General features: G+C 45.8%; 6 protein-coding genes and 3 long non-coding RNA genes across 33 annotated transcripts; 3 read left to right on the top strand and 6 right to left on the bottom strand.

The window, feature by feature from the left end:
* Positions 1–594: 594 nt before the first annotated feature.
* On the bottom strand, positions 595–57,987 carry DCPS (decapping enzyme, scavenger). 2 transcript variants are annotated; one of them, XM_053270268.1, is made up of 6 exons: positions 57,757–57,983; positions 49,484–49,652; positions 25,335–25,480; positions 18,467–18,580; positions 9,743–9,853; positions 595–2,073 (listed from the first exon to the last, which is right to left on the bottom strand). In XM_053270268.1, the coding sequence occupies exons 1-6, from the start codon at positions 57,901–57,903 to the stop codon at positions 1,807–1,809; spliced, it is 954 nt and encodes a 317-aa protein (XP_053126243.1). In that variant the 5' UTR covers positions 57,904–57,983; the 3' UTR covers positions 595–1,806. The 2 variants fall into 2 exon arrangements, with proteins under 2 accessions (XP_053126243.1, XP_053126245.1); XM_053270270.1 differs by lacking the exon at positions 18,467–18,580 and having other exon boundaries at positions 57,757–57,987.
* A 727-nt stretch (positions 57,988–58,714) lies between these two features.
* On the bottom strand, positions 58,715–69,734 carry TIRAP (TIR domain containing adaptor protein). Of its 5 annotated transcripts, XM_053270272.1 has the most exons (6): positions 69,344–69,532; positions 68,190–68,857; positions 66,715–66,785; positions 64,786–64,934; positions 62,913–63,509; positions 58,715–61,182 (listed from the first exon to the last, which is right to left on the bottom strand). In XM_053270272.1, the coding sequence occupies exons 4-6, from the start codon at positions 64,790–64,792 to the stop codon at positions 61,142–61,144; spliced, it is 645 nt and encodes a 214-aa protein (XP_053126247.1). In that variant the 5' UTR covers positions 64,793–64,934; positions 66,715–66,785; positions 68,190–68,857; positions 69,344–69,532; the 3' UTR covers positions 58,715–61,141. The 5 variants fall into 5 exon arrangements, with proteins under 5 accessions (XP_053126247.1, XP_053126250.1, XP_053126246.1 ...); XM_053270275.1 differs by lacking the exons at positions 66,715–66,785; positions 69,344–69,532 and adding an exon at positions 69,545–69,734; XM_053270271.1 differs by lacking the exon at positions 66,715–66,785.
* Positions 69,735–69,791: 57 nt separating this feature from the next.
* LOC128334035 (cryptochrome-2-like) lies at positions 69,792–78,396 on the top strand. 3 transcript variants are annotated; one of them, XM_053270261.1, is made up of 11 exons: positions 69,792–69,954; positions 70,914–71,186; positions 72,621–72,815; positions 72,945–73,063; positions 73,834–73,988; positions 74,081–74,221; positions 74,799–74,966; positions 75,713–75,853; positions 76,707–76,858; positions 77,593–77,822; positions 78,101–78,396. In XM_053270261.1, the coding sequence occupies exons 2-11, from the start codon at positions 70,972–70,974 to the stop codon at positions 78,175–78,177; spliced, it is 1,593 nt and encodes a 530-aa protein (XP_053126236.1). In that variant the 5' UTR covers positions 69,792–69,954; positions 70,914–70,971; the 3' UTR covers positions 78,178–78,396. The 3 variants fall into 3 exon arrangements, with proteins under 3 accessions (XP_053126236.1, XP_053126235.1, XP_053126234.1); XM_053270260.1 differs by having other exon boundaries at positions 70,888–71,186; XM_053270259.1 differs by having other exon boundaries at positions 69,793–69,954; positions 70,910–71,186.
* On the bottom strand, positions 71,321–95,597 carry FOXRED1 (FAD dependent oxidoreductase domain containing 1). Of its 5 annotated transcripts, XM_053270266.1 has the most exons (13): positions 94,959–95,038; positions 92,879–92,983; positions 91,904–92,124; positions 89,332–89,442; positions 88,339–88,457; positions 87,116–87,210; positions 85,123–85,224; positions 84,050–84,126; positions 82,774–82,934; positions 81,159–81,288; positions 80,474–80,578; positions 79,635–79,919; positions 71,321–75,834 (listed from the first exon to the last, which is right to left on the bottom strand). In XM_053270266.1, exons 3-12 carry the CDS (start codon positions 92,108–92,110, stop codon positions 79,665–79,667), a joined length of 1,362 nt encoding a protein of 453 aa, XP_053126241.1. In that variant the 5' UTR covers positions 92,111–92,124; positions 92,879–92,983; positions 94,959–95,038; the 3' UTR covers positions 71,321–75,834; positions 79,635–79,664. The 5 variants fall into 5 exon arrangements, with proteins under 5 accessions (XP_053126241.1, XP_053126242.1, XP_053126240.1 ...); XM_053270267.1 differs by lacking the exons at positions 92,879–92,983; positions 94,959–95,038 and adding an exon at positions 95,510–95,597; XM_053270265.1 differs by lacking the exon at positions 92,879–92,983 and having other exon boundaries at positions 71,321–78,173; positions 94,959–95,488.
* A 96-nt stretch (positions 95,598–95,693) lies between these two features.
* Positions 95,694–112,792, top strand: SRPRA (SRP receptor subunit alpha). Its single transcript, XM_053270258.1, has 14 exons — positions 95,694–95,931; positions 98,831–98,914; positions 99,067–99,230; positions 101,003–101,163; positions 101,727–101,889; positions 103,378–103,531; positions 104,377–104,486; positions 105,540–105,658; positions 106,224–106,310; positions 106,776–106,948; positions 107,527–107,740; positions 108,949–109,112; positions 109,343–109,441; positions 110,854–112,792. Exons 1-14 carry the CDS (start codon positions 95,806–95,808, stop codon positions 110,980–110,982), a joined length of 1,947 nt encoding a protein of 648 aa, XP_053126233.1. The 5' UTR covers positions 95,694–95,805; the 3' UTR covers positions 110,983–112,792.
* A 149-nt stretch (positions 112,793–112,941) lies between these two features.
* FAM118B (family with sequence similarity 118 member B) lies at positions 112,942–138,556 on the bottom strand. Of its 12 annotated transcripts, none has more exons than XM_053270066.1 (10): positions 138,401–138,556; positions 136,254–136,433; positions 134,362–134,411; positions 126,325–126,408; positions 124,787–125,039; positions 123,492–123,719; positions 117,743–117,871; positions 116,305–116,590; positions 114,520–114,576; positions 112,942–113,230 (listed from the first exon to the last, which is right to left on the bottom strand). In XM_053270066.1, exons 4-10 carry the CDS (start codon positions 126,399–126,401, stop codon positions 113,124–113,126), a joined length of 1,137 nt encoding a protein of 378 aa, XP_053126041.1. In that variant the 5' UTR covers positions 126,402–126,408; positions 134,362–134,411; positions 136,254–136,433; positions 138,401–138,556; the 3' UTR covers positions 112,942–113,123. The 12 variants fall into 12 exon arrangements, 11 of the variants coding, with proteins under 11 accessions (XP_053126041.1, XP_053126043.1, XP_053126046.1 ...); XM_053270068.1 differs by lacking the exon at positions 136,254–136,433 and adding an exon at positions 135,701–135,787; XM_053270071.1 differs by lacking the exon at positions 136,254–136,433 and adding an exon at positions 135,711–135,787 and having other exon boundaries at positions 126,325–126,445.
* Positions 138,557–141,206: 2,650 nt separating this feature from the next.
* LOC128333862 (uncharacterized) lies at positions 141,207–145,446 on the bottom strand. Its single transcript, XR_008311095.1, has 4 exons — positions 145,361–145,446; positions 144,064–144,204; positions 142,342–143,186; positions 141,207–141,837 (listed from the first exon to the last, which is right to left on the bottom strand). It is a non-coding gene; the product is annotated as an uncharacterized LOC128333862 (long non-coding RNA).
* A 2,036-nt stretch (positions 145,447–147,482) lies between these two features.
* On the top strand, positions 147,483–152,695 carry LOC128333861 (uncharacterized). 3 transcript variants are annotated; one of them, XR_008311093.1, is made up of 3 exons: positions 147,483–147,710; positions 150,852–151,031; positions 152,527–152,695. It is a non-coding gene; the product is annotated as an uncharacterized LOC128333861 (long non-coding RNA). The 3 variants fall into 3 exon arrangements; XR_008311092.1 differs by lacking the exon at positions 147,483–147,710 and adding an exon at positions 147,854–148,292; XR_008311094.1 differs by lacking the exon at positions 147,483–147,710 and adding an exon at positions 148,311–148,672.
* Positions 152,696–171,893: 19,198 nt separating this feature from the next.
* On the bottom strand, positions 171,894–179,731 carry LOC128333883 (uncharacterized). The gene is made up of 3 exons (XR_008311104.1): positions 179,667–179,731; positions 173,900–173,954; positions 171,894–171,955 (listed from the first exon to the last, which is right to left on the bottom strand). It is a non-coding gene; the product is annotated as an uncharacterized LOC128333883 (long non-coding RNA).
* Between the last annotated feature and the right edge of the window lie 24,278 nt (positions 179,732–204,009).

The raw sequence follows: 204,009 nt of genomic DNA, 5'->3' as shown, positions 1-204,009 counted from the left end.
TATAAATGTAAAAATCATCATCAATCATCATCATCATCATCATCCCTGGTTATTGGCCACTGTGGCTGGGGATTATGGGAGTTGTAGTCCAAAAACAGCTGGGGGCCTGCAAGTTGAACAGGCCTACAATCCCCATTCCAGTCAACGAAGGGGAAAAGAACGGGGGTGGCACACACACAGCTTTGCAGAGTAATACAAATATAACTTGAACCAGAGCAGCTAAAAACACTGTTACAGGTTAAAAAATAAAGTTTCTGAACATATGAAGCTGCCTATTGCTGAGTCAGGTCATCAGGTCATCTAGCGCCGTATCATCTACACTGGCTGGCAGCAGCTTTCCAGGATTTCTGGCAGAGAAGGGTCTTTCTCAGCCCCGCCAGACATGTTGCTACTAGGACCATGGGCTGTACCACTGAGCTATAGACTTGTTATTTTAAAAAGAGAGAATTGCCTTGGACTGAGTCAGACCAATGGTCCATCTAAACCAGTACTATGTGCCCTGACCGGCTGCAGCTTCCCAGAATCTGAATCAGACGTCCTGTCCAGCCCAGCTACCAAGGAGACCAAAACATCCTCAACAAACAGAACAATGAGTACAGCAGCGTACAGCCATTTATTAACAGAAAAGGGGGGGGGAGCTCCAACTGCAAAAGGCATGGATATACAAACCCAGTCTTACAGAACCATAAACAAAAGGCCCAGTTTGGACAGAGCACTAAACTGTGGTCGAGAGCGACGTGAAGGGCCCTAAGAGAGCTGGAGACGTGTGTGCTCTCTATCCTCCTCTCCTGCATATGTGAGGAGGAGAGTAAAAGCTTCCACTTCCATGGCAAACTAAAGTTCCCCATCCCTGGAGGAACAAGGGCACCACACTGTGTACTCTCCTCTCACTCTAGCTGGGTAATAAACTAGAGTTTCTCAAATGTGCATGTAATGGGGAATTGAGAGTAAGGACAAATGAGGACTTGGTAGTGTGGTTTGCTCCCAGCACAATTAGTTCACAGCTAGAACCACCATTCCCAGAGACCATTCGCAACGAAGAACTGCGGGTTGTCCTTAAGTGGGGAAAATGTTTTCCACTCTCCTCCTACAGGAGAGGAGAGGAGGGAGAAGCCTGTCCACTCACAGCTCTCTTAGGCTCATTCATGCAGTAGTAAACCACAAGGCTTCTTCTCACGACCAAAATCCAGTTAGATGGAGTGCCCAGATGGGAAAGGAGAGCTGGGTGTACCTGATCAGAGGTCATGTGAACTCCAAGATCAGAGGAGGAGGAGGAGAGAGTGATCATGGGGGAGGTGGTTGCTGGCTGGGACGGGGGCCACCCAGTGTTCCCTGTAAGAGAGAATTCCAGCTGTTGTTGACTGCAGCTCCCAGAATCCCAGCTGCAGTGGGCTTTGGCTGAGGATGCTGGGAGTTGTAGCCATCAACATCTGGGATTTTCCGTTAGAGGGAATTTCTGGGTGCCACCTGTCTGTTTTCGGTCTGGTGCCACCAACCCACATTCCATCCCCAGCATTTTACCAAGGGCGGAGGAAAGCCATCCTACACAGCTCCTGCTTCCCACACAATCGCTCTCCCCTCTTCCTACTCTGACCTTGGAGTTCACATGACTACCGATCAGGAGTGTACCCGGCTCCCGCACCCAGCTCCCCTACCTTGGCTGGGCACTCTTCCTACCCAGATTTCAACTGTGAGAACAAGGCTACGGTTTAGTATTCCGACTTAACCTGGCCCAAATGTCTTGGGCACAATACAAAATGACCCCCATGAAAGGAATATACACTTGGTCCCGCAGTCCTCGAGAGCTCAGAGGTGACCTGCTTCCTGGAATCTCTTCAGCAAGGGTTCATCCGCCCGGAGGGCAAAGGTCAAGGTGCGCTTCTGATAGTACTGGGAGTCGAGCTCTAGGTGATCGATCACGTCGGAGAGGAGGTGGGCCCTCTCCACGGAGCATCCGGGCGCATCATAGCTCAGGGCGGTGAAATGTACGTGGAGGTGGTAGTAAGATGGCTGGTAATGTAGGTAGACCCGCAGCTGAGCCCCAGAAATCCCAAAGCGCTTCACTACTGCTTCCTAGAAGAAAGGTGGAGTCCATTAACACTTCAGACCAGTTGCAGACAAGCTAGAGGGCAGCTGCTCTACGAGTCAAAGCGATCAGGGACGGGAACTGGAGTATGAGCCTTGTCACAGACGCGCCCTTCTTCCAAGAGCTGCAGGCCAGGCAGCAGTGCAGGCAGGCAGGCAAGATCTGGTGGATGGCATTGCCAAGTTTCTGGGCCTTCTCCTCCTGTGCAGGACCGCCACAAATCCCTGCTGTGCAATTCGTGCCACTTTGGGCACTTGTAATGCAAGTTGGTGCAACGTAGGGCTGCTCTCACAATCATGATTAGGGTAGGAGACACGTCCTACCCGTGTCCGGGATCTGTTCATGCTCCCTTTTCCTGATCGTCTGTGAGTAAAAAGCAAGGTAGGCAGGGAAGGAAATGATTGTCCGCTTAGCAGGCCTCCATCCTACCCAGCAGCTGTACCCAGCTCTTTAACAAGGTAGGACAAAAAGTCCCCCGGCCCAGATGCTCCTGAGCAGACAATCCCTTCCTCCTCCCCCCTTGCTTTTTACCCACAGATGAATGGAAAATGGGAGCATGCGCAGCTCCCAAACTTGGGCTGGCTGCGTCTCCTACCCTCCCACAGATCTGCCTATAAAAGGGTCCACAGAATGTCTTTTAATATTCAGGTGTAACCATGGAGTATGCTGATTAACAAAATGCCTAAAAAAATGAACCCAGGTGATCAAAGATGCCTGTGCATAACATGCCTTTAACAACCCTGCAGGAACGTTCTAGGGGTTTAAGATGCAAACAAAAGGGGTGCCAGGAGACAAGTAAGCCAGGCTGGGGAGGGGGAATGGCTAGGAGCCCTTCAGAGAGGTTGGGCTCAGCTCTGCACCATTTGCTGCCAGCATCTCAGGACGGCCTTATTGACTTCCTCTCCGTCCTATTTGTCCCCATTGCTCTTTTGCCTTCTGCTCCCAACTGCTTCTCTAGATACTGATCCCGACCCTTAGGCCATATTGATAACTGCCTCACTCCAGAAACTGACCCCAGATTGATCTTGCTGACCGAGTCAGTTTCTAGTCCTGGACAAACCCTGCACCCCACCCATCATATCCAAGCAAGCTACTGACTGCTGACTTTGTACCCCCAAGCTCCCCTCCTCCACCACCCCTCCAGCCTGCCAGCTTTACCATACCACGAGAACTAGAGACAAATCATCCTTTACTGGCATCAAATATGGTGGCCAAGTAGACCCAGCCAATAGCAGCAAATGCATCTTCCGAGCTTCTCTACAAGAAACTGTCCCTAGCCTTCATTGGGTATCCCCTCTCTAACAATGGCTCTCATTCAGACCTGCAGCAGCTGTGACCCACAGAACCCATGCAATCGAATTCAAGGTGTTTGTTTTTTTAAAAATCCTGAGTTATCAGTCTCTGACCACAGAAACACAAGTATCAGCCGCACACACTTCCTGGCAGTTTTGGGTCATTAAAAGGCCACTTTCTACGTGAATCTCCCTCATGTGAATTTCCAGTCTTGGAGGCAGACCCCATAAACAAACAATGAAGCTGAAAGCGGCAGGGCTATTATTCCTAGATAAGAGCACCTATAAAGGAATGCTGATATTAAGGACTGCCTTTGAGGCAAAATGTGGGTGGGAAAGCAAACCTCATGAATGCTGTCCTCATATAAAACACACCTTAGGCACATGAAACTAGCAGGGGGGAGAGATGGCTTGTCTCAGGGCAAGGTCTGAAGGCACATGCTACAGCCACCTTGCTGAGGCGAAGCAGGCCTGGGTCTGGACAATGCCTGCACCATCTGGGACCATCCCTGTGCTTCTCTGAGTCCCATGATGGGAGAAAGGCAGGAGGTTATCAAGTGTAACCTATCACCTTTCTTCCTGCCCTGCTAATTTTGAAAGTGCAGGGAGGATTTTAGGCCAGGGACCATTTTGCACATTCTCCTCACCAGCTGTGTGTGAAACCACCCAACGACAGATACGTCACAAAGGGGGTTCAACCTGTCTCTTTTCACCCTTGAGCAACCCTAATAAGAACCACCACTGGATTCAAGTGCGGGTGGCAGGGCGTGCAGGTGGGAAAGATGCCATCAATCACCTTTATTTCGGTCTCAGATCAACACAAAGGGAAAGATGCAATGGCTAGCATGCTTCCCTCAGGAGGGGCCGCAGCTCAGTGGCAGAACGCCTGCTTTGCATGCAGAAGGTCTCGGGTGCAATCCCTGGCAGCATCTCTAGGTAGGGCTGGGAAAGCCTTGGAGAGCCGCTGCCAGTCAGAGCAGACAATCCTGAGCTCGATGGACCAAGGAACTGACTCACTACATGGCAGCTTCCTTTAGCTCAGTGATAACAGTATCTGCTTTGCATGCAGAAGGTCTCAGTTTCAATTTGTGGCAGCATCTCCAGGTAGGGTTGGGACAGACTTTTGCCTGAAAACTTGAAGAAGCTGCTGCCAGTCAATGCTGTACCTAGGTCATTTTGGAGCCTGGACCTAAAGGCCTTTGGAGGGTCCCCCCTCACTGCAAGTTAAGCATCATTTTTTAACATGTTCTTGAGGGCACAAACCACACCACCCAGGACAGACTAAAGATTATTTGGGGGCCTCCAGGGGGTGTGGAGGCTCTGGACTTTGGCCCCAAAGTCCAGGGGTAGGAGCACCTCTGCTGCCAGTCAGTGTAGACCAGACCTGATCAATTTAGGGGGCCCCAGCTGTCTTTGGACTACAACTCCCATAATCCCCAGCCACTGTGGCCAATAGCCAGGGATTATGGGAGTTGTAAGCCAACATCTACAGGAGGGCCGAAGCTGAGCAAGCCTGGGGTAGACAGTACTGAGCTAGATGGACCCTGATTCAGGATAAGGCAGCTTCCTACGTTCAGCGGCCTCTCTGGGCTGCCATTCCAACGTTATCATTTCAGAGGACTTGGCAAGTTATAGGCTCCCATGACCAGTAAGTGTAATCAAAGCAACAGAACAGCAGCAATGGGTTTGCCAGGGCCCTTCAGACACACTGGGCTTCAACACTGCTTGGGGAATGTGGCAAGCTTTTGCCCAATCTCTTTCTTAATCTCTTGTGTTCTGTGATGCAATTTGAGTCTGAGTGTTTCAGGATAGCAACAGGGGAAAACATTCCACTTGCTTTGGCTTCCTCTCACTGTTATTGGCATGCTGAGCCACATTTCCTTGGAAGTAAAACCCACTTGATTTCAACACAACATTTTTCTAAGCAAGGACTGATTCACCCAGGCTACCACAACAATCCCCAAAGCAAGTTTCTGTGGCGGCACAAGAACCTGAGCCTGAACAGTTCTCTCTGCACAGGAAGAGTGCTCTCGCAAAGCCATTTGTGAGAGCTTGTGTAGCATCGAGGCTGACAGAGCTATGAATCTGGGAGTGCCTAGTATGACTTCTGCCCTAAACTAACTAGGTGTCCAGACCGGATGGCCCATGATGCTGAGACGAATCCACAGGACCATGGAGAGGTCCCAGGGAACCAGCTGACTCAACATTGCTTGGGAGTGAGGCCATAGCTCAGTGGTAGAGCATCTGATTTGCATACAGAAGATACCTGGTCCAATCCCTGGCAGCATCTCCAGGTAGGGCTGGGAGATACTCCTACCTGAAACCATGGAGAACCACTGCCAGTCAGTGTAGACAATCCAGTGGTCTGACTAAGTATGAGGCAGCTTCCTATATTCCTATGGAGCAGACTCCCCCTTCCGAACTCCCCCTCCTTGCTTAGAGAGTTGAAGCCTTCAAGAAGCAGCCCTTGGGAGTCTGGCACTCCTCCTCTGCAATGCCTGTTCCTGTCAAGCTTGTCGTCTGTGCTGGCACGCAGACATCGGAGAGTGTGGTGGTGGTGGTGGAGAAGCCAGCTCTGCAATGGAATTGGATTCCAGGGGCGTTGCCTCAGAGAGCAGGACATCCGCTGGGGGCACCAGCCCCAGGACTTTCCAGGCTCTCGTTTGATGTTATTGTCCAGGGCTGGGGCCAGCACTGGTCCTGTCTCCTCGGAGTCTGCATCGGAGTCACTGCTGTGATTCCAAACTACAAACCCCGGCCAAAGGCCATTGCAGCTGTAGATGCTGGGAGCTGTAGTCAACAACATCTAGGAATCCCTGCTGCAGAGAATACTGTTGGTGGTCCATGACACCAGGTAGCCTTAGACAAGCTCCCCACCCCCCACCCACCTCCCCTGCAATCTGGTGAGAACACGACTGAGGGCTGATGTAAGGGACAAGACAATGCATGTGAAGTACTTTGAAAACTTAAAAGCACGATACAAATGCTAAGTATTCTAAGTATTCGTACTGTCTGCCTGCTAGAGGAGGAAGTGATATGTTAATATGGAAAGCACCGTTTGAAGTGCCTCTGATTCATTTGGGGTTCTTCTTAGTAACACCCTTGGAAGTGAGCAGAAGCAAGTCCTCAAGCAACACATTCTGAAAACACACTCTCCGTGAAGGATCACTTTGGTTCTGGGAAGGAGGCGTGAAGCATGCATTTGGCTGAAGAGCTCAGTTCCAGCTCAGATTGTGTGTCGAGCGAACTCAAGAGCCAAGAGGAAATGGGCTGTGGGTTTCGAAGAAGTGCCCCCCCCTCCCGCCCCGCCACCCGTCAAATGTGTAACAGCAGCCTTGACAACTTTATGCTCTGTAAAGTAATCAACAACTTGGGGGTCAGGAAACAATCGTAATGTGCAGCGGGAGAGAAAAATCTGTGTACAAGACTAATTTTTTTCATCTCTGTGCAGAATGAGTTTTGTTCTGGGTGGCAGTATCAAGGCACTGTGTGTGCAAATACATTCAGAGTGAGGCCTTCCTGATTCAATCTGAGCGGGATCTAAAATTAATTGAGCAGGCATCAGAAAACTTGTGAGTACGCACACGTGTGCATGACTTAGAGGGAACAGTGACAATGACAATGACTACTACTCCTGCTACTATTATAATATTTATATACCGCTCTTCAACAAAATTCTCAAAGTGGTTTACATAGAAAAATAAATAAGATATAAATAAGATCATTCCCTGTCCCCAAAAACTCACAATCTGAAAAGAAACATAAAGGTAGAAACCAACAACAGCTACTGGAGGGATGCTGTGCTGGGGTTGGATAGGGCCAGTTGCTCTCCCCTCGCTAAATATAAGAGAATCACCACTTTAAAAGGTGTCTTCTTTGCTCAGTTAGTCTCTTTGCTTAGTTAGATGACAACACTTTCAAGTCCTCTTATCACCATCCTGCTCCTTCTTGCTTCCTTTCTTCCTCTCAACACCACCCCACTCCATCCCCACAGCTGTAGGCCAACCACATCAAGATTACAAGAGGTTTCTGGAGTATAATCGTGTAAAGAATATGCAGATCCTATTGATGACATGCCAGGGATGATGAGAGTTGTAATTCAACAACATCGGTCCATCGAGCTCAGTGTTGTCCACACCAGGGCTGGACATGTGCAGCCCTGGCGTGGACAACACTGAGCTAGATGGACCAGTGGTCTAACTGGGTACAAGGCAGCTTCTTGTGCTCCTACCCCTCATCTCACCCTTTCATTTCTAGATAACACATTGTCGTCATAACAGCAGCTGCCTAAGGGGCCAGGGGCATGTTTGGAAGGTATATGCTACAGCCACTTTGATGAAGTCCATGAAGCTCCACCATGGAACATAGAAACATACGAAACTGCCATATACTGAGTCAGACCATTGGTCTCTCTAGCTCAGTATTGTCTTCACAGACTGGCAGCGGCTTCTCCAAGGTTGCAGGCAGGAATCTCTCTCAGCCCTCTCTTGGAGATGCTGCCAGGGAGGGAACTTGAAAGCTTCTGCTCTTCCCAGAGCAGCTCCATCTCCTGAGGGGAATATCCTACAGTGCTCATTCTTCTAGTCTCCCATTCATATGCAGCCAGGGCAGACCCTGCTTAGCTAAGGGGACAAGTCATGCTTGCTATCACCAGACCAGTTCTCCTCTCCATGGAAGTCGGCAGGTTGTAAATATAATCAATAAATAAGGCCCAAGGGTCCATCACAGGTGAGAAGTGATGGGACAGTTCTTGTAATGCTGATCCATGCAGCTCTACCCATATTTACTCCATAAGTAACTTCAATCAGGTTTTCGCCCAAGTAAGTATGAATAGGATTGTAGCCCAAGATCTTGATGCCAATTCCTTTGCCATGTGGGGGCCAGCTGCTGGGCACTGCGCCACCAAATGCTGAAATGCTCTGTGTAATATCCCTCCCCAGAGAGTCACGTTTCATCCTGTCATTGCTATTTGGCCACAAGCAATTCATCACTGGGGGAAATAATCGTCCCCAAAAGACCAGGTGATGGTGTCACTGGTGGGGCAAGAGAAGCAATAAATCCACACCGTGGCACATAAGCTGCCGGGGATGAAATACTGAAAATAAAGCATTACATTGTGAAGATAACGCATGAATTCTTCTTGACTGCCAGCCCAAGCTGGCCCATGAATGGGCTGCTCAGAAACTGGCACGGATAATTTCCTCAAAATGTCATGAGAAATACAGTAAGTGAGCAGCTAATGTTTTATTTACATTTTATTTACATTATTGACATTAATGTGAAACCCACCTTTCAGATACTAGCCACCTTAGGATTTCCTCCATTATGTTAACCTTGATCTAGTGCCCGTAGTGGATTCTCCCAGTCTCCACATAACATATACAAGGGAAGGGTGTTGCCTGGAGATGGTGGAGCATTGTGTGTTGTGAGGATCATGCTGGTCACAACTTTAACAATAACAAAAAGATAACCCAAAACAAAACAAAACCAAACCCAGAGAAGAATATAACTTTCTGGCACTGGAGAAAGAGCTGTATCACTTTTTCGGAACATCAAAACACAAAGCAATTTTTGGAAGCACGATTCAGATGTGACAGGGCACTGCTGTGAAGAGTGGGGAGAGGAGGTAGCATTGCTGGAGTTTCACATGGTTTTTATTATTATTTTATTATAATACAAACAATGTGATTATAATTAATTATAATTATAGTTTTATGAATATATATTTTTAAAGGTCTACATGAAAATGTGTTTATTCTTTAAAAGAAGCAAAAAAACAAACCAACACTTATACAGAGCTTTAGAATAAAATTACAAAATGTGTGTGTGTGTGTGTGTGTGTGTGTGTGTGTGTGTGTTTGTGTGTGAGAGAGAGAAACAGTTTGGGAGGGATGGTAGTGCTTTTCAGAAATGTCAGCTTGCAAGCATTCGGTGCCCAGGACCATTGCCATGGGGTGCCAACATTAGAACCAACCCCTTTCACAAGAGTTTGATCTGCAACCATTAGCCAGTAATCATATGTATCTCCACACCATGAAAAGCATCCATCCACATGCTAACTTCTGCATACCAACCCCATTAAAGGAAACAGTTTTGGGGGAGTGGGCAAAAATGGCCGTTTCCAAGGGGAAAAAACAAGTACTTCTGTACAACTGGAAGAAAAGTAATAACTCAGTACCGACAGTAATAACTGAATTACTGACTTAATGAAGGGTGTCTGGATCTTTTCAACCACATGTTTACTTTCTCTCTGTGTGTTGATATTCAACAACCAACTGAACAAGAGGAGGAACCTAATCAGTTCTCAGCTACCCTAGAAACAGGACAGAGAAAAACTATGGAATAAATAGAAGAGGATACTTACTTTCCCTTCTTGCAAAATGTTCTTCAGCAAAGGCAGATGCTCAGCAGTAAGATCCCTCAGTGACTTTATTCCTCGGCAGTGGCAAATAGCAATCAGGTATAAATCATCTAGCTGCAGATACAGAATAGACTAGAGATTACACAAACAGTGATGCGATTTTCTCATGGTGAGACACAAATAGTTAATTTGCGCTTTCCCAAGTACAGGGAACACAAAGGACTGGTTTAGATGCCATGCGGATTATACCATGGTTCCCTTGATTTGATCTATTTATTGCTTAGCCATTTAAGATAGCCAACAAAATACAACATAAAAAAATACAGCCTGCTTCGTCTGAGGCTTACTCAGGTTTTAGTTACAGATAGAAATACTCAGTAGGTTACAAGAACTTACAAAAGCACCCTGAATGATGTGGGGCAGCACATTTAAAAAATCTTGGTTACCCAGTAGCAAAGAACAGGTATGTAGGAATATGCAAAAGCACACTTAAATGCGTACAGAGTTTTTTGCTACGCCCTAGCTGTATGGTCAATTACATTGTAGGTAAACTATAATAGAACTGTATTAGGAATATGCAAAACACACACACACACACACACAAAAGGAATATAACTTCTAATGCAGTCTGACTAAACAAACTTTTCCCTAGACTAAACTTCCCAAAGTCAAAGCCCAGGCTTCCTTTTATTGAACTCGCCAAACTCCAGAGGAGAGTTCAAGCTTCCTGCCCTCCTGTCTTTCAAGGATTCATCTTCCTGCAGCCATCCTTCCTGGCCACATGTCCTTCTCTAACAAAGAACTGCCTTCTTCCTCCCAACAGCTCTCTAGGTCCCACACCCCTGGTGTACTGATTGGCTGCACCTTGGAGTTCACCAGCCTGTCAGTCAGGACAGGTTTCACTTCCAGTTAACTCTTAGCGGGAGGGGTGGCTGATCACAACAAAAACCTATTACAGATTATTACATCCAGCTTATTACATCATTAGGTTAGAAAGTTCTAACCTAACCATGCTAGTTTTCTTTATGCAAGTTGTTTTTGGTCCCCCCCCCCTTGTGTTGGGATCATTCAAACATGCAGATACCCTCCCACGCATACATCCTTGCAACCTGACATGGTCTAATCAGAGTACAGTTTTACCACGTGATCATGCTATACAGAAAAACAACTGCCCTCAATACTAGTACTATATAAAAGGGAAAGGTCCCTGGGTAATGCCTGAGGACCTGTGGCATTTGTAGGTGCAAAAAAGCTTAAGAACCTCCTGCTCTAAACAAGGTGGATGATGTTTATGCCCACTATTATAACCACAACAATCTAGTCAATATTTTATAAAAGCAAAATATGCAAATTTACCGTGTAGAAATTATGGAAACATGCATTATTTCTTATCTTTATTTTCCATAATTTATTCTGTTATCGATTGGCTAGTTAGTGGGTTAGGGGAATAATGCATGTTATGCATGTTACGGGAAATCTTATTATGTTTCCTCTGTAGTTGCTGAGATACCAACAGGCTTATGCTACCTCCATTCAATCTTCTGACAGTCTCAGAATCGATAACAGATTATCTGGAAAGCCTGAAGGCAGCCTCAAAAACTAATGTGTCCATTATGTCATCCTATAGCTATCCCGAGTCTTTCTTGTGTGTCAAGGAGAGAGGGGGAGGGGGGAAATCAGTGACTGACACACAGACTAACAAAGTGATGTGCAGTTAATGCTGCACACACACTACAAGGTAGGGACAATTTTCATCGATACCACCTTCCCTCTGAAGCCGACCGTGACTCCTGAAAATATGTTCCCAAGGGCTGTGCAACCCTCAGAGACATATTTTCAGGAGTCACAGTCAGCTACAGAAGAAAAGGAAGATTGATGAAAATTGTGCTTCCCCAAGGCATAAACACAGTGTTGTTGCACATATGCTTTGCTTGTCTGGAAGCCAGCCAGTGTTCTGCAAATTGCCATTTGAAATATATTTATTGTCAAAAGGACTGTGCTAGCTAGGCAAAGAGGCATCTTTTAAAGTCTGGCTCTCTCATATTTAGCAGAGGGATAACAACTGTCCCAATTCAATCCAGCAATTCAATCCAATCTAGCATCCCTTTGATGGCTGTCGCTGGTGTCTCTCTCTCTTGTGCATTTTCTTCCAGATTGTGAGCTCCTTTTGGGGACAGAGAGTGAAAGCTACTTGTTGCTAACTTAGTCTAGATCCTACCTGATCTAGACTAAGAGCATCTGAATCCATCTTTTCCTTTTAATACTAAAGTATTTCTATCCAAAACAGCAGTTTGAAATAGATGACAACAGAGGATTTTTCTCCTCTTGCCCAAGCACTTGATTTAACAGAAGGACTTTGAGCTAAAAATACTCCCAACCATTTCAAGTTTGAAATGGCAACAACCCAAGAGAGATTTGTAGCTCTGACCACGTACTGCTTTTCACAGGACCTGGGTAAAAACTGGTCACGCAATTAGAGCGATGGACCTGTGGCTAAGCTGAAGGAGTGTAAGAGACTGATCTTTATGGAGCCCAGACTGGTCAGTTCAAGCGAGAGAGAAATCAGTGAGGCTCAGATGAAATCCATAAAGAAGGGCAATTAGCAGCTGCTGCAAAGGTTGACTTTTCCTGTGTTTCTCAAAATAGCCTATCCGGGTGCAACCTTAGCACAATGCTGTGTAGACTGCAGTGCAGAAAACGTGCAGAATGACGTGTTGACCACAGAATTCAGCCTCTAGGAATATCAGCATTAAAAATCAAACACAAACACACACAGTCAATTTTCGGCCCTGACAGTGACAAATAGATGGCTCTATGAGCGTAGGCCTTCAACGAGCCTCAGGCTTGTGCACTCCCCCGCCCTTTCACAGTTGGCAATTTATTTACTATAGGCTGCTTTATTTATTATGCCCTTACTCCTCCAAGGAGCTCCGGGGAGATTACATGGTGCTTTCCCCCTTCTATTCTCATAACCCTGCAAGGTAGGTTATGTTCCCAGGTGGTGTAGGCCAGTGTAGGAATTTGAAGTTGAATCTCCCCAGTTCTAGTCCAACATTCTAACCATCTCATTGCACTGGCTCCGAGACTAGCTGTGGCTTGCCATGTCATCCAAACTGGCATTGATTGATTGATTGATTGATTGATTTAGTGAGTGCCATCAAGTCGATGTTGGCTCTTAGCAACCACATAGATAGATTCTCTCCAGGATGATCTGTCTTCAACTTGGCCTTCAAGGTCTCTCAGTGGTGCATTCATTGCTGTCGTAATCGAGTCCATCAACCTTGCTGCTGGTCATCCTCTTCTTCTCTTTCCTTCCATTTCCCCCAGCATTATGGACTTCTCAAGGGAGCTGGGTCTTTGCATAATGTATCCTAAGTGTGATAGTTTGAGCCTGGTCTTTTGTGCCTCAAGTGAAAATTCTGGATTGATTTGTTCTATGATCCATTGGTTTGTTTCCTGGCTGTCCATGGTATCCTCCAAAGTCTTCTCCAGCAGCAAAGTTCAAAAGCGTCAATGCTTTTTCTGTCTTGCTTCTTCAAAGTCCAGCTTTCGCATCTATAGAGTGTCATGGGAAAAACCATTGCCCGAACGATTCTAATCTTTGTAGGTGTAGACACGTCACTGCATCTAAATATCCTTTCCAAGGCCTTCATTGCAACCCTACCAAGTGCTAGTCTGTGGCGTATCTCTTGACTGCTGGACCCTTTACTGTTGATAGTCAATCCTAAAAGGAAGAAGCTATCCACCACTTCAATGTCTTCATTTTCGAGTCTGAGGCTGGTTGCTGTACCCATTGTCATTAGTTTAGTCTTCTTTACATTTAGTCGTATTCCCATTTTTTCTCTGTGCTCCTGACCTAAACTGGTATATAGGTTTGCAATTGCCCTGGAAACCCAGGCCTGGAAACCTGAATCAAACCATAGTTTCCAATCCTAATTTTCAGGGAAAGTGTAAACCATTCCATTTGAATAAGAATCTGAATCTGAATGAATCTGCTTGAAATGAAATGCCAAACTATGGGGAAATCAACCATGTGAGAGGAGGAGGAGGAAGCACATGAGCCCAACACTCCTTGAGGGCATACTATGTTCTTGTAGTGTCAAACTACATGTTGGCATTACATCTGAACCAGCCTTGGATGGGCAATGCCTGCTGAATTCTCCAGAGTTAGGGGTAGCTGAACAGACTTTCCAGAGTAGCAGAAAATGCTTTCCAGAGCTTATCCAGAGTTCAGGGACAAGCTTTCAGTGCCTGCATAATTTATACAGATCGCAGAACTGAGTGTGGAATTTCTCTTCCTTCACTGCTTCCTTCCGTTCATTTTCATTTGTTCATTTTCTGACAGATGTTTATTTATTATTGTTGTTGTTCTTATGTGTTCGATTTCTATACTGCTCTTCCAAAAATGGCTCAGGGTGGTTTACACAGAGAAATAACAAACAAATAAGATGGATCCCTGTCCCCCAAGGGCTTCTTTCTGCTTGACATACACACCACCCTGAGTATAAGCTGTTCCTTACTTTGGCCCGAGTGTCACAGTGAATCTCACTTCACATCTCTTGGGTTCCAGGTTCTGAATATGCTATAGGCTTGAATCCAGACATTTTATACTCTAGTTCAGAGACTGACCCACGAGTCCCTGTGGTGGAAGAAATCAGCAGAACTGGACACACTGATCTTTCAGGCACCTTGCTTGCATAGGCTCTCTTCTTGTGATGCAAGATATACTCTGGATGGTGTCGATTAATCCCTTAGCGGGGCTTGTGTGTGGAGGACCCCACCTCAGCACACAGCCTCCAGCCACATCTGTTGCTTTATTTAGCAAACAATCCCCTCACTAAACAGCTTGAGCAGATCGCTTGACAGTTTGCACAACATCAGCTCCACCTTTCCTCTCTTCTTATTGAGGTCACTGGCCCTCTGAAGCCTTTCAGACTGTTGACATGCATATATGTACCAGGAGTCCTGGCTCGCCTCTGTCAGCCTGCAATAATGAAAGGTTGGCCATAATTAAAGGCCCTGTCTTTCTAATTAAACTGCCACCCGGGGAAGGAGGAGGAAAAAAGGCCCCCTGTGGAGTATGTTTTGAAAACCTAACTCAAGATTTGCTTTTCAGGTCCTACTGGGAGACCAAGTAACCTCCTGTAATTTGATTTAGTGGCCCAAGGCTGTGGGGGTGAGGGAGAAAGAGGATATGTTGCGATGTAGAATTCACAAAACTCAAGCAAAGGAGCTCAGAACTGACTAGAAGGGCAGATAATCTAATTTGGTGCCTACCTCCTATTCCCACCATTAACAACAACAACAACAACAACAGTTCAGAATTAAATGACTGCCTATTTCTTGGTCTTTAGTGGCACTGAGATCAGCTGCCCTATTCGGCCTGATGGTAGCTATGTGGCTTAATGCAGGGGTTCTCGACGTTGGGTTTGCAGATGTTGTTGGACTACAGTTTCCATCAATCTCAACCACAATGGCCACTGTGGCTGGAGATGATGGGAGTTGCAGTCCAACATCATCTGGGGACCCAAGGCTGAGAACCCCTGGCTTAAAGAGATACTGCTGAAATGTTACTTACTGTATTTAAAGTCAACCCCCCCCCCGCCCATGCTATTTCCTGTCGGATTTTAACACTGACAGGGCGGCGGCCTTCCTTTTGTTTTGTTTTAGTTACTTCTAAGCTGGGTCACGTCAATTTAGCTTCTGCATAGGTGCTTGGCAGAAAATGTTGGCATCACAGGCTGGGTGATGGGCAGAAACAGATCAAAGAGAATCAACTCTTTTTGATTGGTTTTTGAACAGATCTAACTAAAACAAAACAAAAAGGACTAACGATACTAGCACTATTTTGAAAAAATGCTGTCATTTAATGCATCTTGTGCGCTGGACACAAGGAAGACCGCCGCCCTGTCAGTGTTGAAATCTGACAGGAAACAGCATGGTACTTTAACCTCTGGACTACTTATTTTTGTGGACTTCTGTTCTGTCCAAGCAGACAGTAAGCACGCTAAAATACACAAACCTAGATGTATTCAAAATACAGACCACATTTAATCTACTCCGGTCTGCCCTCACCCCACAAAAAGCTTTTGAAGAACAACTAATAGCATCAGCAGCTGCTTGTGGGAAATAGTTAGAGCAAAGATCTTCATGACTTTTCAAGCAGGTCCACTTGGGCAAAAAACCTTCAGTGTGGGAGCCGTTTCCCACCGGACTGACCTCCGCATCGTGCTGTCCTTTTCTCAGTGCTGGGAGGGAACTTTGAGAGAGATGGAGCCCTCCCATAAGAGCTGTGTGGGGAAAGTACTGGGAAGGGCTGCAGTAGCCAGTACTCCGTGCACGCCTTCCAAGATGGTGCAGGGGCTTGAGTCCCACTGGTGCTGGGCAAACTACAGCACTGAACGGTGGTAACAGTCACTTCTGCACGATGCCAGGCGGACTGCACAGAGTATTCGGATTCAGCCAAAGCTTCACACAGGCCCAATAAACAATTAATCCAGGGGCCATACTTAGGGTTAATAAGGGCTGCCATGGACCAGTGTTCCCTTTAAGGCATGCACACATGTGCACGCTCTCAAGGTTTTTTTATGTCTGCTCAGTAAATTTAGAACCTGCTCAGGTGGAATCAGGAAGGTCTCTCTTGGAATGCACATACGCACGCACATTGCCTTGATGCTTCTGCCCGGAACAAAACTCATCGGCACACAGATGAAAAAGATTAGAGGGAAACAACAGTTCCATGGACCCACAGGCCTTACAATGAAGAACACTGGGCCAGTGAGAGGAAGATTAAAAGATGGGGAGCAGCCACCAAGAACACCTCTTAGCATCCTACCCTAGTCTCATTCAGTGTATGAGTGACGTTCTTAGGGATTTCCCAAAATTGGGTCCCCAGACGTTGTTGGACATCAATTCCCATAATCCCCAGCCACCAAGGCGAGGCCATGATGAAGTCCAACAACATCAGTGGGGACCCAAGTTTGAGAACCCCTGCGCTGAGCAGAATCAAAGGGAATGCAACGGGGAAGGGGGGACTTAGAGCAGGAGGGGATTTCATTGGTCTGTAGGAGGCAAGCTGATGACTGCTTGCTAGTTCACAATAGGAAAGAAAGTAGATTTGACTGATAGAGAGACTATTTCTTAGTTGAGGGCAGAGCCCAGTTATGACCAGTTCTTTGTAATACTGGCTTGGAAATAGACAGCTGATGATTCCTGTCTTGTGCAGGTGCTTAGAGAGCAGCAGTCAGGTCAAAATATATGTTTTGGTAGTATACAGACACACTAAATTTATAAAGCGACTAGCTCTCCGGTTTTCCGGGGGGAAAGATATGTCTGGTTAATTAAAGGGAACGCCAGCGGAACAATTTCTAGCCAAGCTTGCAGCTTATGAAAATGAGGTGTTACAAAACCAAACATCAAAAGAAGTTGGTCAAAGACGAACACAAGAGTACTTTGGCTTCCAGCCCATTTTGCTGTTTTGAGTCCTGCTGCAGGAAGCGTAAAACAGAGATCTCGACTGATACCGATCTTAACAACTGTCAGTCGTTCTCATCCTTGAAGCTGCCTACGTTTCAGCATGAAGAGGGAAAGCAACACATCTGGGACCGTTTGTACGCTGCACTCTACGAACAAGCGTTTGAAAATAAATAGGCAGCTGTAATAGTAAAAGCCAGTTTCAGATGTCCCGTTTTACAGAGACAGTAGTAGTATTGTGAAAGAGGGCAGGGTAACAAGGAGTTTCAAGCCAAAGCTCATGTAGAGTCCCAAGAGACTGCAGGGTGGGGCACACAAGACTGACACAAAAGTGTACACCCTCCAGCATTTCATAGCAGAAAACAGGGACACGTTTGACCTTGTATGACTCCTATTCTCACAACAAAAAACATCCCCGCCACACACACACACATACTTCCCATTACCCATTGTGGAAAGCTCTACTCTATCTATTGTATGGGTATTGATTTACTCTATAATGGTCTGTCTTGCAGAGAGGGAGTTTTGTTGTTTTGCTTAAACTAACCAAAGGGGAGGAAAACAATTATTCTTGGGGGCAGAAATCCCCATAATTGTCCTATAATGCATTTATACCAGCAGCAGTATGTGGAATAGTGGGCAGATGGCTAGATGGCGCCTTGGTGTTCATGTGTACACACGAGTGCCCATGTGCACTACAGTAACTGACAACTCTAGCTCTAACAATATTTAATATTTAATAACATAAGAAGAGCCCTGATGGATCAGGCCCAAGGCCTATCTAGTCCAGCATCCTGTTTCCCACAGTGGTCTACTAGATGGTTTGGGGAAGCACACAACCAGGAAATGAAAGTATTCCCCTTCTCCTGCCGTCCCTCCCCTGCAATTGGTATTTGGAGGCATCCTGCATCTAAACCTGGAGGTAGCCCATAGCCATCAAGATTTGTGTCTTTCAAAAGAGACACTCCCGGTATTTCTCCAGAAGGCAAAGGAGAGACAAAACAAAGAAAGTGGAGGAATATTAAAAAAAAATCTGGATATTCCGATAAAACTGGAACCTGTAACTGGACATGTAGGGAGAAGATAGATAACCTGAAGACCTGTGCCATTTACTCTAGTACTTTATTGGAAAGCAAAGGATGAGATCAAGATGCTGTAAAAATTCCTTTCAAAGCTGTGAAGGGGAAAGCACCCATATCCTGGTATTGCCCCTGCCAACAATCTCATTGAAGAACAAAGGATGATCTTACTGACCTGTTTTTGATTCCATTTAAAATCAGGAATGAGAACAAAGCCATTAGCAGGATCCGGGTTTTCATAGATTATTCGGTCAGCCTCAGCCTTCTTTTCCAGGATATTGTAAACCCACTAAAGAGATAAATGAATTACTTGTAAAAAATACACTGTACATCAACATGAAAAAGTGCATCTCTCTGGTTTAGGCGGTAAAAGATTTTTATTTTGTTTTGCTCCCTTAAAGTGGAAACTTCATTCTAGGTCCTAGATCATAAAAACTGCATTTAGATTTACAAAAAAGACAAGGATTTCATACCTAATAAGATGTATAGTTAATTAACCATAAGACAATCAGATGTCATGTGTCTGAAGCTCGACTGATCACTAAAGGGGCAAGAGGGAATTGTTCTCACTGCTGCCCTCCCAATTATGGATGTATTTATCTCTCCCCCAAAGTATTACGTTTCTGCCATTTCTGAAAGCAGAGCACATAGCTTAATAGATTCTTAGTTGGTCTGCATCTGAAAAGAAGGTTTAGAGGAGGAGGAGAGCTGGTCTTGTGGTGGAGGAGAGCTGGTCTTGTGGTAGCAAGCATGGCTTGTCCCCTTACCTAAGCAGGGTCTGCCCTGGTTGCATCTGAATGGGAGACTAGAAGTGTGAGCACTGGCAGATCTCCCCCTCAGGGGATGGAACCGCTCTGGGAAGAGCATCTAGGTTCCAAGTTCCCTCCCTGGCAGCATCTCCAAGATAGGGCTGAGAGAAAGACTCCTGCCTGCAACCTTGGAGAAGCTTCTGCCAGTTTGTGAAAGCAGTACTGAGCTTGATAGACCAATGGTCTGTATTTGGCAGCTTCCTATGTTCCTATGTAAGGTTTGCAAAATTCCTGAAAAAGAGAGTGTGAAGAATTATCCTTGAAGTTGACTTTGCCAAAGAAGAGCTGCTTGGCAGTGTTGAATGAAGGGTGGGGGCAAAGGCAATTTGTGAAATAAAATAGATTGCAAGGCCTTTATGGGATTCCCCCTCATCCTTGGCTGCTACAGAAACTAACACAGCTGAGCAATAATAATCACAAGGGACTTTTAGATCAGTCATTTCCAAACCAGATGCCAAGGCTCACTAATATACTGCCAGAAGCAAACTAATCATATACTTCAACAATCCTGTGAGGTCAAATTGCCCATCCACAGAGGAGCCTGCCTCCGGTTCTCCGAATGAGTCTTGGCTCTGGAATGGCTTTGTTCAATTCCACCTCCACTGTGGGTTGGTCATTTTGTCACGTGTCTGCATCAGATGCAGCAGGTCCATTCACTTTCTCCCAGCACAGGCATATGGTGGGATTACCTGTTCTCAGAGGAGTAATAAGCTAAACTTGCTTTGTTGTTTGTGATCGTGTGTGACTGATTGGGGGATGATTGGGGGGTGAACTCCCATTTCACTGGCAAATATGGGTCTGGGAAACCCTAAGTGCCATTTCTCACGTTGAGGACAATGACACAAAATCTCAAACAAAAAAGCCCTGAGCCATTTTTGGAAGGGTGGTATAGAAATCGAATGAATGAATGAATGAATGAATGAATGGAATTGTTATTATAAGTGATTTTTTAAAAGAGATATTATGGTATCTCCTTTTTTGACTGGAGTCTCAAAAGCAACTCATAAAATACAACTGGGGTTGTAGGAGAAAAACAGCAGCTTTGGGAAGAGCTGAGAGTTAAGCTCAAACTGTGCCCATTTCTACCAATTAGCAGTAGAAAAGTTAGAGGTTTGCCAATCTGTGTTTGACACCAGCAACAGCCACTGAGAGGGATGCTACGCTGGGGTGAATAGCGACAATGGGTATCCCCATCATTTTAAAAATGTCTCATTGCCTGGATAGCAGAACTAGCTGCTAACGTTTTAAAAAAGATTTCTTTCCCCAGAAAGTTCTAGAGACCTAGATTCTAGTCCTCTGTGGGCCTTCAGCTTGCAATAGAACATAGATTTTTATGTTAGTTATGCACAGAGGGAGATGACAAATGCCACTTATGCTTGGCCAAATGAAGCCACGTCATGGTTTTCAGTCACAGCAATTCTCGCACAAATTGCCCCTGTGACTAAGGCTGCAGTGTGTGAAACATTTTTGCACGTTCCTGTTAATCAGAAGCACACACACACCACTCACAAGACCTAAAATTGCAACGAGAGCAATGGGCCTTAAGAACAGCATCAAGTCCAATACTGAAGCAAGCTGATTTCATTTCCAGTTGCAAACACCATTCTCCTCGCTGTGAGCTAACAGAAGACTGTTGTGCATTATCACTGGTGGGGACTGCTCATGCTTGGAGGAGAATTAAAAAAGTAATAATAATGGACACAGCATTGGAGGGCACATTTGGAGCCTACAAAGCAAACTCCCTCTCCAGATGCAAAAAAGTCAGCCTTCTGCAGCTGGGAATAATTAGACAAACATCACAACAATGAGTACCACATGTTTAGCTGTGGTGTGCAGCAGTGTAGCAAACACAAAGCTCATGCCAGAATTGTGTAGGCTTCCACTGAAGCCCTGATATTCTCTTATAATAACTGCACTGCAGAGCAAATGTGAGGTTTTGCCCAAATGAGAATTCTGGGTTGCTCAGAAGTTTCATCAGCTGATATAAGTCCAGTAAAAGATGTGCTTTTTCTCCAGCTGCTTCATCCACTGAAATCTGTTTCAGTCAGAAGAACCTTTTTTAATGTGGTGATTCTCTTTATTTAAGAGCAGGAGAGTTACTGGCCCTATCCACTCCCAGCACAGTACTTCCAGTGACTGTTGCTGGTGTCTATCTTATGTTTCTTTTTAGATTGTAAGCCCTTCAAGGACAGGAGTCCATCTTATTTATTTATTTATTTTATTTTATTTTATTTTATTTTATTTTATTTTATTTATTTATGTAAACCGCTTTGGAAACTTTTGTTGAAAAGCGATATATAAATATTTGTTGTTGTTGTTAGAGAATAAATTATCATTGTGGCTGTTTGCCTTCTCTTTGTTTTTTTTGTTAAAAGGTAAGGTGAATATTCTCCATCTATAGCAAGGGAACACAGCTTCTAAAGATTAATTTATTTTTGGTTCTTTAATGAGCATGGATGGGGAGACGGTGTCAGTTCTGTTGGTCAGTGACAGTGACGTCATGGGCAAAATCCAGTAAGTGCTCATTATACCCATGCAAACATATTCCACATTCACACTGTCTGTGTGTGGATGTGTGTAGCAGGCAGCGGGGAATAGCATTTTCCTAATGACAAAATATTGCAGTCTACATGCTGAGAAAACACATTATCTTCACAAGGGAAGTTCTATTTGAAAGAAAACGTCTGGATCCCTGCAACAAATGAGTATGAATTGCACACTTATTGTGCTAACAAAAAGATCTTTTTGGAAAGGCCCTTCAAAGGCATCTCCAGGGCTAGAGTTACAAAAGAGTGGGAGGGGGAGAACCTCTGAGGCGGCTGCAATTAGCCAAACGCAGCACTACAGCAGCTAGGAGTGAGGCTTGATTTCTGTTCTGTGATACTTGCTATGCTGGATCAAATCATTCTCATCATCATTATCCAAAAAGTGTACCTTTCTCCATCAAAGCTCTGCACAAATATTAACTAATTAATTATAAAGCCAGAGCGGGGTGGTATTTCCGAAGTAATTACATTCCACTTCATGCAATCAGCAAGCAGCGCTCCCTAGAGAATCATCTTCCTTGTCCCTCTAAAACTCCAATGTGTGCTTTTAGACTGAAAAAGAGGCAAGGAAAGAGAGCAGCAATTCACCAGGGCGAAGAACTAAAAAACAGCCACACTTCCTTGTCTCAGAAAAAAGGACAGCCCTAGAGAACTCTGTCCACTGGGCCACACTGGATATCTCTTCTCTCTTTGACCCCTCTACTAGTTTTTCCTCTTTATTTGTGCTCTTTTTATCTCCACGGTGCCAATATGTTCCTTTTGGCTCAACCTTGGGCTCCTTCTTAAATTTCATAGCTCTGTCCTTTCTCTCTGACTGTCCTGCTTCTCTGCAACTCACTGGTACAGTTCAGATATAACTGCAACTCACTGGTACAGTTCAGATATAACTGTAGCATTGGACTAAACCATAGTCCAACAATGCTACATGAACCGGTCCATGGGAGTCACACGCTCCCACTCCCTTCTCCCCCTCTCTTGCCAGAGTAAGGAGAATTCAAGCTTTTGCTTTCACTTCAACACATATCACAGTTCTGCAATACATACGGATGCAGGGATATGCAATATGTTAACCAAATATGGTTTAAACCACCATAGTTTGATAGCCTCGTTTGTGCCAAGAATATCCAAGCTTGCTCCAAGGAACAAATCACATTCCCCACATTTGTACATAAGCAGAGAACAGCAGTATATTCTAAAAGTGATGGGAGACGGTTTCACTCTAGGAACGTAGGAAGCTGCCACACATACTGAGTCAGACCACTGGTCTATCTAGTTCAGTATTGTCTTCACAGACTGGCAGCGGCTTCTCCAAGGTTGCAGACAAGAGTCTCTCTCAGACTGATCTTGGAGAAGCCAGAGAGGGAACTTGAAACCTTCTGCTCTTCCCAGAGTGGCTCCATCCCCTGAGGGAAATATCTTACAGAGCTCACACTTCTAGTCTCCCATTCAGATGCAACCAGGGCAGACCCTGCTTAGCTAAGGGGACAAGTCATGCTTGCTACCACAAGACCACCTCTCCTCTCCTCACTCTCCTCTTCTTGTGTCAGAAAGAGGGAGAGGGATAAGCCCACAAATCCATGGCTCCCTTAGTTCACACAGCACTACGCCACAGACTAACATCACATGTGGACTGGGCCACTGCCTCCTGACAATCACAACTCTCCTTCCTTGGAACTCTTTAAACTTAACCCTTTTACTTATCCCTTTAGTTCTACTTGCCAACTGAAATGACACCTCAGTCCATGCCGCTATCTCTGTTCACATGCAGCCCTCATTCTCCTTGCCTCTGCCTTCATCTCTCCAATCCCATTGTCTAAATTTTCGATTGTAAGCACCTCAGGGTAGGAACTGGTGTTTTGCTTATGTCACGTGCCATGTACAGTCATTGATGGTGTGACTTGAACCAGTAAAAGGGCTGCCATCAGATTAAAGAAAGCTTGGTTGGTTAATCCATAACACCATAAAAGAATATAAGAAGAGTCTTGCTGGATCCGGCCCTAGTCCCACATCCGGTTTCCCACAGTGGCCTACCAGAGGCTTCTGGGAAGCCCACAAGCCGGAGATGAAGGCATGTTGTGCCTCTACCTCTGCTGCTCCCTTGCAACTGCTGCTGAGCCTGGGGGTAGTATAGGCTACCCCCAGGCTAGTCTTCCAGACTAGTAGCCATTGATAGGCCTGTCCTCCATGAATGTGTCTGTCCCAATTAAAGCCATCCAAACTGCTGACCACCACCATATCCCATGGCAGAGTCTCCCATAACTATGCTCTGTGTGAAAAAAAGTACTTTGTTTTATAGGTCCTAACTTTCCTGGCAATCAGTTTCAGGGGATGACCCCTGGTTCTAGTGCTGAAAGAAAAGGAGAAAAACTGCTCTCTGCCCCGCCTAGGGTTGTCATGTCCCCTGGAATTTAGGGTAGCTTCCAGATTTTGGCTCCTCCACCCAGCTGCTAAACTCCACCTGGATTTACATGGATTTCAAATGGGATTTTAGTCCGGATCCAATCACAGGGGAGGAAAGTATACAAATCTGCCGAATGAATGAATGAATGAATAAAATGCAAATTAGTTGCCAAATAACTTGCATAATATGCAGATTAGCCACCCAGATTTGGGAAGCTTGGATACAGCAACCCTAACCCATTCATAATTCTGTAACCAATTTTAGAAAATGGCTGGATGCCATTGAGGCTGGGGACAATGGGAACTAGAGTCCGACAACAGTTGGGACCCAAGTTGGAGACCCCCTGGATGACTCAAATGCATTTTAACCAGTCAATTAACTGATTAAATCTGCATACATGTTGTGCATGCGACTAAAAGAATAGTTTTGAGGGGGCAGGGAATATTTTATGTGTATGTTATGCATATTTCACAGCAGGTACTATCTTAGAAGAGGTATTCTTTCCCAATGTGTCAGTGAAGGGGAATTTCTCTTCTAAAATGGAGCCTATAACCAAAATAATTAATTTAAAGACCAAATTAAATAAATAAAGATGTACTGGCCAGTTGATCAGGTATGCCTTTTCAGTGAAATTTAAAAGGGCTTCAAAGATATTAATTGGTTTGGCCACTCAGTTAAAGGTTGCAGTCCTAAATAAATATTTAAAAACCAGCTATTTCACATTTAGTCTTCATCCATGTGTCTCAACCATGGCACAGAGGTGACAGGGTCTCTGTCCAGAAGCCTTACAATCCAAGCAGAGAAAAGCACCCGGAAAATCTTGCAACAGAGTCGAATGCCACCAAAAGCCTGATGAAATTACATCCGACAAAAAGCCAAACTAATTGCTAAATCTTGTACGTGCTCATAATTATTCCTTTCAGAGACTGAGTCACAAAAGCCTGCCTAAAAGACCGAGTCACAAAAGCCTGTCTCCTAAAACTGGTTAGATGTCCCTGAAACGGCCTTGATCTAGATCCAATGGGCTGCGTGACTAACTCTGTACACCCAAGTGAGGCTTGGACTTTCTCAAACAAAAGTGCCTGCCCCCCACCTCCAATGCCACAATCAGACTTCTGAAACACAGAGGAGCTTCCTAAGCAGTTTGTGATATGTCATTGGGGCTTGCTGTTCAAAGGGACAAGTCAAAGAAATTCCACTGGCCTTGGGTGCATCTAAAGTAGCTCTTTGGAGCCCAGCCACTGACTGTCCTGGGACATAGTCATACGGAGGAGTTGCATTCTGTACCTGAATGCTGAAGCTCTGAGACTGGATAAAAGGCAAAGTAATGTTCTTGTAATCCTCCCCAGTCTCCCGGATGAGATAGACTTCTTGACGCAAGTATTTCTGAAGATGTTTCTCTGTGGCTGGGTATACCACAGTCGTTTTTATCTCTGGAATGAAAAAGAAACGCATGCTGACCATCATTAGATTATTATTACACGTCTTATCATTATTCGCATGTTTTTGTCAGAGAAAACATGGTCTAAACCAGTGGTTCCCAACCTGGGGGCCTTCAGATGTTGCTGAACTACAACTCCCATCAGCCCCAGATACCATTTATTGGGGTTGGGGATGCTGGGAGTTGTAGTTCAGCAACATCTGGAGCCCCTCCCTCCGATTGGGAACCACTGGTCTAAACAATTCCATCTGTGTCCTTGATAACTGTCAACTACAGCCTCTATGGCAGGGCTGTACAACTTTGGCCCTTCTGCAGATGTTGGACTACAATTCCCATAACCTCTTACTATCAGTGATAGTGGCTGGCAATGATGGGAGTTGTAGTCTAAAAACAGACAGAGGGCCAAAGTTGTGCAAGATGTCAGGTAGGGACTTGAAGGATGTCAGATAGGGATTCAGTCTGTTCTCCACTATCCAGCTTTGGCCAAAGGAGGGAACTGCAGGGAAGCCAATCACAGTCATGGGAAATCCAGCCTCCTTTCCACATGAGGACCCGTTAGCCCTGCTGAGGGCTATTGCTATTATAACTCTCATTCCTCACATCACTTAATATTGTGCCATATTCCTCATTACAAGGAGTTACCATGGGCAAGCTAATGAATAAGTTTATTCATATGGGTGTGATTTGCATTCCAAGTGCTTGGAACAGCCAACTGTTCATTAGGGTCTCTATTGTTGGATCTAAATGTGCCCAGGTTTAATAAGGATGTACAAAATGGAGCAGCATAATGTACAAAATGGAGCAGCATACACCACTGGGTGTACCATACTGATGGACACTGTTCACATACAGTCAAAGTCAAGTGGAGGAGTTTGCAGAAGATCTGTAAAAACTGACGGTCCTGGGTAATTGCATGGGGGCACATGTGGCAAGCAGATGGCATTAACCCATTTTCATCAAAAGGGCGATTTACTAAGAACATGGTGTCTAAATAAGACATGTTCAGAGATTCTTCCCAAAGTCAAGCTCCTTTCACCTCAGATGCTATTAATGCTAGTTACTAAAAACAATTGTGGGTGTCCCCACACCCAGTTGGGTGGGAAGGGAGAACATGGTGAAGATACAGGCTTGACTTGCTTTTTCAGTGGCAGCAAACAAAGCAGAACAGTAACAATATCTGGATGTCCAGGACGATTTCCAAGAGAGAGGTTCTCTTGGTTGCAACACAGAAGAGGAAACAATGGGGCCAAATAAAAAACAACTCAAATCCCAGATGGCACAAGAAGAGTACATGGCGATGGACACATTCAGCAGGTGGCCAGCATGGAGCTGGGAAGGCTCCATTGAATGTTCTGGACTTGATTCACATGGTCGGGTTTCCTTGGTGGAAATCCAAGTCCAGAGCTATGATTAGAGAGAGCGGAGGCAGCTATAGCGGCAAATTGACTAAGCACTCATTTTACCCATGGGGGAAAGAGGGAACTGCCAACATACAATAGGACAATTCATCACGACCCCACCGTGGCCTCCACAGCTGGAATGTTGTGAGGCCCTAAACAGGCTAAAGGAGTATCTTTTTTCCTCCTCTGGAAAGGAGATGCAAGTTTGGCAAGAATGTATGACCCTCCCTCCCATTCATGCAATTGTTGGCCTTCATTTTCCTATCTACCATAACCTACTAACGTGCTTGACATAAGTCCCAGAATACTTTGCTCCCACCATTCATTATATAGCATGCATTTTGTCCAACTCTGAATTTCTTTACTGATGGATGACCGCTGGTTTCAGGATCAAGTACAAAACAAGATTAGCCATCACTCATTAATTAGTAGTATTCAGTCAGTAAGCAAAATGTAGGCTGTTAATACCATTTAACCTTGACAGTTTGGCAAGAAAAATGATTCGGAAAAATGATTCAGAAGGTTGGAAAGAAATTATGAAAATTTCTTAGTAAAAAGAATTAGGAAAGGTGTCTAGTTGGAAGAATGTTTCTTGGAAGAATGCTCAGCAGCCAGAAAAGTTTGGTCTCTTCCAAAAACGTCTATCAAGCACTAGGCCAAATATTGCTTGTTGTGTCTTTAATGTAGAATGTGTGAGGCTAGTGAACTTTAAAAACCAACCATCAGTTACAAAGAAGCCTTTTTTGTTTCCTTTCTTTTACTCATCAAATTTTCCAAAGTCCTTCCAATTCTCCCTCTTCCTTTATCCAGTTTCTCTGTCTCTGCTTGTGCATCCCCATTGGCTGAACCATCTGCCAACCTTCGAACCAGAAGTGGTTAGGTTGCCAACTGCTGGCTAGGCTTCTGGCACATCCTCTCTGGCTTGCTTCGTTAATAAGCCATCTTAAGGACTGCACCACTTTTCTTATGCTAGAATGCTCATTCAGAGGCTGCTTTCAGGCCACAGCAATGCTGGGAATAGAGAAACCCCTTAACTACTTCCATTCCAGTGCAGAATTCATTTATGTAGTCTCCCTTTATCAGTCAACTTGCAGACGGAGCTGGTGGATTTTAAAAATTGCTTTCAGTATCTATGTCCCTCCGGATAGCTCGGGACAGAAAACTGGTTAAAACTGGGAGGTTGCTACTGGTCCAGACATTGGGATGTGTTCCCACCCAGAAGCAGTGTTAAATCTTCAGGCCTGTGTATCCTGTTGTACCTCCATGGAGCTCAAGCCACCACCACCCGCCCCTGCAAAAGCACAAATTTTATCCTCACCATTAACTCCACCATCACTTAGCATTTGTATAATACATTTTAGCATCACTTAGCATTTGTATTATACATTCCAAAATGCTTCACAGACACGATCTTGGTAATATCCTTACAACAGTCCTATACATCAGTACCATTACCCAGACCTTGACACATTTTCTTTAGAGTTTGGAGCCAGACAACGGACACTTGGGCAACATGTCCAGACTTTGTGACGGACCTTGTGGTGGGGGTGGGGGTGGGGATAAATGGGCTTCTCTTTATACAAGCAACATACTTAGAACAGAAACAGGGTCGCCTGGGACAAATATTCAATAACTAGCTGGGCCGGGCACAGAGCATCTACGCCTCTAGTTCTCCCCCATTCCGCCGCCCCTGCTGTCCCACCCCACCAGCGCTCCTATCCCTGGCACTCCTGCCTTGTGGCCAGCAGGCGGGCCGGAGAGGAAGGCTGAGCTGCCCTCTCCACTGCCTGCCCGCCTGCCGCCATCGTCTTCTCCCCCCCACCCCCCGCCGGAGTACCTGCCTTTTGGCTGGCAAGTGGGCTGGAGAGGGAGGCTGTTCCACCCTCTCCGCCGCCTGCCCGCCCACCGCCATTCCCCTCAGAACTCCTGCCTTTTGGCCGACAGGTGGGCCGGAAAGGGAGGCTGCACCGCCCTCTTGGCCGCCTGCCAGCCACTGCAGCCATCTCCATTTTCTCCCCTGTCCCCGTGGCTAATCGGCAGCTGTTCGCGAACTCTCATGAGAGCTGCCATGCATGGGATTAGCCAGGGGTACGTCTTAGCAAAGTAAACTGATAGAAGATTTAACCTCTGAATATCCTAGTCTAGGCGCCACAGTTCAGTTTCTAGGCGCCTGAGGTTTGTCAAGTCCTGCATTACCCTCATATTGAACATGGGAAGACTTGGGCTGAGAGAGAACGGCCACCTAGAAAGTTCACGGAGGAGATGAGATTCAGACTGGGGCTCCTGATTCATAGCTCAGGCTCTCGGCTCAGGCTCTCGGCAACACCAGGTTAGGCTGAGATCAGGATTGCCTCAAGATCATTCAGTGAGCTTCACGGCTGAGCAGAGATTTGAATCAGGAGCTCTGTAACAGAAGCCCAACACAAGACTACACTAGGCTGCTTCTTTTGTGGTGTACAGCAGGCTATCTGAACACCTGTACAAGGCCTTAGTCTGTTTCAATATACACAACATTATATAGTTCTGGGCAGGGTCACAATGAGGGGTTGACATCACTGTCAAAGGCCAGGACCCTTCAAAAGGCCCACTGTTGACACCAAAGACCACCTCTGCACCCACAGTCTTTGTATGGTGGCAAAGGATTGATTCTCTTAGCATCTACCCAAATAAGAGGGAGCCATGGAAGACCATTTATACAGGAATACCGAGTCGGACCATTGGTCTATCTAGCTCATTATTGTCTACCCTGACTGGCAGTGGTTATCCCATGCTCTACCATACTGAGCTACAGCCCTATCCCCGAAGGCCCCATCCCCAAAGGCTGCTTACAGCAGACAATGTTCTCATGTTGCCACCCAGCCAAATGCAAATTAAGGTGAACCTTTTGCTTAGCACCAAAGGGAACAATTCATGCTCACTACTGTAAGGCCGGCTCTTGCTAGCCCCGGTTCTAGGGGTCCCTTGATAAACTGTCCTCCAAGGCCCCCACTTACTCAGATAGATACCAAGAGACTTGATCCTCTGCCATCGTACAAAGACAAATTCAAAGCTTGGGGGGAAATGCTAGATAACGGAGTACAGCTCTGTACATTAGAGAGGTGGGTGGATTGGGATTCTGTCTCTTTATTATTACATGTATACCGAATTACATGTAAAATCTTTAAGCCAATTGCCTGGGAACCCAGTCTAGGTTCCTGTGTTTACATGCCACTTATCAGTAATTGTATCTAAGTACATTGTGAGTTCAAACACAATTTATCTTCTCAAAAAATAACAGGCAGAGTGTTATGACACTGTTCACCTGCACCGGCATGCAAGCCATTAATCCTAAGGAATCAAGTTTGACACACTGGCAGTTCTCTTGATATTAAAAATTTCAGATCAACAGCCGGCCACATTCAGCAGGGAGGGGATACCAGCTGAGATTGCAAATCCTCTCATCAGCAATTGCCCTTCTCACTTCCCAGTTATCTAGCATTTTCAGTCAGGGATTTTGAATCTCTTCAGGACTTCAGCCTGTCACATGAACTGTCTAAAACAGTTAATTACAAAACAAAACGTTCAGGAAGACCACTCTGCCACTTCATTTAATCCCTGTCTACAGGAAATTGTTATTAGGGGGGGGAAACTATGCGAATTCTCAGCAAGGCCATGCTCAAATTTACTAAAATACATAAAAATGTATTTTACAAACAGCAACAATATGCATTCAATGACAACCAGCCATTCAATTACATATCTGTTGAAGGGTACCTGCTGCACTCTGGATATAATGAAAACATTGGCTGACACGATGAGCAGAATAACGCAGGCGGTTCGGAACCGCTTGTGCTGCTGGGGTAGGCTAAAACATCGTCCGCAGCGTTGCCCAAGTGTGCTTTTGCACTAAGACTGAAAACTGCACAATCACAGCTGCAATTTGCATTGCAAATAGAGAAAGTATCATCGCACACGTGCAATGGCGCCATTTTAATTATTTGTACAAGAGCCCTCGTGCCGCACGCGTGCAATTGCGCGAGAGCCCTCGTGTCACACACATGAAATTCAATGTGTCGCACATGGGCAATCGCGCCATTTTTTAATTATTTGCACAAGAGCCCTCTTGAGCAACACCGCAGGCGTCATTTAGACACCAACAGCAGCATGAGCAGTCCAGAACCACCTGTAACTACTCTGCTCATCACACCACTCAATGCCTTTAATTACTTTTCTATTGCACTTTGTAACTTTTAAGTGCTGACTGGGCCCCCTCAGAACCCTGCCGGCACCTGCCCTACCTTGCTGCTCTCATTCTATCCTTGACGAATGGAAACCCTCCCACTGGCATAGCTAGCGCATGGGAGGCCCGTATTCGCTCCCTGACATGCAGCCCACTGAGTGCACACTGCCCCGCTCAACCTTAATTGATCAAGGCTGCAGCTCCTGCAATCGTTAGCCATTATGGCGTGGCCCATTCACACAAACAGCCCCGTAAGCGTGGTCGGGCACGGGGGAGAGTGACAGCAGGGCGTAGGGACTTCCTTCCTCCTCCCACTTCACGAGCAGTGCTCACGCATACTTTTCATAACGTCTGAAGAGGGTTTTGGTCTCATTGACTTACATGGAGGCATTATAAGGGGGTGTGGAGGTTTGGCCCTCTTAGGGTTTTTTCCTCCCTTCTGAATTTTTGGAACATCAGCATATCTGTGGGTCACCTTGAGTTTGCTGGTATCTCCTTCTTGCCCACAGGCACTCCAGTTCTCAATCCATAAGGACTGTAATATAAATAGTTCTTTCAGAAACAGTATATAGATCCTAATGCTTCTTCTCTTCTCTTTCCATCAAAACCTTCCTTGAAATTCAGCTTTTCCATGAAGCTTTTGGCATACTGCCTTAATCCTCACCTTCTACTGAAACGAAGTATAAATCAAATTCTAGATTGTAATCTCCTGGGGGCAGGGACCTGATTCTTCTTGGCAGACTGATGGTGCATCGTAAGAACAAACAAATCAACTATAGGGCTCGAAATTTTAAAAAGGAGCGGAAGAAAGCTTCAGTTCTGAAATAGCAGAACTATGCACTCCTGCAATCTGATAACAGAATATGCACAGCCCTGCTCCTTAACCACTCTTGGTAAATGCAACATGAAAGAGATGATTTGTTATAGAAAGTGCAAGGCCATCTACAAATGCTCTCTAATATTAATGTAGCTAGAGAGACGTCTGAGGAAAGGCAGCTATAGCAAGGTGATGGATGTTCCCAGAACACGTGGAGTGTGTTTCTAGTGAGAGTAAAGTAGGCAATGTAAAATCAGTGTCTGTTTAATCTTAGATTGCAATTTTTGGCATGTACTTTCCATGGCATTGGGATGCAGTATGCATCCCCAATGTCTGATTGCTCTAACCTCAGGAAAAGTAAGCCAACTAAAAGAGGGAGGAGTGGGGAAGGATCACTTCTAAACTGGAGACCCAATATTGTCCGCAGATTACTGTGACTCCAAAGGAGACAGGAACAGCCTATGAAATGTGCATCACTAGCCTGGAGGGGAAAGCTATAAAATTTGGATGTGGTACATGGTGGTGGCGGTGGGCGGGCAGGAGACGACTATAAACCATCTGATTCCTTTTTAAGCAAAAGCAGAGGATGGTTCCATTCATTCTGGAAACCGAATCAGATATTCTCAAATGAAACTCATTGGCACACCTCATGAAAAGGTCTCTTCCCCAGCATTTCAAATGGAGAGAAAAATTCTGTTTGTTAATTCAAAACCTTGCTACAAATTTCAGGGTTACCACCTTGCAACTGGAACTCAGACCTTTAAATCTCTAGCTGAAGTGGGAGCCAACAGAGAAGGCCCGGGGGGCTCCTCCCCACCTGATCAGCACAGGAGGGCAAGGAAGGCAGGTGGAAGACCCAGAATGACAAGGGAGGGACAGGCAAGAGGAACCGCAGAGGCCTTCTCTGTTGACTCCCACTTCAACGGGATGTCAACAATATTTACTTAATTATGTTTACAGTTCATAGCTTCATCCCACCTCCTCCTACCCCTCTGGTTTCATTCTGGAAGAATGCCCACCCCCAAGCACACACCTATTCCCAACTCTTTCCACCAATAATAAGCAGTTTATCCTTTACATTGGTCCTGACCGCCTTCTTGTCCCAGTGGATTCTTGCTCCTTAATAGGCCTCTCTCCCAAGCCCCTGTCTCTCTGCAGTCCTCGATGTTCCTGTTCTTTGTATGAGATTGTTTTTCCTTCTCTCCTGTCTTCTTGGACAGCGGAGCCAAGAGCAAGGAGCTACTTGCAAAGCACCAAATGGAAACAACATGGAAGGTTTCCTATGTGGTAATCAAATTTAAATCTATATGTATAATGTCTTGCTAACCTAAATAGTCATTTGTTTCAAAACCAGGATCTTATGACACACACACACACACACACACCGACACAAGATCAGTTAGTCAGCCTGGCAGGCATGTGCTTTTTCATTCCGTGCCAAAACCTAGGTTAATGGAATTCACAGAAAAATCCTGGTAACATAAAATGCAAACCGCAAAGACAGTCTGATCCACTTCACGCCATGCACATGTTCAAGGGAAATAGTTATGCGGCCTTCCTGCAGATGCTAGCCTACCATTCCCATCGTCCCTGCCTACTGAGCACTGTCAATAGGGATTATGGGAGTTTTAGTCCAGCAAGCGCTGGAGGGCTAAAGTTTGAGACCCCCTAGGAGAGGCAGAGCAGATTATACAACTTCAGACCGCAGGTACAGAGTCACAGTTTCCTCTATGTACAGAATTCCATGCAAGTAGAAAACCAATATAACAGCCGGCCAGAACCTCTCTCTCTCTAATGTGCTGTTTGCAAGAGGTTGTTTTCTAAAAGCAACATTTAAAAGCTCAAGCAAAGAGTATTCCTACCTGCACTGCCTAAAGTGACACCATCTGCTCTACCAGTGCAAGATGCTATCATCTCATTCTGCTGCATTCTGCATCTTTGCTTGTCCTCATTCTTATGCGACTGGAAAGAGATGCACTGATGGAAGGCTGTGTTGCTGATCATCTTAATTGCCAGCATTGGGGGAAATCATGAGAATCAGACCCAGGCTCTCTTCCCTAGCTCACTCTGAAATCCTTGACTTTTGTCAGGACTGACTGTTGCATGAGACCACAAGTCTCTCTGAAGGCCCACTCAAAAACGATTTAGTATTTGCACGGGGTTGGCTCTTGCATGGCTTAAAAATGGGATTAGGCAAATTCATGGGAGGGGAGGCCTATGAATATTAGCCATGGGGGCTACATGGCTCAGGGCCATTCCATCTCTAAATACCAGGTGCTGGGGGAAAGCAACACAGGGTCCCCATACCCTTTGCAACCTGTCTGCAAATCTCTAGAGCCCAGTGGCTGACTGAGGTTGGAAACATGACACTGGATGACATGGACCATGGCCTGGTCCAGTCAAGCAGTTCTTATAGGATGTGCTTTTATTTCACCTTTTAAAAAGATCAGAGCCTTTTTGTTGTTGTTGTTGCCTTGCAGCTCACATACTGCAAAATGTATTCCTGATTCTGATTAAATTGCAGAGGGGCAGGAGATGCCACCCCACAGAAAGTGAAGTACCAGGGCTCGAGTGAGATGGAATACTATGCTTTCTGATCTGCAAATCTAGATGTGTGGGGAGAATGTGCTCTCTCTTATGTATGTTTTTATTTAAAATATTTATTTCCCACCTACTAAACGAAGTGCTCAAGACAGATAATAATACATTTTAAATGTGCTGAAATACACACCCAGCCCTGGATTTTAGAGTCCCTCACTGGGTGGGATTTCCTCTTCCAGGCTGCCAATGATATCTACTGCTGCTTCTGGTTCTCAGTGGCAGATGCCAAAATAACATTTCATATATTTTTAATATAGTTAGATCCTATCTTCTCATCTGCATGGCAGCAAAACAATACTATATATATTAAAAAAAAAATACAAACCACAGTACCAATAAAACAAAAGAGCTGAACATGGGAATAAACAAAGATGAGAAATTGGTCACTATCCCAAATGTTCTCCAGCTTAACTTGCAATCTGAAACCCATTTGTGAGGGGCCCAAGCGCCTTCCTTTGCCAGGGAGTTCCACAATCCAAGCACCTCCACTGGAAAAGGACCTTAAAGCCCCACCCCCTCTGTGCATCAGATGAAGGAAGTACGGAAAATGACAGTCCGTCAGATATCCTGGCCCCAGGCCACTTGGCAAAGCAGATTTCTGCACTAAGACTAGAACTTCAAGGTCCTTTCCAAGTCCAAATCTAAAAGGCTATGATTCATTTTGAGTTTTAAAGATCAAAACCATTCTTCAATGATCAAAGATATTCTCCCTGCTTATTATCTCTCATGTTCCAGAAGCCGAATTTATTTTATCCTCCGTAACCATCTCTGATACACTATTGTCTGTCCCTGCTCTTCAAGGTGGAAGGAAAGGTTCAAAAGCACCAAAGAGACAAACAAGTCCCTGTACAGACAGTCTGCTACCCAATACAGCAGCAGCAGCAAAATCTGCATTTATGACTCCCTCCCTCAAATGTTTAATTGACCACACTGCAGAAGGAAAATTTGCAACATGAAGTCTGCCATGGGTGGGTAGCAGCTCCTGTTGGTGGAGGTTGCAGATTCATGTAATTTGATGGATATTTGGATCACAGCACAGTGGGGAGTGAAATGGAACAAGTATAATGCAGAGCCATGCAGGAGTATTACAGACACACACAGAAACAGACAGACAGACTGGTTTGTTTGATTCAGGCTTTCCTGAGAACTATCATCATCGACCACAAGAACACCCCAAGACCACTAGTTAACATGAATGACTCAGAGAAGAGAAGTGAGGGAGGCACGGATTCAACAGTGCCCAGATTCAGACAGGAAGTTCACTTAGGAGCTCCACTGTTTGCCAAACCTAACCACAGACTCAGTCCAGTTATAGACATCAGAGAGACTTTGCTAACCACCATTAAGCGTTTCCATATATGGATGTCCCGATGCATGGATACCTAGCTGGAAAAATATTTGCTACCCAAATAGCTCCCAAGAACTTGCATAGTTCAGCCATATGACCTGAGATGGACTCCTCCAGGTCCGGCCACACAGGTGCCATATTTAGAGGGAAAGCTAAATCTTGATGCCCACTTTATGTCCCATGGGCTCTTGTCATGACGACGAGAGAATCTTCCCTTCAAGAGGGCTACAGCAGAGAACAGCAACCCTTGGCTCTCCAGCTGTTGAATTACAAGTCCCAGCATCCCCAGTCACAATTTATTGTGGCTGGGGTTGATGGGAGTTGCAGTTCAACAGCGGAAGTGCCAAAGGTTGTCTAACCTTTCATCTCTGTTTATATCTGGTAGGTTCTTTAATTTTTATAGTTCAACATCGAGGGATGTTCCAACATTGAGGACTTTGATGGAGTCCAGCTTCGCTTTCTTGGGGGCGGTGGACGTCAAGGTGGTAGACGAAGCATTGGCGTGCCATTCATATCAGATTTAGCCTTTCCCAGTTTGACTCCTTTCAAAGTCGGGGAAGAGGACTTTGGCACTTTCTCCTTCAGCGCCGGCTTCGGAATCAAAGGGTGACTGGATCTGGGACTCGGGGTATCCCGAGTAGAGGTCTTAGTCAACTTCATCGTATCCTTAGAGGACTTCACAGAAGACAGAGTCGTTGCCTTCAACATCGAAGGAGCAGTTGGTTTCAACACCCGAGCGGCTGATGAGCTCAACATTGAGAGTTGAGGTTCTAGTGCCAAATTATAAAGGGAGTCCTTGAGCCTCAGAAGTCTAATTTTATGAAGTCTAATTTTTTGCTTAGAAAACTCTTGACAGGTTTTACAATTCTCCATGTTATGTTCTTCTCCTAGACACAAGGAGTGCGGGTCTGAAGAGGGGAAAGTAGTGTTACATTTCCCCCACAAAGAAAGCAACACTATTATCTCACAAGAAATATAGTTAGAAAGACTTTCTCTCACTTATCCGAATGGCTGAGGCGGCGAACCCCAGCCAAAGCAGAAGAACCTGTCGAGGCATCCGTACTGGTCAGCGGTCAGAAAGGAACTGAGGAGAGCGGCGCTCCGCCTGCACTGATGACAGATGCATGCGCACTGTGGGTGAGGTCGGGAATGCCACACAAAGCTTTGGAATCTTCCCAAACGAGCTCCTGCGCAGGTGTGCTATTCCAGTGGTGTGAATACACTGGGATCACGTCAAGGATCTTTGGTGTGAATGAACACTGAATTATGCAGCGTAAAATTGCATTTCAGCAGAAATTACAGGAGAGGTAGTAGGCAGCATGGGGGAAACACAGTAATAGTAGCTGGGCAAAGGGCGGGAGGAGGTATTGGGAAGGCATTAGACATTTTCTAAAGAAGTACTCTTGAGCTGATGTAGTTGTTCCTACTCCATTTTCAGCCAAAGACGACGTATGGATTTCCAAAGGCCTGGGACGTTCTGTCTGCAGAGCATATGATCTACCACTGAGCCAGTCTCCAATGTGTGTTGAGTGAAGGTAGGGTAGTAGACTGGGAAACCAGCGAACTTCCCTTAGGACCTGCCTATGAGAATTTAGGACCACCCTCGAGTCAGGATCCTTTAAGAGCATAATGGGATGCTAAAATCACATGCAGCTCTTGGGGGTGTGTGGAGCTGGTTCGAACCAAACCAGGTTTGATTTAAACTAGCCCAGTTTGAACTCAAACCAAACCGGCCTCAAAAAAAGGCGGCCAGTCCGAGTTCAAACCAAGCCGTGCCTGGTCCATTATGGATCAGGTCAACAGTTCGAGGGGCCATAGTTTTAAAGGGGAATCTGGTGAGGAACTCCTTTTACAAGCAAAGGAGTGGGGAATCCTTTAACAATCTTCTCAGGGTGGCCAGGGGGCAGCAGGGGGAGGGAGCAAGAGGGCACCTGACCAGCGATGGTGGCTCCTCTAAACCCCAGTGCTCCCACCCAGCAGCGCAGCCCACCTGGCAGCAGAGGTCCCAGCCTCCATGCATGTGGTTCCGTACACACTCCTAGTAGCTATGTACAGCTGGTTATATAAACCTCCCCTAATGGATTCTAATATACTCTCCGTGCCTTATTTTTGCAGAGTATGAACTGCCCAGCCCTCTCCTGCCTAGGCAGTCCTATTAGGCAGCTAAACTGGATTAGATTGCCTCTTGCTGGAAATTGCATCTACTGTTCACGAAACACATGCTGTCATAACAAGGAAGTGTGACAGGCCCTGGAAACCAGCCTAAAAGGAACCAGATGTTAAATAAAACAAATGGACGCGCACAAGCTAAATATTATTAAGAACTGAGTAGCTTAGTGGATCCGACATTTACTGATGGATCATGCAGTATCAGATATTCTCTCTCTCTTTTTCAAATGAAAGATTGTTCCACTGTGCTAGCGGAACACTTTGCTCGTCTCTTATTCGACAAAGCAAACTACCGGCCCCCAGCTTGGGTTCTGTCAGCATTTCCAGCTTTCCAATCAGCCCTGCATTACCTATCAAATAAGTAATTAGTCGAGGGGCATTCGAGTGTGGCAAGAAGCCTGTTTAGGGCAGCCACTGCTCCTGGCAGCCGGTTCCGGGGAAATCCATTTGCACCGATTTCCCAAATGGGTTAAGAGAATATTTGACATGTGCCTCCACAAATCCATATGTATGGATTGCAACGGTTGAGCCTCACTGACCCCGGTCAAAATTAATGCCCGATTTAAAATAATTAAGGCAGCACAGATTTTTAAATGTGCAGCAGTGGGACTTTCCACTGGATTACTTTAGCCAGATTGTACTGAACGTAGCCGTCGGGCCCGGCGTGCATCAAGTTGGAAAAAGAGGAGAACCAAAGTAAAGATTTGTAGCTAGCAAGAGGAGTAGCATCCCCTACCTGCTCAGGCCAGTTGAGCAAGCCTGTCCTGGAAGCTTTTACAGGGGTCAGGGAAGATCACGTGACCCACTCTGGCCTTTCACGTTTCCTCCCTTGCTGGAGGAAATTGAATTGCCCAATTCCTTCTTTTGGGCAAGTGGGGGTTGGAGACGGAGAGCCTGAATCTCTACTTGATCTCATTTACATCTCAGGTTCAGGGCCTGCTGACTTAATTTCTGACACTAACTTTTGTTATTTATTTATTTGCTCGTTTGCTTAGTTTTGTATATATTTACATCCTTCTCCAAGAAGCCCCGAGTGGTGTACATGGTTGATGTTTATCCACACATCCCCTGAGGTAGGTTAGGCGGAGAGATAAGTAACTGGCCCTAGTGAATTTCATGGCTGAACAGGGATTTGAACTCAGATCTCCCTGGTCCTAGTGCAACACTCTAACCACTATACCATGCCGATTCCTGCAGTCCCAAGTTACTGGCTGAGAAAAGGCATGCGAGGAAGAAATAGTAGGCAGCTGTTACACCTCTAATGCACTACCACACTGCAGGTATCTCCTTAGCTTTACACCAGTGCTCAGCCCTACTTAACAGGCATAGGGACTCAATTTATTTATTTATTGAACATATTTGTATAGCAGCCACTACCGAAGTCTCTTGGTGGTTTACAGGTCTACAGCAATAATGTCCCACTATTGTCCCATTTCAACATGTGTTGCAAAATGTGTCGTTATAATAAGCTTTATAAGAATACTGTTCTATTTCAATTTGTTAGTGTCTCTACTTTTGTAAGCCACTTTGGTATTTGAAAAATGAGAAGTGGGGTATAAATGTGGAAAATATCACCATTACTATATATTCCAATCCACAGGCTCTGAACTGAATCACATCCTATTTGGAGGCCAGGTTCGTCTTCCAAATGGGGCTTAAATCAATGTGGCTGCCTAATACTGAATCAGGCTGTTGGTCCACCAAGCTCTGCATTGTCTCTAGGCTAACTGGCAGCAGTGTTCCAAGGCAGGAGTCTTTCTCAAGCCTACCAGGAACATTCCCAGACGGGGCTTTCAGCTCGCATTTCCACCAGAATGGAGAGTGTGCGTCCACATATTGGCCAGATTTACTCCAAAGTCCATGCGACATATCAGAGGGCACTCCATACATGATTCTGGCCTTTCCTTGCACATTGCAGCCTAGTCTAAGTTTTGTTTGTTTGTTTTTTAATCCACTTTTTGCATCAAAGTATCCAACATGCCCCAAACTGAGAGTGAATGCTCCTCCCCCGCTCCCTGTTGTCAAACATTTATCTCCTTCAGGTAATTGAATTAACAGCAGGCACATAGGTTTGTCAAGACTTTGCTAGGCAAATCCCTAACAGAAATATTTGCTAAGGCTTACTTTGTTTTGATTGCAGAAGGAAAGAGTAACTATTATGCTTGTAAGCTGCTTCTGCAAAACAAAGGCCAAGCATTTCAGGGGAAGGGGACCTCCTAAATAACTCCCAAGAGAGATGGACTCTTCATCAACACACCAGTCTGGCTGAGGATTTCTGTACTATGCCGTAAGCCATGAGGCACCAAAGTGAGTGAGTGAGTGTCTGTGTGTGTGCAGGTAAGTAGATCAGGGGGGTTACAATACAGCAGTGGCTAGGCATTTTGCTTCAAACACTGGAGTCATCAGGGCTCAGAACCAATCCTGAACCCAAACCCCAAACACAGCCCAGAGAGGGTATCTCCTCCCACCCACCCAGGCAATAAGAACTGAACCCACACCAAAAACTCTTGGCTGTCTTGAACTGGAACTACACTCATAAACACACAAAAAGTGATTACTTTTTTCCAAATAAGTGATTCAGCATTCATGCACTCAGCTTTCAGTGGTATGATTAATGTTTTATTTTCCCATGGCTCCTATTATACAGGGGTTCTCAAACTCGGGTCCCCAGATGTTGGGACTGTGGATGATGTACTCCCACAACAGCTGTGCTCCCACATCTGGGAACCAAGTTTGAGAACCCCTGCTGTTAATCCTTTTTTAAAAATTAAAGATGATTCCTTCACTGTAAATAGTGATCATTCTATCCATTTTATAGTTACATTGCAAGCACACAAAAAGAGAGTTTGATATATAGCTTAATTGCAGCTGGGATGAACTGAGCGCCCCTACAGTGATAAAAGGACTGAATAGCTGATGCAGATCTCTGAGCATTGGGGTCACATAGTCCAAATGGGTGTTCTGTCTTGAGAGTCTGATATTATTTTGCACGCAACATGTTTGAACCGGCTACCAAACCACTTTTGCAAGTGAGTGTCTGAACCCTTGGTTCACTGGAAATAGGCCAAGGGTTGGCAAAATACTGATGAACCTGAGCCTGAACTGAAACCAGCCGGGGAGGAATGGCTTGGAGACAGACCAGGGAGCGGGTACAGAATCAGAAGCAAGAGGGGCCCTATATATAGGGCCTCTCTTGTATATACACATATACTTCTACGTATGTATACACTCACACACCCCAGGAAAAAATGTTTGAATTGTGTATATGTGGACATGTTTATGAAAAAGGACCGTTAAACTGAGACTACGTAGAATTGGGAGTTGTTTCACATGTGGCTGTCAGAGAGCAATTCCTGTTCAATTACACCATGCTTATCAACAGCTACTCAGTGGGTGTCCTGCAATGATTAAGATAAGGCTCTAGATGACCAGTAAAGGAAGTGGTTTTTCTTTAAAGATCTCAAACAACAGAGGTTGATTGGCTAACACATTTGTGTGTGTGTGTGTGTGTGTGTGTGTCTGCTAGTAAATTTTCTGGTTTCCTTCACAAGATTCGATTGATTGATTGATGGATGGATTGATTAAGAGCCATCAAGTCCGTGTTGACTCTTAACAACCACATAGATTCTCTCCAGAATTATCTGTCTTCAGCTTGGCATTTAAGGTCTCTCAGTGGTGTATTCATTGCTGTCTTAATCAAGTCCATCCACCTTGCTGCTGGTCGTCGTCTTCTTCTCTTTCCTTCAACTTTCCCAGGATTATGGACTTCTCAAGGGAGCTGGGTTTTCGCATAATGTGTCTGAAGTATGATAGTTTGAGCCTGGTCATTGAGCCGAGTGAAAATTCTGGATTGATTTGTTCTATGACCCATTGGTTTGTTTTCCTGGCTGTCCATGGTATCCTCAAAAGTCTTCTCCAGCACCAAAGTTCAAAAGCGCCAATGCTTTTTCTGTCTTGCTTCTTCAAAGCCCAGCTTTCGCACCCACAGAATGTCATCGGGAAAAGCATTGTCCAAACGATTCTAATCTTTGTAGGTATAGACAAGTCACAGCATCTAAATATCCTTTCCAAGGCCTTCATTGCAACCCTACCAAATGCTAGTCTGTGACGTATTTCTTCACTGCTGGATCCTTTACTGTTGATGGTCGATCCTAAAAACGCAGAAGCTATCTACCACTTCAATGTCCTGAGGCTGGTTGCCATACCCATCGTCATTAATGAAGTCTTCTTTACATTTAGTCGTAGTCCAATTTTTTCACTGTGCTCCTTGACTTTCACTACTAGAGCTTGTAGATCATCTGCATTCTCAGACTAGATTAGTAATCTCTTTACACAATTCAACTGTCTTTTCTTATTCACAGCTGGCTGGTTAAATGGATGATCCCGCCCCTTCTTCAGTTTTCTCCAAGGTATTTATAAGCCTGAATTTTACCTCTCTCTCTCTCTGCTTTAAGTAAAAACCACAGTTTTTCAAAAAGGATGCGGATCAGCCATTGTAATTCTGTACCTTCTATTTTAGCGTAGCAAAAAAAGCAACAAACAAACAAAAAAAAACCCCTCGGCTCCCCATCCCTTCCTTTCCCATTCTGTGCAGTCAGTATTAAACTCCATTGATTTCTGAAGCCAGCAGCAACCTGTAATAAATCTTGGGGAAATCAAGAGAGAAAGCTGCAGGAGCCTAGTCAAGAGGAAATCTACGTTGCAGCTTCTGAGGCTGTACAGGGAGCCGAGCAGCTGCCACCTCAAGGACCCTTGTTTTCCTGAGAAGTAAAGTTTTCTTATTTTTAAAAAAGGAATTTAATCTCTGGAATGAGCCCTAAACTGTTAAGACTGGCTAGGGGCTTGGAAGAGTCTTACCCTGGCGGAGTTCATTATTTACTCCTGAACACTTTTCTCCCTGAAATTTTAACGAGAGGTTTTTAAGCGACAAAACCCAAAGAGATTACAGGCCCTCTCACAAGTCATCCATATTCTATTTATATACACGTTAAAAAAAGAAAAGAAAAGAATGAAAGAACAGAAAGATAGGAGGTTTGCTAGACCCTGAAGCTGTGTCAGAGCATCGGCTTTGGAATCAGACACCAAGGACGGCTGCAGACAAATGGCAGGGAGCTCACCCACGACTAATTCACAAACTACCGCTTGGTGATCAGACGTTGGCAGTGCAGTGGGTGTGCAGCCTGGTCCACCGCTGTGCAGGCAATAATGAATGCACACACAGCTCTCTATGCAAAGCCACCTCATCTGTTCTTACGGTCTGGGAGACAGCTAGGCAGTTTGGATAATCAAATATTTGGATAAATGGGAATGCCTTTAGAGCAGTCTGGTGGATACGGACGGAAAGGAATTGTTTATACTTATTTGTGAAGGGCAGGGTGGCTTCAGTCACCTGAAAAATTACTAGCTCTTAAGGAATTATGCTGCCCTGCAAGGAAGGATGAATAATTCGCTGCTAGGATTGCTTTCCCATGGTGTGATCTCATTGTAGTGAGGAGTGTGTTCGTATCACAATCGCGTGGCCCATCATATGGGTCTTCCCTACCTGATTGGTGCCTTACTTGGAGGGAGGGTCTCAATGCCCCCTTAAGGGATGGGGCTAGAGCTCAGTATTAGAGCATCTGCTTGGTGTGCAGAAGGCTCCAGGTTCAATCTCTGGAGGCCTCTCCAGGTAGGGCTGGGAGGGACTCCTGCCTGAAACCTTGGAGAGCTGCTGCCAATCAAAGCAGACAAAACTGAGCTAGATGGACAAAGGGTCTGACTCAGTATAAGGCAGCTTCCTATGTAAAGAAGACTATGTTTTTTGGGGTGCAGAATGTGCAGAGTGCAGTATGGCATATTACACTTATATACCATGTACCTGTATAATACTTCAGAGTGCAATAGAAGATGGGGAGAAAGGATCACTGGCAGAGCTGTATTCTGGCACAGATTATGTGCCCTCCAAGAAATGGTGTCCTAGCCAACTACCTAGGTCTGTGTAGTGGATGGGCCAGCCCTGTGCTGAATATTATGGGCTTGCAAAACAAACAAAAACATATAACAGTCTTAACCGAGAGAAATCCACCCCCCCCCCCTTTAACAGAGGCAGAGCACACAATCATTTCCCCTAGTGTGCAGAACAAGTTTGGTCTAGCCAAAGCAGAGCATGTTGTGAGCAACCAAGCAACACGCACACGTGTGTGTACACACAAACGATTGCAAATGCTATTAAAAATTAAAGCAATGCTTTATAGCCTTATAATGGCTTAGTTATACACGTTAGCTTATGTAAGCTCAAAGGAGACAAACCTTGAAAGGAACATTAACTAGACAATAAAAGCGAGTGTTTCAGACATGCCTCTGAGGAACGCTGGCAAAGAAATGGGAAGGTGGAAGGGATATTTTGCAGGTAGAACTTGCAACTTTTACATGCTGCCCTCAAAAGGAAAGAACGATGCTTCAAATACCTAGAGGGTCCGGCAGCGTGGACAGACTTTCCTGCTCAGCCAACTTAGAGCCCAAAGCCAAACCATTACATTTTAAAAATTAAATTCTGGTTCAGCTGCGACCAAAGCTGTTCTACTTTGGTTCAGTTCTAGCTCAGAAATAAAAGGAGAAGACGACCTCGAGGCACACACAAGATAAATTACTGTCCAACACTTTTTGGACCTTTTAACTCTTTATCAGGGGCCCTTTCAGTTGTTTCAAGGAGAAATGAAAACAGCCCTCTCCCACCCCAACACAGCAACCCTCCAATGGTTGCTGCTGGTGCCTACCTTGTAGTTCCTTTTTAGACTGCGAAGCTCTTCTCAGGATCAGTGAGAAGAGCTTCTGGCGGGTCTGCAGCCCTTGGCAGCCCACACGACTAGCAGCTCCGTCACAGAGTTCTGGGAAGCTGGCAGGGCTGGGGCTTCTTCTCAGGCCTCCATCTTAAGTACCCTGGATCAGAGCTGGCCCTAAGGTGTTTGGCCCCCTCGGTGAAGTTGGATTTCAGCACACACACACACACACACACACCCTCAGGCCAAGAAGAACGGAGCCCCAGATTGAACTCGAGCCATGCAGGTTGCTTATTCGCAAAGTCACATTACGAGCGAATAACTAGCCCATGCTGCTTTGGGGATACAGTGTTATTTATTAATTATTATTATTTATTCGATTTCTATACTGACCTTCCAAAAATGGCTCAATGCAAATTCCTCTTCTCTGCACCTTCAGCCCTCACCCGCTTTCGGTCCCCCACTTAGTGCCTTCCTTTCTTCCCTTATCAGTTCTGGTTCAGGTCTGCAAAGGTTCCCAATAGTGTGGCATATGGGAATGGGTTCAGTGTCCCTTCAGACACCCGGCTTAGCATTACAGCACAGGGAAGGCACTTGATAGTACAAAGAAATGTTGCTCCCTCTCTTCCCCCACTTCCTCTAGGAGTCTGTCTACCTGCATAATCTGCTGCGGTGGATAGAGGCCTATTGGGTGCTTTAAGACCACAGTTCCACCTGCAGTCTCCCAACACTTGGGAGACGGAGCAGTACAGACCCCTGGGCCACAAATGTATAAGAATCCCCTCCACTGTTAGTTTCACGTGCTTGTTATTCACTCTGGTTGGGGCGAGTGGCTGCCATCCTAGATTTCCTAGAGGAAATCCTTCTGAAATTTTGTCATCCTTTCGAGCAACTCCTGAGTAGTACTGCAGAGTAACTCAATCAGGACGTGTGCCAGTGAGTTTACCACAGCATCCACTTCATTAATCAAACCCTTACTCCAAACAGGTAACCTGATTTTGTTGATGTTTTCTTCCTATTTAACGAAGCTTTCAAGCAAAAGTTCAGGTTCTGCTCTAATTTGGGGCGGGGGGGGGGAGAGACAGCAGTTTGGTCCAGCTTTCAGTTGGCAAGGTTGTTTAAGTCCAGCTGACATCAATAATTAACATTACAGCAACAAAATAGTAGGAGACAACTTAAATACTAGCAGGTAGTCCTTCCTGCCATTCAGTATCACTGCCATTTAGAATGTGCCTTGGATTCTAGTCCAAGGATGCCACCTTGTGGAAAACTCAGCTTTGGTTAGACACAAAAGGAGAGAAAGGGCTCATGGTTGCTAGTGGACTGCCAGTCTACACCATGGGTTCCAGTGTAGGGTCACTGCAAGAGGTGCCATCTGCATTGAGGAGCTCTAAAATAGTGCAAAAAGTTGCAACTACATATTGCTGGTGCCTCTGCAACCAAACATAGCAAGGTGACCTTTAGATAGCCCCTTCATCCAAGATCTAATTTATGTAAACCTTCTTCCTCACATTCTAGTTTTCTGTGAGGTTTTGTGTTTCCTCTCTCTCTCTCTCGTGCAGATCTAGAGCCCTGCTTTTTCTAAGCACTGGAATTAGCTCTTAAGTGCCAGGGAAAAGCTGCCAACCGGCTCGGATGCTGGAATTTCGAACTGGTTCTGTGCACATCCTTAGCAACAACATTGTTTCACAAATATACAGTGACATAGTAAATTATTCCACTACATTAGTCATTAGGTGTTGCTGTATATTCATTGCTATTAAACAAAACTTAGCCATGTTATAAGTAACATTGCCTTGAAGGTCTGACAAGAAAAAAAATGAGATATATACTTCATCTTCTCTGCCTGGTATGTCCTTAATCATCAGGGATAACGCGAGTCCCTGTAAAAATGGCAGTATAATAAAACATGACCCCCATCCTTTATGGCTTGTGTAGCTACATCCATTAACCCTTCCTTCCCAATGACGGTTCCTCCAAATTCAACTACTACCTCTCATCTGGGATTCTCTTCCACCCGCTCTCCATTAGCTCCTCCCCCCAAATGGCCACCAAGAAGACATGGAAAGAGATGGCAACTTGGGGAGTGGGGGGCAGGCTTCTTCTCCGTCAGGCGGCAGATCTAAGAGCAGCCTCTGGCTTCTGTCTCTTCCCCTCTGCGGCACTTCCAAGTGGCAGAAGAGGCCATGGGGACAAGATGGAGTCTCCACTCCAGCCACAGTCGCCAGCAGTGGGAGAACAGGACCTCCTGTGCCAGTCGCAGGAAGAGCCTGGGCCAGGAACAAGAGGTGCCTGTTCACCAGGGCTGCAAGGGGGCAGTAGAGTGCTGACCCCGCGCATCCTCATGGAAAACTCAAGGACGACACTCCACTAGTCTCAACATTTTTCTGCTCCAAAGCTCCTTCTCAAAGGAAGAGCAAGTGGAGGGAGAGGACACTGCCAGAAAAGACAGCACCCCCCCCCCACCACCAGGAAGGAAAGAGAGTGGTGGGGGGAAAGGCAGGCAGGCAGGCGATCTGGGCTGGGGGTTAGAAATAGTTGCTCATAGCTTGCAGGAGGAGTCTGGGGCAGGGAGATGGGCGTTTCTTTGTGCACTGAGAGGGCAGGCAGCAGCCCACAGCACAGTTGCCAATCACTGAGAGGGAGGGGGCAATCTCCATACAGGAGACTGTGTTGCTGGCATCCCTAAGCTCAGCCCAGGTGTTCCATCCGAGGCTGAGTCTTAAAGCTGCAGCGTGCCCAGTGTCAAGAGCTCCCCGGGGAAATGGCCACCAGGGAAACAGCAGACGGCGGCCTCTGTCTCTTCCCAAAAGTTTCTTTCCCCGTCTAAACACCTTCTGGCGTTGCTCCCCCTCTGGCAGCTGCCCCTCAGTCTTCACCTCTTGGGCTCCGTCCCATTCTTTTCCCGCATGTGGCTGGAAGCAAGGAGACCCAGGAGAAGCAAAGGTGAGCCGGCATCGTCACCGACCTCTTCTTGATTTCCAGGCTTACTTACCTTGCCAGACTGAAGCACCCTCAAGGTGGCTTACAACAGCAATAAAAAAGGGCATAAAAAGCAATAAAACCATGCAGTGATGCAGAAGGGAGGAGCTGAGGCTGAGACACAGTGGCTTGCCTAAGGGCACCTAATAAATTCATGGCTGCAGCAAAATTCAAAGTAGAAAATGTATTGATTTATTTTTATACATCTGCGCCACCTTTAGCTAGTATAACCTCATGGCAATTTATAGCATATTTAAAACAATATAAAACAAGATTGATTTAAAAATGCCAAGACAGAATTAAAATACCATTAAGGCACCATAAACAAGCACAGGAAGCCATAAAAAGTCATGCAGCAAGTTTGCCTCTCACTTCCCAAAAGTATGCTTGAATAAAACTATCTGCAGTTGCCTATGGGAGTTCAGGAGGGAGGTCAGGGAAAGGATCTTCCTAGGGAGAAAATGCCAAAGTCTGGAGGCAACCACAGAGAAGGCCCTGCCCCAAATGTACAACAATCAGATCCCCAAAGGTGTCGGCATGTGAAGCAGAGTCCCTTTGGCATATTTTGTCAGGCAGGTAGAATCACAGGGGAGGAGACAGTCCTGAAAATAGCTAGGTCCTAAGTCATTTAGAAAATGCCACCTAATGGCGCAGCACGGAAATGACTCGACTGGCAAGCCAGAGGTTGCTGGTTCGAATCCCGGCTGGTATGTTTCCCAGGCTATGAGAAACCCTGATATAGGGCAGCAGTGATATAGGAAAGTGCTGAAAAGCATCATCTCATACTGTACGGGAGGAGGCAATGGTAAACCCCTCCTGTATTCTACCAAAGGCAACCATAGGGCTCTGTGGTCACCAGGAATCAACACTGACTCAACGGCAAACTTTACCTTTACCTAAGTCATTTAGAGCTTTAAAGATAGGTAGCTGGTCCGGGCACAGATCATCTGCACCTCTAGTTCTCCCCCACCCCCCGTTCTCGCCCCTCTGCTTTCTCTCCCCCTCCCAGCAGCTCTCTCGTGAGAGCTTCCACACATGGGATTAGCCACAGGTACGTCTTAGGGAATTATATATAGAGATGGTCAGCACCTTGATTTGGACCCAGAAACCAAGTGGCAACCAGTGCAGTTCTTTTAAAACTGGAGTTATATGATCACTTTGGGCAGCCCCAGAAAGCAGCCTGGCTGTGGCATTTCTCCACTAATGGAAGCTTCCACATAGTCTTCAAGAGCAGCCCCATGGAGAGGGCATTGCAGCAGTCCAACCTTGAATGTGACCACAACATGGGTGGGGGTACCCAAAGATGTCTTCTTAAGGAAGGGTCACCACTGACACACAATCACACTTGTAGCCACTAGTACAGGGGTAGGCAACCTTGGCTCTCCAGCTATTGTTGAACTACCACTCCTATCATTATTGTGGCCGGGGATGATAGAAGCCACAATAGAAGGATAATAGATAAAACATGATATACAACTGTCTCTCCCCGCCCCCCCCCCCCATTTTAAGGAAAGATCAGGGACATGCAAAAGGGACCTAGCCTATCCCTGGTTCTCTTCCCCAGGCAGGCCCTAACAGTACAGGCAGTACCTGAAAATCCCACCGTATCTGGTGCAACATCAGTGCAATCCAGGAAGCCTGGCCGAGCCTGCATAAACTGGCCGGTGCCGGGAAACCAAACCTCCTTTGCAGACAACTTACCATTCAGCTCTGGAGGGACGTAAAGGTGGTAAGTGCTGTAGATATCATTGGACATCTGGAGCTGGAGCTTTGTATATTCCTTTAGGAGTTCAGAAATGTTCTCCTCCTGGAAGGGAGTCTTCTCCAAGATCACAACGGCATCCGTTCCATCCCCAGAAGCGCTATTCACCTGGAGAAACAACACAAGATCTGCTTTGCTGAATCAAGCCCAGTCCCACCTCAGCCACCATTTTGCTTCCAAGAATTGTGAGTCAAATGCCTCTGGAAACTCACCAACAGGGCATTCCCTACCTGCCCCCAGCAACTGCTACCCAGTGGCCAGCATCCAGGGCAACGGCACATTGGTGCAACAGCTATTTCCTTCATGTGATGGGAGGCACATTTTTCAGCAATCCTTTCTTCCCTTTGCAGCCACTCGTCTCTCTGGGAAATAAGCACTAGAGGGTCCTAAGGACATATTTTCAGGAAGCACAAATGGAGGAAGGGAGGAGGGTCACAGAAACCCCCCCTCCCACACCCAACAGAAAACACTGCTGTGCTGCCATGGCATTAGTCTGGATATCGGCCACTGTTCCTGAACATGGAGGTTCCATTTAGATAGGATGGATACTAGCCACTGATAGCCCCATTCTCTGTGAATCTGTCCAGTTCTCTTTTAAAGCCATCTCACTTAAAGGAGCCCCCCGGCACTGGGCAAAGCACAGCAGCACTGCACAGTGGAAATGGTCGCCTCTACATGGTGCCAGGGAGACTGTGCAGAGTATTCCGTTTTGGCCAAAGCTTCACATAGGCCCAATAAACAATGAGTCAGGGAACCACACTGAGGGCTGATGGTGGGAGGGGGGCACCACAGGGACTCGTTTGCCTCTTTGGTGCTTTCGAACCTTTCCTTCCACCTCGAAGAGCAGGGACAGACAATAGTGTATCCGAGATGGTTACGGAGGATAAAATAAATTCGGCTTCTGGAACATGAGAGATAATAAGCGGGGAGAATATCTTTGATCATTGAAGAATGGTTTTGATCTTTAAAACTCAAAATGAATCATAGCCTTTTAGATTTGGACTTGGAAAGGACCTTGAAGTTCTAGTCTCGGTGGAGGAATCTTACAGTGAAGAACATGGTTTGTTTAAAAACTAAACTAAAGTAAAGTTGTGCCGTCGAATCGGTGTCGACTCGTGGCGCCCACAGAGCCCTGTGGTTGTCTTTGGTAGAATACAGGAGGGGTTGACCATTGCCATCTCCCGCGTAGTATGAGATGATGCCTGTCAGCATCTTCCTATATTGCTGCTGCCCGATCTGGGAAACATACCAGTGGGGATTCGAACCAGCAACCTCTTGCTCGCTAGGCAAGTTCCTTCCCCGCTGCGCCATTAGGTGGCTGTTAAAAGCTACAGCCTGTGGAAGCTCTTCAGTTAGGAAGGAGACACAGCCTGATTTGCAACGGGCAGAGGGAGGGAGCCGAGGTGCTTCTGGAGAGAGCTGCTTGTCTCTGTCCAGCACTAGCGGAAGCAGGAATAGGCCAAGTCAGCACATATTGATTGACTGACTGTTCAATTTATATACTGCTTTTCATTAAAATAATCTCAAAGTGGTTTACAAAATGATTTAAAACAATGCACTATTGTTCCATAAAGGTACAGATGATCTTGCAAATCAGAAGACATAATACAAAAGTACAGATTATATAAATATAAAAAATAATCTCTATATAAACATGTAATAACCCATACAATAATAATAATAGATCACACAAAGCAGCAGCAGTTTTAAAAAAAACCCATTACACTCATTCAAAAGCCTGGGTGAAGAGCCATGTCTCTACTTTCCCCCTAAAAACTGTCAAGGAAGCTGAGGAGCGGACATCAGCTGGGAGAGCATTCCAAAGCCTGGGGGCAATGACCGAGAAGGCCCTGTCACGCGTGCTTGACAGCTGAGCCTCCCTGACTGTCGGCAGGTGGAGCAAAGCCCGCTCCAATGATCTGGTCAAGCGGGCAGAAACCCTTGGGAGCGTGCAAACACTCGCTCAGCCTTGCAAATACCTTAACAGAAGATACTACTCACAACACTTTTACTAGTCTATCTGCTCACATTAACAGTATGGAAACGAACCAACTGCTCTTCTGTTTTACAGAAGCTCCTCTGCCCAGTTGCCTGGATGTTATTCAGGCAAGAGGCTAAGATGCTTTTTTAAAAGCCTGAATTGGTTTCAGATGAACAGTTCAGGGCACTGAGTTCTACTTTCCTTGGTGCAGGTTTAATTTATTTTAAGCCTGCAATATATGAGACCCGGCAGATAAATCAGATTCAGAACACCAGGGCTTAACATTTATATAATGCTTTCAGCCGCCAGAGCACTTCATATAGATTTTATTGCCGTCCTTACAGCTGCAGCCACAGTGTAAGACAGGTCAGCATTCCCATGCTGCAGATGAAGGTGGAGGGAAGTGAAGCTGAGAGAAAGAAAAAGAGGGAGGTCTGAGGCTCCCTAGTGAATTCATGGCAGAAGCAAGATTCAAACCAGATTCTTTGACAGCTACTACGCTACATCAGCACCTGCAGAACTCTTTTCTTCTTGCGGTAGCGAGCATGAATTGCCCTGTTTGCTAAGCAGGGCCCACAATGGTTTGCATTTGAATGGGTGACTATATGTGAGCCCTGAATGCAGCAAGATATTCCCCTGAGGGGTTGAGGCCATAGCTCAGTGGAAGAGCATTTACATGCTTGCATGCAGAAGGTCCCAGGTTCACTCCCTGGCATCTTCAGGTAGGGCTGGGAGAGACTCCTGCCTGCAACCTTGGAGAAGCCGCTGCCAGTCTGTGTAGACAATACTGAGCTAGATGGACCAAGGGTCTGTCTCTATATAAGGCAGCTTCTGATATTCCTAGAGATAAAGAGCTCCTTGGGGGAAAGGAATAGGATACAAGCAGGGATCAGAGAAAGTGATCTTAGCATATATTCAGGGATGGGCTACGCTCAAGGGTAAAGCGTCTGCCTTGCATGGAGAAGGTCCCAGATTCAATCCCTGGCAGCATCTCCAGGAAGGACTGGGAAAGATTCCTGCTTGAAACCTTGGAGAGCCACTGCCAGTCAGTGTAGACAATACTGAGTTAGATGGACTAATGGTCTGACTCAGTATAAGGCAGCTTCCAATGTTCCTAACTCTTGATACAATCCACTGTATGACCCCTAATCATTAACTCTGACCTTCGCTGTTCCAATATGAACAGATTATCTGCAAGTGCAACTCTAATTTATGGTTCCTTCACCCCTTTAATCGTTTTGCCTTCCCCCGCCACACCCCGAGTTTGACCTCGAGAGTATGATCCACCTTCAAGGCCTTTTGAAAAGCCATCCATCGAGGATTTACATGCTCCTTTGAAATTATAGAGATGCCTCGCAATTTCCCGACACTTCGTCGTGGGCCTTGGTTATCTCAGAGCGGGATTTACAGAGGACAATTTTTAAAAAACACCAACCCAGCTGCATTCCCGCACTCGGGAGAACCTGCCTTCTGAACACTGTACAGCTGTAAATGCTGAATTAAAAGAGCGCTTGCAAATTTCCCATTTTTATGGCCGCCGAGTGACAAGTCCATCCATCTTATTTACTGCATTTGAGTTAACTGCTAGTTTGCAATTCAACTCCACTTTAAACGCTAAACATGAAGAACTGATCTCCAGGCTAAAAGCAATAGATATGCTAATAAGAAAAATAATCTAAGCCTTGAGATGGGTATCCAGCCCTTTGGTTAGATGGAACAATAGCCACCTGTGCCCTCCTGACACAAGTTCCCCCCACTGCGCAGTGCAAGAAGCTTGCCCTCTACGCCTCTCATTTATTTCTGGCTGTCAGATCCTGAAGAGGTGCTGCAGAACATCCAGGCGCACCTGCACAACATGCTTGGATGCAGAGATGCTCGCCAGTACATTTCCTTGGGGATGGTGACTCCGGGGCAAAGTTACATTCAGTATGCCATTAGGACAGATGCGCTTAACATTTCTTTATTAAATTGGAGTCTTGAGGAGGAAACGTGATTAGATCGCGACTGAGGTGGCCCCGATCCGGGCTAGGGCAGTAGTGGAGGCAACGCATTAAACCACCTCCACCTCACAGTTCAGATTGAGATCTCCCCCCATACCTTCTATTTAGGAAACAAAAGCACATGAGCTCTATCGACATGCTTGATGTAAAGTGTAGTTTGGCCCTCAAGTGAATGGCCAAAAGGACTGAACAGTCACTTCACTAGGGATGAGGAAGGGATATCCCCGAGGTCAGATCTATGGGCCTGCGTCCTGCATGTGGACTTGCCCAGCAGATGGCCTGGCTTACCGGCATGGGCCATTTCAGACATTTCTTTGTCAGCACTTGCAGAGCATCTGCTTGCTGCTTCAGGTCAGGATTGCACTGACAGATCTTTGAGCAGGTGGAGGACGGCCTGATTGGTGGATGGCTAGCTTTGCCCTATAGTGCAAAGCAAAGCACAACTGTGCCTGTCTAGATTACCTCGAAAACTGGAGAACATACCAGATGTTATGGTTTACTTACTTCTATTGTGAACAAAACAAGGGAAACGTGCAAAGTGTCCTTGAATGTGTCTGTTAGACTTATTCAGGTAAATGTTTATCTTTCATCCAACAACATGGCTTCTAACAGGTTCCCAACCCAACCTAATGTAAGGATCTATTCCTCCCTCCCCTCTGCCTGATTCCCAAGTTCCAAGCCTCAACCACACAATAAACTGCCCCAAAATTCCAGCAGGCATTTCCCCCAAACATTCCCCCCTCCAAGCATTCTCCTCCCGTCCCTCTTACTCCAACACCCAATACTCAAACAATTCCCCACCCCATTCAGACAAGCCTCAGAACAAAGTTCACTCTTCTGGACTAGTCATTAATCCTCTCTAATTCAATCAGCAACTCTGACATCTCTTTCTGAAGCCTCTATGACAGTGATTCCCAACCTGGGTTCCTCCAGATCAGGGATTCTCAGAGTTGAGTCTCCAGATGTTAGTGGGCTTCAACTCCCAATATCCCCAACCAAAGGCCACTGGGGCTGGGGATTATGGGAGTTGAAGTCCAATAACATCTGGGGACCCAACCCAGGGAATCCTTGCTCCAGATGTTGCTGAACCACAAACTTCCAGCACCCCCAGCCATAATAAACTGTAGCTGGGGATGCTGGTTGTTGTCGTTCAGCAACATCTGGAGGAAGCCAGGTTGGGAACCACTACATTAGGATACAATGGTCCCTCTAATTTTTCTCATCTCTGTGTGGAATGAGTTTTGTTCTGGGCGGCAGTATCATGCACCTGCATTCAGAATGGGGCCTTCCTGATTCGACCTGAGCGGGATCTAAAACTAACTGAGCAGACATTAAAAAAACTTGTGAGCGCACGCACATGTGCACGCCTTAGAGGGAACAGTGCTTGGATGTCTCACCTATGGCCTGATCATCCTTGCCTTCCTGCAGCATCAGGATCTCCATCCTTCCTTCATACATTTCTCTTCCTAAAAAGCAGGTGTATGCACATTCTCTGCAGTTTGTTTGCTTCACAAAAAATAACACTCTGTATCCAAGCAATCCAAATTCTGCATCGATCCTATGACTTATATTGTATTTATCTGAATCCAAGACTAGGTTTTCCCCAAGATTTTTGATATTAGAAATCTGGAGATCGTCTTAAATTCAGAGTCCTGATTCTTTCAAGTAAATGCAGGTACAACCTGTATTCAACCTCTACTTTTTAAGGGGGCCCTCTTAAATTCAGAGTCATCTTCTATTTGGAGATTACAGTACATACAAATTTACCTGCTTGTGCTAAATTGCATAATTGAGTGTGCCATTTTTAACACTTTGCAAACTTAATTCCGGTTTTGCCAATCATAGGAAGGGGTGAGAAGGTCCCAGTGCCAACAACTGGAAATGTTGTTCAGCCACACCTCTGGCATCAGGCACTGCTCAGATCCTTTCCAAGTTTATCTTTGGAGCAATCTGCAGGAGGGCCAAAATTGTGCAATCTTGGCATAAATGGATGCTTGTAAGCTGGATGTTTGTAACTTGAATAGTGCCTATACAGACGGACCTCGTTATTCATTGGGATTCTGTTCCCAGCTGCAGCCGTGGATACCAAAACTGTGAATATGGAGGCATTGAGGGCTATGGGATCGCAGGGGTGGGGGGAGGTTCCTGGCTGGCTCGAAAATTGCCGAAAATTGGCCAAATTTGGGGGGGGGGATGAGGGTGGGGGTTCCTTATCATGCTTTGCTGCTCCCCGCAAATTGTGCTGTGCCCCAGGATGCCCCCAAATCATCCAAAAATTGGCTGAAAATTGCTGGAATTTTTTTTGTCTGCTCCCTCCTTTAAACGGAGCCACTTTGGGGCTGCAAGAAACAAAATGATAGCTGGAAATCACCTCTGCAGTCATTTCTGGCCACCCCTGACAGGCAGATACACAAGGTCGACATGTCCCCCACACACACCCACACGTATACCAAGGTCCCAGGTTTCCCCAAACCCACTTCAAGTGTTAGGCCTGCATTAAGAATGTCCTTAAAGGGTTGCAGACAGGGCTGGTGTCAGGGGTCAGTATCACTGAGGCTGTGCCGTGGGCCCAGAGGCCTCAAGACCCTTGAGCCAGGGTTGGACCCAAGTTGCAGACAGAGCATACCATCTCCTTCCCACTGAGCAAATGGAAGGAGAAAGGCTGGCGATCTGTTCCCCACCCTCTTGCAAATGGTTGGGAAATAATGAAGATCTGGAAAGGAGAAAGAGACGCACGGCATTTTTGCAGGGACCACAGCAGATGAGGATTCCCTCTCATTAGTGCAGGGATAAGTGCCCACAATCAAAGAGAAGTAACATTATCAAACACAGCTATAATTGTTCCAATTTCAGTTGTAACTTATCACCCATGATGGTAGTAACTAGAATCAGTTTTGAAATGTGACTACATAAAACCAGTGGTGCTTAATGATACCAGCAGTACTTAGCTATGCTTATGGAGTCTCTAGCCAAAGTTTCATGAAATAAATAAAATCTACTTTTGAAGCGACAAGGCTGGCACATCTTTTCCTTACACAGTTATATTTCCATTACGTTAATCAACAATCCATTTAGGCTTCTGCCTTTTTCAGCAGCTCTGATGTTATTAGAAAGATACAGTAACAGTGCAAAAAGGCGGAAGCCAAAATGTCTTGCCCTTAAGCATCATTTCTGTTACGTTAATCAACAACATACTTATGCATATTCATTTTGATTAGCTGCATCCTTCCGGGAACCAGATAATACTTGTATGGAACGCTGTTTGGATTTACTCATTTGTGAATGTGTGTGTGTATACACACACACACACACACCCCATTCCAGCTTCAAGGACACACACAAAACTCTAGCATCCAATTTGCTGCCACCAACCCTGCAAAGGGTTGAATAAAGAATAATAAGGGTTGAAATTAATGCTGCTGTATTGTGTTTTATTCCAAAGAAGCAGGGCAGCACCTGAAAAAGCCCTTTCGCGGGTCCTAGAACTCCGAACCTCTTGAAAATAAGGGACCGTCAAAAGGGCCATCTGAAATGATCTAACAGGACGGGATGTAACTGGATGGGAGAGACGATTCTGTAGGTAAACAGGTGCCAAACCCCGCAAGGTTTTGAAGGTAAGAACCAGGACTTTGAATTGAATTCGGAAGCGAATGGGTAACCAGTGCAGTGACTGCAGGAGAGTTGTCATCCTATCATAGTTTTTGGCACCCATAAGTAGGCAAGCCGCATCTCATACTAAGTGGGAAGAGGCAATGGTAAACCACGCCTGTATTCTACCAAAGACAACCACAGGGCTCTGTGGCCGCCACGAGTCAACAGCACGCTTTACTTTACTAGACTGAGCAGCCACCTAATAGCACAGCGGGAAGTGACCTGCCTAGCGAGCAAGAGGTTGCTGGTTCGAATCCCTGCTGCAGGGGAAGAAGAGCCTTGTGTGGGCAAAAAGCTTGCCAAAAAAAAAAAAAAAGAGTTAGCCCAATTCGTTTTTAAATCAGGTTGTGTCAGGATACATATGTGAAAAAGGAACAGGTCTTAAATAAACTGTCACACCTGCCCCAGCACACAAACCTCTTCTCTCTCCATTCATATTTATCCCTCCCTCCATTCTCTGAGAAGTGGGAGGGATTCCTCTCACGGAGGCGGGGCCACATGATGACGTTATGATAGCCACGCCTCCCTGGATTCTGATTGGTCCGTGCCGGCTCCCAATAACCCAGGCAGGAGCCAATACCTGGCCGTGGAGGAAGATGGTCTTGTCCCGCGCAGACTCTCTCAGCACTCTCCGCAAGGAAACTTCGGACAAAAGGAAGCCTCCGGCCGCCCCATTCTTTTCCTCTTTCTCCTCATGCTTCCTCTTGACGCTGAGAGGTTCCGCCATCGCTTTGTGTGAGGGCAGACAGGAGAGGGAAAACCGCGCGCATGCGCCTTCAAAGCCTCGCGCCTTTACCAGCGAGTGGCGCGCGTGGATGTCTCCTGAGGTTCGCCCTCTGCTGGCTGGAGGTCGCTATAAGCAAGGGAATTGTCGGGAGAATGTGCGCATGCGTGTAACTGCAGCGGAGCCACAAGACTACGCTTTGGGGGAGATGGGTGGAAGTGCACAAGCTAAAATAAATGTAAACCTCCCTTTTGTTGCAACGCCTTTTTTTCTTGAGAAAACCAAAACAAGCTCTTTTGCTCCGTATCTGAGCAGGACAACTTGTTTTTAGAAATAAAAAGATACATGGGCTATTGGTGAGCATGAGAATAGAAAAGGTAAAACAGCAGAGGACCGCTGATATTTAGGGTACAAGTTCCTTCGTAAATATTGCTTTGGTTATTTTTTAAAAAGTTGCCAAAATAAGCGTTTGGGAGAGATGCCAACAGCACTGGAGTTCACACTGCATTCTGTCAAGGCTGCTTAGGAAGAGGAGAGAAAGCTGGACTGTTTTCACTGGCCAGAAGCTATACTGGAAATATTTCAGAGCGAATGCCACATAGCTGTTTGTTCACAGGCTTCAGGTGTGACTTTTCAAAGATCACATATTGTAGTGAGGTTTCTAGTATTGCGTTATTACTCAGCACTTTGTATGAAGTCCTTGACCCAAGGAAATCAATCAGGAACTAAAACTGTTATGGTTTTGTAATCCTTGTTAAGACAAATTACATGAATGCAGAGTATCAGCAAAAACCACAACAAAAGAAACTAACAGTCTGATCAAAGTATGTTTATTTAGAAATACAATCCCTCCCATTTCAGCAGGGATACCCTAGACTAGTGACTGTGGTTAGAACTGCAGTCAGGGGAACCAAACAGGACTATTGGCATGCCACCCTACCTAGAATCTCTGCCTCCTTATCTCAGGGCCAAAGTAGACATTATTTATCATATGGAAATATAAACATGTCCAGATTTATCAATAGGGAAAACCAAGAGCATGATGGCGTATAAGGGAGCGGGGGGGAATCTGGCTCGTGTGGATGGCAGGGGCAGGAGGTGCCCAGCTGCTCTTGAACCCACCACTTCTCCCCTGCAATGCTTCCTCTAAGGTACGGGTTCCCAATGTTGGGATTCCCAACAATCCCAGTTGATGGATTACAACTCTCTCATCTCTTGGCCATTGTAGCTGGGGGTCCTAGGCAGTTCTCCCCAATCTGGCTCATGCCTTTTTTCAAAGCATGGCTGGGAGAGTGACATTTGCAGGAGAAGAGCTAAAAGGATGTCCCTTCCATCCTCCAACTCTTATCTGCAAATATCCATAGAGCTCCAAAGAGTTGGATAGGAGCCCTGTATTTCCCTCAAAACCTCTCGTTTAGCCCTTTGGGCAGGACATTATTACTCAATGGAGCAGGAAACAACAAATTTAAACAGTTTTGTTGTTTTTTTAAATGCCACTTTATTCTTTTTAGAAAGATGTTAAAGTACTTTTTTTTAAAAAGGGGGATCTTGTTACACAACATTACAAAACTCAGAACAGATGAAAAATCTGCCATTGTCTTTTCTTCTTGAGGTACTATTCTGCAAAATGGTAAGCTTAACATCCAGGCAATCTTTTAAGGTTGCAATCTGTTGCACACTTACTTAGGAATAAGTCCCACTGAGCTCAGTGAAGTGTGCTATTATGAGACACTGACCACAGGCTAAAGTCAGTGGCAGGTTATTTATCTATTTAGGGTATATTGCCTCCACTTTTCAATCATGTTGATTACCAAAGTGAGGTGCAATTAATACTTGATTGGGCCATTAACTAGTAGGTTGCCCCCCCCCCCCAGTTACTCATTGTTGTATAATACTAACAGAAAATCTTTGATCAAAGTTATACAGTTGGAAGTGGTGAGGAAGGGACAAATGAGGAGAAAAACGTATGTTTAAATCCAAATCAGCATGTGAAAACTGAGAAGAGGCTGCAGGGGTGGCCTTTTCATGAGGTGAGATGAGAGAGCAACCTTAGGTGGCAGATTATTGGGGTGGCAGCAGGGTGACAGGATGCTCCCCGCTGCTGCCACCGCCATCAAAGGAGCTCTTTGGGACCAACCTGGCCTTGCAAGGAGCACTTCTCACACTCTTTGCAAAACTTGCCAGGATAGAAGAGGAGGCTGCTGACAATCTTTCCCACCCCCACCCCCCTTTTCAAAGCTTGAAGGGTTGGTTTTCAAAGAAGGCTGGCCCCCACAGGGGCATAAGGCAAGGCAGCTTGGGGTGCCTGGCCTCAGGGGCTGCAATACCTTGCACCACCCCGAGAGGATGGCTAGAAGAAACAGTCAGGATCCCGGACAGAAGCATAATGAGGTAGTCTGGTCTCAACATAAGGCAGCAAGAAGGAAAGGAACATGAAACCAAAGCATTATGCGTAAGGCCCACATTCCAAATATAGCACTCGGTCTGTCGTTTTAGAAGTGCTCCTGTTCTAGCACAGCAGCTTTTGTGGCATTAACAGTCAATGGCATCGGTTAAGGGTTTTCCAGCTTTTTAAACAGGTGTTACCCCCTTCTGTCTCAAAGCTTCAGCTCAGGTATCCTATACACATTCATTCACCCACACACACGTTATAGTTATAAGGCAGGTTATTAGTCACTGGCTCAACAGAGTAAGTTACTCATGAGTACCCCATTTGGAAGGAGGCAGGCGGGGGCGAGGGACCAGTGTTCCCTCTAGCAGGGATTCCCAGATGTTGATGACTATAACTCACAGCATCCCCAGATGCAATAGCCTTTGCTTGGGGATTATGGGAGTTGTAGTCAACAACATCTGGGAATCCTTGTTAGAGGGACCACTGGGCCCCACTAGGAATAAGGGGCCCCAGGGCACGTGCCACCTGTGCCCTCCTCTTACGCCCTGTGCTCCGCATGCCCTCCCCAAGCTTTAAAGTACCCCCACAGGTTTGCATACCCCTGGCTGAAAGTCCCTGGCATAGGTTCTATCAGTGTTCACACTCTTCCACTATTGATGATACAAATGTGCAGACAAATTGGGCAGCCGTCTTAGTTGGGAAACAGCCCACAGGGGTATAGCTGGAGGAACTTAGATTCTGTCAAAGCACTACGTTGTATTGTAACATGCATTCCACGTGCACAAAGACAGTCCCTTCACGCCTGCCTTCCCTTTTGCTAGATGTACTTTTTCTCCTGCCAGACTCCAGTTAGTTTCTACTGCTTGCATTCTGACAGAGGTCCTGGAAATCTGAAATATTGAGAAAGAACAGAGTTAGAAACTTTCAACTAGGCTGTTATTCAGGACTCGGACATAAGCTTATTACATCTTCTCCCAACAGTTCAGAACATTTCGCTCCTAGTCCTTTTAAGCAGCCATTGTGTTCCATCGTTGCCACGCAAAACAATTGCTGCCTACAAGGCTTTCTCTTGAAGGTTGGTTCTTGCTGACTCCATAGCTACCTTTCCACACCATTCCTCGTAAAACCTTCCTTACCTGCTCTAGACTAAGTTATCTAGGTGCAACCATATAACTTGTGTTCTTCACATACAGCTCTTCTCTCCCACTGCTGCCTCTGTACAAATGTTCATAGGAAACTGCCATGTACTGAGTCAGACCATTGATCTATCTAGCTCAGTATTGTCTTCACAGACTGGCAGCGGCTTCTCCAAGGTTGCAGGCAGGAATCTCTCTCAGCCCTATCATGGAGAAGCCAGGGAGGGAACTTGAAACCTTCTGCTCTTCCCAGAGCGGCTTCATCCCCTGAGGGGAATATCTTGCAGTGCTCACACATCAAGTCTCCCATTCAGATGCAACCAGGGCAGACCCTGCTTAGCTAGGGGGACAAGTCATGCTTGCTACCACAAGACCAGCTCTCTTCAACAGTAATGGAAGTACCATTATTTTACACAAAGGCTTTTCTAGCTGCCCACTTGAAAACCACCTCTCCAAAGTCAAAACTGTCACACTGCACATTCTTGCAAGTCCCTCGTTAGCAGGAGCCACATTTTGCAAAATACGATGCTCCTTTCTACAGTCAAGAACACTTTTGCTGAATTGCCCAAGGCCTATCTAGTCCTGCATCCTGTTCCACACAGTGGCCCACCAGATGCCTCTGGGGAGCCCACAGGCAAGAGGTATGTGCATGCCCTCTTGCCTGCTGTTGCTCCCCTGCAACTCGTATTGAGAGGCATTGTGCCTCTGAAGCTGGAGGTGGCCCACAGCCACCAGACTAGTAGCCACTGATAGACCTGTCCTCCATGAATCTGTCTAAGCCCCCTTTAAAGCCATCCAACCTGGTGGCCATCACCACATCCCATGGCAAAGAATTCCATAGATTAATTATGCACTGTGGAAAAGTACTTCCTCTTGTTGGTCCTAAATTTCCCAACCTTCAGTTTCATGGGGTGACCCCTGGTTCTACTGTTGTGTGTGTGTGAGAGAGAGAAATTTCACTCTGTCTACCCTCTCCACTCCATGCATAATTCCAAGGCTCGTGCACAACCAAGTTTTATAACCATCAGTGAGGGTAGAATTTAGAGCGGCATTCAAGTTGCTTCTTTGACAGCCAAAGGCGGATCAGAGAGAGAGGATTCAGAGATGCAGAAGCCTTGCTGAGGTGTTCATTACTACCCCAATTCTACAGTGCTCCCTTTATTTAGTGGTATCTGAGGCACATGTGTGTTCTTAGCCTAGTAATTCTGTAAAATCAGGCTAGTAATTTATGAGACATTGCATATACAGTTAGAGAACTTATGAACATGTGCAGTGAAAGAGCCAGTTGGGCTCCCCTTGCTAAATACAAGAGAATCACCCATTTAGATGGTGCCTCTTTGCTCAATTAGCAGGGGCTACAATTACAAGCAATTTATACTGGTGATCCCAGGAATATTTCCTATTTCCTTTGGACCCAAGGCCCTCAGAAAATGTTAATCCCTGGGGAAATAATATCCCCCTAAGTATCTTTCTCTGTTACTTACACCGTATCATTGCCTCTTTGATCTGCCGGAAGCTGTTCTCCTGGAGAGTAAAGGTGATGTAATAGAGGCATCTGAGCTCTCGGGGATAATCTCTGCGCTCAATGTCCTTCAGCACAGGGATGATGCGTCCATTGGCCATGGGCGCCTCCATCAAGGCATGATGCATTTGGTACCGGCACCAGGGATCCTCGAGGAAGTTGGGCGTGATCAGCAGCACCCAGCAGTGGCTGTTTTGGACGGCGTCGCACAGTTCTGTGACAATAGCTCTCCCTGGAATCGAGTCCCGCAGCTGGAGAAAGCAACGGAAGTGCTCAGGCTGGCCCTCCATGTAGGAGAGCAGCTCCTCCACAAGTTCAAGGTCGTCCTTGTTGTGACAGATGCACACGTCATACGGTTTGCTCCAGCGGGCGCTGTCGGAGCTGCAGACCAAAGGAGCAGAAGGCACCTGTCCGGAGCTGTCCTTTGAACTACAGCCTGCAGATGAGTTCGAGCTTCTGACTGCACGAGGAGAAGGTGAATATTGAGAAGCCCTGCTCAAGCCACTCTCTGAAGCCTTTGCACTTTTCTTGGGCTTCATCAGGAATCCTCGGAACCACCCTGCAAAGTCATCAATACAGAAGCAGGTATATAACTGAAAATAAAACTGCTAATATTATAATGCCTTTATACAAAACTATGGTGCGGCCACATTTTGGAGTACTGCGTGCAGTTCTGGTCACCATACCTTAAGAAGGACATTGTAGAACTGGAAAAGGTGCTGAAGAGGGCAACCAAGATGATCAGGGGCTTGAAGCACCTTCCTTATGAGGCAAGGCTAAAGCATCTGGGGCTCTTTAGTTTAGAAAAAAAAGACTACTGAGGGGAGACATGATAGAGGTCTATAAAATCAAGCATGGTGTAGAGAAAGTGGATAGGGAGAAATTGTTCTCCCTCTCACATAACACTAGAACCAGGTCCAGGGGTCATCTCATGAAACTGATTGCCAAGAACTTTAGGACTGACAAAAGGAAGTACTTTTTCACACAACACATAATTACCCTCTGGAATTAGACCCACTTGATAGTAGCCATTTTTATCAGCTGCAGTATTTGTGGATTTTTGTTTTTATCATCTATAAATATTAATGGTATAAATATTTTAAGGGGCTTACTGTATCGGGAGCCACCTTTGTGCTAAAGCGGAGTACAAATTGGAGTCATAGCTCAGTAGCAGAGCATCTCCTTTGTATGCAGAAGGTCCCAGGTTCAATCCCTGGCAGCATCTCCAGGTAGGGCTGAGAAATACCCATCTGAAACTCTGCTGCCAGTCAGTATAGACAACACTGAGCTAGATGGACCAAGACTCAGTATAAGGCAGCTTCCTATGTTCCTAAATTTCTTAAATGAAACAAGTAAACACATGGCATCAGTGGTCCCTCTAATTTTTTTTCATGTCTGTGCGGAATGAGTTTTGTTCTGGGCGGCAGTATCAAGGCAGTGTGTGTGCATGTGCCTTCAGAATGGGGCCTTCATGATTCAACCTGAGCAGGATCGAAAATGAACTGAGCGGACATCCAAAAACTTGTGAGTGTGCGCACGTGCGCATGCCTTAGAGGGAACAGTATATGACATCCTATTATTTCCAGCAGCCAGTCAGATGGTTCCAGAAGCTAACAAGGTAGGCAAAGAGGCAATAACCAGCCCACGTTTATCATTAGAGAAACATTATTAGATGCTCATATCCGGGAGAATTCTGGATGCTCAGGTTCTGAAATGTCTCCTAAGCTACCATAGCCAAGGGTTCTGAAGGTCTAGTACAGAAATGCAGGTTCTACTTCTGTAGGACTGGGACAAAAGTGAAATAAAATCACACACACATGAATGTGCTTACTAACCTGCCATGTCAAGAGCAAATTTCACTGAGAACCATCCACATCTATCTTCCTTTGCAAGGTGGGCCAGAGAAGAGGACAGAGAAATAGTTCTGTTCCCCCTTACCCCAAATTATGTTCCAAGGCAACTCTCGCTGCATTATGTCATCTACCTGCAACCGCAACAAGAAAAAAGCAAAATGATTACCACACCCACTAGGTTTTAGGCACCAACAAAGCCAATCAAAAATGAAACAAAACACGCACCAAGAAGAATAGGGACCTTATAACAGCTACTGTTTTGGGGAGAGAACTTTGTCACTTATCCCCGAATCTAAACAAACTACTTCATTATCCATCACGGAGACAAATCTCTACCCCAAGAATAACAGCTTGCCAAAGGAGTTGGGCAATGTGTGACTCAGGGGTCTTTTTTTGTCGTTCCCAGGCAATTACTGCATAGTTAAAGTCTGTACAGACAATTCTGCGCTAGATGGACCAAAATTCTGACTCACTGGAGGACAGGAAGTTCCTACGTTGTTCCTGCATTGCACTGGACTGTAACTCACTCCCAACCAAATGCAGGAAACAAGAAAACTCTCCTAGAAAAGATAGCATGACCCTAGTCACTGTTGGAGGGTATTGTTTGCTTTGATCAGACAAGGAGCAACTCCACAAACACCAACCAAAGCAAGTCTATACATCCAGGGACCAGATACTCTCACCTGCTCCTCCACATTTCTGCCGTTAAAGGAATAGTGAAAACTCAGAGGCCAGTGAAATAGTAGACCTGATATCTGGAAGGCTCAATGCATTTAGGCATTGCTCACTAGCCAGCCATAATTTGTGCTTGCCACCACTCCTCTCCAATCCTTTCCTGACACTCGGCCAGAGGGCTTAGGAGAGAAGCGGTCTTCTGTCATTTGCACGGGGAGATGGAGAGGGTAAGTAGGGTTCTCCGACTGTTTTTCATCTGTATACAGAATTAGATTTGTTCTGTGCCGCAGTCTCAAGGCAGTGTGTGTGCCAGGTGGGACCTTCCGGATTCAGTGGGATCTAAAATTAGCCGAGCGGACATCAGAAAATGTGTGAGTGTGCACACATGCACATGCTTTAGAGTAACAAATGGCGGGAGCCCCCTCAAATGCTCTGGAAGGCCTCCTGCTATTTCTTCCCTCGTCCAAAAGGGCAGTGGAAATGAGACCTCTGGGGATGAGATCTGTGTGGGGCTGGGGGTCCTGCTCACCAGAGAGCTCTGGTGAGCTGGAAAGTGGATTTGTAAGGTGCTGGGCCACCAGTGTTCCCTAAGGGGTGCACATGCGCACACGTTTTTTTGATGTCTGCTCCGTTAAGTTTAGATCCTGCTCAAGTTGAATCAGGAAGGTCCCACCCTGAAGGTCCCACTCACTGCTTTGAGACTGCCGCCCAGAACAAAACTCATTCTGCACACAGATGGGGAAAAATTAGAGAGAAACACGGCTGGCCGCTGCCCTTCAAGTGTGCTGAACTGAGAAGGCACTCTATGCCATCTGTGATTTTGAGGGAATATAACAGGAGACAGTTTGCAGGATGCAGAGCCGAGTGGTTTCTGCACTGGAATATCCGCACTTTGAATCTTTCCTGGAAAGCAAGCCAGGGCAAATGGTGGTTTATGGATAGCCTGCAGCTTATGCACTGGAAGATGGGCGAGCTGTGGCCTGCACCCACCAGCTAAAGCTCCCAACACTTTTTCAAGGCCCACCAGACATGTCACCAGACACGTCATACAGTCATTTGTCTCTTAGGTTATGAAATATTTGAATGACAGTCGCTTTATTGTCATTTGACCAGAAAGGATCACAGCCTTCCTGGAGCTGATGAAGGCTGTTCCTGAACACAATCTTGAGTAAACTGCTACTTGGCAATTTTTTTTGTCTTTACTGAGTACAGAATGCAGCAGATAAAGCTACCCACTTTTTTTTTCCAGATTGCAGATTCAGTAATGGGGAATTTAAGCTCATGCTTCTTGAAAAGGTAGAGGAATCCTGCAAAAAAACAAACCGCAAATGACCTTTAAAAAGTGGTGCATATGCTGGTAATCTCCAGGCTTGACTACTGTAATGCATTCTACGTGGGGCTGACTTTGTACTTAGTCTGGAAACTACAATTGCTACCGAGTGCGGCAGCCAGACTGGTGTTTGGGACAACCCGAAGGGACCATATAATAGCAATTTTAAAAGAACTGCACTGGCTGCTATGCTTCTGAGCGAAATACAAAGTGTTGGTTATTACCTATAATAAAGCCCTTAACAGCTTGGGCCCAGTGTTCCCTATAAGAGGGAATTCCAGATGTTGTTGACTACAGCTCTCAGAATCCCTAGCTGCAGGGGGCTTTGGCTGAGGATGCTGGGAGTTGTAGTCATCAACATTTGGGATTTTCTGTTAGAGAGAAGTCTGCTTGGGCGTAGGGTATTTAAGAGAGCACCTTCTTTGTCATGAACCCTGCTGCCAATTAAGATCATCTGGAGAGGTCCAGTTACGTTTGCCACCAGCTCGTTTGGAGGCAACTCAGGACCAGGCCTTCTCTGTGGCTGCAGGGTGGTGGTGGTTGGAATATGATCTCTATCAAAATAAGAGCATCTCCCTCTCCAATTGCTTTTAGGAAGCCCCTCACGACACCCCTCTTTTCTCAGGCTTTTAACTGAATTTCTGAACTGCTTAATTGTTTTTATCCCATGACATGGTTTTAACTTTTCATTCTGTGAAATTGTTTTAATTGCTTTTATGCTGATTTATATTTGTTGTGTTTTAAATTGTGTATACCACCAAGAAATATGCATCAGGTGGTATATAAATATGATAAATAAAATAAAAATAAAATATGCATCCCTCCCCCAGCCTGAGCTTCCAGGCACAGGTGAGGTTAAGAACGCTCTGTTTTTCCTTCTCAACAATTTCCTTCCACAGCTCTGCCAAACTCCAAAGCATTCTTTCCCCTTCTGAACTCTGTAGGATTTGATTTGCTCAGCATAGCAGAGAAGCACTTGCTCAATGCAACTTTAGTTTTATCTTCAACGGTCTCCCCTCCTTCCATGCCCCCAGCCGATGGTGACGAACTGGATCAAAGAAACACACTGTATATCGGTTCAGCTTTTGAGCACGTTCAGCCTGTCTGGGGTGCAATCCAGCACCACTGAAACCCAGCAGGAGAACTGCCATTATTGCATCCCGGACGATTTTTCTCTGCTCTTCCTGCCAAACCTGTAACCATTTCATTTTGTTGTTCCCCACCGGAGCTTCCCTAGCGGAAGGAAACCAAGCGATCCATTTTGAGCTGCACAGAGTAGACAGAGCTTAGCAGGCCAGTAATGAAAAAGCACAAATGAAACGACTGACTTCGGGAATAAAGTTAGGGCACGTTTAAAAGCGAGAAGCATTAAGAGTCTCACCGGTCTCTAGGAGCGGGACCCAGATCGGCTTCCCGACAGCAAGGAAGGGGCACTCACTGGAGTTCTTCTTCCTGGGTTCGCAACGAGGAAGGAAGCAGCCGCGGCGGACTGCGGCTTCTTCGGGCGTCTCCTGTGCCCGCCCTCGCTTTTGTCAGTGAGTGGAGGCAGAAGCGAAGCTGCAGTGGGGGCTGGCAGGTGCGAGGAGGCGGCGGCCTTTCCTCGGCAGAGCTGTGTGGGCGAAGAGCAGGGGAGTGGATTGTGGCTCCAGCTGCAATCCGGATCGGGGGCTTAGCAGCAGCCGGAGAGGCGGGCTGGAGCGGATCGCGTGCGGCTGGAGAGCGAGGGGAATGCCCTGCCCCCAAAGTGAGAGTCCACTCCACTTCCCTCTTTGCGCGCTACCGAGGCGCAAGGTGCACCCTTCCTTGTGAGGAGGCGGCTCAAATTAAAAAGTCTGCAGGTTTTTGCACGGGGTGGATTCATGTTTGTGGGCTACGATGGAGTCTCCAGAGGAATCGAGCGCCGGCGGAACCTCCGGTGGCGCAGCGTGGGCTCTACTACCCTTCGCTCGCTCATTCAACATTGCGCGCGCTCTAGACTTTTCCCCCTTGTTTGTTTGTTTGATTTGCACCCCGCCCCTCCAGTTCACTACTGCTCGGGGCGGATCACAACTATAAGACAGACACAAGATACAATAAAAGTAATAACATTAACTAAATTCAACAACAACAACAAAGTTGTCCGATTAAAAACCACAATGTCCTTACTGCCCCTTATAGTCTCACAGTTTTGAAACGTGGCCGTTATGTAGTTTTATTACTTAGTGTTTATGCATTTCTGCCTTAGGTCCTCTAACCTTTTTATACTCCTCTTTTACGCCCTCTAATCTTTTTTTTATGATTCTTATGCCATTTTAGGCTTTGCATGCCCTTACGTTTCTCATGTAGTTTTCATGTACTCTTTTATCACCCCTACATATCTTTATCATATGTAATCACCCTTACAGGTCTATGACTATAATAAAGACTGATTGATTGCAGAGGAACCGAAAAGTTGCGAAGTTCTATCTTTCCAGCTCTGCAGGATTTCTGTACCCCCGCCCCCCCCCCCCAACCCCTTCCGGGTATTCTTTCTACACGAGAGACTGGGTGCATTACCAATGCGTGTTGGTGGCTCCAGCTAGGGCTGCAAGCCGCGCCGCAGTTTATAAGGCAGCAAGCAACTTCAGGTGTGTACACACACGTGTACCTCTTCAGACGGGTACTACACAGCATTGCAAGCCTTAACGGCACACCGACGACGATCCCCTCCAAAGCATGCTTCTCTGGCTGGAAGCCCATCAGCTCAATGGGACTTACTCTCGACGAGGAAGCGTGCCAGCGCTCGGGCGGGCTGCGGGGAGCGCGCATCAGAGTCGGGGCGGGGACACCATTCACGCCACGCGGCAACGCGCTTCGTCTATATGCAACAGTTCCGGTGGTGCCTCCTGCCGCTGGGCGGAGTTTGCTCGTAACTAGACCGAGAGGCGCGGCTCGAGAGCGGGGAAGGGGGCGCCCTCCCCAAGACGTCACGTGACGCGCCGGAGTGACAGCTCCACTTGTGTAACTTCGCAAGCCATGGGGCTGGGCATCCTGTTACAAAAGCAAAGCTTTGGGTTTGCAGCACCAGCAGCCGTGCACTGGCGTCGGCCCTTGTAGAGGAGATCGGACGTGGAAGGTGCCCTGTCTTGGCAGCACCCCTCTCCGCTGACCACTCCAGAGAAGCCAAGGTGAGCAGGTCTTTATCACGCAAGGCTGCTACTAGGAAACATTTAAGTACTAGTGGTAGAGGGAGCATCTGCTTCTTTGCGTGCAGTAGGTTTCAGGTTAAGCCCCTGGCATCTCCAGGGAAGGCTGAGAAAGATTTCTGCCTGAAACTTTGGAGAGCTGCTGCCAGTCAGAGTAGACAATGCTGAGCTAGATGGATCCTTGGTACGTGGGAGTTTCCTCTCTTGTTCAGAGTAATGCGTCAAATGGGTCAAGCAAGGTTTTGATACACATGGAAATGAGAGGGTTGGTTCATACCATCACCCAAGATGTTATGGCTACTGGAAATCTGCTTGACATCATGGTGTGCATCTGCTGCGTGGGCATTGTGAGTTGGTGATGAGTGGGCATCTCTATGCACAAGATTGTTTGGAAGGGGCATGGCTAGGAGAGAGGGGGCCTGTGTCCACCCCTCAGAGTGAGGAAGATGATGGGCTGCTCAATTATAGCTACACCTCTAAGGTAGCTCACTATGTGTCCCTACAACTGCACCCGATTTGGTTCATATTGGTTCAGGTGTTGCGAAGTTGATAGGGGGAACATAGACAGAGATACACAGACACACCCAGGTGATTTCATAAGCGTACTGGAAAGTAGGCTAACAAGGGAAATGCCAGCAACAGCCACTGGAGGGATGCTGTGCTGGGGCTGAATAGAGACAGCTACTCTCCCACTGCGACTTGAAGAGATGTCTCCCAGCTAGCAGGAGGAACACAGATTGTACAGACATTCAATGCGAAACACAGCCCGAGTTCTTGAGTCTGCCTTCCAACGCCCGCCGTGCGTGTGGTGTGTAGTTAAGCTGATTTCTGGAGAATGAATGGCCAGGCTGAGTGATGTTGTTTTATTCTGATTACTTACTGCAGTCTTAGATATTATTTTCTGACAAGTAATAGGTTTTCTGCTCTTTCCACCAAGCAAGTTCCTCTTTTGCACACTGCACTTCTAATGTAAAGAAAGAATTGGACCAGTTCTTGAAGATGTCGCAGATTTCAGTTCATTGGTTTCGCAAGGCACTTCGCCTCCATGATAACCCTGCCCTGCTAGCAGCAATGAAGGACTGTGCTGAGTTCTACCCTATCTTCATCCTCGACCCCTGGTTCCCAAAGAACATGCAGATCAGTGTCAACCGCTGGAGGTTTCTGATTGAATCACTAAGAGACCTGGATGAGAGCCTTAGGAAACTGAACTCAAGGCAAGTACTCTGAGCCAGTTATCCAAATTCAATAGGAAAGTCTAAGGACCAATTAACAAATCAGTCCACACATTTTGCAAAATGAAATGCTTATCCAGGGAGCAGCTCGCCAAGAATAAATGAACCCAAAAAAATTAGATAAGCAGTAATTTAATACCAATAATGGACTATTTCCCTTTTTCATTTCACTTACTATATTATAACAGTAATAAACTTTGTTAGCTACCCCGTAACAAATTGTTCTCTGGGCAGCTCACAACAGAGGATTAAAACATACAATAAAAACACAACACATTAAATCATAAGGCAATAAAGGGTGAAAAGGAAATACAAAAAATACAAAGCAGCTTAAAAACTCATTTTGAATTGAAAAAAACAGATCAAATCTGAAAATCAGAATTTAAAAGGCCTGAGTGAACAAAAAGGTCTTTATCTGGCATCTAAAAGAAAGTCATGAAGCCAGGCAAACCTCACTGGGGAGGCTATTCCATAAATGGGGTGCAACCACCGAAAAGGCCCTCACCCTGATAGTTATCTGCCTCACCTTGTTTGGCAGGGGCACTGCTGCTACTACTTATATACCACTTTTCAACAGAAGTTTCTAAAGCAGCTTACAAATAAGACATACATAAGATGGTTCACAATCTAAAGTCAGTTCAAATGTAACAGTTTGCATTCTGTCTGGAGAAGTTTCATTGGATATACAACATCTTAGAAAATAAGCCTTTGAAGAACTATAGCTCAGAAATACAGCCTTGGTTTATAGAACAAACTTTAGAAAGTTTCATGGACGAGACCTTGAAATGACTGTTTACCATATATGCAGTGGCAGCCAGGAAAATTGTATGAAGATACCTTGCACAGAGTCATACAATTGGTCCATTTAGGCCAGGGCAATACTGTCTAGGACAGCAACTCTTTGATATCTTGGACAGAGAGTCTTTCACAGAATAGGTGTGTGTTTTGGTTTTGCTTTAAAAAGAAAACTTAGCAATACCAGGGATTGAACCTGGGAGCTCCTGCATGCACAGCATGTACTGAACTATGGTTCCTCATTTGAAGATCTGTTTTGTAGATGCAAGCATATTTGAACTGGTCTTTAGCGGCTAGGATAAACTATTTTGCATAGCTCAATTCTGGAGTTAACAAAAACCTATTTCTGTTCACTGTAAAACTTCCCCCAGGCTCAATACTCAATCCTAGAATCTCCAAAGAACACATCCATTTTCTGATTTTGGTCCACTGATCGTGTAGTGCAACACTGGTGCATGTAAAATCTCCTGAACTTCAACAAAGTGGAACTCCTTTGCTCTTTAACTTCATCAGTTTCTTCTGTCCCAGTGCAGAGTCCTTCCTGCCTTTCTTTCTGGCCTAGTTTTTGCTGCTTCCCTCTTCTCCTTACATCTTGATACTCAGATGCTGATATTTCCTCAGGCTGTTTGTGGTTCGTGGTTGCCCAGCAGAGAAATTCCCAGAACTCTTTAAGAAGTGGAAGGTTACACGGCTTACGTTCGAAATAGACACAGAGCCCTATGCAAGGCAGCGAGATACTGAAGTGGTGAGGCTAGCAGTTGAACATGGTGTCCAAGTTATTCAGAAAGTGTCCCACACTTTGTATGACACTGAAAGGTAGGTACAATGCAGAATAATATTGAGAAAAGATGTATGAGCATTCACAGACCACCTGGAATCTCAGCAGACAGAAGTCCATTGTACTGCTGGACATGCCTGATAATGTATTGTCTTAATTTTCTGCAGAATAATTATTGAGAACAATGGCAAAGTGCCTCTGACTTACACACGGCTGCAGACAGTCTTGGCTTCTCTGGGTCCTCCCAAACGGCCAGTTCCAGCTCCCAATCTGGAAAACCTGAATGGTAAGAAGGGGAATCCCTAGGCTTCCTATATGTGCCAGTCATGGCACTAAAAAGACATTTACAGCTGGTATTTGTAGGCATTGATAACATGATACATTTGACTTTGATGGAACTTATTTAAGCTGCTCTGAACCTCCAGGATAGGGTGGGGTGTTTAACAGATTACATAAAGTATATAGAAATGAAAGCACTGCTGTTATAAGCCCAGAGTAGCTTGGGGCGTGTTCGACTTTAAACAGGCATATGTTTTAGATTAGGGCTGTATAGAACATTCTCCAGTTTTCATTTTTTGGGTCAAGAATAGCAGTTTTGCTGAGGGATGCCACCTCCAAACCATTCTGCATTCATTCTGGTCATCCGTCATCCTACCGTTTGGTACCATCACTTCCCTTTGCTTCTGCTTCAGTATCACATGCCCTCCCCACTGCCTGCTGATTCTGCTTCATGGAATATTCACATGGGTGATCGCTTTAAAAGACCACACAGTGCATGAAATGTTTTGTTACATAGCCAAATCTGGCTATGTGATATATCACTTAAGGTAATGGAAAGCAAGTGATGGTGATGTAAATGAACAGGCGGATATTTTCAGAGAGTACCAAACAAAAAAGGCAGGCATTTTCCTGTACTGCCAAAATGTTCAAAACTGCAACTATTTTTTTTTTTAAACTGGGTGATGAATTTATATATTTGTTGAACTAGAGGGATAGACAGCCAAAGAGGCTATTCAGTAGATATTTTGAGAGTAAAGGACCAACTTGATGACCCAGGCTGCAGAACTCCTATCAAAGATGACCATGATGTGGAATATGGCATCCCTTCTCTTGAGGAACTGGGACAGGATCCAAAGAAAGCTGGTCCTCATCTTTACCCAGGAGGAGAATCAGAAGCACTTGCTAGGCTCAACTTGTATATGAAAAGAACGGTACAGTAACTGAAATATCCTTTCCTTCTGCCTTCCCTCCGTTTTTAAATCAAGACTTCTGTCATCATTCTGTTTTCCATTTTTGTTTCCAGTCCTGGGTATGTAACTTTAAGAAGCCTGACACATCTCCCAATTCCTTGAGTCCCAGCACCACGGTGCTCAGTCCCTATGTCAAGTTTGGGTGCTTGTCTGTACGAACGTTCTGGTGGAGGCTGAATGAAATCTACCAAGGGGTAAGAGGTTTTCTGTTCTGTAGCTGCCACATGAATACATAATATTGGTTGTCTGTTTTCTTTTCTACAGTGAAAAGCTTAGAGACCAAATCTGTAATGGCATTTTAGAAATCCATAGAGCCCAGACCTAGGTGTGGGAGTTTCATGTTAAGCTGGTCTTAGATATCAGATTTCCCCACCCCGCAAGGCCTTCTTAATCTCACATGTAAGGATGACAAATTTTTCTAATATCAAAGCAGGTAAGCCATTATAGCTAGAGTCATTTGCGATAGTGCAATATATCCAAGCAATCAGCCATCAAAAGCAAGCTTGAAAAACATATGGGAATGGTCAATATTCTTGGCCTTGTCTTACAGACAAGCCCTTATTTGAAAGCTCCTTTCAGGCATGCAAAAGAACTGAATTACGTGCTCAGTAAAAATCATATGGTAAAGCTGAGCTCTTTTTAGATTTTACCCCTGCAAGCTTTGCCATATGGATTGATGGTGTTCAAGTATATTATAGTGAGTGCACCTTCACTGACTCTAGTCTCTACAATTATCAAACCACCAAGACTTCCTTCTCTGTGCTTCTCTAGAGGAAACACTCTGATCCACCAGTCTCTTTGCATGGGCAGCTTCTCTGGCGGGAATTTTTCTACACAGCAGGAGCAGGCATTCCCAACTTCAACAAGATGGAAGGCAATCCAGTCTGTGTGCAGGTGAACTGGGATGATAACAAGGAATATCTTAAAGCCTGGGCAGAGGTATGTTGTCTGGCAAAGCTCATGATCTAAAGAGCTCCCTAAACATTTTTGGATAAGGCAATTTCCTTCTATTTCAATAGGACCAACCAGTGAGCCCTCTAAGGTGTGTGCAAGTTTTTTGATGTCCGCTCAGTTAATTTTAGATCCTGCTCAGGTGGAATCAGGACTGCCCCACTCTGAATGCACACACGCACTGCCTTGATAATGCCATCCAGAACAAAATTCATTCTGCACACAGATGAAAAAAATTAGAGAACACACTGGGACCAACTGCGTTATCCACTATTCTGCTAGGAATTTGTAGCACTTTAGGCCAATAAATTAGCAGCTTTTTCTACAACACTGCAGCAGGAAAAATGAGTTTGAAGGTCAAATAACCTTGAAGAGATTTTTTAAAAATCTGAAGTTTTATTCTTAATTTTGTTAACTTCTGTTGCACTCCTATGAAGTTACTATCATAGTAAAATGGATGAAGCTTATTTGATTAAGAAATGTTTGAGGTTTTCTTTGCGCTGTGTCTGCAACTTATTGTAATCAGCATTTTATCCAATATGTATTCAGTGCACTCTGACCACATGCAAGTTACTTACAATACCTGAAAAATGCTTAACAGAAATCAAAATTTTGCACATTTACATTGCCCAAAAATAATTCTTACATATAATCTGAAGCTCTGTTTCATTTTCTCCAGTATCTGGAAAGCTATAAATTAATAAACCTGATTTGTTTTCCTTTTTTGGTGGCAGGGCAAGACAGGTTACCCCTTTATAGACGCCATCATGACTCAGCTGCGTACAGAGGGATGGATCCATCACTTAGCACGCCATGCTGTGGCTTGTTTCCTGACACGAGGAGACCTCTGGATATCCTGGGAAGAAGGGCAAAAGGTGAAAGCAGGTTGAGCATTTAATCATGAAGGTTTCCACAGTTCAGAACTCTTGTCTGCAGCTAAGGAAAAGTTGAATTGACTGGCGTATCATTGTAGTCTTGCAGGTGGTAGAGGCATCTTTCAAAGTGGCAATTTTCTTATTCAGCATGGGGAGAGCAAGTGGCTGTTTTCAGCCTCGGCACAGTCTCTCTCCAGTGGCTGTTGCTGGCATCCGTGTTGCAGTTCATTTTAGACTCTGAGCCCTTTGCTGAAAACGGAAGCATCTTATTTTCCATGCAGACTTTGAGAACTTTCATTGAAAAGCGGTTTATAAATAATAGTAGTGATTGATTCATATGCTTTAGAATTCAGATTCCATTCAAAATTGGGATGAACTATAATCTTCTCCCAGCCCTAACTGCTAGTAGCAGTTTTCATAAAAGTAATGTTTTTTCAAAGCTTCTAACTGCCTTGCAGACATCATCCTGGCTGCACAGCAACAAATATGATGCTGATTTTGGCTGAAATGGATCTTTGCCTTCCATTTTGGCTCTCCTTCCTGTCTGCTTCACAAGTGGCCATTTTGCTCACTTCCTTTCCACATCCTGAAAGGAGCATAAGGGTTCTGAGCTGCAGGATTTTGAGCCTTGGGCACAATTCCATTGCAGTAGCTGCAATGGAACTTGCAAAATCTTAAGTCTCTAATCTATGCACTACTTCCTCTAAAGACAAGTTTGAGAGACTCGGATGCCTCATTATGTCTGCAGCACAGTAAGCAGCTGTATATCTTGAGAAAAGTAGTATGGCTATAGTATCCAGCCCCTTGACCCTTTCCCCAAAGGCATGAGTTTTCCAAACTGCTCCACTTTCAGGTCTTTGAGGAACTGCTGCTTGACGCCGATTGGTCCTTGAATGCTGGTAACTGGCAATGGCTTTCTGCAAGTGCTTTTTTCCACCAGTTCTTCCGCGTTTACTCGCCAGTTGCCTTTGGCAAGAAGACAGACAAAAGTGGAGAGTATATCAAGTAGGTGCAGTAACAGATTTAAGCATGATCAATCCTTGATGGGATATTTAAGCCATCTGGGCTGTGAAAGCAAAGTCTGGACCTCGGGGGGGATATGGCTGCAGCTTCCGATCGTTAGAGTAGGCATGCAATTAGGAACTTCAGCCCCGTTCCCAACAGGGACGCAATTCTCCATTTATGTCCACGTCAATACAACACCTTGGCATAGACAGGGCTGGGCACACTCCGTGCTACAAAAATCAACTTCTGACCAGGAAAAGCTCACTTCTGCCATGTTTTTCATTACTTTACACAATGACTTTTTGCCATTGTGTAAGGTAATGTGCCTATGGGGAAGGGAGAGGAGCTCCTCTCAGCCTCTGGAAATGTTCAGCCACTTCTCTGCCCATACACTTTCCTGTACATATATACACACCCATATGGGCTAGAACCAACCTGCCTACCTAACTCCCTACCACCACACACAGGTTCTCAGTAGGTTCCTGGAGTCTGCAGCCAGTACCAACATTCTCTTCTCTTCCTGCATTGCCAGAAAATTGCACAACCTTCTTCTGGAAATTAGCCCTACCCTTCCTTGTAGATATTATCTGGGTGTTAAGATGCCAGAAGAGTATTGCCCAATCCTTTGCAAAGCTGGGTAGTCCTGAACCCACTACTTTCACATTAAGTATGGCACTGTAACAACTCTTGTTTCTGAACATCTGACTTCCTATATCTTTTTACAACCCACACAGGAAATATCTCCCCTGTCTCCGCAAGTTCCCAAGTGACTACATTTATGAGCCTTGGAAAGCACCAAAGAGCGTGCAGGAGCGTGCAGGATGCACGATTGGCAAAGATTACCCCCGGCCGATTGTTGTGCATGAAGAAGTCCGCAAGAAGAATCTTGAACGGATGAAGGCAGCGTATGCGCAGCGTTCATCAAATGTAGCTGCCCAAACAGAGGTTGAAATAGATAAGAAAGGTAAACAATCCCTTTCAAAATGGAGCAGCTTTGTGACTTGAGCTTCTCTATAGCCAGTGCCCAAAATGAAATCCAGTTATTGTTTCCAGTCCTAGGTACAATATGACAGCTTGACTTGCTGAAGAATGCTGTCAAAACAATGATCCCGCAACTCATTTTTTAAAATCAGTTATGACTGTTTAGACTTCTGAGATCTGGCATAGTCTCTCCCCTCCACCATTAAGATAGGAGGCACATTCATTATTATACAGAAAGCAACTCTGAACGTTTTTCTTTAGGTGCGAAACAGAAACGGTCGGAGGGATCCTCAGAAGCTGAAGTGAAGGCTAAGAAAGTGAAGGTCAAAAGCAACTGAAAGCAGAATAAACCTAATGTTAGCCTGCATCCTTCAACAGAAGAAGAAAATGAAAATGCTATCAGACAATGATAAAATACTGAATTTTGACTTGCAGTATCCAAAACGCTTCAATTAGAGAAGCAGGATTATTTCCACAACTGCCCAGTTGCACACACATTTTATATCTTATATTGCATCATATCTTTCAGTTTGAATATAAATTTTTCTTTTATTAAATTGCCTCAACTAATTCTAGTTTACTATATCAGTATGAAGATAATGTCCAAATGAACAAATGAAGATATTCATTTGTCTAAATGTCACCCATTCTGGAGCACATGCCCTTAAAATGTCATTAAGAAGCAACAACATTATGTATGGACACAGTGTTACAAGGGTTTGGTAGAATCAGCTCCACATTTTTCAGACAGGAGCTTCCCTCACTCATATTCACATGAATTTTCAGTTGTGGGTTTCATGGATGTCATGTATTTTACAGAAGTAAACTCTGAATATAACAACGCTTTGGTAAGACACTTGTTCCACTTTCAAGCCTGCCAAGAAGTGACTGTGTGCTGTGAGATCAAGGTTTCAGTGTCAAACCCTGACGTGGATGCATTCTTACATTGATCATCTGTGGGAAGCCAGTGCTCTCTCTTTGGAGCAGGGGTAGACTTATATCTTCGCCCAGCAGACCATTAAAGTCTAGAGGTAGTATACTTTAGAATACCTTCTTCAGTTGCTTCTCCTGTTGGAAGTTAGCTATCATTAAGGCTACTTGATCTTTTGACACAGCATCTCTAAACAGTGACGTAGTGCTTCCCGCACAATAAGTACCTCTGTCTTATCTGGATTCAGCCACAGTTTGTTAACTCTCACCCAGGCCATTACTGCCTCCAGGCAGGCATTTAGGGAGGTTATGCCTTCTTCTGATGATGCTGACATGGAGAAATAGATTTAGGCATCATCAGCATACTGAATAACACCCTGCACCAAATCTCCTGATGATCTCTCCCAGCGGTTTCATGTGGATGTTTAACAGCATCGGAGACAATATGGAGTCCTCACCAAGTGACAGCAGAAGCAGGGACAGACAAATTAGAGTGCAGTTTAACCCACACCACTGCCAAATTCCCAAGTGCAAACAAGCAGCATAAGTAAGATTTCTGTGACAGGAGGAACGCACTACCCTAATTAATGTGTTTCCTTCCCCATCATTTCCCCAGATTTTGAGTGTGCAGATCATAGCTGCTCTAGACACAGATCTTTAGTCCCTATATGGGTGGAAAAAATTAGATAGGTAGCAATCCTACACTGGGAGTTTTTCTTGTGCACGACTCATTTAAATGAACTGGAGCAATGCAAGAGCACCGCCATAGAACACATTGTTCCCAAAGTGATATTTCTTAAGTGTTTTGTGGACACATGCTCACCAATCCTGGGGGAAAAGGAGGGGAGAATAAGTCGAGACTCACCATCAAAACGGAGTCCCAGCTCCAACGTATTTAGATGATATTCCTCTCTAGAGCCTTCTCCCCTTTGATGAGCCTGGTGAAGGAGAATCTCCCAAGGTCGATGGTCTTGTATTTGCCATCCAAGATGAGCTCAGCTAGGGCTTGGCCCACGGCTGGTGACTGCTGCAGCCCATGCCCACTGAAGCCTGTGGCAAAGTAGAGGTTAACCACAAGTGGATGCAGGCCAATCACAGGGCTCTGGTCAAAGGTGTTGTAGTCATAGTAACCAGCCCAAGAACTCTTCACCTGCCAGAGGGGTAAAAATGAATAGATGTACTGACCAAGGGCCACCAATCTGTTCCCACTCCTCCAAAAATGTCACCCATGCAACAAAACAGTGGTCCCTCTAATTTCCCCCCGCTCTGTGTAGAATGAGTTTAGTTCTGGATGGCAGGATCAAGGCAGTGTGTGTGCACACCTGCATTCAGAACGGGGCCTTTCTGATTCAACCTGAGTGGGATCTAAAATGAATTGAGCAGACATCCAAAAACCTGTGAGTGTGCACACATGCGCATGCTTTAGAGGGATCAGTGATGCAGAAACGTAGTTCACCTTTCCAACTTCAGAACACATATCCAAGTCGAGCCAGTGGCAATGAGGAGCAGCAGATACTGAGGCAGACATAATGCTAATCTTGGTTAGCGTCAGAACAGAAAGGAATAGCTAAAGGGCCACACAGGGCGAGAGAAGCTCACTCCTGATCACCTAACTGTGGTTAGATCATTGGAGAGTGTTATGTCTGTGTAGTGTATTAGCGGGACGTATGAGGAATCAAATATCCTCTCAGAGAATTACTTTACCTTCAGAGATTCAAAGAGTGGCACCCGGTGGGCCAGTTTGGGCCAGACCTTCTCCTGGAAGAACTCATGATCGACTTCTAGATCCTGGATATCTGGCTCTTCCTCCTGAAAAGAACACAGCAGCCATTTGTAACATGAACAAATCCACTGACACCAGAGAAACACCACTGTCTACTTTAGAATAGGAACTGTTCAAAGCCTTGTTTGCAGCTTGAGTTCTCCTAGGAACGTGATCCCTACAGGGCAAGTCCTTCCAAGAAGGTGGGGAGCAACTCCCAGCCTAATCCCAAATACCAACACCCATGGGCTTTAGGAAGGATGAGAACAACAGACTCGGTATTGTTCCAGAACAGAATAATCAGTGTGGTGCAGTGTGGGAGTTGGACTGGGGAGGCCCAGGTTCAAATCCTTAATCAGCCATGAAGCTCACTGAGTGACCTTGGGACAGTTGGTTGCTTTTGTTCAGCAAAATATCCTACTTTTTGTCAGGGGAGAAAACCCAACGTACTTCTCAAGTTATTTGAAGGAAAAGTGCAAAATGAAAGTATTTTGCCTCCGCCAAGTTCTCACAAGGCCACTTCCCTGCATGCAAACTGAAGGAAGGTAGTATCAATTCTCACTGCTGGGGGGAGGGGTGTGTGTGTGACTGACATGTCTGCTCCCAATGAACCCCAAGTAAACTCACTTCTGCAGGGCTTAAGCCGCCAAGGTAGTTGCCACCTACGCCTTCCCGTCGGAAATAAGCTCCTGTGGTGTCAATCAGCATGGGAGACGCCAAGCCAGGCCCATTGGGGCAGTGCCAGACATAGACATACCTGGGGGCAAAAGCAGGACAAAGTGAGATTTGCTCCAGTACTAAAAATCCAAGTAGTAGACTCTCCTACAAGGAGGAGTGCAAGAACAGAACGGAGCAGAGCCAGAAGACAGCCTAAGCACAATGCAAACACAGGCACAAGAACTTGCCTCTGGTAACTTCAAGGCCCAAGGCAAAAAAATGCCTCTCATTTCAGTTCTGATGAAGATATTAGGGCTGTTCTCATGACCCTGAGAAGTGCCAAGTCAGAGTAAGGGGTCAGCAGTAATGTGTTTGCAAAGATCAAGGTAGGAGAGAGGAGAGCGATTGCGAAGCAGCTGGGTAGGACAGCTTTTCGTCCACTCACTAAAATGATGGGGACACAATTGTTTTGGCTGTGCTCATCCTTCCTGTTGGGATTTATGTGTATATACACTGTCTTTGTTCTTGCCACTGATGTATTGTATGTACATCTGTGTACAGATTTGCGGTAGAGTTTAGAATGTTTGTGTCAATCATCGGTTCTGTACACTGATTGGTCAGGATGCTCAAGATTTATTTTTCTGTTAGGATGATTTTTCATTCAGAGTAGGACTCCTTATGATTCGGTAATAGTTAAGTAATAAACCTTAGTAACTTTGTTTAATCAACTTAACAAGCCTCAGTTGCTGCTCTGTTACACGCCACCACACTCGCCTCCTCCCACACGACCAGTCTCCCCTGCTCCTACCTTGATCTTTGCAAGCACATGACCATCGATCGGGAGCCTACCTTGGCCAGGTGCTCTTCTGACTGTTCGGGTTGTGAGAACAGCCCATTAAGTTGCCTTTAAAAGACTCGGACAATTGATCCATGTAACATGGGACTCTAGTTCAAGGGTAGGCAACCTTGGCTCTCCAGCTGCTGAACTACAACTCCTGTCACCCCTAGACACAATTTATTGTGGTTGGGGGATGATGGGAGTCGTAGTTCAAGAGCAGCTGGAGAGGCAAGGTCGCCTACCCCTGCTCTAGTTAAACTAGCAGTCCTCCAGGATTCTCAGAAAGAGGTTTTGTTTCCAGCACTGCAGTGGGAGACACTGTTATCTGAAGATGCCAAGGACTGAACCCAGGACCTTTTGCGTGCACACTCTGCCACTGAGCTACGGCCCCTGCCCTCTATAGGACTTTGTGGAAAAGCTGGATTTTGGTTTTGAGAGTCGGGATCTGGAGGAACAGAGAAAAGGCAGACAAAGTGCTCTGCAAGTAAGTTTCAGGCAAGTGACCAGTTTCAAGCATACATGTTTCTGCCAGCAGAAGGTGCCTAACCATTTAGAAGAATCAGGTGTGCAGGTTCCTCACAAGCGGCAAACAAAGAGAGTGGTGGAAACCCAAATCCTTAAAGGGAATCCCGTGTGTTCCCATGCACATGATCGTGTCAAGGATCACTGCCCATTTCCCCAGGGTTGCCTGTTCTGGAGCCTGACAGACACATATTATGTGGCCCATGATGCTGTATTTAGCTGCACCTTTTCCTGGGTTCCACTGGAAGCGGAATCTCCAATATGGTGTCTGGTGGTCCAGTCCCAATGCCGACCATCTCTGCCACTTTCTGCGACCAGGCTCCTGCTGCATTGACCACTACAGCACACTGTATCCTGGCAGTCTCAATACTCCCAGGCATTTGAACCTAGGGAATGAGACAGTGGGGAGGGATGGTTATGTTTTTCCCAAGAGGCACCAAAAAAACCCACTCGGGTACTGTGCAGGGCTTTGGAGGTAACAGGCCAAGCAACAGCAAGAGGAGAACCAAGGAAGCCATGGGGCTCCATGAATAATTCAAGTAGCACCACAGAAGTGATAGGTAATGTTCCAGTTTATTGCTCATTTCTCCCGTCTAGATTGCCTCCTGCCTAGCTCATCCTGTCACCTCCATCTTTCTTTCAATTGCACCCTGGCCGAGAAGCTGCAGTTCAGCTTTTCCTGGCGCAAAACTGAGTGGCGGCCACCTTCCCAGGTTTCAAGCATGAGTCTCTCTCCACGCTACCTGCTAGGGATTTAAACTGGGACCTTCTGCATGCAGAGCAGATGCTCTAGTACTAAGCTACACTCCCATGCCTGTGGGAAAGGTAGTCAGGAATGAAGGCCTGACCTTATCCCAGAGCCAGGCTTACGGCCCGACTGCTGCACAGTATAATGCTAAGGGCCAGCTTTGTCGGCTTCTAAACGCTTCTTTTTCTAGCCCACTTCTACCCACTCTTTTTAACGTGTGAAGGCTATCTGCCCACTCATGGAGGTTATCGGGAAAACTCTGCTTTGGGTTGCTCCAGCAGCTGAGGTGGGACAGGTGGGGACACGGAACAAAGCTTTTCCAGTAACTATACCCAGACTACGGAGCTCCCTTCTCCATGAGGTCTGTCTGGCCTCACCTCACAATCTTTCCGCCTTAAAAGACCATACTTGTCCACTGGACCGGCGGCTTGGTATAAGGCCTCTGGCTCCTTTATTGCATTGCTCATCATCATTTCGTCGTTTTAACATGATTCCGGTTGTTGTCTGCTTCAATATTGTGCACCACTGTCTTTTTTGAAGGCACAACAAAAGACTTCTAACTTATAACAACATCTCTTGCTGGGACCCATTTTAGGTCCTCTCGCTGACTGTGAAGACCCACACAGGACTTGGCAAGCATGACATCTCTCCCAGCATAAGCTTTGAGAGGACTCCCACTAAAAGTGTCACAGTGGAGTCCTGCACTCAGCAAGCTCCCCAACTTCCATTAGCGTGGCCTTAAGGATTACTTACTTGAACAAACTTGATACGGGACAAATCAAGTCGCTCCCCATCAGGAGTCACAAGTTCTTCATGCCGAGAGATGAGAGCTGGTGGGGTTGGGGGAGGGAGAAACACAGAAGCAGCTGCAGTTAGCTCAGCAATGTAAAACCTAGGCGGCCATGAAAAAGGTCCCAGGCCTAAAAGGTGCAGGTGTTCACAGACTTCTATACATGGCAACTGCCCCTGGTCTCATTCATGTAACCAGAATGCAAATTTCTCCCTCAACTCTTCCATTGTTTTTCTGTTGGCAAAGTGGGCATCATTATGACAGGCAGGAAGCAGGGGCTGGATTGGGGACTTCTATATTGCAAGGAACCAGAGAGCTGATTGGACAGTACATCTGTATGCTCTGTTCAGGGCAGATTTGGCTCTCTCTACATACAACATGCCCCCCCCCCCCCAGTGCATACTTTCCCCCATAGGCAAGAATAGAAAAGCAGCTATTGGACTGGGGTTATACCTCCCCACCCCAGGAGACTCTTGCTTAAAGAAAGCATGTTTTTTGCCCCTCTCCTAACACTCCTGCCAATTCACCTCAATTTATTTTTACCCAACAACTGAGTGGGAGCAACAGAGGACCAAGACTGCTCCTGTCTGCATAGCCCTGTCCTTGTCATTTCTTAGTCACAAAGTATAGTATCATGAAACCCAGAGAATAGGACAGACAACTACACTATCCGAAGCACTGAAACATCTCAGCTCATTTGTTCTGATTCTTTGAATTCCTAGTATGGAACTAGCAATGTCAAGACAAGCAAGCTACTATAACTTGAAGGCAGCAGCCCTACAGAAGTGTAAGGAACTGTCCACTAGATGTCATGGTCGACACACCATTTCTCCCAGTCAAAGCTCTTCTAGGCAACAAAACCCATAGCCTGCCAAGCATAGGTAGTTGTTTTTTGGTGTGTTTTTTTTAAAAAGGAATATCTCCCCACCATATACCGATTCAAGTTTCTCTTTTCCTTAACTCAAGGTTTGGCTGCTCTACAGATTTCCGTGGTCATGTAGGCCTTTGGTGTCAATGCCAATAAGAAAATACTCACATGTCACTTCCCCGCTGCTCTGGTGGACACCCATAGATATTGCTTTGTTCCGGAAGGCATTGAGAAGAATCCAAGGGTCAAACCATCCCTCATTTTCTAGTCCTAAAGTACAAGACACATACAAGAATGAAATCTGAGTTTACACTTATGAGTCCTTATAAGTCTTTGACATACTAATAGCTTGTTACATCCCCAAAACATACCTGCCCACAAGATGGTTGGACTCACCTGCTTGGGGGGTAGTGAAGTTCTTTTTAAAAAACCTTTTTGCCACACCTGTATGGTCAGCAGTGGCTTTGGTAGTGCTTGAACTGCTGATTCTGTTACCACCAGTCTCTAGAATGCACTATGAAGTGGGGTCCAAAAATTCTGTTCTTGGTAGCCAGCTCATTCATTTGCACCAGGAAGTGACCCTGGGGTCACCTCTGGGCACACTCTAGCGATTTTTTAAAAAGGTGATCGGTATGAACTAGCCGCCAGGAATGGAATCAGCCGCTCAAGTGTTGCTGAAGTTGCCACTGCCCTCAGAAGCATAGCAAAAAGTAGTTTAATCCCTTCCAACCTCACTCACACCGACATGAATTCCAAGTCACCAAAGGTGACCAGGAGAGTGGTTAAGAACAAGACTGAAAGAGACTACAAGATACACAGTATTGTATTTATTTACTGTAAGGAGCAAATGGAATTTCTGAGCAGCCTGGTTAAAGACTTCTCTTTTCTGATAGATTAACTAAATAGACTCACAAATCCAAAGGTCCTTCTAACAGGTAACTTCAATAATACTTTGTAAACCAGGTTAACAAGCTTTCTTTTCTAAGGAAGCAGACTATAGTTTGGGCATAGAAATGATCTAAGCCCAAGAATAACCAGGAATAACGAAAACGGAAGGGGACCTGGGCTTGGCCACTTCAGAAATATTTCAGACTGGTCTGAAGTGTTTATCTTTTCTGTTTTAAAAAGTTGTCATTTCACCATTGTGCAGGCAGCAGTCCAACCAATTGCTCAGTAAGAATAAAAGCTGGTCTCAGCCTCCAGTGTTTTTAGTGTCTTGGCACTCATTAGCCAGATGATTAACAAAAGCAGTTGAAATGTAAGTGACTGAGCAACCTTGCTTTCACTCTGCATTTGAGGAAGTGGGTTAATAACCACAAAAGCGTGAGCATTAAAGTATCAGTTAGTCTAAAAGGTGCTACTTTACTCTCTTCTGTATTTCATTAATGAAATTTAACACGTGACACTTATTTGTATTTAGGTTTTTGCTGTTTTACATTCATTTAGGTTCAGTGTTCCCTCCTCGCCACAATTTCTGGCTTTGGTCCAGATTAGATTCTTTCAGGTGCTATGGGTGGAACCAGCAATGGATGAACCATACATGAGCAGAAAATGAGACAAACAAGGATCCCTTCTCTTGTGTATTCTACAGTCTGAGGGACATTTTAGTGGGAGATGGAGCAGTAGCTCAGTGGTAGAGTATATGCTTTGCATACAGAAGGTCCCAGGTTCAAAACCTGGTATACTGGGAACATAGGAAGCTGCCTTACACCAAGTCACACCATTGGTCCATCCATCTCAGTACTGTCTACCCAGACTGGCACCAGCTTCTCCAGGGTTGCAGGCAGGAGTCGCTCTCAGCCCTATCTTGGAGATGCTGCCAGGGAAAAAACTTGGAACCTTCCTCTTCCCAGAGCAGCTCCATCCCCTGAGGGGAATACCTTACAGTGCCCACACATCTCCCATTCAAACGCAAACCAGGGTGGATGCTGCTTAGCAAAGGGGACAAGTCATGCTTGCTACCACAAGACCAGCTCTCCTCCTATAGACCTCCAATGTAGAGAGCTGCTGCCAGGCCATGTAGGAGGCAGGAGGGACCAAAGTTCTGACTTGCTAGATGGCAGCTTTCTGTGTTCAGCACTTGTTTGCTTCTCTCTGTTTACTCAAGATAGCAGCAGCACCCTTCTGCTTTAGGACAGATGGAGATTTAACGGTTCAGTACCACATGAAGCCAAAGCTACGCCATCCGTATTCAACCATGGATATTTCTTTTTCAGTTGTGCTGGTGATAGCAGGGAGATCTCTGCTCCTTCCATCCTGAAAAGGTGTTAAAGAACTCTCATCAGAATGTGTTGGGCTGGGGCCATGAAAGCTCAGCCCTAGGAAAATAGGATTGCAATGTTTAATTGGTTTAATTTTTAAAAAATATGTATTTTTTGATCAACTGAAAAGGATCTCAATTTAATCAGGCAGATTTTTAAAAAAATGTATTTAAGACAAATACTTATCAGAAACCTGCAGCTGACAAGCTCATCTCAATAGAGGCATTCTTTCTCCTCTTCTCTTTTACAGGAAAATGCCTCTTCTAAGAAGATACCTACTGTGACACCTGCACACATCATCTGAAAAGTACAGGTGGCCCTCAAAAGGTACAGGGGGTTCCATCTCACCTATAGGTGTGAATATGGAAACCACGAACAACAAAAATTTTCCCTTACGGCAATCCATATATAAAATTCTTAAAAGAGCCATAAAATGGATCTGCACTGTAAAATGGAGCCCAGAACGGACATTGGAAGTTATTTATGGGTAATTTCCGGCTACTCAAAACTGCAAATAGGCAAATTTTAGCTTATTTTTATACCTTAGACAAAGAAACCGGGTCTCACTAAGCCCCATCCGCAGATACATGAAACAGCAGGTAACAAGGCCCACCTGTATGGTTTGTGCTTCAAAACTATTTATTTTACTTGCATGCAAATTTCAGTGATTAAGCCAACAAACTTATGTCATCAGTCAATGAGGAATTATTTAGTTGGGTGCAATCCTGCTAGAAAACACAATACAGCTTGAGAGTTATTATACTTTCTGTGCGGAAGTATGAGTGAGGAGGACAGAGAAGGGGGCAATTTATGTCAAAAGTAAGAGACACTTTTCAAATAATCTCTGAGCAGAAAGGGTGTAATCAAAGGGAGAAGTAGGAGTGCAACCCTCAACCACAGAGATATTGTTTCATTAGTTCCACTTGTTGGGAGCTCACAGTCACTTTAATCTCATGGGGGGGAAACTGGAGGCAGAGGCTGAGCTTGGTAAGGAGGAACATCACTCTCACACACACACACACACACACACACACACACACACACACACACCCCATGCCACCACCTCATCTCTCTTCCCTAATCCCTGGCCTCTTTTACCCACTATGTCCCAAGATGTCCATACCTTTGAATTTGCACATTCTCTTCCAATATAGCAGCTCTTTCCTCGGTGGCCAGGAAGAGATAGCCTGAGGGGTTAAACTGAATATCTATGGGTGGCTGGTTGACAACCCCAAGGTATCCCTGGAAATAAGAGAGGTCTGTTAATATTCCAAGGGCAGCTATCTTCAGAAGAGGAATAATAATGTTGAGCACTAGTACAGCACCAAATTCTGAGAGTCCAGAGTGCTTCACAGTCTTTTTAATTCTTACAAAATAGCCCCGCAACATTATCCCATTATGCTACAGTCTTAGCATCTCTGGAACACAGGCAAGGCAAGAGAGTCTGGAGGATTCATGGAAAGAGAATGGATAAATATACAATTCATGTATGTGTGAGTTGAGCTGAATGCATCTTTGGGAGAAGGAGAGACTTCGAAACAAAACACAATACATACAATTCCCAACAATGTGCAATAAATCAATCAAAGAGCACAGCCTTTATTTTGACCCTGAAAGTATATAGTCTAGGATTTCCTTTGTATCCTGCTTTATCTCACAGGCACAGAGCATGTTACAGCATTTTTCTAAAAGTTGGTAGCCTGTTCCCAAGGGACACAATCTTTTTTTCTTTTTTAAGTTCAGTCCCAATTGGTGGGGTTGGCAAGTTATCTACTGGAATATCCCATCAATAGAGTTCATACCCTCATGTGGATGCTAGGGTGACTGAGTAATTTGGACAGAAGTAGCGGAGTAGACATCAAAATGGCTCCCAACCGCAAAGTGAAGCATACCGGAGGAGCAACAAAGGGGTAACCTGAAGGCACTCCACTATTCTAGACACCAGAACAATAAGCAGCTGCACCCTCCCCACAAAGATGGCAAAAGAGTCCTCCTCCTGTTATAAAGAATGTAAGCAGCTGCCTGTTAAAACCAAGTTAGGAAGGCCAGTGACAGAAGCAAGAATGAGACCCACAGCTTCGGCATCCCCAAAACAAGTCAGCCAGTTTTGACATACATTGATTAAACGCAAGAAGTGTGCTGAGAACCGGCTCATCTGGATATTTTCTGGCATCGAATATTGCTGCCGTATTCCTCCCACGGAGAGCACTGTAGATGCTTTGGTGTACTGTGGAGAAGGATGGGGAAAAGATTTCCACAATTTAGTTATGCAGCTCAGACCCTCTCTCACTATAAACTTTGAACAATACAAGCAATAGAAAAGGCAACAGCCATCATAAAGATCCACAAAGGGGAACAAAAAGCACTCCTGATGCAAAGCTGAACTATCTCTTACTGCTCCATGAATGAGTCTAAGGGAGCAATGTGATTGCATGTTTTCCCCTTGCTTTTCACATATACCAGGAGAAGAGTGAACACTTTTGCTTTTATTTATTTATTGCTACATTTATATACCGCCTTTCATTAAAAACAATCACAAGGCGGTTTACAAGAGTTAAAAAACCATACAATAGTTTAAAAATATACAACATACTTTTACTTTAGAAAAAAACCGCAGTTCCACATTACATACAAACACAGGGTACTTTGGTTTGTTAACCAACTAGGATTAGAACAAACCAGGTTATCAGACCACAGTTTGATCTTAACTCCAGTTAGTTAAACTGCATTTCCCAGAGTTCGTAAAGGCAACTGTGGTTTGTTCTTAAAGTGAAAGCAGAAGTGTCCACTCATGCACAGTGGAGGAGGACTGGGAGGAAAGCATGAGCCCATGGCTCCCATACTCTCCTTAAATTAGCACTAAACCATGATTTCAGCATTATACCAGAGGCATGCCCATCTCCATCCAGGGGTTGGTCTTCTGGTAGAGAGCAGGAATTGTACCCTTTGCTGAGCAGGTGCCAGGTTGGATTGCATTTGGATGGGAGAGCATCATTTGTGAGCATCATGTGAGCATCATTTGGGGATGGGGTCATAGCTCAGGCGAAGACCAACTGCATGCTTGCATGCAGAAGGTCCCAGGTTGATCCCCGGGCATCTCCAGGTAGGGCTGCGAAAGACTCCTTCCTGAAACCTTAGAGAGCTGCTGGCCCTCTCCACCCCAGCACAGTATCTCCAGTGACTGTTGTTGGTGTCTATCTTATGTTTCTTTTTAGATTGTGAGCCCTTCGGGGACAGGGAGCCATCTTTTATATTTCTTATTTTTTATTTCTCTATGTAAACCGCTTTGGAAACTTTTGTTGAAAAGTGGTATATAAATATTTGTTGTAGCCAGTGTAGACAATAAGGAGCAAGATGGACCAATGGTCTGACTCAGGATAAGACAGCTTCCTATGTTCCTATTGGCACAACAATTTCTGTGACCCTTGAATGGCATGAATACCAGAAACCTACCAATTCGTTTATTAAAGACCATAGAACAGTGGCTAAAATGCCAGCCTTAATGAACAAGGAATGCAGACTAGTGCCAGAATCAGGAGACAGACTAACATCCAACTGCAAGCTCCATTGTACTGAGAAGCACAAGACTGGGCAAAAAGTGATTCTAGCCAACTCCATTAATATCCCCAAGTCAATACACACATGCTAAGGAATGGGTTCCACTGATGTCAGGAGAATTGCCACATGAGGGTACTTGGAATCACTGCTGGAGAATCTCTAGCAGCAGCAGTGCCAGCTTCGGAAGCTTGTGCCAATGACTCAGCAACATGGCATGTCAAAGTCCACCTGAGCTCCCATGAAGGTCTTGTTTAATACTTGATTTCTTCAGCATATACCCTTATTTATCTCTAACCGCAGGCCAAGCAAAGCAGAAGGTTTTTGAAACAGCTTCCAATAAACCATTCTGCCTTCTAGGCTTCCCTTGCCCTCGCACTCTTTTTCAGCAGATCAATGGGCTGTAAAACCTAACTATCTTTTCTATATCCAGCATAATACTGTAAACGGCCTTCTTGACCATTTTTAAAATTTGCTCTTTTTTTTAATCCCACCCTCCCCTCCAAGGTGCTCAATGCTGTTGTGGAGATCAAATGCAAATATGGCTGGTGAGTGAGGAACCATGTATACTGCCACACATAGTTCCTCACTCACCAGCCATATTTCCATTTGATTCTCACAACAGCCTTGTGAGGGAGATTAGGCCGAGAGATGGTAACTGGGTAGTTCATTCAGTGAACCTAATGAATAAGCAGATACTTGAACCTGGACCGGTACAATACTCCGGCCCTGGAGTTCTCATGATACATTCTATAAGATCCCTTAATGCAATAAAGGGAATTTTTGGAAAGAAACTAGATTCTGGCTGCATAAATAAGCCCAACAACCTGAACATGAAACATCCAAAGAAGCACCTTCTAAAGCAGTGACTCATATTTAGCAGGGGGAGAGCAACTATCCTTATTCAACCTAAATCATTGTGTCCCCCTCGTGGCTGGTGTCTCTCTTGCGTTTCTATTCAGACTGGAGCCTTTGAGTGATAGGAAAACATTGTCTCATTCATTTCTTTACACAAAACACTTTGAGGATGTTCTTTGTTGAAAAGCAGGATGTTAATATTTGCAATAACTATAACCACCACCTGAAAGTGTACCACTTCTCTAAGGTCCCCATTTAGACCCCAGCTGGCTCACCTGAAGGTCTCTCTCAACCACCACCACTCGAAGGGCATTCCTCTGTGGTTCTCTCATTTTCAGCCAGTAGGCAATAGACCAGCCCATTATACCACCCCCAATGATAACGATATCAGCCTGATCAGGAGGCAAGTCTCTTGAAATGCCCTGGGGGCTCCAGTCACTCCCAGGAAGGGCATCTTTCACCTTCTTGCGGAACTTGGCCATTTCCTCCTCAAATTCTGAAGAAGAAGAAAAGACACCATCAGCTAAGAAACTCTGCTAACAGTGATCATGCTGTAAGACAGGGGCGAAGCAAGACCCCTGGGGGCCCTGGGATAAAATCTTTGTAGGGGGCCCCCCTATCGCACACAAAGAACGCACGCCCCATGCCTCTGACCTCAGACGCAAGGAGCGGGGCAACAAAAATCTCCCTGCCACTGCCCTTGCCCAGCTGATGCTTCTCATCTTTGCCTCCATGACGGCGGCGGGCGCTGTGGCTTCACGCCACTGGCATGTGACTTCCATAGTCGAACTGCTCAGGCATGCAGTTCGGCTGGCCGGCAAGAGAGAAGCATGCAGGCTGGCCTGAGAGGCCCGGCCCAGCCACAGCTCCCACTGCCGCAGGGGGGCAAAGATAAGAAGCGGCAGCAGGGCAAGGGAGGCAGCGTGGCAGGGCAGCCTGCTTGGGGGCCCCCTGACCCTCTAGGCCCAGGGACATTTGTCCCTGCTTGTCCAATAGACGCTACGCCCATGCTGTAAGGAAACAAAGCCACACTCTTCACTATGAGATAGATCAGGCTTCTGGGGAACCCTCTCCATGTCAATTTGTTTGCTCATAAATCCCTGGACATCCTCTCCGTAAACTCCTGAATGTTGCAGAGGATTCTGGGAAAATGTTTAAGAGTGCACTTCCATTGACACAGGGCTTCAGCCAAACCTACTGGACCTCACTGTAGCCCCCATGAACTAAGTGTACACTTGAAAGACACCCACCACGACTTAGTGGATGCACATTTCAGGGGGAAATCAAGAGTACTGCTTAAGCTGGATTTCAGGGAACCATGTTCACCATTACTGATAGAGGAACTCTGACGTTCACTGAAAGAGATCAAGATTTTAAAGTCAGCTCTCCAAGAAGAATTCATAAAGATGGTGATTTAATTTTGAATACCTGTTACATTTTCAGAGGCCCCGCTGCCTCTAAAGTCTCAGAATAGTGTTTTACAGTTCAATCCTATGCATGTTTACTTGGACACAAGCCCTATGTGTTCAGTGGGGCTTATTCCAGGTGAGTATGCCAGGATTGTAGCTCTTGTATCACAAAATCATGTGATATTGGTTAGGTTGAAACATGGCCTCTCCTCTTGCTGTTGGGTTTCTCAGAGGTATCTGGTGGGCCACTGTGGGAAACAAGATGCTGGACTAGATAGGCCTTGGGCCTGATCCAGCAGGGTTATTCTTAGTGATTTGCCTGTAACATCACTCTTTCCTCATATGCAAACCCCATTATATCTTTAGCCATTAGATGACACAAGTGCTCAGAAATGGATTACTTCTTGTTTCACAGAGCAGATATTAACAGGTTACCTTAACAGTATACTCTACTGGGAATTTTACTTTTTGACATGACTGGTTAACCATTGAAAAAGTTACTCAAGTCATTCCTGTTCCCAAGCTTATGTAAGACTTGGAACAAGAGTCTACTTAATGTGGCTCCTACTGAAGCTGAGCACTCTTGAGTGGATAGCTTCACCCTTCAACTGACCCTTGATCTCCTAGAAGCTCTTAAATCCAGACTGTGAACTTCACAACAATTAAACAGACCCTCCATGCCCAGAGGTGATATTTCTCAGAGCACCCGGATACTGGAAGGAAACAAAAGAGGACATGGGAGATTCCATCCATTGCCTTCTGCTTCACAACTGCTTTGTGAGAACTTTTTATTGTTCTTGAAAACAAATACATGCCCATTGCAATAGCTTGTTTTAGCTCTCTGTACTGATGTTGGGGTAGGCAACCTTGGTTCTCTAGATGTTGAGCTACAATTCACAGCCACAATTTATTGCAATAGGGGATGATGGGGGTTGTAGTCCAACAACAGCTGGAGAGCCAAGATTGCTTACTAGCGCTATTGTATGCATTTTTTGGCCAAAATCCAACACACGCTTCCCCACGATCAAAGTCCAGTGAACCCCACTGTGCAGCCACACCTGGCATTTGTGCTTAGTTAATGGATCAGATAAGATAACATGCAGCCACGCAGCAGGGAAATGCTTGACTAGCAAGCAGAAGATTGCCTGTTTGAATCCCTGCTGGTATTCTATCAGGCAGTAGTGATATAGGAAGACACTGAAAGACATCATCTCATTCTGCGTGGGAGGAGGCAACAACGGTCAACTCCTCCTGTATTCTACCAAAGACATCCCCAGGGTTCTGTGGGCACCAGGAATCAAAATCAACTTGACGGCGCGCACACTCTCACACACACAGTGTGACTATTTGGCTTCATGGGCAGCATCCAGGCTGGTTAGCACAGCAGTTCTGAAACTTGGGTGCCTAGGTGTTGCTGGACTACAACACCTATCATCCCCAGCCACAGGGCACTGTGGGAGAGAGTGATGGGAGCTGTAGTCCAACAACTTCTGGACTTTGAGAACCGCAGGTTAGGAACAGAAGGAGCTGCCTCATACCAAGTCAGACCAGTGTTCCATCCAGCTCAGCACTGTCTGCACTGACTGGCAGCAGCTCTCCAAGGCTCTAGGCAGGAGACTTTCCCAGCCCTACCGGGAGATACTGCCAGGGATGGAACCTGGGACCTTATGCATGCAAAGGCAGAAACCCCCAGGTTAAAACCAATATATGAGGCTGCCAAACTGAGTCCGACCTTAGCCCATCCAGCTCAGCACTGCCTGCACTGCCTGGCAGTGCAGCGTTTCAGGGAGGAATCCTTCCCGACCCTCCCTGGAGCTGGTGCCAGGGATGGAACCTGGGACCTTCTGCATGCCAAGCAGCTGCTCTACCACTCTCCAGGCAGTGCCTCTGCAGGAACCAAGAGGAAGCCCCCTCTACCCACGTTGGAAGGGGTCACGAATCCGACGGGCGTCCCCGGTCCGGAAGGGCCGGCGCGGTTCCGTCGGGCTGGCAAGGAGTCGCGCCGCTGCCAACAGAGGACGCAGCCCGCCAGGTAGCCTCCGGCTGGGGATCATGCCGACGCCGAGCGGAGTCCAGAGCCGGGCGCGCACGAGTCTCAACGGTGCCCTTTTCCCCTCAGCGCGCGGCGGAGGCAGCTACCGCCGTTCCCTCCGAGGGAAATCAAAAGCCCCGCCCCGCTCCAGCCCTGATAGGAAGCGGCCTCGAAGCACCGCCCACTCGAGGAAATCTTATCTCCGCCCCTCCTCGCGGCGAACCAATCCGCCGCCACGCTGACTCTCCTCTCCCTCCTCCAGACATGATGAATGCAGCATCCCTGACCCCCGGCGGGGGTGGTGCGTGGACCTCATGCTTGGGTTCCCGGATGTGGTTGGGACTACAGCTCCCATCATGCCTCTGCCACATTGGCGCTTGGACAAGAGTAGTCGAAGAGGCTCGGCTTCGCTTTTGAGAAAAGAAGCCAATCAACGCTACTTGTCCCTCCCTGCGGGCTCCGCCCACTCAGCCGCTCGAGAAACCAGACCACTCTTTCCCTCCAACTCTATGGTCAAGACCTCACTTCCTTCTTAACCGGCGATGAAGTCCAATCCAGCGGTCCCGTTTAATCCCTTGGCCCCGCCCCCAGAGACACAACCCATTTCCGGCGGAAGTGATGCGTTCGATTAGAGAATAATCTGACGTGGGTTAGGGAGTCGGGCTGGTTTCCCGGCGCCGCAGAGCCCGCTGCCCCTCGCTTCCCCCCCTTCCCCCCGGGGCCCCCCGATTCCGCCATGCTCGACTTCTTCACTATCTTCAGCAAAGGAGGCCTCGTGCTGTGGTGCTTCCAGGGCGTGCGCGGTCCCGCGGCGGCCTGCACTGCCCCCGTGAACGCGCTCATCCGGTCAGTCCTTCTCCAGGTGAGATTCTGTCCCCCTCCCTTTAATCTTAAGTGAGGTTCCTTAGGTTATGCTTATTAAAATTATATATTTCAAATATATTTTAGCATTTTATGTTAGTAAATTTATTGTGTAAGTACACTAAACATATATGTTAATATATAGCCTATTTAATATGAATATATTATGTATATTTTATATTTATTGAAAGCTATGTTTTGAATAATTTGTTTAGGACCATAGGAAGCTGTCATTTACTGAGTCAGACCATTAGTCCATCTATCTTAGTATTTCCTACACAGACTGGCAGTGGCTTCTCCAAGGTTATAGGCAGATGTGTCTCTCAGCTGTATCTTGGAGATGCCAGGGGAAAAACCTGGGAACTTTTGCTCTTCCCAGAGTGGTTCCATCCCCTAAGAGAAATATTTTCCAGCTCTCTCACACATGTAGTCTCCCATTCATATGCAAACCAAGGCAGATCCTGCTTAGCTAAGGGAACAAGTCATGCTTGCTATTGCAAGACCAGCTCTTCTCCTTTATTCATATGTGTGAAATAAAGTCATATTTCCTGATGATCTACCCGCACCAAATTTTGCATGAATGCTGCTGCCACTTAAAGTAATTGAATGCACCACTTGTTACACCAGAATATGCTTGGGGACACTGTTTCCTCTAACAGGGATAACCAGATGTTGTTCACTACAACTCCCAGCATCCCCACCTGTAGTGGCCTTTGACTGGGGATTCTGGGAGTTGTAGTCAACATTATCTGGGAATTCCTGTTAGAGTGAATACTGCTTGGGCACATATTTAAATATATATATTTTTGGTAGGGAGGTTTAGCAGAAATTCTGATTTAACAATCATGTTTCTAACTGTCATTGTTCTCAGTATATTTTTAAAGCTCAATAATAAGAACCATATTTCCAAAACAAACGTAATGCCCAAGAAAAGCAGAAGATCTTGCACAGATTCAAATTTACTGTGGTTCAAAATTACCATGTATGGTTCTGAATAATGTTTGAAGTTGATATCCCGCAGATTTCAGACCGTTCTTCTACTTTGCTTTTTTAAATGTGTTAACTTTAAAAAGTTCTTACATATGTTCAATTTGTTCAGTTTTCCTATAAGCTGAAACTCAAGTATGTAGTACACCACTCTGGGCTCCTTGGAGGAAGAGTGGGATATAAATGTAAAATAATATTAATAATAAAAAATAATAATAAGTGTAATCTATGCAAAATGACTTTTCCTGGTCAACTATGGGCCTCGCCTCCTAGTTAATTATATTTAAGTAAATGTCAGGTCTGTACTGCTCATAGAAAGTAAGGACCCTTGTTCTAAATTAAAACAGAATCAAAATGTTGATCATAGCATCTAAGAACATAAGAACAGCCCTGCTGGATCAGGCCCAAGGCCCATCTCGTCCAGCATCCTGTCTCACACAGTGGCCCACCAGATGCCACTGGAAGCCACAGGCAGGAGTTGAGGGCGTGCCCTCTATCCTGCCATTACTCCTCTGCAACTGGTACTCAGAGGCATCCTGCCTTTGAGGCTGGAGGTGGCCTTTAGCCCTCCAACTAGCAGCCGTTGATAGACCTCTCCTCCATGAAGTTATCCAAACCCTTCTTAAAGCCATCCAGGTTGTTGGCTGTCACCACACCTTGTGGCAGAGAATTCCACAAGTGGATTATGTGTTGTGTGAAAAAGTACTTCCGTTTGTTGGTCCCAGATTTCCCGGCAATCAATTTCATGGGATGACCCCTGGTTCTAGTGTTACGTGAGAGGGAGAAGAATTTCTCTCTGTCCACTTTCTCCACACCATGTATGATTTTATAGACCTCTATCATGTCTCCCTGCAGTCTAAAAAGCCCCCGGTGTTGTAGTCTTGTCTCATAAGGCAAGACTGTACTAATTGTTTAGTTCTAATTGTTAGTTCTGAGCCTGTGCGTTCAGAAGTAAAGCCCACTGAGTACAGAGTTATTTATTCCTCAGTGGGTGGCTTGCATACAGTGCCAGCTTCCATGTTCTTTGTACCACAGGGTAGTACGCAAGTGCACTCTTGTGCATACACAAAAATGACACAGCTGTGATTGTGCAGCCTTTGTGTGCAAGAGCTCATGCTGTGCGTGTTGTAATCGAATGTGCAGGGAAGCTTGGTCTGCATGTGAGCCAGCCTAGGACTGCAGCCTAAGAACTTGCGTAAGTGCTGGCCGAGCATACAAAGCACCCCATTTGGGTTACCATGCAGTAATCCTTACAAACGCCCTGTAATGTAAAGTAAGTAGTGTTATCTCTGTATTGTTGCTGGGAGGCTGAGAGGGACTTGCCTAAGGCCACCTAGTAAAAGAACAGGCTGTGAACCAGATACCTTGAAACAACAGCTGTTTGCAAGTAGGTCTGGAGCAATCATAGGCCTATGGTTGCTTAATAGACCCCTAAAGACTTGAAGCTGCCTCCTAGAACAGAGTTTCTTAACCTTGGGCCCCCAGATGTTGATGGACTACAGCTCCCATCATCCCCAGCCACAATGGACATGGCTGGGGATGATGGGAGTTGTAGTCCATCAACATCTGGGGTCCCACGGTTAAGAAACCCTGTCCTAGAATGTTTAAATATTTTATAAATATTTGTATTTTTAAAAGTTCTCCTTCAAAGTGGATAGTGGTAAGCTGGATACGATTGCTAACTGAGCAAAGAGGCACCTTTTAAAAGTGGTGATTTCTCTTTTGGACTGTGAGCCCTTTGGGGACAGCGAACTATCTGAATGTTTAATTTATGAAATATTATATAAGTAGTAGTAGTTGATGTTGTTGTGTGCCAGAAACAATTGAAGCTTAAAATCTCTGGAACCCTGTAATGTAGGTTTGAAGGGTCTCAGTGTATCCTGCTGACATGTGTGTTAACTCTCTCTTCTCAGGAGCGAGGTGGCAGTAACTCTTTCAACCATGAAGCTCTTACTCTGAAATACAAGCTGGACAATCAGTTTGAACTTGTCTTTGTGGTAAGTGCTGTTCTTTACCGGGCACTATGTTCTGCACTTGAATCATTCACCTGTTTAGAAACATCAATAAGACATCATTATAGGGGTAGTCGTTTCTAGCTACCTCATACTTGGTTATTTTTATTTGCCTAATAGTGTAGTTCTACTTGCAGGTTGGATTTCAGAAAATTCTGACTCTAACCTATGTGGACAAGTTGATAGACGATGTCCATAAGGAGTTCCGAGACAAATATCGCAACGAGTTTCAGCAGAAAGGATCCCTTGGGCTACTCAATGGCACCTTTGATTTTAAAGAAGACTTTTTACGTCTCTTACGGTAACAGGATGACCCCCTTCAATAGCCGCATTCCACCGTTGGCCTTGTTTGTTGTCTTGTCCCAAATATCTTGTATTTTGGAGCTACAAAACTGGGCACCCGGCCCCATGGGAAGGATAAGATATCACTTTGCAGAAGTAGACAGGAAGGTGTTCTGCTCAACAAGAAACTGCTTGCATGATCTTGGCTGTGCTTGGTTTTTCCCATCTTCAGTGTGCTTTGCAATTGCCTCTCTGATGGATTGGACTGCTTTGGAAATGGGACAACTTTGGAAAAGTTGCCCTTGCCTTCATTGGCAATGCTGCACATGTTGCTTATGGGTTTGGAGAAGTACATACAAACTAAGTCAAAGCAGCATCAGTATCCCCAGCTGTAGTTTAGCTTGACATGTCGCACCTTGCAACATGGGAAGAGAGCTTGTCTTATGGTAGCAAGCATGAATGGTCCCCTTTGCTAAGCAGGGTCTGCCCTGGTTTGCATTTGAATGGGAGACGCCATGTTGTGAGCACTGTAAGACAACCTCCATGGGGATGGGGCTGCTCTGGAAAGAGCACCTGCCTGCTTGCATGCAGAAGGGTCCCAAGTTCCTTCTCTGGCATCTCCAAGATAGGGCTGAGAGACTCTTCTGCCTGCAACCTTGGAGAGGCTGCAGCTAGTCAGTGTAGACCAGGGATTCTCAACATTGGGTCCTCAGATGTTATTGGACTTCAACTCCCATAATCCCTAGCCCCAGTGCCTTTGGTTGTGGATTATGGGAGTTGAAGTCGGGGGGGGGGGGAAATGGGGACCCAACATTGAGAATCTCTGGTGTAGACAATACTGAGCTAGGTGGACCAGTGGTCTGACTTGGTATAAGGCAACTTCCTATGGGCAAATTTGCTAATTGCCATTAGCCGTACAATCATGGGCTTAGGAGGCAACTCTTTAGATCTTTATTCATGATGTAGTTTGATCAGTGCACCCTCGAGTGGCAGTTTTATTGCAGGGCAGCACCAGTAAGTGGGGAAAGCGAGTAAGCAAACTTCAGCATGCTAGAAAACAAGCTACTGAAACCTGCTTCAGCAGTGCATTTCAAGGAAACTGCCATCTGTTTTCCTCGGGGAATTAGCACAAGAGAAAGGACTTGTGGCTGGAACAGGTCTATTTTGTTTACTTAGCCTGTTGACTTTTTACAGCTCTAGTTTGTTTACTTGGCCTAGCTTTACTTGGCCTTTTGACTTTTTAAGATGATGCTTTCAATACATTGTTTCCCATCACTCAACGAAGTCCAGATTAGGATTCAACCATGCTTCAGAGAGAGCTTGTTTTTGATCACTCTTCAGGGCGTGGTGAAATTTCTGTCTGGCCTTGTGGAGGATTCAAAGTGAACCTTCAACAGGAGAGAACTGCAAGGAAAAGTCAGCATGTGGCAACAGTGTTGTATGATGAGTTTTGTGCTCACTTTAGGAGGGGGAAAGTCTAGTGGTTCGTTGCTTAGAGGCATTTAAAATGGGGAGGAGAGAAAGAGTTGGCTACAGAAGTAATTTCCATGTAGAAAAAATATTATTGTGTTAATGGGCGTTTTAAAAAATACTGTATTTTATCTTTTTTGATAAAATCTACTCTGCTTTATTAAAAAGAACAATTGAAAAGGGTTTGCAAAAAAAATCAGAGACTATATAAGCAACCATCTTTTGAAATATATCGCTTAAGATAGATACCCAAAGCACACAAAAAACAGCAGGAGTGCGAAAATGATAGGCCAACATGTAACTTTTTCTCTTTGCAACCAGGGATGCAGAGGAGAGCAGCAAAGCCCGAGCTCCCACTGCTATGAAGACTTTTGAGCAGTCTGCAAAGTCCCAAAAAACTGTCAAGTCTATGATAGAAACTCGAGGGGAGAAACCAAAAGAGAAAACTAAGAACAAGAAAAGCAAAGCTTCCAAAAGAGAAGGTGAGTTGATACTGCAATCGGCAGCTGACAAGCCAGGCCTTTTCTAACTCAGATCTGTAGGCCTGGTGTGCTGAAGACCTGTGGGGTGCCTAGTATTTCCCCGTGCCTCTCTCTGATCCATTTTCAGTGTGCACAGACTTTGGCAGAACAAGTGCACTGAGAAGCAGAACCAGCCACCGATCATCAGATCTTAGAATCTCAGTCACGAGATTAAGATCACGTTATGCCACGTTGGTTGGTTAAAATGGAACAATCTGCTACAGTTTCATCTCCGAGGACTGGCAACACAGTGCTAGTCAATAGAGTACTACGTATCAAGAATGTATAAACTAACACTCCTTTCTGAGAGCTCTTCCTCTCCCACCTTCGAATGGGTTTTTGGTTTTAAAAGTTGGTTTTCTCATAAGATGTTGTGGAGAGTAGGATCTGCAGAGCTGAACTGACTAAACAAAAGGATTTCTTCATAATCAATCAATCAATCAATCAGGGGTTTTAAATCCAGCATCGATCTTTCTCTTTTCCTCAACACTGTATTGTTGTAGTAACAATCTTGTCTTGTTTAGCTTCAGGAGGTGAAGCAGTTATAGCCCCCAAAGCAGCCCCAGCTGTTAAATCAGACCCTCCAGTTGCCGCTGGGGACAGGGAGGAATTGTCCAAGGATGAGATCCTGCAAAAGAACAGAGAGGAATTCTTCAGGAAACGCCTGAAGGGAGGAGAGAAGTCCAAGTAAGTGAGGCCAATGCTGGAAGAGAACTCTGGGTGTTGAATCTTTTTTTACTCTGTTCTGAGTGCCTGCAGATCTCAAGGGTTTAATATTGCCCTCTGCAGCTAGTACAAATCAGAGTACAGATTTTTCTGCAAGACAACCTCCAACTTAAGAGATGAGTAATGCTGACTTTCTAAGCTTCAGATCCACATGCATGTCATTTTTGAAATGCAAAGCACATACTTGGAACAGTACAGGTTGTTTTGTATGGCATGGAATGAATGGGAACACTGCATTATTTTATTTATTTTTACATTTATATCCCGCTCTTCCTCCATGGAGCCCAGCGTGGTGTACTACATAGTTGAGTTTCTCCTCACAACAACCCTGTGAAGTCGGTTAGGCTGAGAGAGAAGTGACTGGCCCAGAGTCACCCAGCTAGTTTCATGGCTGAATGGGGATTTGAACTCGGGTCTCCTCGGTCCTAGTCCAGCACTCTAACCACTACACCACGCTGGCTCACTAGGCTCATTGTAACGGCTTGGGACCAGGCTATTTAAGAGGGTGCCTCCTCTGCCATGAACCTGCCCGCCTTTTACGATCTTCTGGAGGAAGATCTTCCTTCAGGACCGGGCTGTGGCTGCCTCAGGGCTTTGGAATATGCTCCCTGCTGAACTAAGAGCATCTCTTTCTCTCTTTGTTCTCAGGCAGACCCTCAAGACTCTCCTGTTCTCGCAAGCTTTTAATTAGAATTTTAATAATTTGTTTTATAATGTTTTAGTCATGTTTTATGTATTTTAACCTGTGATTTTAATGTTAGGATTTGTACACCACCTAGAGATTTACGTATCAGGCGGTATAAAAATATGATTGCTTGAATAAATAAATAAAATTGCGAAGAGTGAGAGAATGCAAATATATGAGGGGGAAGTGTTCCTTTAAAAAAAAAAATCACAATTGGCCATGTGTCCAAATGGAAGGTATGCACAATTTGCAGAAGCTCCTAGGCGCAATCCCTGCTGTCTCTGGGTAGGGCTGGGGATGACCACTGCCTGGGACTCTGGAGAGAGACTTCCAGCTAGTGCGGCCAGTACTGAACTTCCTGTGTGCAAGATCCTGGAGACCATTAAAATGACCCTTTCTGTGCACTTCTAAATCCAGGCAGAAGCAGGCTGGCGGGGGGAGGCGAGTAGGCTTCTGACTGCCTGTGGGTGGTGGCAAGAATATTTATATACCACTTTTCAAAAAAATTGCAAAGCCATAGAATGAGCTAATGGTGAGACCCTTTGAGAGAGGGAACGATGTAGAAAGGAATGCAAAGGAAGCACCAGTATCGATGATGGGATGCTCTTTGGGGCTGGATAAGGGACCATTGCGAAATATCCCTCTTCAAGAGAGTCACCACTTTAAAAATGGCCTCTTTTCTCCACGTAGCAGGGGCCGTGTGCAAATGTCTTAGACTGGGATCCTTTGTGACTTCTAATGGCACTTCTGTGCTTCCTTCCCAGCAAGTCCCCAAAGCAGGACACTCAGAAGGAGAAGGGGAAGAAGCCCAGAGTGTGGGAACTGGGGAACTCGAATGCCAAAGTACTTGATTATAGTAACTCCACCACCAATGGAAATGCGGACACGTGTCCCATGGAAGAGTACGATGCAGATATGGTAAGCTCTAAAACTCATTGGCATGCAGTATGCCAGTCTTGTGCCCTGCTGCTTCGCCTTCCCAGGATGCCTCTGTCCTCCCTAGAAAGTGTGGCTGCTCACATTGTAGGAAGCAGAGCCAAGGGTTGCTCTCGGGTGTCCTCTGCTGCATGTGATCCTCCTAGAGGCGAACAGCACTGTAATCTTCCGGTTCTTAGACCAGGAGAGCTGGACAGGTGGTGTCAAGCATGAATTGTTCCCTTTTGAGAAGCAGGGCCCACCTTGGCTTGCAAGGGCAGGGCTGCTCAGCTTTGGCCCTCCAGCTGTTTTTGGACTACAGCTCCCATAATCCTCAACCACAGTGGCCAGTAGTCGGGGTTTGTGGGAGTTGTAGGCAAACATCTGCAGGAGGGCCAAGGTGGAGCAGCCCTGCCTTAGGGGGATGGGGCTATAGTTCAGTGGTAGAGCACCTTCTCTGCATGCAGAAGGTCCCAGGTTCAATCCCTGGCAGCATCTCCAGGTAGGGTTGGGAGAGACTCCTGTTGGTAACCTTGGAGAGATGCTGCCAGTCAGTATAGAGAATACGGAGCTAGATGGACCAAGGGTCTGAGTTTATATAGGGCCAGCTTCCCTATGTTCCTTTGTGTGTGAGAGACGAGTACAAAGGCTAGCCAAAAATACACATACAAGATGATTTGCTACAGAATAGAAAATTTCTACATCATAGACTATCCCCTACAGAAGTAACTGCTGCTGTTCACTGTAGTCCATGTAAACAGAGCCTGAGCTCCTTAGAAAACTGATCCACAGTAACATAGCCAGTGGCAAAGTATGTTGACTCCTGGATTTCCTGTCCTCCAATTCAGGTCCTTGGGGATCGTGACCGTGAGCCTGGCCATCTTCGTGATCTTGAATACGAGAGTGAAGAGGAAACGGAAGAGGAGGAAAAGGCGGTTCAGAATTCTTCAGGTGGAAGGTGAGGTCTCTGTGGTCCTTGGTGCCCATCGCCCCTCCCAGTTTCTGCAGTGTCGTATAGCCTTCTGGGTGCGTGCTGTTGAGAGACTCTTGCCTGCAACCTTGGAGAAGCTGTTGCCAGTCTGTGTAGGCAATACGGAGCTAGATGGACCAATGGTCTGTCGAAGGCAGCTTCCTATGTTCCACCAAAGAAACTGGCAGCTGTTCTCCCTGGGAATTCCAAGCCCTTTGCTATCGGGGAAGAAATAGCCCCCAAAGAACTGCAAAGCACCTTAAATGCTTACCTCCTTGCTTTGCGATGCTTATATTTTATTGAATATGTTCCCCATCTTGGTATGGGGCAAGGCAGGTTAGAAATGGAGTCACAGGAATTCTCAAACTTGAGTCCCTAGATGATGTTGGATGACAACTCCCATCACCCCTTGCCACAGGCCACTGTAGTGGGGGATGATGGGAGTTGTAGTTCAGCAGCAGCTGGGGACTCAGGTGTGAGAACCCCTGGACTAAAGAATCCTAATAGTGACTGAAAGACCTTCCCCTTGATCCAACCTGATCTGCAGACTCTGACGGGGAGGGGGTGGGATCCAAAGATGCTGCTTCTGTGTGATCCCTTTGGGCCGTCTCTTTACCATGTCCGCTGCCAGATGTTCATGTAGCTGTTGAATGCAAACCACTGTTGTGCATCGCATTTTGCAGGTCTTGTAGTCATAATTTCTGACTGGCCATGCAAATGATGCTCCAAAGGAGCATTGAGGCCTCTCAGAGGCTGCCTGGGTATATAAAGGTAAAGTGTGCCATCAAGTTGATTTCGACCCCTGACGCCCACTGAGCCCCGTGGTTGTCTTTGGTAGAATCCAGGAGGGGTTTACCATTTCCTCCTCCCGCACAGTATGAGATTATGCCTTTCGGCACCTTCCTATATCACTGCTGCCCGATATAGGTGTTTCTCATAGTCTGGGGAACATACGAGTGGGGATTCGAATTCCTTCCTTGAATTGCTGCATTTCCTCCTAAAACTGCCTGTGACATTCTGCTGATGCTTTCCTGTTCCCAGTGCGAAGAAGGGTGGCCTCGGGGGCATGTTTGGGATGCTCAAAGGCCTTGTGGGCTCTAAAAGCTTAACCAGAGAGGACATGGACCCTGTGCTGGAGAAGATGAAAGATCACCTGATTGGTATGTTTGGGGTACCTCTGGGACAATGTGTTTGTAGGCTGGCTTGGATTCTTTGATGCATGGAGGGTCAAACACTGCCTATTCCTCCAGCAGTTGCAGCTGAGCTGTGCTGACCTTGGCATTTAAGGGAACAGTTGGCTGGTTCTCGGAAGAGATGTGGGAAGTATATTGGGGTGGTTTGGGTTTTTCATGCTGTCAAAATATAGCCCTTTGGCCACCGTAGCCACTCTTACAATCCAGGCACATGGAGCTTTGAACAAGACCCACACGGGCCCCAGGTGTTTCCACAATGACTTACCTGAATGTCAGCATCCTACAGTAACTGACTGTCACCTGTTCATCCTTTAGGCTGGGAGATGCAGAGTGTTGGCTTATATGGGAGAACACAATCTCTGCCTGCTGCTGCTCTGCTTCCTCGAGCGCTACACATGTCCACACACCAATGTCCACAAACCAACAATTTGTTTATATGGGGCATAAAAACAAATTGTTCTGCTTTTTCTGGACAAAGCACCTGAACCAGAAGCATTCACCTCTTAACTCACCATATTTCTTCTTTCCAAAGCTAAGAATGTTGCTGCTGAAATTGCTGTCCAGCTGTGTGAATCGGTTGCAAAGAAGCTGGAAGGCAAAGTGATGGGCACCTTCACCAGTAAGTGTCCCTTCCCCTAGAGTAGCTCTGCCTAAATATGATCTTGTTGGACTACCTTGAGGTTTGCCAGCGAAACGTGCTACCAAAGCCACTCCATGCCTTGCGTTAGACTTGGTTGTGCTGTTTCTGAGCAACTGGCTTTGGAATTCTTGTTTTTGCTCCTTCAGACCAAGACAAGATGTGTTGTTTTTCAAGCTTTCAACTGGTTGTAGCTTCCCCAGCGATGCCGATGGGGTCATAGCTCAGTGGTAGAGCATCTGCCTTGCATGCAGAAGGTCCCAGGTTCCATCTCCAGGAAGAGCTGGGAAAGGCTTCTGCCTGGAACCTTTGGAGAGCCACTGCCAGTCAGAGTAGACAGCACTCAGTCAGTCGAACCAATGGTCTGACTCTATCAGCGTGACCCTTTTTGTTGGTTTCAGCTACATAGCTATCTCATGCTTGTTTGTCTAACTTCCCATTTCCCAGCGGTGACCTCCACAGTGAAGCAGGCCCTCCAGGAGTCTCTGGTGCAGATCCTGCAGCCCCAGCGCCGTGTGGATGTCTTGCGTGATGTGATGGATGCCCAACGCCACCGTCGACCTTATGTCATCACTTTCTGTGGCGTCAATGGAGTTGGGAAGTCAACCAACTTGGCCAAGGTACTTTAAAGAATCTGCATGTGGGAATGGGGTGAAGTAGCTCTGTGGGAAAGCATCTGCTCTGCATGCAGAAGGCCCCGGCTTCAATCCCTGGCATCTCCAGGTTATGGCTGGGAAAGTGGGAATGACCTCTTTCTGAGACCCCTGAAAGCTCCTGCTAATCAGTGTAGACAGTGCTGATCCAGGTGGACTAAGTGTTTGGCTGCGTATGTGGCAGCTTTATATACTGAACCCTTCAACAAGGAATTATGGTAGGTAAAAGGACCAATTGGAGTGTAAAAAGATAAGCCACTCACTCTATTATCTCATGAATACTAATGGCTTCTCAGATTTTACCAGGTCTTGCCCATGTTTCTAAGTGGTTTTCTAGCTACAAAAGCTAGACACTGGTCATTTTTAACACGTAGGGTTAATTGCAAAACCAGGGCTTGTGCAACCGAAGTGCCGAATAGCGCATACCCAGAGCTGGGCATCGCTAGACCTGGAAGCAAGCAGTGCTGTGAGGAGCCCTTGGATGTCTGACTTAGCAAGTGTGCAGCAGGCCGCAGAGGGATAACGTTCTTCTGCCCACCCTCCAGATTTCTTTCTGGCTGATTGAAAACGGGTTCAGTGTCCTTATCGCTGCCTGTGATACGTTCCGTGCCGGAGCCGTGGAGCAGCTGCGCACGCATACTCGCCGCCTGCATGCTCTGCACCCTCCAGAGAACCACAGCGGCCGCACAATGGTGCAGCTTTACGAGAAGGGATATGGGAAGGATGCGGCCGGCATTGCCATGGAAGCCATTGCCTATGGTAAGGCCATGTCCCCTACCGACTTTTTATCCCTTCATCTTTCTCCCACTCACCCCAAATCATCTCTCGCCTGTCACTGAAACTTCTCCTCCAACACACCCCACTTATTGCTCTGCAGCGTCCGGATGCTGAGGACCTTCCTAGCCAATAGGAAGCAGATTTTGCTAACTGAGCAAAGACACCTCTGTTAAAGTGGTGATTCTCTTCTGTTTAGCAGGGGGAGAGCAACCTGCCTTATCCAACCCCAGCACAGCATCTCTCCAATGGCTGTTGCTGGTATCTGCCTTATGTTTCTTTTTAGATTGTGAGCCGTTTGGGGACAGGGGAGCATTTATTTATGTATTGGATTATTTGTTGTTCTGTGTAAACCACTTTGAGAACTTGGGTTGAAGAGTGGTATATGGTAAGGCCATAGCAGTAGTAGGAGGTAGAGCTGTGGTGTTTGGTGTTCTCTAATGACTGGACACAGGCATTGTGCAGTGGGCAGCATTTTCCTTTTGCTAGCATAGGATTTGGGGTGGGGTGGGAGGTTTTAATTTTGTGTTTAACTCTTCTGTACTAAATTAAGGCGCTCTGAATTAGATGATGAATCTAATGTCAGACCAAAGTTGGAGATTCTGGCAGTGTGCACACTTCAGCAGAGCATGTGTGAACCCCAGGATTTTCCAGCAATCTCCACTTAGCCACACGCCAAACCAAGCTCTGTAATCTGGGATCTGAAGTTGGCTTCATGTCAGTCTGGCACATTGCTGGGGAAGATCGCTGAAAAATCCTGTCTTCACACCACACACTTTGTTAATGCGTGCGTGAAACTGGCAGGTCTGATTGACCTTAGATTCATCATGTGTAGAGCCCCTAAGAATTACTCGTCCATAAATCTGGTCTTGTGAAAGTATTCTTCAGGGGAAGCCTCTTGCTTATAGGAAAGGCAGGTGAGCATCCTTCCTTGCAGCGAGAAATGGGTACTGGCTTTGTACTACAACACACACACCCCCCCCAAAAAAGTGGTTACACATACAGTTCCCATGTAAGCATATTGTGATTTGCTGGCTGTGTTCTATAACACATTTCAAAGGAGAAATAAGCTGTCAGTCCCTAGCAGCTTTCACTAAAAGCAGTACACTTGGGTTGCCTAACCCTGCCGCCTCCTGTTGTTCGATTGGCTCCTTCTAAGACGTGCACCCCACCTCCTCTGTTTCTCTTCCCAGCACGTAATCAAGGTTTTGAGGTGGTCTTGGTGGACACCGCAGGCCGTATGCAGGACAATGCCCCCTTGATGACAGCGCTGGCGAAGCTGATTGCAGTCAACACCCCTGATCTCGTTCTGTTTGTGGGAGAAGCCTTGGTGGGCAACGAGGCTGTGGATCAGCTGGTGAGTTTCCGGAGCTTATTACTTGGAGATACAAACTTGCATCTGTTGAGAGCTGCTTCACCTTGGACGCACAAGCCTGCAAGAAGGAGCGTGTTCATACAACAAATGCATCCATGTGCCCAGAAGTCCTTGGGGTGGCCAGAGGCGCCCAACTGTAGGCTGGCAAAATGCTCATAGACCTCCGGAAAGTGCTGCATGAGAACCCTATTTTCCTCTTTCCACCCCCCCAGGTCAAATTCAACAAGGCCCTCGCCGACCACTCCATGGCTCAGACTCCACGCCTCATTGATGGAATCGTGCTTACCAAGTTTGACACTATAGACGACAAGGTAAATGAAGCCAGTTGCTAGTATCGCGGGGAATGGGGGGGACGTGTGCTTAGTACTCGGGTCTCTTCTCAGGGGCAAAGGTTTCACATTGCTGTGAGTGTCACCAGATGAGTTTGGAGCTGCGCAGGCTGCGTCCCGTGGAGGGTCAGAAAGGGAAGGAGGATCGAAAGGAGCTCTGAGCAAGCGGGGATGGGACTCTTCAGGGCCAAGCTGTAGGAGAGCCAACAATATTGACTTTTTGTAGGCAGCTTCCCGGTTCTCAAATTTAGTGATCATAGAGGTAGTTCTGGTCTTTTGCAGGGATTTCCAGTTGGAATAGAAGTAAAGGGGAGAACCCTTTAAATTTTAACGCTCCAACCCCTGGAATGACCAAAGCTACCCCCGATAACCAAGTTAGTGTACAGGCTTGCCCATCATGGTTTTGCATATCCATGTGGGGAAAAAATGGGGGGAGGGTATATCTCCCTCGCATTTTATATAAAAATGGGGCATATCTGCAGATTGGCGGTGGCCAGAAATGACCTCTGAGGTCATTTGTGACTAGTTTTAAAGGGGGGGACCCACAGAGCATGGTAGAGCCCTTTACTTGGCCTTTTTCCCCATGGGTTTTGCCTGTTTGGCCATTTCCCTGCCCTTAGGAACCTAGCCCCCAGATTTCCATTACCCCAATGCCTCAGTAGCTGCAGTACGTGCCAAGAATGGAACCGCCACGAATACCGAGGTCGTCCTCCTGTATCATGGATGCAGCCCACTGCTGCTGCTCAGCTGATAAGCGGCTGGGATAAGCCCTTTAACTTTAAAAATCCCCACCCCATTCTCATGTGAAAAGTGGAGTGGGTTGCTCATTCATGGGGTTGTGCATTTAAAAGTCCCCAAAACCTAACCTCATTTTCCAGGTTAGTTTTAAGTTTTGAATATGGCGCGTTTACCTTTGTGGTACGTTCATGGAACACTATCGCTGTGCTATTCAAAGGTACCCTGTGCTCGTGTCATTTGGCCCTGGCTGGGTTTCCCCCCATTAAATACCAGCTGGGCAGCTGATGAGGATTGCAGTGGGGAGGGCGGCCATAAGAACTCTTTTGGCAGCAGTGGTGAACTTTCCTCCCACAGCAAATGACAGCTGTGAGAGCAATCTGGATAAGGACCCTGTGGCAGAGGGCAAGAGAGAAAATTCCCTCCTCCCCCCTGCCATAGCCACAGCTCTGATTTCCCCGCAACCAATACATTTAACCCCAAGCAGGTAGTTCCAAATTCCATGATTAATGTCATGCCTGATTCCGCCCTCTGTGTCTTATAACACTTTGTCAGCCTTCTTGCTTAGCTGCTGCTCCTTGACCAAGACACCCACATGAACACACCTTGATCCTGCTTCTTCTCCCAAGCTCATGAAGTGTGCCCTTTTCCTTCCCTAGGTCGGCGCTGCAATCTCCATGACCTACATCACCAGCAAACCGATTGTGTTTGTTGGCACCGGACAAACTTACTGTGACCTGCGTAGCCTTAACGCCAAGGCTGTGGTTGCTGCTCTCATGAAGGCCTAGCCACCAACTTATTCCACCAAACGCCTGTTGGCCAATGTCTCAGAACGTGCTTTCTGTCTCGGGTCTTTCTTTGGCATAGTGCAAAACAGAACAGAGGAATGCTGGAGCAAGAGGTCGCTTTCCTGGCTATAACCCTCCCTTTCGGGTTCACTTTAACGCACACCTCCTTTGTCCACAATGCGTGGTTCTCATCGTAGTCTTCAGTCATGTGCCACTCGTTTGAAGCTCACCACGCCCATCGCACTCATTGGCTCTCCAGAGTTTTGGGGAATGGAATTGTCTTGCCCGAGCTGGAGCATCCATTGACTGGAGTGCCTCCAGGTTTGTCTCCACCCATCCTGTGAACTCCTCTCCCCAAGTCCCTTCATCCTGCCTGTTTGGGGCAGACACCCAGAGTATTATGATGTAGGCTTCAAGGACTGCAGGGGGCTGCTGCCACCAACCAGCTAGGCATCTTATAGACTCTGGTGTAGTTAAAACTTCTCCCCCCCACCCGGCCAGATTATGCTCCAGCGATGCAGAAGGCATGTGGGGGTTGCCTTGGCAACAGGCTGTCTTTCCTAGCCGTAAACTAGCTGCCATTGGTTGTCCTGTAGCGCAGAGAGATAGCCTGCTGCCTGTTGACCGTTTTAGTGGATCAAGCTTCATTCTTGCTGTTTGGCTCTGATCACAGCAGCTCACCAAAGCTTTCAAACCAAAAAAAAAAAAAAAAAGAATGGTAAGGGTGAATCCTGCTGCTTAGAGAGGGGCTTTGGGAGGGCAGGGGGGCTGCTGATGCCTTAAAACGAGTCCTCCTTTGTGTTGTCGGTGGGACTCTTCCCAGCACGGCCGTCCAGATCCTATTGAGGGAAACACAGGAATCCTGGGGGGCGGGCGGGGGCATTTTGGCTGGCAAACTGTTGTAGCCAGGGGCCTCCTGCTGTTTCTAATAATGTCTCTCCACCCGATCAGAGAGCACTGCTTGTTGCACCTTGTGTGTGTATGTGTGGGAGCTGAATAGGGGTTCAGTCACAAATCACTGCCTGGCGTGGACTCTGCTTCGGCTTGATTTTATCTGTGTGGTTTAGGGTGAGCAGAAGCTGCACTTCTCTGCACGGTAATGTGCAAAGCTGACAGTTGTGCTCATGATGGACAACTCAGGCAATCCCCTTGTCCCCAAGGAGGGTCAATTGGGGGGCTGGGGTGGGGAGGAGACACATCTGGCAATATGCAGAGCCGGTTGTGTGAACTGGCTAGAATTCTGAGCTCCTTAGAGCAGGACTAGATCGACTCTTGTACTGAATGACTCACCTCCATTCCACAAGGCAGAGGTTCTCTACCCGGGGCACTCCAGATGTTGAACTACAACTCCCATCACCCCCAGCTACAGTGTATCATGGTTGGGGGCGATGGGAGTTGCCCTTCAACAACATCTGGAGCGCTACTGGTTGGGAACCTCTGCCCCAAGTCACTGCCTCACCGCCCATCCCTTCCTGTCCCACTCACCAGAGATCAGCATCCAAGCCAGTCCACCTGAGCTCTTTTGCATGCTCTCCTACCTGCACTGGCTTTTGCTTTTCCGAACCAGCCTGTCAAAGGAATGTCCGGGTGGGGAAATGCCGGTGGCTGCTTGCTGCTTTTTTGGCCCCTTCTCCCCGCTCCCTTCAGAGTGCCTCTTGATCCTGGTATAAAGTGCTATGTTGAACAATAAAGAATTCTCTATGAAGATGTCTTGTAGCTCGGTATTGCAGATGTGCTATAGTGCAATAAGTTGAATGCTGTCTGCTAAAAAGATAATTTATATAATAAAATTTCATTTTAAAAAAACCCACACACACCCTGCTCTGTTCCTGTTTGCGTGGGGGAAACTGCACCATAAGCAGCCAGTGGGTTGGACCTGGGACCTTTGCCACGCACTGAGCTGGACCACCTCCTTTCAGCCCAGATCTGGTGTCCTTAATAAGTCTCCCCAGCCTGAGATGAGTGAACAGCCTTTTATTACAGCTTCAAACATATAAAAACACTGTATAAAGAAAGGACTAGAAAACTAGAACTTCAAGTCATTAAAAAAAAGTTCATGTTTCAGTTGAAACCATTATTACAGAATACAAAAGCAGTAGTAGCAGACTCTCTCTGGGAGGGGCTGGATCTCCCTGCAGCAGCTACAACCTTAAATACAAAACCAAACGACATTGATGCAGGCGAGCCTCTGTGTCCAAGAAGGGCAGCATCAAGTCAAGGAGTTGCGTGTCACATGTTGGAGCAGCAGCTGGAAAGAAGCCAGGTACTCTTAAAGAACCAGCTGTGTGGAAGGTAATGCGGCAGTTTCCCTCCTGATGAGATTTCGAGAGCCACATGCTTTACTGGGAGCTTCCAGCATCGTGCCTTAAATGGTCAGCGGGAGGATGCACCTGTCGAACCTGCACGGTGTTGTTCTGATGGAATGCCATGTGCCTTCAACTCCCGCCTCCTACATCGTGTCGGCGTTTAAGACAGCTAGGTAGACACTGGCCTTGCAACTGAAGGCAACAGGAAACAGCCTAACACCGGGTTTCTTAACCTCGGGCCCCCAGATGTCGGACTACAACTCCCAGAATCCCCAGACATGGCCTTTGTGGCTGGGGATTCTGGGAGGGGTAGTCCAACAGCATCTGGGGGCCCAAGGTTAAGAAACCCTGGCCTAACAAAATCCTTAAAATAACTACAGAGGGTAACTAAGAGCTAATTAAGAAGGTGGGAGAGCTGACAAGCTGCAGTTTCTGGACAAAAAGGGGGGGGGGGAGGAAAGGTGGTGCCATCGAGTCGGTGTCAACTTCTGGTGACCACAGAGCCATCTGGTTTTCTTGGTAGCATACAGGAGGGATTTACTATTGACATCTCCCGTGCAGTATGAGACGATGCCTTTCAGCACCTTCCTGTATCGCTGCTGCCCGATAAAGGAGTTTCCTGTACTCTGGGAAACACACCAGTGGGGATTTGAGCGAACAGCCTCCTGCTCTCTGGACTGGTTGCTTCCTCGCTGTGCCATGAGGTGGCTGGGGTGTTTAAAAAGGTACATTCAAAATTACATTGGGAAGGGCTTTATGTGAAGCCAGACCCTTGGTCCATTTAGCTCAGTATTGGCCACACTGACTGGCAGGAGTCTCTCCCAGCTGTCCCTGGAGATGGTGCCAGGCCCAAACCTGGGACCTTCTGCATGCACAGCAGATGCTCTGCCCCCAAGCGATGGCCTCCTTATTGTATTGTTCCTACCCTTGCACGACGTGGACGTTTCTTACAAAAAGCCTTGAACAGGCCATTGCCTTCTCCTCCAAGCTTCTGCTATGGCCCCAGCAAAGGCAACCTGCACAATGCCATTTGGAAGCAGGAAAGTGCTTACGAAGGAAGCGCCCACCTTCGGGAAGGTACCTTCCACTATACCAAGTCCTGAGCTCTTGTCCGAGATTGAGTGAGTGCCTAATTGGTGCATCATATTATGCGACGAGTGCATAATGACTTATGCCTGCTAGTGAGCAAGACTGGGCTTGGTGAGTTGTATGTATTAGGTCAGCGCCATACCTTTGGCATCAGTGTGTGCCGCTGCTGTGCCGTTCAGCTGTGCCTCCCAAGGTGGACCTGGCAAACAGGAAGGGTGGGGGGGAGAGAAAAAGTGTGATTCAAGGGTGGCAGATCGACTACTGGCCTCAAATCCAGAGGAGGTAAAAGGAGAATCCTGTATCGATGCTTGCCTCGAAGCTAGAGAGAGTTGTGTGTGCCAAAGTTGTGTCCCCCTATGATGGAACAGCAGAGCCCACTTCCAAAAAATGCTGTGGAATGGTGAAGTCATTTGCTCATTAGCCTGGAGATGTATCAACAGGAGTTCTTGGGAAGACCTTGTTCATCAGGAGGCATCTCTGATCCCCAATAGGCAGTTCATTATACAGTCCCAAAATAGGTGCTAAAGCGGGCAAAGCTTAGCAACAATACTGTACCTTGCATGCACAGTATTAGTTTGAGCAGATCTTCATGAGAAGCTCTCTCTGCTTCTGGCTTAGCTTGTGTTATTTTTACTAACAGAGTTTGGTTTTACTATCATGGGAGGGGCCGATACAATGAAGTTGTTATTCAAATTTGTTCCTGCCCCAAAGCTCCATCTCTGGGCAGTTTACAAGAATACGAAACAAGTTAAAGCAAAATAAAAGCCTTCAATTTAAGACCACAGTCAAACTGAAAAGCTTGGGAGAAGAGAAGTCTAAGCACTTTTTAAGAGTTGTCAGAGATGAGGAGGCTCTTATTTCAGCAGGGAGTGTATTATTTATGTATTCGATTTCTAGACCACCCTTTGAAAAATGGCTTGGGGTGGTTTACATTAAAATAAAACAAGATCAGTTAACAATTAGAAACTGTATTCCATCCATTACGCTCCAATTTTGGGGGTGGGGAATCGTATGCAGCCAGTTATCTGGCACTACACACACACACACACACTTTCAAGAACATCTCCCAAACCAGAAGGATGGGAAGCTTGCATTACACTGATTTAAATGCACAAATGACCTGGGCATTACATTAAACTGGCTGAAGGCCCATGGTGCAGACACTGTGCTGAAGCTAAGCAGGGCTAGGTCTGGTGTCCTAACTGAGCTACCCTGAGTTCTTCGGTGGAAGAAAGGTGGGACATCATGAAATAAAATCCATGAACCTTTGAAAACCCTTTTCCCCTTCCAAGGGAAAATGGGGGACTTTTTTAAAAATAAAAACCACATTGGATTAGAACCTGGTATGGCCATCACAGAGAGAAAGGGAGAGTAGATATACTTACCCCTGCTACCTGAGCAAAGAGGCACCTTTTAAAAGTGGCGATTATCTTGCTGGAGCAGGGGGAGAGCAACTGACCCTATCCATCCCCAGCACAGCATCCCTCCAGTGGCTGTTCCTGGTGCCTGCCTTATGCTTCTTTTTTAGACTGTGAGCCCTTTGGGGACAGGCTGCCATCTAATTAATTATTAAATTTATGTACGTAAACGGCTTTGAGAACTTTGGTTGAAAAGTGGTATATAAATACTCGTATTTGTACATATTCTTGCTTTATGCATTCTTCCCCTTCTAGGCAGCCATCTTTGGGGCCAGTGTTCCCTGGAAGAGGGATCCCTAGCTGCTGACTACAACACCCAGCATCCCCAAACCAAAAGGTCACTGCTACTGGGAGTTGCAGTCGGCAACATCTGGGAATCCCTCTGAGAGGGAACACTTGGTGGGCCACAACTTCCTTCACCCCCAGCTGTAGTGGCTTTGTGTGTTGAAGCTGGGGAATCCCGGCTCTAGAGAAACCCGGAACACCAGCAGGGCTGGCATTTCTCTCACCTGCTCGACCCCGGCTGGAGATCTCATTTGCCAGCCTCTCAAAATATTCGGGCAAGTCCGCGTATTCGTTCCCGTAGGAGATCACTTTAATCCCTTTGTCCAGCATGTTTTCCCGGAGCTTCTTAAACTCGTCCACGTCCCCTCGGCGCACAAGCATAAAATGCTCCAGGTCGGATTTGTGCTTCACAGCTTCTAGGAAGAGGGCTTGAAAGGTGGTATCATCCACAGTCCAGCCACAGCCCAGGAACAGGAATGATTTGGTTTCATACAGCTTCTGGATCTCCCGCTTGAGGGAAAGGAATTGGTTGCAAAAGCTGTGAAATTCTAGATTTAAAAATCAGCAAAAGGCTACCTCCTTGCGACAAGAAGCAGGGATGTTGACTAGCAACAGCGTTCCCCGTAAGGGGGATTCCCAGATCTTGTGGACTACAACTCCCAGCATCCCAAGCTGCAATGGCCTTTGGCTGAGGATTATGGGAGTTGTGGAAGCTCGCCTGCCTTCCCCCACAGATGAGCTTGACCATCTGTAGTCTGTGCACCCACACGAGCAGCAACAAAGGCTGTAGCAACAAAGGTCACTCTCCACCCCCATACACACACACGGCTTGCTGCCAGAAGTGGGAAAGCCTTTTAACCCGGAGGTGATTGCCCAGGTCAGACCTTGGGCCCCAGATGTTGTTGGACTACAACTCCCATCATCCCCAGACATAGACTTTGTGGCTGAGGATGATGGGAGTTGTAGTCCAACAACATCTGGGGGCCCAAGGTGAAGAAGCCCTGGCCCAGATGATTGTCTGCTGAGGTTAAGCGAACCACAGGTTCATTTCACCGTGGCAAAATGCTGGGGTTAAAAGCCAGGTTAGGTGGGCGGGCAGCCCTGGGATTGGGCTCGATCCCGGTGCTGCACATGAGCAGCCTAGAGTCAGACCAGGCTGAGCTGCCTTAGGCTTGGCTACTCGTGAGAACAGCCTCCGTATTTCGTGGATTGGTTGGGCTTAAGTTCTCTTATGGTCTGGACCAGTGGTTCCCGACCAGGGTTCCACCAGATGTTGCCGGACGACAACTCCCACGATCCCCCACTATAATGAATTGTAGGTAGGAATGATGGGAGATGTAGTTCAGCAACATCTGGAGGAACCCTGGTTGGGAACCATTGGTTTAGAGACCAACAGATTCGCAGCGGAAGAATATGCTAAGAGGGTTACACATACTTGAACTGAGTTGCAGGAGCAGTCCGGCAAGTAAGTGTGTGTGCCAAGTGTGCTGGTCTCCTTAGCAGCCCTGGAGTGCTTGTCTCTAGTCTGGCACAATCCCTGACCTCTGGGCGGTCATCTCGAGTGCTAGGCTTTAAGCCTCTGGAGCTCACACCTACTGCTTTACTGGTAGGGGTTCCTCCTTCAGCAAGAGGCCACAGCACCCAGACGGCTGCCGAGCTCACCATCACTTCTGTGTTGCGGAGGACATTCTGGTACCCAGCGGGATGGAGCACAATTCCACTGGGGTTTGTGTACACTCCATGGATATGCAGGACGCTGAGTTTCCTCTTCTCCTGGGCCCACTCTAGCACCTACACAGGATTGTTAGAAAAAAGAAAGAAAGAAAACCAACGCAGGGGCCTCCGTTAGTACACAAGCCAGCTGAAGTAGCCGGTGCCATCTGGGAGGACGATGCTCATTGTGATTGCCGACAACAACCCACAGTCCCTAGAGCTGGAAAATAGGCGCGAAGCATCACAAGACCTCCACTTTCAGTGCCTTATCATGCTTTTGTTGTCCTGACCGACAGCGGCCAAAATTTCCAATGGCGTGTAAAAAGCTTTTTTTTTTTTTAACCCCCCCAAAATGACGATCAAGTTTTATTGATGCTGTCAGAGGAAAGGGAATGAAAATTGGCAGGAAGGTCCTCCGAAGGCATATCCCCCTCAATGTCCTCCACTGAGAGTGCGCAAGCATTTGCTCCTTGTTACCCTAACCCTCTCCTCTGTTAGGGATGTGCTCAACCAGTTCGTGCCCACCCTGGAGCGGCCCTGTGGGGTGCCTTGAAGCGAGCAGGTCAGGCGCTCCTGACCTGCTGGCCCCCTCCCCACTGCTTTCACCCCGCTGGTGCTCCATTTTGAAAGACGCACAGGGCCGCAGCATTCCTTCCCGCAGCCCTGATCGGCGTCGGTCAGCATCCCACGCAAATGGCCGACGCCAATCAGGGCTGCAGGGAGCAACACTGCACCGCCATGCGTCTTTCAAAATGGAGTGCCGGTGGGGGACGAGCAGGAAGGGGGTGAGCAGGGAAGGAGTGCCTTACCTGTTTTTTGTTTTTTTTAATGGCGCCAGCTCTAACAGGTTGTGCGCTCCAGAAAGGGAGCACTGAACTTGTCCGTGCACGTCCCTATCCTCTGTGCAAAAATGACTGCCATTTTACCCCAAATGTCTGGATCAAGAAAAACTGATAACGCACAGGAAGTTGTCAGTGCAACAGTGATATCACCTGTTTTCCAGGTAAGGTATAGTTCCCGTAACCAAAGATGTAGCATCCTATTTCAAAATGCAAAGTTAATCCAGAACTACAGATTTCTTCTCCCCGGAAGGGGAAGGTTACAAAACAACAGGTATATGAGGAAAAACCCCTGCTAACTTGGCAAAGAGGCACCTTTTAATGTGGTGATTCTCTTATATTTAGCAGGGAGAGAGTAACTGGCCCTATCCACCCCCAGCACAGGACCTCCAGTGACTCTTGCTGGTGTCTAGCTTATGTTTCTTTTTAGATTGTGAGCCCTTTGGGGACAGGGAGCCATCTTATTTGTTTGTTATTTCTCTGTGTAAACCGCCCTGAGCCATTTTTGGAAGGGTGGTATAGAAATCAATCAATCAATCAATCAATCAAATAGATAAATAAACAAATAAATGGCAAGTGGCGGGGAGTGGTGCCTGGAGCCCCAGTGCCCACTGGGTTCTGCTATTGAATAACATGGACTATTTTCCATCTTTAGGGGGTGAAGACAGCGAAAGTCACTACAGGCATCCATCCCCTGAGTTGGTCCCAGTTGCCAAAATTTATGAGCCGGGCTCACTGCAAAGTATTTGTCCCTTTGGTTTCTAAGAGGGATCGGCTTCGGCTGCAGGGTGAGCAGTCTGGATGCGTCGCTAACAGGAGTGTTTTCATCTCCCCGCCCCGGTCCCACGTCCCAAAAATCCAGCACTCTCTGAACGTGTTTACAGATCCTGTCTCCAAGGAATGTGCAGCGTCTACAAATGAAAACAAACCTCACACATCCGCAAGCAGTCAAAGCCTCAGGAGGCATTTCTCTAACCCTCTCGGACCAAATGAGCTGGCCACACACAGTTGGATACACTGAGGAAGGCTGTTCTCAGAGTGAGGCCCGGGACGCCAGCTGCGACCCACTCAGGTCAGGCATGGGACTGTTTGGCTCCAGCGTCTGCAGGAGGAGGAACTGCCACAGCAAGAGCCTGCGCAACGTGCCCTTTTGCCCCAGTAAAATGTCTTTGAAGGGATACTCGGCAGATGGCTTTTGCTTCCTGTCTCGTAAATGACTGAATATCCTGCTTAGCTTCAAAGCTTGTAAAAGCAATGATCCAACACAGGGGCATAGGTAGATCTATGTTGGTAGATCCAACATAGGGACATAGATGTTGTCACCACATCTAAAAACGGACATTGTAGAACTGGAAAAAGGTGCAGAAGAGGGCAAACCAGATGATCAGGGGCCTAGAGCACCTTTCTTATGAGGCAAGGCTACAACACCTGGGGCTTTTTAGTTTAGAAAAAGAGACAACTGTGGGGAGACATGATAGAGGTCTATAAAATCATGCATGGTGTGGAGAAAGTGGATAGAGAGAAATTCTTCTCCCTCTCCCACAACACTAGAACCAGGGGTCATCCCATGAAACTGATTGCTGGGAAATCTAGGACCAGCATACAGAAGTAATTTTTTACACAACGCATAATCAACTTGTGGAATTATCTGCCATGAGATGTGGTGACAGCCGACAACTGGGATGGCTTGAAGAGGAGTTTGGATAACTTCATGGAGGAGAGGTCTATGAACAGCTACTAGTCAGAGGGCTATAGGCCACCTCCAGCCTCAAAGGCAGGATGCCTCTGAGTACCAGTTGCAGGGGAGTCACAGCAGGAGAGAGGGCATGTCCTCAACTCCTGCCTGTGGCTTCCAGCAGCATTTGGTGGGCCTGTGTGTGAAACAGGATGCTGGACTAGATGGGCCTTGGGCCTGATCCAGCGGGGCTGTTCTTATGTAGCTGCCTTATACTGAGTCAGACCATTTCCTCGGTCAGTATTTCATGAGAATGGCTCTCCCGGATTTCAGGCACAAGTCTTTCCCCAGCCCTCGCTGGAGATGCTGCCAGGGACTGAACCGGGGACCTTCAGCATGCAAAAGCAGATGTTCTAACCATGAGCTACAGTCCCACCCTCCAAAAAACCAAGTTAGCAGAGGAGGGTTGATTCTGGGGATGAGGCCGTCACTCAGGGGCAGAGGCTCTCTAGTGCCTTGTTCGACTGCATACCCTTCTCCCCACTTCTGTCCCCTTCCTCGACCAGCCAATCATCTCCAGGCTTTATGTACTCAACCATTCCTTGCCCACAATTTTGTTCAGAAAGTCTCCATCTCTGAAGTGGAATGAATAATATAAAGGGAGCAAATTGAGGCCCATTTGCCTAACGTAGGGATTCCCAACCTGTGTCACTCCAGATGTTGCTGGACTACAACTCCCATCATCCCCAGCTACAATTCATTGCGGCTGGGGATGATGGGAGTTGTAGTCCAACAACACAGGTTGGAATCCCCTGGCCTAATGTATTTTTTTACTACCAAATACTGGTTCCGTTAGGGTGGTATATCTATTTCTGGAACAAACACCTACCATTCTGGCTTTTACCAATTAGCATTGGTCGCAAGCAGAAACTAAATTCCAAGTTTACATTACAGGGAAAAGAAACTATTCAGGTTTTATTGATTAGCTTCTCTCTCCCATTGGCCTTTAGCGGAGGGGGGGCACTAGGGCAGACTTGCCCCCCTAGCATTTCTCTGCAGTCCCCCCCCCCACCTTTTAAATTTTTTTACAAATAAATAATTTCCCAACTGCCATAGTGTAATGTGATGGAGAAAAACTACAGTGGAAAAACTCCCCCCACCCCCAGCTTCGTTGGTGGCCCTCTCCAAAACTTTTAGGCTGGCTACAGACCTGTTTATTTCCAGTCTATACTTTAGTCCCCCTCCGCTCTTAAAATGTGAACCTCGGAGCCTTTTCTAAACTAGGTTTGGCACAAGCTTTCCAAATCCACTTCAACCGGCATTGCCATCAGCGTCACCACCACAACCCACGATTTACAGTGTTTAAGATTTCATTCGGGCCCAGCTCATCATCTCCTCCCGTTTGTTCTTTCTTATTCTACACTGACCAAGAATGTTGCACCACATCTATTCCCATCGTGAGACTGAAGAGCCGCGTAGGAAACAAGAGTCCAGGAATGCGTGTGAAAAAAAAACAGGCAGACAAAAAGACAAAACAAGAAGAAACTCACAAGGAATAACTCCCCTTGCTGTTTACATGCCATTTGGAGCAAGCTAGGCAGTCGGCCAATTCCAACAAAGGAGGATCTGCCGGAAAGAGTGTCGGCTTCTGCAAGCTGAAAAGCAGGGATAAGCTTTCTCACAGCTTGCGCCGCTCAGCTTCGCTTTATAAGACTCTCTCCTCTATCACTGCTTCGGTTTGGACCGATCCACACTATAAATAGCCCTGGAGTTTGCCCAAGTAAAACTGCAGCAACGTTTCTGGAGGGAGAGAGAATCCTGTCCCGATTATAAATATGGAAGACAGAAGCAGCACTGAATGCCATTGAGACTCAGGGCTCCACTGCCAAAGCCAATCTCGGCCATTAACTCTCTTTAGAAAGGGCTCCGGGCCGTGCCAAATTACAGCTTAGTGGCTCTGCTGGAAAGGTGACTTAACCAGAGTACAGAAGCTCGGGACCAAGGATTCCAAACCCTGAATCCCCAGATGATGTTGGGACTACAACTCCCATCATTCCCGGCCACAAGGGCCGAAGGGAGTTGTAATCCAACCGTTGGGAATTCCTAGTTTCGGCTTCAGAGGAAAGTATCCAAGAGATATTGGGGGTGGGAGAGCTATATTGGTCTACCTGCAGTTCCTAGGGAATACCTGTCCCCATGTTGGAGTGTAATTGTGTCTCTGCCTCTATGATTAAGGGCAACCTTTAGCATCATGCAGGACTTATGAGCAAGGCATCCTAGCAACATAGGAATCTGCCTTATACCGAGTCAGGCCATTGGTCCATCTAGCTCAGTATTGCCTACACTGACTGGCAGCGGCTCTTCAAGGTTTCAGGCAGGAGACTCTCCCAGTCCTACCTGGAGATGCTCCCAGAAATTGAACCTGGGACCTTCTGCACGCAAACCAGATGCTCTACCTCTGAGCTACGGCCCCATCCATCAAGGGGAATATCTTAAAGTGCTCACATATAGTCATCCATCCAAATGAAAACCAAGGCAAACCCTGCTTAGCAAAGGGAACAATTCATGCTTGCAAGACTGGCTATCCACTCCTGGAACATCCTGCTTCCAGGAAACACTAGAAATAATATGCGCATTTTCTATGGGAGGTGCATATGTTGCTACACTGAACATTAATCAAAAGTACGGAGAAAAAGATCCACAAGTCACATGTCCCTTTTCAGTATTTTTGAGCAACATCTGAATGCGTAGTGTAGTGGTTAGAGCAGGGCTGCTCAACTTTGGCGCTTCTATAAATGTTGGCCTACAACTCCCATAAGCCCTGGCTATTGGCCACTGTGGCTGGCAATTTTTGGAGTTGTAGTCCAAAAACAGCTGGGGGGGGAGCATAGTTGAGCAGGCCTAGGTTAGCATGTTGGACTAGGGAGTGAGGAGACCAGAGTTCAAATCCCCATTCAGCCACAAAACTCACTGAGTAATTCTGGGCCAGTCACATACCTCACAGACTAAGGTACCTCACAGGGTTGTTGTGAGGATAAATATAACCAACCATGTACAGCACTCTGGGCTCCTTGGAGGAAGAGCAGGATATCAAATGTAAAAAATATAAATAAATAAATAAAATAAACAAACACCACACACACAGGATTGGTTGCCACGAAGGAGCACAAGCCTGCTCAATTACCTTTTTCTCATCAGTGAGATCCAGAGACTCAAGCTGCTTCCCTTGGTCTGCCGCATAGATTTCCAGGAGGTTGTCAAAGTTTGTGGTGAGCACAAGAGCACCGTTCTCCATGAGATGGAGCACAGACTGAAGGAGCTGCTTGCCGGCATCTTCCATTTTCGACTCCAGGTCATCAAAGACCTCATACAAGCAATCTTTGAAGAACGTGGAGCGGACGTTGCTCGTGCGCTGTGGAAGGAGAGGACAACATAGCAAGGTCAGAGCCTATTCCAGTTTTTATTGTCTAAAAAGAATTTTTTGTTGTTGCAGCAGAGGACATGAGACAAGTGAAGCACCACGTTCTGGAAAGTGCCATTGCTGAGATCCAGCAAAGAGAAACAAACTGCAATCCGAAGCAGTTAGGGTTGAATCCAGTGGACCCCACTGACTGAGCTTCTGAGCAAACATGCCTGTTGTCAGATCTGAGAAACCCGAGTTCGAGTCCCATTTCTGCCAGCCATAAACTGGCTGGTTTGCCTACTCCGCCATGTTACAGGTTATTCACGGAGCTGTGCAAGAGCACTGCTAATCTAAAACCAAACATTGCATGAGCACAGTTGCACAGCCATTGGGGGTGGGGGCATCAATTGTGCAATTCCACTAAGGTAGTTCTTGCATTTAGCACATGAGTGCTCCTGCACAACTGCATGAACGTGAGATTGCACATAACACTGCACAGATGGCCCAGCTGCACAAGTAGTTGCCTGGGCCATCAATATGTTTTTCGGCGGGCCCACAAAGCAGCATGTGAACACAGAGATGTGCCCTAGAATCCCTTGCAACATCAGACCCTGTGAATAGTCTTGAATTGTTTTAGGGATGCTGGGGCACAACTTTCAAACCTCATGTGGTGCAGATGCTCGACGTGGCAAACATCACACAGGGAACTGCCTTATCCCGAGTCAGACCACTGGTCCATCTAGCTCAGTATCGTCTAGTCTGCTAACTGAGCAAAGAGGCACCATTTGAAAGTGGCGATTCCCTTTATTGAGTAGGGGGAGAGCAACTGGCCCTATCCACCCCCAGCACAGCATCCCTCCAGTGGCTGCTGCTGATGTCTATCTTATGTTTCTTTTTTAAAATTGTGAGCCCTTTGGGGACAGGGAAACACATACATTCATTCATTCATTCATTCTTCTTTCTCTGTAAACAGCTTTGGGAACTTTTGTTGAAAAGGGGTTATTCATAGTAGTAGTACTCTGGCTTAATTGTTTCTCAAGTTTGCAAACCATTCGTTTTGCGTGCCATCAACTCACTGGCGACAGTTTCTGGATAAGGTCGTGGGCGACATGGATGAGGTTCTTATCTTCGCGGAGACACTTCTGGAACTTTTTCCTCTCCTCGTCTTCAAGGAGGTCAAAGTCGATCGCAGCGTCCAGCAGGGCCTGGATTAACCCTTTCCAAGACTTCAGGGCCGGCACTTGAGGAGCTACCGCCGCACTTATGCCCGTCCCAATCACCAGCACCAGCTCCTGCGGCTTCTTGGTTTTCAGGCTCGGCAATAATTTCCTGAAATCAATTGAGGGTGTGTGTGTATAACATATTAGATTCTATCAGCATGGAGATATTTACAGTAAAAAATGGATGACGCATACAAGAGACCAGTGTTTTCTCTAATTTCTTTCTCATCTGTAGGCGGAGTGAGTTTTGTTCTGGGTGGCAGTATCAAGTCACGTGCATTCCAAGTGGGGCCTTCCTGATTCAACCTGAGTGGGATCTAAAATTAACTGAGCGGACATAAAGAAAAAGTTTGTGTGGTGCACGCACATGCATGCCTTAGAGGGAAAACTGCAGAGACCCTAGTTATTCACGGGTTCTCCACCCATGGTTCTGTGTATCTGCGGGCAGACAATAGAGACCTGATTTCTTCAATTGCAGGGCAAAAAAATTGGAGGATTTGGGGGTTCATGGGACACCACCGAAGAGTAAGGTGTTGTGCTTACTTCTGCTCCTCAGGGTGTGTGTGTGTGATTTTTAGCACACTTCAGTGTACTTAGGAACCCAATGCTCTCAATCCCATAGAGTTAAGATCTTTTTATACACCATTTCGGTCTCTGCAGTAATAGGCCAGAATGCCCATGAAAAAAGGGCCTCCTGTATATTTACAAACCTAGTGGTATGCCATGAAGGCCAAAGGGAAGGCATATTATCTGCAAACTTCTGTACAACTAGAGTTATATTGCAGGTCTCAGTTTGCCCGGGGCCCTATCCTACAGCTTAGTAGGCCCAACAATAAATCCAGCCTGGTTGGGGATACTTCACGGTTTTAATGACAAGTCAGTTTTGTACCAAATGTATGTAAGGACCACTCACACCTTCTGCAACTATAGTTAAAAGTGACAGAAAAATTCTGCACCACGGCAGCATAGGTAGCTGCGTTCTACTGAGTCAGACCATTAGTCCATCTCGCTCAGTATTGTCTACCCAGACTGGCAGCGGCTTCTCCAAGGCTGCAGGCAGGAATCTCTTCCAGCCCTATCTTGGAGATGCCAGGGAAGGAAGCCCACAGGCAAGAGATGAGGACATGCCCTCTCACCTGCTGCTGCTCCCCCTGCAACTGGTATTCAGAGATATCCTGCCTCTGAGGCTGGAGGTGGCCTATAGCCCTCCGACGAGTAGCCACAGATTGACCCCTGCTCTTTAGCCACACCCACCGGTCTCCCCAAGCACAGCACTGGTCTGCAGAGGCAAATGCCGTACATGGCAAAAGCCAAGGGGCGTGGCTACGGAGCATGTTTGGGTTCCCCTGTGCGATAAGGCCTGAACAGAATGAGTGCAGCATCATTACCCTTACCTGGGTTTTTTTGCAGGTGGCATTCCATCCTCCAACAATGTTTCTTTAGCCAGATTCAGGCTCACATTAGAAGCCATGCAGTTTCTTTAAAAAGAGAGAGAGCGGGGTGGGTGGGTGAAATCTAAAATTACAAAGAGAAGTCGCGGAGGTATGCATTTCAAACAAGAATAAAGTCACTCAATTCACCAAGACAACTTCTTCAAGGAAGAGCAAATATTTAAACCCATCAGCTGGCATCCTGATTAAGTTCATAGGAACACAGGAAGATGCCTTATAATCAACTCAGCCCATACATCCATTTCGCTCAGTATTGTCTACACAGACTGACAGCGGCTTCTCCAAGGTTGCAGGCAGGAGTCTCTCTCAGCCCTATCTTGGAGATGCTGCCAAGCACTGAACCTGTGCCCTCCTGCATGCAAAAGGCCTTAAACAGCCTTCCAAAGGGGCCAAGAGGTGGTCTCACAAACTCTGAAGTTTAGACCACACAATGCAAACAAAAGATCAAAACAAAAAGCAAGAAGAGCAACAAAAATGAATAATAATCAAAGCACATAAGCAGAAAGGACTGGAACATAAAAGTCAACAGGCAACAACACACATTCTGAATCAAACGCCTGGCAGATCAGGAACAATTTGGTCCAGTGCCGGAAGACCACCCATGGTTTCTGGTGGGAAGGAGGTCCTGGGGAGCTTAACCATTAAACATTTGGGTTTGGTTCCAGTTCATCAGTATTTGTTTAACTCTCTGGTTGAGTCCTGCTTCAGACAGTAACTATAAAAATTAGTCTGATAACCAGTTCAGTCACATTTCATGCGGAATAATAAAGAACTCTTTTGCATACAATGCAAATCTTATAAATGAATACCACAATCAGTACTTCACTCAAGATAAATGAATATTTCACTAACCCATATAGGGTTGTGGGAGACTTCCCTGTAAGTAAAAAACCTTATATAGGAAGCGGCATTATACCGAGTTAGACCCTTGGGTGCATCTAGCTCAGTATTGTCTACACAGACTGGCAACAGCTCTTCAAGATTGCAGGCAGGAGTCTCTCCCAGCTTTGGTAGTTTGTTGGTTCAATAAAAAAATATTGTCCTATCTGGAGATGCCAGGGAAGGAACCTAGAACCTATGCTCTTCCCAGAGCAGCCCCATTCCTCAAGGAAAATATCTCACAGTGCTCACACACAGTCTCCTATTCAAATGCAAACCAATGTGGATTCTGCTTAGTAAAGGGGACAATTCAAGCTTGCTACTTCTGGCTCAGCCTGCTCCTTGCTGTTCTAGTTTTCTACTTGCAGGGAGATTTTGCCATTGGGGAGCATGCAAAAATGTGAGCCCCGCCACCTGCAGTCTGTTGTCCTTTGCATCACCTCAGGATTCTGTCATAGTTCTGACCTAGAATAGAGGAGAGCTGGTCTTGTGGTAGCAAGCATGACTTGTCCTCTTAGCTAAGCAGGATCCACTCTGGTTGCATATGGATGGGAGACTAGAAGTGTGAGCCCTGGAAGATCTTCCCCTCAGCGGATGGAGCCACTCTGGGAAGAGCAGAAGGTTCCAAGTTCCCTTCCTGGCAGCATCTCCAAGATAGGGCTGAGAGAGACTCCTGCCTGCACCCTGGGAGAAGCCGCCGCCAGTCTGTGAAGACAATACTGAGCTAGATGGACCAAAGGTCTGACTCAGTATATGGCAGCTTCCTATGTTCCTATGGCCTGTAACAAAATGCTCTCTTATGCACATCCATGCCAAGCACCAGTGCCTTGTTCTCCTTTGCATCTGGCCACCTGGCAGACAGACAGACTATTTTCAGCCAGGGATTACTGCTGTTAAGAGGTTCTTAAATCCTGAGTCAAGAAACTTAAGACTCCAAGTTGTGTGCCAGGGGAGAAACGGTGGCTTTCTCCATAGTGAATGAGGCAGCGGATCTCGTGAGAGCAAGCAGCTCCTGAATCAGGTAACTAGGCACTGTAATTACATCAAGACCTGGACACATCCTTGACCAAGAAGGAGCATGAAAGGAGGTCACTACTCTGCTACAGCCAGAAGGCATTCAACAAAGGAACAAAACAAAAACAAAAGAGAAGGAATACAGTAGAAACTCGATATCCACAGATCCAGCATCCACGGATTCGTGTATCCACAGTCGGGTAGTAGGCACCCAACCTTGGTATATGCAGGGGGGGGGCAGCTTTAAAAGGGTTAAATCCACGTATCGGGAGTGGCTGGAAATGACCTCTGAGGTCATTTTGCCATTTTGTATTCAGGAGCCATTTTGTGGCTCCTTTTCAGAGAAAATATTTTAAAAACTCAGATTTTTCTCAAATTAAAAAGAAAAGATGGATTTCAGTCTCTTGTGGGGGGGCATTGCTGGACTGCTGGGGACCCGCGGAGCATGGTAGGGCACTTTACCACACTTTTGTGTATGTGTGTTTTGGGCCGTTTCCCCACCCTTAGGAACCTAACCCCCAGATTTGCATTGTCCCAAATGCCTCAATATTTGCGGTTTTGGTATCTGCGACACTAGCCGGGAACGGAACCCCTGCAAATATCGAGGTTTTCCTGTAAAAACAGAACTCAACCTCTTCATGAAAAAGGGTTTCCTATCCTATTCCTCCTCCCCAGGATTTCCCACTCACTGAAGTCATCTTGAAGATTGGGGATAGAGCCGTAGATCAGTGGCTGCTTTGCATGCAGAAGGTCCCAAGTTCGATTCACAGCATCTCCAGGAAGGGCTGGGAAAGACACCAGCCTGAAACCTTCGAGTGCTGCTGTCAGCCAGTGTAGGAATACTGATCTAGATGGATTAGGGGTCCAGTGTTCTCTCTAAGGTGTGCACATGCACATAAGGTTTTTTATGTCCGCTCAGTTAATTTTAGATCCTGCTCAGGTTGCATCAGGAAGGCCTCACTCTGAATGCACATGTGCACACACTGCCTTGATACTGCCACCCGAACAAAACTCGGTCCACACACAGATGGAAAAAAATTAGAGAGAACACTGCACAGGTCTGAGTCGGACCAAATCTTTATACCATCAAATCTCTTTTGCTGCTTTGCTTTTATTGCACAGGCAAGCTTTCTCGGACCCTACACAGACATAATGCTTACCTAGGATTTGTTTTCTGTAACCATGGTTTAAGCACTGCATCTGAATACCTAACTTATGGTTCAGAAAAAATTGGCTGCAAAATCAGTATGTTAATCCATGGCTTGAAGTATTGCTTGCAAACCATGGTTTGCATTAGCCATGGTTAATCACATCTGTAGCATGGAAACCATGGTTAAGGAACACTCCTTTCCTCTCCAGCCTCCCTGCCGGGAAAGCAATAAGCAGGTCTTAGGGGCGCAGCAATCAGTTTGGAAAGCTAAAACACCCTTTTGTTGTAAATTTGGGATTTTAACCAGGGACAAGGCAACAAACTATGGTTGCAAATAACCAGAGTTAAGCATTATGTCTACACTAGACCTCAGGGCTGCTATCTAGGAATTTCATCTTACACATGTGAATGGCTTTCAGAATGTTTCAGTACCATTCCATGGCTCATTATCTCAGGCCATTCCTAGATGGCATTTGCTGGCAGTGTTCCCTGTAAGAGGGAATCCCAGATGCTGTTGACTACAGCTCCCAGAATCCCTAGCTGCAGTGGGCTTTGGTAGAGGATGCTGGGATGAGTATTCTCCAATTCACCCACTTGTGCAAACAGAGGAACATAGGGAGCTGCCTTATAGCAAGTCCGACCATTGGTCCATCTAGCTCAGTATCATTGACACTGTCTGGCAGCAGCTCTCTGAAGCTTTGGGCACAGGAATCTCTCCCAACTCTACCTGGAGATGCAAGGGGGATGTACCTGGGACCTGCAATACCACTGAAATATGGCCCCTTTAATTGCAGCTGGGCATGATGGGAGTTGTAGTTCAGCAACAGCTAGACAGTCAGGGTTGCCGACCCCTGCCCTGGGGACTACCTGACAATGCTCACATGTAGTCTCCCATTCAAATGCAAACCCAGGTAGGCCCTATTAGCAAAGGAGACAATTCATGCAGCAGGGAAATGACTTGCCTAGTGAGCAAGAGGTTGCTGGTTCGAATCTCCGCTGGTATGTTTCCCACACAATGGGGAACACCTCTATCGGGCAGCAGCAATATAGGAAGATGCTGAAAGGCATCATCTACTGCACGGGAGGCGGCAATGGTAAACCCCTCCTGTATTCTACCAAAGAAAACCACAGGGCTCTGTGGGCGCCAGGAGTCGACACCAACTTGAGGGCACAACAACTTTACCATGAGACCAGTTCTCCTCCTGGAGAGGAGATCTTAGGTCCATGATGACACTCCCCAATCTGAATGAGAAAGGCGACAAAGGGCCCTAGATTCTGCCAACACTTTCCTCATTCTCTCCCAGGCTGCTTCAGCTTCCGTTTCATCCTTCCAACTCACAGACAAATCTCAGGTTCAGGCAAGTTAAAGGGAAGGAGCCACCGTGAAGCAGAACAACCGGGAGACGGAGTGTGCAAGGTCTGGCTAGCGAGAACTGGATTTTAAACTCTTCTTCCGCCGTGAAGCCCGCTGGATAGCCTTGAGCAAGTCACGCTCTCTCATCCTGAATTACCTCACAGCATACTTGTGAGGATAAGAGGGAGATAAACCCCCTGCTTTCCAGCCGTCATTCCTTGGAGGACGGAAACAAATGTGGCAAGTAAATGCACCATTATCCCCAGGAAGGTGTACATGATAGAGGTCTACAAAATTATGCACCATGGAGAGGGAGAGAGAGAGAGAGAGAGAGAGAGAGAGAGAGAGAGAGAGAGAGATATTTTTCTCCCTCTCTCACAAAAACACTGGAACCAGGGAACTTCCATGATTGACAGGAGGTTTAGGAGCGAGAAAAGAAAGGACTTTTTCACAGCACAGCATGTGTAATTAACCTATGCAGTTCTCTGCCACGGGATGTGGTGAAGACCATTTACCTGGATGGCTTTAAAAGGGGCTTAGACAAATTCATGGAGGACAGGTCTAGCAAGGGCTACTAGCCTGGTGGCTATAGGCCACCTCCAGCCTCAGAGGCAAAATAACCCTATATAACAGTTGCAGGGGATCAGTGTCAGGAGAGGGGGAGTGGCTTCCGTGAAGGAATGAGGCCGGGACCTCCCCTTTTTGCATTACAGATTTCTGAATTCCATATGCATTTATTCTGCGTAAAAAAAGAAGCAGCAGCAGCAGCGTAGGGGTCAAGTGTTCACAGCTCCTGTTCTACAGTTTGGTTTGGGAGGGAGAAGAGTTTGACTGTTAAAATTTTGAAGGGAAGTGGGGGTTTGATTTGACTGGATAGGCTTTAAAATAATGGAGGGTACAACCAGAAGGAAGAGGACCCGATCTGTCAGCTACACCATCCATCTTATCAGAAGCGAAGCCGATTTGGAAGAGGGCGTAACTGGCCTGGAAACCAATATAAACGAGGAAATAGTACTGAATATCCAGAGAAGGCGCACACAAGTAGAGTGAATTCGCCCAAACATAATCTCACAGTTCGAGCAATTAAAAACCCATAACCATAAAGAGACGGATAGTGTACGCTTCGCGGCACATGGATCCCAAGAGAGCTACAGCGACTAAAATACAAATAATAGACACAGTCTACCAGACCCAGCTAAGGAGCAATCTCTATTCAATTTTTTGTGCAGGAGGCTCACAGAAGATCCATTTTCCAATGACCTCAGAACAGTGGTATACATGCTGGTAACCTCCAGACTGGATTACTGCAATGCGCTCTATGTGGGGCTGCCCTTGTGTATAGTCCAGAAACTACAATTGGTCCAGAATGCGGCAGCCAGGTTGGTTTCTGGGTCATCTTGAAGAGACCATGTTACCCCTGTATTGAAAGAGCTACACTGGCTGCCGATAAGTTCCCGGGCAAAATACAAGGTGCTGGTTATAATCTATAAAGCCCTAAACGTCTTGGGCCCTGGGTATTTAAGAGAAAGTCTTCTTCATCATGAACCCCACCACCCATTGAAATCATCAGGAGAGGTCCGTCTGCAGTTGCCACTGGCTCGTCTGGTGGCTACTTGGGGACGAGCCTTCTCTGCTGCTGCCCCAAAGCTTTGGAACGTGCTCCCTGCTGAAATAAGAGCCTCCCTATCTCTGTCAACTTTTAAGAAGTCTTTAAAGATGCATCTATTCACCCAGGCTTTTAACTAAATATTGTTTTAATAGTTTTAACATGGTTTAAAATGTTTTAAGGTTTGAATTTTTATAGTGGTTTAACTTTTGCTGTATCATTTGCTTTGTTTTGTTTAAATTTTTGTTGTCATTTATTTTAACTGATTTTTAAACTTTGTTTGTTTGTTGTAAACCACCCAGACGCATGAGTTGTGGGTGATATTAAAATATGTCAAATAAATAAATAAATTTTAAATGAATTCAAGAAGCTCAGCTAAAATGCATGGAGAACTATATTTTGAGCCTAAATGTTGAAATGCAGTCTAGACATCCTGCAAATAAAGAAAACATGGATGAAGAAGCAGCCAGTCTTGGAAGCAACTTATCTTAGGAAGATATAACAATGCAACATTCAACCATCTGGAACAGAGAGAGAGAAAGATTCCAAAGGCCATTTACTTTAGAACTTATCTTTGAGGGAGGGAGTTGGGGTCTGATCCCTAGGCAATGCAGTGTTCTGTCACAATCCTAGACAACTATATTATAAGGGGGAAAGCAACTGTGCAGTCAGAGGTGTTTACCAAGGTTTTCAAGCTGGCCAATCACTCAGCAGAAGAGGTAAGCCAGTTCTAAACAGAAAGGCAGCGTGTCTCTTCTGCAGGGTGATCAGCTGCGACAAAAACTTTTGAAACATCTCCAGCTGTGCAAATGCTTCTACCCTGCATGTACATAGAGCTGTCAAGGATTGCAGCCTTAATTTTAAAAAGAAAATTCATCAGGACAGTATCAGATAAGCATGTAAGTAAGCTCTGAATTCAGAAAATGCAACAAAAGTATTTACAAATTTTCAGATTTAAAAAGGCAAGAAAAGAAGAGGTTTGAACTATCCTGAACCACAAAGCAGGCTGTGAGCAATCCAGGAAAGAGAAACCAGCAGCAGAATGGTGCTGAACAAGATAAATAAAAGAAAGGGGAATATTCACACAATCTAAGGGGAAAATTCTGTTCCACCAAAATTGCTGGCTTCTACACAAAACTGGTACAGCTCTAATGTAGGGGCTATATACAACAATAAGAAACAAACATGCAATTATTGAACAGAAAAGTGGTTGTGCAGAAAGTTCAGGACAACTTTATGGCTTTCACCAACCATAAAGTGGCTATTTCCCCCCAGTAAAATCTCCACGTGGAACATTATTAAATCTCCAAAACAATGTTATTACAGTGGAGAAAACCACATCCATTATGCTCAGTTAGCAGCATGTAGACAAATTTATTTGCTCTCTGATAAACATAATAGAATGGTATAGGGAAGCATTGTTAACACCCAGTCTGCCTGACATTTACATATTTTTGTTTTCTCTTCTGAAAAGTGGTAGAGATGTATGCTGTTTATTCTTTCACGATCACCTGTGGAATCGCTATTAGTGAAACATTCTGAACCTCACTTCTCTCAAAGCTTCTTAGAGGACTCTCTGTTTATCATCTGGCTAGTAATACTTGAAATGGGTTATGGAGGAATGAGGGAAAGTTTACCAGACTGTGAGCTGGCAATATTGCTTCTTTATTTACTAATGCACTTCTCTTAGGTTAGAAGAGAAGAGCTATCCTTGGTTTTTTAAAATGAGACGACATCATTATTTCATGAACAATGTGTTACTCTTTCTAGATGCAAGGGACCCTGAAGCTGCAATCACAACACAAGGAGAAACCATCATTAAAATGTTATATAGAGGTTGGGGGGGGGGGGGCCTTCAAGATGGCCAAGCAAATAAATTTGATTTGCTTTCCCCCAAACTGGACACTCCATCTCCTTTCACTACAGACTTCTTTCTCACTTTTTTGCAAGTCACAATATGCATCTTTTATTCTTTACCTTTCTAGGAGGAGAAGCGGTCCTCACAGGCAGATGAAGCCGGTGTTAAACTAGATCAGAAAAAAAGATTTCAAATGGGTCAGCATCCTGAAAGCTCTGCCTAACGTTCACTTTTCAAAAAATAATCACAGCAAAGTGAGACAAACCATAGGCCATCTCCACCCCATCCCCGAAACACAGGACCCACCTTAAAAGAAAAAGCCACAATTTCAGACAACACAATTCTTTGATTAAAAGCAAAATACAGTCTCTATCTCCATCCCGTCCCTGGGATAATAATAATAATAATTTTGTATTGTAAGTCTGTGGGCAGGATTTTTTAGAACATTTTTTATGCATTCCTGAACACATTTAGGCACAAAAATTATTGTGTGGATGGACTGTTCTAATGTTATTCAGGAAGTAGCAGGGCTGGTAGATGAAGGGAGGAGAGCTGGTCTTGTGATAGCAAGCATGAATTGTCTCCTTCGCTTAGCAGGGTCTGCCCTGGTTTGATTTGGATGGGTGACTACATGCAAGTGTTGTCTTCTGTAAGATATTCCCCTTAGGGCAGGAATTCTCAAACTTGAGTCCCCAGATGTTGTTGACCGACAACTCCCATTGTGGCTGGGGATGTTGGGAGTTGTCACCCAACAGCATCAAGGGATGCAAGGTTGGGAACCCCTTTTGTAAGGTAAGCATCCTGACCCAACCTGTGAATCTATATTCTGAATACATAAATGCATACTCTAAAAACAAAAAGTTATACTTTTTATTCAAAACTATTGTTTTATGCACCTGTAAACAGATGCAGACTAAACCGATCTATAATAACTCATACAATTTATCAACGAAGATGTCTTTAAACAGGTGATGGTGCAGACAGGAACTCGACACAGCTAGGACAGTCGCCAGCTAGAATGTTCAGAAATTGACATTCTGTCATTCTTACAAGAGGTCAGAGTCCCCATTACAAGCCGACACAGCACAGACTCAGAGGGAGTAGCTGGCCTAAGTCATACAAGGACCAGGCTGAGATTTGATCTGGAGCAACTTCCAGCTCATAACTCATGCTCTGAATCATGATGCTACACCCACTCTCTCACTGTCATTGTTTGAGAGTGGAATACAGGCAATTGCTGAAGAGTCTCCATTAACACCGAAGAGAGGAGGAGGAGGAAGAAGATTGTCTTAAATGCAGGACCAACCAGAAAAATCTTGTGACAAACCAAGAAATACAACCCTCCTTGTGCTGACTAACACTTTCCTTATTACATCTTCCTACTTCCTGCATTAGAGGGAGAAAAAAACCAAAGCACATGCAGGACTGAAAACACAAAGAAGGATGTATTCAACAGACCAAATCGTACTTCAGAAGCAGGAAGCACTATTTCAGTCCAGAAGTCTCCCTTCCGAGAAGAGCAAGGCCTTCTCAGGCACACATGCCCTGAAGGAAGAAAACGAATGAAAAATTTCTGTGAAATGAAATGACTTTGCTCCCCTGGCCTACGGATGGGAGCCACGAGCGACAGACCAAAATAAGGCTCTTTGCCCATTTTCACAGGGCATCTTGCTTCTCCCTGAAGCCCTACTAATTGCTGTGCCATATAGAACACACATTACCAGACAACGGACTTACTTATGGGGAAGACGCACGAGTGATCCTGGCTTCAAAAAGTCCACAAATGTTACTAGCCCAGCTGTTCACATGAATCTAAATTAATTGTGTGTGTCACATTGAAGGCCTAGCTCAGTAGTCGTTGTGGGAAACCCGGGGGGGGGGGGTGCTGCGCTGTGGCAGCCCCTGTCAACCCCAAGAGCGACCATGTGACTAATTGTTTCTTGGGCCGGTGTGAAGCTTCGGCCAAAGCAAAATACTCTACAAGGTCCCCCTGGGAACAAGTGGAGATTACCTTTCACACCGTGCAGTGCTGCGCTTTGCCCAGGTCCAGGGGTTGCTCCCTTAAGGGGAACTGAACCCTCTTGAGTCCTTGCACCATCTTGGAAGGCATGCACGGACGGGTGGGGCATCTCATCCTTCCATGCTTTCCCCACAGAGTTCTTAAGAGAGGGCTCCATCTCTCTGAAAGGGGCTGAGAAAAGTACAGTTCTGCGCATAGGTCAGCATAGTGGGGAATGGCTCTCACACCAAAGTTTTGTTTTTTGTTTCTTCACCAAAGTGCTCCCCACTTGAAAAATAGTGAATCTCACTGGCCTAGCGGGTAGGAATGTTAACTGGCCTATCTCCAAGAGAGCTGGTCTTGTGGCAGCAAACATGACTTGTCCCGTTAGCTAAGCAGGGTCTGCCCTGGTTGCATATGAATGGGAGACTAGAAGTGTGAGCACTGTAAAGTATTCCCCACAGGGGATGGAGCTGCTCTGGGAAGAGCTGAAAGATTCAAGTTCCCTCCCTGGCAGCATCCCCAAGATAGGGCTGAGAGAGATTCCTGCCTGCAGCCTTGGAGAAGCTGCTGCCAGTCTGTCAAGAAAATACTGAGCTAGATGGACCAAGGGTCTAACTCAGTATAGGGCCACTTCCTATGTTCCACCACCTCTCCATCTGGTCTTCTGCAGGGAGAACTATGTTAGTATTAAATGGACAACATGGGTGTAATGTAGCAGTCAACAGATCTCCATGTTCTTTTGGAGAATGGATGTGGTATGTAGGGGGAGTAGAAAGAAACCTTGCATTTTTGTGCTGCTCACCATCCAGTTTTGAAACTACAGAGGATTTGTCAAGAAAGGAAGACATTCTTAAGTATAAGAGTGGCTTAGCTGTAGAACAAGCTGCACAGAAAAGGGGTGGAATCTCCTTTTACATTTTCATGGAATCCCTGATCAATCAGTAGCTTCACCAACGGCCACTTGGAAGGACAGGCAAGTAATGGATCGGCCCCCATCTCTATCCCCAAAAGTGGAATGCCACAAGTGGAATGGTCCTCCCCAGCACACATTTAGTGTCCCTCTAGGTCAGCAACTGCAGGCCAGGGAGCCAATGCTACCCATATTTGGCCCACAGCTTCACAGATATTGCAAATCCTGCCTTGATGCTCAAGGACTGGATTTTACATCTTCTTGGATCCCTTCCAAATCTGCAGCAGCAATTTAGGCTTGGGACCAGCAGCACTTGGCATAAGTAAACGAGTCTTCCATTTGTCCTTCTGTCCACAAAGTAATCAAAGGACACCTTCTTGGTTACAGCCAGAAGTTGGCAGCTCTTTCCTCCTTTGTCTAAAACAACAGTACCAATTCCTTGCGGAGGTGGTTGCACTGGAAAAGCAACGACACAGAATTCTCAAAGGCGGTTTCAATGGAGCCCCTGAGAATACACAGAGCGCTTCTTTCTCACAAGTGGCAGCCCCTGGGGAGCAGAGCTCGCACCATTTGGGGAGCAATGTTGGTATCTCACAAAATATCTCACAGAACAGTTTTTCAGATTTAAACAGGTTCAGGGAGAGCAGCCTTAAGCACACATACTAGAAGTCACAGCCCCCACACACCCCAAGGGTGGCTGTCCTAGTTTGTTGCAGGAAAATCAGAGAGACTTGTGTGGCCCTTTAACTGGAGTGCAGTTTGTGATTCAATAAAACTATCTTTCTTTCTTTTTAACCTGGAAAAAGCTGGGGGGGGGGGGTGTGTGAAGGGGGGGGCCTTCCTTCTGAGAAAACATGCTTAGGATGGGGGCGTTAGTTACATAGGAAGCTGCCATATACCGAGTCAGACCCTTGGTCTACCTAGCTCAGTATTGTCCACACAGACTGGCAGTGGCTTCTCCAAGGTTGCAGGCAGGAGTCTCTAGCACCATTAGCCTCCCTAAACACACCCTGAAAACGATTTTGGTCCTCCAGGGAAAGGACAAGCGAGCACTGCGATCTAGCAGACCGGGCTACAACATTGCCGCGGCAGCAGAAGCAGAAGGCGAGCACCAGCGTTGCCGCAGAGCAGAAGCCTTTGCAAAGGCATCTCCAGCCCCCGCTCAGAGCCTGGGAAGGAAAAAGCAGGGCTGGGATCACCCGCACTAGCGAATTCCGCTGCCGCGCTGGGAAGGCAAAGGACTTACCTGGCAGAGCCAATGCAATCGGCGACAGCAGCAAAGCAAAGCAAGAGCAGGCAGGAAGCAATTTCATCTCTCTCCGCCTTGCCACGGACAGGCAGGGCTAGAAAGTCCCTTCCTTCACTGCTTCCCTTCCGCACTACTTGCTTGCTTCTCGCTGGGCGGAAGCGGAAGTAAGGGCGCTCTTGGGGTGCCAATCTCTTTTTTGTGCTAGGGCATGGAATCGAGCGCGCCTGCGTGAAAGTTACTCCGCCTTGGGTGCATTTGGTAGAAAGGCGATCTAGAGCAATGCATATTTATAATTTTTAAAAAATGACAGGGATTGGAGCAGCATGTAGCATTGAGTTTGGATTGGGAGTGGGTGACAGTTTATCTAGAATTACAAGCACTGCGACTTGAGGCTTCTTTTGTATGGTGTATTTTCCCTCCTCCACCTAAAAGCCCAAAATAGCCACTGAGAAAAAGTGCTAGGGAGGGAATTACCATATTGCAGCATTTTTCAACCCTAACAGCTGTTTAAAAATGCGGGTGGGGAGGGGAGATGATTTTCCGAAGAGCATTACAACACTGGACTGTGCTGCTGTTTTCGGAAAATGTACTTGCAACTTGAGACACACACACCACACACCACTATTGGACAGTGGACTACCTACCGTGCAGCATTGTCATAAGCCAGGATCATAAAACACCATATGTTGAGTGTCTTTGCCCTTCTATTAATGATAAAAATGACAGCATGTGTTCTGCTTTATGGTAACTTTTATAGGGATATTTATTTATTTATTTATTTATTTAAAATACTTCTATACTGCCCAACACTTGCATCTCTAGGTAGTTTACAATTAAAATCATTTCAAACATCAGATCAATTAACAATTAATTGATGCAATGGATATCCATTGTCGTTATATACTGCCTTTTCAAACCAAACTACCAGGCCAATAAGATCTTTTAAAAATCTGAGTTCTCTTTTTTCTGACCAGAATAACTAGATCTTAATCAAAGTGGCCACGGCACATTTTTGATTGCAAGCAGAATCCATTAGGAAATGATAATTTCTACACGAACCATTTGTTAGTTGCTTTGAGTACAGGAGTCCTCATTAGTAGGAGCAGTTACATAACAAACAATGCCATTAAATGTCAGTATTATAGTTAATATTGCTAGTATTGTAGATTGCTGTTGATGCTTAGCTGATGAATCATCTATTTGTTTTGAATATGCTATTTACCAGTTGCCATCTGTGTGTATTTCCTTAGCTATGTGTGTCTGGTCAGTGACAGGTTTAAAGATTCTGATCCAGAATCAGGGCCAGATGCACGACCGATCTGCAAGATGCATCATGGTCTGTGTTACAGGCTTGTAATGTGTACAGTATCTTCATATAAAAACAGGGGTTGTGCAGGTAGAGGGGTATCTTCACAAATCATCCCTCTTTTCCAGCTGTGAAATGTTGGAGAGGAAGGAATACCTATGAAGTAAGGGATTTCTAGACTTGGCCACTGTGGTTTGAGAATTTGGAAAACGGAATAATTTTCAAATCTGCCTTTTTCAGGGCAGGGACAGAAATGAACTGGAGTCCTTTGAGTCTTTAAATTAGCTTCAGCTACTTACAGCTGCAAAGCAGTACCAGATTCTAGATTTGCACTTGAAAATAAAAACATATATTAGCAAAACAAAATTTCAAAAGAAAATGTATCAAGTGTGGTAATACTTGATAATACCAAGATGCAGGTAGACAATAGAAGAATAGGGAATTGAGATATTTAAGTTACTCATTCAGTAACTATGTCCAAGTTGCAAATAAACATGAATTAATAAATAGAATGAGAATCGAGACAGTAATTTAAACTCTGGAAAGTGTCCGTTACCAGGTTGCTTAATGAAGAAAGCTTGTACTTATTTAACCCTTGGTGGTTTCAAACAGGATCTGGGAATTGGTGTGTGTGCATTTGCCCCCTTTTTTTCTTTCCATGGAAACTAAACTGAAATCTGTGTGCTGTAGCACTGCCATTGAAGGTCCCAGTTTTACTCCCTGGCATCTCCAGGTGAGGCTGGAGACTGTTGCCTGACACCTTGGGGAGAACCTAGGAAGCTGCCATATATTGAGTCAGACCATTGGTCTATCTAGCTCAGTATTGTCTTCACAGACTGGCAGAGGCTTCTCCAAGGTTGCAGGCAGGGATCTCTCTGAGCCCTGTCTTGGAGGGAACTTGGAACCTAGATGCTCTTCCCAGAATGGCTCCATCCCCTAAGGTGAATATCTTCCAGTGCTCACACTTCTAGTCTCTCATTCATATGCAACCAGGGTGGACCCTGCTTAGCTAAGAGGACAAGTCATGCTTCCTACCACAAGACCAGCTCTCCTCTCCGAGAGCCATTGCCAGTCAGCATAAACAACACTGAGTTAGAAGGACTGATGGTTTGACGCAGTATAAGGCAGAAACCGCTGCCAGTCAGTGGAGACAATACTGAGCTAGATGGACCAGTGGTCTGACTCGGCACAGTTTAAGGCAGCATCCTATGTCCCTGTTTCATTCTGTCATGATTAGGTGCTGTGCTACAGTACCACCCTGTGGCATAATTAAAACATTACACTGTATTGGAGCATCTAAAGATGAACTGGGTGTAGATTGTGTTCCAGTCGGAAAAGGAAGCACATTTGTGAGCAAGACCCACAAATGCCTGGTTCAAAACCCAGGGAACCATTCACCACATTGTTTGTTTATTTAAAATATGTATGCTCGGCTCTAATAAGCAGTAAATTGAGATATAATTAAACTAGCGTCTGGGAGAATTGTCCCTTTATTGATGTTGCTTCAAGTTCAAGCAAATATTGGCAGATATATGGTGGATCTGAAAATAATACACTTTTGTTTGCAGTCCTGTCCCCAACATCAAGGGTCCTCTCCCCCAAATTGTAGCTGTAAAGTTGGTCTCCATACAAATGGAGACAAAGGTGTTTAGGAGGTTATAATTGGCACTGTGAAATTGTCATAAGATGAGGGAGGAGTTATTTCAGGGTCTCAAAAAGGAATCCTCCTAACAGAAAGTGGATTTGGGAACCTGTCCACACCCATGTTGTGGCTAGTTGTCACTTGTATCATTCTGATGGCATGGTTGCAAGTGGAGTGTAGAGCTCAGTCCATAAGTTTCCAAAGCGGGCTGGCTTAGATGTCAACATTTTTCAGATTGGTCTGAGGTGAGTGAACCCCTGGAGCAAGTTCCTGTGGCTGCTCAATCAAGATACAATCAGACAACCATTGTCTAATTAACACAAGGAAACAAAGTTTACCTACTGGTAGGATTTCCTGGTAACCAGGTAATTTTTGTTGCCTTCTACACCCAAAGCATGTCAAGTTTGTATGCAGGTAGAATTTTCTGATATCCAGGTCTTTTCATTGCCTTCAACATCATACAGGTATATGTCATGAGGCCACCTCCTGGAAGGGAATTGTCATAGGGAGAAATATTTTCTGACCTGGTCAAAAGGAAATGAATCAGTTTTCAAGCCTGAGCAAGGTACATTTTTGATGCTGCACCACAGGCAACAGCCCTCCATTTTTCTACATGGCTAAAGCAACCATAATGGAGGTTTTTAAAGAATTCTCCAAAACATACATATATTTGAACCTTAAATACTGGGGGGTTAATTTTCACAATGAGAGCCTTTTATACACCTCACATGTGGGAAAGGATCTTGGACACTCAGAATCCTTTTACTTGGGAATAAGAAGAAACCTTGGATCCTTAGAATCTCTCCAGAGGCTCCTCTCTCCTAACGAGAAATATCCAAAATAATCCCATATAATTTCGTGGCTGTTTTCTCCATGTGAAACAAAAGGCATTGTACATTGAGGGCACTTAGGTGTAAAAGCAGATATAGGGTGTTCTTTGTTGAGCATTGAGTTCAGCATTTAGAACTCCTTTAATGACCATTCGATTACCTTGTAAGAGTGTTTTGTGTTGCTCAGCTTGCACTTTGCTAGCAGAAATAAGGGCAGTTACCCAGTGATGGCTGGTGACTCTTGGGACTGCCAAAGTGGCCCGGACTTGAAAAATAGTGAAGATCACTGGTCAAAAAGCAAGCCTTTCTACACAGCCCACCTTTTAGATCTTACCCCCCCCCCGCCTTCTCACGAGTCCAGTGGCTGAGATATATTCAAGGAGCTATGCACAGCTTGTGCATTCATTGGACCCATATCATGAGCAGGCTATACATAAACCTAGAGAAAAAGAAGGAACATTTGCGATAACAAAAAAGACAGGTTTATATAAATACCATGTTATAGGGACTGTACCCTTTCTGACCTTGTCAGAAAGGTGATTTCCATTTGCTTTATGGCTCCAAGATGTCCCTAACTGAAATGTAATAGTACTTCATCAAGAACAGGAAGTCACCCTGAACAAAACAGATGAGTTTCAGAGTGCCCCTACTTGTCAGGAAGTTGCTTTTGCCACCCTAATGCTCCTCTCTGTTTCTGCATACCTCACTATATAAAGGGCCTTCATTCAGTACTGGTCACTTGCATCAAACAGCCACCATGCACTGCAATCCCCTCATCCTCCTAGTCCTCATGACGGGACTGCTCACAAACTGCTCGGAGCATCTGGGTGTCTCTGTGGGGTATGCAGGTAAGAGTTCCCTTTCGGTCTTCTTCAACTCCATCATGCCTGCAACTTTCTCTTCTGTTTCCAGGTTAGACATCAGTTACTCAGTGGAAAGGGTGGGGAGCCATGGGAATTCTTTCAGTCTCAAAGCAACCGATCCTTGAATGTATCATTCAGCTTTCTTTAAAAACAAACAAACTTTTTTTTCAGTTTTATTGAAACATAAAGAAAAAAGAAAGAAAGAAAAACAGTGTCATGATATTTCTTTAAGCAAGTACTAGAAAGAAAACATTCTGAATATATTAACAGTTAGCAGCTGTGATCAACATTTGATTACATCTGATCAACACTTGGTTGCATAAAGCTGGGTACATAAAACTCCACAAATCAAATCCAGACAATGGGAACAAATGATGTCCTTGTTGGATATTAAAGTTTATAAAGGGATCCCCAATTGACATAAATGACTCAGTTGAGACTTCATTCATATAAGCTGAAACTTTAGAAATTGAGGCATAACCCCATTGTTTCAAAAACCAATCATTTAAAGAGGGGACTTCAGAAACACGCCATTTATTCACATATAAAATCCTGGCTGCAGTAATCATGTATAAAGACAGCTGCATAATTCAGCTTTCACCTGAGGGTGGGGTGGGAAGAACAAGCAGATATTTCATTTTTCATATTTTTCCCTCTGCCTGCCTGTATATGTGTCTCTCAGCCCTCTGAATTTGGGTCTCTTCCCATACTGGCTTCCTCTAGAGTTTCGAAAGACAGTCTCCCAGTGCATTCCAAACCACAGAACATTTGTGGAGTCCAGCGTATTTACTGCCCTGTTCCTCCAGTGGGCCCCTTTGCCCATCTTCCTTGCCTACCTGTTGTAGGTAGCAGGGTCACAGTATCACACTGAAGAAGATGAGAACTGAAGGTTGGTCAAGGGACCAGCGTAGGAACAGGGCAAAGGATAGCACAGGCTGCATACTCTCTCGGCAACATTGAATGATTCAAGGGCAGTCAGGATTTCCCAACCATGCCTTTCCCCACTGAGTTCAACGTACCCTAAAAGGTATTTCCAGCATGTACTGCAGTACATGGCAAGGGTATCTATTTTAAGTCCTTGGGGTGGAGTCAGTCTTCAATTCTGTTTTATCAGTTCAGTTGGTTTTGCTCTCTCGCAGAAGTGACAGTTACCTTGTTAGCTAGTGTTAAGAAATAATAAAGAATGAAGATGTTCTTTCTGTAACTAAAGTTAAGCCTCTTGTTTAATCCCTTATAAATCAAGGAATCACTGTTGAACCCCTTGGGGCTATGAAAGATACTACAGTAACAATATAACCTCAAAGGGACTCTTTGGTGTGTGATTTCACCCATCTGGGAATAACAGGGTCTTTGGAACCCATTTCTGAGATTGCAGAATTGGCCTCTTGGAAATCATAATCTCAGATGTTGATATCATAAGAACAATACCTTGAAATACTGTGATCTCTTCTTTGTTTCAGTGCCTGAGAAGTGTCTGCTCCCTCCAGAAAGAGGAACATGCGATGAATACTTGGAATATTATTACTTTGATTCCAAGCTCAGGTACTGCCACTTGTTCCTTTATAGTGGCTGTGAAGGCAATAAAAATAACTTCCCAGACCGCGAGACTTGCGTCCGGGAGTGTCAAAAGCATGGTACGTACCAAGGACTTTCCAGAGCCTTTCTAAACTATCAAAAGAACTTGCACTCTTGTTACATTATGTGTGTGCTGGGTGTGTGCCAGCCGCATCAATGCAATAAACTCTTTCATCTAACAGAAGGGGCTTAGTTTTGTTGCTGGGGTAGGGGATCAGAGCAGGTATAATCCTGATAGTTCCATTAAAAGAAAAAGGCAAGTTATGTGGGGCTTAAAGAAATTGTGCCTGATGGCACCGTATAAAGCACAAGAAGACAATTCAAAGTGAAATACAAATATGAATACAGCAAATATTTATATACTGCTTTTCAACAAAAGTTCCCAAAAAGGTTTAGATAGATAGATAGAAAGAAAGAAAATGGCTCCCTGTGCAAAAAGGGCTCACAACTTAAAAAAGAAACGTAAATTAGATACCAGCAATAGTCACTGGGGGGATGCTGTGCTGGGGTTGGACAGGGCCAGCTGCTCCCCCTGCTAAATAAAGAAAATCATCACCATTAAAAGGTAGGGATGTGTGGAACCGGTCTGGCAGTCCGCGGTCCGACGGTTCGGTCCGGGGGTTCGTGGGTTCATGATCGAACCGAAACAACACCCCCGCCCCTGGTTCCATCGGACCGGAACCGGACCACTGGGTCCGGTCCGGCAGGTCTGCGAACTTTTGTAAACGTAAAAGCAAGTACCTGTAGCCCCTTCAGGGGGCTTGCTGTAGCTGCGCGGGTGTGTGTGTGTGTGTGTCCGCACGGGTTCCCTCTCCCCCCGCTGGCATTCCTCATCACTGCTGCGGCTGGGTAAGTGAAGCCTTTTTGGCCCTTTCAGGCCTCCATAAAAGCTAGTGGCCTCCATTTTGGCAGCCAATGCGCATGCGCAAATGCCCTCTGTGAGGCAGACCCAACAAAAGAAGTGTGTAGAATAATGATATCCACAAAACAAAGGATATCCTGAGAATTATTCCTGAGAATAAAGGAGTCCAATCGCTCAAAATCAGGAGACCCCAGGAGCATTACATACTGTCGCAACAAACTTCCCAATTCAAAGTCCAAAATAACATACAGACATCTATTTTGACATGTTTGTTATGATATTATGGATTAATCACTGAGAGGAATCATTTCGAGATCTTATGGATTTTGTTGGTTCCTTTTCTAGATAGTATTATCACTGAATTTATATTACGTGACTTCTACAGCTTGACATTTTCTTGAATGTCATATTGGTCTTTTGTAAGACTAAACATTGAAAAGTATCAAAGAAAACCCCCAGGAACAATCAATCTCCCTGACTCTCAATTCCCCAGAGAGTTGTTTTTTAGAAATACAAACTCATATACCTATACAGAGGCGTATTTAGGGAAAATAGCGCCTAGGGCAAGCACTGGAATTGCGCCCCATGTCCAAACATCCGACACCCATCTTTCAGATAACTTTACCATAATAGACACCACTGTTTAGGTACCACAAATGCTTCTTGCCAGACTTTTGTGCTTTCATTGTCTCTGCATGACTGACCCTCCTCTCTTCCCTCAGGTTAACCTTGAGTCCTTCTGAGTAGCCCTGAGCCATTGAAACTGTCAGCCTCATGAGCATGTGTTGGACTTCCACTGCATTGACCTTTTGCACCAACTATCCCAATGACCACTAGGAGCATTGGGAGTAGAGATAATGAGTAAGGGTCTCCCTAACTTCTACCTGTCTCTACACTATGACCCCTGATATGACTCTTCAGGTATTTCCTGTTGAGAGTCAGAATCCCTTCCTTTCCTCTTAGAGAGCAGATGGAAGCATCTCTCTCTCTCCCTCCCTCCCTCTCTATTCATTATGTAGTTCTTTAGATTAAGGATTAGTTCTTTCCTACCCAAAGGTGTACTTCATCAATAAATCTACTTAGTATTTTATTCCACAAGAATCTCCATGTGTCTTCTCTAAGTAGCTGCAACAACTAAACTCTGCAAACTACTCTGTAACTGGAGTGGGTAGTTTCTTTAGTGCTCTGCTAATTAATCTGGAAGTGAAAATTGCAACCCCCAACAGCATGTCCTCTGGTCTCATGAAACTATAGCACCAGGTGAATCCATGTTAACTTATTCATGGGAATTCCATGTTAACTTTCATCTGTGGTAGCAGATTAGAGGAAATTCTTTTATGTTCACTAATAAACTCATCCCTTCTGTTGCATTCTGTGGCTTCTGCTATTTGAGTACGGTTGCCCAAGATCTCTTTATTCCTCGTGTGTGTGCTCTGTTCCTCCCTCTCTGCCCCCTGAAGTTTGAATAGTTTTACTCTGCTACTAACTGGCCAACCAGCCAAGTTTGAAAATCAAAGGGGGGAAAGAGAGAGAGACTGTCCCTGTGAGTAAAATGGAAAATGCAGGGTGATGGTGGCATGGGTACCCATGGTTGACAGGTGGCAGGAAGTCAACAAGGAACTGGAAGGTACCTTTCATTAAACAGAGGAGTTCCAGTGTGTCCCTACTTTTCGAGAAGTTGACTTTGCCCCCTGGCCCTGGGTGCTTCTCTCCATTTCCCTGTGCAACACTATATAAAGGGCTTTCACTCAGTACTGGGTACTTGTATCAGCCACCATGTCCTGCAATCCCCTGATCGTGCTAGTCCTCATGACGGGACTGCTCACAAACTGCTTTGAGCATCTGGGTGTCTCTGTGGGGTTCACAGGTAAGATCATCCTTTTGGTATCCTTCAGTGCTGTCACACCTACAGCCATCTCCGTAGCTGCCCTATGGAACAGGTGAGGAGATCAGGGAAGTGAGCTGATCCTGTGAGAACTATTTCCTGCCTCCAGTAGTCAGCTCTGGCCTCAGAATGCTCAGCCCTATTCTCTTTTTATCTGCCTCTATACTTTCTTCTCAGACAGTGGCATAGCAAGGGCACCGTGTCGACCTGGGTTCTCCTGGCTAGCCCTCCCCACGGTGGTGGGGGTGGACTGAGTGGTGGCTCACTCACTTAGCGGCAACATACCCCTCCCAATGGTGATGGCAGCAGTCTCCTATACTACAAACAGACCATGCTCCAGCCAGGTAGCTCTGACCCTGAGGCTGCTGTGAATGAAGAGTTTTTGTGTGCCCTGATGACACAGGGTGTGTGGAAATGTGTCGTAATCCTAATGAGTTGTGATCTTTATTAGAGGCAGAGTCCTTTCTTACTTCCTGCCTGTACTTCTTGTAGAACCTGTATCTTCCTGTTAGGGATGTGTGAACAGGTTTGAATCCAAACTTGTTCGCAGTCGAACCAGTTTGATTCGATGGCTCATTGTTGAGCCAAACCCCTGCTGGTCTGGCTTGACATCAAACCAACCCCCCCCTCGGCCCAGGAGGGGTTTTTTCGCAATTATTGTTATTTTTAAAAATTGTACTTGCCCCCTCGGATACGCCTTTCTTAGGCCATGGGGGAGGGTCCATGGAGGTTCCCACTCCCCCCACTGGCATTGGTTTTGCCATAAAGCAGCCAGTCATGATATAGTCATGCAGGGGCCTGGGGGAAAGGCCCAGAACGGTCTGAATACTGACCGTACTAGGTGCTTTTTGGTAAAACAGAGGTGGGTGCAGGGAGCGGGAACCTCTGCCGAACCCCCGTGGCCTAGGAGAAGCCACTTGGAGTGGGTAGGTACAATTTTTCAAAAATTTGCTAACCCTGCGTGTGTCGAACCGAACTTGGGGGGTTCAAAGGGGGACAAAACGGAACTGGCCCAGTCCGGTTCGAGTCCGATTCAGACGCGGACCAAACCGGGCCAGCTGGTTTTGTGCATACCCCTACTTCCTGTAACATAATAAAAGAAGTCTTCCCTGTAATGGCTACCTTCCTCTGAACTCCCATGACATGGTGTCAGAAGCCTGAGTTTTAAATCCACAAGCTTAGGAAATGGCTCACTTTCCTGCACCAGAAGCCTTCAGGCAATCCTGCTGCCTGGCCAAAATGGAAAGGAAGATTTGCTTGCTTCAGACTAGTGACAAAGCTCCACAAAGAAGAAGGCATTTTACAAGTAAGTGCCCTTCTTTATGCCATGGGAAGGGAAGGAAGCAAACAGCATTTATACTAGAAGGAGTGTTTGGGGACATTAAGTAGGCGTTTGCCTCCTTCAGGGAGACCCTGTGGACATTGTCTTAAGACCGGATGCTAAGCCATATAGTGTCCACATTCCCCACAGGATTCCTATTCCCTTACCCCACAAAGTGTAAATCGAGATGGAAAGGATGAAGGCACATGGCATAATTAAAGAAATGGGCAAAAGGGCCCAACAAGAACCCACCAGCATATAACAGCCTATACACTTAAATTATAATTTATAAATGCTGGAAGTATGCAATACCTTCAAATAAAATGAAGTATAAGGGTAATATAAAGACAAATTTATTTATTTATTTATTTATTTATTTATTTATTTATTTATTTATTTATTTGAAGATTTAATATACTGCCTAATCCACAGAGTCAGGGTGGTGTACAAAGCAAGAACAGCACCCGAGATTAAAAAAAGAAGAACAAAAAGATTGTAAAGGGCAATTCCACCTGGCGGAAAAGAAATGTCTTCAATAAGGTTTTAAAGGCTGAGATGGAGGAGGCAGACTGAATATGGCGGGGAAGAGAATTCCAAAGTGAATAAACACTCTCCTCTAATACATTAATTTGGACAATGTACTGTATATACTCGAGTATAAGCCTGATTTTTCAGCACCCAAAATGTGCTGAAAAAATCAGCCTCAGCTTATACTTGAGTCATCTATCTGCCCGTGCTAAAATGTCCCCCTATAATAAAGTACTGTACATACTGGTCACAATATACCCTACTGATGTCTCAATTAATGTAATTTTATTGGCATTTATTTTGATTATTGAAACTCACCAGTAGCTGCTGCATTTCCCACCCTAGGCTTATACTCGAGTCAATCAATTTTTTGGTTTCTTAGGTAAAATTAGGTACCTCGGCTTATATTCGGATCGGCTTATACTCGAGTATATACGGTATACAGAAATGTAAGAACACGTAAGGATAGGAAACAAATGTAGAGCAACAGATTTGTAAAGTGAGAATTAACAATCAGCCTTGCTGCTGAGAACTCCTAAATAAATATACAACTTGCAAGTCCATAAGTCAACCTTCTAGGTAACTGTAGAGTCCAATACGAAGAGAAGGAGGATCCAGTTGTCCTTAAATCAGATGAAGATGTAAATTCTGTATCTTATGGGGCATTGATAGCAATTGCTGGTCATCTATAGGGAATGTCCTTCCTTTTCTACCATAGCCAAACATATTTTGGCCAATAATGGGCATTCCTCAATGACATTGTTATAAAGGAACTGTTGTAGTTCCCCAAGCAGCAGCTATGCTCTCATGTGGAGCCAGACTTTTGATTTGCAATTACCAACATTTCAAACTTTCTCTATAATCTGAATAAATATATAGGAAAAGTTCAAATACTGCATAAACATAATCTACCAATATCATCCCACAATACTGACAAGTCTAAAACATACATATCCAAATGCTTCATCAAAAAGGCTGTCTGGTCTATCGTTTTTGCTATTGTTCAATATGGGCTTACATACAATGAAAGGGAATGTGCATGTTGATACATTGTGTGCGCGCACACTGTGTTGTAGGTGTGATCTTGTAGAACTGGAAAAATGGCTCAAAATGCATTTACACAAGGGTAACCTCAATGCATGTTGCATTGCATAGTGTGTGAGCTTTAATCATTTGATTCCACTCCAGATGATCAGTCATTGCCGATTTGAAAGAGAGAATCTCAGGTGTATGTGTCACAAGAATTGCGCCTTCAAACATCCTTGCCTTCCGCATTTCAGACAGGAGAGCTGGCCTTGTGGTAGCAAGCAATAATTGTCCCCATTGCTACACAAGGTCCACACTGGATTTCATTTGAATGGGAGACTACATGTGTCAGCATTGTAAGGGGATAGGACTGCTCTGGGAAGAACATCTGCATGCTTGTGTGCAGAAGGTTTCACTTCTGCTCCATGGCATCTTGAAGAGAGGGCTGAGAGAGACTCCTGCCTGCAACCTTGGAGAAGCCGCTGCCAGTCTGTGAAGAGACAATCCTGAGCTAGATGGACCAATGGCATGACTCGGTATAAGGCAACTTCTTATGTTCCTTTGAGATGATGTTAATAAGCCTTGCCTTTCTCTCTCCTTTTCTCCCCAGAATCGCTGCCTAAAAGGTGCACACTCCCACCAAAAATTGGAGAGTGAAATAAATATTCTGTGCGCTATTACTATAATGTCAGCACCTCGACATGTGAGGAGTTCATTTATGGTGGATGTCTGTCCAATAGAAACAACTTTCACAAAATAGAGGATTGTATTCGGGTGTGTGGAAGCTCTGGTAAGGGGAGATAACTTCCTAGGGCCTTTCCTGACAATCAAAAAGATCTTGGACTTTTCTCTTCATGTGGTTTATGCCCCAAAGTTGTTGCATACTGGGTTGATGCTCAGTGGCTGAGGAACTGCTTTGCACGCAGAAGGTCCCAGGTTCAAGAGGGCCAGTTGCTCTCCCCCTGATAAATTTAGATAATCGCTGCCTTTAAAAAGGTGCTAGGTCCCTGCAGCCCAATTAATTCCCCAAAAATGCCACTTGGAGGCATATTTTCAGAATCCAACTGGGAAAAAGGCAACATTTTCTCCCATTTAACACTCAAGAGAGACCTCGCAGTATTCCAAATGCAACTATCAAGCATGTGTAGCAAGTTGTTAAAGCCCAGTTTTATCTAAAAGCATCACCTTCCCATGTGGGGTTCACCTCCTTATCCACATGTGACCTTTTGGCCAGCTCACCATGACTTGGGGACAGATGTGCATCTAGGTAATTTTGGAGCATGGACCTAAACAATATAAACAGTGCACTTGTTTACTTACATTTTGTAGGAATGGCAGTATAATTATTTTATGGAATTTTATTTGTGTTTTTATCATTGTGATTTCACATCTGCAATTTACATAGCGAAAATAAAATTGTGGTTTCTATGTTCATAACAGATTAGTATCTATAGAATATTATATGTGGTGGGTGGGTTGATTTTCTCATTTCTGTTGGTTCTTTTACCCACTACAAATTCCTTGTTGTTTTGTTCCTAAACAATAGGCAACATTGTTATGCCTTTTTTTAATCCCAGGAGCTCAGAGCAGTGTGCACCATTATGTTTATCACAACAACCCTGTAAGGTAGGTTAGGCTGAGAGATAAGTGGATGTCAAGGGTCACCTAGTGAGTTTCAAGACTAAACTGGGATTTGACCTTGAGTCTCTCCAGTCCTAGTCTAACATTCAAACCACTATACCACAATGGCTATGAAAACTCATACTTGAGTTTCTAGGCAATCTCCCATCCAAGAACTGACCAGACTTACATCTGCTTAGCTTCAGTAAGATGGCTGCATCAAGCACCTATTGATAGGTCTTACAGCTCCAAACCTTGCATAGCTTGATGCCCGGCTTAGCTCTACCTGGCGCTCCATATCAGTAAAACGCTGCTTGAGGATCACATGGGTGTTATCCTAGCCCACAGGGAGTAGATAGATATTTCATAGACAACCCATACAATTTCACACGGTCCACGTTCAAATGGTGCCTCTGCTCAGTTAGCAGTGACCAAAGGGCTTGCCATGGCACTGCAGCCAAATTAAGTACCCCAAAATGCCACTCAGTGACACTGGGCTACCCCTGGCATTTCCGTGCCTTGGACTAAAGGCACCAATTAAAAGCAAGCGCCCTTTTCTCTCCGGCTGCCCTGTTTATGGAATGCCCTCCTTATAGAGGAATACTCAAGGCCCTCCCTCCTAATCTCATTCCCCGCATGTGACTGATTCTGTTTTCTGTTTTCAGGTTAATCCCATGCCCTTTCATGTGGAACTGGACAATGGTCACTTTCTGTCCCATTGGACGTCATCTGGTTCCACGGAATGAAAAGTGAATGCATAGCGTTGATCCTGCTGTAGCAGTCAATGATGAAATGCCTTGCAGGCTCTCCAATAAATTTACTGGTTCTTCTCTAGCTTGTAGATTCTGCTCCTAGACTATTATTCTTCAGGATCTTTTTCTTTCCTCTAGTTAATTATTGACTGATCACATATTGACTGAGACTATACACAGTCTTATATAAAATCTATGGGTAGTCTGAAACTCAAAACACAACAGCAATTAATCTCTTAAGTCATATAAACAAATGTACATAACCATCCACAAACTTTTAAAACATGATAGACAAAAAGCCTGAGAAAATAAGTGCATTTTCAAAAGTCACTTAAAAACAGCTAGAGATGGGGAGGTTCTGATTGTATTTGGGAGCGCATTCCAGAGCCCAGGAGCAAGCCTAGGAAAGCTCTGGTTTGGGGTTGCCACTCAACAAGCCAGTGGTAACCAGAGATGCACAGTGTGTAAAATGCAAGTATTTAAAGTAGGTATTTTCAATACTTTTGTATTTTGTATCTAAACGACATTTGCCCAGGTATTTTGTATTTTTAAAATACACTGCCAAAACCAAAATACATCTCAGCCAATCACGGCTTTGCTTTCTTGCTTCAGGAGCAGCCTTTTTATGGCAAGCAAGCAGCCCATTGGTTTCAAAACATCCTCTTGTACGTGCTCTTGTGTGTTGTTCCAGACACCGCATATCCCACAATACACTGTGCATGGTGCACTGGGTAATTCCCCCATCTCTGTGTCTCCTTGGGCTTCAAGCGGCCTGAGGAGACACACAATACCCAGCTGCCAGGTTAAGGGTGTGCTCGCACCCTTAACCATGGCCAGCACCTGGGTTTAGAAAGGGGGTCAGGCTACACAGAAGCACTGGGATCAAAGAGGATCCCGATGCTTCACATGACCATCCTAACCCAAGCTTCTTGTGCAGCAGCGTGCAAGGCCCACACCTCACTTATATACTTTATTTCACTTTAATTTTTTTTACGTTTTAAATTTTAGACCTATCAGTGCTATTATTTATACAGCTCAACAGCTTTGTGCAATCGTCTTTTACATTCTTACAGTTTTACAGTTTTACATACCCTGCATAGTTTTTTATTTTTATATATATATATATATATATATATATATATATATATATATATATATATATATCTTTAGAGCTTTTAGTGCTACTGTTTAGAAGTTGGTCACATTGAGAGAGAGAGAGAGAGCTCAGCAAATTCTTTACATTCCTCCATTTATACATTTCCTATGCACTTTATCCACACCGTGTTTACATGCATTTTACTTCACTTTGAAAGTTTTTTTAAAACGTTTTAAATTTTAGAGCTATCAGTGCTACTATATATATATCCCTGCCAACTGAGCAAAGGGGCACCTTTTGAAATTGGACCATGTGAAATTGTTTGGGTTGTCTATGAAATATCCATCTACTCCCTCTGAGTTATGATAATGCCCATGTGATCCTTAAGCAGAGTATTACTAATATGGAACACCAGATTGAAGCCAGGCGCCAAACTACGTGAGGTTTGGAGCTGTAAAGCCTTTACTAAATATCAATAGGTGCTTGATGCAGCCATCTTACTGAAGCTAAGCAGATTTAAGTCTGGTCAATTTTTGGATGGGAGATTGCCTAGAAACTCAAGTATGAGTTTAAGAGCCATTGTGGTATGGTCGTTAGAATTCAGGACTAGGACTGGGGCGACCTTCGAAGAAAGCATATAAACGTCCACCAAGTGGAAGGATGCTTCTGCAGAGGATGGTAGGTTCTTTGTGTTGACCCATATTCCACTCCTCAAAGGGCTACATAAGGAGTCTTGCTCTTGGCTAATAAAGGGAAGGAACTCAGCCTCAGAAGAGGTATTGGAATTACAAAGAGAATCGAATGATCTTAAAGGCTGAGTGAATAGCGGGATATATGACTCCCATCTGTCCCATCAGGCATGTCACTTTTCAGCAGTGGTGCAGCAAGGAGAGAACAGCCATGTGCATGTAGGAGCTCACAGTGGTGCCCCCTCTGCCCTTTGGTGTGCCAGCCAGCGGGCCAGCCAGCTACCCCACTGCCACTGCTCCTGGCCTCCGGCCATGCCCCCGCCTCCTGCCTCCACTTGCCTGGCTCCGGGCCCCAACCTCCTTCCTTTCTTCCTTTCTTCTTTATTTATTACATTTATAAACCGCCCCATCCAAAGGCTCTTTACAACAACTTTACAAAGACATTAAAAACACACAATTCAAAACACAGTGCTAAAAACAATAGAAAAGCAATTCAAAAACAATTAAAACCATTCAAAACCAAATTAAAACCACTTTACGAGCCTTGGAAGGCCAGGCCAAACAAAAAGGTTTTGAGGGCTCTCTTAAAGGCTGACAGCGAGCCTAAACTGCGGATATCTGCCAGGAGCACATTCCATAGGCCAGGAGCAGCTAGAGAAAAGGCCCAGTTCCGAGTTGCCACCAGACGTACCAGTGGTAACTGGAGACAGACCGCTCCGGATGACCTCAATGAGTGATGGGGATATACCGAAGGAGGTGCTCTCTAAGGTAGCTTCCAAAGGCTCCTGGGCCCCAAGGAAGGAGGATGGGTCTGGGCACTGGGCAGGTGGAGGCACCTGGGAGCCACGTCATTCACTTCCTGCCTCCCCCTTCCAGCTAGTTGGCCAGCCAGCCAAAGTTCCTCCCAGTGCTGCCGCTGCTGCCACCGCCACCACCCATCAGCTCCCAGGTCCATCCATCATTTTCTTGGGGTTTGTGATCATTTAGCAAAGTGTCAAGGAAGCTGCCATTCCCGTTACAGTGTGCAGACTTTAGTTGTTGCAGATATTTAAGGGACACACATGGAGATCACTCTAGAGTCTAAACTAAACTGATTTATTGGGGAAATACATTTGAGATAGGAAAGACCTATCCTATCTATCAGCTACATAATGAATAGGTAGGAGAGAGAGAGAGAGAGAGAGAGAGAGAGAGAGAGAGAGAGAGAGAGAGAGAGAGAGATGTTTCCATCTTCTCTCTAGAAGGAAGGAAAGAAAGAGGACTGACTCCCTACAGGAAGTACCTGAGGAGTCCAAGCAGGGTCATCGAGTAGAGGGAAGCAGGGACAGGTTAGGAGACCCTCACTAGCTACCAATGCCCTTAGTGGTCGTTAGGATAGTTGGTGCACTGGAATGTCCTTTCCAACATCCCTTTGGATCCAGGACCCCATCAGGGCACATGCACACCAGCAGGGTACAGGAGTCACTGGACAGCGGGGAAGGGAGAGGTGGTGTACATGGTGGCCCCAGAGAGGAGCAAGGTGGCTCCATAGGTAGGAGGGTGAGAGTTCTTGGGACCAGTGTGCCCTATTATAGCTCTGCGCCTACTGTTCAATAAGGGTCAGTGACACTCAGAAACTCTCATTAGGGATGTGAAAACAGGTTCAGTGTTGAACGTGTTCAACGGCAAACCTGTTTGGTTCGAAGGTTCGGGGTCGAACCAGACCGAACCCCCCGCAACTGTTAGGAGAATCGCAAACTTTTTTTAAAAAAAAAATATTTTTTTTTTACTTACACCCTTCGGGGAAGTTGCTGGAGACAGCGCAGGGGGGCGAGGGGGGGGAGGTGTCTGCAAAGATTCCCCCTCCCCTCCCCGGCCTCCCATTTTGCCGCCACTGGCCATTCGGCCAGCTCTTCGGCCCCTGCACCATTGGCCTCTGCGTGGCCTGGGTCACATTGAGGTTGGGCAAGTAAACCCAACTGGGTATTTGGGTCATCTGGGAGTCACGGAATGGGAATGAGGCTCCCCTCCAGCCCAACCACATTTGATTATGTGCATGTTGGGCCAGATATAGGCTGGTTCTCACAACCAGAAGCTGGGTAAGAGGAGTGTCCAGCCAGGCCCCCAGGCCCATGTGTGATCCTGAGAAATTGCCTTGTTTCGGCAACAATCAAGGTAGGAAGTAACGGTGTGTTAGCCACAATCTGGTTAGGATGGTGTTAGCCCACTCCCATCACGTACCCAGCTACACTGTATTGGGGACAGTCGCCCTGCCCTACCCAGATCACGGCAGCAAAATGGGTGAGACCGTGCAAAAATAATGGTAATGATAGCAATAGGAATTGATAACACTCCCAAAACATACAGCACTATCAAAACTCTTGTTCATGAGAAGAATCCAACCTATGCATTATTGTGACAAACTCCAAACACTTTCAATGTTGTGAAAATATCCATTATTATTTTTTGAGTATACACAAAATGCAATTAATCACTCAGTACGATTAACGTGTTACTCCCTGTGAATTACCACGCCTTCAATTAGCGGGCTATATAACACAGAGCCCCATGAACTAACTAGTCATTGAATGATTTGTTTTCCCGGATGAGATGTAGGAGGATAGAGCTCTCCAAAAAATACTTTCGGAGGAAATGGGTATGTGTTAATGGGCGTATAGAGGGGAGGTTTTGGATAACATTATGATGTTTGTTGGATGATGTAATCAGCTGCGGAACTGTTTTCATGCTCACATTTCCAGAAGCTTTGCAGCTCTGATGAAGAATGTTCGAAATGGGCTGGAGAATTCCCCGGGTTCGCCCATCAGCTCTGCTTTAGACAGCTCTGCTTTAGACAGACATTTGTGTACAGATTTGCTGACTAGCTATTGCACTTGCAACTTCTGCAATTGGAACTTTTGCAGTTTTTTTCTCATGAAGAACAAGACAGCTCTGCTTCAGATAGACAATTGTGTATAGATTTGCTGACCAGCTATTGCACTTGCAACTTCTGCAATTGGAACTTTTGCAGTTTTTTTCATTGAGAACAAGACTCTCCTGTACCAATTGATTATTTGGATGTTTAGGACCTATGTTCATTATGTACTACTCACATTCACTGTATTTATGCAGTGAAAGTTTAAGTGATTTGTATATCAAAAACCCTTTGAGGTCTTTTTTTTGTGTATACTCAAAAAATAATAATGGATATTTTCACAACATTGAAAGTGTTTGGAGTTCGTCACAATAATGCATAGGTTGGATTCTTCTCATGAACAAGAGTTTGGATAGTGCTGTGTGTTTTGGGATTGTTATCAATTCCTATTGCTATCATTACCATTATTTTTGCACGGTCTCACCCATTTTGCTGCTGTTTTGTCGTGCAATCCCCCATAATTTTTACCCAGATCACGGCCAGCACACGATCACTTCCCCTCCTCCTGCTCCTACATGACACATTTTGGCTGACACATCATGAACGTTGCTTGGGAGTGTTTGCAGACTTGGAGCCTGGCTGGAGAATCCTGCTACCCAGCTTCTGGTCATGAGAACAAGATCTAAGTGTATGGCCATTTTGCACTAGTGGAAGTGTTCCTCACACAAGATTCTTCCTTGGGTCTTCATGTGGCTGAACGATGCATTCCTCTATGTTGTGCTGAAAACACTCTGCTCTCTGAAGGAGATTTGCTTGAAAAGTCTGTAACTCTTCATTTCCCCCACATTGACAAAAAGGTGCGTGGATGTTAAGAAAGAGCCACCTTCTTTATGAACTAGACTGCCTATAAACACCATGGGAGGTGGTCTGGTTGGGGTTACCACTGGCTCCTTTGGTGGTGACCCCAAACAGGGTCTTTTCTAGGGTTGCTTCAGGGCTCCGGAATGTGCTCCCAAACAAAACTAGAACCTCTCCATCACTAGCTGTTTTTAAGTGACTTTTGACTATGCACCTTTCTTCTCAGACTTTTTGTCTATAATGTTTTAAAGTTCCATTACTTTGATGGTTGTTCTCATTTGTTTATATGATGTCAGATTTTAATTGCTGTGGAGTTTTAATTTGTAAACCACACGGAGATTTTATATGGGGAGGTACATAATTGCAATCAATAGATAAACAATGGGGAGGGGAGATCCTGGAGAATAACAATAGTAAAAAAAAACAGAACCCACAAGCTAGAGTAGAACCAGTAATTTTATTGGAGAGCCTGCAAAGTATTTCATCACTGACTGCTACAGCAGGATCAAAGTTGTCTATTCACTTTTCATTCCATGGAACCAGATGATGTTGAATGGGACTGAAATTAATCATGGTCCAACACCACATCTCCATGGGATTACGCTGAAAATAGAAAACAGTCTCAGTCACAGGTGGACAATGAGATTAGGAGGCAGGGTCTTGAGTATTCCTCTTTAAGGAGGGCATTCCATAAACAGGGCACCCGGAGAGAAAAAGATACTTGCTTTTACACAGTGCCTTTGGTCCAAGGCATAGAAATGCCAAGCATAGCCCAGTGCCTCCAAGTGGCATTTCTGGGAACTTAATTGGGCTGCAGTGTCCTGGAAAGGCCCCCTGGTCCCCTGCTAACAGAGCATTCCCTTGCTAAGTGAGCCAAGAGGCACCTTTAAAAAGTGCTGATTCTCTACTTATCAGGGCAAGAGCAACTGGCCCTATCCATCCCCAAGACAGCATCCTTCCAGTGACTGTTGCTGGTGTCTATCTTATGTTTCTTTTTAGACTGAGCCCTTTGGAGACAGGAATTCATCTCATTCATTCATTTATTGCTGTAGGTAAACCACTATGGGAACTTCTGTTGAAAAGTGGTATATAGATATTCGTAGTATTAGTAGATGTAGCTGGCTGCAGTTTTCCCAACAGTGAACCGAAGGCAGCATCATTCCAGGGCACTGTGGTGGGGTGGGAGAGTGAGATCATGGGAGGAATTTGCTGAGGGCCCACCTCACCCTGGAGCCAGTCTTGCTCCAAGCTCCTGGTGAAGCCCACTCACTTGATCTCGACAGCTAGCATCTCCGTTGTGATTCCGAGCTGTGGGTCTCAGACCCCGACTGGAGACTGTCAGTGGCAAACCGTACCACAGCCCTGTGTTAGACTAAGCTGCAGAGAGCATTTGCTTCCATATACTATCTTGATGACCCTCCGAGGTTTAGTGTCCTCATGGCACCAAGCAAGAGAAGAGCTACACCCATTCCCGTGCCTAGCATGAAGGTTATTGCATCCCTACAGTGTGTCTCTACCATTAGTAAGGTCAGGAAATTGTATCACTACTTGAGAGGAAAATAGGAAGCTGCTGCCTTATTGGTCCATCTAGCCTAGCATGGCCAACACTGACTGGCAGAGGCTCTCCAAGGTTTCAGGGAAGGGGGTCTCTCGCAGCCCTACCTGGAGATGCTGCCAGGGATTGAACCTGGGACCTTCTGTGTGCAAGGCAGTTCCTCGGCCCCTGAGCTACTACAAACCCTTCCCAAGAGTGCAACAATTCTGGGGCATAAACCACATGAAGGGGAAAGTGCAGGTTCTTTTTGATGGTCTGGAAAGGCCCTAGAAAGTTAGCTCCCCTTACCAGGGCTTCCGCACGCCTGCATACAATCCTCTATTTTGAAAAACTTATTATCATTGCCACCACAGCCACCATAGGTGAACTGCTCACACGTCCCGGTGTTGACATTATAGTAGTAGTTTTTAAAGGATCCTCTGCACTTTCCTGATGCTAATGGGAGACTGCACAATTCAGGCAACGAGTCTGGGGAGGAGAGGAGAGACAAAGACAAGGCTCACAAATATCATCTCATAGGAACATAGGAAGCTGCCTTATAGCGAGTCAGACCATTGGTCCATCTAGCTCAGCATTGTCTACACAGACTGGCAGTGGCTTCTCCAAAGTTGCAGCTGAGAGCATCTTTCAGGCATCTCTTGGATACACCATGGAGGTAATTTGGAACCTTCTTCATGCAAGCATGCAGAAACTCTTCCCAGAGCTGCCCCATCCCCTTGGGGGGAATATCTTACAATGGGGTGTGGACCCCATGGAAGCTGCCACTTTCAGCAGGGGAACTGCCACTAGTTGTGGGTGTGTGCTGGCTGGGCTAGTGGAGCCCAGCTGAGGGGTTGATCATAGGCTTATTATGGGGGTAACATCTCACCTGGTCTCCTACCACCACAAAACAGTCATGTGAATGAGCCTGTTGTGATTGGGAGTTCTATATGGGGATGTGCATGTGCGAGTGTCACTGACCCTTATTGAACAGTGGGGGCAGAGCAATAATAGGGCCCATGGGTCCCAGGAACCCTCACCCTCCTGCCTCTGGGTACCCCTCCCTCATCAATGTGGCCACCATGCTCGCCTCCCCTGCCCTCCCTGCTGTCCTGCATGAGCCCTGATGAGGCCCTCAGCCCAAAGGAAGGAGGATGGGTGGTAGGGGTGTGCACAGAACCGGCTGGCCCGGTTTATGGACAACACTGATATCCCATTCTTCATCCCAGGAGCTCAGAGCAGAGTGCACTGTTGTGTCTATCACAACAATCCAGTGAGGTGGGTTAGTCTGTGGCAAAAGGAGGCTTCTCTACACTCTGCATGTCCTCAGGAAGCAGAAATGTGATACAAAGGCCTGACTGCACCCCTCCCAGAATTGAATACCCCTACCCCCCGGTCTATAATACCCCCATGGTTGCTCTACAATCAGAATGGAGACCAATCATCTCCATCACCAGGGAAGACCAACCTTAACCCCATATAGCCTTGGGCAACAGATTGGAAGAAGAATGCCTGTTGCAGCCTGCTGAAGCAGGTCAGGTCTTCTGCCAGCTAATTAGGGTAAGAGAAAGGGGTATAGTTTTGACCTTGGAACAAATCTTGGGGGCAAGTGGGAGGGCGCAGAAAAATATCCTGAGACCGGGTAAAAAATTGGGCAAGGATGGGTCCATCCTGACCCATGCCTAGCTCCAGGGGTGTGGGCACCCTTTGTCACTGGGGCGCACACACACTCTACATTCCCAGCCACCTTGGGGTCAGAGCACGGCATGCAGACAGTAGAGCAGAATGCTGCCATCACCAAAGAAAGGGGGATGCTGCCACTGGGTGAGTGGCAGCACATGGGGCGGGGGGGGCGGAGTGTTGTGAAGCCAGATGTGACCACCGGAGGCAGGAAATTGTTCTCACAGGGTCAGCTCACTTCCTTGGTCTTCCCACCCATTCCGTAGGGCGTCTATGGAGATGGCTGCAGGCGTCACAGAGACAAGCATAGAGGGAGATTGAAAAGGAGCTCTTACCTACATACCCCACGGAGACACCCAGAGGATCAAACCAGTTTGATAGCAGCCCCATCATGAGGACTAGAACGACGAGGAGATTGGAACGCATGGTGACTGATGCAAGTGCCCAGTACTGAGTGAAGGCCCTTTATATAGTGTTGCAGAGGGAAACAGACAAGAGCATTCAGGCAGCAAAATCAACTTTGCGGAAAGTAGGGACACTCTGAACTCCTCTGTTTAGTTCAAGGTAACTTCCTGTTCTAAATAAGTACCATTATAGCAGCTTGGGACATATACTGTCGTATTCCATTATCTTTTTTTCATCTATTGGTCAAATTGAAAATGGTGCCCTCTCTCCTCTTTAGAGCCCCCTCCCATTTCCCACTAAATCAAATGTTCGAGGGGGATGAGGCTGTAGCTCAGTGGTAGAGCATGTGCCTTGCATGCAAAAGATCCCAGCTTTGATCCCTGGCAGCATCTCCAGGAAGCCTGGGAACAAAATCCTGCCTGAAATCCTGGAGAATCTGCTGCCAGTCAGCGTCAACAATACTGAGCTAGGTGGACCGATGGTCTGTCTTGTTATAAGGCAGCTTACTGTGTTCTCATTTCCATCCACAATCGATCCGGCGGTTTGAGTGTTTACCACATAAAACTATGGTTTACAAAATAAAGCAGATTAAGACAAAAATGCAAACTTCAAAACTATTGGAATGGAACTTATTCAGGACAGGAAGTTACTTTGAACTAAACACAGAAGTTCCAGAGTGTCATTACTTTCAGAGAAGTTGACTTTATTATTATTAATATCATCATCATCATCACCATCATCATCATCATTATTTGATTTCTATGCCACCCTTCCAAAAATGGCTCAGGGTGATTTACACAGAAAAATAACAAACAAATAAGATGGCTCCCTGTCCCCAACGGGCTCACATTCTAATAAGAAACAGTCACTGGAAGTACTGTGCTGGGGGTGGATAGGGCCAGTTACTCTCCCCCTGCTAAATAAAGAGAATCACCATTTCTGGCTATAAGATTAATAGAGATAAAACTCAGATTATGACATGGAATCTTTCTGAAGAAGAAATAGAATACTTCTCTAAAGTTTTAAGATTATAAGTAACGATGAAGCCAATAAAATATTTGGGAATTAATCTTACGAGCAGCAATAAAGATTTGTTTAAGAATTACTATTTTCCAATTTGGAAATCAATTATGGCTGATCTGGATAGATGGAAGATGCTGAGTTTATCTTGGCTTGGAAGAATCTCTGTGGTGAAAATGAATGTATTACTTAAGATGAACTTTCTTTTTCAAATGACCCCTACAAAGATAGATGACAAGATATTGAATAAATGGCAGAGTCAGCTCAATTCATTCATCTGGAATTATAAAAAAACCCAGGATTCGATTTAAGGTGATGCAAGATTCCAAAGAATGAGGTGGTCTTGGAGTTCCTAACTTGAAGCTTTATTATCACGCCAGCAGCTTGACTTGGATCTCGAATTGGATTTTATCCCCTTACGGAAGTTTTACTCAAATGGTCTTACTAGAGGATTGCATAATTACTTATGGATTTCTGGTTCGAGGAAAGATTTGGAGATACAACAACATACTATCCGACATAGCCTTTTTTAATGTTTGGGATAAATTTCAGAAAAGAATAAGTCCTAGTTTATCACCCTTGGCCTCAATGCTGAATGTTTATTTCTATGAAGAAGAATTTTCTTCTAAGTACAATTTTTGGAGAGGCAGTCTATACGCTTTACAAAGTTTGGCCCAATATTTAGCTTTGGACAAATCTGTTTCCTCTGGGCAATCAACTCAACAACCATCCTGGTTTTTCAACAAGCTTGGATGAGCTCAATAGTTTGGAAAGAGTTAGAGTTACAGGGTGGGAAACTTAGAGATTTGACAGACTATGAAGAATTAATCACCCCAAACACTGATCATTTGCTAGGCAGAATTTATAAGCTATTACTGAAGTATGAAACGGAGACTGAGCAGATAAAAGAATGGATGATAAAATGGATGCAGAACTTTAATGGATCGATTGATATCTCTGATTAGGAATACCAATGGAAAAAGAATGTGAAATTTACTTTGTGTACCAATCTAAGGGGAAATTGGTATAAGATGTTCTTTTGATGGTATATAACTCCTTTGACTATTAACAAGATAGATGACTCCTTTTCTAAGAAATGTTGGAAATGTAACTCACATTTAGGCTCATTTTACCATATGTGGTGGAGTTGTGGTAAAGCTCAACAGTTTTGGAGACAAATTCATATGAAAATTGAACACATCTTAGAAGTTAAGATTCCCTTTCTTCCAGAAATTTTTCTTTTTAGTATGATAAAACTATATATTCCTGCCATATTAAATGAATTGTGTTTGTATATGATTACAGCAGCTAGGATTATATATGCTTCTAATTGGCATCTTTTAGAAATCCCCTCCTTAAATGATTGGTTTTTGAAAGTGTGGGATTATGCTTCAATTTCGAAAGTCTCGGCTTATGTACATGGTATATCCACTGAATCATTTATGTCTGTCTAGGAACCCTTTATAAATTATAGTATCCATTATGGTCAAACTTTGTTCCCATTTTCTGGATTTGATTTATAGGGTTCTCAATACGTAAGTCACAAGAAGCTGATTAGATTTTAGAACTCTCTAAGAGTCTGAATTTCTTTTGCTTTGTCTTGTTCTAGATATCTTCTCTTTACTTTATTAATTAGAAAAATGAGGGTTTTCATTATGAAAAACAATTGGTTTTATACTGTCTTTATGGTGATTTGTCTTTGTCCTCTTTGGTTTACTTCTCAAAAAAAATCTTATTAAAAAGAGAGAGAGAGAGAATCACCACGGTAAAAGGTGCCTCTTTGTCCAGTTAGCAGGGGTTTGCTTTGCCCTCTGGATGCTCCCAGGGATTTCCCCCAGGGGTTGCCTCTAGGGGTTTACTTTGCCCCATGGATGCTCCTCTCCATTTCCCTGTGCAACACTATATAAAGGGGTTTCACTCAATACTGGCAGTTGTCAGTAATCTGGCAACCCAGTAGGGGAGTCTAGGATGATAGTTCACAAAAGACCAAACTGGGTAGCAGCAGAAGCAAAACACGGCTCAGAAATATTACTTTCTCTCTCTCTGGCTCAGGCTGAAAGCTGTCGACACTAGGGATGACATATGTTGCCTTCCAGCGGCTAACTGCAAGCTGTAGACATGCTTTATAGTTCAAGCTGATAACTCTCAGCTGGCAGGGATTCAAGGCTTATCAGCCCTCTGCAAGAGGCGCTTACTTCTCCTGATTGATTCCAGATGTGCCTGCTGCCTTGTGACCCATCTCTGCTGTGGAGTCAGTGGGGGTTGCCTGCACAGCTCATCCTCCTGTTTGTCAGTCCCTCTCTCTGCTGCCTCAGACTGCTGTGCTTGCTCTGAGACATAAACCAGACCTGCCTCAGCCGTCTCTTGGGAACCGAAAGCTGGGCTCTGCCCCTCAGGCACCCCTGCATCAGCTGAAGGGCTGTCAGCATCACCTTCCTCCTCGCTATCTGAGAGCGAGGGCGTGACAGCACTCACATCAGCTACCATGTCCTGCAATCCCCTGATCGTGCTAGTCCTCATGATGGGACTGCTCAGACTGCTTTGAGCATCTGGGTATCTCTGTGGGCTTCACAGGTAAGACCTCCCTTTCGGTGTCCTTCAATGCTCATGTCTTTCATGCCTGCAGCCATCTCCATATTTGCCCTATGGAATGGGTGAGGAGACCAGGGAAGTGGGCTGACCCTGTGAGAACTATTTCCTGCCTCCAGTAGTCAGCTCTGGCCTCCCAACCCTCAGCCAAATCCTTCCCTTTGGACAAACCAAGAGCTCATCATGGCTCTTGCTCTTAGTGCAGGATATTCCTACCTGGGGGCTAGCAAAAAACAAATTAAAAAGTCCCCGTAGGCCAGATCTGAGCCCTGGGCCTTATATGGTGCAGCTGTGGAATATTTATTAATTCATCACATTTTTATACCATTTATGAACTAGACTGCCTATAAACACCATGGGAGGTGGTCTGGTTGGGGTTACCACTGGCTCCTTTGGTGGTGACCCCAAACAGGGTCTTTTCTAGGGTTGCTTTAGGGCTCCGGAATGTGCTCCCAAACAAAACTAGAACCTCTCCATCACTAGCTGTTTTTAAGTGACTTTTGACTATGCACCTTTCTTCTCAGACTTTTTGTCTATAATGTTTCAAAGTTCCATTACTTTGATGGTTGTTCTCATTTGTTTATATGATGTCAGATTTTAATTGTTGTGGAGTTTTAATTAGTAAACCACACAGAGATTTTATATGGGGAGGTACATAATTGCAATCAATAAATAAACAATGGGGTGGGGAGATGCTGGAGAATAACAATAGTTAAAAAAAAACAGAACCCACAAGCTAGAGTAGAACCAGTAATTTTATTGGAGAGCCTGCAAAGTATTTCATCACTGACTGCTACAGCAGGATCAAAGTTGTGCATTCACTTTTCATTCCATGGAACCAGATGATGTTGAATGGGACTGAAATTAATCATGGTCCAACACCACATCTCCATGGGATTATGCTGAAAATAGAAAACAGTCTCAGTCACAGGTGGACAATGAGATTAGGAGGCAGGGTCTTGAGTATTCCTCTTTAAGGAGGGCATTCCATAAACAGGGCACCCGGAGAGAAAAAGATGCTTGCTTTTAAACAGTGCCTTTGGTTCAAGGCATAGAAATGCCAAGCATAGCCCAGTGCCTCCGAGTGGCATTTCAGGGAACTTAATTGGGCTGCAGTGTCCTGGCAAGTCCCCCTGCTAAGTGAGCAAAGAGGCACCTCTTAAAAGTGGTGATTCTCTTTATTTATCAGGGCGAGAGCAACTGGCCCTATCTATCCAATGATGAAGATCACTGGTTTAATGGTAGAGAAGTGTGAAGGTGGACGGTACGAGCGGTTCAGTCGTGAACCACTTTGAGCTGGTTCATCAACCTGACCAACACAGCCGGTGGATTCAACCAAACCGGTTCAGGAACCTGCATGGTTTGGTCTCGATTTGGTTTGAATTCAGACTGAACAGCTGCAATATGTTCTGTGCACACCCCGATTTAATGAGATTGGGAGTCGACCTCATTCATTCGATTTTTATTCATTCATTTCGACTTTGCGTCAACAACCCTCCTACCCTGTTATATCTCCTACAGCAAATCTACACCCTCTTCCATTAGATACAGACACAGCAATTGCATTACCAAAATTGGAACAACCATGTTGTGTGAACAATTTTGAGTAGGGAAATTAGAGATTTCTTGGTTGCCTAGAAAGACTTTAAAAAGTGTGATATACTTACCATACCCTTCACATGCATGAAGGCACTCCTCAAGTTGCACAAAGTTGTTTTTATTGCCTCGACAGCCACCATAAATGAAGGGCAGACACTTCTTTTTCTCTGAATCATAATAAAAGTGATGGAACTCTGCTTTGCACATTCCCTTTTTCTTAGGGAGTGTGCATATTTCAGACAGAGCTTCTGAGGAGAGAGAAAGCAAGGGAAATTACAAGTCTCATACATACAATGCACAGAAGATATTGCAGGCTTCCAACAGTGTTGTTTGTTTCTGTGGTGCTACCTCCCTTCTGGAGTGGGAGCCAATGACCATATTGACTGAAAGGTAACATCAAGGATCCAAAAGCCCATTTGAGGCTAGATTGCTGGTCAGGTTCTCTCAGAGTCTTTGCAATGGATGTAGTGTATCACTGCAGTAAATTTAGGGAAATTCTGTTAGGGTTGGTGCAAGGGTTGGGCTGATTAGACATAAGAGATGTATGAAGGAAAGTAAGGCTATGAGGCAAGGACCAAAATGTAGCCCAAGTGGGTAGTATTTGACAATGTAAAGGAACTCGGGGTGGGGGGCTTGGAGAGCCTGTACACAAATGAGAGCTGACCCCTTGAAGCCTCCAGCCCCCTTTTCTGAGCTGAACTCAACCACTGACACAAATCCACACTCCAGGCGTTCTTTGCTGGCAAGTCATGGGGGAAAAGATTACCTCTTTTCAGCTGTAACTTGGCACCCAAACAAAGAAGCAGCCACGCATCTTCCTACTTCAAACAGATATGAAGGCTATCCCTGCAAAAGTAGAACATTGTTCCTCCTTGAAATCCAGGGAAAGGCACAGCGGAGGTTGGTAAAAGTAGTCTTTTCAAGGACAGCTGCAATGCCATTGTCTCTGGAAAGACTACAGTTCCCAATAGCCCTGCACCATTCCCTAGATGTCTGGGAAGAACAAGGCTATTCCTAGCAGCCAGAGCTGCCACTGCACCAGGGAACAGTGTCCCGTTATAAAAAGGGTTCCATGCTTGTGAGGATCACATTTCTGATTGGTGGAAGAGGTATTTTAGGACCTTGGAACACTGGTCTGATTTCGCTTTTGAAATTGCTTACAAATACTGTGTTGCAGCTCAGACAATTGGTGCAAACAGTACTGCCATGGGAAGACCAGAAATGTGTGACAAACTACTTACAAAGAAGAGCCAGCATGGTGTAGTGGTTAGAGTGCTGGATTAGGACCGGGGACACCCAAGTTCAAATCCCCATTCAGCCATGAGACTAGCTGGGTGACTCTGGGCCAGTCACTTCTCTCTCAGCCTAACCTACTTCACAGGGTTGTTGTGAAAGAGAAAGTCAAGTATGTATTACACCGCTCTGGGTTCCTTGGAGGAAGAGTGGGATATAAATGTAAAAATAATAATAAAAATAATAATAATGAAGTTAGCTAACAGAAGCCAATTCTTAGAGTCATACTTCTGAAAAGCTCATCCCCCCACACCATGGGAACTGTGTTCCTTGAAGAGAGGCGACACCTGACGACTTTTCCACCCCACAATTCTTACTGAGAGACACACAAAGAAAGAATTGTTGATGCTTCTGAAGCCAGAGAAGCTCCAGCAGGACTGCGTCCACCTCCTGCTCCTTCCTGGCCAATAGGAGGGCTCCTTCTGCTCTCATGAAGCTTTCCCTGTTTGCTGGCAGGGATGGGAATCTTGGAATGCACCCTGGCTCTTGGAGGACCTTGTGTGGGGCCCCATTGGAGCTGCTGCTTCCAGCAGTGGTCCTGCCACCAGCTTTGAGTGTGTGCTGGCTGCTGGAGCCCAGCCAAGATGTTGACCATGTGCTCCTTACAGGGTAGCATCTGGCCTGGGATCCTGCCTACCACAAAACAACCGTGTGAATGAGCCTGTTGCGATTGTGAGTTCTGTGTGGGAAGGAGCATGTGTGAGTGTCACTGAGCCTTACTGAATAGTAGCGGAAGAGCTATAATAGGGCTCACGGGTCCCCACACCCTCACCCTCCTGCCTCCATGACCACCTCCCTCCTCTCTGGGGCCACCACACTCACCTCCCTTCCCCTCTCTGCTGCTCAACAACTGCACCCATAGGTGTGCATGTGCCCTCACAGGGTCCTAGGCCCCAAAGAGGCCGGATGGGCCTGGGAGCGGGTGGTGGTGTCTGCAGCGGCAGCAGCAGGGCTGGGAGAGACCTAAGGAAAGGTCTGGCTGAGTGTTCTGAGGCAAGAGCTGGCCACCAGATGCAGAGAATAGTTCTCACCAGGCCAGCTCACTTCCCTGGTCTTGCCACCTGTTCCGTACGGCCACTGTGGGGATGGCTGCAGGCATGACGAGCATCCAAGGAAGGAAACTGAAAGGGAGCTCTTACCTGCACATCCCACAGAGACAGCCAGAGGCTCAAACCAGTTGGAGAGCAACCCCATCATGGGGACTAGCACAACAAGGAGATTGCAGGGCATGGTGGCTGATGCGAGTGCCCAGTACTGAGTGAAGGCCCTTTATATGGTGTTGCACTGGGAAATGGAGGGGAGCATTCAGGCAGCAAAATCAACTTCGTGGAAAGAAGGGAACTTCTCTGTTTAGTTCAAGGTAACTTTCTGTCCTGAATAAGTTCCATTCTAATAATTTTAATGTTTTATTTTTCTCCCTTAATCTGCTTTATGTTGTCTAACGCCCTGTTTTATGTTGTAAATAATCAAACTGCCAGATGGACTGTTGATGGAAATGGGAACACAGTAAGCTGCCTTATAACAAGGCAGACCATCGGTCCACGGGGCTCAGTATTGTTGACGCTGACTGGCAGCAGATTCTCCAGGATTTCAGGCAAGATTTTGTTCCCAGGTTTCCTGGAGATGCTGCAGGGGATTGAATCTGGGATCTTTGGCATACAAGGCACCAGCTCTACCACTGAGCTACAGCCTCATCCCCCTCAAGCATTTGATCTAGTGGGAAAGGGGGGGGCTCTAAAGAGGAGAGAGGGCACCATTTTGAATTTGACCAATAGATGAAATAAGACGACACTGGAATACGAAAGTATATGTCCCAAGCTGCCATAATGGTACTTATTCAGAACAGGAAGTTACCTTGAACTAAACAGAGGAGTTCCAGAGTGTCCCTACTTTCCACAAAGTTGATTTTGCTGCCTGAATGCTCTTGTCCGTTTCCCTCTGCAACACTATATAAAGGGCCTTCACTCAGTACTGGGCACTTGCATCAGCCACCATGCGCTGCAATCCCCTCGTTGTCCTAGTCCTCATGATGGAGCTGCTATCAAACTGGTTTGAGCCTCTGGGTGTCTCTGTGGGGTACGTAGGTAAGAGCTCCCTTTCGATCTCCTTCGATGCTTGTCTCTGTGACACCTGCAGCCATCTCCATAGATGCCCTACAGAATGGGTGGGGAGACCAGGGAAGTGGGCTGGCCCTGTGAGAACTATTTCCTGCGTCCGGTGGTCAGCTCTGGCCTCACAACGCTCAGCCACATGATCTTTCCCTATTCCCATTTTCTCTGCCTCTATACTTGCCTCTCAGACAGTGGCAGAACCAGGACATAGGCGGCCCATCTTCTTGTGGGCAGCCCCACCCCCACCCCACATGCTCTCACTCACCGAGCGGCGGCATCCCCCTCTCATTTGTGATGGCAGCATTCTCCTCTACTGTTCTCATGCTGTGCTCTGACCCCAACGTAGAGCATGTCTGTGCCCCAGTGACAAAGGGTGCCCACAGCCCTGGAGCTAGGCATGGGTCAGGATGGACCCATCCTTTCCCAATTTTTCACCTGGCCTCAGGATATTTTTCTGCGCCCTCCCACTTGCCCCCAAGATTTGTTCTGAGGCCAAAACTATACCCCTTTCTCTTACCCTAGTTAGCTGACGGAAGACCTGACCTGCTTCAGCAGGCTGCAACAGGCATTCTTCCTCCAATCTGTTGCCCATGGCCAGATGGGGTTAAGGTTGGTCTTCCCTGGTGATGGAGATGAGTGGTCTCCATTCTGATTGTAGAGCAACTGAGGTGAGAGACAGACCGTGGTGGTGGGTGGGAGGAAGGGGTATTCAATTCTGGGAGGGATGCAGTCAGGTCTTTGTATGTCATTTCTGCTTCCTGAGGACATGCAGAGTGTAGAGAAGCCTCCTTTTGCCACAGACTAACCCACCTCACTGGATTGTTGTGATAAACACAACAGTGCACACACTGCTCTGAGCTCCTGGGATGAAGAATGGGATATCAATGTTGCCCATAAATGTTCCAGTTGTCTTTCCACCCCAGTAGTGCAATAAATTCTGTCCTTATCTAATAGAAGCTGGGTCTCTCTGCTGCTAAGGAAGGGGGTTGGAGTGGCAATACTCCTGCCTCTTGTTTTTTGAAAAAAACAACAACCAAGCAAACTCTTGGTGCCTGAGAGGGAAACTACTCAGCCTTCAAAGAAAGCATAGAAGCTTCCATAAAGTGGAAGGATGCTGCTGCAGAGTACGGCAGTCTTCTTTTATTGACCCCTATTCGCCTTCCCAGTGGGCTACAGCAGCAGTCATGCATTTGGCTAATAAAGGGAAGGAACACTTGGTCTCTGAAGAGGCACAACAATCACAAAGAGAGTGAAAGGTTCTTAAAGGTTGAGTGAAGAGCAGGGATATGGCCCACTCTGGGTCCCATTTGTCATGCCAGCATTCAGCAGTGGTGCAGCAAGTAGAGAATGGCCGTGTTCATGTGGCACTTCACAGTGGTGCTCCCCTTTGCCCTTTGGTGCACCGGCCAGCTGGCCAGCAAGCACCCCCAATGCCACTGCTAGCCACCTGCCATGCCATTCCTCCTGCCTCCACTTGCTGGGCCCCAAATGCTGTCCATCCAAAGGCTCCTGGGCCCAAAGGAAGGAGGACGGGTCTGGGTGTCACAAGCTCACCCATCCAAGGTGTAGTCCTAGGTCACTGTCAGAGAAGCCGGTAGCTCAGGGATCCTCCTGTGTCTGAAACAAAGCACACAGAAACAAATCACAACAAGTTCACCCTGTCTCCCGCACACCTACATTGCTCACCAGATTCCAAGAGTCCTGAGCCTCAGGTCCATGATATCACCAAAGGAGATCTCAAGGCAGGGTGAAGCAGCCTGATGTCTGGCTCAGGTACCAGGTCTCAAGTAGCAGGAGTCAGGGTCCAAACAAGGAGCTGGGAAATCCAAGCAGACAAAGGCTGGTCTGCAACAAGCCCAAGCTTCACATTGTTTTCCAGCAGTTTGGTTGCTGTCTGTTGGCTAATTTATAGTGCTTGGCTAATTGCTCTCCTCCCCTAGCCAGCTGTTGGAGATTCAGCATTTATCTCGTCTGTCAAAGACGCTGACTTTGCCTCAATGGTTGCAGCTGCTGCCTGCGTTTGGCACACCTTTGCTCTTGAGGGGTAATTGGTTGTTCCTCAGCTCTGGGCAGTTTTGGATAATACAGATTTTTTAGATCCTTTCCAGATTGGCTTTTGGGTGAGCCTTGGGGTTGAGACTGCCTTGGTCAGCTTGATGGATGATCTCCAATTGGTGATCTACACAGGGAGTGTGACTCTGCTGATCTTTTTAGATATCTCGGTGGCTTTCAGTACAATTGACCATGGTATCCTGCTTGGACTCTTGAGGGACGTGCCATTGGGTGGCACTGTTTTACAGTGGTTCCATTCCTACCTCTCTGGCAGATTCCAGATGATGTCACTTGGAGACTGTTGCTCTGAAAAGTGAGAGCTAAAGTGAGGGGTTCCACAAGGCTCCATACTGTCTTTAATGCTTTTTAACATCTACATGAAACCTCTGGGAGAGATCGTCAGGACGTTTGGTCTGGGATGCTATCAATATGCTGATGACACCTAGATTTATTTCTCCACACCAACTTCATCAGGAAATGGCATGACCCCCCTAAGTGCCTGCCTGGAGGCAATATTGGGCTGGATGAGGGATAACGGGCTGATGTTGAATCCAAACAGGACAGAGGTACTGTCTGTAGGGGGTTGATATCCAAGAGATGATTTAGATCTGCCTGTTCTGGATGGGGTAACACTCCTCCTAAAAGATCAGGTTCGTAGTCTGGGAGTGCTCCTGGATCCCAAACGGTTGAGGCTGTGGCCAAGAGTGCTTTTTATCAGCTTTGGCTGATACACCAGATATGTCCATTTCTGGAGACAAATGACCACCATTCTAAAATGGTGGGGCATATGATGCTAACCTCTAGGCTTGACTACTGTAATGCACTCTGCGTGGGGCTGCCTTTGTACGTAGTTTGAAAACTGCAATTGGACATAATGCAGCAGCCAGATTGGTCTCTGGGTTTACCCGAACAAACCATACAACACCGATTCTAAAAGACTGCACTGGCTGCCAATATGTTTCCGAATGAAAAACAAAGTACTGGTTATCACCTATAAAGCCCTAACAGCTTAGGTCCAGGGTAATTAAGAGAGTGCCTTCTCTGCTGTGAATCCTATTAAGCTCATCTGGAGAGGTCTGGTTACAGTTGCTGCCTACGCGTTTGGTGGCAACTAGGGACTGGGCATTCTCTGTGGCTGCCCCAGGGCTTTTGAACGCGCTCCCTGCTGAAATGAGAGCATCTCTTTCTCTGCTAGTTTTTAGGAAGACCCTGAAGATGTACCTATTTTCACAGGCTTTAAACTGAAACCTATTTTTAAATTTTTTAAAATGTGCTTTTATTTATCATGATGTTTATATTTTTTTAAATGAATTTTAAAGGTTTTATATTTTATATTATGTTTTAATTCTGTACACCACCTAGAGATTGCTAAACTCAGCGGAATATAAATTCAATAAATAAATAAATTCATATGAGTCTTGTAATTTTCCTTTTTTTCTCTCTCCTCAGAAGCTCTGCCCCCAAAATGCACTCTCCCTAAAGAGATAGGAACATGCAGAGCAGCCTTACCTTCCTTCTATTATGATTTCAAGAACGCGAGATGTCTTCCTTTCATTTATGGTGGCTGTGGAGGCAATGAAAACAGGTTTCAGGAAATTAAGAATTGTATTATGGAGTGTAAAAGGTTTGGTAAGTGCATCACACTTTTTCTAGTCTTTCTAGGCAACCAAAAAAGCTCTGCCTTTCCCTCTCAACATTACTCAATATTACTCAAATGATAGGGTTGTAGGGCAAGGCAGGAGGTTGTTGACAGAAAGTGTACTCCCAATCCCACTAAACAGAGGTGTGCATGGACCGTTTGCCATGGTTCAGTCCAAATCCGGACCGAATCTGGATCATGTGCGAAATGGGCTGGTATGAGGAGTTTGTTCGCAAACCACTTGGAAATGGGTTGAGTTGAGTCATCGACCTGATTGGCCCAGATGATAGTCGAACCGACCATCTAGGCCAATCAGGTTGAAGACTCAAATCGACCTGTTTCCAAGTGGTTCGCAAATGAACCCCTCATACTGGCCCATTTCGCACATCCTTGCCATTAAACCAGTGATCTTCACTATTTTTCAAACAAGAAACACTATGGCAAAAAGTTCCAATGTGTCAGCCAGAAATCCAGCCCTATGATTTCACAACCCTGTCTCTTCCCATAAATGCTGCACTAAACACTAAAGGTCTTTCACTAAATTTTCTACAGTGATATGTCAAATCTATTATATTTTTAGGCCTATGGCAGAAACCATAAGAGCAACCTAGACTCAACAACTCTTTGGTGTGTCATTTTTGCCATTGGTCAGTATGGGCTCACCGACTACCAGACACAATGTGCATGTTGAGACATTGATTATGATCCGCCAAGGGACTTTTTTGAATGGGGCGGTATAGAGATGTAAGAAATAAATAAACACACACAGTGTTGTAGGTGTGATCTTGAGGAACTGCAAAATATGCTCAAAATGCATTTTTGCAAGAGTAATTGCAATGGAAATAATGGCATCACTTGTGTATGTTGCATTGCATAGTGTGTGAGCTTTAATCGTTCGATCCCACTCCAGATGTTCCGTCATTGCCCTTTTGAAGGAGACAATTTCAAGAGTATGTGTCCCAAGAATTGCACCTTCAGATGCGTTCTGCATTTCAGACAGGAGGGCTGGCCTTGTGGTACCAAGCAACAATTGTCCCCTTTGCTAAGAAGGGTCTGTCCTGGTTTGCATTTGAATGGGAGACTATATGTGTGACCATTGTAAGATATTCTCCCTATGGGGCAGCTCTGGGAAGAGTGTCTGCATGCTTGCGTGAAGAAGGTTACGAATTCCCTCCATGGTGTCTCCAAGAGACGCCTGTAAGATGTTCCCATCTGCAACTTTGGAGAAGCCACTGCCAGTCAGTGTAGACATGCTGAGCCAAATGGACCAATGGTCTGACTCAGTATAAGGCAGCTTCCTATGTTCCTATGAGATGATATTTGTGAGCGTTGTCTTTGTCTCTCCTTTTCTCCCCAGACTGGTTGCCAGCATTGTGCAAACTCCCACCAAAAACAGGGAGGTGCAGAGGATACTTTAGAAACTACTACTATAATTTCAAAACCAGGAAGTGTGAGTAGTTCATTTATGGTGGCTGTGGTGGCAATGCAAATAGGTTTCTCAAAAGAGAAGATTGTATTCGGGTGTGTAAAATCTATGGTAAGGGAAGCTAACTTTCTAGGGCCTTTCCAGACAATCAAAAAGAACCTGCACTTTTCTCTTCATGTGTTTTATGCCCCAGAGTTGTTGCATTCTTGGGAAGGGGTCATTGCTCAGTGGCAGAGGAACTGCAGGTCCCAGGTTCAATCCCTGGCAGCATCTCCAGATAGGGCTGGGAGAGACCCCTTGCCTGAAACCTTGGAGAGCTGCTGCCCGTCAGTGTAGGCCATGCTAGGCTAGATGGACCAATGGCCTGACTCAGTTTAAGGCAGTAGATTCCTATTTTCCTCTCAAGTAGTGATACAATTTCCTGCCCTGACTTAATGGTAGAGACACACTGTAGGGATGCAATAACCTTCATGCTACACACGAGCTTGCTTGCTGCTTCGGAAAGAAAGGGGAGCTCATGGCTGCAATGCTCAAAAGTGCAGAGTGCAGAGCCTTCAAAGGCAGATAGTGTTTGGGTGTTTGTCACCAGGAGCTTGGAGCAAGATTGGCTCCAGGGTGCAGTGGACCCTCAGCAAATCCCTCTCGTGATCTCACTCTCCCACCCCACCACAGTGCCCTGGAATGATGCTGGCTTCAGATCATTGTTGGGAAAACTGCAGCCAGCTACATCTACTAGTACTACGGATATTTATATACCACTTTTCAACAGAAGTTCCCATAGTGGTTAATCTAGAGCAATAAATGAATGAATGAGATGAATTCCTGTCTCCGAAGGGCTCAGTCTAAAAAGAAACATAAGATAGACACCAGCAACAGCCACTGGAAGGATGCTGTGTTGGGGATGGATAGGGCCAGTTGCTCTTGCCCTGATAAGTAGAGAATCAGCACTTTTTAAAGGTGCCACTTGGCTCACTTAGCAGGGGTCCAGGGGCCTTGCCAGGACACTGCAGCCCAATTAAGTTCCCAGAAATTCCACTTGGAGGCACTGGGCTATGCTTGGCATTTCTGTGCCTTGGACCAAAGGCACCATATAAAAGCAAGCATCTTTTTCTCTCCAGTTGCCCAGTTTATGGAATGCCCTCCTTACAGAGGAATACTCAAGACCCTGCCTCCTAACCTCATTGTCCACATGTGACTGATTCTGTTTTCTTTTTTCAGGTTAATCTCATGTCCTTTCATGCGGAGTTGGAACGTGGTCACTTTCAGTCCCATTGAACGTCATGTTCCATGGAATGAAAAGTGAATGCACAACTTTGATCCTGCCATAGCGGTCAATGATGAAATGTCTTGCAGGCTCTCCAATAAACTTACTGGTTCCTCTCTAGCTTGTGGATTCTGCTTCTTGAATATTATTATTCTCCAAGATCTCCCCTCTGCCGTAGTTTATTGATTGATTGCATTTATGTACCTCCCCATATAAAATCTCTGTGTTCAATTCAATTCTATCTTCAATTCAAAACCATTCAAAACTCAACAGCAATTAAGATCAAATCTGAAACAAAACACCCACCAAGTCCCATTGTTGAGGGCTCTTTCCAATCCTGGTGGTGTTGTTTTTTTGAAGTAGGGTCTAACACTGGCACTCCCCACCCTGCTTTTGACTGTTGTGTGCAGGAATTCTCTCAGATAGATGACCTTTCCCTCTGGTGAGGCTGCTAACTTGGCTTTGCCTCTCTGCCTGCCCCCACCCCCCAACGACCTTCTGAATTGGAGGCCTTCCAAACTCAGACACTGCATTTGACATCCCTCAGAAGAGGTTGGGCAACAGTGGCCTCATGGAAGGAGCAGAGAATCATGGGAATTGTGCTGCTGCTGCTGAACACAAAACACAAAAAAATTTTATTTGTTAGCTTCCCCATAACAAATTGTTCTATGGGCAGCTCACAACAGAGGATTAAAACATACAATAAAAACACACAACACATTGGACCAGGTCTCACGAACTGTGAGACCTGGTTTGGGGCGGTGAGCGGGAAGAGCGGGCTATGCGGGGAGGGAGCGGGGAGGGAGCCCTGGGTGGCCGGATCAGCCGCCCACATGATTGCCAGCTCCAAGATGGAGCCGGTGGGGGCTGGGGAGCTCGGAGACGGCACCCCCCCCGCAAGCCCAGTATGCCCTGTTTGAGCACGCAGAGCATACTGGGGAGACCCCCGGAGCTGGGAGCTGGCTTTTCGCCTCCCCTCTGGGGGGTCTACTCATGAGTAGGTGCGGTGCAAAGCTGCACTGTGGCTACTCATGATTCTAAAAACTCACGATTCTACTCACGATTCTAAAAGCAGTGCTCCGCAAACCTGTTTTTTTAACCAGGGGTTCTCAAGCGGGTTACCCGCGGCTCTAGAACCACCTAAGCCAAAAAAGGGTGAAAAGAAAATACAATACAAAAGAGCTTAAAAACTCATTTTAAAATTAGTTAAAAGTCAGATCAAATCTGAAAACCAAAATTTAAAAGGCCTGGATGAACAAAAAGGTCTCTACCTGGCTTCTAAAAGAACAAAGTGGTGAAGCCAGGCAAACCTCACTGGGAAAGCTCTTCACTTCGTTTGGCCCGCACCTCGTTTGGCAAGGGCACCCAGAGGAGGGCCTCCAAAGAAGATCTGAAGGTTTGGGTTGGGACATATGAGGCAAGGTGCTCTCTCAGGTAACCCAGGTTACTTAAGAGAGTGCCTTCTGTGTCATGAACCCTGTCACCTATTCAGATCATCTGGAGAGGTCTGGTGACAGTTGCCTATGCCTTGTTTGGTGGCAACCTTCTCTGTGGCTACCCCGGGACTTTGGAATATGCTCCCTCTTGAAATAAGAGCATCTCCTTCTCTACTTACGTGTAGGGAGACCCTCAAGATGCACCTGTTTTCTCAGACTTTTAACCAGGAGGTTATTCATACTTGGCTTCAGGCTTTGTGGTAAATGTTGAGCGAAGCAACTTCGAAGTACATTTGTGGCATTGAGGGAAGCAGCCCTTCCCCTTTGCTCTCAGCTTTCGTTTTTGCAAGTACACATGGCAGGCGCCAGTGTTTTCCTTCCTAGCCAATGGGTGGCAGCGAGAGAGTTCCCTGCAGAGATAGATCTGCATTTCTGAAGGGACCATGCCTCTTATCACACTAGTGATTCTATGTCAGTGCCTCTCCCTGTTTGCTCCTCCCAGCAAACATGCCTGCGATGGAGCCTGAAAGCTACAGCAGTTTAGGGACTGGAGAGGAGAGGGGAGCATGCTGCTGATCCATGGTTATGTGAAATCAAAAATCAAAGTAGGAGGAATGGAAAATGATTGTGTGGGAGCTGGGAGTTGGTATTCTAGTTTGGGAGAAATTGAATTAGAACTGTGGCTGTTTTGAAACATTGCATTGCCGAGATTGACCACTACATGGCATTTCTGCTCCATGATCAAATTCAACTCTCTTTCCTGTTCCAGCCACCAAATGTAACCTCCAGTCCATCCATCTATCTAATACTCAGTTCTCCATCATTCTTTCTCACTGTCACAAATTCTGTTGCGCTCCCCCAACAGTCTATGAGACTCAAACAATGTCCTGCAGAATTCTATCATGACTGAGATATAGACACAAGACAGGGCTAAGCAAGGAGTTAAGCCATTCAGATAGAGATAGACACAGTTAGCAGTGGTTCCTCTTAAGTGATATGGGAGAAATGAAATAGAATTCAGTGTGGGAAGCAACTGAGAGCGTTAGGGAGATGCCAGATGATCCGTTGTATAGCCAGTCGAGGGCCAGGAGATCAAGTCAGGAGTTGAGAGGCAGGAACACACCCAAGTAATACTTAGGATTCAGGTGGTCAGAACAGGAGGTGGGAGTTGAGAACAAGCAAAGGGTCATAGGAACATACAAAACTGCCTTATATTGAGTCATACCATTGGATCATCTAGCTCAGTTACTGTCTACACTGACTGGTAGCAACTCTCCAAATTTTCCGTCAAGTATTTCCCTGCCAGCCCTGCCTGGAAATGCCAGGGAGTGAAGCTAAGACCTTTTGCACGCAAAGCAGATGCCCTACTACTGAGCTATGGCCCAATCCCCAGAACAAAGGAAGCTGCCTTATACTGAGCAAGACCATTCCTCCATCTAGCTCTCAGTACTGTCTACACTACCCGGCAGTGGCTCTTGCAGACTTCAGGCACAAATCTCTCCCAGCCCTACCTGGGCCTTCTGCATGAAAGCAGATGCTCTTCCACTGAGCTAAAGCCTCTTCGCACCAAGCAGGCCATCAACAGAATTAACAGCACCTTGGAGGCAAATCCTTTTATACTTCCTGTTACAGCAAAAGGCCAATGAGTGATCCCATAGGGAAGGGCCTGTCCAGGGCTTCAGGCACCTAGGAGTCTGCTGCAATGTAGCAGGCTGCCACAAGGGGCATGGCATGACAGTGACTGTACACCTAGTGGTCACTTCAGATAAATGAGTTGAGATGAGCTGAAAACTACAATTCCCCCTCTTCCCTGAATGGTAGAGTATAGGGTCAAATTACAAGGCTTAGTTTCCTTTGGATGATAGAGAGCACTGAAGACGTTGACTATTTATTTACAAAAAGGGTAGCAAGAAATATTTGAGGCATTCCTGCAGCTGGCAGCAACTCTGGCAACCCTGTATCTGCTTCTCAGGAAGAGATCCTGCACTCCAAGATCCTCCACCTTCAGCCAACTCATGGCCATCAAGATAATGAGGTCATTCACACAATCAAAAACTGTGCTCTACACAGGTTTGGAAGCTGTGTGTGCTCCCAATTTTTGATTGTGTGGAAGCAAGGTAAGAGGGGAAACTGGGCACATAGGAACATAGGAAGCTGCCATATACCGAGTGAGACTATTGGTCTATCTAGCTCAGTATTGTCTTCACAGACTGGCAGCGGCTTCTCCAAGGTTGCAGGCAGGAATCTCTCTCAGCCCTATTTTGGAGATGCTGCCAGGGAGGGAACTTGGAACCTTCTGCTCTTCCCAGAGTGGTTCCATCCCCTGAGGGGAATATCTTACAGTGCTCACACTTCTAGTCTCCCTTTCATATGCAACCAGGGCAGACCCTGCTTAGCTATGGGGACAAGTCATGCTTGCTACCACAAGACCAGCTCTCCTCTCCCAAGCTACCCAGGTCCCCTCCTACCTTGCTTCCACACAATCACTTCTACCCAGGTTTCCCTCTTACCTTGCTCCCACACAATTGAAAACTGGGAGCATACATGGCTCCCAAATCCAGGTAGAACACAATTTTTAATTGTGTGAATGACCTCAGTATCTCCTGCGTCATTTGCTCCCATGGCTGGTCACTTATCATCTGTGACAATATGCTCAAATCCAAAGACAGCCTCACCATATGTTTGGGTGTAGCGACCCACATGTTCACGAAAGTCTAAGATAAAACCCTGTTTCCTGGTCTTCAAGACCAACCTTGATCTTCTTCTGACTTTTGCTAAAATGGGGCCTGTTTAAACTGAGATTGCCAATATGTTCCTAATTTCCTGGAATGTTCCTCCTCCAGGATATAGTGCCTTCTCAAAATAGTCACAAACAAGTCCCTCTAGTATTTGTCTGGTTATTGACATTTTTCTGCGGCTGCCTCCTTTAATATTTAGCACCCACTCCATTCCTTTTTGGAACACTATATAAATAAAGTGGCGTAGTTCTTCCCCGGGCACTCGCATCAAAGAGCACCATGCAATCCAGGGTTGTCATTTTCTTCTTTCTCAGGGGACTTCTTTCACTTTGGGCAGAACTGCTGGGAGCCCCGCGGTTGAAGGCTACAGGTGAGAACTCTATTCTAGCTGATCCCCTAAACCTATTGAGATGCCAGCAGCCAAGCTTGCTTGATTGATAGATAGATAGATAGATAAAACTACAACTCCCAGTACTTCCCAGCTACAATTTATTTATACTTCTTAATATTTATTTATTTATTTGAAACATTTGATATACCGCCCACTCCGAAGACTCTGGGCGGTATACAAAAACATGCAAAACAAGACAGCATTAAAATTACATTCTAAATAAAACTAAAGTAACTAACGTGGGGCGGGGGGAATAGATGAACTACAGGGTAAAAGCCTGGCGAAAAAGAAAAGTCTTCAATAAAGATTTAAAAATCGACAAACAAGGAGCTAAACGAATCTGCAGGGGAAGGGAATTCCAGAGAAGTGGGGCAGCAACCGAGAAAGCCCCCCAAACCGCTCGGAAATTGGGGACCAACAAAAGGGCCATCTGACCAGATCTGACCAGATGGGATGTAACCAGATGGGAGAGACGGGTCTGTAGGTAAACAGGTGCCAAACCCTGCAAGGCTTTGAAGGTAAAAACCAGGACCTTAAATTGAACTCGGTAGCGAATAGGTGACCAGTGCAATGACCGCAGGAGAGGTGTTACCCTGTCATATTTTCTGGCACTCATAAGTAAATGAGCCACTGCATTCTGGACCCATTGTAGCTTTCCGATCGTCCTCAAAGGTAACCCTAGATAGAAGGCATTACAATAATCTAGGAAGGAGATAACAAGGGCATGGGTCACTGTCATTAATGCTTGCCGATCAAGGTAAGGGTGTAATTGACGAATCAGATGGAGCTGAGCAAAGGCAATTCTGGCTGCAGCCTCCACCTGCTGTTCAAGCAGGAGGTGCTAATCCAAAAGGACCCCTAAGTCACGTACAAGCTCTTTCGGGGGCAGCGCCCATCTAAAGCAAGGTTCACATCCAGCTGTTGGCCGGTATGAGGGCTGAGTAAGAGTAGTTCAGTCTTGGTGGGATTCAGTTTGAGCTTATTTTGATTCATCCAGACCTTAACAGCTTCCAGGCATCAAGTAAGCACAGAAACAGCATCTCCAGAATGGTCTGGGATGGCAATATACAGCTGAGTATCATCAGCGTATTGATGAAATCTCACCCCAAACTGGGAAATAACCTGACCCAGCGGCTCCATATAGATGTTAAAGAGGACAGGGGCAAGAACTGAACCCTGGGGAACTCCATAAAGGAGTGGCCATGGGCCAGAGCATCTGTCCTCAATGCATGGACACGCCTGCTAAGGTAAGAACGGAACCACTGTAAGACAGTGCCCCCGATACCCAACCCACGCAGGCGGTCAGGATAGCATGATCGATAGTGTCAAAAGCTGCTGAGAGATCTAGAAGGACCAGGAGAGGGACACTACCCTCATCAAGGTCCCAAAGAAGGTCATCTACCAGAGCGAGCAATGCTGTCTCTGTGCTATGCTGAGGCCTGAAACCTGACTGATAAGAATTAAGATAGCCAGTTTCCTCTAAGACCCTCTCAAGCTGGGCACATACAACCCTCTCTAACACCTTCGCTACAAAAGGGAGGTTGGAGATCGGCCTATAGTTGTCAAGGACCTCAGGGTCCAGGGAGGGTTTCTTCAAGTGAGGGTGAATTTAATGGCTGCTGGTATGAAACCCTCACTTAACGAGGAGTTAACCAACTCCCGTAGCCAAGAATTAACATTCCCACCAGCTGTTCTAACCAGCAGGAGGAAGAAGGGTCCAAGCAACATGTTGCCGCACCCATACCCGAAAGAATCATGTCCATATCCTCGACCAAGTCAAAGGTGTCCCATATAACATCACAGGGCGGAATCCCCTCTATCTGATCAGATCCTACAGAAGTAGAATCCAACTCTAGCCGAAGGTGGGTGACTTTATCAGCAAAGAATTGAGCAAATTGATCACAGCGGCAGTATTTATTACATAGTTCCACTGGATGGGAACCCCCGACTTAGGGCCTTAGCATGTCATAATCTGGCCACGGCAGAATGTTTTCTCTATAGGAAGCTACCTCTATTGAGTCAGTCAGTTATGTTATCTAGCTCAGCCTTAGCTATGCTAACTGACAGCAGCTTCCCAGCTTTAAGACGGGAGCTTTTCTCAGCTCTAGTTAAAGATGGCAGGGATTGACAATTCCATCCCTTCATGCCTGTAGATGGAAAATGGATTGGCTGGGGGTATTTGGGGCCAAGGTAAGTATTAAGATACAGGTATGCGAACAGGAGCAATGTATCTAGAAAGCAAATCACAATAGAAGGAACAATACAAAAGCACATGGGCAACTGTCTCAGCATCACCATTCCCACAAAAGACACAGTCTTTCCGTATAGAGGACTCTCCTGAGCTAATGTCAGGGCTCTTCTGTGTTTTGAATATACGCTATGGTTCAGGTATTATACAGGTATTTAGCTGATTTTTGCTTAACAGCACCAAACTACGCATAGCTTGATGTTCTGCTTCAGTCTATAATAATAATAATATTAAAATATTACACATATCAAATTACAATACCAAAGTAAACATGTTTCAGAAGATTTCAAGGCAGTGTTGTCTCAGACTGTTGATGATCTTCTCAGGAGCCAAGGAGAAGCGCTCTCTGGGCTGGGCGTCTCCTTTGCCTTCCCCTCAGGGCACACAGGTTGTTACTTTGAGTAATTTTTCTCATCATGTTAACCAATGGGACTTAGTCATGACCAACTTTCTTTCCTACAGTCTCCTCTGTAATAGCCATGGTCAAGGAATGAAAGATGTTTGAGATAGCTTAACCTGGACACCAATGCATCATCATCATCATCATCATCAACAACAACAACAATAATGTCAACTGAAATGAACTTTGCTCCAAGGTCATAGCACAGCACCCAAGATTATGACAGTACTAACAGAATTTAATAAAAATGCAAATAATGTATTTGTTTTATTAGTTTCATTGTCTTTTATGAGCCATCCCAATGAATACTGCACTGGAGGGGCAGGACACAAATGTTTTAACCAACCAAACAAATACATTATAGGCTGCTTTCATACATAGTGGCAAACACGAGTCCATTGGACTCACGGTTTGCCCCCATTCCCCTCGCCATTCTCCCAGATGATCCAGATCTAGAGTCTGGAGCAGACTTGCTCAGCTTTGGTCCCCCAGCTGTTTTTGGACTGCAGCTCCCATAATCCTCAGCCACAGTGGCCAGTAGCCAGGGATTGTGGGAGTTGTGGGCCAACATCTGCAGGAGGGCCAAAGTTGAGCAGTCCTGGTCTGTAGCCTGAAAGGGGGAGGAACTGGCTGCATGGGCTTCCTCCTTCTCATGAAGGACAGCTGTGGCAGCCAACCAGCGACAGAGAGAGGGAGGAGCTTCCTACCCTTGACTCTGGTTAGAAACAGCTGCAGCCTTCAGATGACATGCCACCACTGTCTGACCAGAGGTTTCAGCGGCAAAACCAAAAATAAACCAAGGGTTATAGTTCAGGTTTGTGGCTGGAAACCTCAGGTTGCTTTTGTCATGGAACAGAGGGTTCCTGGCTGCCTTCGGACAACCACAAAGCCGATCCTCTGGCATGGTTGCCCCCATTTTGGCGTGATGTCTTCAGGTGTTGTATTGTGCTTTCACAGGTAAAGATTTGTCTTTCTGTTTTACCTTTCTCCAGGTCATCTGTCGAAAATATGCATGCTTCCGTTAGAAAAAGGGACATGCTATGCATTCCATACCCGCTATTACTATAATCATGAGACCAAGGAATGTGAAAAATTCATTTATGGTGGCTGTTCAGGCAATAAAAACAGATTTCGCACCATCCAAGAATGTAGGCAGCAATGCAAGAGCTCACCAGGTAAACCGTATGTAGTTCAGGATTTCTGATCAGACAGGAAGGAAATGGTACTTAATGGTTCATATGCCAGTAACAGGAGCAATCAAGCAGCTGTAAACAATATACAGGGGCATACCACCATTTCTGCCATGTGTGTGTGTGTGTGTGTGTGTGTGTGTGTGTGTGTGTGAGAGAGAGAGAGAGAGAGAGAGAGAGAGAGAGAGAGAGAGAGAGAGAGAGAGAGAGAGAGAGGGAGGGAAGGAAGGAGGGAGAGATATATTCTCCTCTTAAGAGAATAAGACATCAATCTGTCCTGGCCCCCACTGGGAATGTAAACTCTCAGCAGCATATCTAGCCATCTTTTCAGTGCCGTGCAGTCCCTAAATAGTCTTGAACATTCCTGACAGTTTCTTAGCCCCCTCAGGTTCCATAATTCCTTATTTCTAGGTACCCCAATAACAAACAACTGAAGGAATCATACAAGGGACCATTTCAAATGCCATTTCAACAGTATCAAATCCCTTGTAGCACTTTCCAGGTGTTCATTTGGGTAGAATAAAAAGCCTAATGGAAGGTGGCATTGAAGTGGGGGGCTCAACCCCGGACACATGCAAACGCATTGCAACATATGTCGGTATACTGTGCAATGCAGGGTCATTGGCTGACCCAGGGTTCCAGTTGGAGCACAGTTCTGGGGAAGGCAAGAATCTCATTAGGCGATCCAGACCTTGGATAGCTCTGAAGGAAGACTAGAGTCAGACAAGGGGCTCAGAACTCTGGACAGCTCAAAGGGGATGCAGAACAGCTTGAGCTAGACCCTGAACACCAGAGCAGTTGAGGCATTGCTCCAGCAAAGATCTGAAGTTTTCTGAGAGTTTACATAGGTCACTGGCAAGCTGGGGTGATTGGCTCTGCCCTTCTGTGTCTTAAAGAGGATTATCTGATTTTGCTGCAGTGGCACTGGGGGTCTTCCACAGCAACTGTCAGGTCTTCAAGAGTCTTCTGAGTTAGAGGAAGAGGACAAGGCTGCAGTATCCTTGGGCCAAAAGGGGGAATGTTGAATCTGTCTCATGGATTCTCCTGGTGGAGGGGTTTTTGTAAGAGTTGGGGAGGCCAGGTTCTGGCCATGTCTTATTTCCCAGATATTCAGACATGTCTCCTGATTACAGGGAGAATTCTTTTCTTAGGAACCTGACAGTAGGAAGCTCTAGAAACAAAGATATGGATGCAGACGTTCTCTACAGATCTTCTAATGAACTGTGGAGCCTGCTCCTTGTGCATACATTTGTTTAACAGGAATAAACTTCTGAAATGAGCTTGCATTTCTGAGTTTGAGATTATGATTTTTTAAAGAAAAAAATTGATGTTTTAAAAATACCTAGGAACACAGGAAGCTGCCTTATGCCATGTCAGACCATTGCTCCATCTTGCTCAGTATTGCCTATACCAATTGGCAGCCACTCTCCAAAGTTTCAGGCAGAAGTCTCTCCTAGCCCTACATGGAGATGCCAGGGAGTGAACCTGGGACCTTCTGCATGCAAGCATGCAGATGCTCTTCCACTGAGCTATGTCCCCACCCCCTAAGGGGAAATCTTACAGTGTTGACATGTAGTTGGCCATCCAAATACAAACCAGGGCAGACACTGTTTAGCAAACGGGACAGTTCACGCTTGCTACCATAAGACCAGCTCTCGTCCTCCCCACTTGTAGTTTGCCAGGACTATGGCTTCCTAAGGCTACTATGGCTGCATTCTCACAATCAGGATAGATCCTGGTTATCTATCCTGGTTCAATGCAACTTAACTACAGTAGTTTGACTAGGATTATCCAGGAAATCTGTGTTCTCACAACCAGCTCCATGGGGCTCAGCAATCTTGGTTAACTATTTAACCAGGATTGCTGTGATTGTGAGAATGCAGCCTAACAATAACTGTGTATCATACATTTTGTCATTCCTGTTTTCTCTCTCTCTCTCTCTCTCTCTCTCTCTCTGCAGATGTTTTGCCAGCAGTATGCCAAGTCCCTAAAAAGAGTGGGCCGTGCTCAGGAAACCTTAGTCGCTATTACTATAACCTCCAGAGCAAGACATGTGAAACATTCATTTATGGTGGCTGTTTAGGCAATGCAAATAATTTTTACAGCGCTGAGGAATGCATGGACATCTGTAAAGGCACCCTAAGAACCACCCCCCAAACAGTGTCACCAATAGGTAAGGAGACAGATGTTTTGAGTCTCAATGCACTGCTTGAATTGGCCTAGTGGGGTTATTGAATTGGTAATGTGGGGTACTGGATTTCTGCTCGGAAAGGAAAGAAATGGTACTTGATGGATAGTACAGAACAGCGACATAGATCAAACAGCTTCATACAGTACATATGCAAGAAGAAAGCAGTGGCATTCATCTTAATGCTTTGCCACAAACACCACAGAATTGAGGCTACCGAATACAGAAGGGCTGTTCAGACTTGGCAAGCATCCTGCCCAGATTTGGGAGCTGCACACACGCCCAATTTTTCAGTTGCATATTAGCAAAAATCTCAGCAAGAAGAATCGGGGCTGGGGGTCATCACCTGAGATGGGAGCTGGATAGGATGGTGCTGTCCTACCCAGCACTTGTCTGTAGAGCTTTGGCTTGAGTTGCCTGCCATCTTATGAGTGTCTTTGAGGACATGCGGCTTTCCTGGAGACAGGTCCCCTTGCTTCTTTGGGGTGCAGATCTGTGTCCCGTGGTGCACCTAGTCCATCTTGTAGCCCGGACCTAGAGAGCTATGGAAGGCCCCCTCTCTGGTGAGGCCCCTTCCCTCCAGCGAAGCTGTCCCCTCTGGCGAGGCTCCATGAAAAAAAGTCTAATACCTTTTTCACCTCGTTCGCTCATTGATCTCCTATACTGCGGTGGGGGAGGGGGGGCGTGAGCTGTGCAGTCCTGCCTGCAGCCACTAGGTTGCTTGCGCATGTGCAGTACAATGGCGCGAGTGTCGCAAGTGGGTGATGTCACGTATTTGCGATGCTCATGAGTTGCACTCAGCTCCGCTGAGGCTCACAGCTGCTCCCTCCCCCTCCGTGCAGTATAGTAGATCAGTGGGCAAGCACAGTGGGGCACGGCGAGTGAGCAGAGCAGAGGGTGAAGGCCCCCCAAAGCCCTCCCCCCTGTGCTGAGGACAGGACTTCATCCCTGAAGTCCGGTCCTAGGAGTGCCGCTGTATGTATTGTTAGGACCGGGGAGACCCGAGTTCAAATCCCCATTCAGCCATGAGACTAGCTGGGTGACTCTGGGCCAGTCACTTCTCTCTCAGCCTAACTTACTTCACAGGGTTGTTGTGAAAGAGAAACTCAAGAATGTAGTACACCACTCTGGGCTCCTTGGAGGAAGAGCGGGAAATAAATGTGAAGAAAAAAAAAATTCCCTGACTACTTCATGTGTACTCTTTCCACATACACACTATTGCTCAATAGCAAAAGTAAATATTAGGCTGCTGTGTCATCTAAGCTGAACTGTGTCATACTTGAGCCAACAGAAATGCCAGGGTCAAACTCAGACAAAGAATATATGATATGGAGCACCAAATTGATCAGGGCTCAATTCCTGTTGGTGTCCATTTGGGCAACCAAGTTCTGGGTTGCATTTGAATGGGAGACTGCACATGTAAGCACTGTAAGATATTCCCCTTAGGGAATTATTTATTTATTATTTATTTACTACATTTTTTATACCGCCTTTTTGCCTTGACAAAGGCACTCAGAGTGGTTTACAATATGGGGCCACTCTGGGAAAAGCACCTGCATGTTTGCATGCAGAAGGTTCCAAGTTCCCTCCCTGGCGGCCTCTCCAAGATAGGGCTGAGAGAGATTCCTGCCTGAAACCTTGGAGAAGCCACTGCCAGTCTGTGAAGACAATACTGAGCTAGATGGACCAATGGTCTGACATCTGAGCTAGATGTAGACAAATGGTCTACACAAATTGGCAGCGGCTTCTCCAAGGTTGCAGGCAGGAATCTCTCTCAGCCCTATCTTAGAGATGCCAGGGAGGGAACTTGGAAATGCAGAGGCTCTTCCCAGAATGGCCCCAATATCTTACAGTGCTCACACATGTAGTCTCCCATTCATATGCAACCAGGGTGGAACCTGCTTAGCTAAGGGGACAAGTCATGCTTGCTACCACAAGACCAGCTCTCCTCCTACAGTCATGAGAACTAGCCTCTGGTGTCTTGCTGACATTTATGCAGCAATATACAAGCAGCGCATGTATTGATGAACGTGGCTACATATGTTTCTTGCACACTTTGTCTTTCCTTATACCTCTTTTTTTTTTTAACCCAGAAAATGTGCCTGCACTATGCAAAGTGCCCAAGGAGCGTGGGCCTTGCTCAGGAAACCTGACTCGCTATTACTATAACCTTGAGAGTGGTAAATGTGAAAGGTTTGTTTATGGTGGCTGTAAAGGCAGTACAAATCATTTCCACAGTGTGGAGGATTGCAATGAGATCTGCAAAATCACCCCCATCACAACAGTGCCGCCAACAGGTAAGGGGAAATAGGCCTTGTGGGCTACTGGATTTCTGATCAGACAGGAAGAAAATGGTACTTGGTGGCTACATATTAGCAGTGCTTGTCTATAAAATCTGCAAAAAGGAAAGAGCAAGAAACAAAAAGGAAACAGCAAGGAAACAGACATACAGAAGTGCACATGGTGGTTCCCTACAAATGTCCTAAAGAAATTTGTTCCCTTAGAGCACACAGCCTGACTCTGCATCATGTTCATTCTGCATGGATGAATGCCTTAAAAGGGCTTATGAGTCAGAATTTGTGACTATATTTATTTTCAACATTGTCTTTCTCAGACATTCATTTTTCTAGGGCAAAAACGATATTATCGGCCTAATCCCAGTTCAGGCCATTCTCAAATTGTGCTAACAATCCAGGATCCAATCTGGATCTCATTGAGCTAATAAGTGGTATCAGCTCGATGTATGCGGCTGGGAGGACGCCTACCTTCCTTGGAGACTGGCTTCTCTGAGGAAATTGGCTGCCTAAGGCACAGCTGCAGTGGTTGCATTTCAAAAGACTGCTCTTCCTTCCCTGAGCTTGCCCTAAAATGCACCAGGGAAGGAAGCTATGTATGATGTTGCCTCCTTTTCTTCATACATTACTGGGGGTGGGGGAACAGCTGTGCCTTGTAACTACTGATCCTCAGTAAAGGTAAGCCCCCAACTCCTCTCCAATACTATATGATACAAAACCAATATGATACGGTATTGTATCAAATCCGTCATGCTGAATCAATTCCCTGTATCAGAGACAGTTTTCATAGAATTGCTTCTGGCAAAAATGTTCTGATTGGGCTTGCATTGCCTCAGACCTGATTATCTGTTCAATACAATGCACAACCCTTCTTTCCTAAAAAATTTATCCATATAGGCATCCTATATCCAATATTACTAGAATCATGAGAGCAATCATTGTGTAATGAATAACATGTGAGCAGTGCTTCTTCCTAATGTTAAGATTATGTTTATTATAAGCCTTGTCTTTCCTGACCTCCTTCTCACCCTCCGCAGAAAGTGTCCCTATTGTATGCCAGGGCCCTAAGGATAGTGGCCCATGCCCCAAAAAACAGATTCGCTATTACTATAACTCTGAGAGTGGGATGTGTGAAAAATTTGTTTATGGTGGCTGCGGAGGCAACGGAAATAATTTCCCCAGTGCCAATGAGTGTGTTAAGATCTGTAAAGTCACACCAGGGACACCGGCCACACCAGTCACAACAGTGCCACCAACAGGTAAGGGGAAAGCCCTTTTGGCCACTTTCAGATGTAACATGGAACCGTGAGTTCAATGGACCCACGGTTCCGTGCCCCCCCCCGCACTGCTCTCCCATCTGCATTTGGGCATACTGGAGAGCATCCTTTCTGCATTCAGCGAAACTGCAGCGAGGTCTGGCTGTGCTGGCTTCCTTCTTTCATGAAGGACAGTCTGCAAAGCCAATAGCAACCAGAGCAAGGGAGGAGTTTCCTCCCTCAACTTGGAGGAAAAGGCTAACTGTGGTGTCAGCGTTCGGACTTAATGCGGACATTACTAAACCGGAGGTAAAGGCGGCGAAACCTAATCCAACCCCAAGGTACAATTCTCTGATTGTGGAGGGAATCAATTTTTTGCTTAAACTGCAGTTATCTGCATTCAGATGTGCAGTTTGCAAAACTGGAGGTGAAGGGGCCTCCGGTTTTGTGTTACGTGCAAACACGGCCTTTGAGTCTTAACACAATGAATAGGCCTTGCCTCCAGGTGATATCTGCCCAAAGACATCAAAATGAATGCTGGTATCTGTGGTCATTGTAAGCTTTGCCTTTCCTGTCCCTCTTTTATTTCCCCCAGAAAGTGTGCCTATAGTATGCAAAGCCCCGAAAGATAGTGGGCCATGCTCGGGAAACCTGACTCGCTATTACTATAGCCTCAAGAGTGGTAAATGTGAAAGATTTGTTTATGGTGGCTGTAAAGGCAATACAAATCAATTCCACCATGTAGAAGATTGCATTGAGATCTGCAAAGTTAGCCCAACCACTCCAATGGTGCCCCCAACAGGTAAGGAGAAAGCCCTTCTTAGTCTCACTGCACATGTTGAATAGTTCCTGTGGTATCATTCTGATCAGGCAGGAAAGGAATTGCACTTAGTGGCTAGGAGAAAAGCAACCACACGTGTCAAACTGGACATATTTAGGGGACAAAAACCCAAATAAAAATGATTCTATATGCTATTGCTGCAAACAGCTCAGTGTTCCTCAAATGACCCTCACCTTCAAATACTTCCCAATCTGTGTTGGTGATCTGAGGAATTCATTCACATAGAAGGAACACACATAAGAGAGGTAAGATACACTCTGTGATTGCCCTGTGTACATTCATTAAGATCAAGGGTGGCCCTTTCATGAGGCAAGGGGAGGTGGTTTCCTCAGGTGGTGGAATTTTGGGGGTGCCAGCAGGGGCAGCAAGATTCCCCCAGTCCTTGCCATTGGTGCAGCTCTTTGGGACCAACCTCACTCTTGCTAACGTTGCAAGGGCCTTGGGATTATATCCATTTTTAATATTGTCTTTCTCAGTCAATCTCCTCCCCCGCCCCCCACGAAAGATGTGCCTTCACAATAGGCTGTTTCAAAATAAAATAAAATAAAATAAAGGAATATTGCAAGTATCCTATACTTGATATTGTTAGAACCAGAGGCCCATTCACATGTTATGTTCAACAGTCATAGAACGAGTGCATACTGTACACAGGTCCAGATCTGTGCACAAGTGCAGTCATTCACATGTTGACCACAGGTACAGCAGTACACTTCCTATCTGTACTATACATTTGAAGGGCCTCTATCCAAGTTGACTTTTAAAATGAACACAGGTGCAGTCATTCACACAAGTGCATGGACAAGTGTGCAAACATCTGTACACGCGTACAGCATAATGTCTGAATCAGGTTCTGGAGAGCAAGGAATGTGAAAAGAGCTTGCTTTTCAGAGCTAAGATATTACATGCTTTGTCTTACCCCCTCTCTCTTCTCCCATTCCCAGAAAGTGTTCCTGTTATTTGTAAAGGTACTAAAGACAGTGGCCCATGCCCCAAAAAATATATTCGCTATTACTACAACCATGAGACCCGGAAATGCAATATGTTCGTTTATGGTGGCTGTGGAGGCAATGGAAATAATTTTCGCAGTGTTGATGAGTGCATTAAGATATGCAAAGGCATGCTAGGGACCTCAAGGGCCCCCGTCACAACAGCGCCACCAACAACAGGTAAGGGGAAATGACTTTTTTGTCTCAACACACCTCTTGACTAGACTTTGTGGGGTACAAGGTGTTTTTAAAAAAAAAAAAATCAAACCTGATGGCAATGATACTTGATGGCTTGTGTAATATTAACAATCGGTGTCAAACGGATGTAAAAACAGAACAGAACAGTAGTACATCTGCTGGTCGCCTCCACTGCTGGGGTTGCAGAGTGGCTCTCCCCCTGCTAAATATAAGAGAATCGCTACTTTAAAAGGTGCCTCTTTGCTCAGTGAGCACTGAACTAAGGTCCCATCCCCCAAGACTGATGTATGCCAAGAGAGGTTGAGGTATGCCTTGAAATCTTTCTTTTAACTGGCCAGTTTGGCATTTTCTATTCCTTTATGTGCTTGTTTTTAACTTAGCATCTCCCTTGAGAGATTGGAGTAAAATTTGTTATATTTATTTATTGAATTTCTATACCGCGCTTCTAAAATGGCTCAGGGCGGTTTACAGATAAAACAGAAACAGTTGAAATCAATCAACAATTAAAACACAGATTTTAAAATACCATAAAACAACAGTTAAACAATAAAAACAGTTTAAAAACCCTGAAAAACCAGGTACATTAAAACCCTTTACAACAATTTGTAAATTTGTAAATTGCTAGCGTGGTATAGTGGTTAGAGTGCTGGACTAGGACTGGGGAGACCCGAGTTCAAATCCCCATTCAGCCATGAAACTAACTGGGTGACTTTGGGCCAGTCTCTTCTCTCTCAGCCTAACCTACTTCACAGGGTTGTTGTGAAAGAGAAACTCAAGTATGTAGTACAGCGCTCTGGGCTCCTTGGAGGAAGAGCGGGATATAAATGTAATAATAATAATAAAAAATTTAAAAACCCTGGAAGGCCAAAACAAACAGATAGGTTTTAAGACCTTTCTTAAAAGCCAATAAAGAGTTCAAATTACGGATTTCTGCTGAGAGTGCATTTCACAGTCCAGGAGCAGCTACAGAGAAGGCCCACCTCTGAGTCACCACCAGATGTACCGGTGGTAACTGGAGGTGGACCTCCTCAGATGATCTTAACATGCAGTTATACACATCCAGCACACCATTCAGTTACATTTTTAAATAGCAACGTCACCCCACCGAGACCCTATTCAAAGGAGAAATGGAAAACATAAATCTACTGCCAGGCGATATCTGCTCGAAGACTGAGATATCGGAACAAACATCGGCATGATTATTATAAACATTGTCTTTCCTTGTCCCTCTTTATGTTTTGCAGAAAATGTGCCTATTGTATGCAGAGTCCCTAAAAATAGTGGACCATGCACAAGAAATCTTGTCCGCTATTACTATAATCTTGAGAGCAGGAAATGTGAAATGTTTCATTATGGTGGCTGTGGAGGCAATGCAAATAATTTTGTCAGTGCTGATGAGTGCATTAAGATCTGTAACGTTACACCAGGCATCACAGAGCCACCAATTGGTAAGGCAACTGAGTTTTTAGTCTCAGTGCAATAATTAAATAGTTCCTTTGTAGCACTGGATTTCTGGTATTTGATGGTTAGGAAATGGTATTTGAGTGGTGCAGCTGGGAAATGCTTGACTAACAAGCAGAAGGTTGCCGGTTCGAATCCCCGCTGGTACTATATTGGGCAGCAGCGATGTAGGAAGTTGCTGAAAGGTGTCATCTCATACTGCGTGGGAGGAGACAATGGTAAATCCCTCCTGTATTCTACCAAAAGAAAACCACAGGGCTCTGTGGGTGCCAGGAGTCAAAATAGACTTGATGGCAAACTTTACCTTTACCTTTATAGCAGCAATAACCCTGATCAAATAGCTGTAAAAATGCACAGGAAATGCCCCGAACAAAAATGTTCCTATGTGCAGATGCTGCATATGACCGTGATTTCCTCACTATATGCACAGGAAGAGGGTTGAAGTATGCCTTCAGACATTAAGGCATCATGCTGAGTTGAAGTATGCCTTCAAACATTAAGGCATCATGCTGGATACACCCATCTCTCTCTCTCTCTCTCTCTCTCTCTCTCTCTCTCAACCTTTAAGGCCATGATATGAAACAAATAGCTAATACTTGTGTGCGCATGCAGGCTCATAGTGGCCCTGTGTTTAATTTGCCCCTTTGGCATTTTCTGCTTGCTTCTTTGTTACTTTGTCCTCTGTAACACAATTTTCTGCTTTGAATGTTGAGATGCAGGAATAAAATCCAGTATGCATGTTCAGGACATAATTCTATGTTTTGATTTATTTAGTTTTTACATTTATAGCCCACTCTTCCTCTGTGGAGCCCAGAGGGGTGTACATGGTTATGCTGGTCCTCACAACAACCCTGTGAGGTAGGCTAGGCTGAGAGAGAAGTGTGACTCAGAGTTTTATGGCTGGTTAGTGTTTCATGGCTGAATAGGAATTTGAACTCTGGTCTCCCTGGTTAGAACATAAGAGCATAAGACCAGCCTTGCTGGATCAGGCCCAAGGCCCATCTAGTCCAGCATCCTGTTTCACACAGTGGCCCACCAGATGCCGCTGGAAGCCACAGGCAGGAGTTGAGGGCATGGCCTCCCCTCTCTCCTGCTGTTACTTCCCTGCAACTGGTACTCAGAGGCATCCTGCCTTTGAGGTTGGAGGTGGCCTATAGCCACCAGACTAGTAGCCATTGATAGACCTCTCCTTCATGAAGTTATCCATAAGAACATAAGAACAGCCCTGATGGTTCAGCAGCACTCTCCCTGCACCATTCTGGCTCTCAATTTTAATGTTCAGGTATTTAATGTTCAGATATCATCTCCACCCCTGCACCTGTTCTCAAAGATGAAAACATCAAAGAACAGCACACCTTGATGTTGTTCCAGCAATGATCTGGAGCCAGCTGGAAGGTTAAGGAGTCCTGCTGTCCGGTTGGTGTTTCCAGCTCTACCTGTTCTGAAGAACTGTTGATGTCACTGAGAGCCAGCATGGTGTAGTGGTTAGAGTGCTGGACTAGGACCGGGGAGACCTGAGTTCAAATCCCCATTCAGCCATGAAACTAGCTGGGTGACTCTGGGCCAGTCACTTCTCTCTCAGTCTAACCTACTTCACAGGGTTGTTGTGAGGAGAAACTTAAGTATGTAGTACACCGGTCTGGACTCCTTGGAGGAAGAGCAGGATATAAACTGTAAAAACAAACAAACAAACAAATAAATGGACTGGATTTATTTTTGAGATGCTGGCTCCAGAAGATTTGGTGAGCTTCCAGTTGCCCGTGGCAATGGTGTGGTAACAGGGAGGTCCTATCATGCACTGCTAGTTGTCCCAAGATGTCACAGGAACGTAGGAAGCTGCCTTAAATTGAACCAGAGCATTGGACCATCTAGCCTAGTATTGTGTCCACTCAGGCTGGCAGCGGCTTCTCCAAGGCTGCAGGCAGGAATCTCTCTCAGCCAGGCAGGGAACTTGGAACCTTCTGCATGCAAGCATGAAAATGCTCTCCCTGGAGCTGCCCCATCTTCTAAGGGGAATATCTTACAGTGCTCACACGGGTAGTCTCCCATTCAAATGTAAACCAAGGCAGACCCTGCTTATCAAAGGGGACAGTTCATGCTTGCTACCACAAGACCAGCTCTCCTCCCTGAATATGTATCACTCTCTAAGTCATAGACTTCCTTAGAGTCAGAAGAGGTGGAGAGGGCTATGCCCTACGTACTTAGGATATGTAGGGAGAGGTATCCCTAGCTCTTGGAGCTCCCTTGGCAAGGGAGTCTGTAACAGGATGGTGCTTTCTGAGACTGTTTCTGGGGGTACATCCAGTCTTTCCTATCCTCTTTCTCCTCAGGCCCTTCCTCTAACAGTAGGTGTTTTGACTCCTATGGGAGAGAACTGCCTTGAAGACTGAGCTATCCGAATGAATGAGAGGAGAGGAGATCTGGTCTTGTGGTAGCAAGCATGACTTGTCCCCTTAGCTAAGCAGGGTTTGCCCTGGTTGCATATGAATTGGAGACTAAAAATGTGAGCACTCCAAGATATTCCCCTCAGGGGATGGAAGAGCAGAAGATTCCAAGTTCCCTCCCTGGCAGCATCTCCAAGATAGGGCTGAGAGAGATTCCTGCCTGCAGCCTCGGAGAAGCTGCTGCCAGTCTGGGAAGACAATACTGAGCTAGATAGACCAAAGGTCTGACTCAGTATATGGCAGCTTCCTATGTTCCTAAATGTTGGTATGCATGTTGAGGACCAAATTCTATGTTTCAGGATCAGTTCCCAGCTTAAATCCCAGAGTTTTTGCCAGGAAATATGTAAAACACGCTGTGATGCAATATCGTCCTTGAGCATCAAGAGATCACATCGAAACCACGAGGTAATCCATTGCCCTTTTCAATAAAACTGTATGCTGAAAGGTGCTGCTGCTTGGGTGTTACGATCATGTAGTAACAACTGACAGAGCCACAAAGGGGATATTTTCAAATGGCAAAATCCTTAAAATACAAACCCCATTGTAGCTCTTTCCAGTCATTCATTCATGTGGAAGGGACGTACATAGAATGCAGTGCCAAAACATCTTTGTATGCAGAAGGCACCAGGTTCAATCTCTGGCATCTCCAGGCAGGGCCGGGAAAGACTCCTGCCTGAAACCCTGGAGAAGCCACTGCCAGTCAGTGCGGACAGTAATGACCCCTGCTAACTTGGCAAAGAGGCACCTTTTAATGTGGTGATTCTCTTTATTTAGCAGGGGGGGAGGAAATGGCTCTATTCACCCCCAGCACAGGACCTCCAGTGACTGTTGCTGGTGTCTATCTGATGTTGCTTTTTAGATTGTGAGCCCTTTGGGGACAGGGAGCCATCTTATTTGTTTATTATTTCTATGTGTAAACCACCCTGAGCCATTTCTGGTATAGAAATCGAATGAATGAATGAATGAATGAATGAATGAGCTAGATGGACCAGTGGTCCGTCTGACGATATGGGGCAGTTTCCTGTGTTCCTGTGTTATGTTTCTCTGCACATTCCCTAGCATGCTTGTAGGGAGCCCCACACACATAGCTGAACCCATATGGGGCTCCCCATAGATATTCTAAAGACACACATCAGTTGGTCACAGCCTAGTGTCCCTTCACTGATGTGTATTCATTCGACATGGAGTACCTGATAAAAGTCTGAGATTACAAACTAATCAGCCATTTTTAAGTTAAGCTTGCCTACCATATGTTTCTCTCTCTCTCTCTCTCTCTCTCTCTCTCTCTCTCTCTCTCTCTCTCTCTCTCTCTCTCTCTCCATTTTGGTAGCTTTGCCTACCATATGTTTTTCTCTCTCTCTATCGTGTCTGACTCTTGGTCAGTCTATGGATCAATGCACTCCATGCTGTCCTATCTCGTACAGCTTCCTTTAATTCTGCCATAGTCATTCCAGTGTCATTTGTTATAATATCCAGCCACTGAATACAAGGTCGTCCCCGTCTCCTTCTCCTGCTGATCATTCCCAGCATAGTTGTCTTTTCGAGTGAATCAGCTCGCATGACATGACCAAAATATGTCAGTCTTTGTTTAGTAATCTTAGTTTCTAGCGATATTATTGGTTTAACTCGATCTAAAACTTCCTTATCCGTAATTCTCGCTGTCCATGGGATATGCAACAGTCGCCTCCAACACCACATCTCGAAAGCCTCCATCCTTCTCCTATCTGCCTTCTTCAGAGTCCAAGTTTCACAGCCATATGTGGCTATTGGAAATATTATTGCATTAACTAATCTGTATTTGGTTAAGAGACTAATATCCACATGTTTACTCTCTCCAAACCTGGCAAAAAAAGGGCTTGTTTTCCTGAGTTATGGTTATATTTATTGTAAACTTGGTCTTTCCTTCTCTCCCCGCCACCACGATTCAAGAAAATATGCCTAAGATATGCAGAGTCCCTAAAGACATTGGGTCATGCTCAAGAAGACTTATTCCCTATTACTATAAACTCGAGAGAAGGAAATGCGAAACGTTCATTTATGGTGGCTGCGGAGGCAATGGAAACCAGTTTGAGACTGCTGATGAGTACACTAAGACATGTCAAAGTCAAGACGGAAGAATGCAAAGTCTCATTGAGGGAGGGGCAAACTCTCCTTCATTCTCCTTGGATTAACTGAGATATGATTCCATTTCTTCCCCTTGGGACCCCCCACCCCAAGTCGGAGAGAGATCAGATCATTTTCCAAGCCAATGCAAGACTGGGAAAATGACCATCAGCCCTTTCTTCCAGCCCCTGAGCCCCACCCTACCCACCAGCCTCCCCCCACCACAAATAATGCCACATCTCTAAAGTATTTTCTCTTAACTGGGAGTGGAGAAGTCACAGGCAGGAAGGGATGCTTAATCCTTTCTTTAATCCTACCACTTCTCTGCTCCAAAGAGCCTATTCCCCAACAGCTTCTTCCCATGTGATTCTGAATGCAGCATATTCAATTTCTTATGTTGTAAACACTTCAGGAAAATTCTATATTTGCAGCTAGGAGGTGCCATCAAGCAAGCCAAGCACTTTCCCCCATAGTTACATTTTTTTCACAGGCACCTTCTAATTTCATGATCGCTGTCTTATTGACTTTCCATTCTTTCCTCAGAGCAGCACAGAGCCTATTGGACCGGCCCTTATTCCCAATAATGTTTTTCAGACCTGCTAATATGTCTCCAGGCCTCATGGAAAAAAGACAGCCTGTTAAGTTGTGATTCTGTGGCTTCAGGCTCTTCTAGAATCTCCAGCATCCACTTCAGTAAACTCTCTCATTCCTCTACATTTTTTACTCCGGTTTGTGGCATTCAGAGGAATATATCACGTAGAAGTTTCCAGGCACAGAAAACGACTCTGAGTGCATCATGAACAATAATGTTTGTGTTTGCTACTTATTCTTTTGCAAGGAACCGGTGTGGCTCACAACACAACTTGTGATCTGTCACTCTTTGTGTTCCACATAGCCAGGTCTACCAGTTCCCAGAGACTAAGGCTACCAGTCTAAGAAAAAAAAGCTAGAAGGTAGACCTGGCTGCCTTGGTACCAGTGGCCAGGATTAGCTGCCACAGGTAGGACAGACCTGGCTTCCATTGCTCCGGTGGCCAGGTCTCTTGGGGGAAGGGGATAGGATGTTTCCCTGCCAAAACAATGGGTGAAACATTTGTAGACCTGGCCTACTGCTGCTGCTCTTACACTGGTCAATTGGTAGACCAAGTCCTTGTCATACCAGGGGCGAGGTCTAGTGTCACCACTGTGGCTGCCCCTTTGGAGTCAATTCGTAGACCTAGCCTCCATATTTATAGTTATGTAAAATGTTGGGAAGGGTGTTCTCATTTTTCAAGTTGAATATATGGTCGCCCTATGCCACCTAATGACACAGAGGGGAAATGACTTAACTAGCAAGCCAGAGGTTGGTTGCCAGTTCGAATCCCTGCTGGTATGTTTCCCAAACTATGAGAATAAATGCCTATATCGGGCAGCAGCGATGAACAGCATCATCTCATTCTGTGAGGAAGATGGCAATGGTAAACCCCTCCTGTATTCTACCAAGAAAACCTCAGGGCTCTGTGGTCGCTAGGAGTCGACAGGCATCGACAGCACACCTTAATTCCACCTCCAGGCCTTCTTTCTCTTCTCTTCCAACAAGCTTAGGGATGCTTGAGGGTGTTGCCACTGGGGCTATCGGGTATAGATAGTGCCTGTGGTCCTGCTGTCCTCCTGACTGCTCTTCATGGAAGGGACAACACCTGAACTGGGATAATGCCTGAACAGGGCTTCTACAAAGAGGAAATGTTTTGATGATGTGGTTTGGATAACATGCTTGCATGCAGAAGGTTTGGATAACATAGGAGGAGGAGAGCTGGTCTTGTGGCAAAGGTAAAGTGTGCCGTCAAGTCGGTGTTGACTCCTGGCAACCACAGAACCATGTGGTTGTCTCTGGTAGAATACAGGAGGGATTTAGCCTGGGAAACATATATAGGTGTTTCCCATAGACTGGGAAACATACCAGCAGGGATTTGAACCAGCAATCTCTGACTTGCTAGTCAAGTCATTTGCCCGCTGTGCCATTAGGTGGCTTGGTCTTGTGGTAGCAAGCATGAATTGTCCCTTTTACTAAGCAAGGTCCACCCTGGTTTTAATTTGAATGGGAGACTACATGTGTGAGCACTGGAAGATATTCCCCTCAGGGGAGGAGGCCACTCTGGGAAGAGCATCTGCATGTTCCAAGCTCCTTCCCTGGCATCTCCAAGACAGGATTTAGAGAAATTCCTGCCTACAGCCTTGGAGAAGCTGCTGCCAGTCTGTGTGGACAATACTGAGCTATATGGAACAATGTTCTGACTCAGCATAAGGCGGCTTCCTATGTTCCTATGTATCGTAGCTCTGCCATGGCCATTTTCCGTCATGTTTCTGCAATGCACAGAACCAGGCTAGGAGATTTTTGAACTACCATTTGAACATGAGAAATGTGTTGTCATATGGATCTAAAAATAACCCTGAAATAAAATGTGATTGTACACACACACTGTCCTCTAGTTATTCCATTTTTTCTCCATGTACTTTGAGGATATATCCACTTTGTTCCCAGTACCATGAAAGACCCCAGTTTCTACTCATTCTAGCCACTCATTCTAGCTATTTTGGCTGCAGGGGAAAAAAAGAGAAAAGCCTAACAGGCTTGTGGGATCTACTTCATGAGAACCTCTGAGGGTCACCAGCTGAAGCCACGTGCAAAATGCCAATGGGAGGTGGAGTCAGAAGCTACATGGTGGCTCAGGGCTCAGTCAATTATCTGCAGCCATGAGCCATATCCCTGGATGACCTGCATGTACAAGGACTGTGCCTTGGAAGTGGGACCAGTGGGCATAGGAACATAGCAAGCTGCCATATACTGAGTCAGACTATTGGTCCATCTAGCTCAGCATTCAGGGCTGCTCAGCTTTGGCCCTCCTGCAGATATGGGCCTACAACTCCCATAATCTCCGACTATTGGGCGCTGTGGCTGGGAATTATGGGACTTGTAATCCAAAAACAGCTGGAGGACCTAAGTTGAGCAGGCCTGGCAGACTGACAGCCGCTTCTCCCAGGTTTCAGACAGGAATCTCTCTCAGCTCTATCTCGGGATTGCCAGGGAGGGAACTTGGAACCTTCTGCATGCAAGCCTGCAGATTCTCTTCCCAGAGTGGCTCCATCCCCTAAGGGGAATGTCTTAATGTGCTCACGCATGTAGTCTCCCATTCAAATGCAAACCAGGGTGGACCCTGCTTAGCAAATAGGACAATGCATGCTTGTTACAAGACCAGCTCTCCTCCCAAGGTAAAGATGGAAGATTACAGGGGCAGAAAAAGCCTCTGGTTACTGATGTTCTGAAAAGCGCTTCCATGTAGGACAAAGGAAGAAATCTGAGTAAGAAATGAAGATGGGAAATGAAAACATGTTAGAGGAGGAATGCCCAAGATTGGTTTCAGGAGACAGGGACAAAAACAGTTTCAAGAAGGCCAGTATCAGGGAGGAGGCATCCCTCCTTGTGGGCATAGCCTCTGGGTTTAGTCATCCAGAGGAAATGACTCAGTGGGATTGAAGAATGTGAAGTAATGCAGGAATGTAATGGAAAGTTACAGGCTATGGAGAATTGCACCCCCTGAGCCTCAGGAAAGGCTAAAGGTTGCTATACTATACAGGGGTGTCTGGTTTGGATGTTGAGGCCCGGCAGGGTTTTGCAGACCCCTAAGCGAATGGAAAGCCATGCCTGTGTTTTCCTCTGTGTTTCACTCCCTAGGCTACTCTTTTGCCTTAGCATACATGTGGTTTTCTCCTGGACCCTATCACACGTGTGCATCCACCACTCCATGCCGGACACCTCATACAGGGGTGTCTATGAATCTCCGTAACATTGCATGTTGCACACATTTGCCACAATCTACCCTGCATTTTCTGCATGATACTTCCACTAATTATTAAGACACACTGTGTATCAAATCCTCTTTGTCCTCAGAATCCCCAAACAGGCGAAAACTCTAAAAGACCTTGCACAAACTCTTAAGTTAATGAATTGGTTTTGTATCTGGGTTCTTAAATATGTCCTATGAAAACAGCAGGAAATCTTGCAGTGAACGCTTAGCTCAATGTCTGGCTGTTGGCTCTGTAATTCCTTAGAGTTCGCAGGCTGTGCCAGGTCAGTTTCTGAGAGCATTTTTCCAGTTCACCTAATGGCTGAAAAACCATCTGATGCTTGGCATGCATTAAACAGCCGAGACTAGACTTTACTAAAGCCTCATTCAGACAACCAAGTATGTCCAAGATACTAGTGATATTTTTTGTTCAGTTTTTTTGTTTTCCTTTCCTTTTCTTCATCTGTGAGAAGGCACTGGGGTGGATTTATGGGGTGTTGTTATTTTGATTGTGTAATCTCATTTAAACTTTAATAAAACATTAATATATATTTTAAAAGACACCAAGAGATATGTGCCTACAATTGAATCCACAAATATCAAATTTTCTCCATAGTCTGCATATTCTCGATTTTGGGTTAGGGAATGCTAGCATGGATGCAGGGATATAGCCGCGCTGTGGGGGACAGCCATGCCCCTTTTAAAAAGAACACAGGACAGCATCTGAGGGAACATAGGATTGTACATCTGAGGAAGGAAGCAGAGGGGAAAGCAGAGGCAGAAGCTGTCTGCTGGCTGGAAGGAGAAATGGAAGCACACAGTAGAGATGGGATAGCCTCCAGTCAGTGTGAAAATACAGTACGAGAGGACCTTTTCTGGCCTTAATCTGTAAGTGCTCATAGGGAACATAGGAAGCTGCCATATACTGAATCAGACCATAGGTCCATCTAGCTCAGTATTGTCTACCCAGATTGGCAGCGGCGTCTCCAAAGGTTGCAGGCAGGAATCTCTCTCAGCCCTGTATTGGAGACGTCAGGGAAGGAATCAGGGACCTTCTGCCTGCAAGCATGCAGGTGCTCTTCCCAGAGCAGCCCCATTAGGGGAATGTCTTACAAGTGCGCAGACATGTAGTCTCCCATTCATATGCAACCAGGGTGCACCCTGCTCAGCAAAGAGGACAAGTCATGCTTGCTACCACAAGACCAGCTCTCATGCAGGGAAACAAGCAATCCCAAACAACAGAAGTTTTTTTTTTTTTAATGCATATGCATGGATGCATTGAATATGCTGCTT

This window comes from Hemicordylus capensis, chromosome 8 (assembly GCF_027244095.1).
Source record: "Hemicordylus capensis ecotype Gifberg chromosome 8, rHemCap1.1.pri, whole genome shotgun sequence".
Classification (NCBI taxonomy): Eukaryota; Metazoa; Chordata; class Lepidosauria; order Squamata; family Cordylidae; genus Hemicordylus; species Hemicordylus capensis.
Note: the sequence above shows the minus strand (reverse complement) of the source record. Positions and strands in the feature narration are given on the sequence as shown.

Coding starts and splice junctions, on each gene's coding strand:
- SRPRA (XM_053270258.1), top strand. CDS start 95,806: ATGCTCGACTTCTTCACTATCTTCAGCAAAGGAGGCCTCGTGCTGTGG. Junction 101,164..101,726: donor CAAAGCTTCCAAAAGAGAAG/GTGAGTTGATAC, acceptor TGTCTTGTTTAG/CTTCAGGAGGTGAAGCAGTT. Junction 106,311..106,775: donor AGTGATGGGCACCTTCACCA/GTAAGTGTCCCT, acceptor CCCATTTCCCAG/CGGTGACCTCCACAGTGAAG.
- FAM118B (XM_053270066.1), bottom strand. CDS start 126,401: ATGGCTTCTAATGTGAGCCTGAATCTGGCTAAAGAAACATTGTTGGAG. Junction 123,720..124,786: donor TTATCCAGAAACTGTCGCCA/GTGAGTTGATGG, acceptor CTCCTTCCACAG/CGCACGAGCAACGTCCGCTC. Junction 113,231..114,519: donor GGCACACACTGATGCCAAAG/GTATGGCGCTGA, acceptor GCTTCTTTCCAG/CTGCTGCTCCAACATGTGAC.
- DCPS (XM_053270268.1), bottom strand. CDS start 57,903: ATGGCGGAACCTCTCAGCGTCAAGAGGAAGCATGAGGAGAAAGAGGAA. Junction 25,481..49,483: donor CGTCCCTCCAGAGCTGAATG/GTAAGTTGTCTG, acceptor TTTTCATTCCAG/AGATAAAAACGACTGTGGTA. Junction 9,854..18,466: donor TTAAATGGAATCAAAAACAG/GTCAGTAAGATC, acceptor CTGTATCTGCAG/CTAGATGATTTATACCTGAT.
- TIRAP (XM_053270275.1), bottom strand. Junction 61,183..62,912: donor CAAAGAGGCAATGATACGGT/GTAAGTAACAGA, acceptor TCAATATTTCAG/ATTTCCAGGACCTCTGTCAG.
- LOC128334035 (XM_053270261.1), top strand. CDS start 70,972: ATGTCGCAGATTTCAGTTCATTGGTTTCGCAAGGCACTTCGCCTCCAT. Junction 73,064..73,833: donor CAATCTGGAAAACCTGAATG/GTAAGAAGGGGA, acceptor TTGATGACCCAG/GCTGCAGAACTCCTATCAAA. Junction 74,222..74,798: donor TGAATGAAATCTACCAAGGG/GTAAGAGGTTTT, acceptor GTGCTTCTCTAG/AGGAAACACTCTGATCCACC.
- FOXRED1 (XM_053270265.1), bottom strand. CDS start 95,091: ATGATCCCCAGCCGGAGGCTACCTGGCGGGCTGCGTCCTCTGTTGGCA. Junction 89,443..91,903: donor TGGTTGAGAGAGACCTTCAG/GTGAGCCAGCTG, acceptor CCTTCTCCACAG/TACACCAAAGCATCTACAGT. Junction 88,458..89,331: donor ACTTCTTGCGTTTAATCAAT/GTATGTCAAAAC, acceptor TCTTATTTCCAG/GGATACCTTGGGGTTGTCAA.